This window comes from Loxodonta africana, chromosome 9, assembly GCF_030014295.1.
Source record: "Loxodonta africana isolate mLoxAfr1 chromosome 9, mLoxAfr1.hap2, whole genome shotgun sequence".
NCBI classification, from domain to species: Eukaryota; Metazoa; Chordata; class Mammalia; order Proboscidea; family Elephantidae; genus Loxodonta; species Loxodonta africana.
In genome coordinates, this window is record NC_087350.1 from 46,678,253 (window position 1) to 46,962,163 (window position 283,911).

Genomic DNA, 283,911 nt, shown 5'->3' on the forward strand with positions numbered 1-283,911 from the left:
ACTGTCTGGCTCAAAATAGGTGCTGCTCAGTAAATATGCTGATTGAATAAATAAATGTTGACTCTTAAATTTATTAATTTAAAAAAGAAAGAGTAAATCAATAAATCCACAGAAGAACTGGATGAAATTATCTCTAAGGTCCTTTCTAACTTTGAATTACACCCCAGCTCTGGTGTGATCTCAGTGTCACGCTCTTCCGGAGCCGGAGGGCCGTTCAAGTCGTCTGAGGGACCCGGACAGCGCCCGAGGCGACACACTGCCCATTTGGCCACGATGTTGCCGGGTACCAAGTCCTGGTACACTTGCAAGTGCAGCCGCCCAGCGTCGGGAGCTAAAGTCACGCCCCCACACGCCAGTGGCGCTCCGATTGGACAGCTCGGGGGCGTGACCGGAAGAGGTGAGACTGATTGGCAAGGGCGTGGCCTGCGGTGTGCAGAGGAACATGGCGGAGCGCGTGGTGCAGCGGCCTTGTGGCCCGGTAGGTCCCTGGAGGTGGGTACTCTCCCGGGCTGGGGAGAGGGCGTGAGAACGAATCGCGCAGGGCACTGTGGCGGGACCAGGCTGGGCCACTCGCTCCCTGCTTCTCGTTGATCCGAGGCCAAGCCCCGACGGTGCCGCATGCTCATGGATGCGCGCGCCCCAGCCGGGATGATAACCAGAGATGGGGATCCGGGTCGATCTGGGACCACCGGCACAGCTTCAGGTGGTGCATGGCGAAAGCCTGGATTCAGGAGGCAGAACCCTGCTCACAGTCACAAGCGACAAGCCCTTTCGTGGCTTATTTCTCTTTCTTGTCCTGACTTCCAGGACAACTGGGGGCAGGTTCCGTCCCCTGAGCCTGCTTCCTTTTCTGTCCAATGGGAACTCAGTGAACAACTTACTGAGTGAGTACTATGTGCCAGGCCTGGTCCCAGGCACTGGAGATACAGCGGTGCCTGTTACGCAGTTGTCTCGGAGCCAGCAGTGTGTGAGGGCTCCCTGACTGCTTCACTGCCCCCATTTAGACAGAGAGCAGCGGAGCTGCAAGTGGGACCTCACGATAGATGGGACCGTTCAGCCTTACATTCCTAATCCCCTTCCCACTCCTACTCCAGGGTGAACATGGCCAAAGGATTGAGTGGCGGAAATGGAAAAAACAGAGTAAGTGTGGGGTTGGTGGGGATCTGCGCTCCTAGCCGACCACACCAGCAGCACACACCTGAGCCTGGGGGAGAGCCACCCAGTTTGTCCTCTCTTGGCCCCACTGCAACCAAAATGGAGAGGAAGGGGCCAAATGCTCTGGGGATGCTCCCTTGCCCCCTCTTGGCTGCTCACCCAGCAGCACTCCAGAGCCAAGACTGATCCTCCTCAGAGGAGACTGCCCCCTCAACACCTCCCCATCCTGCTCTCCTCCACCAATAAAGATATTCTCTTATCCAGAAAAAGAGGAGAAAAAGAAGTGGAAGGACCTCAAGCTGATGAAAAAACTTGAGCGGCAGCGGGCACAGGAGGAACTGGCAAAGCGCCAGGAGGAGGAGGAGGCAGCTCTGCAGAAGGAGGACCATGGTGAGCTGGACTCTGGCCCACAGTGTCTGTCCTGTGGGCAGGGCAGAGTATGTCATATCTGGAAGGGCCCTTAGAGTAGTGGGCTCAAACATCTTGTACTGATGGAGACTCAGGCCCACAGAAGGGGAGGGATTTGTCCCAGGTCACACAGCAAACTGAGTTCCTAACTTCCTAAGCAGATTTCAAGCTTTTGGAGGGTAAGCATCAGTCTCATACCTATATAACTTCAGAACCTTATGATCATAATGGTAGTTAATTTTTACTGTTTTATTGAGCACTTACTGTGCTTTAATTTTTAATTTAATTATTTTGATTTTCATAATAAAAATGCCTCCCTTTGTTTTCTCATTATAAACAATACATGCTCAAAACAATACTGAAAACCAGAGAGCAGGATGAAAACTAGAAAGCAGGAAAAGTGCCCCTAAGCACTGTGGTGAAAGTTTGTCCAGACACTGTGCGCACTTACACACACATAGAAAGATATGTATATGTCATTTTACACAAATGAGATCATTTTATCCATGTTCTTCTGTAGCCTGGTTTTTCTTATCCCACAATATGCCCTGGGTGTTCTTCCACATCAATACATCTGAACCTAACCTAACAAATGTGTCTCCTCTGCCAGACCTGAAACTTGGAGGGTTAGGGAGCCCCATCTGAGCTTTGTAGAACCTGGTAGTTACCAGTGGGGACAGCCACGGGGCACATCATCTGTGCCAGACACCAGTGGAAGTCCTTTATGGGCGTTGTTTCACACAGCTCCGGACAACCCTGGGAGGGAGATAGTATGGTGGTCCCTCTGGACCCAGAAGCTATATCTCAGCTGCCCCACCTTTCGTGTGGCCTTGGGCCATGTATTTGATCCCTCTGGGCTGCAGGTTTCTCACCTGTAAGTGGGGATAAAAACAGTACCTACTTCCTAGCATTATTGGGTCAATTTCACACATAAAAGGCTTATTTGATGTTGTTGTTAGGTGCCATTGAGTCAATTTTTAACTGAACGACCCCCCCATGTGACAGAGTAGAACTGTTCCATAGGGTTTTCTAGGCTGTAATCTTTTACGGAAGCAGATTGCCAGGTCTTTCTCCTTTGGAGCAGCTGGGTAGGTTCGAACAGCTGACCTTTCGGTTAACAGCCAAGTGCTTATCCATTGTACCACCAGGGCTCCTTTTCTTAGTCCTTACTACAAAAAAAAACTACCTATTAATAATTTAAAAGATACTAGTTTTCATCCCCATTTAAAGTTGGAGAACTGAGGCAGTAAGGGGCAGAACCAGGATGTGAACTTAGGCCAGTGCTTCTAACCACTCCTGGGCCTTGCCCAGTGGTCTGCTGTGCTAACAGAGGCCTTGAAGAACACTGAGTCCGTTTTTATCCTGGGGAGAATAAAGCCCAGAGGGAAATTGGATCTATTTTGCTAATCTCAAAATTCCTCCCAGTTGGAAAATTTTCTATGTGTCCTGGGGGCAGAGGGAAGAAGGGGAGGGTGGGGCCCTGGCCTCTCAGGCTGACAGTGAACACCCATCTGCTTCCCAGGGCGGCCTTACACCCTGAGCGTGGCCCTGCCGGGCTCCATCCTGGACAATGCCCAGTCACCTGAGCTTCGCACCTACCTGGCCGGCCAGATAGCCAGAGCCTGCGCCATCTTCTGTGTGGATGAGATTGTGGTGTTTGACGAAGAGGGCCAAGATCCCAAGTAAGGGGCCACCCATAGGGCGCCAAGACTCAGAGAGAAGGAAGGTGACTTCACCTTGCTCCCCTCAATGCCCTCATTGTAATCACCAGTGAGTAGCTGACTGCGGAGGATCAGACTGGGTGGGAGGAGCTCTTGAAGGAGGCTGGAAATGCGATAGGATCTCGAGCCCTATCTTTTTCTCTCTAGGACTGTGGAGGGGGAATTCATGGGAGTCGGCAAGAAGGGGCAGGCGTGCGTACAGCTGGCCCGCATCCTGCAGTACCTGGAGTGTCCACAGTAAGTTGGAGGGCAAACTTCCCCACATGAGTAAGGAGTGGTCAAGGTAGCCTCCCCTGGTAACCTGAGACTGGCATTTTTTACTAGGTACCTGAGAAAGGCGTTCTTCCCCAAGCACCAGGATCTACAGTTTGCAGGTAAGGCTGGGTGGGCCTTACCCCTTTCCCGTGGATCGTCCCCCAGACACGGAGAAATCATCCCGTCCTAACCATCCATCGTACAGTTGAGAAAACTGGCTCAGGAAGATGAGGCCTGTGCCCAGTGTCAAACAGCAGGTCTTTGGCAGCATTGGAACTTAAACCAGGGTCCCCTGTCACACCCCAGTGTTCCCAGATTCCTTCTGAACCCTCCCCACCCACAGGGCTGCTGAACCCCTTGGACAGCCCTCACCACATGCGGCAAGATGAGGAATCCGAGTTCCGAGAGGGCGTCGTGCTAGATCGGCCCACCCGGCCAGGCCACGGCTCCTTTGTCAACTGTGGCATGAAGAAGGTAGGAACAAGAAGGTGGGCCTGCCACCTGCTTCGGATACATGCCCTCCTGGACTACCTGGTGAGACAGGGCATGTGGGTAGGGGATCTCTACCTGCAAAGCCCCCATTAATGCAGATGTGGGCCAGAGAGCTGCTAAAAATGGGGCTCAATAAGCTGAAGCTGACAACAAATTTACTGCTTTTTAAAAAAGCAAAACAACAGAAGACAGTCTCCATGCTAAAAAAAAAAAGACCAAAAAAAAAAAAATTCAACATCACTCCGGGGCTGCTCCAGTGTCATAGGGATTGGAGGCATTAATTTGCCACCAATTTACTCTCAAGGCTCCCTGGGTCAGAGGCAGAAACATTTAAATGTATGGAATCCCCTCCTCACAAATGAACAGACCAGAAATAACCAGCTAAAAGTCAAGCAGGATGGCACAGACATGGCAGGACATGAGAAGCTCTCAAAAGGGAAGACAGTGCCTAAAAAGGTGATACATTCAAAACTGGCACAGAACACAAACATCAGTTATTACTGTTCATTTAACAGCTCCATGTATTAAGCATTTACTTCATGCCAGGAGGTGTGCAGTGTAATAATAATCAAAAAACCAAACCCAGTGCTGTCGAGTCAATTCCGACTCATAGCGACACGCTAGCTATGAGAATAATAGCTTTTATTTATGAGCAGTTTTCTCTTTGACAGAAGAGGAAACTAAGGCTCAGAGAGGTTAAACGACCTGCTAAGATTTTTAAAGCTAGTAAGTGGCACGGACTCCAAAATGTAGAAACCGGGATTTCATCTATTCATGAAATACTTTCTACTGTGCCAGGCCCTGTGCAGGAGGGGTTCATTTTTGATCAGTGTCTGTGGTTAGAGTCTTTTGTGGGCAGGCCTGGGCCAGGTGCTAGAGGTGCTAGAGAAAGACAATAGAGGATCCCCTGGCGTCTGAGAGAGCAGTGAACCCTGCGAGTCCTGGGGGAAGCAGCACCCATTTCTTCTGGCTTCTCTCCCAGGAGGTGAAGATTGACAAGAACTTGGAGCCTGGGCTGCGAGTGACCGTGCGACTGAACCAGAAACAGCTCTTAGGTATCTGGAAGCTTCCCCAGCCCCTGTGGTGGGCTGGCCAGCCCCAGGGCTCAGAGCCACCTTGCTGCCCCCTTGCTCAGTCTTCACAGATGCTCTGCCTCCGTTCCAGAAAGCAAGACCTACCGTGGAAAAGTTGTGTCGTCGCAGGACCCTCGTACCAAAGCTGGTCTTTACTGGGGTTACACTGTCCGGCTGGCCTCCTGCCTCAGTAAGGACCAAGTTTTCTCCTGTGACTATCCATCTTTCCCCCTGGGAGGCAGCAGAGAGCCTTGCTTGACCCTAAAGTCAGACTGGGGTCCTCGTTCTACCAGTTTGTCCTTAGGCAAGTGCCCTTCCATCCCTGGACCTGCTCTCCTTGTCTGCATGGCCACAGATGGCACTCCAGTGCACTGCCTCGAGTGCTGCTGTGGGTTTCTGAGCAAAGTTGCATGATTAATTAGTAATGTCTGCTGCAAGGTTGGGAATGGGGACAAAAGGGCCAGATCCGCTACATGCTCTCAGAGCACCTTCCTACCCTCACCCTTTGCTTTTCTCCCCTAGCCTGGCACAGACTTGGTCTCTATCCTGCCCTGCCCTATGCAGAGATGACCCTGGCTTCGCAGGGACAGTAGAGGGCCTGGGGGTGGCTCCCTTCCTTAAGTCTCCTTCTCCATCCCTCCCCTACTCAATATACACTCATAGCTGAGAGGCTGTGGCTGGTGGGGACCAGGACCCCTGCTGACCTGGCCCCACCCCCAGGTGCTGTGTTTGCTGAGGCCCCCTTCAAGGACGGGTATGACCTGACCATTGGGACGTCAGAGCGAGGCTCAGATGTGGCCTCCGCCCAGCTCCCCAGCTTCAGGTGGGCACAGCCTGGGGGGAGGGCAAGGACTGAAGCTGGGAGCCTGCCTGATGGGGGCAAAGCTGTGTGTGGGGGCTAAGAGCTCTGGGGACTGCATTCAGTGGGGCCTTAATGAACAGTCAGTGATCACTCCCTCACCCGTGGGTGCCAGGCATGCCCTCATGGTGTTCGGGGGCCTTGAGGGACTTGAAGCTGGAGTGGATGCTGACCCCAACCTGGAGGTGGCTGAACCCAGTGTCCTCTTCGACCTATATGTCAACACCTGCCCCAACCAGGGCAGCCGCACCATCCGCACTGAGGTGAGCCTGCCTGCCTCCCCCACCTCCAGTCCCAGGCTGTTCCCAAGGTTCAGCTACCTTCAGTGGGGCCAGCGTCCCAGCTGATGGAGTGCCTTGGAATCTGTCCGAAGTAGGTGGCAACTATCTCCTGTCACCCTCCCTACCCAAAGCTGCCCTGAGCCAACCACCTGTAGAGATGGTCTCCTCACTGCCTCTTGGCACAGCAGACTTGGGGTGGGGACAGGATGTCAGTGCAGCTCAGAGTCAAGAGTCCTAAATCTTAGTGCCAGCCCTCTGCTCCCTGTCTGGTGACCCAGGAAACCCTGCCCATCCCTGCTCTGAGCCTCAGTGTCCTTAGCTGGATGCTCAGTGTTCCTCACTGAGCTCAGCTCTGTTACTTCTTGGTGTGTGACAGTGGGCCAGGCAGCTGTCCTCCCTGGCCTCTGTACAGGGGAGCAGCGTGCACCTCTATCTATATTCCTGGGGATCCTCGGAACCCGTGAACCCACTGTGAGGTCAGCACAGGGTGCTGTGCCTGTGGGCACTTGGCTCGTGGAGGCTCCATTACTTCTATCTGTCTCAAAGGGGTGGTGACGCGACAGGGTAGATAGCCCCAGTCTACCTGTCCTGGAATGCCCTGCCCAGGCCAGGTGCCGTCTGTCAGCCACACCTTCCCAACAGAAACTCTGGCTCCCACCCTTCCAACATTTGCCCTGAGGGCCAGGAACTTCCTGCCCATCATCTCGGGGAGGGCAGGTAACCCTGGGAGGTGGGTGTTATTACTGTCATCCCCATTTTGCAGAGAAGGCTAAGGAACAGAGATGGTGAGGCCCTTCCCTGGCAGGGCGTACAGCTGGCCAAGTGGCGGCACCTGGGCCTGTCCTTAACGTTCACATAGCCCTTCTGAGAACAGCAGGCCCCGAGCTAAATCCTGGGCACTCGGCCACTGAAGACAGGCTAGGCACTGGATGGCCCAGCATTCCAGGCCCCAGTCCATTGCACGCTTTCTTCCAGGAAGCCATCCTCATCTCCCTGGCTGCTCTGCAGCCCGGCCTCACCCAGGCAGGTGCCCGACCTGGCTGAAGTTTCTGTGAAGACATCAAAGAAGCCGTGGGTGAAGCCAGGGGTCCCTGTGGGTCACCTGGGACAGATGCAGCTGAGACTTGTCTCTAAAAACAACCACCTTTAATGTGACCCTGACCCATGAACCCACAGTCTCACTGGGCCGTGGTCTTCACTTGCTGCCAGCAGTGATGGCCTTGAGGCTGCCTCCCCGTGCCAAGATGTTTGGCACGAAGAGCAGCCCTGAGGCCCGCTCGATGCTCTCAACGGGCACCAGGAAGCGCTCCAGTGGGATTGCCTCGTCTACAGGTGCATTGGGCATCACGTAGGAACGGAGCTCAATTTGTCCACTGGCTGCCTCCAGGATCAGCACCTTGAAGAAGTGTGTGGGCACTGCCACATGGTTCTTGCCAATTACCTGGTACTTCACGTAGGACTTTCCGTCAGCCTCCGTCCTATGGGTAGACCCAGGTACACATGTCCTTTCAGGGCTCCCAGGAGGTCTGAAGCCTGGTCGGACCCAAGGCCACTGCCTCCAACTTCCACTTCTGTGAGGCTTCTGTGTTCTACCCGGCTCCCCATCAAGGCTGGGAACCCTCTCTAGGGTAAATTAACGTGTACCCTCTGTATTCTCATGCTCAGCCCTGGGTCAGGCAGAGTGGGAGACAATAAATAATGCTAAAGAATCAGGTCTTGTGAACATTCACATTCATCCCAGTGGGACATTTGATAACAGTCTGTCTCTCCCTATGGAGGGTAAACACCAAGTATGGCAAGGGCAGTGAGGGCTGAATTCCCAGAACCCAGCATGGGACCTGGCATTTAGTAGGTACCCAGAACATTGGATAAATAACATCTGGACTTCTCAGCAGAGTCCACTCCATCTCAGTAGGCCATAGGAGACACTTGCTAATTAACACTTATCAATGCCTCAGCCACCACCTGTGCCATCTGGTGCTGAGCCCTGACTGTGGGCCAGGCCCTGGATTAAGGTGGTGACATCTACCATCATGCTCAGTCCCCTCAGTAACCCTGAGGTAGGTAACAGGTATTCTCCCCATTTTATAGGAAAGAACACTGAGTCTCACAGGTCATTTGCCTAGGGACTAAGTGATTGAGTCTGTGGACGTCAGAGCCAGCTGCGCACAACCTGTTAACCTCACACATCCCGGTCCTCAGGGGGCCAGGAAAATCACTGAGTGTACAGAGCCTCAGTCCCACCTGGGAGGCAGGGCTGCAAAGGGACAAGAGTAAGGCTTTTGGTCAGGCAGATCTGAGTTCAAACCGGAAGAGTGCTCCAAGAAGAAGAGAGGCTGAAAGCAAGAGCTTGGTACATTCGGGGACCTGCAAGTTTTCTATCTGGGCAGAATAGGTGTGGCCAGAAGAGCAAGGGTGTCCTTGGGCAGAGGTACCCAAAAGGTCTCTGGCTGTAGAATTGGGGGGTGGGGGCGTCGTGAGGCAGGGAGACAGGTATGCCTGTCAAGAAACCAGATGAGTAGTGACCTGATAGTGTTGACCCAGAGCCTGGGGCAAGCCTGAATGGGGTGAGTGGCAGGAGGAGACGCACGTGAATGTGAGGCCCTGCTATTCCCAAACCCTCAGTTCCAGCCTCACCTGGGCAGGAAGAGCGGCCCCGTGCAGACATAGACATTTTGGTAGGTACGCGTCAAGCTGCGGCTGTACTTCTCCAGGTTGTTCCAGGCATTCTGGTTGAGGTGGGGCACCTGGGAGGAGAGGTGGTGCTCAGTGAGACCCAGGAAGAGACTTCCTCCCGTTCTTGCAAGGGCTGCCCTGAGGATGTGGACACTGGCACCAAGCCAGGAATATCTAGCTGGGGGCAAGCAAGAGGAGGAAAGTGAGGCTCAAGGAGTCACTCCATCACACGTGGCCATGAGGACAGAGCCTGGGTAGGGCTGATGGGGTGCTAACAGGGCTTTGAACTGGTTAGAACCAGGTCAGTCATGGCCAAGGAACCTAAACCCAAACAGACCCCAATTTTTAAAAATTTGGGTGGTCCAGAACCATTACTGGAATGGGAAAAATTGCAGGTCAAAGCCCTGGAATGGAAGACTCAGAAGAGGAGTAGTGAGCCCTTTCCAGAGCCTGATGGGTGAGACTGGATTATTGCCAGGATTGAGGACAGTGACACATTCAAAGTGGTGCTGTTGGCTGCCATCTTTGAGCAGGGCACCGCTATTTCCAACTCTGCACAAATTCGCAAAATCCAACAGTAAAAGATTTGGTTGCTATGCAATGGGTACGCTGCCCTTGTTTTCTAAAGGGAGATTTACATTTCTGGCAGGTCTTCCACCTATGATTTTTCCCATTATGGTTATGGTTACGGTTTACCCAAATTTTAGAAATTTGGTTCTGTCCTGGTGTTGCTTCCTCAGCCATGATTGAATGAGGGAAGAACCTGTCTGAAGCCCTGGGTGCTAGTCACCCTCACTCCATCTAGGACAGGAGAACCAGCACCCCAGGTCTCAAAGCCTTTTCTCCAAAGAGTTGCAAGAAGCAATAGGGCACATTTTCTCTCACTTTCAGAGTGAGAAACTGAGGCCTGGTCCCTGGAGGGGCTCTTGAGAAGGCCAGTTCTCCATAATTACCTCTTCTCTCCTTTCCCCAATCAAACTACATTCACGGCCCAGCTGGGAACTTTAAACAGTCTGCTACTGACTCTATCACTTTAGCTCTCCAGACCTCAGTACAATGTCTAGTCCAACGGGTAGGGGCTGTGCCAGTAGGAAAGGATAAGAAGTCAGGTCACTGGCTCGACCCCTACAGCTTCGGAGTCCCCATCATTCTGCATCCACTGGGTGCCTGGTCCTGCTGGGCATGGGGCCAATGGTAGGACAGCTTGTCAAGGGTGCACTGGGATTGGTACAGCCTGATAGTGTGCAGCAGGCAAGGTAGGGCAGTGGCTGAAAACTCAGGCTCCTGTAGACAGACTGCCTGGGTTCTCTCCCTGAGGCCCACTGACGCTGAGCTAGTCGCTGTACCTCTCTGAGCCTCAGTGCCCCCGTTATAGCAATAACTAACATATTTATTGAATGCTTGCCCGAGCCAGGAAGTGTGCTCAGTACTTTCACATGCATTGTGTCGTTAGTACTTCGGCTCTACATTTTACACCCGAGAAAACTGAAACTCAGGCAGGCGTCTAGGGCCCGCGGTGAGTCAAAGCCCTAGTACGACTGCAGAGCCGGAGCTCGGAGCCCCGACACGCTCAGTGTTCCCAGTACTCCGAACCTTCCTCACTGCGCGCCTGACCCAGAACGCGCGCTCAGCAGCTACCCACTCTGCAGATGGGCAAACCAAGACTCAGAGAGGCGAGGCGGCTGGCCCCGCGTCCCACAGCCTGTGCGCGGGCACTACCTGGGGCGCGACGTTGCTCAGGTAGAAGGTGTCGTCCATGGCCTTCTGGCTCCAGCGGTGGTTGGCGGCGGCAGCGAGGTGGCCGCGGTCGAAGCCGCTGCCGCGATAGTCGGCATTGGTGGCTCGATGGTACGCGTGCACCGAGTCGTCCTCGCGGAAGTCGCACGAGCGGCGGTCGCCGTCGCCGCGGAGCCGCTCGGGCCGCAGCTGCTCTACCACCCAGAGAGCGCTACGGGTGCGAGGGTCGTAGCACAGCACGTACGACTCGCGGCTCTTGAGCTGCGCCAGCCCGGGCAGCCCGTACTTGGCCAGCCCTCCGGGGCCGCTGCCCGCCGGTCCCGTAGGCAAGGCGGGGAGCTCGGCCGCCGCCGCCACGGGCAGCACGGGCAGCCGGCCCAGGAGCCCCGGCGCCGCCCGCGCATCTGCCCTCCGCCGCCGCCAGCCCTCTGCGGCTGCGCCCAGCCCCGCGCCGAGCGCCAGGGTCAGGCCGGCCCTCAGAGCCCGCATGGCGGAGGACCGAGACTGGGGAGAGGCGACGGGACGCGGCCCGAGGAGTCGAGGGAGCGCGGCGACCTTGGGCGCCGGACTCGCAGGCTCTTAAAATGGCTGCTGCGGCTTGCGGGGTCCACCGTAAGAATAGGGGCTGATGGGGCGCGGGACAATTACAGTGTTTTAGGACATTCCATTCCCTGCCGTTCAGAAGGGTTAGTGCTAACAACCCAGTGCCCAGTCACACACACACACACAAAACAAGACCCAGTGCCGTCGCAGAGGGCAGTAAAACGGGCTCCCATCGCCCTTTCTTTGCCCTTTTAAGACACGGGCGTGAGGGGCGAGGCACCAGCACCTCAGGCCACTATTGGCCTCCGTCAGGCTCAGCTCCGCCCTGCCTCCGCCCCCTGGTCTCCACGGAGGGACTCCGCGCTTGTGGGAGAAACTCGTATGTAAGGAGCCCTAAGAAGTGTCAAGCTTTGGTCTAAACTTCGTTTAATCTTCCAGAGTCCCGAGAGGGACTTCCTAGTTGGCAGAACAAGGAAAAGACTACAGGTCTGTCGGACACCAGAGCGAGCCCATTCTCCTAACAATTACAGCATAAAATAAGCTAAAAGTCCCACATGATTGGCAAAGATTTCCTTAATAAACACCCAGCGCTCAGAACAATGATGCAGGCAATTGATGCTATCAAACTACTGGTTGAAATGGAAACCGATAAAACTATTACTGAAAGCAGTTTAGCAGTATGTGTGGTGCTGTTAATTACGTAATACGGCCCTTCTAGCCAAAGCCTTTGTGACTTCCATACAATGATTGTGTAGGACCATGCAAACAGGTGTATGGAAACTGTGATGGTTAAGGTCATCCATCAACTTGGCTGGGCCATGCTTTTCAGTGGTTTGGCAGTTCTGTAATGATGAAGCTGTCCTCCATTTTGTGAGCTGATGTACAATATCCTCCATTTTGTGATGTGTTGTAAATACTAACCGCTTTTTTTTTTTTTTTTTTTTTTGTATGCCTCTGGTTATGGTCCCATTTGGGAGTGAGTTGTCCATTATGTTAATGAGGCAGGATTAGGGTGGGATGTATCTTGAGTAACCACCTTACTGGAGGGTGTGACTCAAGTCAACACCCTTATTGAAGTCATGTCCTTGAGTCACACCTTTTATCTTACAAGAGATAAAAGGGGAGAGACCCTAACATGGCAGAGGGGAGGGGGCTCACTACCAAGAAGGAATAGCTAGGAGTGGAGCACGTCCTTTGGACCCAGGATCCCTGCACTGAGAACCTCCTAGACCCAGGAGACAAGAAAGCTGTTAACACTAGAGACTGTGAGAACCAGCAGCAGGCAGAGGCAACAGAACAGGAGACCAGGAGACAGCACAGTGGGCTTCCCTAGCCCACAGAACAAGAAAGCTGAGAGCCTTCCCCCTTGTTAAGTTAGAGAAGGTCAGATGCCCTCACCACCACACCATTCTTACAGGATGAAAAGCCTTACCTTTCAATCTTTACTGGACTTAAGTAGGGAAATAATCAGAAATGCAAGGACTTCAAAAACAAATATTCATTACATTATGTAAAAATAAGGGCTGGGATAAGCAATGTAACAGAAATAGGAACTAATTAGACATTTTTAGCATGCTAGATAACATACCTGATACACTATCCATTGACTACACAAAGGCATTCCATTGACTATGCAAAGGCATTCTGCTGTATGGATCATATCAAATTATGGATAACATTGTGCAGAATGGGAATTCCAAAACACTGGTGCTCATATGGAACCTGTACATAGACCAAGAGGCAGTAGTTCAAATGGAACAAGGGGATACTGTGTGGTTTAAAATCAGGAAAGGTGTGCATCAGGGTTGTATCCTTTCACCATATTCAATCTGTATGCTGAGCAAATAATCCAATAAACTGGACTATATGAAGAACGAGGCATCAGAATTGGAGGAAGACTCATTAACAACCTGCAGTGTTACAACCATGCTTGCTGAAAGCAGAGGACTTGAAGCACTTACTGGTGAAAATCAAAGACTACACCCTCCAGTGTGTATTACACCTCAACATATAGAAAATAAAAATCCTTACAACTGGACAAATAACCAACATTATGACAGAGAAAATACTGAAGTTGTCAAGGATTTTTTTACTTGGATCTACAATCAATGCCCATGGAAGCAGCAGTCAAATCAAACAACATATTGCATTGGGCAAATCTGCTGCAAGACTTCTTTAAAGTGTTGAAAAGCAAAGATGTCACTTTGAGGACTATGGTGCACCTGACCCAAGCCATGGTGTTTTCAGTCGCCTCATATGCATGAGAAAACTGGACAATAAGGAAGACAGAAAAAAAATTGATGTCTTTGAACTATGGTGCTGGTGAAGAATACTCAATGTACCATGGATTGCCAGAAGAACAAACAAATCTGTCTTCGAGGAAGTACAGCCAGAATGCTCCTTTAGAAGCAAGCATTGCAAGCCTTCGTTTCACGTACTTTGGACATGTTATGAGGAAGGACCAGTTCCTGGAGAAGAATATCATGCTTGGTAAAGTAGAGGGTCAGCGAAAGATGAAGACCCTCAAAGAGATGGATTGACACAGTAGCTGCAACAATGGGCTCAAGCATGACAATTGTGAAGATGCCACAGGATCAAGCAGTATTTTGTTCTGTTGTATGCAGGGTTGCTATGACTCAGAACCAACTCGATGGCACCTAACAATAGTATATAGTACTCATAAAAATTTTTTCATCATAAAACTTGCTCTAATATATAAAACTATCAAGAAAATAATTATGTAATAAAAATTGCATTTGCTTAAAAAGACTAACATGCTGTCGTTGATTTTGTGGGATTATGGGTAACTTGTTTTATTTACATGTTTTTCAGTTTTCAAAATTTTTTAAATCTAAAAAATAACTTACTGTGTAACCATGTACGTTACACATCCTCTCCCAGTCCACACTCCCACCAGCTATAACTTGCTGTGGTTGAATGAGGTCTGCACAATCTCTTACGACAAGACTTCCTGGCCTTTCTTAGACTGCTCAAGGAAGACTTCTAACTCCGTCCCTGTTTAGACTTTGTTCCCTGCTCCCAGAGACCTCTCTGAGGTTTCAGCCCATTATAGCACCAATGCAAAGAACACATGATTTCTTAAAGACAATTTATCAACAGCATTGATCCAAGGAACAAAACAGATTAAAAAAAAAAAGCAGACTAACATTCTGACCCTCTGGAGTGAAGCCCGCTGAATTCATACAGCCCAATGTGTGTAAGTGTCCCAAGTCCTGAGGGCAGCTTCTCAAGGAGGAAGCCTTGGGCACTCTGGCTCTCTAAGGAGCTCCCTTGAGAGTCTGGGGAGAGGAAATCACCAAGGGAAGGTCTTTTCCTAGGCAGTATCCCACTGTGGAGCTCAACCTAACCAGGTCATAGTCCCTTTGATCTTGACCTTCACCTCAAGGTCAAGAAGAGGGCACTGGAGCCAGGTCTACCACTTAGGCAAATTAGATGGAGTGACTCAGGTAGTATGGCCCCAAATAGAAGGGCAGGTGGGCAGGCAACAGGGAATGCATCAGATATCCTGGGCAGTATCTGTTGAGTCCCAGGCCATGAGGGGGTTGGGGCTGAACCACCCACTGACAAGTCCTAAGAAGAGGGTATTCCAGGCTGGTGGGAAGCAGTGTGTGCCCTGTCCAAGGGGCCCTGGAGTCTGGCAAGGATACTAGCTCTCTTGTCTCCCTTCCATTCAGCTCCAGTACAGCTCCCTCCCAGCCAGGACCTGGTAAAACCAGGAAGGTCTGAAAGGCAGGGGAAGAGAATGCTGGCTCTGACCCTGGGTCACCAGGAGGACCACGTCTCTAACTCATTTCCACCTTCATGCCGCATCCACCATCCCCAAACCAAGCACTTGCCAATCTGCAATAAATAACTAGGAGTCTGAATAAATAGTAAAGTCTTCCAAATACTGTGTGTTGGGAGGAAGCAAAAAGGCAAGTGCATCAAGTCCCAGAAGAGTCCAAGGTATAGCCTGGGAAAGGAGCCACCTAGGGAAGCGGTTTCTTGCCTACGGCTGGGCTTGGGTGGCCAGCAAGAAGTCCTGCTGCTAGAGTCAGGAGGCTTTGGGGCCAACAGGGTTCCTGGGGCCCTGCTCCTGTGGGCCAGTCTGGGGAGAGGCTGAGGACCCTTGCTACCCAGGCTTCCAGACCCACACTACCTGCTTCCTTACATAAGAAGGTTCGGGGGTTGTCTGAACAGTCTTACCACTCTCACAGCCCAACACTGGGAGTAGTTAGCTGCCTCTGCTTAGAGTACATGCCCCAAGACCTGGGGACAGCACAAGCAGGTGACCAGAGAAGGGCCAGCACCTCCTCCCACCTGCTTGGGAGGTGCAGGGGCATGCAAAGGTGCTGACACAGACTCTCCTGACAGGATCCAGGGCCTCTGAGCTCATTTATGCCTGGCCCCAGGTAGGCACCCTCTGGGCTAGAACCTGGAAGCCAAGGGAATGTCAACTCTTCAGAAGCACTTGGATCCAAAACCCTGGAATAGAATTTTCTTAGCAACCTTTTCCCTTGGAACACAAACCACCCTAGAGAGGGAAGAGCCTTTGGGAGAACTTCTGGAAAGATACAGGTCTCCCTCTTCATTATTTCTCAGCAGCTTTTGGTTTCCAAGTTTTTGTCATAGGGGGCAGGTTGAGTGGCCTCTAGTGAGGCACTGTGAACTCCCTCCCAGACTGGGGAACCCAGGAGCCTGGGACTCGGGGGTGGGAACAGGATGCAAAGGCTGGGGTTGACGTCCAGGGGCTATGCTGGGCCAGGATCCTTTCTGTCTCCTGGGTTCATGTGAGTTGGGGAGGGGTCAGGAGGGAAAGAGGTCAGGGATAAGGCACCCCAAGAGAAAAAAGGCAGAAGGAGAGCAATGGAGAGAGGAACATCCGGAGTGAGAATGTCACACCCACCCTCTGTGAGGAAGTGAGGGGAGAAGAGAGGGAGCCAGAGGGAGAGAGACAGGGACAGAGAACAGAGAGACCTAGAAGGACTGAAAGATACCCTTACACTAATCCTCAAAGACAGACACAGAGAAAAAGCAGACATACCTGGGAGACTCAGAGACACACACACAAGGACCTCACACAAACTCAGTTTGAGAGAGGGCATGAGCTCAGCCTGGCAGCCTCTTAGCCCCTACAGTGTCACCTTCCCCAAGGAGAAGCCTCAGCACCAACCCCCAGAAGAAGTGGTCTCTGGCCCATTTGCCCACTGCCTGCCCTTCACCAGAGCCCAGAAAACCAGAAGCAGGAAAGGAGGAAAGGGGGCAGCAGAGCAGAGTCAGGAAGGGACACTTGGCAGCCTCCCAGTGCCCCCAAACTGTCCCAGCTCCAACCCTGCTTAGCAGACTGGACAGTGGGTCCCAGGGCTGAAGAATGTGGGGAGCCAGGGCTCGGTGGTTAGAGGAGTGCTGCACAGTGTGCCCTCAGTGGGAACGACCTAGGACGAGGTGGCCGGGGCAAGAAGGCCTGGAGTATGGCCAATTCTGCAGCTTCCCCTACGGCTGGAGATCCTATAGGCTTCTGCATGTCCCAGAAGCCAGGGGTCGGTGGCTTCTCTTCCGAACCTGGACCTCTTGTGGCCAGGCTACTTTGAATCCTGGAGCTCCTTCGCTTTCTGTAGGATCTGGCAGACATCTGTGATGGGGTAATCCTGGACAGGGGAAAGGCCAACAATATGCCTCTGAAGTCAGCTCACCCTTTGCCACCTCTGCCACACCCAGGCCCTTCCCATTGGGATCTGTCACTGTGCTGGATCCTGGGCCTCAGGGGCAGACACCACAGGACACCAGACACCTCCCATCCTGCCCAAAGTCCTGCATGTGGCTAACACTACATCCACTGCAGCACTAACTTAACCAACCCACCTGGTACCACCCAAAGGGTCTCACTGCGCCTTCCTTAAGACCAGGCCCCATCCTGCCTCGTCTCTCCCTGCTCTACTCTCAAACCCTGAGCTCCAGTCATAACAAGCCTAGTACTGTGCCAGCCACTGACTATGCATTAGCTCAATGAATTATCTCAACAGCCCTATGAGGGAATTACTGTAATTATGTCCATTTTACAGAGCTAGTCACAGAGTTATTGAAAACCAACCCTAGGTCAGGCACTGATGAAGAAACACGCCTTGAGAAGTTGTCACTTGTCTCAGGTCACACAACTTGTACAGTAGAACAAAGTCCTGAACTCAAAGCTGTCTGACCCTTGAGCCCATGTTCTTAATCACTATGCCCACACCTTCCTTCCCAAGTCCCTCCTTCTCTGAGTGCAAGCATCATTACCAACATGAATTATCACATACTGAGTGCCTACTGTGTCCCAAGCACATGTAACTTATGGAGAATACTTGGTTTAGAGTCCAAGTCATTCACTCAAAGCCACGTAACACTCAAGGTCACTAGCAGTGTTGGGACTCAAACCCAGATCTGCCTCAGGGGTTTGGATTCTTAACCCTGCTACATGCTTCTGTTCCTGACCCGAGCGGCTGCCATGATCTGAGTACTTGGTAAGTGTTTGCTTCATAGTAAAGACATAACTTGCCCCTCCAAACTCCCATTACCTGCAGGAGCCGCATGTTTACGGTAAAGTCCCCTTCCAGCAACTGTTCCCGGATCAGTCTAAGAAAAACAAGCAGCAGAAGCGCTGGAACCCTGGGCCACTCTGCGTGCAGGCCCAGCCAGGCTCTTTCCCACTCCTTCTTCACCACCCACAGCCGTGTGGTCTGAAGCTCCCCCAAGAACTCCAGAGGCTCACTCCAGCCACGTGAGAACAGCTCCCTGCCCAGCCTTCAGGTGGCTTAGGATCCTCCCCTCTGATTCATCCCAAGGATAAATTTGCCCCCGTGATTTATCCCTAGGATGGTCAGGGGAGCAGATGCTGGGTCACAGCCACACTCACATGAGCATGGCGCAGCTGACTAGAAGGAGGAAGTCAAAGCGGCTGTCGTCAGCAAAGAGGGAATCCCAGATACGGATGACGTCAGGCAACAAGAACTCCTGGGACAGCAGCAGTGTCAGCCAGCGGAAGGCAAAGAATTGGGGCTTGATGTTCTGCTCTTGCTGGGGAGAAAGAGGTGCAGATGGGGTGCAATATGCGTGTTGGTGGTTGTTGGGGAATACATGCAGGCTACTAGAAATAAATCCAGATGACTATGAACAGCAGGGACCAGGACCTAACATCAAGGACACACCAGACACGGTGAGTGCCAGGATCACTGTAGGGGGCTGGGCCCTGAGCCCTGACTGGTTAAAGGGGTACCTGCTGTTTGGTGCCAGCAAACGTCGTCATTCAGATTTCCCATTTTTCAAGAAACCCAGACTTTCATATAAATGCTTCAGATATATAAATGATGGCTCAAAGTCTTTTAAAATACAGCATAGTTTATAACCTCAGACTTATGGATGTGGAGAGTGACCAAGCACTTACTACAGGCTTGGCCTGTGCTTAGCACACTAGATATATTATCTCTTATTTAATGCACACAACAACCCTCCAAGGCAATTATTTCCACTTTAAAGATGAGCACAGTAAATGTTATTAAGTGAAAAAGCAAGTTATAAAATAGTATAAACATGATTCTATAATTGACTGCTTTCTGAAATAAACATGAGTGCTACTATTTTAAAAAATTTCTTTTTAATGTTTAAAAATGAAGCTTATACTTCTTACCTCAGAGGACTACTAACAGGCTTAACTAATTTAGTATATGGTAAAGGCCCACCAGGAGCCCTGGTGGTGAAGTGGTTAAGCACTAGGCTATGGACAGGAAGGTCAGTGGTTCGAATCCACCAGTGGCTCCACAGCAGAAGGATGCAGATGTAGCAGTCTGCTCCTGTAAAGATTACAGCCTTAGAAACCCTATGGGGCAGTTCTACTGTCTTATGGGGCTGCTATGAGTCAGAATCGACTTCATGGCAATGGGTTTGGTTTGGTTTTTTTTTTTAATTCCATTATTTATTGTGGCTTCTTAATGTTATAAGGCATGAGGTGAGGCTTAGCTTCCCATATGGTGGGCTGGTGAAACCGGCGTTACGGAAATGGTACCAATGGGATTCTCGAATGAATGAATGGGAAAAGCAACAGGCAGAAAATCCCTCACAGGAGGATAAAAGTTTCAAAAAAAAAAAAAAAGAAATCCATTGTTTCTACAGTTCTTGTAATTGTGAATACTGACTAGTGTATGACTTTACAAGTCTGCTCTTGTAAAGATTACGGCCTCCGAAACCCTACGGGGCAGTTCCACTCTGTCCTGTAGGGTCACTGAGTTGCAATCGAATCAACGACAACGGGGTTAAGTGCCCCTCACTGTGCCCAGCACCCAACGGCCATTGGGTAACTCTTATCAACTTTCCCTTCCACTCCCAGCCTGCTAGGTTCCCACCATCTGCTGCCAAGGTCATCTGGTCCGTCCCTAGCATGTGGGTTGACATTCCGCAGCAGTAGCAGCCATTTTCAATCCCCAGGCTCAAGCCAGACCTTACCCTGGGCCTGGGATGCTCAAGAAGCCTGCTGTCTCTGCCCCTTTCTGTCTGTCAGCCCTGTAGGTATGGTCCTGGGGTCCTCACCAGTTTCAGGTAGAGCTCCACGTCCTTCTCCTTCAAAGTTGAGTACACCTTTTCCATCTTGTAGGTGATACCACATTGCGAGTCATCCAGGCTCTTGATGAAGTTGTCCCGGATCTCAGCCATGAGGTTGGTGAAGCAGAAAAAGGTGTCTGCCTCAGCATGCTCTGGGGGAGATAGGCTGGGTGTGTGCAGAAGCAAGGCAAGTGGTGCCCTCTGGTGTTCCACTCACCTCTGCTCAACAAGTGATCTTCCCCTCAACTCCGAGCCTCACCAAGTTGCTCCCACCCTTGTAGTCTGGCTCAGAGCTTCTTCTGTCCTGGACCACTCTCTACCCCCAGATTAAATCCTGCCTCTGTCTTCTCACACTCTCTGGCATTCCATACACTTAACTAGCAATGAATTACATGCTCTCCTAATGACATTTTCCAAATCATTACTTAAATCCTTTCTATCATTTAGCTTCCTGTGTATACATCTATCTACTTACAAGACCGTATGTTACAAATAGAGAGATGTATGAACACCCAATATTCTAGGAAGTCAGAGCCAGAAAGGATCTTAGAGATGATCCAGGGAAACTTTCATCTGAAAGAGGAAAATAAAGGCCCAGAGAGAAGAGGTGAGCATGGCCTTTTGATAAAGCCCATTAACCTGGCTTTCCTCAGCCCATTTTTCTAGAGGGTCAGCAAAAAGGGATATGGGCCAAGAAACTTTTTACCTTTCCACTCGCTGTTGGGGTCTGTGGCAAAGGTATAGTAGAGGGGTCCCACAATCTCATTCATGCCCTGCACATAAGCAATGCCAGGGTTGAGCTTGGCGTAGATGAACAGGATCCGCTCCACCACCTCCCAATGGGCCTCACAGCCGTTAGGCAGCACCACATACTCGTTCCTGGATGATGATGGAGTGGTCTTGTGTGGGGAGCTCATCTGAGGGAGAAGAGGAGGGACTGCTAGGAAGATGCGTGGCATTACCAATAGTATTCTTATCCAAAATGTCTACCATTCAGACTTAACTTCCAGCTTATAGGAAATACAGGGAATAGAAGAACATGTCAAACGCCACCACGAGGAGGAAACAACCAGCCAAATCCAGAATGTGGGACATTCTACAGGACAGCTGGACTAATATCTAACTTATGGTGATAAAAGCCAAAACAGTGGTTACCTCTGAGACGAGGGGTAGTGGCTAGAAGAGGAACTTGCAAAATGATGGAAACGATCTGTGTCTTGATCTGGTTGGTTGTTACACAGGGGTATACATGACAAAATACATATTTTGTTGTATACTTAAGAATTGTGCATTTTACTGCACACAAGTTATACTTCGATTAAAAAAAAAAACAAACTTTATACCAAAAATAGACAACTGACTAAGACTCTCCTGAAAGGCAAACGTTACAGGGAAAAAAAGTGGAAGCCTGCTCCAGATCAAGAGACTGAAGAAACCTAACATCCTAATTCAACCTTGAATGGATCCTGGTTTAAAAGTAAAACAATAAAAGATACTCTTGGGACAATTAAGGAAAATGAAATGTGGATTGGAAATCCGGTGATATGATGCAATCACTACTAATTTTAGAGGTGACAGTAGTAAGTAGGAGGATGTCCTTCCCAAGTGATGCCTGCTTAAGTACTTGGGGGTGAAGGGTCAGGACATCTGCAGCTTTCTCTCTCTGTGGATGTAACACACACACAAATAAAGTAATATGTAAAATGTCAATAATTGTTGAATCTAGGTGGAAAGTATATAGATGTGCATTGTACCATTCTTTCAACTTTTCAGAATGTTTGAAATTTTTCATTAAAAAAGTTGGGAGATAAATAAAAAGATGGTGATCCCTGCTAAAGACATATGCAATAGAGCAGCGGTCCCCAACACCAGCTGTCCATCAGAACCCTTCAAGGAGCTTTGTAAAGATTCAGGCCTCAGGCCTCCATCCTAGGCCTATTAATCAGAAGCCCCAGGGCTGGGGCTATGTGTCTGGTGAAATGAGTTCCTTTACACAGCTTTTTGCCTCAATTCTTCAGAATAACAGCTTGAGAGATTTTTCCCCTAAGCCCTGAGGAGTTACTTTTGCCCTAGTTTTCTACCCCAGAGGGTTCATTACATGTCCTGGGTAAGCTGTAAAGGACTTGGTTTGATACTTTTTCCTGGCCCTCGGCTGCAGCCTGCCCTGTATTGGTATGTACCTTGCAGGGATTAGTCATTATACCCATTCAAATAAAGTGACTAGGGACTATGCAAATAAGGTGACTACAGCCTACTAAACAAAGTGTCCGTGCCCTATGGAGAGGGGATTGGTGTTTGTGGGACTCCACTCACTGAAAGGGACTGTATCTTAAAATTGACAAGGAGTCCTGTACATATACACCCAACCCCACAGAGGTTTTTCAGACAGACAGGAGGCAGGCAGAAGCAGACGGAAGGAAGAAAAGAGAAGCAGAGAGAGAAGAGGCATGGAACCTCCTAAAAGAGCTATTACACAGGCCCAGAAAGGGCTCTGCAGCAGGGCTGGTGGCGACAGGCAGCAGGGCCAAGAGGAACCTGTCCTAAGGAGGCCAAAAGGAGCCTATCCTCAGGAGGCTGAAAGAAGGTCTGTCCTCACAGGGCTGAGAGGAAGTGTGCCTGGCAGCAAGAAGGGCCTGCTTGCTTGCATGGCTGAGAGGACCTGAGATAGCTGTCATGCACTGAAGAAGAGAGATTTTGCCTACGTACTTCCTGACCCTGACCCTGAGTTGTACCCTGTTGATCCTGAGCCTGAGTTGTACCCCACTGCTTCCTTAAGAAACCACTTAACTGTAAATACAATTTGTGAGTTCTGTGTGGTCACTACAATGGACTATTGAATGCAGCAGAGCAACAAAGAATGCTATAACAGGAATGGCTGGTGTTGGAATCGGTAAAAAGGTTGCAAAGTGGAGGTATGTCTGGCCTCCACCTCCCAGGGATCAACCTGGGGCTCATCTTGATCCTGGTCACTATCTTGCCTCAAGTTAGACAGGTTCTGACACTGTTACTACTCCCACTGTTTTACACCTATATTACCGCTGAAGACAAACCCAAGCACAGATGGTATACGAAGCTGCCCTAAAGGGACAGGGTCCTAGAGACATTAAACACCTTTTCCCATTACATATACACACATAAATGTAGACACATATGTATATGGGTGCACATATGAGTACACATATACATCACTAACATTTACCGAGACCTTTCTATGCGCCAGATGGTGCACTAAAAAAAACTTCTCCATTTAATCCTCTCAACCTAGAACATCCTCTCAATATCATTTGCAAAAGGAGAAAAGTGAGAATTAAAAAGGTGGTCACTCATCAAATATTTTGCATCAAGTGGTAGAACTTGGACTTGAACCCATACCAAGTCCAGAACCTGAGGTCTAGGCCTCTAGGCCAGACTGCCTCTCAAGAATGTCCAGTGGTTCCCACTTTCTGAGAATCTGCATAGCTGTGACCACATTTAATCCTCCAGGCAACTAAAAAGGTAGGCAGCCAGGCAGAGATGATTATGCCCAGTTTATGGAAGAGGAAACAGAGGCCCAGGAAAGTGAGCCTAGTATTATTTGCCCAGAGTCACACAAACATCAACTTCAACTCAAATCTCCCAACCACAGGTCCAGAAGGTCTAGGGATGAAGCCTCTGATTGGGTTCTCTGTCACCAGGACCAGCCCCAACACTTAAAATCAGTACGAGCTCAGCTCCCAAGCCCCAAATACTAAAGTGAACCAAATGACAGGAGGCAGCCCCCGACTCCCCCACAAGCTCTTCACCAGAAAATCACCAGCCAAGTAAGAGGGCTGCTCACAAAGCAAACTACATGGTTATTAAACCAAGCAATCTGCACCTCATGGCAATTACGCGAGACACCTACCTCTGTCATAGGCACATAGAATTCCATCCACAGAAATACTGCACCTACATCCCTGCTGCCCCTGTAGTGAAAAATGGCTGCCCTCTTAGACGCAGAGAGCCTTGAGCAAAGTCACACATTTCCACTTGGAGGAGAAAGCCTCTGCAGTATTATCCATCTCCAGCTTGCTGGAAGTTACAGAGAAGTTTTTCCATTGTCGGAAGACAATAAAAAGTTCTGGGGAACAAGTCAGAGCTCCGGACACAAAGCCATTGGTATAAGGAAAAAGATAACATCCTTGTCTGGCTGCAATGGCTTCTGGGAGTTACAGGACTCTCCTACAACACTGGGGTTTAGACATTCAGCATGACTCGCCCAGAAGTGTTACCAGTTGCTTAAAAACATACTCAAGCCAGAAACCTAGGAGTCATTCTTGATTTCTGTTTTCTTCACCATCCACCTGCATATCCCAGCAACAAGTCTTGGCAATTAGATCTCTCCGGTCTGTGCCCCATCCACTGCAGCCCAGGCCACCACCATCTCTGGCCTAGATGACCGCAGCAGCCTCCTGAGAGGCCTCTTCACCTCCATTCCTGCCCCCTCAAGCCAATATCCACACAGCATCCAAAGTAATCTTTTACAACAGCAACCTAAGTCATACTACTGCCCTGCTCAGAATGTATCCACAGCGACCCCTGCCCTCAGAATCAAGACCCCATGTGGCTCACCACCAGCGGCCTCTCCAGCATCCTCTGCAGCCCTCTTTCCCCCTCACTCGCTGCCTCTAGCCACCAGAAGCCCCCAGTCCTTGAACAGACAATGCTCACTTCTGCTGAGGACTTTACCACATAAGCTCTTCTTTCCACCTAAAACACTCTCTTCCCTTCACCTTTCAGGTCTCAGCTTAAATGTCACTTCCCTCAGGGCAGCCTTCGTGGATACCCAAACCAGGGCAGAACCCTACCCCCATTTCTACCCCCATCCCACCTTCTCATCACATTTATTTTTCCAAAAGCCATCGTCATTACAAGTCTAGAAGCACCAACTCATCCACGGCTCACTCACTGTAAGGCAGGGCTGGCACCCAGCAAGAGTGCAATGAGCGTTTGATATCTGACCTTCAGGAAGAGCCCCAGAAATGGATCTGGCAGAGCCATGGTCGCTTGTGAGCAACTGTTTGGAACATATGGTAATGGACCAGATGCCCCCATGGCCAGTGCTCCAGGGGAGGGAGCAGGAAAGGAAGGCTGTCACAGGTAGTCCCTAGGGTCCCCAGCTTGGCTCTCACGTTTGTGACTCCACTCCGGTTCCGGGCCACTGTCTGGGATTTCAGCGTTGTCTGTTCCACCCGCTTACGAAGGGTCTCGAATTCATTCTGGGGGTCCAGGATGAGGAGGCAGGGGTACTCAGTGGCCCTCTGGAAGAAGGATATGTCTGGACACAGCCTCCTGTGACCAGGGAGCAGGAGAAAGCGCCATTATTCAGGGTAGAAGCTGTGGCCATTCTATCAGCACCCTGCTGCCAAGAGACCCCCAGGCATCCTAAAAGGAATTTTTTTTAAATAACATTTAAAAATCAATACGGTTTAAAAAAAAAAAAAAAGTAATATAGTCAGCGTATATGAATATAGATCCACTTAAGAGACTGAAGGAGCCCTGTTGGTGCAGTGATTAAAGCACTTGGCTGCTAACCAAAAGGTCAGTGGTTTGAAACCATCAGCCGCTCCACGGGAAAAAGACGTGGCGGTCTGCTTCCATGAAGATTACAGCCTTAGAAAACCTATGGGGCAGATCTACTGTGTCCTATAAGGCCGCTATGAGTCTGAATTGACTTGACAGCAATGGGTTTTTGATTTTAAGAGACTGTACTGGGTTGAACACTGTCCCCCAAAATTCATGTCCACCCAGAAACTATGAATGCAACGTTATTTAGCAATAGGGTCTTTGTAGATATAAACCAAGTTAAAACAGTGAGCCCTAGTCCAATACGACTGGTGTCTTTAAAAGAAGAGGTAAACCTGGACACATGACACATAGAGGGATGACAGATTTGTGAAGATGGAAGCAGAAACTGGAGTTATGGCTGCCACAAGCGAAGGAATGCCAAGTATTGCCAACAACCATTAAAGGCGGAAGAGGCAAGGGATTTTCTCCTAGAGCCTTCCAAAGAGCATGGCCCTGCCGACACCTTGATTTAGGATTTCTGGGCTCCAGAACAGTGAGATACTGTTTCTGTTGTTGAAGCCCCCCACTGTGTGGTAATTTGTCAGGACACCCCTAGGGAACTAACCCGAGGATAAAGGAGAGCCTGGCAGTACAAGTACAGGAAAGCCCATTCACTCACTTCACCCGCCAGCCCCATTCTCTACCCACCATCAGTGGCGCCTGGACCTAACTAGCAGAACAACCCACAGACAGCTTCTAAGATACCTGCCCTGTAGGCCTGGGCTAGAAAAGGAAAGAGCTGAGCTAGGAAACCTCCCAGAAGTCCCATGGCCAGCTCCCAGCCCCTGAGGACCCGCTTACCGGACATCTTTGTCAATCTGCAGCAGTACCTCATTGTCCTTGAAGTACGTGTTCCACCGGCTGTCAGGGTTGGGGTTGAGTGGCTATGGGGAGAAAAGCAGCAACTCTGTCCTGGGCCTAGCTAGGGCCCCAGTGAAGACACTGACCACTCAGCTGTGGTTTTGCATTACCAACCCCACCCATGACCCAGCTATGGCTCTAAGAAAGCCTGGAGCTACTCCGAGGAGACAGCATAGGCCTCCCTGCTGCCTCCCAAATTATGTTCAGACTCCACAGCCAGCCCTACAGTCAGCTCAGGGTATATCCCTACTTGGCAAGGACTGTTCTTCCTGTCCACTGCTGTAGCTCTGTTGTTGTTGTATGCTGTTGAATCGATTCTGACTCATAGCAACCATATAAGACAGGGTAGAACCACCTCATAGGGTTTCCAAGGCTATCATCTTTACAGAAACAGACAGCCACATCTTCACATCTTTCTCCTGCATACCAGCTAATGGGTTTGAATTGCCAACCTTTCAGTTAGCAGCCAAGTGCTTAACCACCAGACCACAAGGGCTTCTCACTGTAACGTTAAAAAAAAAAACAACTCGTTGCCGTCAAGTCGATTCCAACTCATAGCAACCCTACAGGACGGAGGAGAACCCATATGGTTTCCAAAGAGTGCCTGGTGAATGTGAACTGCCGACCTTTTTGGTTAGTAGTCGTAGCTCTTAACCACTATACCACCACGGTTTCCATTGTAACTTTAACCAAAAAAAAAAAAAACCAAACCCACTGCCATTGAGTCGATTCCGCCTCATAGCAACCTTATAGGACAGAGTAGAACTGCCCCATGGAGTTACCAAGGAGCGCCTGGAGGATTCTAACTACTGACCTCTTGGTTAGCAGTCACAGCACTTAACCACTACTCCACCAGGGTTTCCATTGTACCATTAGGTCTCTTCAAATCTAATTCATTGATGCTTTGAGTTGTCAGTCAAAACAGTTCCAATTCATCTCCACTTTCTCCACTTGGAAGCACACAGGGAGGAGCTCGGTATTTGCAGGTAAAACAGGGCTTTCTCCTGGCCCCAGAAAGGTAGTTTATCCTCAACTCCTGCCCTGCTCTTACCTTTCTTCAACTGTAAAATCAGAGTACCTTCTTCAAAGAACTGGGGTGAGGATTTAAAGGAGACAGTGCATGCAAAGACTGGGCACAGCACAGTGCACGGAGCGCTCCATGAACACTGGCTATCATTACGTTACTAACTGGGCTCAGGTACCTGTGGTTTGCCCAGGCCTGGGGAGGAGAGGGGAGAGACAATGGTCTTCAGGGCTGAGAAGCCAAATGCATGCAGAAAGGAGGTACTAACGGTTCCAGAGGGGACCAAAACCAGGCTGTACCTAACCTCAGGGTTGGGAGGACATTGCCTGCTCCAAAACCCCCACCCATCTCCACCCCAAAGCCTCCATCCCCACTGCCAACCCCCACTCACATGATCCTCAAAGGTCACGTCCTCCCTGGACACTCCCATGTTGGCCTTGGCAATGCCAGGCTGGATAATCATTTCTCTCAGGAACTGAGAATACAACTCCCTGCAGGAGAGAAGAGGGACAGAGGATGATCCCCAAAGGCCCTGCCCAGGCAGCCCAGAGAAGCAGCCCCGGGAGGGAGAAGAGGGACAGAGGATGATCCCCAAAGGCCCTGCCCAAGCGGCCCAGAGAAGCAGCCCCGGGAGGGAGAAGAGGGACAGAGGATGATCCCCAAAGACCCTGCCCAGGCGGCCCAGAGAAGCAGCCCCCGGAGGGAGCAGAAGGACAGAGGATGATCCCCAATGGTCCTGCCCAGGCAGCCCACAGATGCAGCCACGGGCCCAGGCAGCCCAGAGATGCAGGCCCAGGAGGCAGGACGTTCTCAGCGCCTCCTGTTCTGTCTGATACAAGGCCCTGCCATCACCACCCTTTCACAGGGTCTCACCTCTGCTTGGCCAGGATGGAGGTCCATGAGGCTCTCTCCAAGGGCAGGTAGTTCAAGAGAATCTGCACAAAGGGAGGGAGGCAGGCTCTGGTGACTGCCCACCCCAACCCTGGGCAAGGGGTGGAGGCTGACAGGCCTTGAAAAGAATATCTAATAAAGCCCAGAGGAGACAAGATGGGCTCAAACCCAGGAACGTTGGTGTGGGTCAGGGCAGCCTCCCCTTTCCTCTCACTGCCTCCCTTCTCCCAAACCAGCCTTTTCCTCTGCTTTTCCTCATACAGACTCTTCCAAATGGTAATACAACCCCATGCTCAAGGGGACTGGAAACCAGGACACCTCAACTAACAGCTTTGGCCAAAGCACAGCCTTTGTTTTGTCCTGATAAGTATCACTTCACTGCACTGTATAGACTGGGAAGCAGAGGGCTTCACTGGCATTAGAAAGTGGCCTATCCCAAGGTGATCCCGGAGAGCATGCCAAGAGGAAGAGAAAACCCAGAACTGCCCAGAAAAGCTTCCTCAGGCAAGCAAGGAAAGGTACAGGACAGGAAGAAGGGGCTGGGGTGGGGACAGCCCATGCAGGGACCCAGGGACTCTCAGCAGAGCAGAAGCCCCACCCTAGGCACACCCACCTTCCAGCAGAGGCACCGCAGTCCGCCCTCACAGGGTATGCCTGTGGACACAGCAGGCAAAGGTCACACCCCAGGCCAGAGTTCCAGAACCCCCAGTCCTCTGCTTCAAGACCCAGTTGGCAGGGAGTAGAGCGGGCAAAAGATACTTCAAGAATCATTTTTCCACCAGAAAGATTACTAAACTGGATGCTAAGCCAGGTTTAATTTCTCTGCATGCCCCCAGGGCCCAGCCCAGACCTCCCTCTGTCTGAAATGTTCTTCTGAGGATAATAGTATTTCACCCTTCTCACCCTGGATATTTCCTCCTGAGAGCTGCCTTTACCAAATACCATCTCCCGCAGTCAAAGTCAGGTCCCCCTGTTATAAACACTAATGGCTCCATGACTTCTCCTTCATAGCATCCATCACAAATGGTAGAATTTGTATATTTATTTAATGTCTGCAATTCCTACTACTGGGTAAGCCTTCTAAAAGCAGGAAGCACATCTGTCTTATATTCCCAAAAAAAAAAAAAAAATTTTTTTTTTTTTTTTTAGCACAGGACATGATGCAAAGAAGGTATTCCATAAGCATTTGTAGAACATGAAGTAAAATATAAATGCTAAGCGCTTTACAGACGTTATTTCACTATTTTAACCTATTGGGAGATAAGTATCGTTGTCCTCATTTTATAGACAACAAAACTTATCTGTAAAGCACGGAGCAATCAAGGATTCAGACACAGGTCTGTCTGACTCTAGGGCCCAAACTCGCCACCACTATCCCAGGCTGCTGTACATGGGGAATAAGTAGATACTTCAGTCCAGCACAGATCCCAGGACCCTTCAAGCTCTTCAGGGCCTAAATATCAGTCACTTAGCTGTCTTGAACAGAAAAACAAACTTCGACAATATTCTCAGGAACCTTACTAGAGTAGCTGTTGCTATGGTATCCCGGACACATGAACTAATCCCCACAGCGAATGTGCATGGGGATGAAAGGGTACCTCAAGAACTCCTTGCTGGCAAAGCTAAGGGGCCACGGCAGTGACAAGAAACTACATAAAACATCTTGGTATATTTCTAAAGACAGGCAAAAAGCAGGTTATCTCTGTGCTGGAAGGTCAAACATGCCAGGGAGAATAAAGTCAAACATTACTGAGGCTCAGCTCCTTCAAGTCAGTGTCCCAAGGCTGGACTTTCACCATTAACCAAAGTTCACTGTCACCTCAGTCTGCTTTGATTCCAAGCCAGGGAGAAAACCATGAACTCTAGGCTAACCAAATTCCGCAACACAGGAAGCTTGCGGAGGAATGAGGAAAGACCTGATCTAGGTTCAAAAGGTCTTCTCTCCACTCTCATTCTCAGTCTCAGTCTTAAGTTATTCTCAGGAACCTGGCAACTCCCTGCCTGAGGCCTATAGGCACATCAACCATAGCCCTTGCTCCCCTGACAACCCCCTCCAGGCTCAGGGAAGTCACTGACTTGGCTTTACGGAATCTGGAAAAGACAGTATGAGTCCCCAGATAGTCAGGCCAGCCTCCAGAACTGACAGGGTGTGTCACTGGGCACCTTCCCTTCCATCCTAGCCACAAGCTGTCGTAGGGGAACCCTGAAAATAGAGTTGCCTCTTACCACTAAAACTGAGTTCCCGAAGCTTTTCCAAGGCAATCGTGGGCTCCTTCAGGACATCCTGGAAATCTGCAATCCTAGAAGGGAACCCAAAAAAAGCAAAGCCACTGCTGAGGAGTCAATTCCGACTTATAGCAACCCTGTAGGACAAAGTAGAACTACCCCATAGGGTTTCCAAGGCTGTAATCTTTAGAGAAGCAGACTGCCACATCTTTCTCCCATGGAGTGGCTGGTGGGTTCAAACCACCAACTTTTCGGTTAGTAACCTAGTGCTTAACCACTGCACCACTAGGGTTCCTACCCTAGAAGGGAAAAGGGGAGGCAATGAACCATACCCAATCCCCAAAGTGACAGGCTTAGTGCAGAAGCCTTTAGCCCACAGCTTCCTCACACCACCAGTCTGCAATCTGCCCCTCCCTCCCCTTCCATATATAAAGATGGTAAAGTTCAGTCAAAGTCCTATAACCAAAGGCAGTTACTGGTAACCATAAACAATATTTCCAATATCACTTTTTCCTCTAAGCTGAGACACAGAATGCCAATGAAGGAACTTGAGAAATATTCTTGTGCAGAGGTTCTCAAAAAAACACCATAAAATTAGACACTTTTTCATATTTAGACAGCTGGCATTATTGGGTACTTCCTGCTGGCCAGGTGCAGCACACAGCACCCTACTACTTAAACTCAACGAACCCTAGGAAGCAGGAGTAATTTCATCCGCAGATAACAGACTTGTGCAATCTGCAGTCAGCTTTCCATGCTCAAAATTACAATCATTATTAAGACCTCTGGAGCTGCCGCAGGCAAGGACAAAAGGTTTTTAAATCAAGTCCGGCAGGAAAACTTAAGTGTAAGCAAATTTTAGCTAATGCTCCAGGATGTGATCCGGAGGGAGGGGACGGAATGGAGAATCCAGGTTCTCTAGCATTTCCAGTAAAAAAAAGGGCCAAGAAGGACGGGGAGGATTTGGAGAGAGGAGGGTACTGGGGGGTAAAGGCATAACGAGAATGAGCCGGAGGGCGGGGCATCACGGCCCTAGATAAGCAAGACCCAGGTAAGGGCAAGTGGGATCCTCTCCGGGGACACTGGGGACAGGAGAGTTGCCTCTGCCCTGGTCCCCCTCGGGCCCACAGGCGGTGAGGCTCTCGAGTCCCACTGCCAGGGAGCTCCTCGTTCCTGGTTGCACCCGCGCTGCCCACTCAGTGGGACAGAGGTGACAGCCAGGACGGGCCGCCCCCGTGGCCCTTACCGGCTCTTGTGCAGACTCGACATGGTGTTGACTTCCGGATCTCGCTGCCGTCGCCGCCACCGCCCACCCCGACAGGCGGGGCGTTTCACAAATGCCTCCGGCCGGAAACACACAATAACCCGCGCGCGCGTTCCGTTCCTCCCCGCCCGCTCATTCCGTTCCTCCCCGCCCGCTCATTCCGGCCGAGTCCAGTTTACGTCCCGCCCCCTCCCCCCGCTTCCGTAGCTGGACGGAGTGGGCGGGACACCGAGGGGCTGGGGGCTCCCCTTCCGGCTTCCCTGCCTCGCGGAGCCTCTTAGAGCCTGCGACCCGAATGTGAAGTTGTGGAGGCTGGCTTAGGCAGTGTGTCGCAGGGCCGTTCCTTGCGCTTCCCAGGGCCTCAGTTTCTATCTGCACGATACACCTGCGGCTATTGCTTGGTTGCAGAATGTCTGCCTGACCTTCCGACTAAAGGCCCCGTGCTAGTGGTTCTGTGCTGCTGAGCCCTCAAGGCGTATGTAAGTGACTCGCCCAGAGCAGAAAGCTCAATAAAAGATGGAGAACGATAAAAATCAGTGTTTCTTTGACTTTTGGGTTTTTTATAATTTTATCGTAATTTCAGAATAAAAAGAAAAGGCAGCGTCACTGATTTTCCCTACAAATATTGTGCATATGTGCATAATTGTCATTTTTTCAAATTTCCCCACACATCAGGGAAAACTCTCACTGGACTACCTGCTAAGATACCTCCGGGGCTGTCCGGTGTGCCTGCCCAGCAGGTCGTTGTCCAATGGAGCAGACACACAGATACCTGTTTCTTTATTCACTCATTTCCACAATTTCTGCACCCACTATGTGCTAGACACTACGGTAAATGTCTCTGAAGAATACAAAAATTAAATTTCTTTATATGAAATACAAGAAATGAATAAACATTGACTTACTTGAACAAAAGTAAAAGAAGTATTTTTCCAGATAAAAGGAATACCAGGCAGCCCTTAAAACTGTTGGGACGACAGGGAAAAAGAAATGATATGTTAAGAAAAATACAGACTAGAAGGTATTGGGATAGGTGGCTATCATCGGGGAGAAAAAAAGTAAAATTCCTACCTCACATCTCACGCAAAAATAAATTCTAAATGAATTAAACCTCTATAAAGGAAAGCTCCAGAAGATTAGAAGAAAACCATATAGAAAAAATGTTTATGATCTTGGAGAAGGAAAGATGCTTTCAAGGAAGACACAAAGCTCAGAAGCCATAAAAGATAAGACAGATATATACCTAAATAAAATTTAAAATCTCTGTATGGTAAAGTAAGCTCCTTGGATGGCACAAACAGTTTGCACTCGACTACCAACCACCCAGTGACTCTGTGGAAGAAAGCTCTGACAATCTGCATCTGTAAAGAATGCGGCCAAGAAAACCGTACGGAGAAGTTCTATTCTCTAATACATGGGGCCTCCATTGGCCAGGATCGACTCCGCAGCAACAAGTATGATAAAGTAAAAGACAAACATCAATAGGACAAATATTTGCATTTTTTATGATAAAAAAAAAATCCATTGCCTTTGATTCAATCCCAACTTGTAGTGACCCTATAGGACAGAGTAAAAACCTCCTTATAGGGTTTCCAAGGAGTGGCTGGTAGATTGAAAGTGCTGACCTTTTGGTTAGCAGCCTGAGCTCTTAACCACTACACCACCAGGGCTCCTCCTTTATGATAAAGGGTTAATATTCCTAACACATAAAGAGCTCTTAGATCAACGAGAAAAAGGCAAACACCCCCCATGCGTACACGAGGGAAGCATTTACTCGTTTAAGAAATATTTCGTGAGTGCCTACTATGTGCCAGGCATGTTCTAGATATTGGGAATTTAGCAGTGAACAAAACAGGCAAAAATCCCTGCCCTCACAGCACTGACATTTAAGTGTGGGAAGACAGATATTAAATAAGTAAACTGAATGGTGCGTAAGATGGTGATAAATCCTATGGAGAAATATAAAGCAGGGATAGGGAATGGGGAGCACCGCAATTTTAAATATCAGGGCCAGGAAAGTCTCTCTAAGCCTCATCTAAGCAAACACTGGAAGGAAGGAAGACAGTGATGTTTATAAGCGGGCATTTCAGGGAGAAATAAAAATGGTTCACCAAAAATGGAAATGACATTAATTATACTAATAGTCAAAGGAGTATGAATTGAAAGACAATTTTGTGCCTCTTTGATTGGTAAAAGTAATATTTATTACATCCATCGTTGGTAGGATGTGGAGAAACAGACCTCTCTCCATACTGAATATACTACGGACTGCCAGAAGAACGGAAACCCTGGTGGCGCAGTGGTTAAGTGTCATAGCTGCTAACCAAAGGATTGGCAGTTTGAATCTACCAGGTGCTCCTTGGAAACTCTATGGGGCAGTTCTACTCTGTCCTATAGGGTCGCTGTGAGTCGGAATGGACTCAACGGCACTGGGTTTGGTTTTTGGTTTGGCCAGAAGAACGAACAAAACAAAGTTATCTTGGAAGTACAGCCAGAATGTTCCTTAGAAGCGAGGATGGCGAGACTTTGTCTCACGTACTTTGGATGTGTTATCAGGATGGACCAGTGCCTGGAGAAGGACATTATGCTTGGTAACGTAGAGGGTCCGCGAGAAAAAAGAAGACCCTCAAAGTGATGGATTGACACAGTGGCAGCGACAATGGGCTCAAATATAGCAACGATGATGAGGTTGGCACAGGACCCGGCAACGTTTCTTTCTGTTGTATATAGGGTCGCTATGAATTGGAATCAACTCCACAGCACCTAACGACAACAAACTGGTATAGCCTTTTCAAACAGCAATTTTACAAGTGCTAATACATTTTTAAAAATAATTTTTATGCTTCTCTTTTAAACTTTTTATTTTGAAATAATTATAGGTTGACAGGAAGTTGCAAAGATGGTACAGAGAGGTCCTCTATATCCTTCGCCCAGTTTCCCCCAATTTTTTGTTAATTGCGGTGAAAATATGCACCATAAAATATTACCAATTTAACAATTTCTACACATATAGCACAATGACATTATGTTCTTTAGGTTGCACAACCCTCAATGGTTTTAATACAATTTTAACAGCTTTGCTGAAATGTAATTGACATTCAATAAACTGCACATATTTAAAGTGTACAATTTGTCTAACTGAGACTAGAAGGACCCCGAGGTCATGGTCCCCAGACCTTCTGTTAGCCCGAGACAGGTACCATTCCCAAAGCCAACTCCACAGACAGGGATTGGACTGAAGTCTAAGATAGAAAATGATACTGCTGAGGAGTGAGCTTCTTAGCTCAAGTGGACACATGAGACTATGTGGGCAGCTCCTGTCTGGAGGGGAGATGAGATGGCAGAGGGGGACAGAAGCTGGCTGAATGGACACGGGAGTACAGGGTGGAGGGGAGGAGTGTGCTGTCTCGTTGGGGGAGAGCAACTAGGATTACATAGCAAGGTGTGTATAAATTTTTGTATGAGAGACTGATTTGATTTGTAAACTTTTACTTAAAGCACAATAAAGAAAAAAAAAAGGTGAGGATTAACAGGAATGGGGGGAGTACAGTATGTATGTCCACCTTCCATCTTTCTGGTGTTAGATATTTGGTTTCTTCTTAAAAAGTCAAACTAAATAAAATGATCTCTGTTACAAAATTGTTGAAAAAAAAAGTACAATTTGGTAGATTTTGACATATATATGTATACTCAATAAACCATCACAATTAAAGTCATGAACATATACATAGCCCTCAAAAGAGTCCTCCTGCCATTTCATATCTCCTACTTTCCTCCCCTTTCTGCCCATACCACACCACTCCACCCCACACCCAGCCAACTACTGATCTGCCTCTGTCACTATTACAGGTTAGTTTGCATTTTTTAGATTTTTATATAAATGGAATCATATACCATGTATCCTTCTTTATCTGGCTCCTTGGATTCAGCATTATTTTCAGATTCCTATGTTGTAACGGTCTCAACGCTTCATTCCTTTTTTATTGCTATGCAATATTCTGCTTTATGGATATACCATAGTTCATTTATCCATCCCCCTGTTGATGAGCAATTGGATTGTTACCACTTTTGGGCTATATGTAAAAATAAAGCTGCTATAAAATTCCTGTACAAGTCCCTACATTGGTGTGTGCTTTCACTTCTCTTGGAGTGGGATGGCTGAATCACACAATAGATTTATTTTAAAATTTTAAGCAACTGCCAAACTTTTCCAAATTGATTGCATTAGTTTATGCCTGCACCAGAAGTGTATGAGAGTTCCGCTCCAAATCACATCTTCACCAACACTTGGTATAGTCAGACTTTTAATTTCAGACATTCTAATAGGTGCACAGTGGTACTTCACTGTGGTAAGAGTCCCCTAATGAGTAAATTCATCTCCCTAATGACTAACGATGTTCATCTTTTTACATGTTTGCCATTCATATATCCTATTTGGGAAAGAATCTCATCAAATCTTTTGCCCATTTTTATTGAATTGTTTGGCTTTTTTATTTAAATTGAGATTAGAGAATTCTTTATATATTCTGGATACAAGTCCTTTTAAGATATGTGATTTGCAGGTATTTTCTCCCAGTCTGTGGTTTGATTTACGTTAACAGCAACTTTGAAAGAGCAGAAATACTTAATTTTGATTACCAGCTAAGTCCATAATTCCTTTAGTGTCATATTGAAGAAATTTTTGCCTAATCCAAGATCACAAAGATATTCTTTCTACTATGTTTTCTTCTAGACATTTTATAGTTTGGGGTCTTACATTCAGGTCTATGACCCATTTTTTAAATATTATGATCCATTTTGCGTTAATTTTTGCAAATGGTGCGAGCTTTGGATCGAAGTTCATTTGTTTGCATTTGAGTATCCAATTGTTCACCACCATTTGTTGAAAAGATTTTTCTTTTTCCACTGAATTGCCTATGCAACTTTGACAAAAATCAATTATTATATATGTGTGGGTTCTAATGCTGAACTCTATTATGCTTCAATGATCTAATTATCTTTATGCCCATACAACATTGTCGTGTTTACTGTAGCTTTTTAATGAGTCTTTAAGTCAGGTAGGTTAAGTTCATCAACTCTATTCTTTTTCAAAGTTGTTTTGATTATTCCGGGTCCTTTGCATTCCTACATGAATTTCAGAATCAGCTTGTCAATTTCTAGAAAAAAGAGCCTGATGGGGGTTTGACTGAGATTGCATTGAATCCCTAGATCAGTTTAGAAATAATTGATACCTTAATATTGAATCATCTGGTCCAGGAACTTCAAATATTTCTCCATTTATTTGTTGTTGTTGTTGTTGTTAGGTTGTTAGGTGCCATTGACTCATAGTGACCCTATGTACAAGAGAACGAAACACTACTTGGTCCTGCAACATCCTCACAATGAGGGACAAATTACCTAATAAGAAATGTGTACACAGGCTTGCTTACTCATGCTTACTTACTGATCCGTAATGCACAATTTCACAGAGAAAGCCTTCCCCTGAAGCTGACGTCCTGAATTTGGACCTCTATCTTACTAGACTATGAGGGAATAAACTGCTAAAACTATACACTTGTGGTATTTCTGTTACAGTAGCACTAGATAACTAAGAATTTGGCACAGAGGGAGTGGGGTGCTGCTCTAACAGATACCTAAAATATGGAAGTGGTTTTGAATCTGTGAATGGATAGAGGACGGACAGTAACAGAGAACCAGCAGCAGCAGAACCAGAAAACCAGCATCGGACGGCACTGGAGTGGACCCATAGAGCAAGAGACCTGAGTGCCTTCTGGCTGAAGTTTACTGGCAGAGTGGGGTGCCTCCAGGTTCTTATCAGTGGAGCTACAGAGCTTTGGAATCTTGCCCCAGCAGGGCAGATATGGGTGTAAGGCCTGAGGGGCCAAGAGGCTAAAGAACCAGGAAACAGAAGCTGAAGAGACAAGAAACACAGGAAGCTGAGCTGCTTCGGTCTCAAAAGATATGGCCATGACCTCTGGGGCTTCAAAGGGTGGAGCCATGGCCTCCAATATTTCTAAGAGTAGAGTCACTATTCAGATGGACTAGGAGAATGGTGCATCCAAAGCCAAGGGAGCAAAGTTGCCGTCCCAGTGGGCCTGGAAGGTGGAGCTGAAGCCCAGGACTGAGGGGCCTCCCCTCGGAATCCGGAGAGTGAGGCTAATACGTAGAGTCTAGAGGGCAGGGCAATTGTGTAAGTTCTCTCAGAGAAAAGAGGATTATTTTCAAAGCCTTGAGGGCTAGTGTAATGCGTTCTGCTGACTTGCTTGATGCCCATTATGCCTTCTTTCCCTACAATTTCTCCCATTTCCAATGCCTGTTCTGCCATTGTGCCTTGGAAGCAGATAACTTGTATTCTAGATTTCACAGATGAAGAGGAATTTTTGGTCTTTGGACTTTGAGTTGGTCTAATACTTTTGCTATTGGAAACCCTGGTGGCATAATGGTTAAAGTGCGACGGCTGCTAACCAGAAGGTAAGCAGTTCAGATCCACCAAGCACTTCTTGGAAACTCAATGATGCAGTTCTACTCTGTCCTATAGGGCCACTATGAGTTGGAATCGACTCAGCAGCAGTGGTATGATATGATGGGGTGAATGCGTGTTACATATAGCAAGGACATGAATTTTGGGGAGCCAAAGGGTGGAATGTCATGGATTGGATTGTGTCCCCCCAAAATACATGTCAACTTGGTTAGGCCATGATTCCCAGAATTGTGTGGTTGTCCTCCATTTTGTGATTGTAATTTTATGTTAAAGAGGATTAGGGTGAGATTGTAATACCCTTACTAAGGTCACAGCCCTGATCCAATGTAAAGGGAATTTCCCTGGAGTGTGGCCTACACCACCTTTTATCTTACAAGAGATAAAAGGAAAATGAAGCAAGCAGAAAGTAGGTACCTCATACCACCAAGAAAGCAATGCTGGGAGCAGAGTATGTCCTTTGGATCCAAGGCTCCTGCAAGGAGAAGCTCCTGGTCCAGGGGAAGATTGATGACAAGGACCTTCCTCCAGAGCGACAGAGAAAGCCTTCCCCTGAAGCTGACTTCCTGAATTTGGACTTCTAGTGTACTAGACTGTGAGAGAATAAACTGTTAAATCCATCCACTTGTGATATTTCTGTTATAGCAGCACTAGATAACCAAGACATAGATACAAAGAGAGAGATTTGTATCAAGGAAATAGCTCAAGTGGTTGTAGAGGCTCGAACATCCCAAATCCATGAATCAGGCTTCTCCTGATGCACGTAGCCACAGGGACAGGCAAACCTGATTCATGGATTTGGGACGTTTTCGGCAGGTCAGAAAACAGGGCTTCTCACAGGCTGTGAAGGTCAACAAATCCCAAAGATCGGTGGGCAAGACTTCACGTAATCTGCTACCTCAAGTCCCAAGAACTGGAGATCAGATGAACAGGAGAGGAGCCAGCTCCAGAGCATGCAAAAGCCCCAAACCTTGCCAGACTATCCACTTATATTCAATGCAGGCCACACACCCAAAGAAACTCCCCTTCAACTGATTGACTACTCACAGCAGATCCCATCATGGAGGTGATCACATAATATCAAATCTCATCATGGAAGTGATCACACAAATCACTGAGGATCATGGCCCAGCCAAGTTGACACACAACCTTAACCATCATATCTTTTGTGAAGCTGAGGAAGTTCCCTTCTATTTCTAGTTTGCTGAGAGTTTTCATCAGTAATAGTTGTTGTATTTTGTCGATTTTTTCCTGCATCTATTGAGATGATAATATGGTTTATTTTTTCAATCTGTTAATATGTTGAATTTCATTTATTGATTTTCAAATGTTGATGACGCCTTCCATTCCTGGGATACACTCCACTTGGTCATGTTGCATATTATTGTGTTCAATTTGCTAAAATATTGTTAAGAATTTTTGTATCTATATTCATGTGGGATATTGGTCTATAGTTTTATTTCTTGCAATGTCTTTGTCTGCTTGTGGAATCGGGGTAATGCTGGCTTCTTAGAATACGAGATTTGTTCCCTCTTCAGTTTTCTAAAAGAGTTATATAGAACTGGTATTATTTATTTCTTAGATGCTTGATAGAATTCATGACTGAAGCCTTCTGGTCCTGGGGTTTCTTTGTGAGGAGTTTTTAAATAGAGTGACCAATTTGTCCTAGTTTGCTTAGGTCTTTTCCAATTTCGACACTGAAAATTCCACATCCTGAAAACCATCTCAGTCCCAAGCAAAGTGGGATAGTTTGGTCACCTTAGTTTTAAACTAAAAATTCATTTCTATAATAGATATAGGGATGTTCAAGTTATCTATTTCTTCTTGAGTTAGCTTTTGAAGATTGTGTCTTTTTCTTAATTTTAATATAATTGGTTTTTTATTTTTATTTTATTGTACTTTAGATAAAGGGTTACAGAGCAAATTAGGTTCTAATTAAACAATATACACATTGTTTTAGACATTCGTTGCCAACCCCACGACATGTCGCACTCTCTCCTTCTTGACCTTGGATTCCCCATTACCAGCTTTCCAATCCCCTCCTGCCTTCTCGTCCTTGCCCCTGGGCTGGTGTACCTGCCTAGTCTCATTTTGTTTCATGGGACTGTCTAATCTTTGGCTGAAGGTGAACCTCAAGAATGACTACAGTACTGAGATACAAGGGTGTCTGGGGGCCATACTCCTGGGGTTTCTCCAGTCTTTGTCAGGCCAATAAACCTGATCTTTTGTGTGTGTGTGTGTGTGTGTGTGTGTGTGAGTTAGAATTTTTTTCTACATTTTTCTCCAGCTCTGTCCAGGACCCTCTATTGTGATCCCTGTCAGAGCAGTCAGTGGTGGTAGCTAGGCACCGTCTAGTTGTGCTGGACTCAGTCTAATGGAAGCTATGGTAGTTGTGGTCCATTAGTACTTTGGACTATTTTTTCCATTGTGCCTTTGGTTTTCTTCACTCTCCCTTGCCCCAGATGGGGTGAGACCAGTGGAGTATCTTGGATGGCTGCTCACAGGCTTTTAAGACCCCAGATACTACTTACCAAAGTGGAATGTAGAACATTTTCTTTATAAAGTATGTTATGCTAACTGAGCTAGATGTTCCCGGAGACTGTGGTCCCCACAGCACTCAGCACAGTAATTTGATCCCTAAGGGAGTTTGGATGTGTCTATGGAGCTTCCACGACCTTGACTTGGACGAGTTGTGCTGGCTTCCCCAGTATTGTGTACTGTCGTACCCTTTACCAAAGTTACCACTTATCTATTGTCTATTTAGTGTTTTTCCCTCCCCACCCTCATATCCATCAAAGATTGTTTCTTTTTGTGTGTAAATACTTTCATGTGTTTTTATAGTAGTGGTCTCATACAATGTTTGTCCTTCTGTGATTGACTTATTTCACTCAGCATAATGCCCTCCAGATTCATCCATGTTGTGAGATGTTTTTCAGGTTCAGCATTGTTCTTTATTGTTGCATAGTATTCCATTGTGTGTATGTACCATAGTTTGTTTATCCATTCATCTGTTGATACGCACCTAGATTTTTTTCTATCATTTTGATATTGTGAACAATGCTGTAATGAACAAGGGTATGCATATGTCTATTCGTGTGATGGCTCTTATTTCTGTAGAATATATTCCTAGGAGTGGGATTGCTGGATCATATGGCATTTCTATTTCTAGGTTAAGGAAGCACTGTATTGTTTTCCAAAAAGACTGTACCATTTTGCATTCCCACCAGCAGTGCATAAGAGTTCCAATCTCCTCGCAGCCTCACCAACATTTGCTATTTTCTGTTTTTTTTTTATTCATGCCAGTAATGTAGGGGCAAGGGGGTAAGATGGTATCTTATTGTGCCTTTGATTTGCATTTCTCTAATGGCTAGTGATCATCAGCATTTTCTCATGTGTACATTAGCCGCTCGAATGTCTTATTCGGTGAAGTGTCTGTTCATATCTTTTGCCTATTTTTTAATTGGATTATTTGTCTTTTTCTTGTAGAGATGTTGGATTTTCCTGCAGATTTTAGAGATTAGACCTTCGTCATGTTTGTCATAGCCAAAAATGTTTTCCCAGTCTATACATTCTCTTTTTACTCTTTCTTGGTGAAGCCTTTTGATGAGCATAAGTGTTTAATTTTTAGAAGATCCAGGTTATCTAGCTTATCTTCTGGTGTTCGTGCATTGTTAATTATGGTTTGTATCCTGTTAATGCTGTGTATTAGGGCCTTTAGCATTGACTTTATTTTTCTTCTGTGATCTTCATAGTTTTTGGTTTTATATTAGTTCTTTGATCCATTTTGAATTATTTTGTGTGTATGGTGTATGGTACGTGTCCTGTCTCATTTTTTTGCAGATGGACATCCAGTTTTGCCAGCACCATTTGTTAAGAAGACTGTCTTTTCCCCATTTGATGGGCTTTGTGCCTTTGTCGAAGATAGGTGGATGGATATACATCTGGGTTCTCAAGTCTGTTCCATTGGTCAATGTGTCTGTTGTTGTACCAGTACTAAGCCGTTTTGACTACCGCAGCTGTATAGTAGGTTCTGAGGTCAGGTAGTGCAAGTCCTCCTACTTTATTCTTTTTCTTAATAGTGCTTTACTTATCCAGGGCCTCTTCTCTGTCCATATAAAGTTAATGGTTAGTTTTTCCATCTCTTTAAATAATGCTATTGGCAAAAATCCTCAAGAAAATTCTAGCCAATAGAATTCAACAACATATCAAAAAATAATTCATCATGACCAAGTGGAATTCATACCAGGTATGCAGGGGTGGTTCAACACTAGAAAAACAATGTAATCCATCACATAAATAAAAGATAAGAACCACATGATCTTATCAATCGATGTAGAAAAGGCAATTGACAAAGTCCAACACCCATTTATGATAAAAACTCTCAGCAAAATAGGAATAGAAGAAAAATTCCTCTGCATAATAAAGGGCATTTATGCAATGCCAATAGCCAACATCATCCTAAATGGAGAGAATCTGAAAGGATTCCCCTTGAGAAGGGGAACCAGACAAGGATGCCTTTTATTACTACTCTTATTCAACATTGTGCTGGAGGTCCTACTCAGAGCAATAAGGGAAGAAAAAGAAATAAAGTGCATCCAAATTGGTCAGGAAAAAATAAAAGTATCCCTATTTGCAGATGATATGATCTTATACCCAGAAAACCCTAAAGAATCCACAAGAAAACTACTGGAACTAATAGAAGATTTCAGCAAAGTTTCAGGACACAAGATAAACATACAAAAATCAGTTGGATTCCTCTACACCAACAAAGAGAACTCTGAAAAGGAAATCACCAAATCAATATAATTTACAATAGCCCCCAAGAAGATAAAATACTTAGGAATAAATCTAACCAAAGACATAAAAGATCTATACAAAGAAAACTACAAGATACTACTGCAAGAAATCAAAAGAAACCTACATAAATGGAAAAATATACCATACTCATGGTTAGGAAAACTCAACATTGCGAAAATGTCAGTTCTACCCAAAGCGATCTACAGATACAATACAATCCCAATCCAAATTCCAACAACATTTTTTAACGAGATGGAGAAACAAATCACCAACTTCATGTGGAAAGGGAACAGGCCCAAGGTAAGTAAAGCATTACTGAAGAAGAAGAACAAAGTGAGAGGCCTCACACTATCTGATTTTAGAACCTATTATACCACCACAGTAGTCAAAACAGCCTGGTAATAGTACAACAACAGATACATAGACCAATGGAAAAAAATTGAGAATCCAGACGTAAATTTATCCTATTTGACAAAGGCCCAAAGTCCATTAAATGGGAAAAAGACAGTCTCTTTAACAAATGGTACTGGTATAGCTGGATATCCCTCAGCAAAAAAATGAAACAAGACCCATTACCTCACACAATGTACAAAAACTAACTCAAAATGGATCAAAGTCCTAAATATAAAATTGAAAATGATAAAGATCATGGAAGAAAAAATAAGGATAATGCCAGGAGCCCTAATACACAGCATAAATAGTATACAAACCATAGCTAACAATTACACAAACACCAGAAAAGAAATTAGATAACTGGAAGTTTCTAAAAATCAAAAACTTACACTCATCAAAAGACTTCACTGAAAGAGTAAAAGGACAACCTACAGATTGGGAAAAAAATTTTGGCTACGACATATGTGATAAGGGTCTAATCTCTAAAATCCACAAGATACTGCAAAACCTCAATGGCAGAAAGACAACCCAATTAAAAAATGGGCAAAGGATTTGAAGAGACATTTTAGTGAAGAAGACATTCAAATGGCTAACAGATACTTGAGGAAATGCTCAGGATCATTAGCCATTAGAGAAATACAAATCAAAACTACAATGAGGCCCCCCAACACCCTTTTAGCTCGGTAATGAAGTCACTCCTGAGATTCACCCTTCAGCCAAAGATTAGACAGGCCCATGAAACAAAACAAGACCAAAAGAGCACACCAGCCCAGGGGCAAGAACTAGAGGACAGGAGGGAACAGGAAAGCTGGTAAAATGGAACTCAAAGTCGAGAAGGGAGAGTGTTGATGTGTCGTAGAGTTATTAACCAATGTCATAAAACAATATGTGTACTAACTGTTTAATGAGAAACTAGTTTGTTCTATAAACCTTCATTTAAAGTACAATAAATACATAAATATATTTAAATTAAAAAAAAAAAAAGAAATCTCTGAAAACCTTAGGCTCCATACTTCCTGTCCTCTTCCTCTGCCTCTGAGCTCAATTAGCTGGAGTCCCCTCTAAGGAAGAATGCCCCTCAAGTCTTGAGACTCTCTTCCTTTGCCTACTATGGCATCGCATCTTTCTGGATCCTCTATTTCTCTGACTACTCTTTTCCTGTTCCCTCGATTGATTCTGGCCTCAGCTCTTCACTCTTTCCACTCTATTTTCACCCCTTCGTCTGTTCTGTTATTCATTCATTCAGAATATACACGGGACCTAAGACCTGACTGGCAGCAATCAAGGCACAAGGCTATGGCAAGTGAACAGGACAGGCAAGACTCCTGCTTTCCCGGAGCTTTTAGCTTATGTACTGATGGGAGAAAACAGACAACAAACAAGTACGTAAATCAAAAATAAGAAAATTTTGAATAGTGATAGAATACATGAAGAACGTAAACAGAGTAATGAGAAAGGGAGTAAGTTCAGGTGGGGGAGGTGGGCAGAAAACCAGATTAGAGTGACTAGAGATTTCTCTAAGGAAAAGTCATTTGAGACAAGGCCTGAATGGCAAGAAGTCAGCCATGGAATGGAGAACATTCCTAGCAGAGGGGACATCTAGTGCTGTATCGTGGGAAAAACTTGATCAGTTTGAAGAACATTAAAAAAACAGAATCAAGTATAGTTGGAACATTGTGGACAAGACAGGTGGCTATAGACATGAGTGTGAAGAGAGAGCCGGCGATCAGGGGAGACTTGTTAGGCCTTGGTGAGGAGCTTGGACTTATATACTAAGTATAGTGGGATGCCATTGAAGGGCTTTAAGCAAAACAGGTACATGCCCTCATAGAAGGGATATAAAGACCTCTCTGGCTACTGTTTGGAGAATTAAACAAATAGTTCCACCCATTATCCATAAGAGGAGAATTATCATTAAATTGGATAAGGTCAAACAAATATCAGCAAAAGAGAATTGAAGCCAAAGTAGCAGAAAAGAGGAAGGGATGAGTTAAACTATTTAAATAAGTCAAAAACTGAATACAAGGCCAAATGTACTTCAGAGAATTTAACGAACTTGCAAAAGTGATAGAGAGCCATTGCCAAATTTCAAGAGAAATGTCAGAAGACAGCCGAGAGCGGACGGTCCTATTTTCAGTAGAGAAGAGAGGGGGGAAGACTTCTGAAAACTGGAGGCAAGTACATTTTTCTTAACATCTAAAGTAAGATCCTGATATTAACTATTTAAAATGGGGTTACTAAACATTTAGAAAAGGACAACATGACTATTAGAAGTCTGCATAGATAGGCCAAAGAAAAAATTCTGTAAAGCTAAGCCACTTCCCTGTGATGGTAGTTGTTGGTGTGGTGGTGCTTCTTAGAATTATCGGTATGAAAATATCTCAGTCACTTTATCTCAGTCCTGGAAAACATTCAATAAAATCCTAGAATCACAAAGAAAAAAAAAAAACTGCAACAAGATACCATCGCACCACAACAAGGCTGGCACTAATTCAAAAAACACAAAATAATAAATGTTGAAGAGGTTGTGGAGAAACTGGAACGCTTATGCACTGCTGGTGGGAATGTAAAATGGTACAACCACTTTGGAAATGGATTTGGTACTTCCTTAAAAAGCTAGAAATAGAAGTACTATACAAGCCAACAATCTCACTTCTTGGAATATATTCTAGAGAAATAAGAGTTGTCACACACATAGATACATTCATATCCATGTTCATTGCAACACTGTTCACAATAGCAAAAAGGTGGAAACAACCTAGGTGCCCATCAACAGAACCCCTGAAGCCATGGCCCCCGAATGCTATGTTAACCCAGAACTAAAACCACTCATGAAGACCACTCTTTAGACAAAGATTAGACTAGACTATAAAACACAAAATAATAGTCATGAAGAGTGTGCTTCTTAGTGCAAGCAGATACACAATACCAAAGCAGAGGCTCCTGTCCAGATGCAGGATGAGAAGGCAGGAAGGGGCTGGAACTGGTTGGATGGACAAGAGAAACTCAGGGTCGAAAGGGGGAGTATGCTGTCACGTGACCACGTGTGTATAAAATTCTGTATGAGAGATTAACCTGAGCTGTAAACTTTAAACTTTCACCTAAAGTACAATAAAATAAAATAAAATAATAATAAAGAGTGTTGTTGGTATTTGGATTAGAATTGCATTGTATTTGTAGATTGCTTTGACTAGAACTGACATATTCACACTGTTAAGTCTACCTATCTAAAAGCATGGTATGTTTTTCCATTTGTGTAGGCCTCTTTTGGTTTCTTGCAGAAGTGTTTCGTAGTTTTCTTTGTATAGGTCTTTTGCATCCCGGGTTAGATTTATTCCTAAGTTTTTTTTTTTTGTTTTAGGAGCTATTATAAATGGTATTGTGAAGATTATATCTTTTAAACAATTTGTGTGTTTCACCTTTGTTGTCAAATTTATTGTCATAAAGTTGTTCATAATATTCCCTTATTTTCCTTTTAATAACTGTAGAATATGTAGTGGTGTCACCTCTCTTATTCCTGATATTTGTAATTTGTGTCTTCCCTCTTTTATTCTTAACCACTCTTGTCTAGAGGTTTATCAGTTTTATTGATCAGCTTTTGGTTTCATTGATTTTCTCTATTTTTTCTTTCTATATTTCTTTCTTTCTGATCTTTTTTATTTCATTTGTTCTGCTTATTTTGCATTTTATTTGGTCTTAATCTAATTTCCTTAAGTGGAAGCTGAGATCATTGATTTAATATAAATCTTCTTTTCTATTACAGCCATTTAGTGTTGTAAATTTTTCTCTGAGTACTGCTTTAGCTGAATCCCACAAATTATGATAACTTGTATTTTCATTTTAATCCACTTAAAATACTTTCTAATTTCTATTTTTGTTTCTTCTTTGACCCATGGATTATGGGAATTTTTTTCCAGATATCTTTCTGTTATTGTTTCTAAATCATACTTTGTATGATTTAAATCATTTAAAATTTACTGATATATTTTTACGGTTCAGAATATGGTCTGTCTTGGCAAATGTTCCTGGTGCACCTAAAAGAAATATGTATTCTGTTGTTGTTAAGTGTTCTATAATATGAATTAGACCAAGCTGGTTGATATTGCTGTTTGAGTCTTCTATATCCTCACTGATTTACTTTCTACTTATTCTATCAGTTATTGAGAGAGGGGTGTTAAAAACTCTGACTGTACTTGTGGGAATATCTATTTCTCTTTGTAATTCTTTGATTTGTTTTTGTTTTTGTTTTTGGCTGTTTGGTTGATAAGTTTATTGTCTTTATTTGAAAAATCATAGAAAATTGTGGTTTAGCTCTCAGCAGCCCACTCCTGAGCTCTGAGGAAGCTTGCCTTCTTTTGCACTATCCAATCTTACTTCTGGGCAAGAGACATTTTGGGACGATTCCACTTCTTTTTAACTTTCTTAGGCTTCTTTTCATAAATTGGATTGTCTCGAATAGCAACATGTGTTTTCTTATACATTTCCATTGTGTGTGGAGTTATGTGGTTCTTTACATATCGATAGAATCGTTTCTTGTAAGCATCTTCATCTTCTTCCATTAGGTAATCCATATAATCTGCAACGTCCTGACCCATAATGCGTTTCTGATGTACTTCTGCATTTAATTCCCTGCTTTCTGAATCATAACTAGGGAATCATTTGGTACTGTAAGGAATAGACAAACCTTCACCCACAGTTTCCTTGACAGCCCCCAAAACTGTATTTCTAATTGTAGTTCTGGCAAGGTCTGCATCCACATAGCAGGTGAAGGCACCAGACTGACCATCAATGCTTTCCACCTTGTATTTATTTCTGGTTACATTCACTTGACCTTCATAGCTTTTGTCCATGCCAAACGTACTGAGAAGACTGCAGGCCGGCAGCAGGCCACTACAATATGCTACAACATGATTTGTCTGGTCAACTTTCACACCATACTTTGGTAGTTTGTGAGCATAAGCTGTGCGGATTATCATATCCCTTTCTATACAGGCATAAGCAGTCTGGCAAATTATATCTCTGTTGGTTACATGGACTATTGTCCTGTATTTGGATGTGTTGTACTTATTTTAATCCTGGATTGCCAAGCATTCGTGAGTTGTGCTAGAAATAAGCTGTAGTGTCCTGCCATGGAACTTGCTAGAAATAAATCCCCTAAGGTGTCAGCGAAAGCTGTTCACAGGGATGTGTCTCGCCAAAGACTCTAATGTAAAAAAATGCCTAAGGGAGTTGTCAGGGGTAGCTTCTGTCTGTTGGCACTAGGATCCAAGTGCTGGAGAAGGCTTGTGCACTAGAGAAGCCGGTGTAGGGAACATCACCAGAGAACGACAATCAGGAAGAAACCCCTTCCTGCCAGAAGAATGCTTAAGAGCCCAGACCTATTTTCTCAAAACAGACAATGAAGAAAGTATGTGAATCTGAATGGCAATAAATTGATGACTGGTATACAATCTATATCTTTTTCTATCCTTTGATTTTTAAGCTATTTGTGTCTTTATATTTAAAATGAGTTTCTTGTAGACAGCATATTGATGGGGCTTCCTTTTGATCCAATATGACAATCTCTGCCTTCTACTTGGGGTATTTAGACTTTTTAAATTCAATGAGATTATTGTCATGGTTAAGTTTAAGTCTCCACGTTGCCATTTGTTTTCTATTTGTCCTGTGGGTTCTCTGTTCTTGTCATGATTCCATTTTATCTCCTTGGCTGGTTTATTAGCTCTAACTCTTTGTTGTGTTATTGTAGTAATTGCTTTAGGGTTTATAGTATACATCCTTAACTTAATCACAGCCCTCCTTCAAGTGATATTAAAAATATATTCCATTTCAATTCTTTTAAAACTGGGATAGCCCCAGGTAAACTATCCTGGTAAATGACCTGATTTATATGTAGTAATAGCAAAAAGATTTTTTTTTTAAGTCAACCAAATCCCACCAATAGGAAAATTGTGCACTTATTGGCAAGCTATGTAACCATTCAAAAGACTGAAGTTTCTAACATAAAAAGGCATAGAAGTAAGTCAAAGAACAATTTTTACAGTATGATCATTTTTATGTTTTAAAAATCCATCTTGTGTTGTGGGCTTATATGTATACACATATACATATATGCTTAGAAAAGCATTTTTAATAGCTTTATTGAGATTTAATATGTATACAAACAATTCACCCACTTGAAGTGTAAAGTTTAATGGTTTTTAGTTGTGCAATCACCATCTAATTTTAGAATATTTTTATTACCCAGAAAGAAACCCTGTACTCATTGAATGTCACTCCCCATTCTCCCAGCCCCTCAGCCTTGTTGTTGTTGTGTGCCACTGAGTCAATTCCAACTCATAGTGACCCTACGTGACAGAGCAGAACTGCCCCATAGGGTTTCCTAGACTGTAATATTTATGGGAGCAGATAGAGGAGCAGATTGCCAGGCTTTTTCTTCAGCAAACAAGAACTTAACCATTGTGCCACCACGCCTCCTTCCCTCAGCCCTAGACAATTAGTAATCTACCTTCTGTCTCTGTAGATTTGCCTCTTCTGGACATAGAGATAGAATCATACAATATATGATCTTTTGTGACTGTCTTCTTTGAATTAGCATAATGTGTTCAAGGTTCATCCACACAGTAGCATGTATCAGTCTTACAGTTGCCATGGAGTCGATCTAACTCCTGGCGACCCCATGTGTATCAGAGTAGAGCTGTGCTCCATAGGGTTTTCAATGGCTGAATTTTCAGAAGTAGTTTGCCAGGCCTTTCATTCGAGGAGCCTCTGAGTGAACACAAACTTCCAACCTTTCAGTTAGCAGCTGAGTCACATTAACTATTTGCCCCACCCAGGGATGCCCATGTATCAGTACTTCGTTTCTTTTTATTGCTGAGTAACATTCCATTGTATGACTATACCATTCCATTGTATGAATATCCCAAATCCATTCACCAGTTAGTTGATGGACACCTGAGTTGTTTCTGTGTTTTGGCTATTATGAATAATGTTTGCTGTGAACATTAAGGAAACCCTGGTGGTTTAGTGGTTAAGTGCTACGGCTGCTAACCAAGAGGTTGGCAGTTCAAATCCGCCAGGTGCTCCTTGGAAACCCTATGGGGCAGTTCTACTCTGTCCTATAGGTTCGCTATGAGCCGGAATTGACTTGACGGCAGTGGGTTTTTTGGTTTTGGTGAACATGAATGTAGGAGCTTTTGTGTGGATGTATGTTTTTATTTCTCAGGGTACATACGTAGGAGTGAAATGGCTGTGTCAAACTATTTTCCAAAGCTGCTGCACCATTTTACATTCCCACAAGGATTTTAGTTTCTCCACATCTTCTCCAACTCTTGTTATTGACTGTCTTCTTGATCATAGCCAGCCTAGTGCATTTCCTAATGACTAATAATAGTATCTTTTCATGTTGATGATTTGTATATCTGCTTTGGAGAAACATGTATTCATATCCTTTGCCCTTTTTAAACTGGGTTATTTATCTTTTTATCTATTAAATTTTTATCGTTGAGTTGTAAGTTCCTTATAAGGAATGCTGGTGGCACAGTGGTGAAGCTCTCGTGTGCTACCTGAAATGTCAACAGAAAATGTGGCAGTCGGCTTCCGTAAAGATTACAGCCTTGACGTCTGGGGTCTTAAATGCTAACAAGAGACCATCTAAGATCCGTCAGTTGGTCTCAACCCACCTGGATCAAAGGAGAATGAAGAACACCAAGGACACAAGGTAATTACGAGCCCAAGAGACAGAAAGGGCCACATGAACCAGAGACTACATCATTCTGAGACCAGAAGAACTAGATGGTGCCCAGCTACAACAGATGACAGCCTTGACAGGGAACACAACAGAGAACCCCTGAGGGAGCAGGAGAGCAGTGGGATGCAGACCCCAAATTCTCATAAAAAGACCAGACTTAATGGTCTGACTGAGACTAGAAGGACCCCAGTGGTCATGGCCCTCAGACCTTCTGTTGGCCCAGGACAGGAACCATTCCCAAAGCCAACTCTTCAGACGGGGATTGGACTGGACAATGGGTTGGAGAGGGATCCTGGTGAGGAGTGAGCTTCTTGGATCAGGTCAACACTTGAGACTATGTTGGCATCTCCTGCCTGGAGGGGAGATGAGAGGGTAGAGGAGGTTAGAAACTGGCAAAATGGACAAGAAAAGAGAGAGTGGAGGGATGGAGCAGGCATCTCATTAGGGGGAGAGTAATTGGGAGTTGAGGGCACTGGGTTTTTTTTAGCAAGGTGTATATAAGATTTTGTGTGAGAGACTGACTTGATTTGTAAACCTGCACTTAAAAAAAAAGCACAATAAAAATTAAAAAAAAAAAAAAAAACGTCTACAGCCTTGGAAACCCTATGGGACAGCTCTGCTTTGTCCTATAGGGTTACTATGAGTTGGAATCAACTTGAGAGTAACTGGTTACAAATTAAGTTCTTTATATATTCTGGACACTACTTCTTTATCAGATTTATGATTTGCAAATATTTTCGCCCATTGTGTGGTTTGTCCTTTTACTTCCTGGATGGTGTCCTTTGAAGCACAAACATTTTTAATTGTAATAAAATCCAATTTATCTTTTTTTTTTTTTTTGCTTATGCTTTTGGTGTCATAATATCTGAGAAACCACTGTTTAACCCAAGGTCACAAAAATCTACTTCTATGTGCTCTCCTAAGAGTTTCATAACTTTCATTCTTATGAATACATGCTTTTTTTTTATTTTAAGAACTAAGAGTGTGCATTCAGTTTGTAAACTAAGGTGCTGGCATAACTAAAAATGGGTGACTTCAGGACTGAGTTAAAAATTCCATTCTGAATTAAACTGAGCTCTTCATCTGTACTTTTCTAAAGAAATAATTTAGCGTTTTGTCAGAGTTTAACTGCTTCAGTCAGAATTTCTGAATTGGTTTGTTTATTGAAGGCGTTTGTTAAGCATGCTTACTCAGCTTGGTTTAAAAAGATGCCTTGTTCAAAGATGAGCAAGAAGTTGGGAAATAAGATTAGAATCGATATTATTAAGATAAAGCCTATAACTGTCTCATAACTCTGTAACCAAGATAAGGTAAAACATCAAGCCTTAAGTTCTAATATCCTGACTCCCAAATTAAGTTTCATTTTCACTTACAGAAATCTTCGGCTTCATTTCTGCTAACTCTTGTAAACTCCTAAATTAAAATTTAAAAATTAAGCCTGTTACCTTAAAGCTAAGAAGAAAAAAGCAATCATGCAGCTGTATTGACTCAATTTATTCCTGAAAGAACAAATTGGGATGTCTTATTATCCCTGAAATATCAACAAGCAAACTTACTGTTGTTAAATGTTTAACATTACCCACTGCTGTCGAGTCGACTCCGACAACATTATAGTTTAATAAAAACCCCTTGTAGTCTTTACCATGCTTTCTCATCCCACCACCCACCCCACCCCATCCCCTCCAGCTTGCTTGCCAGCACAAATCCTTTGTTTACTACACCTTTATTTATTTATTTTTTATTGTGCTTTAAGTGAAAGTTTACAAATCAAGTCAGTCTCTCGTACAAAAACTTATATACACCGTGCTACGTACTCCTAGGGGCTCTCCCCCAATGAGACAGCCACTCCTCCTCTCAACCCTGTATTCCCATGTCCATTCAGCCAGCTTCTGTCCCCCTCTGTCTTCTCATCTTGCCTCCAGACAGGAGCTGCCCACATAGTCTCATGTGTCTACTTGAACCAGAAAGCTCACTCTTCACCAGTATCAATATCTGTCTTATAGTCTAGTCCAATCCCTGTCTAAAAAGTTGGCTTCAGAAATGGTTCCAGTTTTGGGCTAACAGAAGGTACTACACCTTTTTAGACACTCACTGTTCTCCCTGCAATTTAGAGCATTCCAGCATCTTGCTCAGATGTCTCTGTATGTTTCCCATTTTGTGAAATGTCCTTTTATTCCTTCAATAAAACTCTGCTTTTAATTCTAGAGGAGCGTAAGTCTGGTGTTTCACTACACAAGAGGATACTCAATAAAATAAGAGGGGTCATGTTTGGGAAAAAGAATGAGATTAGGATTCAATGAGAATTCGAATGGGGACTTTCATTTTTTCCTCCATATATTTCTTTGTTTTAAATATATTTATTGTTGTAAAATGTAACTAAGATTTACCATCTTACCCATGTTTTTATTTTTTTTTTATTATAGTAAAATGTACGTAAAATAAAATTTGCCATTTGAACCATTTTTAAGTATATAATTACTTGGCAACAAGTAAAACCATAATGTCGGACAACCATCACCACTATTTCCAGAACTTTTTCATCACCCCGAAGAGAAACTGTACCCACTAAGCAAAAAGCCCCATTCTTCCCTCTCCCCAGCCCCTGGTAACCTCTAATCTCTATGATTTTGCCTATTCTAGATATTCATATAAGTAGAATTATACAATATTTGTCCTTTTGTGTGTGGTTTATTTCACTTCACATAATGTTTTCAAGGTTCATCCATGTTGTGACATGTATCAGAACTTCATTCCTTTTTATGGCTGAATAATATTTTACTGTATGAATATGCCATGCCTTGTGTATCCATTCATCTGTTGATGTATACTTGGGTTGCTTCCACCTTTTGGCTGTTGTGACCAATGCTATGAACATTCACATACAAATATCTGTTTGTGTTGTTGTCTTCAATTCTTTTGGGTATATACCTAGGAGTGGAATTGTTGAGTTATATGGTAATTCTGTGATTAACTTTTTGAAGAACCACCGAACTTATTTTCATAGCAGCTGTACCATTTTACATTTCCACTAGTAAGGCACAAGGGCTACAGTCTCTCCACATACTCGCCAACACTTGTATTTTCCATTTGTTTTTAAAAATAATATCTATTCTAGTGGTTGTAAAGTGATGGTTCATTGGGGTTTTGATGTGCATTTCCATAATAACTTATGTTCAACATCTTTTCATGTGCTTATTGGCTGTTTCTATATCTTTTTTGGAGAAATGTCTATTCAACTACTGTGGCCTTTTTTCTTTTTTGTGTGTGCTTTAGATGAAGGTTTACAGAGCAAATTAGTTTCTTTTCAAGCAATTAATACACATATTGTTTTGTGACATTGGTTGCCAACCCCATGACATGTCAACACTCTCCCCTTTTCAACCTTGGGTTCCACATTATCAGCTTTCCTGTCCCCTTCTGCATTCTAGTCCTTGCCCCTGGGTTGGTGTACCCATTTAGTCTCATTTTTTTTATGGGCCTATCTAATCTTTGGCTGAAGGGCGAACCTCAGGAGTTACTTCAGCACCAAGTTAAAAGGTTGTCCAACGGCCTTACTTTCAGGGTTTTGCCAGTCTCTGTCAGACCAGTAAGTCTGGTCTTTTTTTGTGAGTTTGAATTTTGTTCCACATTTATCTCCAGCTCTGTTTGGGTGATCCCTGTCACAGCAGTCAGTGGTAGTATCCAGGCACCAGCTAGTTTTGCTGGACTCAGTCTGGCGGAGGCTGTGGTAGTTGTGGTCCATTACTCCTTTGGAGTAATCTTTCTCTTGTGTCTTTGGTTTTCTTCATTCTCCCTTGCTCCAGATGGGGTGGGACCAGTAGTTGTATCTTAGATGGCCACTTACGAACTTTGAAGACTCCAGACGCTTCTTACCAAAGTAGGATGTAGAAGATTTTCTTTATAAACTATGCTGTGTCAATTGAGCTAGATGTCCTCTGTCATGTAAATTGTGTCCCCCCAAAATATCTGTCCAATTGGCTAGGTCATGATTCCCAGTATTGTGTGATTGTCCACCATTTTGTCATCTGATGTGATTTTCCTATGAGTTGTAGATTCTATCATTATGAAGTTAATGAGATGGGATTAGCAGCAGTTATGTACACTCAGTCTACAAGATCAAACTACAACTTAAGCCATTCTCTTTTGAGATATAAAAAAGAGTATTGAACAGAAAGACACGGAGACCTCATACCACCAAGAAAGAAGCACCCAAAGCGGAGCACATCCTTTGACCTGGGGTCCCTGTGCCTGAGAAGTTCCTAGACCAGGGAAGATTGATGAAAGGACATTCCCACAGAACCAACAGAGAGAGAAAGCCTTCCCCTGGAGATGGCACCCTGAATTTGGACTTCTAGCCTCCTAAACTGTGAGAGAACAAATTTCTCTTTGTTAAAGCCATCCACTTATGGTATTTCTGTTATAGTAGCACTAGGTGACTAAGGCATCCCCCAAGACCAGGTCCCCAGCCCTTAGCCCAATAATTTTGTCCCTCAGGGAGTTTGCATGTGTCTATGAAGCTTCCGTGACCTTGCCTTGGTCAAGCTGTGCTGGCTTCCCCAGTATTGTGCACTGTCTTACCCTTCCCCGAAGTTACCACTTACCTATTGTCTATTTAGTGCTTTTCCCTCCTTACCCCTCCCCACCCTTGTAACCATCAAAGATTGTTTCTTTTTGTGTGTAAACTTTTTCATGAGTTTTTATAGTAGTGGTCTCATACAATATTTGTCCTTTTGTGATTGACTCATTTCACTCAGCATAATGCCCTCCAGATTCATTCATGTTGTGAGATGTTTTTCAGATTCGTCATTGTTCTTTATTGTTGCATAGTATTCCATTGTGTGTATGTACCATAGTTTGCTTACCCATTCGTTTGTTGATGGGCACTTAGGTTGTTTCCATCTTTTTCTATTGTGAATAATGCTGCAATGAACATGGGTTGCATATGTCTATTCTTGTGATGGCTTTTATTTCTATAGGATATATTCCTAGGAGTGGGATTGTTGGATAGTATGGTATTTCTATTTCTAGCTTTTTGAAGAAGTGCCATATCTTTTTCCAAAATGGTTGTACCATGTTGCGTTCCCACCATCAGTACTTAAGAGTTCCAATCTCCGCGCAGCCTCTCCAACATTTGTTATTTTCTGTTTTTTTTTTTTATTTTATTAGTGCCAGTAATGTCTGGGTGAGATGGTATCTCATTGTGGTTTTTAAGTTGCATTTCTGTAATGGGTAGTGATCCTGAGCATTTCCTCACGTGTCTATTAGCCACCTGAATATCTTCTTTGCTGAAGTGTCTGTTCATACCTTTTACCTATTTTTTAATTGAACTATTTGTATTTTTGTTGTAAAGGTGTTGGGTTTTCCTATACATTTTAGAGATTAGGCCTTTGTCAGATTTGTCATAGCCGAAAATGTTTTCCCAATCTGTAGGTTCTCTTTTTACTTTTTTGGTGAAGTCTTTTGATGAACATAAGTGTTTAATTTTTAGAAGATCCCCGTTTTCCAGCTTATCTTCTGGTGTTTGTATATTGTTAGTTATAGTTTGTATCCTGTTTATGCTGTGTATTAAGGCCACTAGCATTGACCCTATTTTTTCTTCTATGATCTTTATAGCTTTTGGTTTTATATTTAGGTCTTTGATGCATTTTAAATTAGTTTTTGTGTATGGTGTTAGGTATGCATCCTGTTTCATTTTTTTTGCAGGTGAACATCCGGTTTTGCCAGCACCATTTTTCTAAAAAGACTGTCTTTTCCCCATTTGATGGACTGGGCCTTTGTTGATGTGGATGGATTTGCATCTGGGTTCTCGATTCTGTTCCAGTGGTTAATGTGTCTGTCATTTTACCAGTACCGGGCTATTTTGACTACAATAGCTGCATAGTAGGTTCTGAGGTCTCCTTTGCCCATTTTTAAGTTTAGTTGTTTGTCTTTTTGTTGTTGAGTTGTAAGAGTTGTTTATATATTTTGGATATTAAATCCTTATTAGACATACAGTTACGAAAATACTTTCTTCCATTTTGTAGGCTGTCTTTTCGTTCTCTTGATAGTGTCCTTTGGTGCACAAAAGTTTTTAATTTTGATGAGGTTCTATTTATCTATTTTGTCTTTTGTTGCTCGTGTTTTTGAGGTCATGATATTTAAGGAAACAAACAAACAAAAAAAACCTGTTGCTGTTGAGTCAATTCCAACTCATAGCAACTTTATAGGACGGAGTACAACTGCCCCATAGGTTTTCCAAGGAGCAGCTGGTGGATCTGAACTGCTAAGCCCTTAACCACTGCACCACCAGGGCTCCAATAGTTAAGAAACCATTGCCAAATCCAAGATCACAAAGATTTGTCCCTGTGCTTTCTTCCAAGAGTTTTATAGTTTTAGCCCTTAATTTAGGGCTTTAATCCAGTTTTAGTTATTTTTTTGTACATGGAATAAGGTAAGGATCCAACTTCATTCTTTTGCATGTGAATATTCAGTTTTCCCAGCACCATTTGTTGAAAAAACTGTTCTTTCCTTCATTGAGTGGTCTTGGTGTAACGAAACATAGGTTCTTCTCCTGTCCTATTAACCAGTAGAAATGAGACAGACGCCACACCACCAGTTGCAAGGCAAACAGAAAGTAGAAATTTATTGTTTGCGCAAACAAGGAGCAAAGTGGGACTTCATGGTGGAAAGACGATGAGCTCCCTGCCCCAAGGGAACTGGGAGCTTTTATGTCCTCGAGTCTGCAGCGGGCAGGGATTGTCGCCTAAAATCCAAAACCCCAAGCCCTCCCATTCTCATATTTAGAGATCTGGGCACTGAGTCATGTTACAAAGGAAGGGACCTTTCGCTTTGCACATGGGTTTGGGCACCGTGGTGTGCTGGGAAATATCTTCCTCTCAGGCAATAAATGCAGAGGATTCCGGTGCCAAATTCAAACCGCAGTTAGAGCCGCAACGTGGGCCAGTCAAACCGCGGTTAGAAGCCTCCGCTTGGTGGGCTACAAAGGGAGGCTTAATCGGCACCCTTGTGGGAAATCAACCGACCGTAGGCGGAAGGGTTTAATTCTGAGCTCTCAGTTCTCTTCTACTGATCTGTATGTCTATCCTTATACCAAGTACCGCGCTGTTTTTTTATCACTGTAGTTTTGTACTAAGTTTTGAAATTGGGAAGTTGGATCCTCCAACTTTGTTCTTCTTCAGGATTGTTTTAGTTATTCATGGTCCGTTAAATTCCATATGAATTTTAGGATGGATTTTTTTATTTAAAAAAAAAAAAAAAGACAGCCCTTGGGATTTTGATACAGATTGCATTGAATCTGTAGATTGCTTTGGGTAGTATTGTCATCTTAAAAATATTAAGTCTTCCAATCCATAAACACGAGGAGTCTTTCCATTTACTCCATGTGTTTCTATATTATCTGGGGATTTTTTTTACAAGCCTATCTTAGTTTGATAATTTAAAATCATCAGTGAATTTTTAAAGGATTCAAAATTGTATGAACATAGTTGCACATGGTCAAAGACTAAAAGATACTATGCAACCTCCCCCCGCCCGCAAAAAAACCCCTAGTTATTAGCATTGGATTGGGGTCATGTCAGAAAAGGGTGTCTTACTTATCTAGTGGTGCTATAAGAGAAATGCCACAAATGGTTGGCTTTAATAAACAGAAATTTATTTTCTCATAGTTTAGAAGGCTAGAAGTCCAAATTCAGGGCACCGGCTCTAGGGGAAGGCTTTCTCTCTATTGGCTCTGCAGGAAGGTTCTTGTCCCTTCTGAGCTTCTGCTCCTGGGCAATCTTCCTGTGGCTAGTCATCTCTCTTCCCCCCATTGTTGCTTTGCTCCCTTGCTTAATCTCTTTTACATCTCAAAACAGATTGACTCAAAATACAACCTGCACTAACCCTGCCTCATTAACATAACAAAGACAACCCATTCCCAAATGGGATTATAACCACAGGCATACCAAACAAAAACCAAACCCCATGCCGATGAGTCTATTCGGACTCATAGCAACCCTATAGGACAGAGTAGAACTGCCTCATAGAGTTTCCAAGGAGCACCTGGTGGATTCAAACTGCCAATCCTTTGGTTAGCAGCCATAGCACTTAACCACTACGCCACCAGGGTTTCCAACCACAGGTTTTTTTTTTTTTTTAGGATCCCCCAAGAAAAAACCCAGTGCTGTGGTGCCGTCAGTTAAGATACACAGCACATATTTTGGGGGCACACAATTCAATCCATAACAAAGGGTTTCTCAAGGAAGTAGTATCTAAACTGAGACCAGAAGATGGAGGAGTATGTTGGATATTGATGGGAGCAAAAAGAGTCTTTAGGTGGGAAATTAGCCCTGGTGGCGCAGTGGTTAAAGCGCTCTGCTGCTAACCTAAAGGTCTGGGGTTTGAATCCACTAGCTGCTCTGGGGTGGGGCGGGGAGGGGGGAGAGGGGAAGTTGTGCCATTCTGCTCCTGTAAAGGTTTACAGCCTTGGAAACCCTATGGGGCAGATCTACTCTGTCCTATAGGGTCACAATGAGTCGGAACTGACTCGATGGCAATGGGTTTGGTCATGGGAGAGAAGAGGATCATTAAAAACAACTCAAACTTCATTAAGCTGTGCGAGGATGACACTACAAACTGCACTATAGAACAGACAAGGTGGGCAAACCACACCTTTATCACTATCAGTATGAATCTAATTCTCACCTGGAAATGGATCCAGGCTTTACCTTCCCACATTTCCATTCTTTGTTGCCAGCCACTTCCATGGCAAAAACTCTCTTTCAGATCCTAACCAGGCAGAGTTAGGTCCCAGCTGGGTCAAAGCATCCCTGGCCACCTGAGGCCAGGTCATTGGAGAGCAGTCATAGGCTTTCAGACCAGCTGGCCTCTCTCTCTGGGACTAGGTTACAATCCGGAAGGACTCTATCCTTCTTCACCGAATGCCCATGCGGCCTTTCCCTATAACCCAGCCATCCAGAGTTGGATCTACACAAAAGTTGACTCTGTACTGCCAGAGTCATTGCCCCTGTGGGTTTGATAATTCTCCAGAATGGCTCACAAAATTCACAGAGACTATTATACGTACTTACAGTTACCCATTTATTATAACCAGAAAAGATACAAGTGAAGAGACTCATCAGGCAAGGTCTGGGCAAGATCTCAGTGTGAGGCTTCCATTGTCCCCAGGAACGTGCCACACCCTCTGCCCTGCAAGGATGTTCTCACCAATTCCAGAAGCCCCAGGGAACTCCAAGGTCCAAAGTCCTCTATTCATTGGGGCCTCAATGAATATGCATGACTAGTACCTCAGTGCATAGTTATGATCGATATAATAATGAATAAGCATGATGACTGCATCATACCCCCTTCCCTTCCTGAAGTTAGTTGCTGGACGTAGGGCATGTGTGGCTTCTACTTGCCTGGCTATTTTAGAAAGACAAAGAGCACCTCAACTGCTCAGGCTATTTTCAGAAACCAGATGAAAAAGGCCAAATCTTGTTCTTTGTCCCACAAGCTGTCCGGATTGGAGAATGGAAAGGGCAAATAGGGGGAGGGTGACAAGAGGCTGGAGAGGGAAACAGTGCAGACCATGAAAGTCCTTGTCCTCTAAATTCAGGGTTGTACGCAGACGTGTGGGAAGGTACCCTGGTCAAATTTATGTTTTCGGAATAATCACTCTGGGGCTGCGGAGATAATGAGCGGAAGGAGCAAGGCGTTACGTAAAGAGGCTGTTTCAGAAATTCAAACACGAAACGGTGGTGGGCAGAAGTTGGGCACTGCAGGGAGTGGAGAGATGGAGCTGTTTAAAAGATCCCTAGGAGTCAGACACTGGAAGAGGGGCTGAGAGTAATGGTGGGGCCAAGGCCAACTGCCAGTTTCCTGTCCGACAGCCCGGGCGCGGCTGAAGGCACATTCACCAGGTGGAGATGTAGGCGCAGGTTTGGGGGGAAGGTGATGACTGTGTTTTGGACGTGTGTGTGAAATACCCGTGGAACATCCAAGAGACGTTCTTCCATAGGCTGCTGGATGTAGGGGCTGGCGCTCGGAGGGAGGTCTAGGTAGACGATGAAATGTGGAGTCAGTCCCACTCTTAACCACTGCCTGCGCGCTGGTTAGCGGCAGGATCAGAGCGGGAATCGAATTTGGGTGTCCCCCTAGCGGGCCCCTCAGAGACCAGGGAGAGGGCCCTGGAGGACAGGTGCTCTGGGCCGGGGTGGGGGCCCAATCCGCCCCCTCTTTCACCCCGAGACCGGGCTGTGTCCCGGAAAGGAGCGGCTCGCGGCATCCCGGAACCTCCTACCAACGCCACCCGCGTTCTCCCCGGACCGGTCGACGGAACCCGATCGCTGTTGCTAAGGGGCGGCCCCGGAAGTGACGGGCCCGGGGTTTGTTGACAGCGGAGGCGGCGGTGGCTGCAGGCTCCGAGCCGTAGGAGCCGGATCGGGGGAGGGGCTGGGCCCCGGAGCTAGCACCCGGCGGCCTTCAGCCCTGCAGGCAGCCCTGAGGGCAAGGTAACGGCGACGGGCTTCCCCGTCGCGACGCCCTCCCGCGCGGGGCTCCAGTCCCCGCGATCCCAAGCCCCGCCCTGCCGACCCCTGTCTGCCCCGGACCCCGGCCCTAGCCTGACGAGATCCCCTGCCTCCCGAGGATCTCTGGCCCCGGATTCTCACGGGCCCCATCCTCCGCTTCTCCTCGCCGACGAAGCGTCCCCAACGCTGAAGGCAGCCCCATCCCCGGGTAGGTCATAGCTAAGGGATGTACTCGAGTATTCCCCCCTTCCCTCCTGCCTCAGGGGCCTCAGCATCGCCGCTGCAGCCGCTTGCATACATCGAACTCGGCCAGCAGTGGAGAGCTCCCTTCACTACGCCTGCCCCAGATTAGAGAAATGTGCCTTTATAACTGAGTTCCCTTCCTCCAGAAAGAAAATGACGCCCTGGAGGATGCCCCTCAAAGATGGGGGCTTGATGTAGGGCTGAAAGGACCAGCCTCTGTTTCTCCTACCTGTTGGATGAGTTAAGTTCCCCCCACCCAGAGCAGCGCTTCAAAGCTCAGGGACGGCTGGGATTCTGGATCAGCTCCTAAAAGGAATGACAGGATGCAAGGATATCCTACAGAATGGGAAAGGAGTGGGGTGGGGTTGCAACCTGAGGGCCACGGGAGCCAGATGGGTGAGTTGAAAGCGAAACTGCCTTTTCTGGCCACTCCAGCTCTGTGAGTGGAACTTGCCTTGTCTGCTCTTAGGCCAAAGGAGACCAAGATTTCCAGTCTTTGCCTATGCCTGTCAGCGTATTTGGGTTTTATTATTTTGGGTGGGGGTGGGGATGGGGATGTGCTTGAGACTTCGGGAAAAATCACTCTACATGATTTCCCCCAGAAATGTTTCCCCCAGAATGTTTCTCTTCAGGGTTCAAACTGCTTAGAATGAGCATGGAAGACAGCTTTGCAAAGGGCCAGAGGAGGCTTCACATGGAGCAGGAGGTGGTTGCTGGGGATGAGGGGCCTCTCTGCTTTAGTTCATTCATTCATTCAGCAAATAATAAACATATATTGGATGGTAGTAAGTACTATGGAAAAAATAAAGTAGGAAAGGGCCATGGGGAGGGCCAGAGAGTGGAGGTTGCCTTTTTATAGAGGGTGGTCAGGGCAGGTCTTAAATAAGGTGATATTTAAGCAGAGACCTGAGTGAGTGAGCTATGCAGCACTCTGGTGACACAGCCTTCTGGCCAGGGGGCACAGCAAGTGCAGAGGTCCTGAGGTAGTAATATACTTGATTTTAAAAAACAGCAAGAAGACAGTGGGGCTGGAGCAGGATGAAGGAGAAGAGTGGGCTGCGAGGAGGTCACAGAACAGTGGGAGCCAAGTAATGGTGGGGGTATCTCAGAACTATACTAACTTGCTGAAGTGACCAGTGGTCGGAGAAAATGTAGATTTGTTTTAGATGACAAATGGCCATTGTGCTCTGGCTTTGTGCTGTACCTTTTTTCCAACTTTGTAATCACCATTGATGGAAAGGACAGCTGTAGAGCACTATGGTTCAATCAGGTCATGTCTCTGCTTCCTGGTTATGGGAGCTTGGGCAAGGGACCTTTCTCCACCTCAGGCTCCTCATCTATAAAGGAGGGTCATTGGGTTAAATGAAATCATGCACTGATGTACTTAGTGCAGTGTTTGGCACACAGTAAGGACTCAATGCATTGCAGTTGAGATGATAACAGTGATGATAAAGAACTATTTGTGTGTGTATCTGCCTCAGAGCCTTTCTTTTTAGCACCAGCTGGTGGTGTCACTAACTCTGGCTATGTTCCTGAGCTAGTAGAATTTTGGGGAATAGTGAGGGAGACAAGGTAGAAACTTCCTGACACCCCTCACTGATAACAGAGTGGTTGCATATTCCCCAGGGAGGATGCTAGCTTGGTCCTGGCTTTTTTGATGCCCATGGAAGGTGATGGGGACTTTTTTTTTTTTTTTAATAGAGCCCAGCAAATCCTCATTCTGCCACATACAGTAGGCAAAATGATGGTGTTGAAATAAATGTGATTTGGAGACAAGGGCAGTGTACATTAGGCCTAGATGTGTGGGGCAGCAGCGGTGTGGCTAATCTGCTGGTGGAGACCATTGATCTTGGAAGTACTCCACAGAGTCTGAGATTTTGCAGCCTGCCCTATAGGGGGCAGAACAGTGGGTGATCTCTCTCCTCACCCCCTAAGCCTAGATTACGTCACTCAGGCATGGCTATTGGCAGAGCAGAGGAGCTGGGCCAGAGGATTTGAAAATGAAAAATCAGAGCACTTAGATGCTGAGCAGGCTGTTGACGCCAGCACCCTGGACTAACTATGTGGGGGACCTGGGTTCAAGCCCAGCTCTGCTGCTATCTTGCTGTGTGAACTTGGGCAAGCCCTGTCTCCTCTCTGGGCCTCAGTTTAGTTTTCCTGTCTGTGCACTGAGAATAATGGCCTTCCCCCTGCTAACTCTGAAGGCTAGTAGGAGGACAAAATGAGACACTGGTTGTGAAAGAACTCATTGCGATCTAAAGCTCTCTACAAAGGAAAATAATGGTTTTTGTGATCATCACCACCACTAGGATTCTGCGGACACATTGTTGGGGGCCACCAGGCAGAGGGCTGTTCTTGGCACCGATGTTCTTTCCTGGCTTCAGTACCTCAGCTGTTCTTGGCTCCTGGCAGTATGGGTTTAGAGGCCGCTGTTGGGTCATCTGTTTTGGGACCAAAGTCCTGCATCTGGTTTAGTCACTGAAGCTGATTTTCCCGCATCAGAAATGAGAAGAATGGTTTCTCCAAACATTAGTCTTGGGATAGCACTCTTCTTTGTAATAATTGGTTGCCACTCTTCTGCCATTATTTTATGGCATCTTCTCTGCAACCTGATGAGGGTAGGTACCGTTTGCAATGTATTGACACATAAGGACTCTGATGAACATTGAGGCTGATAAATATTGGCTGGGACCTCACAGAGCTGAGCCTCCTTCACCTGCAACTAACCAGAGATACACTTACTGTGTCGGGGAGACCTGGAACTCACACAGGGTGCTTGCCCTCAGGAAGCTTCCAGACTTGTGGCAAAAAAGTGATATATGCTTGCAGCAATAGCTGATCATCTGTGCCCAGTGCTCAAGAACACTCAATAGTTGTAAGGAAGACATGGAGCTACAGAAGGCAAGGCTGAGGCTTGGAGAAAAGATTTCTATCGATAGCCTACTGGTAAAGAGCCCAGGCATTAGAGTCAGGCACTATGGGGCACCTTGGGCAAGTCACTGTACATCTCTGAACCCTAGTTTCTTCATCTGGAAAACAAAATGATAATACAGTTCTCATAAATAATATTTGGCTTAAATGAGAATATGCATGTGAAGCTCACTGTGTCTTGAACTCATAAATACATGTATGAGTATCTGTATAAACATATATACCCATGTACATATACATATGTCCATGGCAAATTGTTTAGCCTCATCCGTAAGTTGTAGGTTATAATAACCGCATGCCTCATGTGGTGGTTGAGAAAACCCAATGAGTTAATGCACGTCACATACTTTGCACAGTTCTCTGTACATACTTGGTGTTCTGTATGGATATGATTATTATTACGTTTCCAAGACTAGTACCCAGGCTGTCTGACTCCTAGCCTGCCCAGTATCCCCAGGCCTCTCTGCCTGCAGGTGGCATCAGCACATGCCGAGTAGTGATGTGAGCTCTTCCCTTTTTCTGTTCCTGCCTGTTCCTAACACAGCCTGCCCGTGAGGGCTTAGTCTCTGCAGGCTCTTCAGGCCAGGTGACCTCGTGGGATGCCCTCTGACCCTCACTTACATCTCTGCCCCTGGGAAACTCCCAGAGTTGCCCCAACTTCTCTCACAGCAGTCTCCTGCCCCCAATCTCTGGCCTGTGATCTGCTCCTGGAAAGCTTCCAGGCTCTGTAAATAGGGCATTTGGGTTTCCCCCCAGCTCCAGGGTTAGTATTTTACACGGTGGGCACTGCTCCAAGGCTCAGAGCTTCTGGCTCCCCCAGCCTCTCTGTAGGCTGGGTATCAGGTCATGGGTGGCGTCCTGCTCCCTCCTTTGGACCTCAGTTTCCCTTTTCCCTCATTGGATGGACAGAAGACCAAATGGTTTGGTGAGAAGCATGGGCCTGGTCTAGATTGGTGTTCCATTCTGGTTAGTTGTGTGATCTCAGGCAAGCTTCTTATTAGTTGTGTGAGCCTTGGAATCCTCATCAGAAATGGGGTAACAATCTCTATCACATAGTGTTATAGTGAGGTGTTCAGGCAAAAGCAAACTTTTCCTCAGTTAAGTGCCAGGCAGAGGTTGGGCACTGAAGACACAGGAGTGTCCATTCAGAGTCCTGTCCTCCCAGAGCTCACGACTGGGGAGGACAAATTATTATGCAAATGATTAATTAGTTACAAGAAGAGGGTACTAGGAAAGGTTGTTTTGACAACTCAGTAAGAGAATATGTGAAATAAAGTCTGTAACGAGCTTAGCACCACGTCCAGAAGCAACCGACATGGAGGTAGCATGCTGGTAGTGGCAGCAGCGCCTGTTCCTCTTGTTCTCTCCCTTCTCTCCCCATTCCCTTTCCCCCAGGATGTTATAAGCTCACAATGGATCCAGTTTTTAGAGAACCTGCAAGAATGGGGATGGAGAAAGACACAGGGTTCTTACTGTGTGGTGTTCTGTCATAATGAGAGTTCCCTCTGTCCCCAGTTACCAGAATTTCAGATGGCCAGTGCCTCCCATGAGAATGAGGGTCCCTAGAGGGTGGGGTGGGCAGAGATGGGTTGCCTCTGGTGGGTGCCAGGCGCTGCAACTGGATGTGGCACAAGTGTCAGGGAGTTCCAGCTCCCAGGCCTCTCATCCTTGGTACCAAGATGAGGACAGCTCCTTTTTCCTCCAGCTTACCTCAGCCCTGAGCAGCAGGGTTGGCACTGCCAAAGGAAAGTTGAACAGATGGTGCTATCTGCCTGGTTTGTCTTTTGGGGGCTTTTGGTGACCTTGGTGGCTGTCATGATGGTGTTTCTTCCACCTGAGGGCCAGGGTAGGGCAGAGCAGCTATCTTGGAAATAGATTCGAACATCTACAGAAAAGGCAAAGCCCCTGGTGGTACTGTCTCTCTTTTGAAGTCGTGAAGCTTCATTTGCAGCCAGCAGGTGTTCAGCTATGTCCTGGTACACTGGGCAAGAGGAACAAGAACATGCCTAGTGGCCCAGGTGCTGTATGTGGCACAACCTGCAAGTCCCTAGTGATTTCTTCACTAGGCATTTGTTGAACCCTTCTGTGTCAGCACCCACGCTGGGTGCTCCATTCTTTCCTGGTTCATTCGGCAAATAGTGCTAGCATCGGGCCTGTGGTGCCCATGTCCCACGCACCATCTCCCCTTGCAGCCTTTGCATATCTCTTTCTTCTGCCTGGAACACTTTCCCCTTCTCTTCCCACCACCAGAGTTAGCTGTGACTCATCCTATGTGTCTTCGCTGGAAATGTCGCTTCCAAGGAAACCTGCTCTGACTCTCCAGTCCAGGGCAGCTTCCCTAGTTATCGACCCTCAGAGCTCCAGGTACCTCCTACAGAACACTGGTCCCAGTTACCGCTTGATGTGCGTTTTGTGTGATTTGTAGGTGGGTGTCTTTCTCCCTCTGGAGCTGTATGCTCCCTGAGGGCCAGGACTTTGATGTGCTTACCATTTTACTCAGAGTTCAGTAAAAAGCTATCAAATGAATCATGGGGCTAGACCCAGGGATACAGTGCCAACAAAGCCAGCCTAGTCCCTGCCCCCCTTGGAGCTGGCAGTCCAGAAGGAAGACAGATAATTAAACAAGCATCAGTACAAAGTACTGGGGTGAGCCCTGTGGGGGCATACAGCAAGAGCATTCAGACAGGTCAGGGAAGGCTGCCCAGAGGAATTGACATTGACCCGGAGATCTGAGGGTGATTATCCAGTTGCCGTTGGGTCAGTTCCAACTAATGGTGACCTCACCTGTGTCAGAATAGAACTGTGCTCCACAGGTTTTTCAGTAGTTGATTTTTCAGAAGTAGATCACCAGGTCTTTCTTCTGAGGTACCTCTGGGTGGACTTGAACCCAACCTTTTGGCTAGGGGCTGGGTACATTAACTGTTTGCAACACCCAGGGACTCTTGAGGGTGAATAGGCATTAGCTAAGAAAAAGAGGAAGGTTCGAAAAGAGCACAGGCTAGAGTGGTCACAGGATGCTTCCTGAAGGAGGTACACAAATGTATATTTGGGAGTGGGGGCAGTATTTAGAATAGAAAGTAGAAAAAGTAGTTGGATTTGGATGGGGTCCCAAGTAAAAGTGAGCAGACCGAGCAAAGGTCTGAAGGTGACCCTATATATATGACGTCTTTTCTAATATAATGGAGGCCAGGCCAGCTGGAGTAGGGATCAGTGGGGATCAAGTAGGCCAGAACACTGGTTCCAATTCTGGAGGCCTTGAATGACTAGTGGAAGAGATTGGACTTGTCAGTTTCTAGCAGGGTAGGTCTCTCTGCCAGCAGCGTTCCCTCTGCTCCATGGATTTGTCAGTTTCTAGCAGGGTAGGTCTCTCTGCCAGCAGCACTCCCTCTGCTCTGGTTTCCCCAGCAAAGAGAGGCTCCTCGGGCTCTTGAAGATCCGGAAGTGAATGAAGGCAAAGGACAGCCATGGCCAGGGCCCAGGCACCCTGTTTATTGTGCTTTCCCTCGAGGGTGTTATGTTGCCAGTAGGACCGCTGGCACAGTGGGCCTCATTGTGGGAGCTCTGGTCAGGAGAGCACAGACCTGGAGCTGGGCTGGGACAGGCCCTGCTCTGTTCGGGGGCCAGAGCAGGTGAGGTAGAAGATTATGATTATAATAACAATAAAAAAAACCAAACCCACTGCCGTGGAGTTGATTCCAACTCAGATTCCAACTCATAGCGACCCTATAGGACAGAGTAGAACTGCCCCATAGAGTTTCCAAGCAGCGCCTGAGGTAGATTCCAGCTGCCGACCTTTTAGTTATTGTTAGTAACAATAGCTGCCTTTTATTGAGCAATTACTGCATGCCAGATGCCAAGTTCTTTCTACATTATTCTGTGTAATTTTCCCACAGCACTACAAGAAAGGTGCTGTTATTACCTCTATTTTAGAGACAAAACTGAGGCACAGCGAAGACACTTGCCCAAATTCACACGTACTTAAATGGTGGTATCAGAACTTGAACTCAGAACTGGCTGACTCCAAAGCCCACAATGCTGTGTGGTCTCCCACTGGATTTCCTGAGCAGCCTGGAAAACCCAAACCATATGGAGACTCCAAGAAGCCAGGTGCAATGCTGGGCCCTAAACTCCTTAAGAGCCCCGCAAGAGATAGCGTGATGGAGTCAGAGAGACCAAGTTCAAATCCTGGTTTAGACAGTCACCCTCTCTCTGAGCTTCAGTTTTCATCTGTAAGGTGATAACCACCATTATTTGTGTATTTAGTATATGTCAAGCCCAGGACTAAGCACTTTTCCTGATAGTATTTCATTTACTCCAGTAAATGAGTAATAACTCCTGTGAGGTAAGGGTTATTATCTTCATTTTCCAGATGAGAAAACCAAGATCCAGACAGGTAAAGCAATTTACCAGTCAGTGAATTGTGGAACTGGGGTGGAACATAGATCTGTCTGACCACAGAGCCTGTACTTTTTTTTTTTTTTTTTTTTAGCATTTTTTGAAGTTTTAGCATCAACAAGGAAGGCTCACAAAACATAAGTGTACAGTTAGGTGAATTTTCACAAGTGAGCACACCTGTCCCAGCACTCCCAGAAGCCCCCTCTACCACCTTCTAATTACTGCCCCCCTGCAAAGGTAATCACTACCCTGATTTCTAACACTGTTGATGAGTTTTGCCTGTTCTCACCTCTCACACACCCACCCACCCACTCACCTACCTACCTACTCCATGTAGACCCTGGTAGGAAAATGTTTTTTGGGGATTAATTCCTGGCTATCTTTGGTTCTATAAGGGGTTGATTGTTTTCCTTCTTAATCACTCAATTTGAACATGAAGACTTGGTTTCATTCTGTTAGCCACTTAGCTTGGGGATGTGCCGTCAGTGAGATTATCACTTGACTAAATCCTGAATCCTTTCTAAACATGGGCCTCTTTGGTGTCTAGGCAATTTTCTTAACTTTTTATTAAATTGTAATACACGCTTTTTGGAAGTACACATATTCATGAGTGTACAGTTCAAGAAATTTTCACGAAGTGAACGTAGCTGCATGTCTAGCACTCAGGTGAAGGACTAGAAGCTTATTAGCACCTGGAAACCCTCTCATACCCTCTTCCTAGTTACCCTGCTTTCCAAGTAACCACCGTCCTGACTTTTACCTGTTTTTAATTTAAGGGAGTAATACATAAATGGATTGATACAATTATAAAAATGGCATGGCAGAGGTATCTCAACCTCCTCTAATTTCACGAGGGGGAAGGAGAATCAAGATCAACAGCCCAAGGCCGATTCCTCTGAGGCGGAGGTCAGACATGCCCCCTCTCTCTACCATCCTTAACAATTGTGACACCAACTATCCCTTTCACGGCACCCTCTATTTCTCTGCTGAATTTGATAATTCATTGCAGTGGCCGCACAGAACTCACAAACAATACTCACGATTATGGCGTTTATTAGGGAAGTAACAGGTTACAATTCAGGTTCAGGAACGCTCAGGCTACAGTTCTTCCATCAGGGCAACCACTTCTCAGCTGTGCCTTCAAGCATGCCTCTGTCTGGCCCCTCGGCCTCTACCCTGCCTGAGCAAGTGTTACAAAGCTCTTTTAGCTCGGCCAATAAGTGCCCAGAGTCACCTCACTCTGCCAGTAAGCTATAGCCCAAAGGCGCTCAGCTCTAGCTCCACCAAGTGCCTGGAGGCACCCTACTCTGCCACCAAGCCTCCTGCCTGAGACACTTAGCTTTCTTGCTCTGTGGGCTGAGAAGCCCACTCTCCCATCTCCTGCTGGTCTCCTGGTTTGCTGCCTCTGCTGCTGCCGTTTCTCTGCCGCTTCTCACTGTGTTGCTGTCTTCAGTGTTACAGCTCTCTATCTCTTGGGTCTAGGAGAGTCTCAGCACAGGAATCCCAGGTCCAAAGGACTCACTCCACTCCTGACTGTTCTTCCTTGGTGGTGGTGAGATCCTCTCTCTTCTCCGGAATTGGTTCTTTTAACCCTAGCAGGATGGCAAAACTGACCAATCCCCTTGGTGGGCTATAATTACCTTATTTGCACAATCCCACCCAGTCACTTGGGTGGGAGTTAGAAGACCATGGCAAGAATGACGACACAAAAGCTATCACCTCAGGCCACCCCCTGGCTTTTCTAGCCGTGGTTCTTTTGTACTTGGAGGGTACTTTCCCCCTCCCAATCATTTACCAGTCCAAAACAGTCATTAACAATTAGTCCTGCAGTAGGACAGATTTCATAAGGGTGAGGTTACTCAGGCATCAGCCATTCATGTCTGCTCCAGGTATCTGGTCAGGTTCTCCAAAGTCATCTCGTCTTCACCCTTTCTGGTGTCTGATAAAATTTAACCGAGAGATTATTCCCTTGCTCTGAGCCTCACGAGATATCAGCATAGCAAAACCTGTAAGGGACTTTAGGTTCAGCCACTATACTCCAATCTAACAGTTCCTCCCCCTTACTCTACGGTTTCACACTTACAGCTTCTACAGTTACAGTTTTTACAATCACGATTAACCCTGTTAACAGTCATTACTCACAGCTGAATCACATAATCCTGTCAGCATCGTCCTCCACCCTTTCTTCCCCAGACCTATCAGGAAAAGAGAAATCTATTCACTGGGGATCCTCCCTTGTCCCCCTCGTTTTGAGTGTAAACACACCCAGGAAAGCATGTAAGCCAATTACTTCATGCCTTTATCTCCCCCCGTTTTAGATAGCCAATGTTTAAATTGCCCATCCTTATCAGACCAGTGGAGCCCTGGATTAGCGGCTAATCGAAAGGTCAGCAGTTGGAATCCACCAGCTGCTGCGTGGAAACCCTATGGGGGCAGCTCTACTCTGCCCTGTAGGGTTGCTATGAGTAAGAATTGATTTGATGGCAATAAGTTTGTTTTTTGTATCAAACCATTACTATGAGGAGACAGGCATGTTCTTTTGTCTGAAGAATCTTGTTCCAGTTGGAACTTTGAGGATCTGCATCCATAAGCAAAGTCTGGTCCAGAGCAAGCCATCAAATTCCAACAGTTTCCACCAGCTCATGGTGTCAAACACCTTTCTCTTCACTGGGTAGGGTTCTGGTCAGCTCACCCCCAGCCATCCAACGTAGATCACAATGGGTAGCCCTTTCTCTCATCCCTAGCCCCCTTGGGCTAGGTCAACAGACTCTACCACTAAACTCAAGAGTACACAAAACTCCCTGCACTTCTGACTAGCCAGCGCTTTCTCTGTCATCCCTAGCCCTCATGGGCTAGGTCAACAGGTGCCAATGAAACATGTCCAAACTCAGCCTGTCTCTTCATTGCTGTACTTCCCCTACTTCCACTCATGAATGGACCCAGGTGATCACCACAGGAGAGTATACCAGGCTGTCTACTCGCCAGCTCCCTTCCAGTCCTGGGGGGGAGGGGGTTCCTTCCTATGGGCACTGACTTTTTCTGCCTCAGTGTATCCAATGGCAAATCACTTGCTTGAAATTCAAAGAGCAAAATAGTCTTTTTTTTCTGCAGGTTCTTCCTTCAAATACAGATGTTCTGTTCTCTCAGCATTTCTGGGTAGTTCTGCATGTCTTTTCAAATGCAGAATCTGGGTGGGGCTAAGGTTTTTAACCTAAGCCCCTACTGTATACACAGGGCTATTGGCTTGAAACAAAAAGCCTGTGTTTCACTGGGCAAATCCTAGTTCTCCTTTTAGCATATCCAATCAAGTATGGCTGTAGGTGGCATTACACACTCTCTGTACTCTATAATACCCAATATTCATTTCTATCATACATTTTTTTTTTAATCATACATTTAGGTCTATTTTACGACACTGGAAACATTCAATATCCATAGTATATTCATAGTCCTAAACACATACATTTTTTTTTTAAAACATTCCAGTTTCATCCTCTCTCCTCCACTATTTTTGCATTCATATGCATATGGCCTCGGGCCTCTGGCTCGGCTGAACCAGTAGACACTGGCTGGGCCCCTATCAGTCACCTTGCTTATCTGCTTACCTCCTTATGCCCAAGCCACTCCAGATGCAGCTTTTCTATCCTCAGCTGCAGCATAACTTCTACTTTCCTTTCAGCCATTACAGGTAACAACAACCAAAGTAACCATCTAAAAATCAAAAAGCTCTACTTCCCAAACCCCTTCATTCTTTCTCTTACAAAGAGACATGCTTCTATGAGTCTAGCAATTACAAAGAATATCACTTCCAACAACAACTGCAAAAATGGCACTGTGGACAGCAATAATGTATACTCTTGTGTCTGGCTCCTCTCACTAAACCAAGGCCTCAAATCAGTTTGAACTGGTTCAGTGTGGTCAACAAAGCAAAATTGGAACAGACCTGAATTTTTAAAATTTGAGCAAAGTGGAACAATAACCAGTATGGGAAAAATTACAAGTCAAAGCCATGGAATAGGAGACTAGGAAGAGGCATAGTGAGCCCTTTCAGGAGCCTGATGTGGGAGACTGGATTATTGCCAGGACTGTGAGGAGCAACATACATTCAAAGCAGTGTAGTCAGCCACCATCTTTGAGCAGGACACTGCTGTTTCTAACTCCGCCAGTCAAGAGACTTGGTTGCTATGCAACCCACATGCTGCCTTTATTTTCTAAGAGGGAGATTAAATTTCTAGTGGGGCTTCAGCCTGTAATTTTTCCCGTTCCAGTTATGGTTCCGGCTCAACCACATTTAAAAAATTTGGGTCCATTCAGGTTTTGCTTTCTTGCCATGACTGAACCAGGCAGAAGCGGTTCGAAGCCCTGCACTAAATGTTGTTTGTGAGATTCACCCAAGCTGTTGTGTTAACAGTAGTTCGTGCACTCTCGTTGCTGTGTAGTAAGTAGTATTATCCATTCTAATGTCAGTGGACATTCGAGTTCTCTTCTGATTTTGGCTATTATGAAGAATGCTGCTGTGAACATTCTGGAATGTATCTTTTGGTGAACATTTGTATATGCACTTCTGTTATATGTCTAGGAGTGAAGTGAAATTGCTACATTGGGCATATGTGTATATTCAGCTTTAGGAGATAATGTCAAACAGTTTTCCAATTACAGTCATGTGTCACTTAATGTCCATGATACATTCTGTGAAATAGGATGTTATGTAATTTGGACATTCTGCAAACACCATGTTATATATAGGCAGTCCCCAGGTTATGAGCCTCTGACTTACAGACATCTTGGACTTAAGAACGCACTGCCATAAAGCCTATTATATTAAAAAAATTTTTTTTTCTTTTTAATTATGCTTTAAATGAAGGTTTACAGAGAAAATTAGTTTCTCATGAAACAATACATTTATTGTTTTATGACATCGGTTGCCAACCCCAGCATGTTTTAACACTCTCCCCTTCTCGACCTTCGGTTCCCCATTTCCATTCATCCAGCTTTCCTGTTCCCTTCTGCCTTCTTATCCTTACCCCTGGGCTGGTATGCCCATTTGGTCTCATATACATGGTTGAGCTATGTGTATTTTTGTTTGTTTTATGGGCTTGTCTAACCTTTGGCTGAACGGTAAACATCAGGAGTGACCTCAGTACTGAGTTAAAAGGGTTTCCAGAGCCATACTCTCAGGGTTTCTCCAGCCTCTGTCAGACCAGTGAGTCTGGTCCTTTTTTGTGAGTTTGAATTTTGTTCTACATTTTTCTCCATCTCTGCCCGGAACCCTCTATTGTGATTCCTGTTAGAGCAGTCGTTGGTAGTAGCCAGGCACTACCTAGTTGTGCTGGACCCAGTCTGGTGGAGGCTGTAAAAATTTGAGTGAAATACATATGATGATTCACAATAACAAACGAACACATACGGTACTGTGTAACTCTCATGAAAATATTGCATAGTTTGGAAGTATTTCTTAAGTGTTACATCCACTACAGCCCATTCTATGATTGAGATTTCTGAACCCTATTATGGGGCCACGGATGTATATGCAGTCAGACATTGCCCAAATGGACGTCATGCCCGCATTACTACACGTTCCCAGTTACACCAATTTACACTCCTACCAACAATGTGTTTGACTTCCCATTGTTCCATATCTTCACAGATACTTGGTATTATTTGTATTATCGTTGCTATTTTTAATTAAGCCATTCTGGTGGGTGTGAAATATTATCTCATTTCAAATACTATCTAAATTTCCCTGATACTAATGAAGCTGAACGCATTTTCGTATGTTCATTGTCCATTTGGCTATCCATCTTTATGAAATGTCTATTCAAGTTTGCTGCCCATTTTTAATTGGATGCTGTGTCTAAAAAAATACTTTATTGAATATATTATTGCAAATATCTTTACCTAGTACTGACTCGACGGCACTGGGTGTACTGGGTTAGTCAGTAGTTTGCCCTTTCTCTCTCTCTCTTTTTTTTTCAATTGTACTTCAGGTGAAAGTTTCCAACTAAAGTCAATCTCTCATACAAAAATTTCTACACGCATTGTTATGTAACACTAGTTACAATCCCTACAGTGTGACAGCACACTCCCCCTTCCACCCCAGGTTTCTTGTGTCTATTCAACCAGTTGCCCTTCCTCTTTTTTAATGGTATCTTTGGATGAACAGAGTTTTTAATTTTGAGGCAGTCCAATTTATCAGTTTCTTTTTTTTTTTAATTTTTATTTTGCTTTAAGTGAAAGTTTACAAATCAAATCAGTCTCTCATATAAAAATTTATATACACCTTGCTATATACTCCTAGTTTCTCTCCCCCTAATGGAGCAGCACACTCCTTCTCTTCACTCTCTCTTTTCGTGTCCATTCAGCCAGCTTCTGACCCCTTCTGCCCTCTCATCTACTCTCCAGACAGGAGCTGCCTACATAGTCTCATTTGTCTACTTGATCCAAGAAGCTCACTCTTCACCAGTATCATTTTCTATCCCATAGTCCAGTCCAATCCCTATCTGAAGAGTTGGCTTTGGGAATGGTTCCTGTCTTGGGCTAACAGAAGGTGTGGGGACCACAACATCCGGGGTCCTTCTAGTCTCAGTCAGACCGTTAAGTCTGGTCTTCTTACAAGAATTTGGCGTCTGCATCCCACTGCTCTCTTGCTCCCTCAGGGGTTCTCTTCTGTGTTCCCTGTCAGGGCAGTCATCAATTTTAGCTGGGCACCATCTAGTTCTTCTGGTCTCAGGCTAGTGCAGTCTCCGGTTTATGTGGTCCTTTCTGTCTCTTGGGCTCATAATTACCTTGTGTCTTTGGCGTTCTTCATTTTCCTTTGCTCCAGGTAGATTGAGACCAGTTGATGCATTTCAGATGGCCGCTTGCTAGTGTTTAAGACCCCAGACGCCACTCTCCAAAGTGGGATGCAGAATGTTTTCTTAATAGATTTTATTCTGCCAATTAACTTAGATGTCCCCTGAAACCATGGTCCCCAAGCCCCTGCCCCTGCTACACTGGCCTTCAAAACGTTCAGTTTATTCAGGAAACTTCTTTGCTTTCGGTTTAGTCCAGTTGCACTGACCTCTCCTGTGTTGTGCATTGTCTTTCACTTCACCTAAAATAGTTCTTATCTACTGTCTAATTAGTGAGAACCCCTCTCCCTCTCTTCCTCCGTCCCCACTCTTATAACCATCAAAGAATGTTTTCTCTGTTTAAACTATTTTTCAAGTTCTTATAATAGTGGTCCCATACAATATTTGTCCTTTTCCAACTGACTAATTTCACTCAGCATGATGCCTTCCAGATTCCTTCATGTTATAAAATGTTTCATGAATTCATCATTGTTCTTTATTGATGAGTATTCCATTGTATGAATATATCATAATTTATCCATTCATCCATCGATGGGCCCCTTGGTTGTTTCCATCTTTTTGCTATTGTAAACAGTGCTACAATGAACATGGGTGTGCATGTATCTGTTCGCGTAAAGGCTCTTATTTCTCTAGGATATATTCCAAGGAGTGGGATTGCTGGATCGTATGGTAGTTCTATTTCTAGTTTTTAAGGAAGCACCAAATCAATTTCCAGAGTGGTTGTACCATTTTACATTCCCACCAGCAGTGTATAAGTGTTCCAGTCTCTCCACAACCTCTCTCTCCAACATTTATTATTTTGTGTATTTTGGATTAATGCCAGCCTTGTTGGAGTGAGGTGGAATCTCATTGTTGTTTTGATTTGCATTTCTCTAATGGCTAATGATCATGAGCATTTCCTCATATATCTGTTAGCTACCTGAATGTCTTCTTTAGTGAAGTACTTGTTCTTATCCTTTGCCCATTTTTTAATTGGGTTATTTGTCTTTTTTTTTTTTTTTTTTTTTGGCTTAAAACAACAGAAATTTATTCTCTCACAGTTCTGGGGGCCAGAAGTCCAAATTCACGATGTCAGTAGTGCTGTTCTCTCTCCAAAGGCTCTAGGGGAGAATCCTTGCTTGCCTCTTTCAGTTCTGGTAGCCCCAGGCATTCCTTGGTGTGTGGCAGTGTCACTCCAATATCTGCCTCTCTCTTTCCATGGCCTTCTCCCTGATTCTCTGTGTCTCTTCCCCTCTTCTTTTTTTTTTTTTTTTTAATAATTTTTATTGTGCTTTAAGTGAAAGTTTACAAATCAAGTCAGTCTCACACAAAAACCCATATACACCTTGCTACACACTCCCAATTACTCTCCCCCTAATGAGACAGCCCACTTTCTCCCTCCACTCTGTCTTTTCGTGTCCATTTTGCCAGCTTCTGACCACCCCCCATCTCCCCTCCAGGCAGGAGATGCCAACATAGTCTCAAGTGTCCACCTGATCCAAGAAGCTCATTCCTCACCACCATCCCTGTCCAACCCATTGTCTAGTCCAATCCACGTCTGAAGAGTTGGCTTCGGAAATGGTTCCTGTCCTGGGCCAACAGAAGGTCTGGGGGCCATGACCACCAAGGTCCTTCTAGTCTCAGTCAGACCATTAAGTCTGGTCTTATGAGAATTTGGGGTCTGCATCCCACTGCTCTCCTGCTCCCTCAGGGGTTCTCTGTTGTGTTCCCTGTCAGGGCAGTCATTGGTTGTAGCTGGGCACCATCTAGTTCTTCTGGTCTCAGGCTGATGTAGTCTGTGGTTCATGTGGCCCTTTCTGTCTCTTGGGCTCGTAATCACCTTGTGTCCTTGGTGTTCTTCATTCTCCTTTGATTCAGGTGGGTTGAGACCAATTGATGCATCTTAGATGGCTACTTGCTAGCGTTTAAGACCCCAGACGCCACTCTTCAAAGTGGGATGCAAAATGTTTTCTTAATAGATTTTGTTATGCCAATTGACTTAGATGTCCCCTGCAACCATGGTCCTCAGACCCCTCCCCCTGCTACGCTGGCCTTCGAAGCATTCAGTATATTCAGGAAAATTCTTTGCTTTTGGTTTAGTCCAATTGTGCTGACCTCCCCGTTTTGTGTGCTGTCTTTCCCTTCACCTAAAGTAGTTCTTATCTACTATCTAATTAGTGAATGCCCCTCTCTCACCCTCCCTTCCTCCCCCCTCTTGTAACCACAAAAGAATGTTTTCTTCTCAGTTTAAACTGTTTCTCAAGTTGTTATAATAGTGGTCTTATACAATATTTGTCCTTTTGCAACTGACGAATTTCACTCAGCAGAATGCCTTCCAGGTTCCTCCATGTTATGAAATGTTTCACAGATTCCTCACTGTTCTTTATCGATGTGTAGTATTCCATTGGAAACCCTGGTGGCGTAGTGGTTAAGTGCTACGGCTGTTAACCAAGAGTTTGGCAGTTCAAATCCGCTAGGCGCTCCTTGGAAACTCTACAGGACAGTTCTACTCTGTCCTACAGGGTCGCTATGAGTCAAAATCGACTCGACGGCAGTGGGTAGTATTCCATTGTGTGAATAACCATAATTTATTTATCCATTCATCTGTTGATGGGCACTTTGGTGGCTTCCATCTTTTTGCTATTGTAAACAGTGCTGCAGTAAACATGGGTGTACATATATCTGTTTGTGTAAAGGCTCTTATTTCTCTAGGATATATTCCAAGGAGTGGGATTGCTGGATCATATGGTAGTTCTATTTCTAACTTTTTAAGGAAGCGCCAAATCGATTTCCAAAGTCATTGTACCATTTTACATTCCCACCAGCAGTGTATAAGTGTTCCAATCCCTCTACAGCCTCTCCAACATTTATTATTTTGTGTTTTTTGGATTAATGCCAGCCTTGTTGGAGTGAGATGAAATCTCATTGTAGTTTTGATCTGCATTTTTCTAACGGCTAATGATCGTGAACATTTCCTCATATATCTGTTAGCTACCTGAATGTCTTCTTTAGTGATGTGTCTATTCATATCTTTTGCCCATTTTTTAATTGGGTTATTTGTCTTTTTGCAGTTGAGTTTTTGCAGTATCATGCAGATTTTAGAGATCAGGTGCTGATCAGAAATGTCATAGCTAAAAACTTTTTCCTAGTCTGTAGGTAGTCTTTTTACTCTTTTGGTGAAGTCTTTGGTTGAGCATAGGTGCTTGATTTTTAGGAGCTCCCAGTTATCTAATTTCTGTTCTGCATTGTTAGTAATGTTTTCTATACTGTTTATGCCATGTATTATGGCTCCTAGCATTGTCCCTATTTTTTCTTCCATAATCTTTATCGTTTTAGATTTTATATTTAGGTCTTTGATCCATTTTGAGTTAGTTTTTACGCATGGTGTGAGGTATGGGTCTTGTTTCATTTTTTTGCAGATGGATATCCAGTTATGCCAGCACCATTTGTTTAAAAGACTGTCTTTTCCCCATTTAACAGACTTTGGGCCTTTGTCAAATATCAGCCACTCATAGGTGGGTGGATTTATGTCTGGATCCTCAATTCTGTTCCATTGGTCTATGTATCTGTTTTACCAGTACCAGGCTGCTTTGACTACTGTGGTGGTATAATAGGTTCTAAAATCAGGTAGAGTGAGGGTCCCACTTTGTTCTTCTTTTTCAGTAGTGCTTTACTTATCCGGGGCCTCTTTCCTTTCCATATGAAGTTCGTGATTTGTTTCTCCATCTCATTAAAAAATGTCATTGGGATTTGGATTGGAATTGCATTGTATCTATAGATGGCTTTTGGTAGAATAGACATTTTTACAATCTTAAGTCTTCTTATTCATGAGCAAGGTATGTTTTTCTACTTATGTAGGTCTATTTTGGTTTCTTGCAGTAGTGTCTTGTAGTTTTCCTTGTATAGGTCTCTTACATCTCCGGTTAGATTTATTCCTAAGTATTTTATCTTCTTGGGGGCTACTATAAATGGTGTTGATTTGGTGATTTCCTCTTTGATGTTCTTTTTATTGGTGTAGAGGAATCAAACTGATTTTTGTATGTTTATCCTGTATCCTGATACTCTGCTGAACTCTTCTATTAGTTTCAGTAGTTTTCTTGAGGATTCTTTAGGGTTTTCTGTGTGTAAGATCATGTCATCTGCAAATAGAGATATTTTTACTACCAATCTGGATGCCCTTTGTTTCTTTATCTAGCCTAATTGCTCTGGCTAGGACTTCCAGCACAATGTTGAATAAGAGTGGTGATAAAGGCCATCCTTGTCTGGTTCCTGCTCTCAAGGGGAATGCTTTCAGACTCTCTCCATTTAGGATGATGTTGGCTTTGTACAAATGCCCTTTCTTATGTTGAGGAATTTCCCTTCTATTCCTATTTTGCTGAGAGTTTTTATCATGAATAGGTATTGGACTTTGTCAAATGCCTTTTCTGCATCAATTGATAAGATCATGTGGTTCTTGTCTTTTGTTTTTATTTATATGATGGATTACATTCATTGTTTTTCTAATGTTGAACCATTCCTGCATACCCAGTATGAATCCCATTTGGTCACGGTGAATTATTCTTTTGATATGTTGTTGAATTCTATTGGCTAGAATTTTTTTTTAATAATTTTTATTGTGCTTTAAGTGAAAGTTTACAAGTCGTCAGTCTGTCACATATAAGCTTATATACGCCTTACTCCATACTCCCACTAATTCTCCCCCTAATGAGTCAGCCCACTCCCTCCTTCCAGTCTCTCCTTTTGTGATGGTTTTGCCAGTTTCTAACCCTCTCTACCCTCCCATCTCCCCTCCAGACAGGAGATGCCAACACAGTCTCAAGTGTCCACCTGATACAAGTAGCTCACTCTTCATCAGCATCTCTCTCCAACCCATTGTCCAGTCCCTTCCATGTCTGATGAGTTGTCTTTGGGAATGGTTCCTGTCCTGGGCCAACAGAAGGTTTGGGGACCATGACTGCTGGGATTCTTCTAGTCTCCGTCAGACCATTAAGTATGGTCTTTTTATGAGAATTTGGGGTCTGCATACCACTGCTCTCCTGCTCCCTCAGGGGTTCTCTGTTGTGCTCCCTGTCAGGGCAGTCATCGGTTGTGGCCGGGCACCATCTAGCTCTTCTGGTCTCAGAATGATGTAAGTCTCTGGTTCATGTGGCCCTTTCCGTCTCTTGGGCTCATAGTTATCGTGTGACCTTGGTGTTCTTCATTCTCCTTTGATCCAGGCGGGTTGAGACCGATTGATGCATCTTAGATGGCCGGTTGTTAGCATTTAAGACCCCAGATGCCACACTTCAAAGTGGGATGCAGAATGTTTTCATAATAGAATTATTTTGTATTGGCTAAAATTTTGTTGAGGATTTTTGCATCTAAGTTCGTGAGGGATATAGGTCTGTAATTTTCTTTTTTTTTTTTGGTATGTTTACCTGGTTTTGGTATCAGGGATATGCTGGCTTCATAGAATGAGTTTGGGAGTATTCTGTCCTTTTCTATGCTCTGAAATACCTTTAGTAGTAGTGGTGTTAACTCTTCTCTGAAAGTTTGGTAGAACTCTGCAGTGAAACCTTCCGGGCCAGGGCTTTTTTTTTTTAATTTTTATTGTGCTTTGAGTGAAAGTTTACAAATAAAGTCAGTCTTTCACACAAAAACTTATATACACCTTGCTACATACTCCCAATTGCCCTCCCCCTAATGAGACAGCCTGCTCCCTCCCTCCACTCTCTCTTTTCGTGTCCATTTTGCCAGCTTCTAACCCCCTCTACCCTCTCCTCTCCTGGCAGGAGATGCCAACATAGTTTCAAGTGTCCACCTGATCCAAGAAGCTCATTCCTCAACAGCATCCCTCTCCAACCCATTGTCCAGTCCAATCCCTGTCTGAAGAGTTGGCTTTTGGAATGGTTCTGTCCTGGGCCAACAGAAGGTCTGGGAGCCATGACCACCGGGGTCCTTCTAGTCTCAGTGAGACCATTCAGTCTGGTCTTCTTATGAGAATTTGGCGCTTGCACCCCACTGCTCTCCTGCTCCCTCAGGGGTTCTCCGTTGTGTTCCTTGTAAGGACAGTCATCGGTTGTAGCCAGGTACCATCTAGTCCTTCTGGTCTCAGGCTGCTGTAGCCTCTGGTTTATGTGGCCCTTTCTGTCTCCTGGGCTCGTAATTACCTTGTGTTCTTTTTATATATATATATAATTTTTATTGTGCTTTAAGTGAAAGTTCACAAATCAAGTCAGTCTCTCACACAAAAGCCCACATACACCTTGCTACACACTCCCAATTACTCTCCCCCTAATGAGACAGCCTATTCTCTCCCTCCACTCTCTCTTTTCGTGTCCTTTTCGCCAGCTTCTAACCCCACCCACCCTCTCATCTCCCCTCCAGGCAGGAGATGCCAACATAGTCTCAAGCATCCACCCGTTCCAAGAAGCCCACTCCGCACCAGCATCCCTCTCCAACCCACTGTCCAGTCCAATCCCTGTCCGAAGAGCCGAGGGTTTTTTTTTTGTTGGAAGTTTTTTGATTACCTGTTCAATCTCTTCTTTTGTTATGGGTTTATTTAGTTGTTCTACCTCTGTTTGTGTTCGTTTAGGAGATAGTGTGTTTCTAGGAATTCATCCATTTCTTCTAGGTTTTCAAATTTGTTAGAGTACAATTTTTTGTAGTAATCTGGTATGACTCTTTTAATTTGGGTCTGTTGTAATATCTCCCATCTCATTTCTTATTCGGGTTATTTTCTTCCTCTCCTGTTTTTCTTTTGTCAGTTTGGCCAATGGTTTATCGATTTTGTTAATTTTTTCAAAGAACCAGTTTTTGGTCTTGTTAACTCTTTCAATTGTTTTTCTGTTTTCTATTTTATTTAGTTCTGCTCTAATTTTTATTCTTTCTTCTGGTGCCTGAGGGTTTCTTTTGTTGCTCTCTTTCTGTTTGTTCAAATTGTAGGGATAATTCTTTGATTTTGGCCCTTTCTTCTTTTTGTATGTGTGCATTTATTGATATAAATTGACCTCTGAGCACTGCTTTAGCTGTATCCCAAAGGTTCTGATAAGAACTGTTTTTATTCTCATTGGAGTCTTTGAATTTCTTTATTCTGTCCTTCATATCTTCTATAACCCAGTTGTTTTTGAGCAGGGTATTGTTCAGTTTCCAAGTTTTTGATTTCTTTTCCCTGCTTTTTCTGTTATTGATTTCTACTTTTATGGCCTTATAGTCAGAGAAGAGGCTTTGTAATATTTGGATGTTTTGGGTTCTGCTAAGGCTTGCTTTAGACCTAACATGTGGTCTCTTCTGGAGAATGTTCCATGTGCACTAGAAAAGAAAGCGTACTTGGCTGCTGTTGGGTGGAGTGCTCTCTGTATGTCTATGAGTTCAAGTTGGTTGATTGTGGCATTTAGCTCTTCCGTGTCTTTGTTGAGCTTCTTTCTGGATGTTCTGTCCTTCACTGAAAGTGGCGTGTTGAGATGTCCTACTATAATTGTGGAGCATCAGTTTCTTTTTATGGGTTGTGATTTTTTTGCATGTATGTGCCATTTAAGAAATCGTTGCCTACCACAAAGTTATAAAGATGTACTCCTGTGTTTTCTTTTGGGAGCTCAATTGTTTTACCTTTCACATGTAGGTCTGTGGTCCTTCTCAGATTATATGCATGAGCAGAAGTTCCTTCATTTCAATGCAGATGAATTTTTCATTTTTTCCCTTATGGTTAGTGCATTTTGAGCCTATTTAAGAAATGTTTACATACCCTAAGGTCATGAAAACAGTAGGCACCTTTGCTTTTTTAATAACAGTTTTATTGTGATATAATTTATATACCATAGAATTTATCTGTTTAAAATACATAATTCAGTGGTTTTAGTATATTCACAGAGTTATGAAACCATTACCACAGTCAATTTTAGAACATTTTCATCACCCCAAAAAGAAACCCCTAGTTATTAGCTGTCACTCCCTATTCCCCCCTCCACCCAGCTTTAGGCAACCCCTGATCTAACTTCTGTCTCTGTAGATTTTTCTGTTCTGGACACTTCTTGTAAATGGAATCATATCATATGTAGCTTTTTCTTTAAGACTTTTTGCACTTAACATAATGTTTTCAAGGTCCATCCATGTCGTAGCATAAATCTGTATATCCTTCCTCTTTATGGCTGAATCAATATTTACTGTATGAATGTTCCACTTTTTGTTTATCCATTCATCAGCTGATAGACATTTAGGTTGTTTCTACTTTTTGGCTATTATGAATAATGCTGCTGTGAACATTTGTGTACAAGTTTTTATGCATATATATTTCATTTCTCCTAGGAGGAGCCTTCTCTTTTTTTACTGTAGTAAAGATATAACAGAAAGATTGCCATTTTAACCATTTTTAAATGTATGATTCAGGAGCCTTTTTTAAATCATACACCAAGAGATTTGGTGATATCGTGTCTATAAAGCCTTTGCCCTGCTAAGCATTCCATCAGTGATAGCCGGATACAGGTTAGGAAGTACCCATAGCAAGGGACATCCCAGCGTAGCTGTTAAGATTGTGAGGAGCGTGTGGTGAAAAGCCGTATTTATCCCCACCCAGCATTCAGTCCCCAACACAGGCTTCATGAAGGCACAGAGATACTTGGACAAGCCCTCATCCTCTTTGCAGGTCAAATCATGCAGAGATAGTGGTATAGCAGAAAGGGGTAAGAAAAAGTCAGGAGTTCTGGGGCCTACCCCTGCTGAGCTGCTGATTTGAGTGTTTCCCTGCTCAGACCTCAGTGTCCCTGCTCAGAGAGTGATCATAGCTGATGCTTCTGGCCCTTAAGTGTGGCTCACTTGGCTTCTCTCCCATTCCCCAGGCTGCAGCTCCGTCAATGATCCTGTGAGTATTGAGGAGTCACTGCTGCCTCTGGGGGCCCCTGCGCTGGAGTGGCTCACCTGCCTGCCCCCAGCATGGCATCTGACACTCCCGAGTCCCTGATGTCCCTCTGCACCGACTTCTGCCTGCGCAACCTGGATGGCACCTTGGGCTACCTGCTGGACAAGGAGACCCTGCGGCTACATCCAGACATCTTCCTGCCCAGCGAGATCTGCGACCGGCTTGTCAACGAGTGAGCAGGGCCAGCACTGGGGTGGGAGAGTGAGTCTTAGCATCAGCGAGTGTGGAGAGAGAATGTGCACCATGTGGAGGTGTGGAGATGGATGTGTGAGTGGGTGTGCAAGCACATGGATATTTGTGGGTACAAGAGAATATTGATGTGTCTATCCATAACAGTAAAGGCCTGTGTCTGCGTGGTGGTGTATGAGGAGGAGGGGTGTACACGTGAAGGAATGGGTGTGTGCGCACCTGTGGGCTTATACAGCACAAGGGTATGTTTAAGTTTGAAAGCGCATGTTTGGTTTTGTGTGCGTATGTGCATGAGTGTCTGTGTCTGTGTGTGTGTGTGTTTGTATGAGAACAGGCTAATGAGTTTATAAACTAAGTGAGAATGGACACATGCGGGTTTACATGCCAGTACCGGAATAATGGATTCATGATCAGGGGTGAATCATTCAGAACGTCTTTAAACAGCCCTTTCGAGGGACTCCTCACTGATGGGGCTCCTAGAAGCAGACTGACTGCCAGGAACTCAGCCTAGGTGCCCAGAAGGGAAATCATTAGCCCAGACAATTGCACATGAAAGTGGGAACTTGTCTGCAACCTGAGGACAGAGCCAGATTTGTACTAATATTCTGAGCCTTCAGTGTGGGGCAGGCACTAGGTTGGAAGTTTTGCAGACGAGAATTATGTCCATTTTACAGATGAAGAAACTGAGGTTCAGAGAAATTCAGTTACTTGTGGGAAATTGCCCAGGTAGTGAGCTGCCAAGCCAAAATATAGATTCCAGAGTGTTTGGATTCAAAGCCTCTCCACCAGCCAGTATTCTTGCATGAGCTCATACCTCAATAGCATATTATTCAGGGCTTGCCCTGTATCTAGCTGGGAACTCCAAACCACTTGGCTTAATTGTCCTGTTTGAAAGGATCCTGGGAGGGGTTGACAAAGGAACTAGAAGCTGGCTTAAAGAAGATGATGAATGTGGACATGGAGGTGGAGCTGCTGCTGCGACTTGGGTGGGGAGGAGGGTACATGACAAGAGTGTGTGTTTGAAGACAAAAACAATGTGTATGTGTTTGTTACGGGATTATATATGGGGGAAGGAGACAGGATTTGTTATTGATAAGAGGGCCCTTCATCACCAGAAGGTCACTCAGAGAGTGGCCTTTGGGCTCCTGGTTCCTGGGGCACCCTTAATTCCAGAGGTGGCTTGCATGTAGTATAGTCAGGATCCAAGCAGATACTATTAGGAGGAGGAGGAGGAAGCTGCTGCTGGGGTGATCAGGGAAGCCTTCAGGGAAGGGAGGATTTTTGCTGGGCCTTGGAGGGAGTGTGAGGATCCCTGTGCTCCTCCCCTGAGCCTTTCTTCTCTCCTAGGTATGTGGAACTGGTCAACGCCGCCTGCAACTTTGAGCCACACGAGAGCTTCTTCAGCCTCTTCTCAGACCCCCGCAGCACCCGCCTCACCCGCATCCACCTGCGTGAGGACCTGGTGCAGGACCAGGATCTGGAAGCCATTCGCAAGCAGGTGAGCCCTGCATTGCCAGGGTACCAGGATGCCATGGGGAGGCCAGCCAGGAAGGGTCAAACCAGGAGTTGGGGCAGGGCCACTCTAGCCCAAGAATCCCCAAACCCCTCCAGAGCTCCTCCCCACTATGAGGCTTAAGGCAGCCAGAGGGCGGAGGTCGTGACAGGGCTGTGCCTGCCATCAGGACTTGGTGGAGCTGTACCTGACCAACTGCGAGAAGCTGTCCGCCAAGAGCCTGCAGACACTGAGGAGCTTCAGCCACACCCTGGTGTCACTGAGCCTCTTCGGCTGCGCAAACATTTTCTATGAGGAGGAGAATCCAGGGGGCTGTGAAGACGAGTGTCTCGTCAATCCCACCTGCCAGGTGCTGGTTAAGGACTTCACCTTTGAGGGCTTTAGCCGCCTACGTTTCCTCAACTTGGGCCGCATGATTGATGGGGTCCCAGTAGAGTCCCTGTTGCGGCCACTCAACTCGCTAGCCGCCTTGGACCTCTCAGGCATTCAGACAAGTGATGCAGCCTTCCTAACCCAGTGGAAAGACAGCCTAGTATCCCTTGTGCTCTACAACATGGACCTCTCGGATGACCATATCCGTGTCATTGTCCAGCTGCACAAGCTGCGGTGAGCTGCCCAGCCCATACCTCACCAGGGCTGTGTTGGGGAGGCACCGGAAGGGAGGGAATGGGTGTTGTCAGTCCCAGAGGGTTCGTGAGTGAGCCCCTGGCCAGGCAGAGCGGGGAGGTGGAAGAGACAGTCCCATTCCTTAAACCCAGTGTTCAGTTGAACTGGGACTATTCAGGGCACCTGGGTCCCAGCAGGTTTTTTCCCCAGAATGCTCTGGAGCAGTCGTGGCAGGGATGGGCCCTCCGTGCTGTGGACTGAGGGCACAGAGGTCTACAAGACAGCCCCAGCCTGTGTCTAGCTCCTGACCTGCAGCCCCACCCTCATCTCCAGACACCTGGATATCTCCCGAGACCGCCTCTCCAGCTACTACAAATTCAAGCTAACTCGGAAAGTTCTGAGCCTCTTTGTGCAGAAGCTGGGAAACCTGATGTCCCTGGACATCTCTGGCCACATGATCCTGGAGAACTGCAGCATCTCCAAGATGGATGAGGAAGCAGGACAAACCAGGTGGGGCTTTGGGCAAGGAGCTCCTGGGAACCACCTCCATGGATTTGGGCGGGGAGTCATGCAACAAACATTTGCTCTTTCTGCCAAATGCTGTGCCCAGTACTGGAGATAAAGAAATGAATCTGGCTCTGCCCTCTCAGAGTCTGTGTGAGCTAGTGGAGGGCAGACAAGTACATAGGTCATTATAAGGGCTGTGGCTGGGGGAGTACAGAGCTCTGGGGTTGCCCTGAGGATCAGGAAGGAGGAAGCAGGAGAAATGGCATCCAAGCTGTCCTGAAAGGTCATTATGAGTTTGCTGGAGAAAAGGTGTTCTAGCAGAGGGAACAGCATGCACAAAGGCTGGAAAGGGAGAGCATGAGCGACTGGGAAATTACCAGACGCTCAGACTGACTGGAGCACAGTGTGGGAGTGGTGTTAAGAAATGAGGCTGCAGGGCCTAGCCACTCCCAGGGAGAGGCCCTCCTTTGCAGTGAACCCAGGGCAGTCCCAGGCCCCAAGCCACTGACCCAGCACCTTCTTTCCCCAGCATTGAGCCATCCAAGAGCAGCATCATGCCCTTCCGGGCTTTGAAGAGGCCCCTACAGTTCCTTGGGCTCTTCGAGACCTCTCTGTGCCGCCTAACGCACATTCCGGCCTACAAAGTGAGAGGCAGGGAGAGGAGCAGGGTGGAATAGGGAGCCCGGGAGAAGGGAGAAGGGAGGAGGCTGGGGCCGGAGGCTCAGGGGATCCCACCACCTGGCCTCTTATGGATTGTTCTGAACATGCCCAATCTCCAGGTAAGTGGTGACAAAAATGAGGAGCAGGTGCTGAATGCCATAGAGGCCTATACAGAGCACCGGCCAGAGATCACCTCACGAGCCATCAACCTGCTTTTTGACATCGCACGCATTGAGCGCTGCAACCAGCTGCTGCGGGCCCTGAAGGTCAGCCCCAACCCTCAGGCTCCTGTCCTCATCCAACACCCTGTCCTCATCCCAGGGCACTGGCAATCCTTCCTCCGGAACCCCAACTACTTCACCCCCATACCCCCGACCCCGCCACCTCCACACCCACTGCAGTGCATCTCTGGCCTTCTTCAGGCTCCACCCTCATACCTTGCTCCACCCAGGGCCCTAGAACACAACAGTTGGGCCACTACTGCCATGGCCCCGCCCTAGTTCTGCTCGGTCATCTCAGTTTCTGCCCTCAGAGAGTAAGATGGGGTAAGCCCTGCCCTAGAGAACCTGCCCAAGCCCAGCTTAAACAGCCCTGGACCTGTCACAGTACAGCTTTAACAGGATTTGCTAACCTGGGCTCCTGTCCTGTTGCTCTACAGCTGGTCATCACAGCCCTCAAGTGCCACAAGTATGACAAGAACATCCAAGTGACAGGCAGCGCTGCCCTCTTCTACCTGACCAATTCCGAGTACCGCTCAGAGCAGAGTATCAAGCTGCGGCGGCAGGTCATCCAGGTGGTGCTGAATGGCATGGAATCCTACCAGGAGGTGACGGTGAGCCCCCGACCCACCAAGGCCCGCATGCTCCAGCCCCAGCTGCCCCTTTTCCTGTTCACCCTCTGCCACAGCCCTGCCCCTGAGTGCCACGCTGGCTCTTTCTCTCACCTGGCTCTGCACGGCCTCCTCCCAACCCTGTTTCCCACTGCCTCAGTCCTTGCCCAGACTTCCCACCTGCCCAGTCCTCCTGTGCTCCTACTGCCATCTTCATCCCTGATTAGACTTGGCTCTACTCAGAGACCTTGGGGCCTGTCCTCCTGCCCCAGAGCCTCTGCTTGTGCTGTCTGCCCAGTCATTCTCCCCAGCAACACTCTGCTGGGGCTTACGTTTTTTAATAGCTGCCTTTACTATAAATCTATTTTATAAAAACAGTACACACAGTATGATCCCATTTACTAAACATATATGCATAGACTAAAATCCAGAACAATATATATCCAGTGTTAATGATGGCTATCTCTGGGTGGTGGTGGGGTTACGGGTGGTTTTTATTTTCTTCATTTTGTATATATGTATTTATAATTTTTCTACGGTAAATTTTCTATTACTTTTATAGTAGTAAAAGTAATAAAAATGACAGGTAATCCACCCCCCCCGGCCCAGAGATAGCCATCATTAACATTGGATAGCCGTTGTTCTGGGTTTTAGTCTATGCATATATGTGTAAGTATGTGGGCTCACACTGTGTGTACTTTGTGTAACACGGATCTTTAATCCAACAGTGCCTTAGGAATATGAACATTCCCATATCAACAAACGTATTTCTACATCTTAAAAATAATGGTTTGTGTTGAATTACAAAAGTAAGATATTTGATGCTTAAAAAAAAACTTTTCAAATAATACAAAAGTGTATTAAATAGAAAGTGAAAAGTCAATCACAATCCCATCTCCCCTCCCCCAGAAAGCTGGTCTTAACAGTTTCATTTCAGAATTGTTAACTCCAGCACAGTGTTCAGCATCGCTGAGTGGCCACTCCGCTGGGACTCTGTGTTGGAGCTTCGAGGCAGTGGCCAAGCCCTGCGCTCTTGGAGTTGCACGACAGGACTTGGCCGAACGCGTGGGCTGTAGATACCGAATCACTCCCCCATGGTTGACTATTTAGGTGGCTTTTTCATTTTTTGCTATTTCAAACAAGGCTCTGCTGACTCTATTTGATTACCTTTGGTTATGTCCTTATAATACATTTCTAGAGATAGAATTGCTGGGGCAAAGAGTGTGTTTATTTTTAAAGCATTTGTTATTTATCCTCCAGAAAGGCTGTGTGATCTCTCCTCCCTCTGCAGGAATTAGAACACCCCCTTCCCCACTGCCTTGCCAACTCCAGGCTTTAGAGCGATTATTCTTTCTATGGTGAGATTGATTTTATAACCAGGTAAAAAGGATGCCTTTTTTTTTTTTTTTTTTTAATTAAAAAAAAAAAAAGCTAGTTGAAGACTCCCCAAACAATTTAATAAACCTTATCAGAGAAATGGAAATTAAAATAACAAGACATCACATTTCATCTGAAGAGGTTGATTGATGTTGCTCATAGTTAGCAAGGGTGGGGGAGAGCACCCTCATACCCTTTTTACTGGTGAGGTGTATGTTGTACAACCTGTTTGGAGGGCAACTGGTAGAACCTACCAAAACTACAAATGCATTTATCTTTTGACCTAATTATTTGAAAAACAGTAAGTATTGCTTTTATTATTTAAGATAATTTTTTTCAGATTAAAAAAATATACATATACTGGGGAAAACAAAGACAGAAAGTTAACCACAGGTGATATCCTCCAAATTACAGGATTAATAAAGTATGGTAAACCTCCAATATCTAATAAGAAAGGAAGTATCTTAGTCATCTAGTGCTGCTATAACAGAAATACCACAAGTGGATGGCTTTAACAAAGAGAAGTTTATTCTCTCACAGTCCAGTAGGCTAGAAGTCCAAATACAGGGTTCTGGCTCCAGGGGAAGGCTTTTCTCTGTCTGCAGGCTCTGGAGGAAGGTCCTTGTCATCAGTCTTCCTTTGGTCTGGGAGTGTCTCAGCGCAGGATCCTCAGGTCCAAAGGACACACTCTGCTCCTGGCACTGGTTTCTTGGTAGCATGAGGTCCCACTGTCTCTCTCCTCACTCCTGTCTTTTATATCTCAAAAGAGATTGGCTTAAGACACTGTCTAATCTTGTAGCTCTCATCAATATAACTGCCACTAATCCATCTTATTACATCATAGTGATCAGATTTACAACACATAGGGAAGTCACATCAGATGACAAAATGGTGGACAATCATACAATACTAGCAATCATGACTAGCTTAGTTAATAGGTATTTTGGGGGGAAACAATTCAATCCATGAGAGGAAGGAAGGAAATTAAATTACAAAGAAAGAGTGCAGAGTTCCCTGTAAAAAGATAAGCTCACAGACAACTCAAACAGGTGAGGATATATAACAATTAGAGCTCTCAGACACTGCTAGTGGGAGTGTAAATTGGTACAACCACTTTGGGAAACTGTTTGATGTTGCCTAATAAAGTTGGAGACATACATATCTTATGACCCAGCTGTTCCACTCCCAGGCATGTGTGCCCTAGAGAAACTGATATACATGGTGGCACCAGGATGTATGTTCCAAGTAACCAAAGACTGAAGTCAGCCCAACGTCTGTCATCAATTGAATGGATTAACAAATCAGGGTATCATCACAATGGTATACTGTACTACAGTAAAAAACGACTGAATTTCAACTACCTAAAACAACAGGATTGATCTTATCTATGACTAAACAGAAAGAAGGAGGGTGCTAAAGAATCATTCATGCAGGAAAGCAGGATAATGGTCATCTTTAGTGAGGAGGGAGGGGCTTAGGATCAGGAAGGGAAATTTAGGGACTTCTGGGCAGTGGGCTTTTTTTTTTTTCGACCCAGATGGTGGTTACATGGATGTTCATGTTATAATTTTTGTTAAACTGTACATTTTTGTTTTAGGTACCCTTTCATATGACTATTGTATTTTATATTTATTTTTTTAAAGCCTTACAGTCTTCTCTTCCAGAAGCCTTCCTGGACAACCACAACTCTGATCCCACGTCTCTAGAGAGCCCCTCGAGTCTGGCTCCGGAGTCTGACCCTGAACGTGTTCCACTTGTCTCCTGTCCTGGTCCAGGTTCAGCGGAACTGCTGTCTGACCCTCTGCAACTTCAGCATCCCTGAGGAGCTGGAATTCCAGTACCGCCGGGTCAACGAGCTCCTGCTCAGCATCCTTAACCCCACACGGCAGGATGAGTCGATCCAGCGCATCGCCGTACACCTCTGCAACGCCCTGGTCTGTCAGGTGGACAACGACCACAAAGAGGCAGTGGGCAAGATGGGCTTTGTTGTGGTACGTGTAGGGTGGATATCCCCTCCTCCCTTATTCCTCTCTTCCATAGCCCCACTGCCTGAGTTCTCACCCAGTAACTAAAGAGCCCTCTCCCACCACACTCTGTTAGAGGAGAGTCTTAGAGGAAGGCCCAGGGTGAGGAGGTGGGGGGCCTATCCTGAAGCATGAGGATTTAGGCTAGACCAAAGGAAGAATTTCCTAATAGTGACAGGTTGAGTGCCCCTGTTATACCATCTCTGTTGGGATTAAATAGGTTATTTGAGGAACTTTTTAATGTTGCCCCCACAGTTACTGTGAGCTCAGTAGGGAAAAGACACCATGCTTATTTGTCTCATCATTATGCTCCCAGTGCTTCCTAGTGTAGGGCCTTATGCACAGTGAGGAGATGATAAAGATTTGCTAAAGAAAGGAAGGAAAGAATGAGGAGGGACTAGAGGGCAGTCAGTCTCCTTTCATTTTGTCACTGGGGAGGTAGACACCCAGAGAGGAGGAGAGCCAGCTCCAAAGTCACACTGGCATCAGTGGTTATGCCAGATAAACACACAGGCCTCCTGGTACCAAATACTGAGGGTCTATGGATTTGAATAAGGAGCCCTGGTGACTGAGTGGTTAAGTGCTCAGGTGTTAACCAGAAGGTTGGTAATTCAAACCCACCAGCCACCCCCACAGGAGAAGCATGTGGCAGTCTGCTTCCATAAAGATTTAAAGCCTTGGAAACCCTATGGGCAGTTCTACTCTGTTCTGTAGGGTTGTTATGAGTCCGAATCAACTCGACAGCAGTGGGTGGGTGGATTGAACGTCTTCAAACAGCCTCCCAAATAGGTAGATTTGGTCTCGTCAGGATGTTTCACCAGAAATCACATCACTGACTCTCCAGATCCTCTGTCCATCTTGGGTTCTTGGGAGACATGGTAGTTCTTGGGCCCTGACCTTCCAGCAAGCACTCTTCTCTGCCCACAGACCATGCTGAAGCTGATTCAGAAGAAGCTGCTGGACAAGATAGTAAGTTTACTCTTCATGGAGCCACTCTGCCCCTCCCTTGCCCTGAGAGGGGCCTAGTTTGTCCCTGGGGGTATCCATATTTTATCAGGGAACCTCCTCACCAGGTACCAGGAGCCTGCAGGGCCCACCCAGGTGAGCCTTGTTGAGCCCTCCCCTCCCACTTGTAGTGTGACCAGGTGATGGAGTTTTCCTGGAGTGCCCTGTGGAACATCACAGACGAGACACCCGACAACTGCGAGATGTTCCTCAACTTCAATGGCATGAAGCTCTTCCTAGACTGCCTGAAGGTAACACCCACTTCCAGCAGCAGCAGCTCCTTGACCAGACAGGGTCACTCTTCTTTCCCTGGGTTATCCCAGCAGCCAAATCCACCAGCACCAACCCCCTACCATGGGTTCCCACTAAAGAACAGTGGGGGCAGACTCAGGGTCCAACAGCCCAGGATGTGCTGCTAACAGAAATTCCAGAGACCTTCCCTGAGCCGGACAGTCTGGTTGGCCCTCTGGGAGCCCTCCATCCAAGGGAGAACCCAGCCCTGCCTTCTCAGCAATGATTTCCCAGATGGCCCAGAGCCGGCTGGAGTCCTCTGGGACATCAGCTGGACAGAGGACAGAATTCGGCTCAGTAGGGCTCTATTCATCCTAAAGCTCATCCTCTATTTTCCTGGCTCTAGCTTTAGCCATGGGAGTTCCCTTAAACTGACACTTGGAGCTTTGGTAAATAGAACCACGTTTGTCCCGTTCACAGCTTTATAGGTCAGCGCTCCACTCAGCCTTTGTCTTTGTGGCAAGGAGCCACCACCTTCTAATCCTTTACGGTGTGTACCCACCATTATCCTAGGTGCACTAGAAGATGGCTAGTGCATACTACATCCCTTTAGTCTAGCTGGAATGGCCAGACAGATACCCACAAAGCTTTTAGGTAGTGATACCAGACACTAAGTAATTAAGTACTAATTGATGTGGCCCCAATGGCCCTTATTTTGTCAGGAATTCCCAGAGAAGCAGGAACTACATCGGAATATGCTGGGACTCTTGGGGAATGTGGCAGAAGTGAAGGAGCTGCGGCCCCAGCTGATGACTTCCCAATTCATCAGCGTCTTCAGGTTGATATCCCCCTTCTTTCCCTTTTTGTGTTAGCTGCCAGGATGTTCCAAGTCCTAGTCTGTTGCGGCAACCCCTCTTAGCCTTGGTTTCTGTTATAAATATCATCTTCCCTCTCTAACATGGTTTCTGGTTTCTTATTCTTTCAACCCTCCATTAAAATGGTCCTCTCATAACTATATCTTAAACCAAACCCAAACCCATAGCTATCAATTCTGACTCATAGCAATCCTACATCTTAAGTCTTGTATCTTAAGTGACCTCAAATCCGTTTTAAAAGTAGTCTGGCTATGGATAAAAAGCTATAAATAAATAGTACCTCTGGCGTCTGGTTTGTAAGTTAGGGTCCAGGAACGGGTACTTAAAGCGGGACCAGGGGAATGAGACTCTACTTTCCTGTCTTCTTCCTGGCAGCAACCTGCTGGAGAGCAAGGCAGACGGGATTGAGGTCTCCTACAATGCCTGCGGCGTCCTCTCCCATATCATGTTTGATGGGCCCGAGGCCTGGGGCATCTGCGAGCCCCAGCGGGAGGAGGTGGAGGAACGCATGTGGACAGCCATCCAGAGCTGGGACGTCAACTCACGGAGAAACATCAATTACAGGTGTGTCGGGGAGGGCGTGGGGCGGGGAACGGGGGCAAGAGGCCCCTCCCAGGCAGCTTGATCAGAGCTTGTTGCCTTTCTTTTAGTCCTCTTCCAGCTGTTTGTGCTCACTCACTGAAGTGAAGGCCACATACGGTGAGGAGCATGAGGTGCACAGCTTACGTGCACGTCAGCACCTGTGCATACTCACAGCCTGCTCTCTACAAATCATTTTCAGTACTTACTGCACGTCGATACATGTTCATTTGTGAAAAAAGGAGAAAATACAGATACAGGAAACAAAATAGAAATAGTTCATAGTCTCGTCCTTTGGAAGTGAACGCCTTTAACATCTTATTGTCTCTCCAAAGACACCAAAGATCTCTCTCCTTCCAGCTGTTTTCCATGCACAGATTTAAATACTTTAAATCAAGCTGGCATCAGTCCTTACTATACTGTGACTGAATTTCCAGTCACAAGGTTTGAGTCTCCCTTGTCATTTTGTAACAGCTGAGCCACTTCCTATGTGTGGATGGGCCATCCTGTGCTGATTGACATTTCAGTTGAAAACCCACACTGGGAGGAACGGGCTTATGCTTGTAGCTTTGCCCACGTTCTAGCTACCTTAGCTCCTGAGGTGGGAGGAAGTAGAATCGCTGGGCCAGAGGGTTTGCACATATAGTCTTCAGGCTTTTGGACCCTGACTCCAGGAGACCCATAGAAGACCCTTGTAAGAAGCGCAGTTACGCTTTCTTCTGCCTCCCAGTCATCCTCCCCCAACCAAGGCTGGGTCTCTCCCCTTTGCTGAGGTCCCCAGCTTTTTATATCACCTAATCTGTGTCCCTCCTACCTCCCTTATATGCTCATTCTTTTGACCCTCTCACAAGGGACCTCCATTTGTGGAGTCTGAATCCAGAGTGTCAAGGAGCCTGATGGAGGGGTAAAGGGCCAGGTACCGCCTTCTCCCCTGCATCCTGCTTATTGTTTGACCTTAGGACCTTTCAGAGAGGAGAAACCCTGGACAAGAGAAGACTTCCCCTACCCCCACCAGGCTTCAGAAATGACCTTGTTTTCTCTCCCTACAGGTCCTTTGAGCCAATCCTTCGCCTTCTTCCCCAGGGTATCTCCCCTGTCAGCCAGCACTGGGCAACCTGGGCCCTGTACAACCTTGTATCTGTCTACCGTGAGTACCCACTTGCCCTTTGTTTAGACACAAGGGAACGTACCAGCTGAAAGCAGACTTGCCCTCAGGGAGCTTCTAGTCCAGAAGGGGAGCACTAAGAGAGCTGGTATAAGCACTTGTGCCTCAGAGTGAAGCCATTCCCTTTCCAGCATTTGTAGGATGCCCAGCAGAAGTAGCCCTGGCAGGTAGGAAGGCTCACCCAGAGTTCCCAGTCAGCTTTCTTAATGCTTTCTGTTTCAATGTGAGTGAATAGCCAAAAATCACCAGGCATTGACGGGAGCTTTCTGCATGACACGGTAAGATCAGCCCAGACGAAGGGGAAAACTAACCCCTGAGGAAACAGACAATCAGAGAGAACAGGAGAGAACTTTAAAACAACTCAATTTGTATCCTCAAAGAGAGTCCCACCCTCACATAGAAAAGCCTGAACTGTCTTCTGCTGCACAGAGACATCTGTTGGGGGAGAGGGTGCAGTGCTAAGAGATTTTGATGGCAGACCAAGTTTAATCTCTAGTTCTCTCCCTTATTAGTTATGTGACCTCGAGCAGGTTATTTAACCTCTCTGGCCTCAGTTTCCTCATCTTTAAAATGGGGATAACCATAACATCTACCTCATAAGACTGGTGTGAAAAGAGGACCAATGTAAAGTATCTAGCCCAGTGCCTCGACTGTCAAGACGGCTTCATCCTCTTAACTGGCAGAGTGAATAAGAGTGCAGGCTCTGGAGATTTTGAAATCTGGCTCCATCCTAGCTGTGTTACTTTGAATGGGTTTCTCAACCTCCCTCTGCCTCGATTTCCTCATCTTTAAAATGGAATAGTAATAGCACGGACCTCATAGAGTTGTAGTGAAATAAGACACGTAAAGTGCATAGACCAGTGCTTGGCACATACTGACTGTTCAATCAACAGCCTTTATTATTACTACTGTGAGGTTAGTTTTACTAAAAAAATAGCACCATATCTCAAAGAGGCAACATAGCACAGAGGAAAGAGGCAGCGTACCACAGAGGAAAGGCCCCTGAGCTGGATTCCCTCAGACCTCTGGGGTGACTGCATGAATTACTTCACCTCTCTGCACCTAAAGAAGAAATAAAAATGGAAATTAAAAAAATAACTTCTTTTGCATAGAGCTGCTAGAGGTTCGAATAAGATGCCCGTGTTCTCTGTGGACTGTAAAGTCTTGGATGCTGAGCACTAGAATGTTCTTTGCTGGAGTGCAAACATGAAATCACTCAGTAAGAAGGCTTGGTGGTTCTACCTGGTTAACATCTCTTAGTCATTTATCTCCAACTTGGCTGGTCACCAGAATCACCTGGTAGTGTTTTGTTAAAAATACAAATAAATATAGGTCCCTGGATTTGTTCCGTCGGACTACCCAGGGGCAAGCCTCAGGAATCTGTATTTTTACAAAAACTTCTCAGTGTTGAGGAGCACTAGTTTGGGGGATACTTTCTAAAGGGTGCGATCTAGAAAACAAATGCAGCAACTCCAAGCCAAGTAGGGAAGAGCCCTTTCCAAGGCTTTGCCACCTACTTCTCCTCTGGTAGACACAGGAACTCTGGCCCATGCAGCTGGGTAAACAGGAGTCATCTTCAGGTTATAGCAGGGCCCTTTGCCCAGGCCTGCATCTTCATCCTTCCCTTTTGGGAGGGCTGTCCTCAGAGCAAGCTGGCTTCTAGGTCCCAGGCTGAGAGAAGACTCCCCCTGCTAATATGCCTATCTGCCTCTATCCTACAGCGGACAAATACTGCCCTCTGCTGATCAAAGAAGGCGGGATGCCCCTTCTGAGGGACATGATCAAGATGGCGACTGCACGGCAGGAGACCAAGGAAATGGCCCGGTAAGAGACAGGCGATGTGTTTCTACTTGGAAGCTTGATTTGGGGGACTTCAGGGACACAATGGGGAATTGAGGGATACCTCTGGTGATTAGGAATGGCTGAAATTCCCAGGGGTGACTCGGGGTCGAGTATGGAGGTGGACAGTGTATTGATGTTTAGCTGAGGACTCCTTCAATGTCATTTTGGCCACAATGTGGCCAGAAACAAGATAAGCTCTAAATGGAACACTATTGCCCTAATTTGTAAGCTTGTTGTTGTTAGGTGCCGTTGAGTCAGTTCTGATTCGTAGCGACCCTATCTATGCACAACAGAACGAAACACTGTCCAGTCCTGCGCCATCCTTACAATCATTGTTATGCTTGATCCCATTGTTGCAGCCACTGTGTCAACCCGCCTTGTTGAGAGTCTTCCTCTTTTCCACTGACCCTGTACTTTGCCAAGCATGATGTCCTTCTCCAGGGACCGATCCCTCCTGATAACATGTCCAAAGTATGTAAGATGCAGTCTCGCCATCCTTGCTTCTAAGGAGCATTCTGGTTGTACTTCTTCCAAGACAGATTTGTTCATCCTTTTGGCAGTCCATGGTATATTCAATGTTCTTCCCCAACACCACAATTCAAAGGCGTCAATTCTTCTTTGCTCTTCCTTATTCATTGTCCAGCTTTCACATGCATATGATGTGATTGAAAATACCATGGTTTGGTGGTTTCAGGGGACATCTAAGTCAATTGGCATAACAAAATCTACTAACAAAACATTATGCATCCCACTTTGAAGAGTGGCATCTGAGGTCTTAAACGCTAGCAAGCAGCCATCTAAGATGTATCAATTGGTCTCAACCCACCTGGATCAAAGGAGAATGAAGAACACCAAGGACACAAGGTGATTACGAGCCCAAGAGACAGAAAGGGCCACGTGAACCAACGACTACATCATCCTGAAACCAGAAGAACTAGATGGTGCCCAGCTACAACCAATAACTGCCCTGACAGGGAACACAACAGAGTACCCCTGAGGGAGCAGGCGAGCAGTGGGATGCAGACCCCAAATTCTCATAAGACCAGACTTAATGGTCTGACTGAGACCAGAAGGACTCTGGTGATCATGGCCCCCAGATCTTCTGTTGGCCCAGGACAGGAACCATTTCCGAAGCCAACTCTTCAGACATGGATTGGACTGGACAATGGGTTGGAGAGGGATGCTGGTGAGGAGTGAGCTTCTTGGATCAGGTGGACTATGTTGGCATCTCCTGCCTGGAAGGGAGATGGGAGGGTAGAGGGGGTTAGAAGCTGGTGAAAAGGACACGAAAAGAGAGAGTAGAGGGAGAGAGCAGGCTGTCTCATTAGGGGGAGAGTAATTGGGAGTGCGCAGCAAGGTATATATGGGTTTTTGTGTGAGAGACTGACTTGATTTGTAAACTTTCACTTAAAGCACAATAAAAATTATTAAAAAGAAAGAAAATACCATGGTTTGGGTCAGGCACACCTTAGTCTTCAAGGTGACGTCTTTGCTTTTCAACACTTTAAAGAAGTCCTCTGCAGCAGATTTGCCCAGTGCAATGCATCTTTTGATTTCTTGACTGCTGCTTCCATGGGTGTTGATTGTGAATTCAAGTAAAATGAAATCCTTGACAATTTCAGTCTTTTCTCCACTTATTATGATGTTGCTTACTGGTCCAGATGTGAGGATTTTTGTTTTCCTTATGTTGAGGTGCAATCCATACTGAAGGCTGTGGTCTTTGATCTTCAGTAGTAAGTGCCTCAAGCCCTCTTCACTTTCAGCAAGCAAGGTGTGTCATCTGCGTAACACAGGTTGTTAGTGAGTGAGTCTTCCTCCAATCCTGATGCCCTCTTCTTCTTCATAAAGTCCAGCTTCTCAGATTTATTTGCTCAGCATACAGATTGCCAAATATGACAGCCAAAATACAACCTTGAGTATATCCCATCTGAATTTAGACACCATCTCAAGAATAGATTTGCCGTGTTGAACATGAATGACTAAAGGCCAGATGAGTTGTAGAATGACATTAAGGACATCATACATGAAGAAAGCAAGAGGTCATTGAAAAGACAGGAAAGAAAGAAAAGAACAAGATGGATGTCAGAAGAGACTCTGAAACTCGTTCTCGAACGTCAAGCAGCTAAAGCAAAAGGAAGAAATGATGAAGTAAAAGAACTGAACAGAAGATTTCAAAGGGTAGCTCAAGAAGACAAAGTAAAGTATTATAACAACATGTACAAAGAACTGGAGACAGAAAACCAAAAGGGAAGAACATGCTTGGCATTTCTCAAGCTGAAAGAATGGAAGAAAAAATTCAAGCCTTGAGTTGCAATAGTGAAGGATGTGGGAAAAATATTAAATGACGCAGGAAGCATCAAAAGAAGATGGAAGGAATACACAGAGTCATTATACCAAAAAGAATTAGCTGACATTCAACCATCTCAAGAAGTAGCATATGATCAGGTTCAAATTTGTAAGCTTGGTTTTTATTCCCACCAAATGCCATCCTCTCATCACCAGGTCAGAATTTTTCATTACTTATGGCCAAAGACGTTCCAACTAAGGAGAGGACACAGCGTGGTAAAATATAGAGATCAAAACAGGGCAGAGTGTAAGTTTCTGAATGTGAAAGTCACTGACACGGCAGAGTTGTCAGGCCTTTCATTGCTGTGTGGTTTTAGACAAAATCACATCAGTCCCGAGTCTTTCATCCATCAGCACGTAAGAGAGACTCAGGGACACAACATGTTGGAATCAGTAGTAACTAACTTGCTTTGCTCAGGATCCATTCTAGAAGAGCCAGTAGTTTACCCCAATAAACTTTTGTCATAGTTCTCAACACAGTGTAGAATAAAAAGTAATGTGGAGGAAGGGTCTGTAGTTCAGAGTTTCCACAAACAACAACTCACCAGGCTAGGGGACATTGGCTGATTCTGCGATTATTTTCGTCAAAGAGGCACTGCTTCAACTGAGAAAGGTAAAATGAGTGGTTCTTAAGCTTAATTTCTCTAAAGACATCCCCTGGAAAGATTGTTCAAAATCCATAGGCTTCACTCCCTGGAGTTTCTTTTCCAGTGGTTCTGGGAGGTAGGCCTGGGAATATTCTCTTTTAACATGTATTCCAAGAAATTTGAGAAGCACCGAGTAAGGCTGACCAATAACCTATCCCAGTCACGTTAAACATTTCTCAAGGACCTGAAATGTGTATCTGAACTGGTTGATCTGTTTAACAGCAAGGTTTGAATGACATTTTAGTCATGTGGGTAGCACTTGAGAGAACACTTAGAAGACCTTCCACTTGTCCAGGGCTCCCTGTCCTTCCTCCAAGCATCCCGTATTTCCTGAGAGGCACTGGACACCTCTTTAGTGCCTTGAGGCTGCAGTGAATCGCCCCCCTCAGAGTTTAGTGTTGAACAAGAAGGCTGGGCCACCTAGGGTATACCTGACCAGGATGGGGAAGTAGTTCTAGATGGCAGTCTGCAGTGGGCAAGAGACACTCCGAGCACGAGTGGTGGTTCCCAAACGCCATGCTAGGCCCAGCTGCTGCAGGGCGTCTGGGGCCCTTGTGTAAGCAAAGCCTCCCCAGCCGTACCCCAGACCTGCTGCTGAATCAGAATCTATGCATGAATATGTGTGATCTGGTTTCTCTGGGTAATTCTGATGTGCAGTCAGTTTGGGGACAACTAGTGGACTTTTGGGAAGAAAAAGGCCTGGGGGCCTGGGGAAAATGAAGAAGGAAGATGTTGCTCAAGGTCTGAGCTAGTTCAGGGGATCTCCTGTCCACAGATGCCCTGGGACTGAGGGCTGGGAGGAGAGGGATATGAGGAAGAAGGAGGAGAGGACAAGGTGGTAATGATACTCATGGCCACAGGTATCATTTCCTGGTGCTTTGCACATGCTGGCCACACTGCCAACCACTTTATACACATATTCTCAGTCCATGTCAACATCATTGTTAACTTTTGCTCACCCAGCTACCTGATCACCCAGGAGGGGCCGGGCTCAAGCCCACCCTCCAATCTTCTCTTTCTCCATTGTCTCCAGCAAGGTGATTGAGCACTGCAGTAACTTTAAAGAGGAGAACATGGACACATCCAGATAGAGGCCTCTGTCCCCACAGCCGCCATCACTCTGGACCACAAGGCCAGGAGGAAGCACTCTCAAGCAACCCAGCTGGCAGACCCCCTTCCAGGGAGCCTCCCACAAGATGAAGAGGCATGGGGGAACTTTTGCACAACCGACGCTTTTCCTTAACATTAGTGAGATATATATATTATATATATATATTTTTTTTTTTGTTGTTAGGAAGTGTGAAGTTTTGTGTGTATGATTTCTGTACAAAAACAAAAGAAACTCTCCCTGAGTCTTTGCAGCTTCCTTGGCCATTCTCAAGCCCCAGCTCAAAGCCTTCATCGCTGCCACACTCACTCCTACCCCAACCAGACTAAATGCCTATAACATTGTGAGTGTCCAGCCCTTTCCCAGTCAAATCAGACCGCTTCCTATTGTGAGAAGCAGCAGGCCTTTAACAGCCCACCCCAGCACCCAACCCACCCACCAAAGCCTGAGAACCCCATCTGGGCCCCTCAGCTCAGCTGGTGGGGATTGGGGATTAAAACTAACCCCACTGGGTCTCCCAAATGCCTTGGTGCTCCCAGCTGTGGGCCATCTGGAGCAAGAAATTGAGCTGTTCCTAGGCCTCAGTCTGGGCAGCCCCAGCCATGAAGGACCCACAAGGAGCAGGGCCCACTGTGGCCCTGCTGCTGTCTATCCAGGCCCGCCTGAGGCCACGCTGCTATGGAGGCTGCCTCCTAGTCTCCTACCAGGTCCCAGGTTGTTGAAGGCCCCACCCTAGGGATGGTTAGAACTCAGGGGCAGATTCCTTGCCCCTTCTGCCAAACATATCCAGAATCTGCCTCCAGCCCTGGAAGCCAATACCTTCTAGGGCTGGGGGTTTGCTCCCTCACTCCATGGCCCCTCATCTGCCCGCAAACACCCAAGGTGCCCAGGCACTCCCACCAGCAGAATTGAGCCTGCCACACTCACCCCTGCCTGCCCCATTGCCGGGAGGACCCCCACCTCTCTCAGGGGCAGGTGGTCCCACTCACACGCCAGCCTTTCACTGTGGCAACAGGCAGACACACCTCCAGACCAGCACCTGGAACACCTTGCCAGCACCACTCAGCCCCTCAGTCCCCACTCCCACCCTGCCCTGCAGCTTTACCTTGGAAACCTCTGTGCTGTGTTTCAGAGAAGTGTGAGACGCAGATGTATCTAATTATCTTGTGTAACTCTGAATTGCTTCTCATCGGGACATACGGGTGGTGAGCGGAGCCTGCCTGGAACAAGTGGGCCTGGGGAGCGGAGCTGACCCTGAAGGCAGCCCTTGGAGAATGTCATTTCTTCCCATCTCCTTCCCTGGGCCTGATTCTGGATTCTCCTAGCACTTCTGCGTCTATGTGAAACAGGCTAGGTTTGGAGCCTCAGGGGAGAGGCAACTGGCCTTTCCTCCTGGAGCCTTTCCCTCCCAGCCCAGGAAGGTAGCAGCTGCCTCATCATGTCCCCAGCTTGGCAGATGGGCTGCATCTGCCTCTCCTGTCCATGCTCTCTGGCTCGAGCCAGACCCCAGCGAGCTCATCCCGCATTGCTTCACCACCTGGGGCCTGGTAAATGTAATTTGGGATGTCACAGAAATACATTTTTGTGCAAAGTGCAGAGGAGCGAGCGTCTTTTTTATGGAAGGGATGGGGGTAGCTAGCCTGGCTTCCAGGTGAGGAGAGGCCTGGGCCCACTGGCTTGGGCCACGGGCCTTGAGTGTGGGTAATTCTGTGACGGGGAGGGATGTGTTCAGCCAGTTTGTGTGCTGAGCCACAGCGCCAGTCAACTGCAGGGTGGGAACAGGTGGCAGAGCAGGCTGAAGTACCTATTCCCTTGAATACAGCTGGCACCTGAGCCAATGGGGCCCTGCTCAGGATGGCTCAGTCGGGTGGTAGACGTGGATGGTAAATATGAGACTATGACCCAGTCCACAACATGTAGGGGAGGGGAACATAGAGACGGCCCTTCCTGCAGGTGGTGGGTGTGTGTTGGAGGTCAGGGAAGATTGGAGTTTGCTGGGCAACAGTGCTTCAGGGAGGGGGAAGAGCAGGTGTCAGGTGAGAGACAGCACTGAGCTCTCAGAAGAGGAGACCGCTGAGCTGAGTGAGAAGATGAGGCTGCTAGGCCTGGGCCTGGGGAAAGAGCATCCTAGACAGAGGCCCTGCTAGGAGAAGGGCCTTGCAGGGAGAACAGTGAGGCATCCATGTGGCACAGCTAAGCGAAGGAACAAGGGAGCAAGCAGGAGAAGTAGCTGGGGCTGATCATGTGATGTGACCAGACTACGGCTCAGCCCGACACAGTTGTGGTTTACACCTGTTGTCCCAGTGTCACTATTAACTGTACCCTCTTTCACTCTCAAAGGTGGAATAATAACTTGTGGTTACGTTCCTCACAGGTCACACGAGAGTGTGCGTTTTATTTCTACATGAGGATAACCTATTGGACCTGCCATTGGGGAGCGTCATGACCTAATGAAACATACTTCTGGAACCAGAGCATTCTGGCTCCTCTCCCACCTGCCTCGTGGGGCTGAGCTCTCCTCTCCCCTGAGCAGGGCCCTGGGCCAGGCCTCTCTCTATCTGTGACCCACCCCCATCCTCCTGCCACTGCCGCAGGCCCACTGGGCAGAAGGGGGATTGGGAACCATGGATTCTGTCCTTGGATTCTCGTGGGCAGTCAGTGTCCGGGAGGGGAAAAGAGCAGTGCCAACACCCTTCATTTATGTGCCAGGCCCTGTGCTATGTGCTCTGTGGACACTCCACTTCCTTATTGTCGTCTTCATAACACAGCAGTCCCTGGGCTACAGACAACAGACCACTGTACTTGCCCTTTAATGTTATGTAAATTTGCCCTCACCTGGAAACTATTGAACCAACCCCTACTTGCAACACATTCTTCATGACAATCACCTTCCCTTGCTGCACTTGCAGCTTTTAAATCATTGAAAAGGCTGCGAGCCTTTTCTTGCACTGAAGGCTAAATAACAACCATATGCACCTGTTCCAGCTTACCTGTGAATTTGGTTTAAAGACACAGAAACGGACCTCATAACCCAGGGACTGCCTGTAACCCATTTTACAGATAAGGACACTGGAACTCAGAAATGAAGTGACTTACTTCAAGGTTAGCACAGTAAAGGAGGGAAAAATGAAAGCTTCCTAAATGTGCCATGCTTTCCTCCTCTAGGTCCCCAGCCCTGGTACATGCTGTTCCCTGTGTCCTGAACATTTTCCCCTCTCTACTTTGCCCAGCTAAAACTACTCACCCCATCACAGCACTGATCACATCACTCATCTCAAAGGGCCAACATCACCTTGGCTGCCTCTCCCATCAGGCTGTGTACTAAGTCAGGGCTTCACTGTGGCCCAGCACACAGCACAGGGCCTGGCACATTAACGTGTTGGATGAATGGAAGGGATGAAGGGAGGCTAGGCAGGACCTTGGAGCATTCTATAGCCCAGGGTGCAATACTCTGTTTCACAGGTGAAGAAATTATATTTTGTAGGTCAGTGCCCTCAGAGACCCAGGGACAGATTAACCAGTAAGCAACTATGCATAGACAATGAATAAGGAAGACCAAAGAAGAGTTGATGCCGTTGAATTATGGCATTGGCGAAGAGTGTTGAATATACTATGGACTGCCAGAAGAATGAACCCAACTGTCTGCCTGTCTAAATATGCCACCCCCAACTGTAATTGCCTTATTTTTTTTATCTCTTTCCCAGAAAGATGTGAGCCCCTGAAGGCAGGGAATGGTCTGGACCCCCCAGGCTAGTTAAGGTGCTTTAGATAACATTAGGAGTGTCAGGGTTCACAGAATCAGAGAAGCTAGTCCGCCAGGCCTCAGGAAGATGCGCACCAGGGCAGCCCAGGAGACCTGGGGAACAAGAGCCAGCGGCTGGACTCACCAGGGCACTGCCATCAGGATAACTAACCTGTCCCGGCTGATCTCCTTCCCTGTGTCCCTATCCTGAAGATGCAGAGCCCTGGATCCCAAGAGAGAGTGACTGACTAGCTTGAGTTCTGTGTCCCAAATCATGGGGAGCAGGGAGGTCAGAGCAATCTGATTAACAGTACCATCAAGTCCACACCCAATGGGGAGGGCTAGTCTCAACGACCAGTCTAGGTGCTGGTGCCAGATCAAGAGGGAAATGGACACCAGGCAGCGTGCACCCCACGCCCAGCACACTTCCTGACTCATTGAAGCTTCAGAATTATTTGTTAAGTGGGAATAATGTGATGGAGGTTCCCACTTGGCACGTCATGCATCCATTGCAGTCATCGAGATGGAGTTGCAAAGCATCCCCCTTTGTCATAGATTGAATTGTGTCCCCCTAAAATGTGTCAACTTGGCTAGGCCATAATTCCCAGTATTGTGTGATTGTCCACCATTTTGTCACCTGATGTGACTTTCCTATGTGTTGTAAATCCTACCTCTAAGATGTTAATGAGGCAAGATTAGAGACAGTTATGTTAATGAAGCAGGACTCAATCTACAAGACTAGATTGTATTTTAAATCAATCTCTTTTGAAATATAAAAAAGAGAAGCCAGTAGAGAGACAGGGAGACCTCATACCACCAAGAAACAGCCAGGAGAATAGCATATCCTTTGGACCCAGGGTCCCTGCACCGAGAAGCTTCTCAACCAGGGAAAATGGAGGACATGGACCTTGCCCCAGAGCCATTAGAGAGTGAAAGCCTTCCCCTGGAGATGGCACCCTGAATTTGAACTTCTAGCCTCCTAAACTGTGAGAGAATGAATTTCTCTTTATTAAAGCCATCCACTTGTGGTGTTTCTGTTATGGCAGCACTAGATTACTAAGACACCCTTGATAATGGGAACCAGAGAATGGTGCCGTTTATCAGCACTCTTATTCAATATTGTATCGGAAGTCCTAGTGAGAGCAGTAAGGCAAGAAAAGGAAATAAAAGGCATCCAAATTGGTAAGGAAGAAGTAAGCTATCCCTATTCACAGATGATATGATCCTATACATAGAAAATCCTAAAGATTTCACAAGCAAGCTATTGGAACTAATAGAAGTATTCAGCAAAGTGGCAGGATACAAGATCAACACACAAAAATTAGATTCCTCTACATCAACAAAGAAAACTTTGAAAAGGAAATCAGGAAAACAAATACCATTTACAATAGCCCCCAAAAGATGAAATACTTAGGAATAATCTAATCAGGATGTAAAAGACTTATACAAAGAAAACTATAAACACTACTGCAAGAAACCAAAAGATACCTACATAAATGGAAAAACATACCACGCTCTTGGATAGGAAGATTCAACATTGTGAAAATGTCAATACTTCCCAAATATAATGCAATCCCAATTCAAATCCCAACAGGATTCTTCAGCAAGATGGAAAAACTAATCACTAACTTAATATTGAAGGGAAAAAGGCCCCAAATAAGTAAAGTTTTATTAAAAAATAAGAACGAAGTAGGAGGCCTCACACTACCTGATCTCAGAACCTACTATACAGCCATGGTAGTCAAAACAGCCTGGTACTGGTACAATAACAGACACATAGACAATGGAACAGAATTGAGAACCCAGACATAAATCCATCCACCTGTGGACAGCTGATCTTCGAAAAAAGACCAAAGTCTATTGACTGGGGAAGAGACACTCTCTTCAACAAATGGTGCTGGCAAAACTGAATATCTCTCTGTAGAAAAATGAAACAGGATCCATACCTCACGCCATACACAAAAACAAACTCAAAATAAAGACCTAAATATAAAACCTAAAACTAAAAAAATCATGGAGGAAAAAATAGAGACAATGCTAAACCAAAAACCAAACCTGTTACCATTGAGTCAATTTCGACTCATAGCAACGCTATAGGACAGAGTAGAACTGCCCCATACGGTTTCGAAGGAGTGCCTGAAGGATCCGAACTGCCGACCCTTTTTGGTTAGTAACTGAGTCTTTAAGCACTGCACCACCAGGGACAACACTAGGGGCCCTAATACATGGCATAAATAGAATACCAAATATAACTAAAAATGCATACACAGAAGAAGATGAACTAAATAAATGTGACCTCCTAAAAATTAAATGCTAAACACTCTCAATGAAAGACTTTTCAAAAGTGTAAAAAGAAAACCTACAGATTGGGAAAATTTTTTCAGCTATAACATATCTGACAAGGGTCTAATCTCTAAAATTTATAGAAAACTTCAGCACCTCAACAAAAAAAAAGACAAATAATCCATTTTAAAAATGGGCAAAGGATATGAACAGACATTTCACCAAAGAAGGCATTCAGGCTGCTAACAAACATGAAGAAATCCCCTTGATCATTAGCAATTAGAGAAATGCAAATCAAAACCACAATGAGATACCATCTCACCCCAACATTACTGGAATTAAATTAAAAAAAAAAACAGAAAATAACAAATGTTAGCAAGGTTGTGGCGAGACTGGAACTCTCATCCAGTGCTGATAGGAATGTAAAACGGTACAACCACTATGGAAAACAATATGGTGCTTCCTCAAAAAGCAAGAAATAGAAATGCAATATGATCCAGCAATCCTGCTCCTAGGTATGTGCCCTAAAGAAATAAGAGCCATGACATGAATAGACATATGCACACCCATGTTCACTGCAGCATTATTTACAACAGCAAAAAGGTAGAAGCCACACAAGTGCCCACGAACAGATGAATGGATTAACAAACTGTGGTACATACACACAATGGAATACTCCTTGATGATAAAGAATAATGACAAATCTGTGAAACATCTCACAACATGGATGAATGTGGAGGACCTTATGCTTTTTTTTTTTTATGCTACGTAAATAAATCAATTGCAATAACACAAATATTGTATGAGACTGCTATTAAAATGTAACAACAAAAGGTCTATACACAGGAAAAAAAAATTGATGGTTACCAGGGGGAGGGAGGGAAAATTACCAAATAGAAAGTACCCATTGCCATCAAGCTGAATGCGACTCATCCCAACCCTACAGGACTGAGTAGAACTGCCCCATAGGGTTTCCAAGGAGCACCTGGTGGATTCAAACTGCCAGTAATTTGGTTAACAACTGCTCTTAACTACTGTGCTACCAAACAGTAGACATGTGTTAATATTGGTGGTAAAGGGAAAGGCAATACACAATATAGGAGAACTCAGCACAACATGACCAAGGAAAGAGAGGACACTGAGAGGAACACAGCAAAGAAGGACACCTACAGTAACTACTATAGCATAGACAATCCCGCAACAATAATATTAACAAACAGTAATGTATGAGTGGATACATAGATAGATATGCCAAGAGGTGAGGGATGGTGTCAGGGAACACACCCACCTGCAGATACAGGTTTGGTGGTGGAAATTTCTAAACACGACTACAGGTGCTCCTCCTACATTAATACAGACAACAGAGCACACAAGTGGCACAGTCAGGGAAACCTCTTAGATATAACTAAACACCTTGAGGGATGAGGTTCCCAGACAGGAAGGCAAAGGACATCTACATCAATTAGAACAACATAGTTCTTAAAGACAATGGTCTACATCCTACTTTGGTGAGTAGCACCTGGGGTCTTCAAAGCTTGCAAGCAGCCATCTAAGATACAACTACTGGTCTCTTCCAGTGCAGAGAAAAGGACAGTGAAAAAAACTAAAGACTCAAGGGAGAAAACTGTCCAAAAGACTAACGGACCACATGAACCATGCCTACAGGACCCCTAGACCAGAAGAACTAGATGAGGCCCGGCTACGACTACCTACTGCTCTGGCAGAAATTACAACAGAAGGTCCCAGACAGAGTAGGAGAAAAATGTAGAACAAAAGATCGAATTCACAACAAAGAGCAGATTTACTGGTCTGACAGAGAATGGAGGAACCTCTGAGGCTATAGCCCTAAGACACCCTTCTGACCTGGAACTGAAGCCATTCCTGGAGACCACCTTCCAGCCAAACATAAAGTAACACTTGAAAGGAACTTGCTCCTTAAAACAATCAATTATAAGAGATCAAAAGGGCAATACCTGACCAAAAGCAAGGATGAGAAGGCAGGGAGGAGTAGAAAATCAGGACAAAAGGAAACGAGGAACCCAGGGTAGAAATGGGGAGAATGCTGACACATTGTGGGGAATGAAGCCAAGGCCATGAAACACTATGTACAAACTGTTGAATGGGAATCTGATTTGCTCTGTAAACTTTCATCTAATGCACAATTAAAAATAATGATAAATAAAGACTGAGTTGCAAATAACAGGACACTCAACTCAAAACCCTACCTAGGTTAGTCAAGATGGGAATTCATTGGCTAACTCAACTTGGAAACCCAAGGGTAGAAATCCAGACATAGCTGGACCCAAGGGTCTCAGACAATGTCGTTAAGGCTGTTTCTCAATCCCTCTTTCATTGTTGCTTATCTCTACATTCCTTTACAAGTTGTCCTCATTCTCTCTTGCCATAGACAGGCTCTCTCTACATGGCACAAAGAAGGCTACTGTTTCCCTTACATCCTCTTCCTTGTGCTTGAGATCCGATAGAATGCCCCTTTCTCAGCAACTATATAGTAAATCTCAGGGAGTGATTCTGATTTGCCCTGCTGAGTCACATGCCCATCACCTAGGGCCAATCACTGGGAACAATGAAATGGGGAACCATGATTGGTCTTGCTGAGTCACATGCCCAGCCCTACCTCCCTTTTCCTATAGGGTACAGACAGTACCAACAGAACCACATGGGATGGAGAAGAGGCAGTTCCTCAAACAGAAAATGGAATGTTGAGCTGACAAAAACAAATGTCAGAAGGGTATGCTGCACAGCTGGGTGGAGGCTATCTGATGGATGCAGAAGGTGGATGTTGTTATCAGTGGGAGGTGAAGAGTGGAGGGCAGGGCTAAATGGGGAAGACCCAATCATGGAGTGTGAGCAGCTAACAACAAGGTTTCACCTTAGAAGAGCCTGAAGTCCCCTGTTGGGAAAGTCAGTCTGGCAGGGTGTAAATGGTAGCTTAGAGCAGGAAAGACAAGACAGAGTGCTATGCTACACGCTATACTTCCATTATATGATCTTCTCAACAATCTTAGTAGGTGGGTGCTACTATCATCCCTTTTATGTAGAAACAGAAACAGAGCTCAGAGGGATTCAGCAACTTGCCCAAGACCGCATAGATAGAAAGAGGAAGTGTTGGTATTTCTTTGTGTGTGTGTGTGCTCTTGTGTCTGCGTGCTTTAGGTGAAAGTTTACAGAGCAAATTAGTTTCTTATTAAACAATACACATATTATTTTGTGACATTGGTTGCCAACTTCTGCGACATGTCAACACTATCCCCTTTTCGACCTTGGGTTCCCCATTTTCACTGTCCAGCTTTCCTGTCCCCTCCTGCCTTCTTGTCCTTGCCCCTGAGCTTATGTGCCCATTTAGTCTTGTGCACATGGTTGAACTACGTGCATTACTGTTGTTTTATAGGCCTGTCTAATCTTTGGCTGAAGGGTAAACCTCAGGAGTGACTTCAGTACTGAATTAAAAGGGTGTTCAGGGGTTTCTCCACTCTCTGTTTTGTGTGTGTGTGTGTGTGTGTGTGTGTGTGTGTGTGAGTTTGAATTTTGTTCTACACTCTTCTCCAGCTCTGTCCAGGACCCTCTATTGTGATCCCTGTCAGAGCAGTCAGTGGTGATAGCCAGGCACCATCTAGTAATACTGGGCTCAGTCTGGTGGAGGCTGTGGTAGATGTGGTCCGTTAGCTCTTTGGACTAATTTTTCCCTTGTGTCTTTGGTTTTCTTCATTCTCCCTTGCTCCAGATGGGGTGGGCCCAGTAGTCATATCTTAGACGGCTGCTCACAAGCTTTTAAGGCCCCAGACACAACTCACTAAAGTAGGATGTAGAACACTTTTTTTTAATGAACTATGTTATGCCAATTGAGCTAGATGTCCCCCGAGACCATGGTCCCTCAGGGAGTTTGGATGTGCCTATGAAGCTTCTATGACTTCCTCAGTATTGTGTACTGTCTTACCCTTCACCAAAGTTACCACACATCTATTGTCTAGTTAGTGTTTTTCCCTCCATACCCCTCTCCTTCTTCGTAACCTTCAAAGACTTTCTTTCTGTGTGTAAACCTTCTCATGAGTTTTTATAACAGTGGTCTCATACAGCATTTTGTCCTGTTGTGATTGACTTATTTCATTCAGCATAATGCCCTCCAGATTCATCCATGTTTCAAAGATTCATCATCGTTCTGTATCACTGGGTAATATTCCATTGTGTGTATGTACGACAGTTTATCCATTCATCTGTTGATGGGCAGTGAGGTTTTTTCCATCTTTTTTGCAATTGTGAATAATGCTGCAAGGAACATGGGTATGCCTGTGTCTAGTCGGGTGATGGCTCTTATTTCTCTAGGATATACTCCTAGGAGTGGGACTGCTAGCAGTGCTGGTATTTCTCTGAACCAAGTTGGGCCCTCGTAGCCAGAATCAGTGTACGACGGACCTTCACTTTGCTCTGATTCCGCTTGCAATATCTGAGCATGAATAGCAAGGTGGTAAGGGTGTCACCACGGAGCAACCTTGGGCGAGTCCCGTCCCTCTCGAGGCCTCAGTCACCATATCATTGAAATGGGCACAATTCTACATCCAGGAGACAAAGCAAGCATCTGCACCATTGAAGCGCACGGGACTCGCAGGGAGCTGCACGCATGAGCGAGGCTCTGGGGAAGGAGCGAAGGCGGAACCCAGGGGGGCGGAGCCGAGACGCTCGGCTGCTCTTCGGCCTTCGCAAAGTTACCTGGCTGGTGGGGATTAGCGTTGGGGTAGTTACGGGCTGCGCGCAGGCACCGGCCCCGCCCCCAGGCTTTTCAGGTACCTGTTGGCTCGAGGGCCCACTCGGCAGTATCTTCCGTCCAATAGCAGCCTCCTTGGCCCAACCCGGCCCCGCCCACCTCCAGGATTCTCCAATCCCCGAGTGGCCACAGCCTCTCTCCCTTAGGGGGCCCGCCCCTCCGGGCGCTTCTTCCGGGTGGGGCCCCGGGCAGAGGCGATGGCGCCCTGGGCGCTCCTCAGTCCTGGGGTCCTGGTGCGGACCGGCCACACTGTGCTGACCTGGGGGATAACGCTGGTGCTCTTCCTGCACGATACCGGTGAGCCGGACCCTGCGCGACCCCGGACCCACCCGACCCCGCGTGGCTCCCCAGACCTTTGGGACTCTGCTGGACCCCCAGAGATCCCAGGATCCACCCGATCTCCAGCTCCCGAGGCCCCGCTCCCCACCTATTCCAAGAGCCACCTGCTTTCTGCCTGATTCCCAGTTGATTCACAATTGATCCCAGCATCTTCCTGACCCCTGTCAGATGCCCTGTCCATCCCAGGACCCATCCGGTGCCCACCAGATCGGAGGATCGACTCGAGCCCCATCTTCCCTGATCGCAGGACCCACCCGATCCTTCCCAGGAGTTGACTCCCAGCCTTCCGTGTCCGTAAGATTCCGAGAATCAGCTAGATTCAAGGACCGGCATCCCGCCCACCCTGGTGGCCACTAGCTGCCCAACTCCAGGCTCCCTATTCTCTGTCAAGAGGAGAGAGAACATCCTGACTGGCAAGCGGGAAGCGGCCAGTTCCCCATCCTCACTTCCTGCCCTGTAACGCCCATTTACCTCCCCAAGCCCTATCATTCCCCAGTAGCCCCCTACCCAGGGCTTTACCTATGACTGAGGGCCTCCATTACAAGTTCTGACCCTCCCTAATACCACCCACTCCTCCCAGCCCCCACCCCTCCCTCTTTGCTGCAGCCTCAGCCCCTGGACTGGTTCTTACTTTCTTCCCAAAACCACCTCAAGGCTCCTCAACCACCTCTCCCTTCAGCCTAAACACCTGCTCAGGTGCTCAGGTCTACCCACCACAAAAGGATCTCTCAGCCTCCTTTCCTTCTTTGCATCCTTTTACAACTAAGAAGTACTAGTTGTCCACTCTGCTGCCTGGCTGACTCATGTCCCCTCACTCTTCAGTCCCTCTACCCTCCCCCCAACCCCCACAAAACAATCCTCGCTCACCTCCATGGACCCAGGCCTGGGCTCCCTCTTGTCCCTCTGCAGCATCCAAGCCTGCCAGCCCTGCCCTCTTTTGCCTCTGTCCCATGGGCATTGCAGACCTGGCCAGTCTCTCCCCATCGCAGATGCCAGAGACCTGGGAGTTGGCCTGAACCCCTCCTTTCTCCCCACATCTGGTCAAGCCTGGCCCTTTCAATCTCCTTATTCTCCCTCTGTCCCCCACTCCTCTCCATCCTTCCTGCCAGAGCCCTTGTCCAGCCACCCTCCTCTCCTGCCTGCACAGGCCTCTCAGCCTCCAGGCTCCGCCTCTAATCCATCTTCTCTCCAGCAGCAGAAAGGCTTTCAGAAACACAAATCTGACCCTATAACCTTCTGTGGTTCCCTATAACCTTCCAGATAAAATACACACTGCTTTTCTATTTTTTCCTCACTCCCAACTTCTTTCTCCTGGGCCTCATGATGGGCCCACACCTGACCACTCTTCGAACCCCGTCTCCAGGTCTTTGCTCAGCCAAGAATACTCTTCCCCATCTCCAGCTGCCCCACCCCCACACCCTTCCATTTGGCCCCAGCGCCAGCCTCACTCTTCTCCTCTGGCCTCTCCAGAGCTGCGGCAATGGGAAGAACAGGGGGAGTTGCTCTTGCCCCTCACCTTCCTCCTCCTCGTACTGGGCTCCCTGCTGCTCTACCTGGCTGTGTCACTCATGGACCCAGGCTACGTGAACGTTCAGCCCCAGGTAACCTGGGGGTCCCTGGGGGCCTGAATCCCTCTTCCCAGCAACAGGGGACCCACGGCCCCAGTAACTATCTACATGCCAGGTTCTGTGCTGTGGGTTTTTGTGGGGCATCTCAGTGAATCCTCTTGCCTGCCCTAGGAGGCAGGAACAGCTAAAATCTCATCCTACAATGAGGAAATCACCAAGGCCCAGAGAGCAAAAGCAACTTGCAAAGGTCATACAATCTCCTTCATCCCTATGGGATGAGCCCCAAACTGTCCACACCCAGAGCTAAGCTGGCCCCCAAGGGAGACACCCAATGGTGCCATCTGCCTCCCAAGAGGACCCCATTTATACCCTGTCCCCTCACTTTCAGGAAGAACTCAAAGAGGAGCAGACGGCCATGGTCCCTCAGGCCATCCCCCTTCGGCGCTGCAGATACTGCCTGATGCTGGTGGGTGATGGAGGACCCCATGGGACGGGGTGGGGTGAGGTCGAGACTCCCCGACTTTTTCTTACCCCAGTACCCTGAGCCTCCAGGAAGGCCTCTCAGATTCAGGCCGGGACCCCAACCCCTGCCCCTCCCCTCATTGGTGGACCCATAGGGGATGCAGTGTTAAAGTCCAGACTCCCCTCAACGCCCACAGCAGCCACTGAGGGCCCGGCACTGCCATGAGTGCCGCCGCTGCGTTCGCCGCTATGACCACCACTGCCCCTGGATGGAGAACTGCGTGGGGGAGCGCAACCACCCGCTCTTCGTGGCCTACCTGGCGCTGCAACTGGTGGTGCTTCTGTGGGCCCTGTGCCTGGCATGGTAGGCACCACCATGGCCCCGGGGCGTGGGGGAAGGCAGGCAGCCTGTTTCCACAAGGTGTATATGAGGCCAGGTCTCCATTGGCTGAGCGGGGGCTCCCTCTTCAGGGGCCTCAGACTCTCTCTCAGATGGCCTGCTCACCCAGGCTCTCCCCGGCTCAGCAGAGGGAGGGAGGGAGGAAGGGAGGGACACTGCTACACCCCCAGCTCTGGGTCCCCCACCCTGTCCTGCAGGTCCGGCCTCCGGTTCTTCCAGCCCTGGGGGCTGTGGCTACGGTCCAACGGGCTCCTATTTGCCACCTTCCTGCTGCTGTCTCTCTTCTCATCAGTGGCCAGCCTGCTGCTGGCCTCGCACCTCTACCTGGTGGCCAGCAACACCACCACCTGGGAGTTCATCTCCTCGCACCGTATTGCCTACCTCCGCCAACGTTCCAGCAACCCCTTCGACCGTGGCCTGATCCGCAACCTGGCCCACTTCTTCTGCGGATGGCCCTCGGGGTCCTGGGAGACCCTCTGGGCTGAGGAGGAGGAGGACAGCAGCCAGGCTGTTTAGGGTCGCTGGAGATAGAGCTGCCGTCCTGTGCCTGAAACCAGAGGGGCTGCACCCACTGGGGTCTGCCCTCAAAAGGCCTAGGGCTCCTCACTCCTGCCTACTTCTTTCCAGGCCTCAGAGCAGAGCATAAGGACAGAATCTCTGCCTCAGTGGGCAGCTGGGCCCTCCAAAGAAAGAAAGAGAATAAGAGGACCCATGGGGTGCTCGGGCACAAACAGACCCCTGGCTTCTGAGACCTCTACCTGCCCCCCAAGCCAGGCTGCCTCCCAGTGCACAGTTTTACAAATTTAATAATCCATAAAGCAAGTCAAGTATTAAAAAAATAAATCAAGCCACTCCTGTGGCACCCTTCTGGTCCATCTCGTTGGGAGGCAAGGAGGGGAAGGGGGGCGCAGTTGGCCCAGTGGCACTGAGCAGGCCCCATGACAGAGCAGCCCATGCTGCCACCCCATGCCCCACAAGCTCATAAATACCAAGCAAGGCCTGGGCCTCCAGAACAGGACTCACAGGCGAGCACACGGGTAGGTGCCGGTGGCTCTAACAGTCTGGGGACAGAGATGCTGGGGGGTGGCCCTCACGGCTCCAGGAATCGCTCTGACACAAAGTCGAAGTCCTGGAAGGCAGCCTGTTGGCGGGCGGTGAGTGGGCTTCGGGGGTCAGGTGGGGTCAGGGCAGGCGGCAACCCCGTGAACTCGCCCTCAAAGTAGCGGAGGTCTGCAGGGCCACAGAGGGTGGGCACGAAGGGGGGCTGGACGGTGCGGGTGAGCATTGCCTGCCAGTCAGTGGCCTGAGGGCAAGGGTAGAAGGTCCTGAGATGGGAGCCGCAGCCCCTGAGCTCACACCACACCTCCCACTCCAGCGGCCACTGGCCTCCCACCGCCCTGGCCACTCACCCTGAAGAAAGCCTGTATCTTGATCTCCTCGGCATCCCGCTCACCTGCTCCCAGGCGCTGCTCTGGGCACTTCTGGAGGAGCTGGGAGAGAGGGCAGTGCTCGCTGAGGGCATTCAGCCCAGGTGCTGCCCACCTCCCCAGGCACACAATCAGGGTCCAGGGGCAGAGGGCAGGTGAGCGGTGAGCAGCTATCTGCTCCAGGCCTGGACCTTGCAATGCTTACCTTCTGAATGAGCTCAAGCGCTTGCACAGACAGGAAACGGGGGTATGGGGCATCCTCGTTGACAATGCAGTCAAACACCTCCTCCTCAGTGTCCCCTGGGAACGGGCACTGTGGATGGAGATGTGAGCTCAGCAGGGTGCAGGGGCACCCCATCCCTCCCCAACCTGGAGGCCCCCGCAGCCTCAGCCCAGCACTCACCTCACCCACCAACATCTCATAGAGTAGCACACCCAGGCCCCACCAGTCCACAGCCCGCGTGTAGGCCTCCTGAGTCAGCACCTCGGGGGCCAGAAACTCCGGGGTGCCACAGAAGGTGCTTGTCCGGTCCCCAAAGCCAATCCCTGCAAAACCAACATCCATACTAGATGCCTGCTTCGTGTCCTGTTCACAATGACGCCTGTGAATGTAAGAACCACCAGCCAACTCTTCTGATCCCAGAGTCTCAGAGGGCCAAGGTCACATAGGAAACAGAACTCAGTGCCTGTCTCAGCCCTGACTACAGGCTCTCCCTCTCTGGCCAAGAGCAAACTGGGTTGGTCTTTTTTTAAGAGCCTTTTGGAGCTGGGAAGAAGGGCCAATGTGCCCAGCTGTTTCCTAGAATGAGGGCCAGGGTGGGGGAACCAAGGCATCATTGAGGAGGAGACTGCCTGGGTGATGCCACTCACCCACAAAGCTGGATGTGGGATCCTGCACAGGTTGCACCTACCTTCCTTGCATAGCCCAAAGTCTGCAATTTTCAGGAACCCCTGGGCATCCAGCAGGAGGTTATCCAACTTTAGGTCCCTGATGGCAAAAGGGCAGATCACAGGGGCTGGTAAGGACTCAGGCCCAAAGAACAACAACCCACCTCCAGAGCAGTCCAGTGGGATGGGCAGCAGCCATGCCCACACTCACCCTACCCCCAGCATCTCTGGGGCAAAAGTTACCTGTAAATGATCTTTTTCTCGTGTAAGAACTGCAGCCCCAGGACCACACAGGCCAGGTAGAACCTTGGGGGTTATGGGGGAGAGTTCAGGACTGGGGGGTGGCAGGGCAGGGAGACACCAGGATGGCATAGCCTGGGGACACTTGATGCCCGGGCCAAAGACAAGTGTAGGTGACAGAAACTGAGATAAGCATCATGCCCAGGTTGGGGGACTCCTCCAGCTAACTGTCCCAAGGTGTACCAAGGTCACTGTGCACTGACTACCTACCCTTCCTGGGCTCTTAAGTTGTGCCAGGGGCTATGCCAACAGCCCCTACAGTCAATACTCGTGATGCCTATTTTTCAGACTAGGATCTAAGACATCAGGTAAGTGCCTGCCCAGAGTCACACAGTTAGTGGCAGAGCTGATGTGTGAACCCAGGTCTTCTCAGCTCCACAACCTGTACTCTGGTGGGTAAAGGTAACAGCTCCAGCTGCCATTCATTGTGCACTTGCTGTTCCTGTCTCTGTGCTGGGCACTTCATAAATGTTACTCTCATCTATGCAACAATCCTATGAAATAGATCTTATTGCCCCAATTCACAGCAACAACCCAATAAAATAGATAGTATTGGCTCGCCCAATTCACAGCTACATAAACCGAGGCCCAGGGTCACAAACACTGTGAGAGCTAGAGCCAGGATTTGAACCAAGGCCTCTCTAACGCCACACCCTTCTGCTGATATCAGCGCCTGCAGAAAGCAGGATAAAGGGGACTGGGTACAGGGAATCAGAACGCTTGTGGCAGAGGCAGTCAGGAGGGATGGGAACGTACCGGGCCTGGGGCTCAGGGAAGACGTCTTCGTGGATCTGCATCATAAGGTCTCCTCCGGGCGCAAACTCAGTCACAAAGCAGGTGTGGCTGGGGGTCTGGAAACAGGCGAGGAGGGAGAGCAGGAAGGGGTGCCCAGTGCAGCCCACAGCCTCCAGGATCCGCTTCTCACAGTACAGGCTGAAGGGCAGGGCATGGGTCTTAGAGAGAAGAGCTCCGTGGGCTGCACCCAGCCACCCACATGACACCTCGGGCTCACTGGGTCCTTAGTCAAAGGGCCAAGTGGGTAGAGTGATGGCTTCTATATATCAGGGCTCATGTGGGTAGGTGAACCCACACATCACCAATGTCCCCAGTTTACAGATGAGGAAACTGAGCTTCAGAGAGAAGAGGAAACCTGCTCAAGGGGCACACAGTTAATAACTGCAGGTGCTAAAAAGAAAACCCAGGCCTAGCTGCCCCAAAGCCTGCACCCTCAGCCTTGACACGGTCACTTTTCCAAAGCCCTACGAGCCTTCGGCTGCCTTCTGGATGCCCGTAGCCCTGGCCCCAGCCACCTTGGGTGCTCTCTGGGTCTAGATGCCTGGGGAAGGCACATCCCTGCTACACACCTCTCTATCTCATCCCGGCCAAGCACCTCCTGTTTCTTCAGCGCTTTGATGGCGTAGTATTTTCCCGTCCCCTTGAATTGGACCAGGAGGACCTGGGGGCAAAGAGAGGTGAGCCCAGGTGGACAGTGCAGGGAAGCCCTCATGAGCCTTCACTTCCCCCACAGAACCTCAGTGTCCTGCCCCCTCCTTAGCCCACTACCTTCCCAAAGTGCCCTCGGCCCAGCACAGCCAAGCAGCGGAAGTCCTGAAGCCGGGGGGGTTTCCTGCAAGAGAAAGAGGGCACAGGAAACCCCCTGGGACAATGGCTGGGCCCCCACCAGGAGCCCCTCCAAACCCTCCATGCCTGGTCCTGGCGTGTCCTCGCCTGCAGGGCTTGCAGGCTAGGGGCTGGAGAGCCCTGCAAGGGGGTGGTCCTAGGACAGCAGTTTCCTAGAGTCTGGCATACAAGTGAAGCTCAATAATGTGAGCTCAGCAAGAAAGAACCTGAGACCAAGGCAGTGCTATCTCAAGGAACATCAGAGTGATGAATGAATGGATACACAAATCTCAAGTAAGGGTATAAATGTCTCAGTTGGGGGTACCTGGTGGGTGAGGCTGGTGGAGGCAACCTGAATCCCATCCTGGGCTCCATGTGGGGGCGCTTGGTGCGCTGTGAGGGCAGAGGGGCTCAGAACCCAACTGGGCTTCCTTCCCCCTCCCCGAGCTGTGCCGCCCCCCCCACCATACCCCCAGGAGCTACAGCTCAGCCCTCCCCTGCCCCTCACCGGAGTCTCCTCGGGGGTGGGCTCCGGGGACAGGTAGAGGCGCGGGGGCTTGGGTGGGGGCTTTGTCTCTTCTTCCAAGGGGGATTTCTTGGGCAGGAAATTACTGTGGGGAGTAAATAGACACATGGCCGATGGGATGGCTGGCAGGAATGGGCACACAGCCACGCAAAGAGACAGAGTGGACAGACAGAGAGTGAGCAATGGAAACTGAAAGACAGAACCTGGCGAGGGGTGGACACCACAGAGAAACATATAGTTCAGACAAGGTAGCTCCTCACCTGGGGGAGGCAGGGTTGGCAGCCCCCCGGGTTGTGGTCGGGGTCTGGGGGCAGCCTCTAGGGGGGCTGATGGTGCTTGGAGAGCTGCAAGGGGGCAGCAGGTTCATGACCAAGCGCCCCCAGGCCACCATGCTGAGGTTCATCTGGGAAGCCCTCAGGAAGTCCTGGCCTGAGGAGCAAAGAAGGGACTTAGTCCTGGGGCCCCCAACGGCCCAGCCGTACACCCTACACGCACAGCTCTCACCCCTTTCGTACCTCTGCGTTTAGAGAAAATGCGTTTCTGCCTCTGCAGCCGAGGCCTCCTCTCAATGATGGGGTCACAGAAGGTCACCTGTGGGAGCAGGGGCCAGGGCTAGGACCAGTCCTCTCCATCCTAACTGCCATGGTACCTCCTTGGCCTCCAGTACCAGCCTGAACCCCCAACATCAACAAACGCAAGAGCCAGAGGGCTCAGAGAGATGGAGCCTATGTCTCCATTGGTCCCAGTGTGGAAACTGAGGCCAGAGAAGACAGCCACCTGTCCACAGTCATACACAAGGCAGGGCAGAGTCAGGACTCTGGCTCCCAGACTCCTGTGCAGTGTTGTCTCCACTGGCCCAGAGAGGGGCTGGGGATCCTGCATTCTTGGAGACCGCCTCCCTCTGGACCTCCATTTCCACACCTATGTGTGGGTAGGTCACAGTCTCAAAGGCTCTTCTAGCTCTGATGGACCCAGGGGCCTGCAGGTCAGAGGGCAGGAGGCAATGAGCACCTGGGCAAAGAGCAGCCCTTGAGGTACCAGGCTGAGAGAGAGCTGGTGACAGGCATTGTCCAGGAAGTCTTCAAGCCTCAGGAAGGCCACACCACACAGCTGCCGCCAGTCTCGCCAATGCACCCCAATCTCCAGCTCACGGGCCTAAATCAAGGAGGGCCAGGTTGGGGATGAAAGCATAGAACCAGCCCCACTTGGTCAGCCTTCTGCCCCCTGGCCCAAGGGTAGCCGTTACTTCACAAGGCCAGCCTTACACGCTCCAGGGGGATGACAAAGGTCTGGTCCCAGGACTGCTTGGCCACTGGCCCCCAGCCTGTCTGGCCCACAACACGGTTGTCCACCTTCAGAACAGCCAGCACCTCGCCTGTAAGGCCAGAGGCAGGGCTTAGGGCAGGCTGAGAGCACAGGTCCCCTGCTGCCTCCCATAGCCCCCTACTCACTAGCCAGCTCTCCAACACCACGATGCTGCTTGGCCCTGGCCCAAAGCCAGCCCTCGGAGGGGCTCCCAGCCAGGGCAGCTGCTGGAGAACGTCCAGGCACAGCTGTCAGGAGGTGCTCACAGCCCAGGAGGTGGACCTGCAACGTCCCTGTGGGAAGGCACGGGTGGCAGTGTGTGGTAAGTTGTCATCCTCCATCATCCCTCCACCGCCACAAATGGGCCCCAGGAATGGCAGCTTCTCCTGGAGGTGGCTTAACCCAGGCCCTGTCCACAGTAGGCTTGGCAGCCACGTGCCACCCTCAGGGTAGACCATCTGGCACCCCTTCCTAAGTACCCTCTATGTGCCGGGACACACAGGCTCAGACCTCAGTCCAGGCCACACACAGCCACAGAACATAATGAGATGCCTAGGGCTCAGGGTCTAGAGCTTGGGGCAGGGAGCAGGAGGCCTTGCTTCCTGTCCCACTTCCTCCCTGTGCCTCAGTTTCCCCATCTATACAGTGCAGATGAATCCCAGCTCTGCCCCACCTTTCACAAAGGGTGCAAAATGTATGGGCTGATTTTTAGGGTCATTAGAGCTTTGGCTCTCAAGAAGCATGGGAATCAAGCAGCTTTTCAGGACACAAACTGGGCCCAAGAGCACCATTTAGGGAGTCCAGGCCTGGGAGGGGTACATTCAGAGAACTTATAAACAAAGGCAGGTGCCCAGGGTGGGAAAACCATCTTAGGAAGAATGCCTGGAGGGAATGGGGTATCTAGCCAGGAGACAGGATATGGGGTGGCCCTGCGTAGCTGAATTTCAAGCTTTTTAAGGCTCTGCCTTCCCCAACTTGTCTACCTAGACAACTCTCACAGGTCCTTCAAAACCAAGCTCAGAGACCACCTCTTCCAGGCAGCATGCTCTGATTTCCCAAGGCCAGCTGAGGGACCCCACCCAGCCCCCATACTTCCCCTTCTCAGCTCTGCTCACAACAGAATGTGGCCTGTCTGCCCCCGCACTAATGCTCTGTGCAGGCAGGGACTGGGCTGTCTAGTTCACGCTGTATCCCAGGTGGGAAACTCAGGGCTGCAAAGTCAATGCTCTCATATTATTTGTTGACTGCAGTTCGGCTGCTGCTACAAGGAGGCAGAACTCATCTTGGGATAAGAACGAACTTTCTAATAGTCAGAGCTGCCCAGGACTAGGAACCAAGGCCTCCAGGACTGTAAGTTCCCCAACACTGGGATTTTAACCACTGTCATGGTTACTGATTTAAACAACAGTTTACACTGATTGAGTGCTGACTGTGCCAGGCACTGTGCTTAGCACTTCACGTGCAACAACTCACCAAGGCTTCACAGCAACCCTATGAGATAGGTGCTATTATTCCCATTTTACAGATGGATAAACTAAGGTTCACAAGGGGGATGTTAGTTGACCAAGGTCATACAGCTAACGGGCGGTGGGGCCATGACTGGAACTCTACTCCGAAGCTCTCCCCTACTATGCTTCAAGGTCATCCGTGCAAGACAAGGAGAGCTGCAAAGGGATGGGATTCCTGGCTACCTGTCAGAGTGGTGGGCTTCACAAGTGTCCCTGAAGGCTGAGGGTTCCCAGGCACAGCAGTCTGTAGCTCCCGGGCCACACTGCCACGCAGCGGGTGGGCAGGGGGCAGTCCCTCCAGCAATTGCTCCAAGGCCAGCCTCAGGAGGTCCAGTTTCTGGGAGGACTCCTGGAGCTGGGCCTGAGCCTGCAGGAGGGGATAGAGGTGGACACAGCAGCCTAGGCCACCTTGAGACACCCCCCACCCCCGCCAGCCCCATGAGGTCTGGACAGGACGTGCCCCCTGTTTCCTCACTTGCACTCACACAGCTAGGCCAGTGGTGCCGCCCACCACTGCAGAGGGGAAATGGGAACAAGCTAACCCATGGGGGGGAGTAGGAAGAGGAGAGGGCCATGGCCTGACCTCAACAAGCGCCTTGCGGTCCTGTGTTCGCCGGCTGCCGAGTAATTTCACCACGTTCTTAGCACCTTCAGCCACGGCAACTTCAATCCGCAGTCGGTGCCTCAGCTCCTCCACCAGCAACTCGGGACCTAGGGAGGAGGGGGCCAAGCAGGATCCCTCTGGGCCCTCAGGCCCATGCCCTGCTCTGCCCCGCCCATCTCTGCTTCTCAAGGCCTCACCTGGCTCAGGGGACTCACTGGCCTCCAGGCTGCTGATTTTCATCCGTAGTAAGGCCACCTTCAGCTGGCTGTCCCTTAGCATCTGCTGGACAGCTGCCAGGAGCTTCCTTTCCTACGGGGTTGCACAACATATGGTCCATCAGACCAGGGCTGGGCCAAAGCCTCCCCATCAGACCAAGGACTGCAGTCAAGCCTCCCCTGTTAGACCAGGTCTGGGATAGAGCCTCCCCTTTCAGACCAGACCAGAGCTGTGGTCAAGTCTTCCCCCATCAGATCAGGGTTGGTGCTAAGCCTCCCTCATCATATCAGAGCCAGGGTTAAGCCCCTCCGGTAAGACATGGCCTGGGGTTGAGCTCCCATCATGCTGGAAGATGGGACTGGGCTGTGCCTTCCCTACCAGACTGGGAACTTAGGCTAGATTCCAGCATTAGACCAGTGTCTTATTCTCTCTGTTAGACTAGGGGTTAGAGCCATACTTCCCCCACCTAATTGGAATTTGGGGCTATGCCTCCTCCATTAGACTAAGGGTTGGGACTGTGTCTCCTTTAGAGGCTGGTTTGCACTTTCTTTTCAGAATAGGGGTTGTAGCTGCACTTCCCCTAATAACCTGAGAGCCATGCCTCTCTCATCAGATTGGAGGCTAGGGCTGTGCCTCCCCCATCAGACCCCAAGAGCCTTACCTTAGGGGTGCCACTGGCACATGTGTGGGTCATATTCTCAGCCCCCTGCTTTACTTTCAGCTCCACCTGCAGCTGCCTCCTTAGAGCCTCCAGGTGCCGAGCCCTTGGTTGCTCTGCCCGCAGTTGGGGTCCCAAAGCCACAGGTTCTGTGCACAGGGAGTGTGGGGCACATGAACCCCTCACCTAGAGCCTAGATCTCGCCTCTCCTTTTCCCCTCCTGAGGGACATTGGCAGGGGATACCCTGAGGAGGCTCAGAGGGGTGAGGCAGCCTGCCTGGGGCCACACAGTGGGCAGGAGTAAGGCCCAGGAGACAGCTCAGTCCGGTCCAGTACCTCCTGTCTTGAGGGGTCTGCTCACATGCCTCACTCACCAGATGGGCCAGGCCCCAGGCTGGGCAACAGGATGCGGGCGTGCAGTTCCCGAAGCTCCCCATGCAGCTGCTCCAGGCGGCGGTTGCAGGACCGCAGCAGCTGCTGCACGTGGCCCAGGTGGCGGCGGTCTGTGACCACACGCCGCAGGTTCTCTACACCCTCCTTGATCTTCAACTCCTTCTGGATGGCCCGGCGGATCAGCTCTTTCTCATCCTCTGGGGGCCGCTGGCCTGCCCCAGGCTGCAGAAAGGCAGAGAAGTCACACCATGCAGCCCCTACCATCTGCCGGAGGGAGAGAGAGGAGTGGGCAGTACCCAGGACCAACAGATACAGGTTTGAGAAACTTCTCTGACCTTAGAGTTCAGTGCACCTATGTGAGATGGTACCTGAAAGGCCACTTATCCAGCTCACTCTGCTGCCCTCTGCCATTCAGAAAAAGAAAAGAGAGGGAAAAAAATAGCTGACACTTCGAAATGGTGCTTGCTTGGTGCCAGGTTCTGTTCTAGAGCTTTACATATGCTAACTCCTTAATCATCATACTAACCCCATGAGGTGGGTGCCATTATCCCCATTTTACAGATGAGGAAACTGAGACACAGAAAGGTTAAGTAATCTATAAGGTCACAACCCAGAGAAGATGTCACCATCTCTTGGGCCACAGCCTCTCCCTGTCAGCTACCCTTAATCAGGATGCTTTCTCTATATTTGGGAGCCAGGGTAGATGAAAAAAGAGGTTCACTGCTGAGAAGGGTTGTGCCGAGCTACTTGGAGAAGGCAATCAGAGGCCTGAATGAGAGGTCAGGGCTTGTTCCCCTGATGCTCCAATACCACAGGTGGCAAAGAGTACAGTACAATGGATCACTTTTACATGGCCTTTTAACTCCCGCCAAATGATAGGGTGGGACTATGCAAATGAGGTACTTGTGGCCCACCAAGGGGGTTGGATAGCTTGTTAATAATGCAGATAAGGTGCATGGCACCCTTGTGAGGGTGGGACCATGCAAATAAGGTATATGGAACCCTAACAAGGGGATTGGTCAATTTTGCCATCCCGCTAGGCTTAAAATGAGCCATCCTATAGGTGGACAGGGGAGACTTCACCACCACCAAGAAGAAAAGGTTCAAGTGGAGTGCATCCTTCAGACTCGGGGTCCCTGTGTTGAGAACCTTCTATACCCAGGAGACAGAGAGAGAAAGCCGTAACACTGGAGATGGCATAAGACAGTGAGTTGGGATGACAGGGAAAGGAGAGCAGACCAACAAGAGACAGAGCAGTGGGTCTCCCGGCCCAAGGAGCAAGGCTGTTACAGTGGGTGTGCTGACCTAGGGATCCACTGAGCAAGAGATCTGAGAGCCTTCAGGCAGGAGGCTTCCTTGTGGAGTGGGGGGTCCCTGGGCACTTACTGGCAGAGCTAAAGAGCTTTGTAACACTTGCCCAAGCAGACAGAGGCTGGGCTGAGAGGCTGAGGGACCAAGGGCCAGAGAGAGGTCTGCCTGCGGGCACAGCTGAGAAGAGGCTGTCCTGATGGAAGAACTGTGTCCTGAGTTGTTCCTAATCCTGAATTGTAACCTGTTACTTCCCTAATAAGGAGCCCTGGTGGTGCAGTGGTTAAAGTGCTCAGCTGCTACCTGAAAGGTCAATGGTTCGAACCTACCTGCTGCTCCTCTGGAGAAAGATGTGGCAGTCTGCTTCTGTAAAGTTTTATGGCCTTAGAAACCCTATGGCGCAGTTCTATTCTGTCCTGTGGGGCCACTCTGAGTCAGAATTGACTCAACAGCAGTGGGTTTATATTATTTATTTATTTTTTGAACTTCCCTAATAAACTCCTTAACTGTGAGTATGGTCTGTGAGTTGTATGGCCATTGCAAGGAATTATCAAACCCAACAGAGAAGCAGAGAGTACCGAGGGAGAGATGGCTGGTTTTAGATTTAGTAAAAAGGTTGAAGAGAGGAGGTACGTCTGACCTCCACCTCATTGGATTCAGCTTTGGGCTGATGTGATCGTGATTTTCTCTCCCCCTCCTGAACTGAGAGGCGGTCAGGTGCCCACCCCCCATGCCATTTTTATAGAGGGCCCACTCCCAGATCGGTTCCTGGGGAAAGGAGGAAGCCCTCACTACCTCACTCCAGGCTGGAGCAAGGAAGAGGAAAACCTCCTTCCCAGAGGCCATTTCAAACTGACTGGTGCCAAAGCTGACCTCAGCGCAGAGTAACTGCTGATGCCCACCCCAACTCTTGCAGGGCCCCCTATACCCTCCACCTTACCTTTCGCCTCTCCATCTCCTGAGCACCGTAGAAGGGGTAGGCACCCCAGTCTCAGGGTCCCCACCCCAGGTCTGCCCTAGGCCCGCTGGGCCTAGCTGGGGAGGGCAGGGGCGAGGCTCAGGAAATCCTTTGACCGCCCTAGGCGAGAGAGCCAGAGCCAAAGGCCTGAGCAAACAAAGATCCCATGGAGCTAGGGGCCCGGCCACCAGGGTCCTGAGTCACCCTGCTGCTGCTGGGCGGAGGCTTGAAGGAAATAGGAAAATGTGTACAAGCCACCGCTGAAAGGAGCAGACGGACCTCCGGAGGAAGAGGGTGGGAGAGGGGGTGGACGCAGGCTTGAAGGCTCCCTAAGCGTTTGGGGTAGGGGGAGCTCAAGTAATCTCTGCTTAGGACACCTCACCCCTGGACATACCCCATGGTCCTGTCTGTTCTGCTGGGACCCTATCTTGTATACACACGTTTGCGTTGGGCTAGGGCACCTCCCCCTCCCCAGTAACAGACGCATACACAGGCTTGGCCCCCTGTGCCCACTCGCGCCGACTGCCAACTTTGGGCTGGAACCCCGCCGGCCGCGGCGTTCTGGGCTGGAACTCTGCGTGCCTGGAGGTTCCGCCCCGGCGCTGTGCTAGGACCTTCCCCTCGTGTACATTCCCCGCGCGCCTCGTGAGCTCGGGGAAAGACCCCGCAGGTGTGCAGACTGGCCCCCTTCTGGGACTCCTTTTCACGCGCACACAGCCTCTTCACGCCCAGGGTCCCTTCCCAAGTGCCCACAAGAACCCCCTTTGCTTTCCCGGCTAATTCCCACTGCCCCTGGTGTCCCGCCTGGAAGAACCGATTTTAGGAAACTCTGGGGCCTGTCCAGGTGGCTCTGATTGACGATTCAGACGTGCTCATGGGCTGGCCTGACTAGAGGCTGCTCTGAGTCACCTCGTGGCTGATTTAGGGAATAACCCCAGTGCGCAGATCTTCTTTGAGAAGACGTAGCGGGGCCCGGGACAGGGACTGGGACTGGGAAGGGATGCGGGGAAGGGTGGGGGTCGCGGATGGAGAGGACGGGACTCGGGGCGCGGCGGGAGCTTTCCCCTCACCCCCTCGGCCCCCGCCCGAGGCCCGCCCTCTCCGGATGCAGTTCACCTGCCGCGGCGCCCCCTCCTCCATGGTGCCGCTCGGGCCCCTCCTCTCGACTACTCCGGTTCCGGAAGCCCTGGCTCCTCTACCAGGACTTTCAAACTTGAAACTTCCCGGGAAGCGGCGTTGGAGAAGCGGGATCGGGCGCCCCCTCCCGAGATCCGCTGGCCTTTCCGAGACCTTGGGATTAGCGCCGCCTCTCGGCCGCGTCTGATCAGCGCCCTAGATCCTGCTCCTGAAATCGGAGGGCCCAGTTACCTCCCCGGTGGGGCATTTTGGACCCCACGGACCCTCTCCTTAGGCCGCAGTTCCAGCTCTGTTCGGTGACCCCCGGCCCGGAACAGAAGGCGCAGAAAGAACCATTTCCCCGGCCCTGGCTCCTTAGCATTGCCGGCAGCGCACTTAAGAGAGGCGGAGCTGGGTGGGGAAAGGCCCCTCGGTACGTAGTTGTTGTTAGTTGCCGTCTGTACCCAGCAGACTCTTTAAAATGGGGAATCAGGTTGTCCTGAGCTGAATGCTAATGCTTATCCATACGTAATTCATAAATAAAAAGGGGTTCCGCTTTTGATAGCAGCTCATAGGTTCAAGAGAAATCCTTGAATCAAACTAGCAATCCTCCTTCTTTCACGGAATTATCCAATAGTGCAATCAATCAAGCCAACCAGCACAACGCTAATTAACGTTTAAAAATAAACGTATTTGACTGGATGGAGAATGTCGCTTCTGCAAGCCAAATGGATTACCTGATTCAACTCTCCATGGGAGGGTGTTTCCCAACTCGAGGATCATTTATCCACTCCCTGCAGCCAGGAAGCTGAATTATGTGGGGGAAACTCAAGATGGTTTTCCTGTGAAATCTTTCCCTGCCTCATATGTCACTTAAGGGAAAAGGAGTTCAGAACTAACAGCATCCATTCACCCCTCACTTTCTAATGCACGCAGGCGGGGCAAAAGCCAAGCTTCAACAGTCTCCAGTCCTGGGCTGATGGATGAAGAATGACCAAAGAACTGTATCTCCTGTCTGATGGTGATAATTCATGGGATTGTTAATTCTTAGGAAAACTGAAGCTTGTGCTCAGCATCTAGTGGATAGTGAATAGTGCAAACCAACTCTAACGAATTGGCTGTTCAAAGACTATACAGTCAATCTGAAAGCAATCTACAACTTCCTAGCAGGCTACTTAAATAAGGTAACATTTTCCCTCTTCCCCTACACATTTTTTTTTTCTTAGTATTGCAAACATCAGTCTGTCTACATTAGATTTGCCTTCCTTGGGTAGAATCTGAGTGTTCTAATCACAAAAAGGCAGTCCTTTTCCTCAGACCTGTTAAAAACTAAATTTGTATGCCTTCACAAGCACAGCCATATATTAAAAAAGGAATGGTCCCTGCTGGGGGGGGAAGGGGATTAGACTTTTCAAATGCCAAAACGTTGTTCTCCATATAAACAAATGGAGTGGCTATTCACTCATCTCCTGAAGAACTTGTCCCAGCCTTCAGGAAATCCTGAAGTTTTCATCCTTCATAAAAGAATTCTGTATTTGCAAAGGCCAGGAAAGGTTCATAGCAAAATCTAACAGCAGAAAAACATGTTTCTGTGACCAAGCGAAACCATAAATTGAGGTATATGCATTATGAAACAGTAATTGAGAGAGGTTACCAAATGAATTAAAAAACAATTACTCAGAATAAAAAACTCGTATGTTTTAGGAGCCAAGTGAAGCGAGCTAGCCAGATGTAAAGCAAACTTGTCAGCCAAAGAAATCCAGGTACTCTGTGGACCATTTAAGAGTTGGGTGAAATACAGAGGGTGCTGGCATCTTATGGAGATAACCAAAAACCAAATGAGTTGACTCCAACTCCTAGCAACCCTATAGAACAGAGCAGAACTGCCCCCATAGGGTTTCCAAGGACTGGTTGCTGGATCCAAACTGCTGACTTTTTGGTTAGCAGCTGAGCTCTTGGCCAGTGTATCAACAAGGCTCCAATGGAGGTAGGGGAATCCAATTAAATGTCTTATTTGAAATCAGGACATCATTGAAGCAGCAGCAACCTCAACAACTGCCGGAATAGCCTGGAAAAGGACATTTAAGGTTTTTGAACTAAATAAGAACACATTAGGAGTTGCTGTCCTCTGCCTTCCCAATTCATGCAGTTATTAAATTCTCAAGTACAGCACAGCTTTAGAGGATCATGCCCTTTCCTGAATAGCCTGAATAGCCACTGTTTGACTTTTTCTTTTCTAAATGTCCTTATAGCAAAGGGGCTTTGAGTTACTCATCCAACCTTTCCCAATACACACTTGCCCGAAGTTTGGCCCAAGAACTCCTCTGGCAGTTCGTGAGAAAGTATACTATTCTGCAGTGATTTTTCAAGAGGTTGTCCTGTCTCTTTGCTCCCTCACAACCTAGAACTTTTACAAGATTTGCAGACACAAAGTGAGTCTAGAGTTGGATCCAACTCATAGCAAGCCTACAGGAGAGTACAACTGCCCCACCGGGTTTGCAAGGAGTGGCTGATGGAGTCAGACTGCTGACCTTTTGGTTAGCAGCCAAACTGTAAACCACAGCACCACCAGGGCTTCCGGATTAACAGTCAGGGGCAAACCATTACCTTAGAGGGCTCCCACTTTTTCAGACCCCAAAGATATGAAATATGCTTCAATGTGACACATAACCTAACTACCCCACAATATTAACCAGGACAGAAAACTCCCGGTTGTGGTCAATGGTAACTTTGTGAAACAGACTCACAAGCTCACTTCAGTGGGTATTAATTCAGCAGATTATTTTTCCTAGTGGAAGTCCTTTAAATATGGAGGAATATTTGAAATATTCAATTTCCTGTTTACTCACCTAAATAACAGTAATTTGTCCACAATTTCTGTATTCACCAGCTCAAACCTTTGCACATAAATTTATCTATTTGAAGTTTTCCCACACCTCCCCCCCCCGCAAGGATGAAACGAGCAACCAAAAAACTGAATAGCTTACCACCATCTAAATCCAAAAGCAAGTTTCTCTACAAAACAAGGCGAATGACCCCAGTCAAAAAAAAATCTTTATGTTCCTTTATTGGAGCAAGATTCCTGACCAGTACAGTGATGTATTTACTAAACATAGAGTCCTGTGCAGAGAAATTACATACTATCCATCTAAACAAGTTTTGTTACACTTTGCCTCTTGATGGAATAGTTCCATTTATAAAGTTTTATACATCAAAAGTTTTGAATTTGACCAGGCTGGCCACTGATTCATCTCTGAAAACGTTAAGTGGCGTTGATTTAGCTACATATTTTACAGCATTAAAAAAGCTTATGCATTAGGTAGCTTCTCAAAATGTTACTATGTGCACAATGGCATTTAACAGACCGAGCAAAGTCCGTCACCTCACCCAGATTCACATAGATGAGTCTCATCTGAGATAGCTTTAGGTTGGAGAGCTGGTACTTGAAGACAAAGAAAAGTACTCCTAACCTGAGTTTCTCACCAACACAGACATACTGAGCGCCTGTCTTCTTAGGCACATGTCACAGTGCCAATGAAGACATGCCAGCAACTGCCCTGTGTGTGACTCGGCATTAGAGCACCAGACCTGATGGTGGTGGCAGGCACTATTATAGTTATTACATCCAAGTAAATAAGGGCCCATTTTTTTTAAATTGCCACTTGAGATAAAAATCAAGGGTACACATACTGAATTTTGCGTAATCTAGTATCCCCAATGTGAATATTTTCAGAAACCGATGACAAATTGTATCCAACGTTTCCCAGCTATGGAGCCTTTAATATATTGATTCAAATCCCTTTACTCAGTCCACATAGCCCTGAGGTCATCCTGCAAAGTGCGTATCAAAAAATATGGAGTTAAGGTGACACAGTTTGACAACGATATGTTAAACAAGTCAAACTTGGAGGTCTTAAGTATATCTGTTCTGAGAGAAAAGCATCAAATCCTTTGTGTACACATTTAGTTTTATTGTAACAAAGCAACTTGTACACTTTTAACGTTTAAAACTGAGCATCATCTTTCCTTTCCAGTGAAAACAAAAAGAAAATTTAAAAATAAACAGGAACAAAATTACAATAGAGAATGTCAATTCCAAATTAAGATCCTACAGGTTCTGCTGATTCTCCCATCAAGTGGCAGGGCTCAAGTCATCATTAGGAGAGAATTTTATTTTAAAAGTGTCATCTTAAACTGCAAGGATGTCCGTTAAACATCACAATTAAACATGCCAAAGGAGAAGCCATGTTGTCAAAATGCCCACTTAACCCACCCAAACATCTCAAACCCACCCTTTGCTGACCTTCTATAACCCCATTTTTTTTTTTTAAGTTTTTTTCTTCTTTTTTTAAACAAGAGAAAGTAGACAGATACATGTTGGTAAATGCTAACTGTCCATATTCACATAGACACAGTGTAATCTCTGAGCCCAATATACAGAGAAAGGAGGAAAAAAGCTAGAATTCTATGCACTACTACACAGGGGCCTAGCACCCTCCAGCTTCCAGCAGAGCGAAGGGAGCAGAAGGGTTTTCTTTTTTTCCCACAGAGCACGGTGGTGTGTTGATTCCATAGTTTTTGTTGAGACAGGAAGAGATAAAAATTAATTTGGAACAGAAAGGGGTAGAGATTCTTTTCCCACTGTATTCTGCTCAAGATTTTTCTCCCCAAAATAAGTTGAGAACGATGGTGTAGAGAGGAGAAGAGACCTCAAGAACAGGGTGACTGAGCACAAGAGGGGGAAGAAAAACAAAAAAAACAAAACAAAAAAAAAGACTGCAACTTGCTCCCAGGGACTGAAGAAAATTAAAAAAGGAAGGTTGGAATCCATCAGTGATCTATTAGTCATCTTCTCCTTCATCCTCCTGTAAGAAAAAAAGTGGCCATTGGTTAATCTTCAAGTTTAATTCTAAAGCCACTCATGAGCTTTTCACATGCTCCACAGACTGTGATGACAGAACCTAAGGGTAACAGGCTATGGGGCACCTAATTTTCTGAACCTGAACATCAATCTGCACGGAATCTAGATTAAAAGACCCAGTGCTACTGTTTCAGATAAATCAGTGACTTCTTAGCACCAACCGAATCATTGGACATTATTTCAGCCCAAATAATTCAAATTAGAACAAAAATTTAACCTAAGTAAGATTTTGTAGTCTATACATTTTTGATATTTGGGACATTTCTCAGAATTTGACCAGCTATGTTATCCTTTTAACACTTTCACTAAGTACTGACAGGCTTGGGTAGCCATAAAAACTAACTCCAATAGCAGAACTGAATACAATGAGCTTATCAAAATGTCACTGATCCTTGAGTCAGTAAATGGCTTGTCTTTTCCACAAATCTTCACGCAAACAATCAGTTCTGCATCACTCCCATTACACAATACACACAACCCCAAAGTAACAGGAGAGTTAAGAATCAGCTCAGCTCTTAATAGGTATCAAAGATTCTAGTTTTTTTGGATTTAGCTACTTTTCCTTTTACCTCTCCTTCCTCTCCCTCATCATCATCTTCATCTTCTTCCCCTTCATCTTCATCCCCTTCTTCATCAATGTCTTCCAAACCTTCTTCTTCTTCATCATCATCGTCATCTTCTTCTCCTTCCCCTTCTTCATCATCCATATCAGGAACCTTAAAAAAAAAAAAAAAAAGTTACATTAAAATTTCATTTCCAATCAAATGAGATAAATACAACCGAAAACGCAAGCACATTGTTACGTATAATTTAACCTCACACACACACACATTCTCAACTCACCAAATAGTACTGTAATGGATTTGGCCAAATATCATCTTTGATGACCTCTCCTAATTCATCTGCACCTGCATCAGAATGGTCAGTAAACCAGGTAAAGAAGCTCTCTGGTTCTTCATGCTGCCTCTTCCTGCTGGCTTTGTTCTGCGTTTGACTTGAACGTTTCGTCAAGTCCTAAATGAAGACGAAAAAAAGCCTGATATAAGCTCTTTGTAACACTTAAGCTCCCTATAATTTCAACAGTGAAATCTTCCTCAATAGCAGAACAAAAAACACAGCGGTATAATATCAACGCTACTATTGTTCAAGAATAATTCTACAAAATGTACAGTGAGTAAAAAGAAAGAAGTTCTAAAATTCTAGGTGCACAAGATCCGTTTTCCTTAAATTTTTATGACAAACTTTTCCTAAAGAAAAAAATAGCAACAACTAATTTTGGCCTTTTCATAAAATTAGATCTGTTTAAAATAACCACTACCATAACATAATTTTAAATACATCTTACCCTTATCTTACGCGTTTGTAGACAAATGGATTTGGGGAAATAGCAAACCATTTGAAGATCTCAATCACCAATGGAGAAACTCCCCAAATTTAGTCTGATTCTTAAACCAAATTGCACTATAATTTGTAACTATAGCTCTAAACTATTGTTATTTGGGTTTGTCACACTGGAGCTCTTAATTATGCTTTTGTGTGTGTCTGTATTTAACACACTGCCAAAGCACCAAGAATTTTAAGTGTTTCAACTATACCAAAATATCTTTGCCCAACAATTCCTCAAAACATACCTTTCCAGATTTCCATTTGATTTCAGTTGATTTTGAGGAAGGATCACCACTCTCATTCAGATGAAATTCTTTGGAGAGAACTTTATTTTCGAAGTAAGGATTTTCATCAAAATACTGTAATAAGTGATTGGAGAAATCAATACAAACAGCTCTTCTACTAGCCAAAACTCGAAGTTAACTTTCACAGTGGCAAACAAAGTGATACTTACAAAATCTATTCTGTAACCTGATTTAATATCTTCAAATTCTGTCACTTCAACTCTGGTCAGATAATGCAGCGCCTCTTCATCCTCTTCCCCAAGCAACGCAGACACTAGACCAACAAGTTACAGGGCAATTAAATTTCTAACTAGCAAACATTAACAACCAACTTAAGTGATGCTTTTTAAAATTTCTCAGATTCAGTGAACATCATTGGTTTCATAAACCCACCACTAACCAAAGAAAACCAAATGGCTCTTAAATACTTCAGAGTATCAGAGCTATTGGCATCTTTTATCAGAAAATTAAACTGAGTTCCAAGTTCATATATAGGTAGAAAGCCTTATCATCTGCTAGTCTTCACCCCTGAGTATTTCAACCTCTGCATGCAAACCAGCATGTCAGACAAGCCTCACCAAGGTCCCTTCCACTCCGATGCATTAACATTTTCGTGTTATTTAATAACGCTCTGCAACTCATTTGAGGGAAGCGGCCATACCTTGCGGATGGTTGACAAATGTTGTTACCCAAAAATTGGGGATTTTGGCGATCAATTCTGACCTCTTCTGAAAGAACGGTTGGCGGAGTTTGTTATATTTCTGTTCTACTTTCAAAATCTCCTCACTGGCTTGCTCATTAAGTCTGAAACAAATGAAGGCATGTTGACAATGACGGGACATGTCAAATACAAAACCTGGTGAGACTACAAAGTGAATATTCACCCTTATCAACTCTAGAACAGTGCAAAATGCTTCTTTATAATAAAAAGTTGTCCACTTTCCTGTAGCTAGAGAAACTCTGAAGTCAAAACTATGATGGTGTTTAGCAAATAGTTCAACCTGCTTTCCCATAAGCACTCGATAACGCAGTCATTAGACTGCTTAAACTGAGCATTTTGGTAACATTATTTACTTCATCCACTATTACCAGGACAACTTCCATTGTTTCCCTCAAGCAGAATTTTTTCACTAAAGCTCCTGGTCAAGTAACAAAGTTATCAGGCAAGTCAGAGCAGCACTGATGCCCTAATGCTAAACTATCAGAAACCCACAACTACAATTCAGACAATCTGTAGCTTCTGAAAGCAAACCCAATCTTTGCAAGGTCAACATACCTTTATCCAATATTTTTTGGTGACCGTACAAGTTGTTGGACAGAAAAACAACTCTGAATCGCCATAGTATTCCCAACTAAGTTATAATCATCTCTTGGCTACTGGATACAGATTTGGTTGACCGTAGTTTCAATTACCACTAGGCCACTAAATGCATCTCAGAAAATGCCTCCAAAATAAAGAAAAAGTTTACCTGTCTATTTCATTCTGTACTTCATCAATATGTTCAATTGCTTCCTGCTGTTCTTTTTCTGCAAGAAAAAGGTGCATAAGGCTCAATACTAATTAGAAAATAAATTTAACCACTTTCTCTCAAAAAACAACAATCGCATTATAAAACCTTAACTAGATTTCCTGATATTAAGAAACACTGTCTATGGTATTGAGTTGTATCTCAATACAGCTATTACAAAAGCAGCAACAACACTACCACAAGGCACCTTTCTCCACGTGTTCATGCATTTAGTTGACAAATTACTTTTTAATTAAACTGCCTTTCAAATCATGCTATCTGCCAGACAACTTAGAAAATGTTTTTGACTGTAGTACTTAGGAATTTCTGGAAAAAGAGACCAATCACTAAAGTTTCTTCTATGAAAAGTGACGAATCATCTTATTAAGAAATTCTTGATATTATTGTTCATCCCATTACATATCTCTAATACAATACCAGCTGCTAACCAGAATAAACTAACTCCCCCAGCCATGACAGTACTAAGGCACCACCGATAAAAAAAAAAAGTTGGAAGAATCTGCTCAAAAACTACTACAATGAAGACATCAGACACACCTACAAAGACAGGTCAGGCACTCAAAACTACTTCACAATCGTAAACGCTCGACTTTCCCCTTCTTAGAATATGGTGAACCCCAGGGTTTGAATCTGACCTTTCTCATCTCTCAACCCAAATTCGGGGAAGCTGCTCGTTTCAGATGCGGTTCACACAATTGTGGAGCACACTTACAGTAACCAAGTCAGAAAACTATGAAGCATAGAGGGGAACTGAAGAAAAGGGAGTGGTGCTAAGGAAAAGATGCCCTTTTTGTCCGGTAAGGGCTGCAAAACCTACAAAGCTAAGTGGGCGTGAAGGGGCCTGATGGGGCGGTTCATTTCCGGCAACCACACCGGGGGCTGCAGCCCCCCGACCGTGAAAGCCTCTACGGAGCGGTTCAAGTGTCTCCCGACGGACATCTTAACGCCCCTCCGATACCCCGGCCGCCCGCCCGCCCGCGCCAGGTTCCCCAGCACGCCGCCGCGACGAGGTGGCCGCCCCACGTGGGGAGTGCGCCCGGGCCCCCCGAGCATCCTCCGGCCGGACCAGGCCTGTGCGCCGCCGGCCGCGTGCTTCCCCGCGCCCCCACCCCGCCCGACCTCGAGGCGCCAGGCCGCGCCGGAGTCAGCCTCCGGGTGAGGGTGCCGGGGGCGCCGCCCGCGGGGCGGGCAGGACGGGGGAGCCGCGCGGGAGGCCCGGGCGCGGGAGGCCCGGGCGCGGGGCCGCGTCCGACCGCACCATGTGGCGGCGGCGGCGGCTGATGGGAGCGAGGCATCATGGCGGAGCACAATAAAGAGAGGCTTCTCGGGAGGGAGGGAGGGGGAGGAGAGCGAGGGAGGGGGGAGAGGAAGGGGGGGTCTCCTCCGCCCGCGCCGAGCAGGCCGCAGCGCCCCCGCCTCGCAGCGCCGTCCGCCGCCGCGGCGCCACCCAGGCCCCCGGTCCCGCCGCGCACAAAAAAGGGCGCCGAGGCCTGCGGCGGCCCGCGCTCAGCCTCGCGCCGCCCCGCGCCCGGCGCCCCCCGCGCGCGCCCCGGGCCCCGCCGGCGGCCTGCGGGCCGGAGCGGGCGGCGAAGATGGCGGCGCGGGCCGGCCCCCAGCCTCGCCTCCTCCTCACCTGAGGTCTCGTCGGCCCCGTCGTGGTTGGAGTTGAGCTCCTTTTTACTGACTTTGGCCGCCGGCGCCGACATGGTGCTGCTCCGCGGTCGGGGGGGGAGCGGGGAGGGGGAGAGAAGGGAAGGCGAAGGGGGCGGGCAGGCGGCTTCCCCTCACGCCACACGCGCGGGCGCTCGCTCGGTCCGGCCGCCTCCTCCCGGCGCTCGCTCTCCCTCCCCCTTGCTCGTTCTCGCTGCCCTCGCGGCCTGACGACGAGGGAGGGGCTGGGGCAACGCGCCGGGCCCCGGCCGGGGCTCCTGCTTACGAAGGGGAGGCGGCGGCAGCAGCGGCGGCTGGCGGGCAGGCGGCTGGGCTCCCTCACTCACGCTCCGCGCTCTAGCTCGCTGCTCGCTCTCTCCGAGCCGCCTCCTCCTCCACCTCCTCCTCACGGCGAGGGGCGGGCGGCAGGGCGCAGGCGCGCCAGGCCCCGCGCGCACGCCCCGCCCCCGGCCGGAGAGGCTCGCGCCGCCTCGCCATTGGCTGGGGCGCCGGGACGAGGGGGCGGAGACGCGGCCAGGAGACACAGGGCCTGGCGAAGAGGCGGGAGGAAGGAACGCTGCGACGTACAGGGCCGGCCCCCTGCTCTGTGCTCCCCTCCCCCCCTTTCCCCTTCTCCAGCCCGACCCGGGACATTTGCGAGCGACGGGCGCGCGGCAGCCCGAGGGGCGGGGCCTCGCCGGCTGCGCGCGGGCCCCCCAGCGGGCGTGTCACGTGGTGGCGGAGCGGCTTCCCTTCTCCGCGGGGTGGCGCGGGGTGCCCGGGAGAGGGGTGTTCGCAGCCCCCCAAAAGTACAGGCCTCGTAGTAGCTAGGCTTCACATCCGGGCCTGATGGGAGACGGAAATCCACCCGCGTAGGGACACTACTGGGGCACCACGCTACTGGGGCACCGGGGGGACCCCCCTTTTTGTGGGGGAAGAAAGGCGGCACCTCTATTCTGTTTTCCAGTTGGGGAAGCCGCTGTTCCGACAGAAGTTAAGGCCTGTTTGCAAAACCGAAGCTCTCCAGCACACTCGCAGGACCGTTTCCTGGGTTTTAGCCTAAACCCTGTCCAGCAGATTATATGAACTCGGGCAAGTCGCTGTCTCCGTCTTGCTATGCGACTATGAAATTCAAAACAGGCTAACAAATGGGAACATTGTGTCAGTGGTAAAGTGGAAGCCCTCTGACGACAGGGAGGTGCCACAATCACCCGCGAGGCCTTTTGACCTAGCTTGGTGCCTGAAGTTTGCAAAAAAAAAACTGTACAGAAAGCTAAGTGCTAGTCCAAGCAGCTGTAGCCACATTAAAACCTTGCAAGCCTCACAGCCGCCCCATGGGGTAGGCAGTTTTATGTTAATTTCACTATTCGAAACGAAGGAACAAGGTCGGCTTTAGAGGTCGAGCCTTGAACCACTAAGTAAGACCAAGGCATTTATTTGTTTAACAGTGTTTTCCAGGTAACACAGATGCATCAGGCTTTATTCTCCCTCTTCCAGGGACCCAAGACATGGACCACAAAAAGCCTGAAATCTCTCCCTGGGTGTTTGTAACCAGAATTGGGAGTTGGATTAGACACCCTCCCTTCCAGCACTCGTATTTTACTATCAGTGCTTGGAGCACAAGCAGTGTCTTTTAACCTTCAAGACAGACCAGTCCACGGTGGGTGATCAATAAATGTTAAATAAGTGGCATACCATATGTGGGCCAAGAATACAGTCATGGGTAGAAAATACAAATGTCTGTTAGACTTTGCCCCAAACCCAGAAATTCATCCAATCCTTGCCCTCCATACCTCCCGATTGGGTCCAGCTCAATTCATATCTATCTCAGTTGGACAGCTTTTGGAAATAAGAATAATTAGCACCAGTGATAAACTGTTAAATGTTTAACAGCCAACTCTCCAAGGGAAAAACAAGCTGATTTGTAACATTTGCAGATTTCAGTGGTGTAAATATTTTCACCATCATCAATTTCAATTTACTATCCCTGTGATGTCACTGAACACAGAGTTGGAAAGAAAATCAGCTCTAGTAAAGAGGCCCTGACACACCACTGAAGCATGTACAGTGGGCTACAGGCTGTGATAAGTGCTTTACATGCATTTTCTTATTTAAATATTAACAAGGTATTAATGTTCTTATTTCACAGATAAACTGAACTTTAATACAAGTGGCAGAACCAAGATTCTAAATCAGACTATCGGATGAAAATGTCCTTGCTTTAAGACAGTGTTTTTCAATTTTTTGACATGATGTGTGAAAGGTACATTGTACATCATAATCTCATACCCATCTACACACAAAATAATACTAAGTTGTCGTCTGGGGTCTTAAATGCTAGCAAGCGTCCATCTAAGATGCATCAGTTGGTCTCAACCCACCTGGAGCAAAAGAGAATGAAGAACACCAAAAACACAAGGTAAGTATGAGCCCAAGAGACAAAAAAAAAGGACCACATAAATTGGAGACTGCATCAGCCTGAGACCAGAACAAGTAGGTGGTGCCCGGCTACAACCAATGACTGCCCTGACGGGGAACACAACAGAGAATCCCTGATAGTGCAGGAGAGCAGTGGGATGCAGACCTCAAATTCTCCTTAGAAAACCAGACTTAGTGGTCTGACTGAGACTAGAAGGACCCTGGAGGTCATGGTCCCCAGACCTTCTGTTAGCCCAAGACAGGAACCATTCCCAAAGCCAACTCTTCAGACAGCGACTGGACTGGACTATAAGATAGAAAATGATACTGGTGAGAAGTGAGCTTCTTGGATCAAGTAGACACATGAGATTATGTGGGCAGCTCCTGTCTGGAGGGGAGATGAGAAGGCAGAGGGGGACAGAAGCTGGCTGAATGGATATGGGGAATACTGGGTGGAGAGAAGGAGTGTGCTGTCTCATTAGGGGGAGAGCAACTAGGAGTATATAGCAAAGCGTATATAAATTTTTGTTTGAGAGACTGACTCAATTTGTAAAGTTTCACTTAAAGCACAATAAAGATAATGATACTAAGTGTGATGTGATGCCGTAATTTTCTATTCTATTGTGTTTTTTAAATGCTGGTTACACCCCAGTAAATTGATTTCATGACCCACTAATGGGATGAAAGTCTGAAAAACCCTTTGCTTGTTTTTATCCACAAAGCCTGCGGTAGATTGGTAGCAGTAACCCACAGCATCTCCTGAGTGCCTGATCTACTTGTGTTTCCCAAGCATCTACAGAGGCCCTGGGAACCTTGTAATGCCTTCTGATTAGGCTTCAAGGCTTCCCTCCCCACCCCGCCCCCCCCTCCCCCACCCCCCTACACCCCCACACCCTGGCCAAACACCCTTGCTCTTAAACCATCCCTGCTCCTCTTTCTGACCTTTCCCACAAGCATTTCTCAAAATGAATGCAGGAGCATGGTAGGAAGTGGAAAAGAAAGAGAAAGCAAAAGGGCAAGAGTTTCAGTAAACAAGGGAGTGGTGTGGGCACATCAAGGAGATAATCCACCCACTCCAAGTACAGTGGTCTCTCCCTCTCCCTCAATACGATGAACTTGGCATTCTCTCCTTCTTTGCATTCTCTCCCTGGCCTCTCACCTCGCTATCAAAATTCTTCCCTCTCCTCCCCTTCCCAGCTTCCTTTGAAGGGAAAAGAACCCTGCAGCTGGAGCACAACTGGAACAGTGAGATGCTGGCGTTCCCCACAATGTGCACAGTGCCCTGAGCACTGACCAGGAAATCTCAGCCAGGATACCCTTGAACACAACCCCCTCCACACACATATACCTCTTTGAATCTCCTTTTTCTCATCTGTAAAATGGGGATAGCCACTGCATGGTGCTGTTGTAAGGACTGCTGGAGAGATAGGTGCTTATCACAGAGCCTAGCAGATCATCAGTGTTTAGTGAGTGGCCTACTTGGTTATTTGGGTTGAGATAAATGCCTTGGAAGGACTGGCTGTGCCTTCCAACCCCTTCTGATACAGTTAATTCTCCCAGAGAGCTAAATGGAAGGAGGCCAGAAGGACTCATCCACATTTTGCTGCTTATAAGAGGGAAGAGCAGCCCCTGAGTCACAGAAACAGTTAACATGCTCAGCTGCTAACCGAAAGGTTACAGGTTCAAGCCCACCCAGGCGTGCCTCAGAAGAAAGGCCTGGCAATCTAATTTCAAAATATCAACCGTTGAAAACCCTATGGAGCGCAGTTCTATTCTGACACACATGGGGTCAGCATGAATCACAGTCAACTCCACGGCACTGGTACTGATTTAAGTGGGAAGGAGCTTGGTGCTTATCTCAAGAGCGTTGATTATGTGCCAGTCCCCATCTAAGGGCTTTACAGACATTTAAGCCTCACAGCAAGTCAAAGACATAGGTACTCTTGGACCCATTTTACAGGTTATGCCACTTACCCAACAAGGTCACACAGCCAGACAGAACCAGGTTTCAAGCTTCTGCAGTCCAGCTTCCCTACACTAGGGTGGACATCACAGAGCAGGAATGCTTTGCATGCCCATGTGGAAGTGGGGGTAGGTTGAGACCCAGTCAAGGTAAATAACTTGCCAGGGTCACTCAGCAAATCCACAGGAGCACTGAGATAAGGACTCCTCACCCAGTGCTCCTTCGACGAGAATGACTGGACCTTGGCCATGTCTGCTCCAAATCCCTCCCCTCTGCCCTCAAAGCCAGCCTGCTGTCACATGTCCTCTTAGGGCATGTCTTTCATCCTGCTTTCCTGCTTCATACCTGTCCAAACCCAACACTCTAGAAGGCCCCAACATATCCCCACTCTATCCAGAACCAAAACCTGATCCATAGCTACCCTAAAGGACAGAGTAGAACTGCCCCATAGGGTTTCCAAGGCTGTAAATCTTTATGGAAGTGGACTGCCACATCTTTCTCTCCCGGAGCAGCAAGTGGGTTTGAACAGCCAACCTTTAGGTTAGCAGCCAACCACCTAACCACTGTCCCACCAGGGCTCCTTCTACTCTATCCAAAAAAACAAACCAAACTTGTTGCCGTGGAGTCAATTTGGACTCATAGCGACACTATGCTGTCAGAGACACCTAGTCACCAAAACAACCAACTTTGTCACAGACCCCAAGCCTTTGAAACGCAGCGCTAACATCTAATAGAGGGGGCGGGGAGTGAATTAAGACATGAAATCGACAATTACAATGTAACGCCATAAAGCCTGGGATGCGGAGATTCTAGCTGCTGCAAGGGCAGAAGGGGGCTCCTAACGCCAACTAGCTGTGGCTCAAAGGAGAATGAATGCAAGAAATGATTTTCAGCAGACAGCTGGAGAACAAGGAGGAGGTGGGCACGTAGGGGAGGAGAGTGATCCAGGCAGAGGGAAAGTGGGGATCTAGCCCTCAAGGTAAAAGAAGGCGGCTCTGAGTGGTAAGGAAAGGTTAAGGGGGCGTGTCAAGGGCGCGAAGCTGAAGAAGTGCAGGGAGGAGGCAGGTAGGGCCAGGCCTTGGAAGCCTCTTGGTCTTTCCTACAAGGCAATGGGGGGGTGGGGGGGTGGGGGGGTGGGAAGGGTTTTAAGCCAGTGAGTCACATGATCAGCTTTGCTCAGACTGGGAAGAGGAAACCGGAAGCAAGAAGAGGAGGATGTGGCAGGAAGGAGAAGTAAACACATGTGAGAGGTATTGAGGAGGTAGAACTGCTAGGACTTGAGGATTTGACTGGGTGTAGAGGGGTGATAGAGAAGCAGGGATCACGTGGCACCCCAGCCTCAGGCTGGCTGGTGGTGCCACTTATCATGACAGGGAACTCCAGAGGAAGATTAGGTTTGGGGATGGGGAGACGAGCTCGGGGTTGTCATTGCACTGGGGGCTTTGATTTCACCCTTTCTGGTTCTTTCTTCACGCAAACCTAATCTACTCACCCAGTGCTTAAAACCCTTCAGGGAAGTTTGGAGTCACATCTTAAAAGGGATTGGGCAAAAAAGTCACATATAGTCAACCCTCGGGAATCCCTTAAATCCCCAATAAAATGTGGTGCAGGGACATACCTCCCTTCGGCAGGTTCAGAGGGGTCGATGTCTCCTGCAGCTTAGGTTTCTTTGTTTGAGGCAAGAGTGATGACTGGCATTTCGAAGCCATGCTGCAAGTAAAGTCCAAGAACAAGACGAAAGGGGAGATGCTTGCCTGGAAGAAGCTTGGAGAATCGAGACTACACCAGTTGACGGGGGTTTAAATCAGGGGATATTTACATGATATTGGACGCACAGGTCCCTGCCTCCTTCCCCAGCCTTATCTTTTCCCACTCCACACTCACCCTCCAATCAGGATAGACTCCTTTTAGTTACAATCTCTGCATTTCTCTGCAGGGCACTTTTGGCATTGGGTGGGGGCTCTTCCTTGTAGGGAGCAGTTCTCTTCTCTGAAGGCGCCTCATGGTTTTGGATATGGAACTCCAGCAGTCCGTTCCTGTCCTTTCCCAAATCCCCTAGATAAGCAGTCCTACCCTCACTGAGAACTTGTCCTCTGCTTTTTTTTTTCCTCTGGTCTCCAGGAGGCTTAAACACATGCTGTTGCCTCACCTCAGCCTAGAACACATTCTTCTCACACACAGTCCCCGCCTACCCCCCATGCCTGCCTAACTCCTTTCCAACTTCCAGGTGTCAGCTGGAATATGGAATACGGAATGAAAGCATTCCCTGTCACCCCAGGTGGGACAAATGGTTAAGCGCTGGGCTACCAACGAAAAGGTTGTTGGTTTGAACCTGCACACTCAGAGGCACCTCGGAAAAAGCAGTCTGCTTCTGAAAGGTCCCAGCCATGAAGACCCTATGGAGTGCAGTTCTACTCTGCAGCAGCTGGTTTGGTTTTTTGGTAAGCAAGAATTAAAAAGCAACATGTAGAGACTGTTGAATTGGTATATGTTTTGCTGTGTGTATTCTCCACAACAACAACAAAATAAATTAAATTAAAAAAGAATTGAAAAGTAAAGACGTGATTTGGATGACTTAGTTGCCCAAACCCAAGTCACGATCTTTCCAATTGCCTCATATATATGCGAAAGCTGGACAATGAAAAAAGAAAACTGAAGAAAAATTGATGCATCAAATTGTAATGTTGGCAAAAAACTTACTATGGACTGCCAGAAGAACACGCAGATCAGTCTTAGAAGAAATACAACCAAATTAGTGTATGTTTTGCTGTATATTCTCCACAACAACAAAATAAATAAAATTTAGTATTAAAAAAGGGAAGAAGAAAAAGGAAAAAAAAAAAAAGGAAATACAACCAGCAATGCTCCTTAGAACGAGGATGATGAGACTTTGGCTTCCTTACTTTGGACATGTCATTAGGAAAGACCAATAGCAAGAAAAAGACATCATGGTTGATAGAGAGTCCGGTGAAGGGGAGGGAGGCCCTCGATGAGATGGATTGATACAGTGGCCACCAAAACAATGGACTAAAACGTAGCAACAATCAGGAAGATGGCACAGGACCAGACAACATTTTGTTCTGTTACACAGAAGATCACTATGAATCGGAGCCAACTCAACAGTAACAGTTACTAACTAATAAAAACAACAACAATCAAGAATTACAAAACAAGGGAAAGCCCAGGTACCCCTGAGAAGACTTGAAGCATCCATTCATTCTTCATTTAGAATTAACAACTAGATAGGGAATTTTAGAGAATTTTACGTTAGAGTTAAAAGAACCCTTAGGACCCTCCTGTCTGGGGGTTACAAATTCCGTTGCCTTTTGGGGCCTGTTAGGTAATAACAAGAAGGCAAGCAATTGGAACTGACAACAGCTAGTGGAAGGTAGACTGGTGCAAAATGAAAAAATGTGTGCCAGGATCTACCAAAGCTGAAGGTGAATGTACTGTATTACACAGCAATTCTGCTCCTGGCTATATACCCAGGAGAAATGCATGCATACACTCATATATGTGTGATAAATGTGTATGAGAATGTTCATAGCAGCAAGATTCATATAGCCAAAATCTGGAAATCATACAAATATCCATCAGCAGTAGAAAAAATACATTTTGGGCTGTTCACACAAAGGAACACTACAAAACAATAAAAATATATGAACTACCCACTGCCATCAAGTCAATTCCAACTCATAGCGACCCTATAGGACAGACTAGAACTGCCCCATAGGGTTTCCAAGGAGCACCTGGTGGATTCTAACTGCCAACATATTGGTTAGCAGCCTGAGCTCTTAACCACTATGCCACCAGGGTTTCCATGTGAACCACAGTTTCACAAAAAGATATGAATGAAGCTTACAAGCACATTAACTGAAAGACACAAAATAGTATACATTGGATGATTTCATTTGTATAAACTATAAAACCAAGCAAAGCTAATCTATGGTATGAGAAGTCCAGAGCGTGGTTACCCTTGCGTTGGGGGGGTGGGGGGGGTCACTGGAAGGAGACATGGGGGCTTCTGGGTCTTGGTGATGCTCAGTTCCTGGATCCAGGGCTAGTTATACGGACATGTTTTGTGAATGTGTGGAGCTAGAGAGAGGGATTGATGATTCAATGATAGAATTCTCGTGTGTGGGAAGCCCGGGTTATATTCCTGGCCATTGAATCTCACGGGCAGCCACAACCCATAGTTTGTCAGTGGAGGCTTGGGTGTTGCTAGGATGCTGAACAGGGCTCAGCAGAACTTTCAGACTAAGATGGGTTACGAAGAAAGGCCAGTTGATCCACTCCCCAAAATTTAGCCGTTGAAAATCTTACAGATCACTATGGTTGATCTGACACTTGATCGTGGGCACGGTGTAGGACTGGGCAATGTTTAGTTCTGTTGTGCATGGGGTCATCACGAATCGGGGACCGATCAACGGCAGCTAACCACAGCAGAGAAGGGCAGCCCACCCACCCACAGGCCCCCCTCAGAAGCCAGCCAATGCTTACCAAACGAATTTGTGAGCCCTGTGTTGCTAGATTTTTTTTTTAAAGAGAAGCCAGAGATGCAATTTTTTTAATATGAAATCTCTGGATTTTTTAAAGTTGGCAACTGGTTAAACATTTCGAAAAGCACTGTGTGGGCCAAACAAAAACATATCCTCAGCTCATTTTCAGCTTATGGGCCACTAATTTGCAGCCTTTGAGACAGTAACATTTTCCTTTCTTTCCTGTTGGTTTTTCCCAATTAATTATCCTTTTAACAAAACAAATCTCAAGCATAAGTCAATAATGTCAATACCTATAAAAAGCTGAGCTCTCTGGGGAAAGTCAGGGTGGAAGAGGCCCCCCGCTCCCACTCCCCTCCATCTCCTCCATTCTTTGTCAGCTTCTGAGGGGCTTTTGGTTCCTTCTAACACCATTTGAAAGTCATAGATTGAGCCTAAAAAAAAAAAAAAAAACCGTTATGGTGACCCCATGTGTGTCAGACTAGAATTGTACTCCATAGGGTTTTCAATAGCAGATTTTTTGAAAGTAGACTGCCAGGCCTTTCTTCTGAGGCATCTCTGGGTAGATTCAAAGCTCTACCCTTTTGGCTGGCAGGGAAGTGTGATCACTTGAATCTAGTGTCTTAGGCAAACTGAAGCCCCAAGAGTTGTGAGGTCGTGAAGAAAGTAAGTTATAGTTAGAACGCAGATTCTCGGTTACCTTATCACCGGATAAGCTTTCTAACCAACCTGTCTTAGTATTTACATCTGCAAAATGAATAGTAAAAATACCTGCTTCTTTGTTTTATTGTAAGAGTACCTGGAGGATTTTCGATTTCAAGATACAAATTTGAGCTCACCTGAAACTGTCCAAAAGCCAAATGTGAAATAAGCGCAAAAACTCCATTTTTGACGAAAGTGGGAGCCGAGGAAGCCTCAAACCACAGACTAGGTGGCCAGACTGCCAAAACAGTGGAGAAAGAACAGGATGTTTGCAGGATGATCCTGAGAGAGGACAGATGCCCCTGACTCAGGTTTCTGAGTCAGCAAAGGATGCTCCTGGAAGGTGAGAGGAGCACCCGAATCTCTTGCTTACCTATAGGGTCGCTATGAGTCGGAATGGACTCGATGGCGCTGGGTTGGATAGCAGCCAGAATGGAGTGTGCTGACAAGCAGTAGGAGCTTCCCTGGACCTGGTCAGTTCCTGGAAACTAAAAAGAGGATACTAAAGGAGGAGTCTCCCACAGGAGCTTTACAAATTAGAACTACCCTGTTAATCCATTTTTTTAACCGGCAGCTTCTCCTGAGATCCAGAAATTTGAAAACACCCTGAGTGCATACAAAGTGTATAAGGCAGGTCTCTCCTTGCTAGAGGAAGCCTAAATGGATGCAGTCCCTCTGGAGGGCGATTTAGCAATCAGAATACCTGTCAAAAGTGGGAAAGCATATACCCTTGACCCAGAAATTCCACTTCTAGGAATTTATCCTACAGAATCACTGCACAGCTGTGAGATGGCACCTGTACAAAGCAATTCATTGCAACATTGTTTACAAAAGTAAAAGGAAAAACACCTAGCAGAGCTTCAGCAGGCGGCTGGGAACAAAGCATACATCCATACTGTCAAATACTCTGCAGCCATAAAAACCAGTGGGGTCCCAGAGCACATGCAGAAGTGAAAAAACAAAGTCCAAAACCATGTGGTACCATTTGTGTAAAAAGATAGAAAAAAGAAATATATATTCACTTATTATATGCCCGTATACCTGTATTGGAAACCCTCGCGGCATAGTGGTTAAGTGCTACGGCTGCTAACCAAAAGGTCAGCAGTTCGGGTCCGCCAGGCGCTCCTTGGAAACTCTATGGGGCAGTTCTACTCTGTCCTATAGGGTCGCTATGAGTCGAATCGACTCGACGGCAGTGGGTTTTTTGGGGTATACCTATATTGTAAACCCTGGTGGCATAATGGTTAAGTGCTGCGGCTGCTAACCAAGAGATTGGCAGTTCAAATCCGCCAGAGTTTGGTTTATACCTATATTAGGATACCTGGTGGTGCAGTGATTAAGCACTCTGCTGCTAACCGAAAGTTTGGCAATTCGAATACACCAGCTGCTCCGCTGGAGATAGATTTGGCCGTCTGCTTCTGTAAAGATTTACAACCTTGGAAACCCTACAGGGCAGTTCTAATCTGTTCTATAGGGTAGCTATGAGTCATAATCTACTTGATGGCAATGGGTACACCTATCATAGGAGTCCCTGTGTGGTGTAAATGGGCAAATGGTTAAATACTCAACTACTAGTCAAGAGGTTGATGGTTTGAACCCACAAAGAGGTGCCTTGGAAGATAGGCCTGGCAATCTGCTTCCAAAAGATCACGGCCTTGAAGACCCTATGACGCAGTCCTACTTTGCCTGCACACATGGGTTCACTGTGACTTGGAAACAACCTAACAGCAACAAACAACAACGTACCTATAGTATGTACTCATATACTATACCTGTGTTATGTTGTTGTTAGCAGCTGCTGTGGAATTGGCTCGGATTCATTGGAGACCTCACACACAATGGAACAAAATGCCAGGTCCCGGGCCACCCCCGTGGTTGGAGAGAATCAGATCTATAGTATATAGGGTTTTCAGTGGCTGCTTTTCAGAAGTAGATCACCAGGCCTTTCTTCGTGGTCTTTCTTAGTGTGGAAGATCCACCAAAACCTGTTTAGCATTGCAGCAGCACACATGCCTCCACCGACAGGAGGAGGTACGTTGGCCACAAGCTGAACCTTAGCCTCCTGCCCAGAAGGTGAAAATTCTGCTACTGAACTACCAATGCCTCTTAAAAAAAAAGAAAACCATTGCTTCCCACCAGGAACAAAGGAGAATGAAGAAAACCGAAGACCCAATGAAATGATTAACCCAAAGGACTAATGGCCCACCTGAACCACAGTATCCTCTAACCTGAGACCAGAAGAACTAGATGGTGCCTAGCTGTCACTACTGACCACTCTGACCCGAATCACAATAGAAGGTCCTGGGTAGAATGAATAAAAAGTGTAGAACGAAACTCAAAAAAAAAGACTTACTGGTCTGGAAGAGACTGGAGGAACCCCTGAGACTACTGCCCTAAGACAACCTTCTGATTTGAAACTGTAGACACTCCAGAAGCCACTTTCAGCCAAATAATAGATGAGCTATAAAATCAACAATAACATCCGTGAAGAATGTAATCCTTAGAACAATCAACTATACAAGACCAAAAGGGCAACATGTGCCCAAAACCAAAGACGGGAAGACAGGGAGGGACAGGGAAAACTGGACTAATGGAAATGGGGACCCCAGCAAGGAAATGGGGAGAGTGCTAACATATTTCAGGGATTGCAACCAAGGTCATGAAACAACTTGTGTAAGAATCACTGATTGGAAAATTAATTTGCTGTGTAAATTTTCACCTAAAGCACAATAAAATGTTTTTTAAAAAATATTTTTATAATAATAAGAGAAAAAAAAATCCATTGCTGTGGAGTCAATTCTAACTCATAGCGACCTTATAGGACAGAGTAGAACTTTCCCACAGGGTTTCCGAGACTGCCACATCTTTCCCCCAAGGAGTAGCTGGTGGATTTTAACCACAGAGCTATTGGTCAGCAGCTGAGTGCTTAATCACTGCACCACCAGAGCTCTTTAATGCCTCTCTACTTGTATTATAACCTGTTACCATTAAGTTTATTCCAACTCAGAGACCCTATAACACATCTGTTGAGGAACTCCCGAGAAGCTGATAATATGACTGTCCTTGGGAAGGAGACTGGGTGATGAGTAGTGAGAGGACAAGAATAGAAGGGAAGTATTTCACTCTCTACCCTGTTGCACATTTTGAATTTTGAAACCTGTAAATATGTTACATTAAAAAAAAAAAAATTTACCTGCGTTCCAGTCACTGAGATCACTTAGTGCAGAACCCACCAGCACATGTTAACTGAAGTTCAAACATGCAAGGCCCCACCTTTCCTTTCCTCTACAGTTTCCAAAATGTTAACTTCCTGGATTCCCAGGGGTATTATAGGCAATGGTGGCAACTCCATTTCATTCCAGAACCTGCTATAGGCTGAGTTGGGGGCAAGGGGAATGTCTTCCCTCCACCTCACCTAAAAGCTGACAGACTTCTTGAGGAGGCCAGATGTTCTGTAAACCTGAGGACAGGTTCCCTCTGGGAACCAGAAGTTTCAAAAACATCCTATTGTCTAGTTGTCTGCTTGTGAGCACACAGGATGACTGTAAATTGCTACCATTTATTGATTACAACAAAGAAAACCTTATGGGACAGTTTTACTCTGTCACATGGTGTCGCTTTGAGTCAGAATCAACTCAAAAAGTCACATAACAACAATGACAACGGAGCATTAGCTGTTAGTGAGGCACTTACCCAGTACCGTCCGGTCGATTCTGATTCATAGCGACCCTAGAGGACAGGGCAGAACTGCCCCACGGGGTTTCCAAGGCTGTAATCTTTGCAGAAGCAGACGGCCACATCTTTCTCCCTTGGGGTAGCTGGTGGGTTTTAACCTGACCTTTTGGTTAGCAGCAGAGTGCTTAACCACTGCACCACCAGGGCTCCAGAGTGAGGCGCTTAGGAGACAGTATGTCTTTGAACTCTTTCAGCCACCTTCCAGGATAGTACTGTGGATTCATTTTACAGATGAGAGAATCAAGGCTTACGCCAAACCAAATGACGAGTCAAGCTCAAAGACGTGAATAGCCCAAAAATCAAAGGGCTAAGAGTACAGCGGAGTCCCTAGGTGGTACAAACAGTGAAGCGCTTGACTACTATCTGAAAGGTTGGTGATTCGACCCCACTCGGAGGCACCTCGGAAGTCAGGCCTGCTTCTGAAAGGTCACAGGCTTACAAATCCTGTAGAGCACAGTTCTACTCTGCACACATGGAGTTGCCATGAGTCAGAATCGACTCGATGGCAACTAACAACAATGAGAGTAGCACAGGAGTCAGGACTCCAGTTGGCTCCTCTGCATCACCTTGGCCGTATGTAATGCTAACAGCCTGGTGGCCAAAGCCATTCCCAAGTGCACCAAAGACGTGACTGCACCACAGAGGGTCTCTGAGACTCTGCACAAGCCCAGAAGATCACTAGGAGAGGGCCCTGGCCATCTCCTGGTAGATCTCCGTCTGCAATTCTCCGCACAGAGCCAGAGCCTGAAGAACACCACACTGCACTGTGGCTCCTTAGTACTCATTAAAAAGTTATAATAGCATTTTTATTAACATTTAGAAAATTAAAATAAGTAAAAAAACAAAGAAAAAATATACAGTAGTCCCTCATTGTCCACCATTTGGCTTTCCAATGAAAACCCTACAGATCATAAAAGTTTCAGTTACCTGGGGTCAACCTTGGTCCAAAAACTTCTGATTGCAATGTTCTTCCAAAAGTTTCAGCAAAAAGAAACCCTTAACCATTGACATTGTCACGGCTCAATTATCTTCCTTCTGAATAGTAGCCTTACATTATGCCACAATGCCTACGTCATGTTCACCTCCTTCATCTCATCGTGAGGGCATTTTATCATCTCACATCTTCACAAGAAGAGTGAGCACAGTACAATAAGATATTTAGAGAGAGAAAGAGAGCCCACAGCCACATAACTTTTATTACTATATGCTGTTATAATTGTTCTATTTTATTATTAGTTATTGTCATTAATCTCTTACTGTGCCTAATTTATAAATTAAACCTTACCATTTTATAGGTAGTTATGCATAGGAAAAAACATAGTGCCATTTCAGGCATCCCATCACTCAGTACAGGTATCCTGTCACTCGGAGGTAGCAACTACTAGTGTAACTTGTATGGTGTATAACATACATACATGTACATTTCTTAAAATGTTGATAGTATAAAACTTTTTAAATCTAAATTTTCCCATTCACAATTTTTCTTTACCATCTTTTCCTACCGTTATACATTCTTCTGTGACTTGCATTGTTTTCTGTTGGGTTGTTGTTATTGTTAGGTGCCATTGAGTTGATTCCTACTCATACCCACTGCCATCGAGTCGATTCCGACTCATAGCGACCATGTATGTCAGAGTAGAACTGCCCCATAGGGTTTTCTAGGCTGTAATCTTTACAGGGGCTTTAGGGCTTTCTCCCATGGAGCCACTGGGTGGGTTTGGACCACCAACCTTTTGGTTAGGAGCCTCATATTTAACCGCTGAGCCAGCAGGGCTCTTTTTTAGTTGTGTAAATGTGCTATACGGGGCATTGGTAGTTCAGTGGTAGAAATCCCACCTCTCATGCTGGAGATACAGTTTGGATTCCTGACCAATGCACCTTATGGGCAGCTGCCACACCAGAGTCTGTCAGTGGAGGCTTGCGTGTTTCTATGATTTTGAACAGGTTTCAGTGAAACTTCCAGACTAAGACAGACTAGGAAGAAAGGCCTGGTGATCTCCTCTGAAAATCAGCCAATGAAAACCCTACAGATCATAATCTGCTCTCAGACCCCGATCTGTAACCCATCGTGGGGATGGTACAGGACCGGGCAGTGTTTCCTTCTGTCAAACATGGTATAATTCATTTAACTAAGCCCCCACAGTGGAAATTTAAGATACTCCTGCTGTTTGGTCGTTATAAGCAATGCTGTGATGAACCTTCTAGCAGCTAAATCTTGGCATACGTACGTGAATATTTCCTTAGACTACATTCCTAGAATGATAATGTTGAGTGAAAAATTATGTAAAGTAATGAGGCTTTTCATTTTTTTTTAAGGCGTTGCCAATTTCTTCAGTTATTTCCTGCAATATAGTGGATTTATTTACATGGTGTTTGCGTGTATTTCATTGAACCCACCCTCATTCCCTGAACGTCATATTTAATAGGTGCAAAATTATATCTTAGAGTTGGTATCACTAGTGGCACTGAACGGCTTTTCATATGCTTCTTGACGGATTCTATCTCATCTTTTGTAAATTGCTCATTCATGTCAATTTTCCCAATTTTCTGTTGGGGTGTATCTCTTTTCTTTATTAATATGCAAGTCTATATATTAAGCATGCAAGCATTTTCTTTTATACACTGCAAAATCTTTTGTCCTAAGTTGTTATTTGCTTCTTATGTGTATTTAGTAATTTTTTTTTATTTTTTGGACTCACGAAAGTATATTTTATTTTTATTTCATCAAAGCTTTTTATCTTTTCCTTCTTTTTAAAAAAATGGTTATTACCTTTCGTAACACTCAGAGAGACTTCCTCCATCTCAGCATGGTGTAAATAACCACCTGGGTTTTCTTCTCATGTTGGTACGTCTACCTCTTTAACATCACACATCTGAACTCATTTTGGAGTATGATCTGAGGCAGGGATACACGTTGAGTCTTTTTCCAAATGGTTGGTTAGTTAGTACAACACAATTATTTTTCATTCAATACTTATTCAGTACTTTTCATATGGAAAAAAAAAATCAAAGCCATAGCTGTTGAGTCGATTCCAACTCATAGTGACCCTATAGGACAGAGTAGAACTGCCCAGAGGGATTCCAAGGAGCAGCTGGTGGATTCAAACTGCCAACCTTTTGGTTAGCAGCCAAATGCTTAACCACTGCACCACCAGGGCTCCTCTCGTATGAAAACTCTTGATAAAGGCAGTGGCAAGTTAAGATGGACTTGAACATGATCCATCTTTCACTGAGTAACTGAGGTTCGTGAGGTTCAATTTTGCCCAAATAACTGTTTAACAGATCACATTTTTTCAGTGGGACTGGTACTACAATTTATAATGTTGACAAAAGACAGATATATCTAGGAGAAAATTTGTGTATATAGAAACATACTCGTTTTCATTCATCAGGTATCTAATATATGCCAGACGGTGATGATTTTGATAAGCAGTATGAACAAAATACAGATAATAAGGTAAGGCTTTAATGATGAGCTGAGTCCTAAGAAAGTAGGTAACAGGCATTGTGACCTTTAGTGGGAAGAAAACTCTAGACAGAGAAACAGCAAGGCATGACAGAAATCAGAGCAGATGAAGTTTAAGTGGGGTCGTGAGTCAATGCTAAGGATCACAGGGTTTCTTTTTGGGGTGATAAAAATGTTCTAAAATTGCTTGTGGTGATGGTTGCACAATTCTGCAAATGTACTTAAAATCATTGAATTGAACACTTCAAATGAGTGGAGTGTATGTTATGCAAAATATTAAAGATAAAAAGAAATATTGAGTCAGAGCCACAAGCAGAATGGGAGGATGTACTTTTAGTTAGAAGGAGGTTTTGGTCAGGGGAGAGTATTTGTGAGGTATTTGTTTTCTCTTTAAGAGATGAGGGTTCAGCTGCATCGCAAATTACTGTTTTTGAACCTCTGTTCTTTTAGTCTGTATAACGGAGACTGTAACATCTATGTCTTGGACCCAAGAATATCTAGTTGGTTTTCATCCACTACCCATCCGTTGTTGTTAGGTGTCATCGAGTTGATTTTGACTTACAATGACCCTATGTGACAGAGTATAACTGCCCCATAGGATTTTCTAGGCTGTAACGTTTATGGGTAAGGAGCCCTGGTGGCTCAGTCATTAAAGGGATCAACTGCTAATCGAAAGGTTAGAGGCTCGAAACCGCCATCGGCTCCATGAGAGAAAGATGTGGCAGTCTGTTTCTGTGGAGATTTACAGCCTTGGTAACCATATGGGGTTCCTGTGAGTTGGAACCAACTCGATGGCAGTGGGTTGAACCTTTATGGGTGGGATCCTGGTGATGTAGTGGTTGGCTGTAACAGTTTGGTGGTTTGAACCCTCTGCTGGAGAAAGATGTGGCAGTCTGCTTCCGTAAAGATTTACAGTCTTGGAAGCCCTATGGGGCAGAATTCTACTCTGGCCTATAGGGTTGCTATGAATCGGAATCGATACAATGGCAATGAGCTTGGTTTGGTTTTGAAACCTTTATGGGAGCAGATAGGCAGGCCTTTCTCCCTTGGAGCTGCTGGGTGGGATAAGCCGAGCACTTAACTGTTGTGCCATCAGGCCTGCTATAGGGCCCAACACAAAGAGCGTGGCACACAGGCACTTTAATTATGGCCATGGGGTTGCCATGAGTCTGAATGGACTCAAAGGCAACTAACAACAATAATAACGACCTTTACTGAGCTCATTCCAGGGCCAGGAACATTCATCTTCACGAGGACTAAGTATGGTAACTAGCTAGTGTTATCTGCACTTCCGAAAATCAGCCAATGAAAATCTTATGGATCACAACAGTCTGATCTGCAAACAAGCATGGGAATGGTACCGGACCTGGTATGGTTTCCTTCCGCTGTGCATGGGGTCACCATGAGTCCGGGCCAAACTGACGGCAGCAAACGACAGTAACACTGAGTGGGCACAGGCTTGACACAGGTAAACTGGAGGCAAAGGAGATAGTGGTCCCAGCCCACAGTAAAGTGGGAAGACTGAGACCACGAAGTGGGAAATGAACAGCGAATGTGTAATGGCCAGTAGAGAAGGCCACTAACAGAGTTGCAGTGGAGTGTAACAAAGAAGGCCTCTTTCAATAAAGTCTTCAGGGAGGGTTGGTCTAATCTCACACTTAAAAGATGAAAAGGAGCCAAGGCATGGCAAAACTAGGAGGCAAGAGTTCCAGGTTGAGAAAACCTAGGCACAGAGAAGGTCAGGAACGGCAACACCATAGCAACTGCACAGAAGAGCCAAGATGTGAAATCCAGTGACCTAACACCAGAGCCAAACTCCTACCCACATCATTGTCATAACCGTTCATGTCCTTGCATTCTCCTCTTCCCCAGTGGGGTCTCATACACAGCAGGTCCGGAGTAAAAATCATTCTTACTTGATCCTCGATGGACAGATGATTGCTGAGGACTGGAGTTCGGCCTACAGCCAAGCTTGTGAGATTCGAAGAATTTACGTTTCTGGGCTCCAGTTGGGAAAGGAGGTGGGAGATGCCACAAAGGGAGCTTTACCCCATTGTCCTTCCCTTCCTTCCTGGTCAAACTCTCAAACTCCAGCTCTGCAAAGTTTTTTAATGAGTTTATTAAGGGCTTCTTTGTCTTCAGTCTACCTTTGAGCTCGGGCCTTTCCGGTGGGGGGTGGGCTGGGGCCTGGTGGTAGTGCTCAGGGCCGTAGAGGCAAAGGCCTAGGGGTGGAGAGAGGGCGGGAGCAGGGAGAGAGTCTTGGGCCCTGTTGTTTTTAGGTGCTGTGGAGTTGGTTCCAACTCATAATGACTCTATGTATCACAGAAGAAACACTGCCTGGTCCTGTGCCATCCACACAACCATTGCTATGTTTAGCCCATTGTTGTAGCCACAGTGTCAATCCATCTCATTGAGGGTCTTCCTCTTTTTCACTCATTTTCTACTTTACCAAGCTTGATGTCCTTCTCCAGGAACTGGCCCCTCCTGATAACATGTCCAAAGTACATGACATGAAGTCTCACCATCCTTGCTTCTAAGGAGCATTCTGGCTGTCCTTCCAAGACAGATTTTTTTCATTCTTCTGGCAGTCCATGGTATATTCAGTATTCTTTGCCAACACCTTAATTCAAAGGTTCAGTCCTTCGGTCTTCCTTATTCATTGTTCAGCTTTCATATGCATATGAGACTATTGAAAATACCATCCCTTGAGTCAGGCACACATTAGTACTCACCTTGGGCCCTGGAGGGATTGAATTCACTTCTCAAACGTTACCTCCTCAAAGAAGCCTTCCTCAACACCTCTGGATAAAACGGTTGTCCCCAGCTACCCCTTCCTTCTCTGTCCCCTTTCCTGCTTTATTTTTTCTCCAGAGCTTGGCACATAATAGGCATTTAATTAATATTTGTTGAGTTAAACATTTGTTCGTGCCTTTTATATGAGAAGCACAAGGTTGAGCCTTTTTCATCCCTTCCTTCCCAATCACCCTCCACCTCCGCGCGGTGAACACTACTTTGTTGGAATGATGCTGTACTTCTTTCAAGAGTCTCAACGTGGTGCAAACGATTAGGCGCTTGACTACTAACTGAAAGGTTGATGATTCAAAGCTACACTGAGGCACCTCAGAAGAAAGGGCAGGCAATCTGCTTCCAAAAGGTACAGCCTTGAAAACCTCATGGAGCACAGTTCTACTCTGACACACGTAGGGTCGCCATGAGTAAGAATCCACAGTGATTGCTTATGCTTTTTCCAAGCACTTTTCATCCTGTCATTATTTATCTGTACAATATCAATCCCCGGAGTATGAATTCTAAGAACGCAGGACTACTCTGTGGTACAGCCCCTTCCAGACACATAGTGAAAAAGAAAACCAGTTGCTATCGAGTTGATTCCAGCTCATGGCAACCCCATGAGTGTCAGAGTAGAATCGTGTGAAGCAGGTCACAGGCCTTTCTTCTGAGGCTCCTCTGGATGGATTTGAACCTCTAACCTTTTGTTAGGAGTCAAGCGTGTTAACCGTTTATACCGACCAGAGACTCCTGACACATAGTAGGCTTGGTGAATCACTTGTTTAGAGAGCGAATGGATAAATAGAGGGCTGGTCAGGGTGTTCCAGAGCTGAACTGGGAAGCCAGCCTTCATGACTTCCAGGTAAAGCCAACTGACCAAACAGTATGGGATTTTCCTTTTCCACGCAGTTCTGAGGGAGGGGGGTGATTATGCTCTTTTTTCACTAATACCACCTTTACTGTAAATAGTTCTAGAATTCCTCTGGAGTAAGTGGCTCTTAGCCCTCAGAGCACAAAAGAATCAGCCAGGAAACTGAGGTCCCAGAGCTTACCTTAGAGGCCCTGGGGCTGTGGTGGGCTAAGGGGATCTACATTGTTCACAACCCATTCTGCACCCTGTAGCTAGGCGTCTTCTTAAAATTCAGTCATGCATTGCTTAATGTCCATGTTACATTCTGTGGAAGAGGACATCATGTGATTTGAACGTGTGGGCACACCATGTTATGTATGGGTAGTCATCAGATTATGAGAGTTTGGTTCCTAAATCTGTCTTGAAGTCGAATTTGTACGTAAGTCGGAACAGGTAGGCACGGTTCATATCTAATATCAGTTAGCCAAATATTTGTCTTAGTATATAGTGTACCTTTCTTTTTTTTATTGTACTTTATATGAAGGTTTACAGAACAAACTAGTTTCTCATCAAACAGTTAGTACACACATTGTTCTATGACATTGTTTAACAACCCCACGACATGTCCACGCTCTCCCTTCTCAACCATGGGTTCCCTATTACCAGCTTTCCTGTTCCCTCCTGCCTTCCAGTTCTTGCCCCAGGGCTGGTGCACCCCTTTAGTCTAGTTTTGTTCCATAGGCCTGTCCAATCTTTGTCTGAAGGGTGAACCTCAGGGGTGACCTCATTACTGAGCTGAAGGGGTGTCTGGGGGCCATACTCTCAGGGTTTCTCCAGTCTCTGTCAGGCCATCAAGTCTGGTCTTTCTTTTTGAGGACAGTTTTGTTCTATATTTTTCTCCAGCTCTGTCCAGGGCCCTCTATTATGATCCCCGTCAGAGCAGTTAGTGGTGGTAGCCGGGCACCATCTGGTTTTACTGGACTCAGTCTGGTGGAGGCCATGGTAGATGTGGTCCATTAGTCCTTTGGACTAATCTTTCCTTTGTGTCTTTAATTTTCTTCATTCTTCCTTGCTCTCAATGGGGTATGACCCGTGGAGTATCCTGGATGGCCACTCACAAGCTTTTTTTTTTTTTTTAAATAATTTTTATTGTGCTTTAAGTGAAAGTTTACAAATCAAGTCAGTCTCTCACACAAACACCTTGCTAAAAAAACACACTCCCAATTACTCTCCCCCTAATGAGACAGCCCGCTCTCTCCCTCCACTCCCTCTTTTCTTGTCCTTTTCGCCAGCTTCTAACCCCCTCCACCCTCTCATCTCCCCTCTAGGCAGGAGATACCAATATAGTCTCAAGTGTCCACCTGATCCAACCCACTGTCCAGTCCAATCCATGTCTGAAGAGTTGGCTTCGGGAATGGTTCCTGTCCTGGGCCAACAGAAGGTCTGGGGGCCATGACCACTGGGGTCCTTCCAGTCTCAGTCAGACCATTAAGTCTGGTCTTATGAGAATTTGGGGTCTGCATCCCACTGCTCGCCTGCTCCCTCAGGGGTACTCTGTTGTGTTCCCTGTCAGGGCAGTCATCGTTTGTAGCTGGGCAGCATCTAGTTCTTCTGGTCTCAGAATGATGTAGTCGCTGGTTCATGTGGCCCTTTCTGTCTCTTGGACTCGTAATCGCCTTGTGTCCTTGGTGTTCTTCATTCTCCTTTGATCCACATGGGTTGAGACCAATTGATGCATCTTAGATGGCTGCTTGCTAGCATTTAAGACCCCAGACGCCATTCTTCAAAGTGGGATGCAGAATGTTTTCTGGATAGATTTTGTTATGCCAATTGACTTAGATGTCCCCTGAAACCATGGTCCCCAGACCCCTGCCCCTGCTAAGCTGGCCTTTGAAGCATTCAGTTTATTCAGGAATCTTCTTTGCTTTTAGTTTAGTCCAATTGACTCACAAGCTTTTAAGACCCTAGACTCTCCTCATCAAAGTAGAATGTAGAATATATTATTTATAAACTATGTTATGTCAATTGAGCTAGATGTTCCCCTAGACCGTGGTCCCCACAGCCCTCAGCCTAGCAAGTCGGTCCCTTGGGGAGTTGGATGTGTCTATGGAGCTACCGTGACCTTGTCTTGTACAGGTTGGGCTGGCTTCTCCAGTATTGGGTATTGTCTTACCCTTCTTCACCTAGGTTTTACTTATCTATCGTCTATTAAGTGTTTTTCCATCCCTACTCTTCCCTTCCCTTGTAACCATCAAAGATTGTTTCTTTTTGTATGTAAACCTTTTCATGAGTTTTTACAGTAATGGAGTCATGCAATATTTGTCCTTTTTTGATTGACTTCTTTCACTCAGCATAATGCCCTCCAGGTTCATCCATGTTGAGATGCTTCACAGATTCATCATTGTCCTTTATCGTTGCATAATACTCCATCGTGTGTATGTACCACAGTTCGTTTATCCGTTCATGTGTTGATGGGCACCTAGATTGTTTCCATCTTTTTGCTATTGTGAACAATGCTGCAATGAGCATGGGTGTGCACGTCTATTCGTGTGATGACTCTTATTTCTCTAGGATGTATTCCTAGGAGTAGGATTGCTGGATCATATGGTATTTCTGTTTCCAGTTTTCTAAGGAAGTGCCATATTGTTTTCCAAAATGGTTGTATCATTTTGCATTCCCACCAGCAGTGCATAAGAGTTCCCATCTCCCCCCAGCCTCTCCAGCTTTTGTTATTTCCTGTTTTTTTGATTCGTGCCAGTAATGTCGGGGTGAGATGGTATCTCGTGGTGGTTTTGATTTGCATTTCTTTTTAATGGCTAGTGATCGCAAGCATTTCCTCATGTGTTTGTTAGCCGCTTGAATGTCTTCTTTGGTGAAGTGTCTGTTCATTTCCTCTGCCCATTTTTTAATTGGATTATTTGTCTTTTTGTTGTAGTGCAGTGTACCTTTCTGTGCATTAAAAAAAATTAAAGAAACCCTTCCAGATACACTAAAAATAATTTAACATAATAATACAGTAATAATAATAATGATGTTTTGATATGCATCACATATGCCCTTTTGTTATTATGAACCATTGTATGTAGCTCAAATTTTTCATATAATAGGCTTTACAGGGGTTGGAACCATGGAACTATATGCAGTTGGATATTGCCCGAATGGACATTATGTGGCACATGACTGTACATAAATCTAAGTCACTCCCTTGCTGAAAACCTTTCAAAGGTCCCCTAGTGTCCTGGTGATAAAGTCCAAACTCCTTATCACCAGGGTACTAGGTGCCATTCAAGGGTTTTCAGTAAGGAGGGAGGGACTTAATCAGATTTATGTGTTTTATGTAGCCGCATGATCTGTCCCCTGTCCACCTGACTCATCAAAGGCATCAGGTTCTCTGTCCTTGGAGCTTTCACAGTGCTATCCCTTCTACCTAGAAGACTCTCCCCCTGCCCTCACTCATATCTTCACCCTCAAGTAGTCTTTGCCTGGCTGACTTCTCTTTCTTCAAACCTCTCTTCTCCTGGAGGTCCTTTCTGAACCTCAGCTGCATCCCAGTCTATCACCTAGAGCAGCCTGACTACTGTAACTGCCAGAATACTTGTCTATCTTGTTCAACTGTAAGCTTATTGAGGGTAGAAATCATCACAGTCCCCAGTACCTAGCATAAAAAAAAATAGTGCCTAGTAATTTAGGGGAAGAATGCCCCTATTTATAAGCTGTACATATATATATATAGAGAGAGAGAGAACCTAACCTGTGCCCAGTGTTACCCAGGCCTAATTCTTATCATCTTTTGAGGCCCAGCCTCCCTTTGTGAGGTCTCCCTAATCCCCTATGGCACGGATGGTAATAATAACATTAATAATTAAGAAATATTAAGTATTGATAACATACTAGGCAATACTTTGTGTGTGTCCCATATGTTAACTTGCTCAATCCTATTTCAGTAGGAGCTTTTGAATCAGGCAGTCCTGGGTTCTAATCCAGTCTCCACCATGTACCAGCTATAGGTGACCTTGGTCACTAGCAGTCTCTGAGCCTTTGTTCTTTCCCGCATCTGTGAAATATGGGTAAATAAAAAAAAAATTATATTTTTTAATAATACCTGATCCATCAGACTATTGTGAGAATTCATTCACATGGTACCAATTCCATACACTAGTAGATGTTATTATAATACTGTAAACTATAATTAGTTCTTTCACCTTTGTTCCATGGCATAGACATTCAAAGATTGTCTAGTAATAGAACTGGGTATGCCTAAAATAATTGCTATCAGTATTTTAAAATGGGGATGCCTTCTTTTGTACCCACCTTACAAGAGCCTCATTGAAAGTATTTGAACATTCTCTGAACACACATTGACTGGAATTTTTGTGAGGTAAGGAGATGTGGCATAAGGAGTAGGAGGCCTCCGGGAAACGGCCTGAGAGTCAAGATTTGAAAGGGGCTCTGCCCTGCTATTAAGGCCAGAAACTGTATTGACTGATGGTCAGTCAGTTGTTCAATTAGTCTTTATTGTGTGCCAGACACAGTGCTGGGCTCTGGGGACAGCTGTGGTCCCTGTGTTGGTGTTGATCCATGGAAGTAAAGACAGGTATTGACACGTCGTTAATTACACTTGTGAGGAGTGTCCCGGAGGAGAGGAAAACAGTGCACTGACAGCCAATACCGACAGGGGCTCCTAATCTGGTCCCCTGAGAAATACTGCCTAGAAGGCCTGAAGACCGGGGTGGACAGAGGACAGGGAGGAACAATTCAGGTGGAGGAAGTATGTGTGGAGGTCAAAGGCCAGATGAGAAGGAGAAGCTTGGCCTGCTGTCACATTAATCAGGAATGGACCAGCGCACCTGCTGCTTGGAAGTGGCAGAGATCAGGGCTGGAGAAATGCTGAAGGGCCATTTCCTGCCTGGCTGATGCTTCTCGGTAAGCCCTGCTCTCCCCTTCCACCTCCTCCTCTCTGGCACATATGCTTGCTCAAGGTTCTGCCACGCTGGAAACGTTTCTCTGACTGTCCTGCGCCCAAGGTATAAACTTTTTCCTCTCCAGCACAGCTAAGCCATTCATTCATTTCTTCCTTCCTTCACTCCTTTCTATTCACAAATACCAAAACCCATTGCTGTCGAGTCGATTCCTACTCATGGTGACCCTACAGAACAGGGTAGAATTGTCCCATGGGGTTTCCAAGGCTATAATCCTTATGGGAGCAGACTGCCATGTCTTTCTCAGCAGCCGAGCCCTTAACCAGGGCCACCAGGGCTCCTACCCACAAATAAGGCACATGAAACTTGAATATAAGAAAGAGAGAAAAATAAAAATTTGAATTACCCAGAGGCAACCACTATTAAATTTTGGATCTATCCTTTCAGGTTTTCTTTGATATGTATGTATTTTAAAACTTTTTTCTTAATTTTTATTAATGAGGTAAAATTCACCTAAACATAAAATTAACTGTTTTAAAGTGTTCCATTCAGTGGCATTTAGTAGGTTCACAATGTTCTGCAACCACCACCTCTATCTAGTTCCAGAAGATTTTCATTGCCCACAAAAAACCCTATCAGCAGTCACTCCCCATTTCTCCCTCTCGCCAGCCCCAGGCAACCACTGATCTACTTTCTCTCTGGATTTGCATAATCTGGACATTCCGTATAAATGGAATCACCCAATATTTGTCCTTTTGACTAGCTTCTTTCACTTTCTCTCATGTTTTCAAAGTTGATCTATGTTATATAGCATGTATCAATACTTCATTCCTCTTTTTTAAATTTTATTTTACTGTAGTAAAATATATATAACAAACATTTGCCATTTTAACCATTTTTTAAGTGTACAATTCAGTGACGTGAAACATATTTTCATGCATTAAAAGGACAGGATACACTGTAAACCACATTTAAAAAAATTAAATATGCTGCTAATATTTTGCTACATTTAAACATCTATATAACAACACTTTTAATGGCAACCAGAAATTGTACCATGTGTCAGGAATACGCACACAAATGCCTACTGCCCATTCATTGTCAAATATTTAGTGAGAACCTGTTGGGTTCCAGACCTTTGCTTAGATGTCAAGGCTGACTGCAGTATCTTACTATTTTAGAAAAAAAAAAAATTATAATAGTAACACTATTATTGTTATTATTTTATAATTTATTTTTATTGTTGTTGAGTATATAGTAAAAACATACAGCAATTCAAGTTTCTAAACTTACAATTCCATGACACTGATTATAGTCTTCAAGTTGTGCAACCATTCTCATCCTTTTTTGAGTTGTCTCCCCCATAAGCATAAACTCACTGCCCCTTAAGCGTCCTATCTAATCTTTTGAGTTACTGTTGTTAATTTGTTCCCATATAGATAGATCTTAAAAGAGCATAATGCTCAAGACAGACCTTCTTTACTAATTAAGTTAAACTGTTATCTGGTTTTAAGAAGATTTCAGGGGATATTTTTGTTTTAGGATTTAAAGATTATTTTAGGGCAATAGTTTGGGGGTGTTTCATAGTAATACTACTGTTAATGAACATTCTTGGGATGGCTCATATCCTTGGGGTAGCTCAATTTGCTTGTGTATCTGTAACTATTGCCTCAGGAAAATTCCCCAAAAATGGGCTTTCTGAATTAAAGATCGGGTACACTTTAAAGCTAAATTACTCTCCAATTTAGTTTTACCAATTTACATTCACACCTGCTTCCTGTGTTTAGCTTCCCAATACAGTAAGGGCTGTTACTTTTTCTACCTCAGCCCTCTGTGGTCTGGCTTTTGTCCCCACTACTTTCTCCATAGCCACTAGATTATCACCCAAAATGTCAATTTCAGTGATCTCTTTTCTGGCCTTATCTTTATTTACCTGCTTGTGGCATTTAATACTTTGAACCATGCTTCTCTTCCCAAAATGCTCTCCTTTCTTGGTCAGGTAAAGCTAGTCTTGTTACCCTAATTTTTCAGCTAGGAAACCACAGCCCAGAGAAGTACCAAGCCTGTTAAAAAAGACATAATATTGAAAGATGTAGTATTGTCCAGGCTTCAAATCAGGCTTCCGGATTCCTGTAGCCTTAAGCTTCTTTTTGAGTGTGATCTTTGGAATTCTTGGTGATGTTTGCAAATTCTTCTAGGGTTAAGAGGGCCTCACAAGGAGAATTTTGTCTATTTCTACTTTCTAGAAAGAAATTTCTGTTGCATTCCATTCTTTCCAGTGTTGCTAATCTAATCGGTCCTCTTGGCCTTGGCTGAAACAGGGTCCTGATGAGAACTCCGTGCAGCGGAGCCCCCAACTGGGCAGGTTTCCATGCATGAAAGTTCAGGGATGAGAGGACTCGGTCCAGAGAATCTGGCTGGGGACTTCTACCGAGAGGCTCCGGACAGGGTTTTGGGGTCAGGCAGCCCTTCTGTGGAGTCTCAGACAAATGCTACTTCAGCTTTAGTGGGTGACTGAGGACTCTTCTCTGACCATCAGCACCCTCATGCGACATCCGTGTTAGTTTCTTCCTGGGGCATTATTCTGAGGATTTAATAAAATAAACATGCATAAAGCTCTGGGTTTATTGCCTGACACACAGTAGGCACTCAATAACTGGAAGTTATTCGGGGTTCTAATTTCAACTTAACAGTGGTTTCCTTTTTTTTGTAAACAACCTCATTTGGCTTTCAAGTATTCAACCATAGTTGGAATCCATATATATAGGTATTTTTAAACAACATTCTCTTCAGAGAGAAACTGAGGATCGGGGGGAAATCACTTGGCTTCCAGGCGGCGCCGAACTGGAGCTGCGCGGTTCCTCGGCCAGCTGATAACAGTAGCCGGCTCTGTGCCCCAGGGCCCAGCACTTGCCGGTTCGCCGCGGCCGCAGCCTCCCGCCCTCGCTTCTGCACCTCCGCTCAGCGCCATCTTTGAGCCTGGCACCAGCGCCTTTCTCCCGCGCTCATCTCCGCCAAGGAGCATCCAAGCCTGCCTCAAGCGTGCCCTTTTTGGGGACATGGTATCGAAAACCGGTCAAGCTTGTCGAACTGGCTCAAGAGAATCATCCACCTTTTTCTTCCTGGCCATGAAAGACGAGGTGTGACCAATTAAAAAATGGCGCCGCAAGCCTCACATCCTTGTTCTTGCTGTACTGGAGGCGCGGGGGGGTAGTCGGGTCGGAGTGCGTTTGCGTGAGTGGGCGGAGCCATCTCCATGGCAACCCGCGTGCGGCTCAGGCGTCTCTGTCCCGCGGGGTGCGCGGGAGCTGTGGCGCTGGCGACTGGCGGGGCTGCGAGCGGCAAGGGGCCCGGGCGGGCCGGGCCGCTGCAGGACGAGACCCTGGGCGTGGTGTCGGTGCCCTCTCAGTGGAGGGGCATCCAGGGCATCCGCGGGGAGACGGTGAGGGCGCGAGCTCGGCGCGGGGCGACGCGGGCGCGAGGGCGGGGGCGCCGTGCATCTGCCTGATCAGGTTCTGACGTCCCACCGTTTTGTTTTTATATTTTGATCCACAGACACTAACCCTTGATATACTTTCGTCTAGAAGTTCCCAGGCTTTCAGCAACAAAAAGTTTTTTTGTGTGTGTTTATTTTTAAGGCTCCCAGGATCTTACGTTTTAAAAGATTTTGTGTGAATTGCAGTTTTTAGGTATTTCAAACTAATTTTTCTTTTTTTAAAAAAATGACCGAACTCCATCTTAAGGTCTGGATAAGCCAGTTTTCTAGTTGTTTAGTCTAAAGCGCACGAAACTGTGTGCTCTAATGGGATGAGGGTCGGGCCTGCTGGGTGCTAGTTTCCCTCCTCAGGCGTCTGTGTGAGTGTGCTGTTCAGGAGCTGGGGATTCTTGAGTGAACAAAGCAGAAATCTCTTCTTTCATGGAGCTTACACGGGGCGGTTGCAGGGGATAAAAAATAAACAATATATATAATAAGTAAATTATGTAGTGTGTTAGAAAGTGAATATGCCATGGACAAAAGAAAAAGAAGGGTGAGGGAGTGAGAGGGTTCGTTGGGGGAATGGGAAGGTGGGTTGTGGGGTGGCCAAGATGGGCCTCATTTAGAGGATGATCTTTGAGCAAAGGCTTGGAGGAGTGAGAGAGTTGGCCAAGTGGATACCTGGGATAGAATGGGTTAGGCCAGAGCCAGTGGCATGGCAAGTGCAAAGGCCCTGGGGCTGGGGCAGTTTTGCTAGTTTGAGGAGGCAGGTGAGACTGGAGTAGATGATGGAGGGAAGGGGAGAGTGACCCCAGATAAGGTCAGCGAAGCAGGTCAAGTAGGACTCATAGATCATTGTAAAGGCTTGGCTTTTCCTGAGTGAAAAATCAGCCTTGCAGGATGTGGCATTTTTTTTTTTTTTTTTAAAAAGAGAAAATAGGCTTAGCTTGTCACACAGGTGGTGGAACTTGTAGAGAGTGCAAATCTTCACCGACACTAATGAGGTTTCTGAAGTCTTAAAAAGAGAAGACGTGTTTCTTACCTCAGGCCGAACGTTCTCTAGGTCTGAAGCCAGAATTTGTTCTGGCCTCAAAGCACTTCTCATTTCACCATGCTGTATAAAATGGTTCTAATCAAAAGCAAAAAAGCCCTAGTCTTGCAGTGGTTAAGCGTTCGGCAGCTAACCAAAAGGTCAGCGGTTCACACCCACCGCCTGCTCCATGGGAGAAAGATATGGCATTCTTTAACTGTAAAGATTTACAGCCTTGGAAGCCCTATGGGGTGGTTCTACTCTGTCATAGAGGGTTGCTAACTCAACGGAAATGGGCTTGGTTTTTTTTGGTTTAATCAAAATCAAAGACAGTGGACCTTTAGGTTAAATCTGTCACTTGTTTTAGTGGAAATATTTGAGTTTTCCTTCTCTGACAGGTTTCCGCCTTACACAGATTCCAGCTTTTGCTATAGTTTTAAGAACTGATTCTAATACTTGGGATATAAGGGTGGTTCACTTGAATCAGACCTGTCTAACTGAGGGAGGGACAGATTCTTTAAATTTTAAGAATATTGCAGGGGCCGGAATAAAGTGGTAAATTGCTTTTTCCAAATTTACTTTTTTTGTTTATAAAAGTAATCCATGTCCAAAATTTAGAAAAATCTGGATAAGCATAAAAGTGGAAATAAAAATCACCCTCCAGTCTCATTTGCTAACCATTTGGTTTGTACCTGTCCACCCTGTTCATTTATTTTTTGGTCCATCTTCCCTTACTTTTTTTACAAAAATGGAATCACACTGTGTATAACATTTTGTAAACGCATCTTTTCCCCTAATACATTTAAAGTACATTAGTGTTTTAAAATTATTTTTCTGTATCTTCATTTTTAATGAGTCCTTTTTGGTGAATGATTGTTTCCATCTTTTCTCTGTTGTCAAGAATCCTAGGATGACTGTTGCAGCTAAATTTTTATGTGGTTTCTGGATTATTTTGTTAAGATCCTTTGGAAAAGTCAAACACTGGTCTTAGCACATGTAGCAGTGCAGCATTGGAATGTACTTGCATATTTCAGCGGTGGACTTTTAAAAAAATACTAATGGCCTTTGACCTCACTTAACTTTTGTCATCTGATTTGTTCCCAGAGGGACAGGGTTCTGGATTTGAAGTTGGGAGACTTGGGTTTGTGTGGACCCTATCTACAGGTTTGGCCTTGGGTCAGTCATGGCATCTCTTCTGCAAAGTGGTATTTTATACTTCTTGTGGGAGTAAATGAGATTACTGATTAAAAAAAAAAGCAATGAGCGAGCACAGGTGGAAGAGGTTTTGAGTCCAGGTGTCTGAGATAGAGGGCTTCTAACTTCCCCTTACCCTGCTCATCCACTGTCTCTCCGACTTGGCTGACAACGAATGCCCTGGAGAGTTTTGGAAAATAAGGATGCATGGGTCCTGCCTCCAGAGATTCTGACTTCATTGCTCTGGGCCTGACCCTGGAACCTGGTTTTGGGAAAGCTCCCCAGGTGATTGTAATGAGTAGCGAAGTTTAGAAACACTAACAATGCATCTGTGACCAGCAGAGTTCTTCTAAAGCCTTATTCTGATGCTATCAAAATGTGGGGTGCATTCTTGACATTCAGGGCTGTTTCCTAAGGACTGTTAGCTCCCCGAGGGCTGGGAGTGGGTCTTGTGTATTTTGGGATCTTCTTTAAAAAGGAAAAAAACCGTTGTCTTTGAGTATTCTGTCTCAGTGACCCTATAGGACAGAACAGAACTGCTCCATAGAGTTTCCAAGAAGAGCCTGGTGGATTTGAACAGCTGACATTTTGGTTAGCAGCCGTAGCACTTAACCATTATACCACCAGGGTTTCCAAAGGCACCCAGGAAGTGCTGCATTGAATAATTTTCAGTAGAATTTCTCCCCTTCTGCTTTGAATGAAACTTAGCTGCCTGACTGCGGGGGAGACTGTAGGTCCTTTAAGGTGAGGCCCTCCCTCATCATAGACCGCTGGCACCTTCCTGGCCTCTGTGGGTTTTGCAGCATTTGGCACCCCCTGCTGGAGTGTGTTTGTCTTAACGTCGGGTCTGGCCTTTTAGAGATTTTCAAAGGAGAATGAAATCCGCGGTTCTCAACCTCGAGTTTGCTGGACAGTTTTGATACTAGATTTGTTTCAAGGCACACGCGAAGGAATTAAAAGACTGAGACAACACCCAAATAGCCTGCAGGAATTACAGCACCAGAGTGGCTGTAGTGTAATAGCATCTCCCAGCTTCTGTGAAAACGTCTGCTTACTGCCATCTGCCCTCGATTGCCTTTCAACTCCAAGTCATTCCCTGAGCAGCTTTGTGCTGTCTTCATACTCTCAAGAGGCAAGTTGAGGTAAACAGGAGATTGTATCTTGGTGCTGGTTCAGCGTTACCCCACACTCTCAGAGAAACAATCGTCCAGATTGCATCACGGAGCTCGCTCAGCTCACCGTTGCATCTGACAGGGCATTCCCATCATACCATCTGTCTGCTCATTCGCATCACATATACTTTATACCTCAGTCAGATTTTGTCCGCAGGTTTGCTGTGTGCTGATAAAGAGCTGCTGAATTAGGTGGGGAGTCATTGTCACCCCCAGTACACGTGAGTATTCATCAGGTGCATATGCAGGACTCTGAAGGGAAGGAAGGACTTGGGAGTGAAGGGAACCTGAAGAAAAGGGAAATCTTGGGACAGAGGATCAAGGGCACCTGAATGGAAGTGGCAAGGTAATGACAAGCCACTCCTGCAGGGTTGCACAGTGTTCCTTTGGTAGGCTCTCCTTCCCAGCATTCCTCAGCCTTTAGGGAGGAGCCCTCCGCCACTCTAGGTGGAACCCTGTGCCACAGAGTAGGCTTGTTGTGTGGTAAGGGGAGGCAGTCAGAAGGGGGGTGATGTTGTGAGCATTGCCTGTACCATGCTAGGCATGGGGTTCAGGCATGAGGTTAAAGAGGAGGCTTTAGAGATGGGAATCTGTGGTGGCGTAGTGATTAAGTGCTCCGGCTGCTAACCAAAGGGTCGGCAGTTCGAATCCACCAGGCACTCCTTGGAAACTCTATGGGGGCAGTTCTGCTCTGTCCTGTAGGGTCGCTATGAGTTGGAATCGACTCGATGGCACTGGGTTTGGTTTTGGTTCTTTAGAGATGATGGTCCCTGGGCCCAAAACCAAGCCTGCTGCTGTTGAGTTGATTCCAACTCATGGTGACCCCATGTGTTAAAGAGTAGAACTGTGCACCATAGGGTTTTCTTGGCTGTAATCTTTATGGAAACAGATTGCTAGGTCTTCCTTCCTAGGAGCTGCTGAGTGGATTCGAACTGCTGACCTTTTTTAGGTTAGTAGTCAACTTGACACAGTGGTTTGTTTTTTTTTAAGTCGAGTGCCTAGGAGCCCTGGTGGTACAGTAGTTAAGCGCTCCGCTGCTAACTGAAAGGTTGGTGGTTTTAATCCCCCAGCTGCAGCATGGGAGAAAGATGTGGCAGCCTGCTTCCTTAAAGATTTACAGTCCTGGAAACCCTATGGGGCAGTTCTGCCCTGTCCTATAAAGTTCACTATGAGTCGGAATCGACTTGACGGCAGTTGGTTTTAGTCACCACCCAGCGATCTTCCCTGGGCCTAGGAAGCATACATATGAGGAGCTTGCCTACATAGGGGTTCTGAGTGTGGTTACCACACCTTCAGCATCAGCATCACCTGGAGCTTGTTAGATGAGCAAACTTGAGCTCCACCCCAGACCTGCTGAATCAGAAGGCTTGTATTTGGTTGAGGGGGGCAGGGTGCGGAGCAGCATTTGTGTTTTAACAAGCCCTCCAGGTGAGTCTCAGGTCCTGTTCCCCTGTGGAGATAGTTGTGCTGGCTCAGGCTGGATGGGAGGATGAAATGACATCTGTCAGCTTAGCCCAAAGGCTGGCTCCAAGTAAGTGCCCAGTGTTTGGTGGTGGTAGTGAGCAGGGAATGTAATCAAACATGGATCATCCTAGACCTACACACACGCACTGTATGGTACTGTGTTTCTTCAATTGTAGGACATTCTCTACCCTCCACCCCCATCCATTTTAACAGCTCTTAAAAAGGGATATGTGTCACAACTGATGTGTATAGTTAATGTAGATTCCTCCTGAAGAGCTATTACAAAACAACTGGTAGGTTTTATAATCAGTGCATCAGAATCAAGGAAATCCAGAATGTGTGTTTTTTAATAGAAAGTGACTGCATTGTACTTAAAACCAAACAAAAATATTGTACTTAAAAAAAAAAGAAACTCTGAAATTCATCTGCCCAATAATGACACTTCATGAATGGATTTCTCTGGCTGGACAGTTTCTGACTAAGTCACTCGTGGTTGTAAGGAGGTACTAGGGTCTGTTTAACGTTTGAGGCTGAAGGCAAGGAAGACCCCAAGTCTGTCACAGCACACTCCTCAGGCCACTATTGGCAGCGAAGTGCTGGGTTGTGTGGGTAGTCTCCTGACCCAGTGGGGCCATTTCCTCTGCTGTGACAAGTGTTCCTAGAACGGCCAGTGCTGTCAGAAGGGAAGCCTTGTTGGGTGGTAGTTTGGGAGTCTAGGAGCCCAGATAACCTGCTGGGCAATCTTTGGCATTGGTTGAGGACACTTCGATAGCAAATAACATAAGCCAGCGTCAGACAGACACTTAGGGCTGCAGAGGTGTCTCAGGGACCTCAGCCCAGGAGGTGTGGCTGATCCTGAGGAGGGAGGGACCAGAGTCTGGAAGGCTTGGGGGGCTTGCTCCATTTCCCAGCTCTGCTTTTCTCACAAATCCTCTTGAGACCTGTCTCCGCAGATGGGCTTTCTCTGCTTGCTTCCTCTGCCCACGTTGTGGAGCCCGGCTGATCCTCAGGCCCCAGGTTTACGTGTTTCAGTTCCCGGCATGTACAGACTAACCTGGTGAATCTTTGTTTCAGCTCTGAGTTTCCCCAAGAGAATGCAGTTGGCCGAGCCTGAGTTAGTGTCTACTTCTTATCCAGTCAGTAGCCATGGCCTGGGTGCAGGGTCCCCAGTAAAACATGGCTGCTGGGGCCCAGCCTGCAGCTTGGATAGGAGGTTTTCCAAGAAAGGGGCCATTCTGGGGTGGGAAGATTCTCCAGAAGGTATACCTCCCCTTTCCGGGCGTCAGTTTCCTTCATTAGTAAGATGCAGGAGTTAGAGAGCGTCTTCCTGTTCCGGGATTCCTCATGTATGCAGGCTCTCTTGGGGCAGGAGAGCTGGGCTTCAGGCTGTGGCAGATCCATCCCCCAACCGTGGGCCCCCAGGCCTCCCCTGTGGTCTCTGCTCCGTGAGTCCTGCCACCTTCCCACTCTTCTGAAGGCTGTCAGAGCTTCAAACTCAGGGGCATGGAGCCTGATGAGCTTGGTTTGAGAGCTTCTCTCCTGTTTTCCTCTGCCTGACCTCTCAGTGTGATTATGTCAAGCCTGGCCCCCAGTCCTCTGCTTTTCTCTGGAGCTGAGGGAGGCTGTGGTCCTAGCCACCTCAACACTGTCCCTCTCTGGGTCCCAGTGCTGCCGAGGCACAGGAAGCAAGGAGCCCACTTACCACCAAATCCTTCTTCTGACTTCTCAGGGTATTTATTACTTCAGCCTCACTCTTGCCCCAGCCATATGCTGCCTGATGTGGGGGGTCACCAGACATGAAGGGTGCCACTCTGCCTGGGTGGCCCTGAGCAAGCCCTTCCCTTCTGTGGGCCTTGGGCCTCATCCCCATAGGGGTTAGAGTCAGGCCAGTTAAGCAGATCTCAAACTGTGAGAAGTTGATTTAGGTGTCCCAGAGCAAAAGAGAATAATGGTGGTTTCATATCAATTCACAGAAAAAACTTGTGGGTACAGTGTCATCATTTCAGGATTGTTGTTTTTTCCCCACTATAAATTTTCCTTAGTTTTTTTTTAGCATATGTTATTTGCCTTAGTAAGCAAGTGGTTTTAAAAGCATATTAATAAAAATATCTGAAAATTGTTAGTTGAGAACTCGATCTTCAGTGGATATTTTTGCTTATGGTTGTGATTTTACATTAATTTTTGCATTAAGATATTCACGTAGCATTCTGTTAGAAACGTTCTGCATTCATAGGATGTGTTTAGGGCCAGGATTTTATAGTGCCTGGGAGAGAACGCTGTGACTTGGGAGGCAACGTAGTGCCACAATGAAGGTCTGGAGTCATTGCTATCGCTTCTTTGCTTTGTGACCTTGGGTGAATTACTTAACTTCTCTGTGCCTCAGTGCCAGCATTTGTCATGTAATTTACTTCATAGGGTGGTTGCCAGGATGCATAAGATGATAATGGGTAAAGCTCCTGGGACAGTGCCTACCAGTTAGCATTGTAATGGACACTATCACCATTGTGACTTCCAGCACGTTTGAGGTTTGCCTGTGATCTCTTAAAGCTTTGGCTTGGTGTGTGTATTTTTAATCCCGAGGTCTATCCGTTAATTCAGCAAACATTTATGGGGGCCTTTCTGTGCACACGCTCCTTCGGGCCTGTAGCTTCAAGCCATATCTCTGTTCAGTGCATTCCAGGACCTCACGTCTTCTGACCTCTTGGGAATACTTGACGCCTCTACGTGGGTGTCCAAGAGGCATCTGAGTTTCAGTGTGGCCTAGCACAACTGCCCCAGTGTTCTCTTCTCCCAGAGTCTGCCGTCATATCCACCTGGTTCTCAAGGTGGACACCCTTAATATACCCTGGATCCCTTCCTTTCTGCATCCCGTCCCTGGTTCCTAATCTGTCATGTCCTTTCGACACTCTTTCCAAAACACCTTGAAGCTGCCTGTGTCTTCCCATCTCTCCTAGCTTCACCCCTACCACCACCACAGTCACCCTCACCTGGACTGCAGACCGCCCCCCCCCCCCGGGCTCTGCCCTCCTGCCGTCCATTTTTCACAGAGCGGCCAGAGATATCTTCCATGGTGTTCCATCAATGCCATGCCCCTGCTTAAAGCCTTCCAGTGGGTTATGCTAGAAGGAAATCCCAGCCCTTCATCTTGGCTCTCAGGCTCCTCATGACCTGGGTCTTGTCCATGGTGCCCCACCCCACACACACACCTGGACACACTGCTGGGTGTCTAGCCTCTGAGCACGTGGACCTTTTTTACTGTAAGGTTTTGATTAGGTCTTCGCACCCCTGCCTGGGACGCTCCTTCCTGAAGCTTTCCACTTGTCCATCTCCTCCTTGTCCTTCACACCCCGGCTCAGATACTGGCTTCCCAGGGAGGCCTCTCTGGCCGCTCTCCTTCCCTCCTGTAATTCTGCATCGCACTTAGCTCGATTTTTGTTTGATTTTTTTTTTCTTGTTTATTAAATATCTGTCCCCTACTCCATTCCTATGTTTTTGTGTCAAGGTGAGCGTCCACTCTGTGCCAAGTACCATGCACATGGGGTTCCTGGGCTGGAGGAACTCACAGTGCAGCAGGGCGATGAACAAGCAGAGAGGGTTAGAGTAGTGCCTGCAGGTAAGCCTAGGGTACAGCTGCTGAGTACACTACGTTCTGAAGAGAGCTGTCCCTGTGTGGGGCAGCCACCTTCCCTCAGGCTCACTAGGAGACAGCCAGACTGGTCCTGCTACTGGCCATCACCCCTGTCACCCCGGCCTTGCCCCCCTAAGCCTGAGTGAGCTGGAGGCAGGGAGAGAGCCAGCGGGGCTTGTCATTGCCTGGTGAGTGCAGGTGCCAGAGGAGTGGCCAGGTGAGGAGAGTCTCTCTTGGCAACAACAGTGATCACAGTGGTGGCTCCCAGCCAGAGAACCCCTCATATGGCAAAGATTGGCTATCCTTGTAAGAAAGGGCAGCGGGCAACTTCTTCCCAGATTCTGGGTCTGTACCTGTGCCCAGCTGAGCAGGGAAAAGGAATTGGAGACAAATGGCAGGCGGGAGAGAAGGAGCCCTGGGGAGCAGTCTGCTCCTCCCCTTCCTTAGCCCACCATGGACACATGTGTTTCCCTTGATCACATGGGCACTTTGGAAGGTACCCCGCTCCAGAGGGCTGCCTGCCAAGTGAGGGGCTTGAGTAGGAAGAAGCTGTGAGGTGTTCTGCAGTGGCCAGATCTGCGGTTCTTCCCCTGTGCTGACTGAGATGGCTACTGCTGACTCTAAGATTACATGATTCCTGTAGCTGTCAGTATCTTTAGGAAGGGCATTCCTTTTTAGTAAGGAAGATTTACAAATCACCAGTAAGAATGTAAAAAGATGCTCAAAGTCTTCAGTCATTAAAACCCAAACTAAACCCGTTGCTGTCAAGTTGATTCCGACTCATAGTGACCCTATAGGACAGAGTAGAACTGCTTCATAGGGTTTCCAAGGAGCGGCTGGTGGATTCAAACTGCCAACCTTTTGGTTAGCAGCCTGAGCTCTTAACCTGTGCGCCTAACCTGCGCACCACCAGGACTTCTGATTAGTCATGAGGGATATGCACATCAAATGCAGGATACTACTTCACCTGTACTAGGATGGCTGTTACCAGAAAAACAAGTATTGGCGAGAATGGGGAGACATTTGGACCCTTATCCTTTGCTGGTGGGAGGGTAAAATGGTGCAGCTGCTGTGGGAAGCAGCTTGGCAGTTCCTAAAAACGTTAAACACAGAATTATCCCATGGCCCAGCAAACCCGTTCCTAGGTGTGTACCCGAAAGACTTGAAAACAGATACTTGTACGCTAGTGCTCATTGCAGCACTGTTCACAATAGCCAAAAAGTAGAAACAACACAAATGTCTACAAATAGGTGAGTGGGTAAACAAAACGTGATACGGGCATGCAATGGAGCATTACTTACCTTGAAAGAGAACTGAAGCTCTGATACCTGCTGTGACATGGATGAGCCTGGAAGATACGCTGAGTGAAGTAAGTCAGACACGGAAGAACCAATACTGGATGGTCCCACTTCCGTGAAATATCTAGAACAGGCAAATGCATAGAGACCAAAGCTTATTAGCGGTTACCAGGGACGGGTGGGAAGGGGAAAGGAGGAGCTTTTGCTTAAGGGGCACTGAGTACCTATCTAGGATGATGCGAAGATTTGGAAAGAGGTAGTGAGGATGGTTACAAAACATGGTAATTGTCCATGAGTTGTACATGTGAAAATGGTTGAAGGGGCAAATGTTTTGTTACTATGGATTTTACCACAATTAAAAAGGTAAAAAAGGGCCCTCCTGCATCTCGCCCACAGTTTCTCCAACATCCCTGAGCTGGCTTTTCCTTGCCTGTTTGGTTCATGCGAATATCCCTGAGCCAATTATTGGGGCTCAGGAAGGGGTACAATACTCTGATTGGCTAGTTTGAGGGCATGTGTCCACCTCAGTGGAACATAGGAGGGTTGAAGGACCCTGTTCACCCAAACTATATAGATTGGGTTTCTCCTAAGAAAGATGGGCTTGTTCCAAGAGGAAGGGGGCAAACTTTAGGCAGACAAAGTAAATGGGTCCGTCAGCCCGAGGAGGACAGACAGCGGCAGTGAAGGGGCTGCTGCAAGTGCACTGGGCTATCAATGGGTGATGCTGGGGGTACAGCTGGATGGTGACTGCTGTGTGTTGATCTCCTTCCAGAAAAGCTGTCAGACAGCCAGCATTGTTACAGTTGAGGCGGCCGCCCAGGCCCGGGAGTGTGCTGATGCCGAGGCGCAAACTGAGCCCCCAGTGCCGCTCTGCATGCCGACTGTATCCCAGCAGGACAGCCCCCGGCTTGCAGCCTTCCTTCGGAGGGTAGAGGGCATGGTCATCCAAGAGCTGAACAAGAATCGGCAGAGCCATGCGTTTGATGGCTTTGAGGTGAACTGGACGGAACAGCAGCAGACGGTGAGGAATGAGGCGGCGCAGGCACGGAGAGCCCCTCTCACCGGCTCTGGGGCCAAGCCCCTGCCCATCTTTAAATCTTTCTTTTGTTCCACCCAAATGACACCAATAATAATAACAGCTGGTATTTCTTGAGCTCGTACTTTTTGCCAGGTTCTGAGCTGCTTTGTAAGAAGTCATTTAACCTTTGCTTTATTGTCCTTTGAAGTAGGTTCTGTCATTATCTCCACTTTACAGTTGGAAAGTGAAGACCCAGAGCTGAAGTAACTTTTCCAGAATCAAACTGAGCTAGTGAGTGATGGAGGCAGGATTTGAACCTGGGTAGTTTAACTCTGAATCTTATTCCGTCAGCCACTCTGTTGGGCTGCCTCCCAGGTGCTGTGCAGCCTATTAGGAACTAGGCATGGTCCCAGGGCTTCTCCCATGTTATCTCAAGTATTCCTTGAAAAAAGGTAGTACTATTAAGATCTCCATTTTAGAGATGAGAAAATAGGCTCAGAGAGGCCAAGGGACTTGTGTAAGGTCACACAGCTATCAACTGGCTGAGCTGAGATTTGAACCCTGGTCTGTCTGGTTTCACTGTGTGTTCTATGACTTCATTGTCTCCAAGCACAGTTCAGAGTTGGACAGACATCCTAAGCTTCGAGGTCAGGGGGCCTGTGATCGTGTTCTTTGTCGTTGCTCCATGCGGGGTCTCACGCAGCTGGTGCCCCCTCACCAGGCGCCCCGGGGCAGGCCGCTCGCCCCGGCGCAGAGCACCCCAGGCAGCTCAGCTTTTTGAGTTCCGAGGTGTACTTTGAAGAGGTGTTTGTTAGTTGCTGTAGAGTAGGCTCTGACTCGTGTTGTCGTTGTTGTTAGATGTCGTCAAATTGGTTCCGACTCATAGAGACCCTGTGGACCGCAGAATGAAACACTGCCGGGTCCTGCGCCCTGCTTACGCTCGTTGTGCTTGAGCCCATCGTTGCAGCCGCCGTGTCAGTCAGTCTCCTTAAGGGTCTTCCCCTTTTTCACTGACCATTTACTTTATCAAGCACGATGTCCTTCTCCAGGGACTGATCCCTCCTGACAACACGTCCAAAGTATGTAAGACGCAGTCTCGCCATCCTTGCCTCTAAGGAGCATTCTGGCCGCACTTCTTCCAAGACAGATTTGTTCGTCCTTTTGGCAGTCCGTGGTAATGTTCAATATTCTTCAACAACACCACAGCTGAAAGGCGTCAACTCTTCTTCGGTCTTCCTTATTCATCGTCCAGCTTTCACATGCATATGATGCGACTGAAAACACCATGGCTTGGGTCAGGCGCGCCTTAGTCTTCACGGCGACATCTTTGCTCTTCAGCACTTCAAAGAGGCCCTTTGCCGGCATTTTGCCCAGTGCAGTGCGTCTTTGGATTTCTTGCCTGCTGCTTCCGTTTTTGTGGCTATCGTGTCAGTCCATCTCATTGAGGGTTACCCTCGTTTTTGCTGACCCTCTACCAACTGTGATGTCCTTTTCCAGTGATTGATCTTTCCTGATGACATATCCAAAGTAAGCAAGTTGAAACCGCATTATCCTGGCTTCTAAGGAGCATTCCGGTTGGATTTCTTTTAAGACCGATTTGTTTGCTGTTCTGGCAGTCCATGGTATAGTCACTTTTCTTCGCCAGCACTACAGTTTGAATCCATCAGTTCTTCTGTTTACCTTTTTCATTGTCCAGCTTTTGCATGCATACTAGGTGGTTGAAAAAACCATGGCTCGGATCAAGTGCACCTTAACCGTCAAAGTGATACCTTTGCTTCTTAAAACTTCAAAGAGGTCTTTTGCAGCAGATTTGCCCAGTGAGGTGAGGTAATTATGTATTCAGAAGTTCTAGTCCACTTCTCTTCTTCCTCCTCTTGTGCCTTCCCTCCCATCTGTTTGCAGTGATAGATAGCCGCTTGTTCACAAAGGCTAGGCGTGAGAGTTGATGTATTTTGAGAGAAATCAAAATTGCTCTGAAAAACAGTTGCCAGGTGCCACACCAAAGTGTGGAGCCACTGTGTCATTTCAAGCAAGGCACAAGGAAAAGAGCTTAATAATCGTTAAAATCTCAGCGCGTCCTTTGCCTTCCAGATTCTCTCTGCGTCATTGCCGATGCGCATTGCGCAGTTGCACTCGGTGATGTTAAGCTTTTATTTCGTATTATTAGGCCTTTTCGACATTTTTGTGGATCCATTTGCTCCATATGTGTGTCACCTTCACCTTTTTTGTCTTTATTTTTTTCAGATTACAAAGTAATATGTTCATTTTCACAGAAATACATAATGTATAATATACAGACAGTGAAGGTTATCGCTTTGGTTTATAATCCGAGAAGCTGGCCTATATGGAGAATGTGGCATCAGGATTGGAGGAAGACCTATTAAAAGCTTGAAATATGCAGATGACACAACCTTGATTGCTGAAGGTGAAGAGGACTTGAAGCACTTACTAATGAACATCAAAGACCACAGCCTTCACTATGAATTAGACCTCAACATGAAGAAAACAGAAATCTTCACAACTGGACCGATAAGTAACATCATGATAAATGGAGAAGTATTGAAGTTATCAAGGATTTAATTTTACTTGGATGCACAATCAACACCCATGGAAGCCACAGTCAGGAAATCAAATGACAGATTCCATTGGGCAAGTCTGCTGTAAAAGACCTCTGTCAAGTGGTAAAATGCAGAGATGTCACTTTGAGGACTAAGGTGTGCCTGACCCAAGCCATGGCATTCTCAGTCACCTCATACGCATGTGAAAGCTGGAAATGAATAAGGGAGACCAAAGAAGAATTAATGCATTTGAATTATGGCGTTGGGAAAGAATATTGAATATACAGTGAGCTTCCAGAAGAATGAACAAATTTGTCTTGGAAGAAGTACAGCCACAATGCTCCTTAGAAGGGAGGATGCGAGACTTCATCTCACGTACCTGAAGAAGGACATCGTGCTTGGTAGAGGGTCAGCGAAAAAGAGGGAGACCATCAATGAGTTGGATTGACACAGTGGCTGCAACAGCGGGTTCAATCAAATATAACGATTGTGAGGATGACGCAGGACCAGGCAGTGTTTCATTGTGTTGTACATAGGATTGCTATGAATCTGAACTGACTCGATGACACCTAACAACAACAGAAGAATTTTTTCTGTGCTAGACCAACACGTGGTTTTTCTGTGCTTGCTGTTGTCATTAAGAATGTTCCAAACAAAAATGGAACGTACTGTGCTAGCTTCCTACTTCAGGACCTGTGGAGTCTTCAGCTGCATCACGTCCTACTGCACGGACACACCATCCTTCATCCGGGTTTCCTGTTGGTGGACATTCCAGACAGCAGCTTCACTTTCAAAAGTTTATCCTACAGAAACATCTGAACGAGGCACGAGGCCGGGCAGCTTCTCTTTGAGTGGCTGTGCCTGTCTCTCCACTGTCCTGATGCTTCTTAGTTGTTTCCTAATGTCGGGCAGAAGGCTGCTTGCAAAACTTCCTGTTATCTAACAGAACTCCTGTGCATCTCTCTCTCTTGTTTTTCTCCTTTGAGTTAGTTTTTATTTCCCAGAGTGGAGTAACCGTCTGGACCGATGTTGGGTTCCTGTGTCCTGCTCTCATGGTGCTGGCCTTGACACCTCACCACTGCTCTTGGTGCTGCTCTAGCAGGTTGAGAAAGGCTGAGGTGTTGCTCCTAAGGAAAAATTATAATTTTCAAATTCTAAACACAGTATCACAGCGTTACTGAATGCTTAGAAATTATACATAAGGAAGGATTACCCCCAGTCCTCACACCAGCCCTCGCTGTCCTTTTCTGAGCATTTCCTCCCTGGTTTCCACACGTGTGGTCCTTACAGAGCTGGGGTCACAGTGGGCAGTCTTGTAATCGCCTCTGTTCAGAAACAAAGCTTGTCCAGTATTGGCGCTACATGCAGTTCACACTTGTCCTTTGGAAATGCCACGTAATATTTCATCCTGATCTTTTTTGGTCTCGATCAGGTGTTTTGAGGTCTGTCTTACATACAGCACAATACACGGTTTTGACTGTACTGAGTCTGGGCAAACACATAACCCACCACAAGTAAGATGTAGAACTGCCCCTGTTGTCCCAAAATTCCCTTGTGCCCCTCGATAGCCTCATTCTTAGATTTTAAGTTGTATCTAATCGTTGCAGTTATGATTTTATGATAATAACAATGCATATAGTTTTCTGTTTAATGTAAACTTTTACTGTGCTATAAAAAAAAGTACACGCATTACAAGTGTGCAGGTCCATAATTTTTCACAAAGTGAAAACAATTGTGGAATCAGAGCCCAGATAGAAACTGAACATTACCGGACCCCTGAAGGCCTCCTTGAGCCCCCTCTACTTCTACCCCACTGTAGGGGTTGTTTGTAAATACTCGCTTTGTTGAAATATGGAGCCCTGGTGGTGCAGTGGTTAAGAGCTCAGCTGCTAACCAAAAGGTCGGCGGTTCAAATCCAGCAGTTGCTCTTTAGAAACCCTATGGGGCAGTTCTACTCTGCTGTATAGGGTCGCTATGTCGGCATCAACTTGATGGCAGTGGGGTTGGTTTGGTTTATTGAAATAAGTTCACATTCCATCCAATTCACCCATTTAAAGTGTACAATTCAGTGGTTTTTAGAACTGTGCAGTCATCATTAACAATCAATTTTAGAACATGCTTATCACCACCAAAAGAAACCCTGTAGCCATTAGCATTCACTCCCCATTCCCTGGCCTCCATCCTTTGGCAACCATCAGTCTACTTTCTGTCTCTCTGAATTTGTCTATTCTGGACATTTCATATACATAGAATCATACAGTATATGTGACTTTTTCTGACTGACTGTTTTCACTCAGCATAATGTTTTCAGGGTTCATCCATCTCGTAGCATGTGTCAGTGCTCCATTTCCTTTTTATGGCTGAGTGATACTCCACTGCATGGATGTGCCACCGTTTGTTCATCTGTTCATCTGCCGGTGGACACTTAGGTTGTTTCCACCATTTGGCTATTGTGAACGAAGCTGCTGTGACCATTCATGGACAGGTTTTTGTGTGGACATGTGTTTTCATTTCTCTTGGTGTATACCTAGAAGTAGAATTGTTACGTCATATGGTATCTTTAACTGTTTGAAGAACTGCCGGACTGTTTTCCAAAGTGGCTGCACTTTTTTATGTTCCTTCCAGGAGCATGTGAGGGTTCCTACCATGTAGCCTTTTACAGATGTTGAATTCTTTCCGTTGATACTTGCTTTTCATGGAGTTGTAAGGTCAAAAATGGCGTCCCTGGGTGGCATAAACAGTTAAATGCTTGACTGTCAACCATAAGAGGTTGGAGGTTTGAACTCACCCAGAGGCGCCTCAGAAGAAGCACCTGGCAATCTGCTTCTGAAGGGTCACAGCCTCTATGGAGCAGTTCTGCTGTGCACACTGAGGTCACCATAAGTCAGAGTCTGCTCAGTGGCAACTTTTTTTTTTTTTAGTGAGGTCAAAAGACATGAAGCTTTTCCAGTGAGTTTTGATCTGTGGTGTAAACTCCCTCCTGGAAAGGTGGGGCCAGCATTGCCAGCCCTTCTCATTTGCTGCCTCTAGGCTGCTCTGGGCTATTGGGAAATGACGCTGAAGCTTTTGAAATTGTATGGAGGACAGATGTAAGAACAGGACAGGCTCTGGTTTGGAGCCTGCTGTGTGCTCCATTCTCAAGGCCTTTCCTTCTGGGTTTCCAGAAGCATCTGGGTAGGGGAGATGATGGGATGAAGGCTTCACATTTCCGTCCAGGGCTGGGCAGTAGACTAGGTAGCTTTTAGGCCTTCAGGCTGCCCAAGACTGTGTGGTGGTTGTTAGGAGGCCGTAAGGCCACCCGCTGGGTGGTTCTTGGAGCTTAGGGTTGGGGATGACCTGTCTTTTGCAGGTGTCCTGTCTGCACACCCTGGGCTACCCTCCAGCCCAAGGGCAGGGTCTGCATGTGACCAGCATATCCTGGAACACCACTGGCTCTGTGGTGGCCTGTGCCTATGGCCGGTGAGTGGCAGCAGTGTGGGAAGTGGGCAGTGGGAGACTCTAAGACCAAGCACCCTTGTCTGGGCTTCTGTCTCCCCATCTGCACAGGAAAGGGCTGGCCCAGAGACCTTGGCCATTTTGGGAGTGTCTCAAGGTTGTCTGGGCAGGGTTGGCAGTGGGTGAGAGGGCCTGGAAGCCCAGGACTCCAGTGCCTACCTGCCAGCACTGGGCAACCCACCTGGGCCCTGCCTCACCTTCTCTGTGAGCATCTCTTGCCTGTTGGTTGATGCACAGGGTGGGGCCCCCACCCTCTCCACCACCGTGGAGGTAGGTGGACCCGTCCTTGGTTCCTGGGGACACTTTTCCAAAGAAAGCCGTGTCCTTGGGGTGCCATGGAGGAGCCCGTGCAGTTTGATACCCGGAGTTCAGGGCCTGGGTGTGGTGAGGACACAGGTTACTGTCGTTTAGGTCAGTGGGCAGAGAGGTGGGGTAGGTGTTACAAGCAAGGTGGGGGTGGGGTTATGATGAAGCTCAGGGCAGAGCCAGCTGTGTCCCTGCACAGACTGGATGATGGGGACTGGAGCACGCTGAAGTCCTTCGTGTGTACCTGGAACCTGGACAGCCGAGGCCTGAACCCCCAGCAGCCGGCGGCGGTGGTCGAGGTGCCCAGCGCTGTCATGTGTCTGGCCTTCCACCCCTTGCAGCCGGCCCACATCGCTGGTAAGCTGCCAGGGGGTCTCTGCTCCCCCGGGACCACCATAGGGGCAGGTCTCCTGGGAGGTGGTGGTGAACCAGGCCATCCCCCACCTGATGCGCCCAGTTTGGCAGCCCAGGTGAAGGCGCTGTAGTGGGCTAGGCACGTACTGGGCTGGGCGAGCTCAGAGGAAAGGAGGCAGAGCCCTCAGTTGAGTCACAGAGCGGGTGTGGGTGAGAGGTAGTGCCAAGGAGCCACCCTAGCAGGGAAGCAGCCTGGTCAGGACAGCAGGCAGGAGGAAGCTGGGGTCTCGGGAGCTGTGGGACGTGTGGTATGAGCTGGTGTACATAGGGGAGGGGCAGGGGCGCTGGAGGGGTTAGCAGGTGCAGTGCAGGGGAAGATGGCCTGGCAGCGGGATGGAGGGTTGCCGTGGGGAAGGCTTCCTGGGGTGAAGCAGAGGGGGACTAGGCCTGAGACCTGAGGACTAGGACTTTTCCAAGTCCTCAGGGACCAATTTTGGGGAACTGACTTCAGGTCTTGCCCCAGAGAGTGGGAGGGGGCAGGTGCTTGGAGGGGAAACCCAGCTCTGGGTACGGAAGTGCCCCAGGCCTGTCCGCTTGGTCTCTGCAGGTGGGCTGTACAGTGGTGAGGTGCTGGTTTGGGACATGAGCCGCCCTGAGGACTCGCTGCTGTGGCGCACGGGCCTGACAGACGACACGCACACAGACCCCGTGTACCAGGTCAGAGTGGTGGGCCTGCTGGGGCAGGGTGCCATCTTCGCGCATTCTTTCTGACCTGCCCTCGCTGTCGTGGGCCTCATCCTTGAAGCAGAGCAGGAGTGAAGGCACCCGTGTGGCAGAGCCAGCCACTCTCCTAGGAAGGAGGTTACCAGGAGCTGGTAGCTGGACAGCTGCCTTCGAGGTTCCTGAAGCCTCCAAGGCTTGAGTCATTACCACCCCTCCACAGTGACAGGAGCCACCTCCGTGGCCCTGTGGCTGTTTCCAGCCCCTACATAGGAGCTGCAGGGAGTGTCTCCCGTTCTCCTTGCTTTCTGCTAGCACTGGGATTCTGGACTAGGGGAGGGACCTCGAACCCCCCATCAGTCCCCTGGAGGGTGAGGCTGGCTCCTTCTCCCTGACCACCCCGAGAAGAGAAGGGGAGGTGGGGAGGGGCCTGGGATGCACGTAAGACATCTGGTCTTGCTGGGAGGTGTGGGGTGGGTGGGGGCCGGGCATCCCCTCTCTAGATCTTGCACTGCCACCCTGTTGTCCTAGGTGGTTTGGCTGCCCGTGCCTCGACACAGCCACCGCTTCCAGCTGCTGAGTGTAGCCACTGACGGGAAGGTGCTGCTCTGGCAGGGGCTCAGCGCCGGCCTGCTGCAGCTCACGGAGGGCTTTGCCCTGGTCGTGCAGCAGCTCCCTCGGAACACCAAGCTGAAGAAGGTGCGTGGGGCCCAAGGCTGTCGCTACCCATTGAACAGGCTCTGAAGGCAGCTGCTGGGCCTGTGGAACTCGGGGCCCAGAAGTATCTGCTTCCCTCCTGTACACTGGCATTGGTGGACATGATTCAGTTCCGTGGCTCTGACCTTGCTGCTATTTCTCCACAGCCTACCCGGGGTGAGACCGAGGTGGGTGTCACAGCTGTGGCTTTCAACAGCTTTGACCCCAGCCTTTTTGTTCTGGGCACGGAAGGCGGCTTCCCACTCAAGTGTTCCCTGGCAGCCGAGGAGGCAGCCCTTACGCGGTTGCCCAGCTCTGTGCCCCTGCGGGCACCAGCACAGTTTACCTTCTCCCCCCACGGTGGTCCCATCTACTCTGTGAGCTGCTCCCCTTACCACAGGTAAGGATGGCTCAGACCTGGGGCTCCTTTTCCTCCCTCAGCCAAAGGGCCATAGGGAGGGGGTGTCCCCAAATGCTGACCCCTAGCCCACCAGGACTTGTCTTTCTCTAAATCTCCAAGTCCCCATCTTCCCCACCGAGCCCCAGTATTCAGAGCTTTGGTGGCATGGCCCTGGGGAATCTCCCCTCTACTGAGGATGGAAAGGACACATCCCGGGTTAGGGGTCAGGGCAGCTTTGTAAAGCGCAGCAGCCCAGGAGGAGTCTGGAGGCAGGCCCCAGTGGCCCTACCAGACACCAGGCCCCAATTCCCTGCCCTCTCTCTGCCCTGCCTGCCATCCAGGAACCTCTTCCTGAGTGCAGGGACCGATGGCCATGTCCACCTGTACTCCATGCTGCAGGCCCAGCCCCTGACTTCACTGCAGTTGTCTCACAAGTACCTGTTTGCTGTCCGCTGGTCCCCAGTGCGTCCCTTGGTTTTTGCGGCTGCTTCTGGGGAAGGTAGGAAACGGGACACCAGGTCTGGACCCATTTAAGTGGAATTCTGGGTTGGGAAGAAACTTCATGTGGTGCTAGATGCCTTTCCTCCAGAAACTCAACTGTGAAAAATATGGTTGCCACCAGCGAGGAGGACTGAGCTTGGGGTATTAGCTTTATCTGAGCTGTGGACTCAGAATTTTCCTTACCAAGTGCACGTGTGAGTTGTTTTCAGAGGCCGCTGCTCTGAACCCCTCTCATCCCATGACTCTCTCTCCCTGAAGGTGATGTGCAGCTGTTTGATCTCCGGAAAAGCTCCCAGAAACCCACAGTTTGTATCAAGCAAACCCAGGATGAAAGCCCTGTTTACTGTCTGGAATTTAACAGCCAACAGACTCAGCTTTTGGCTGCCGGGGATGCTAAGGGCACTGTGAAGGTCTGGCAACTGAGCACAGAGTTCACAGAACAGGCACCCCGAGAAACAGAGGACTTGGACCAGCTGGCAACGGAGGTGGCCACCTGAAGTGCCCCTGTCCCTCCAGCTGTCCTCAGGGTAGACAGCAAGGGGAAGAGCCAGGACGTGGCTGACAGGTCACAGGAGGGCTTGTCCCCAAATCCAGAGGCAAGTGGCATGAGGCTGCATCTGTCTGTGTTGAGCTGAATAAAGAAAAGCAAAGCCTTTGCGGGGGGAGTCAAGTCATTTATTTGTCGTTTACATGAAAACAGAAAATTTGGGGGTGGAGGGAGAACAAGGGAGCTATCCGGCTGCTTAGATTTTTCAGATGTGGAATGAGGACAGCTGGCTTCAAGACATGAATCTGGGTCCCCACATCAACAAAGCAATTGTGATTGGACCAGAAGCGTTTTATTGAAGCACCGTTTCCTACTAAGTCTTATCCCAAGCTAAGCAGGTTCAAGGTTACATTGGAAGTAACACTGTCTGGAATATTTTTTAAGGGCACGAAACTGACATGCAGGCAGGCGACAACAAGCAGCGTGGGGCCAGGCTAGGAGCTGAGGATCAATTCACAAAGAGCGAGCGGGTGAACTCAATGTAGTCGAAGGCTGTGGGGAGCTCGCGGCCCTTGCTGTCCACGTAGGGCTTCATGTGGGAGACGCAGTAGTCCGCTTGTTCCCGAGTCAGGTTCTGAGGGAAAAGATGGCAGCTTCAGCCCAGCCACCCCTGCACTGTGGCAGGGATGGGAGAGCCTGACTTCAAAAGTTTAACTCCCCCAAGTTTCAGGGAAGGTTCTGGGGTAGCACAAACGGTTTGTGCCTGATTGCTGACCTAAAGGTTGGTGGTTTGAAGCCACCCAGTAGTACCATGGAAGAAAAGGCCTGGCGATCTGCTTCTGTTGAGATTATAGCCAAGAAAACCCTATGTCTACACAATAAGATTTGCAGTTCTCCTTAAAGTCTCTTGTTAGTTGCTGTCGAGTCAATCCTGACTCATGGCGCCCCTGTGTGTGTGTGTCAGAGTAGAACTGTGATCCATAAGGTTTTCAAGGCTTTGACCTTTCAGAAGCAGATTGCCAGGCCTGTCTTCTGAGGCATTTCAGAGTGAGTTTAAACTGCCAAGCTTTCAGCTAGTAGAGTGTTTAACCCATTTGCACCACCCAGGGGACTTCTGAGGAACAGTTCTACCCTGCCGCAAGCTGGAACTGACTGGGCAACAACAAGTTTCAGGAAGACCTGTGTGCTCAGTGTCTGTAGTCCACCTGGGGTGTAAAGGCCACATCTGCTACTAGCAGTTACAGTTGTATTGCGTTTCATTTGTAAATGGGGCTAAAACTCGTTCCTGCGTGGTTTGGGAAGGATGGAGTAAGCTGTCTGGTTTGAGCACCCGGCGTAGGGTAGGGCTTAAAGTGGGACTGTTCGACTAGACTAGCACTGCTGATTCACTGGAAACCTTTGGCTTCAGTTTTCAAAGTGAAGCCTCCCAACAGGAAAGGGAAGGTCCTGGAAAAGCCCTTACTCTAAACCACTTCCCAGGTCCCAGAGCTCACATACCTGGTATAACTCCTCCTTGGTCACGTACGGCTTTCCCTCTGAGCTGAGGGCACGGAAGGCGCTCTCGATCTCCTCGCTGGACTTGACATTCTCAGTCTCACGGCTGATCATGAAAGCCATGTATTCTTGCAGGGAGACATGGCCATCCCTGGGCAAGGGGCAGACAAGTGGAGTGAGCAGGGAGGACAGAGTAGGAGCCAAGGGCAGAGGATCCTCCCGACACCTTCCCTGAGGCTCACCTGTTTGGATCCACAGTGTCTAGGATTGCCTCAAACTCAGGGTCAGGTTCCCCTTCTTCCACCATGGGCAGGTCATAGCCCAGGGAGCGCAGGCAGGATTTGAACTCCTGGTGATTCAGCCTGCCAGACTTGTCCTTGTCAAAGTGTCTGCAGCACAAAGCCGAAGGCGGCTCAGCACACAGGCCTGCTGCTGGGTGCCCCCCCTCCGCCAGCCCCCAGGAAGACCAGGACTACTCACTTAAACATCATGCTGAACTCCTTGAGGGCCTCCTCGGTCACACCTGTTGTATTCCTAGACAGAAGAGCAGAATTAGGGCCCAGGTGCTCACCCTGCACCACAGTGACATGTTGGTTTCTAATGCCTCTGGGGTGACCTCCGGCAGGGGGCCGAGCCCTGTCTCCCCACAGTGCCCTCCCAGGTACCTGGCTTGGATCTGCTGCTCCAGATTGTGCTGCATGCGCATGCCCAGTTGGTCCAGCTGGTCCCACTGCTGGGCCAGGCCCACGGTGCTGTGCTCCGTGTACTTGTTGTCCAGGATAAGTGCTTCCTCCATGGCGGCGCCTAGGTCCTCAATCTTCTTCAGCTGACTCCTCATGGCTCGAATCTCCTGGTGTTTGCGCTAGCGGGTGAGAGCAGAGCTGTGTGGGATGGAGCTCTGACCTCAGCCACCAGGCCCGGGTGCCTGCTCAGCTCTCTCCTGTGTCCTCACCCCCAGCCTGAGCCCTCCAGGGCCAGACGTGTGGCTTCTGACTAAAGAGGGAAAAGTGGGTGGGGGCGAAGAAATCCAGAATGGCCTCACAGCAGAGGGATACTTTCAGTGTAAGAGAAGTCCCAAACCAGAGGGTAGACCTGCCAGGAAACAGCACATACTAAGGACAAAAGGAGCCTATTTACAAGTAGGGTGACGGTTAAAGACAAAGGCTTTCTTTAAAATGACGAGGTCTCAGGCTGCTTTAAGCCAGGAAAAAAGGGGTAACCAACCAGCCATCTCATTTCTGACTTGGAACCAAGGACAGGCAGGCTTGCTTGTGGTGGGGGTGGGGGTTGGGGGGTTACATGAAGGTCTTGTTGGGCCACAAGCCCAGGGGCGCTCACCTTGGTAGCTTCAAGCTGGGATTCAAGGGTCCCTGACTCTTCCACCATGCAGGACCTAAACACAGCAGCACAGTGAGACTATGGCCTGATCAAGAGCTCCAGTAACTACCTCTCGATAAGGATGCCTGGCAGTCTCCAGTTCCTTTCACTACAGAATAAAAACCCCACGTGCTCTTGGTGGTCTCTTTCTAACTGGCTCCGTGAGCCGGGGAGAGCAGGAAACGTCTCCCTATCTCAGACAAGAAGGTACCATCTGCTGTGGCGAGCCACCTGCCCAAGGCCAACTGGTGAGCCAGGGCTGAGCCCCACCTAGCCTGTTCCCTGCTCCCAGCAGAACCCTGTTTCTCATGTGGCTCCTTGGGCTCGGCCAGGGTGTGACATGGTACCTGACCCAAGCCAAGCTAGGCCCTCAGAGGGTGACCCAGGAATTGATTTTAAGCTTCCTCACGGGAACAGAGAGCTGTAGGCCTGACCGACAGCACACCCTCTCTGCAGCCATGGGGAGACTGAGGCACTCCATCTAGGCCTGACACCCAAAAGCCAGAGACCTTAGGGAGGAGGGGAGGCTGACAACCTGAAAGCCACCCCCCAAAACCCCTGGAGTCTCCCTGCAGGTCCCTGAGAAGGGGAGCCACATTCTAGGGTGAACGACAGTGGTGGTGGTAGGGGGAGGGTGATAGTTAGATGACCCCTCGGAGTGCTACGAGTCATGACCAGATTTGGGTTTTGAAAATAGTACTAATCAGCTGCCCAAAGAGGAGATGGCTTTGACTAAGCTCAGGGATTCATGTTGCATAATCTAGAGACAACCAGGGCCAGAGATTCCTGTCCAGGGTCAGGTTATGGAGAGCAGGTAGGCCCTCGGGAGCCGCCATCTTCCCATCATGACAGTGTGAGACCACAAGAGGCTACCAGTGAACAGCGACACAAACAAGTTGGGGTTATCGTGCAGGGACAAGTTCACATTGTGCTCATGTCCTTGGTGGGATTTTAGCCCAGCCTCCCGTGTACCCACCTTTTCCCCAGTCTACCCTTTTAAAGCCCAGTGAGCCAGGGTTAGCTCTGAAATTTCCCCAAGTTCAAAGTGCTCTAGCAAGGCAAGGCACCCAGCTTCCTCCTACCCCAGCAGATCAGACTCACAGTCACGCCATGTCCCCAAGGGAAAAGCACACCCCCAGTATCTGGGGGCAGGAGGCTGGGTGCCGGTGCAGTGGGAGGAGGACAGACCCCTCCTTCCCAAGCGGCCGAGGGCGGTGGGTTAGTCAGAAAGCGGAGCCGCCTGGGGAAGTCAAGAGTGCATTGGTAAAACCACAGTGAGATAAGAGAAATAAGAGGAGAAAAACCTTCCAGACAGATCATCCCCAACTTCATACTGATAGACACGAATGACCCGACGATACGCTATGCTATTCAAAGAAAAGAAACCAAATGAATACACCAAAGGGGGGTGGGGGGGGCAAGAGCACACTGAGACAGACACATGCCACGAGGTCCAAGCTGGCAGTGCACAGGAGACGGCTACCCGGCACCCAGGCAGTACATGGTGGGAGACCCAAGGGCTGGCCTGGGAGGGCAGGTAGCCTTGGGCAGCTCACGCTGGGGCTGGGCAAGATGGGACAGGGCTGGGGAGGAGCCACAGGAAAAGGGGAGCGTGGCATCTCGTGGAGACAGACGGAGACCAGCAGGCACAGCGACGGGGGCTAAGGAGGAGAGCCGAGGGCCAGGGTGTCTTGGGGCCTCAGACTTCCTTAGAAACCACAGTCCCCGGTCCCTCTTGCTCTGTCGTTAGCATGTGCAGTCTGATTGGTTTGGACATATTTTTCCCATCACCACCATTAAATGTTCTATTTACTCTGCAAACCCCTAGAAATGCTGGTCCCTTCAATCAGAGAGGGTCTTACAGTGGGCTTTGGCAAGAACCCAAAGGTGGCTGACTGGGACCTAGGAGGGGCAGCCCTGCTCCGCTCTGCTGGCTGGCTCCTCCAAGCCCTGTCTCCATCGCGCTGTGCATTCCGTTGTCTCTCGGCCCCCGGAAAGCCAGGAGAGAGCTCCGTGTGGGGCACTGAGGCCAACATACAGCCCTTTCTCTCAGCTGTGGACTTACTGCACCCAGCCTGAGACCCTAATTCTGTGGTCTAGTTTCATGCCCACTCATCACCTAGGAGCTGAATATCCCTCTGGACATGCTGGGGAAGTAGAGGCAAAAAGGCCAATATAATCACAATGGCTCAACAAACTTAAGAACTCTCAGAGGCTCTGGACTCCGGCTCTGACTTCCTGCATGATCATACACCCTCCCCGAGGAGAACCCTCGGAATCAGAGCAGAAAAGCAGGAGTGGCTCCCCTCCCCAGACTGCAGGCTGTCAGGGACAGTGGGCTGTGGAGCAAGACACACACTCTTTGTAAGGTGACAGGGACAGAGAGGGCATGGGGTGGGGCTGGGGCTGCACAGGCCGAGGGGAGTACAGCCAGCCCTGGGTAGGAGGGCCCATCCTGGAATCCTCTGCAAGCCAGGGAACGGAGGGACAAGCATGAGACACCACCACACCATGAGCCCAGAAATAAGACGATATTAACCCATCAAGGAGGTACGTTCTGTGGCGATGAAATCCCAGCAGCGTAAGATGAGGTGGTGTCCGGGGCAGCAGCAGTCAGGAGGAGGGGTATGGCAAGAAGACACAAGAAAAGGCAAAACCAAGAACATCAGCATTCAATCCTTGTACGATCTGTCACTGGGTTGCTGTGGGGGCTGACCATGGCCTAAGCACAGTCCCACCCAGCCCGGGATCTCTAGCCACAGACTCTGGGGGGACATGCAAGAAGGCTGCTTTGACTCTGCCCACCCCCTCCAGCTGCAGAGCCAGAGTGGACTGTGCCCCTAACCCTTCTTTATTGCTAGCATGCCTTCTGGGTAAGACACCACACCCTGGAGCTGTGGTGACACCTCGGTCCTCCTCTGCATCAAGTCCGGGGCTGGAGGCCTGGGACTCAGCCATGGGGACCAGAGTGTTCCCCAGGCCTGGGCACAGCAGGGACCTGCTGGCTGCCTCCCTGGGGCTGTGCAGGGGCAGGGCACCTGGTCTCTTGGATCCACTGGTGGAAGGCGTTGGCGTGCTGGGCAAACTCCTGGCGCAGCTTGTCGTTCTCCTCCTGCCGCCGCTGCTCCTTCTGCAGCTCCAGCTCCCTTTCCTAAGGACCAAGGGAGGCAAATGCTGCGGACTCCTTCATGGATGAGCTTGGCATGGAGACGGCTCTACCCTTAGAATGGACTCGTTGGCTTTAAAATTTGAGAGGGGCAGGAACTAAATTTTTTGAAGCTGAACTAGAATCACTTGTGGATTAACCTCAACCCAAAGATGGTATGGGAAGGAGTCTGGGAGACATTAACTGAGCTCAGAAGATTAAATAGTCCTCTTTGCTCACAGCTCCCCAGGGAAGACATAGAGGGGAAGTGATGGATCACAGTCAAGCAGTGAACTGATATGAATGGTAACTTCTGATACACAAATTCAGGCCTTTTCCTTCTCCTCCACTTCCTCCTAAGTCTTGTCATCCTTCAGCAAGAAGGGGCTGCGCTGACAAGGGGCCCCAGGCTGAAAGCTCTGAGCAGGAGTGGAGTACAGAACAGATGGGGAACAGGGGAGAAGGTGCACCTTGATGATTTTCTGGAGGTTCCTCCAGGTCTCCTCCAAGGCCTCCATGGTGAACCAGGTGTAGGGATTGGAGGCCACGCGGAAGCTTTTGATCTGGCGGTCTAGCTCGGCCAGCTGGTTGAAGTCGGCTTGGGCTGAGCTGAGTGAGGAGCGGAAGGCATCATGGGCCTCACGCAAGGCTTTGATTTCTTCCAGAGAGTTGCAGCGCACGGGGTCTGTTAGGTCCTCTTCTGCATTTTCAAACCAGCTGTTGAAGGCAGAAGCCTTTTTGGCGAAGGTCAGGAAGAGGTCCTCCACCTGAAAGCAAAGGAGACACCGATTTAAGAGAGCTGCTAGGCCTGGACTTGCCTTCCTTGGCCAGGAGAGCGGGTGGTGGGTATGCTGAATGGCAAAGGCTAGCTTAGAGGGAACCAGAGGTGAGTACGGTGTGCTAGTTGCTGGGCTCTGTTTTCTGCTCCTTTTTCTCACTCCCACTTCTGTACATCCTCACCAACCTTTCCTCCCTTTCTTCCTGTTGTACCTTGGTACATGCGAATTCAGTCTGTCCTGTGTGCTTCTGAATGGCACCTTCATTTGCCCTGTCCAGACCATTTTGCTGAGGTGCTTTTCTTAACAACGATGGCAGATCATAGCAAACAGAAGTTGGATTTGCCTTCCTGTGTTTTGGCCCAGCTGAGCTTTCCTGGTCCCATCCTCACCTTGCGGAAATGACTCTGAGCCTCCAGCAGCTTCTTCTTCCGTGTGGCTGAGTTGGCCAGAAGCTGGCTCCACCTTTTCATGAGGGAGGCGTGCCGGGCCTCAATGGCCTTTGACTGAATGTGCTTGGCAGCCAGCAGCTGATCTTTGAGGGCAGTGATGTTGGCAATGCCTTCCTGCTGGAAGGCCTGCAGGCCAGCATCAAAGGTTTCCTGGAGCAAGGAGGGATAAGCCAACTTGCAGCGACTGCAGTGCAACTAGGGCTTACTCGTCCTGAGTGCAGAGCTCAGAATGGCACCATCTGTCCGCTTATAGTCTCCCCCTCTTCCTGACACCTGCCCGCTCTTCCGCATCTTTCAGACCACCTCCCTCTCCCCTGCAGATGACTGCTTCCCCCTGGTCTCCTGCTTCCAGCCTTGCGCCCCCTGCCCTGGCACTCCGGGCTCTCTACTCCTCCAGCCCAGGCCACACGCCCAGCCTCTTCACCCGACTAGTTCCAGTTTATCCTTTCTAATTTAGCTTAGATGTCATCTCCCCAAGAGACTTTCCTGATCAACCCTCTCCTGCTGAAGAACGAGCCAGATATCTCCTCTGAGAGAGGCCCACAGAGCTCTCTGCCTTGCTCATCCCTGTGAGCACCCATCACATGGCATAAAAGCCTGGTTACTTGTTTCCCCAGTTAGTCTGGAAGCTCCCTGAGGACCAGGACTGTGCCTTACTCATGCTGATCTCTAGTGCCTTGCATAAAATAGTCGAATATCTCAATGAAAGATGCTGACCACCACTTGTCTAGCAGGAAATACTATTTGAATACATTTCAATTAATGAATCAGCAACAACTGACCTGTTTGGTAAGAAGAGTTTGGACAGAAGACAAATCTCGGCCATAATCATCTGTCTTCAAGCTGTTCTCCTTTTCACCTAGAAAACCAAGCATGCGAAGTACACCACCCCTTCTCAGTATAGTGAGATTAAAACAAACAAGACAACTGGGGCAAACTATGATTTTGTTTACATTTAAACCCCGATGTCACTAACAGCAGTCTCTGAACTCACATCCATGGGCTCCTCCCTGCACCCAGGCCTTGTTCTCTACCTGTGCTGTGGAAAGGCTGGACGGAACCATCCCAGAAGCCTTCCAGGCTGTCCCAGATGTCGTTCAGTTGCCACTTATGTAAAAGCAACTACTAAGGATTTGTCAGTCCTGGTATCAGGATCTAATTTTTCATCACCAAGGAGCTGGGTTACAGCCTCGACCCATGTAGGTAATGGGACAGTGCTGACAGTCTGGTCCCCTTTAGTGTGCCCGTTCTGTTTGTGTGGCGATGTCTGCTGCTTTCAGCGTCTATGGACTTTTGTTTTGTTAGCCTTAGTGTTAGCCCAGTGCCAAGCACTGCTGTGGCCCTGGCTCTTTGGCCTCAGGAAACTGTCTTGTAGATGGTGGCCAGTGGTCTGCCCTGGTTGGTAGCAGGGTTCCCTGAAATGCCTGCAACTAATCAGTTTCTTCTCTGTGGAAGAAAATCACCTGCATGGGAAACAGACGAGATGTGGCTCTGGGAACAATCTTCCTGGCCTGGAGGAACAAGAAACGTCAGGCCTTGCTGAAACAGTGCTTACCAATCCAGGACTCCACGACGTCAGCCTTCCAGTTGAACTGAAGGAAGGCAGAGTTCTCATCAAGTTTCGCCTTCCTTTGGGCTGCAGCTCTCTCAAGGTCGGAAACCTTCCCGTTTAAGCCCTTCATCTTTGAAGAGATGTTCTCCTCGTGGTGATTGTTCTAGGCCACGAAGAGAAGCACAAGCACGGGTCAGCCTCGCCTCCTGCTGCAGCCGCCCCACCTCTGCCCTCCCTGTGAAGGCTTTTGCTTTCTCTAAAATGGGCCCTTTGCTCCCCTGTCCACTGCCAGGGGGAGAATAACGGGCAAAACTTCTCTAAGAGAACAGAGTAAACACCTTAAAAAGACCAGCACCCTCTGTACTGGCCATTCTACTTGTAGGAGTCTATGCTAAAGGAATAATGAGGAATGTGTTCAAATGTTAAGTTACAATAATATATTCGTTAGTATCGTTTTTGAGAGCAAAAAATTAGAAAACGATCAGTTAAATAAAAATCTGTACATCCAAACAATGGCTACTATGCATATGAAATAAAAACAATGGCTCAAAAAAATGTTTTGACACTGTGGATATCGACAACTGTTAAGCCCCAAACACTGATTCAGTCTTGGTTAAGTCTGTAGTTAAAAACACTGACAAGTTACAGCAGAATTTAAAGAAAAACTTTGGGAGGAAACAAAGATTGTTGAACCAAGTGTCACTAAGAAGAAAGTACTAGGCTCTTTGCTCGCAGGCTGAAGAACATTCCCAAACCAGTTGTCTCACAATAAGTGAGAGTGAGCACTGTCCAGGTGTATGGGGTGGTGGGTGGACGGGCAGTCATACCTATGGCTATGTTCACATCTGGACACAGCCTGGATCTGAAATTAGTTTCTTGTTAGTTTATTTGCTGATAAAGACAAGGATAAAAACGTTTCCAGTAAACACTGTTACCTCCCATGGAACAAAACCCTAATCTTGTATGCATGCTTACTGAGTGCAGTCTGTGATGAGAAATTCCATTATTACTCACTATGTTTGTTATAGAAAATTATACTTGTTACAATGTTTGTCTTGCAGCATGAGGTTTATGGTGGTGATTAGTTCGTGAACACCGGCTGAACTTCAATATGTATGCAAGCTGACTTCACCTGCAGGTGAGAAAGTACCAAGCTCCTTGATTTGTTGCTTTCTCCCTAAAGTGCTGTTTAAATGAAATAAACCTTGTGATTCTAACTGATACAACGACCTGTATAGCAGCCAGATCTTTTGATAATTTTATAGAGCAGTGTAATCCTGTAAACATGCATGTATTTAGTGGGTGGCTCTATAAATGTGGAGAGAAAAAGTCTGGAAGGTTAGATACTAAGATCTTATTAGTAGTCATCTCTAGGTGCTGGGTTTATGTGTAATTTTTATTTTGTTTTGCTTATTTGTATTTTCTAATATCTCGATAATGAGCCTGTATTGCTTGAGAAATAGAAAATTAAGAAAGCAACCATTTGGGAGTCCAGTGTCACAGAAGGGCCAGCAGAGATGACAACAGGAATGCTTCTCTGTTAGCTTAATTAAGGCAGAAAAAAATAACCAATGCAGAGTAACTTTACTAACTGGCTTCAAAAAGGGAGACATATCCACTTATGTAATCTGTCTCTTCTTTATGAAGCACAGAAATGGTACTGTTACTGGTTTCCGTGCAAGCCTCTGTTTGGTCAATCTCCCAGGAGATGAACTTCCCGGGGCGCCATGGTACCAGCAGACTGGTGCCCTGGAGTGGGAACCGAGGGTTTACCAGTGGGCCAGGCTCACCTTCTTAATGAGGTCTTGTCCATTAGTGCAGACATCATTCACGCGATCCTTGTGGACAGTGAAGTCTGTCTCAAAGGCTTCGTGTTTCTTCAGCAACCCCTAGCGTGGAACCGACAAGGCCAGCTGTTGAGAATCTACTGTACGCCATTGTGGCCAGAGGGGACAGGGCTGATACGGTCCCCGCTCTCACACACATTACAGGTATACAAATAAATGTGTAATTGTAAAGGTAGTAAGAATAGGATGCAGAAAATAACTGGTAGTGGCGGGGGGGAGGGTGGAGTGTGGTTGAGAAGCTACAGTCAGGAAGGCCTTTCTGAAGGGGTTAACATTTGAGCACTCATTAATCAATCTGTATAGTGTCCCCGTTGTCTCTAGAAGACCACGAGAATGAACACAAGGCAAGCTGAAGATAATCTCCCAACAAAACAATGACACTTATTTTTAAGACATCACTTGAGCTCATCTCATGTCTTTTCCTCAGTACAATTAAACCACTGGAGACAATACCCTTTTTGCTTGCTTCTAAGGAGCTCAACTACATATAAGATGGAAAATCATTTACTTCACCTGAATTCTGCCTAAATCATCCTGAACTAGTCGGAAATGATTCCGGCTGTGAGGAGTGTGGCTTGGGTGATCCCCATTCTTGGGAATGCAAACTCTGCTTCTATACCTGGTGGCAAATGTTTAGATACATTTGGTATGGTAAACTGAAAAACATGACCATGATGTTTTGTAGCTTTGCTCACTGAGAGGCAGGTCTAAGCTGCCTTGCCAAACAGAACTCAGTGAGGATGCTTTGTGATGATCAGGCCTTAAGAGGCCTCTCAGCTTCTACCTTTGCCTCTTTGAGTACTGCCTTGAGAGGGCCACATAAGGAAGCTGGTTAAGTCTGCTAGAGGATGAGAGGCCATGGGAGAACTGAGACATCCCAGCCAACAGCCAGGACCAGCTGGGTGAGGTCGTCTCAGGTCTTTCGGCTGAGCCACACCTCAACCTGAGCACAGCTGCAGGAGTGACCCAAGTGCAAAGAGCAGAGGGATACCTGCCATTTCACAGAATCCTGGGAAAGAGTACACTGCTGTGGTTTTTAACTGCTCAGGTAGGTGGGTTGTTTCACAGCATTAATTAGCCAATATACTTAGGGAATACTACTCTGTGTGGTAATGATACTACTTGACTGACAATAGGACTCCGTGAACTGGGGCTGACAAAGTCATGGCAATTTTGTTGAGAGAGGCAACCTCCCTCGCAGGAGATCTTGAGGGTAAGATCAACTGACGAGGCCTTGGCTGCTGGCTGTGTGCACACCTCTAATGGTAAGAGCAGGTCCACTGAACAAACACGCAAGAAGAGTGAACAGCAGGCAGCTGCTAAGAGGGAAGCAGGTGGCATCTTTAGTTTCTCTCTGACCTGGATAGCAGCAAGAGTATCTCCATAATCTTCACTGGCCACCAGGGTCATCTTTTCATTGATCCAGGCTTCTTCCTCTTCCACATTGGCTACAAACTGCTGATATTCCAAGGACTCATCTAGCCGCTGACCCCTGTACAGGAGATAGGAAAAAATAATCAGCCATGGTCACCACCAACTTTAATCCTGACAGTTAACATACGCTTAAAAATATTCATGAAAAGGGTGGTATGTAAATGTTTTAATTAAGCCTCCTGTTTACCACTCATGAGAGATAGTGTTCTTCAAACATGAAATTCTGGAACCATACACTGGGTCCAGATTCACATAACGGGACAAGTTCAGCGCTGGTCTGTAGGAGGTGGCTCTGGAGCAAGCCCACCTGGTGCTTGCATGCCCAAGAAAATGGTTCAGGAGCTGGCAGGGGGCTCTGAGTGGCTGGCCAGCCGGCCTTCGAGTGTCAGCCTTCCACACTGCACCGAAGAGCAGCAAGTGCTCTGACCACTCACCGAGCTGCTGCCAGCTGCTTCAGCTCTTTCCAGTGCTCCACAAACTGTGCCAGCCGCTGCTCAATCTCCTCTTTCCCAATAGTGTTATCATCAGACAACTTCTTTCCAGTGTCCAGGACACCCTGATAGGCAAGAATGATTAGGTTAACAGTGGGCGGTTTTTCTGTCATCTGCTTCTAGATTCCTGCCTCAACACTTCCAGAAAAAGACCTTAACGTCAAATTCAGAATTTCTCCTTCTCTGTTTGGGCTGAGGAGTCATGAACATTGTGCAGACCTCAGTGAAATAAACAAGACGACAGGATTTCTTTGTCATCTGGGCCCCATTCAAACCCCTCTGTCCTCTCAGCCAGAAGAAGCCCTCCTCACCTGAATTGCTGGCTCATGAGCAGCCAGTTCTGCCTCCAGCCGTTTGTGCTTCTTCCTCAGGTTCTGAACACCCGTTAGGTCTCGGCCATAGTCCTCGGAACTCACCAGCAGCTTCTTCTCCCTGGACGACACAGGCCAAGGGTGAGCCTCCACCTCTACCCATTTTCAATTTGAGAAGTTTGGTCAAAAGCTGCAAAACCTACAGGCCCTATGATGCCCTCATCTTACGTCTACCAATCTCTCCAGAAAAACCCTTGCCAGTCTTCTGGAAAACAAAAGCCTCTATTTCCCAAATAAACAGTGTCCAAGTATCTCCTCTGCCCATTCACGTATCCATGAGCACCTACTGTTATCCTGACTGTAGAGGGTTGGGGATGCACTGGAGAACAAGGTGGCACCACTCACGCTGCCCTTATGAACTCTATCATATCCGTATGTATGTAAATATATTTAAAAAAAATACACACATATGTTTATTTAAGGAAGTGAGAAATTGAGAAAAAAGGATTTTATCCTTAAACTCTCCTTTAAGAAGTTCAGTTTACATCACACTTTGGTGAGTGGCGTCTGGGGTGTTAAATGCTAGCAAGCAGCCATCTAGAATGCATCAATTGGTCTCAACCCCCCTGGAGCGAAGGAGAATGAAGAACACCAAAGACACAAGGAAAATATAAGCCCAAGAGAAAGAAAGGGCTACATAAACTAGAGAGTTCATCAGCCTGAGAGCAGAAGAACTAGATGGTGCCCAGCTACCACCAATGACTACCCCAACAGGGAACACAACAGGGAATCCCTGATTGAGCAGGAGAAAAGTGGGATGCAGACCTCAAATTCTAGTAAAAACACCAGACTTAATGGTGTGACTGATACTGGAGGGACCCCAAGTTCTGTTAGCCCAAAACTAAAACCATTCCTGAAGCCAACTCTTCAGACAAAGATTAGACTTGACTATAAGACACAAAATGATACTGGTGAGGGGTGTGCTTCTTAGCTCAAGAGACACATGAGACTATGTGGGCAGCTGCTGTCTGGAGGTGAGATGAGAAGGCAGAGGGGGACAGGAGCTGGTTGAATGAACACGGGAGATACAGGGTAGAGAGAAGTGTGCTGTCACACTGCAGGGAGAGCAACTAGGGTCACATAACAAGGTGTGTATAAGTTTATGAGAAACTGACTTAAATTGTAAACTTTCACTTGAAGCACAACAACAACAAAAAGAAGTTCAGATTTCAGATCTTCCCCAGAAGATCAGACTGTTTTCCAGATACAAACTCACTAATTTTCCCAGTGACCTAAACAGCAGGGTCTAGACAAGGTCAAGTGTAACCACTACCATTTTAGAGTCCATAATTGATTGCTGTAACTGCATGCCTGGACTCCAGAACAAGAAACTGAGGCATCCCAGTCAGTGGGTGGCAGAGCTGAGATCCCAACCCAGGGTGGTTTCCGAGCCTGGCTCCTTTTTGCCACACTTCCCTGTCTCACCACTAAACTCCGAAACACAAAACCTCATGGACGAGGCGACCCAGACCTCTTGATCCACAAAATCAATCCCAAGGTCCCTATCACGTGCAATTCAAGGTGCAAGAGGCATTCTGAAGGACCCAGAACGTGAAGCTGCAGGAACACATACTTGATCCAGGACTCCTCATCATCCATGTCCCGGAAGAACTGGTGCAGGCGATGGGATTCGTTCAGCTTGGCTCGCCGGGAAGCTGCCATGCTCTTGATCTTCTGGAAGCGACCGTTGATGGTGTCCCGCTTGTCCTTTACTTGGGAGGTGTCGAAGGCACTGCTGGTCATCAGACTGTCTGCTTGGCTGTTCAGGTCCTTCAGGCGATCCTGGGGCACAAAGGGAGGGTCATAAATCTGGGTCTCCCAAGCATATTCCTCACTGAGAAGATGGCACCAGGAGGTTTAACAGGTTGGTTTAACAACAGGACACAGTTTATCGTCTGCTGTGAGGGGTAAATTCTTGAAGGCAGCAGTTCTCTGAGTGAGATGGGCCCTGGGGTTCTATGAGGTTGAAACTACTTTCTAACAATACTAAGATATTCGCCGTTTTTCCTGTGTGGAAATGGCCACTGATGGTGCAAAAGCCCTGGGGGCAAACTGCTGGTGCCTTAGCCCCAGGCTGTACTGCAGCAATCAGATCGTTCACTGCCTCGGACTTGCCGTAAAAATGCTGCTTTCATGTAAGAACATCCTTAAGAAGGCAGCAAAAATTGTTAAGTTTATTAAATATCCATCCTTGATATAAAACATGTCATTTTAATATTCTATGTGATAAAATTGGCAACTCTATGGGGCAGTTCTAATCCGTCCTGCAGGGTTGCTATGAGTTGGAACCGACTCGACGGCAGTGGGTCTGGGTTTTTTTGGTTTTGGTTATGTGATAAAATACCCTGTGTGCTTAATTGGGAAAGACACACGAAGCCTTCTGCTGTTCACCGAACAATGTCTGCGTTGAAGAAAAGCTCCTGTTGGGAGTGGAACCAGCCGCTTTTTTCATGGACCACCATTTTTATTTGGAAGAACTGACTGATTAACTACAGTCATTCAGATTTGTGCATTTGCAGATACTTTGTTAAAATGAAGTGAGCCTCCTACTTTAAGGAAAAGTGACAGAGTTTATTGTTAATAATAATATTCAAGCTTTCAAGAGAAAATTAAACTTTTGGAAAATTTACATCCACCACGAGCTTGACAGCTTCCCGATTTGTAAAGATTTTTCTCACGAGACTGGTGGTGATAAAACAAATGCTGATGTTTTGATACCATGCGATGGGAGTGTCAACATTTAGAAGGTCTGCGTAACTCAGGGAACCAATATTTTCCAAACGATTTAATGCATGATGTTACAAAATCACGTATGGGAAAAAGATCTCGATTCAAAGTGCAAAAATAGACCAGTAGATTTTAATATAATACAGTATGAAAAATTGATCGATATGGTTTCAGAGTCCACATTACAGCTAACTTTTAAGAAACTACAACTTACTGAGCTCAATATAGTATCAAAGAAGAGTACCTACAATTATCTGAATTAAAATACTCCGACCTTTTCTAACTACCTGCCTGTGTGAGACCGTTCATCACATACAACCTATCACAATGATGGAATTCAGAAGTAACTACAAGAATCTAATTGCTTCTATTAAGCCAGACATTGCAGAGATTTGCAAAAAGGTAACCAATGTCACTCTTCTCGTGACTTTTTCTTTCAAAAATGTAGTTATTGTTCATAAAAATGTTATTTATGCTACTTATAATTTGTTTATATATGTTAAAGGAGTTAATATTTTTTGAATTTCCAGTTTTAGTCTGATTTTTAATTGTGAAATAATTAGATTAATAGAAAGTTGCAAAAACAGTACAGTTTCTGTATACCCTTCCCCAGTAGTAACACCTTACATAACTATAGTACAATACCCAAACAGGGAAATTGATGCTGGAACATTCCGTAGACCTTACTCAGATTTCACCCATTTTTACATGCACTCATTTGTGCATCTCTGTATGTGTGTTTTATCATATTTGTGTAACCACCACCAAAAATCAAAATACAAAACTGTTCCCTTAGCACAAAGGAAGGCTCCCTTTGGCAACCCCTGTATAGTTACACCCACCCCCCATCCCTCATTATCTCTATAATTTTGTCATATTTCAAGAATGTTCTATAAATGGAATCATATAGTATGTAACCCCTGAGATTTAAAATTTAACTTCAAAAACTTATTTAATCTTCAATATGGTTTAAGTATTGACAGACGGAACACACATAAACAAAACCTCTTTGGGGTCCTCAATAATTTTTAAGAGAATAAAATGCTCCTGAGACCAAAAAGTTTAAGAACTGCTGCTTTAAATGATGGACACTAACTACTCTCCTTTCTCAAATGTCCCAGCTCTTGTTGGGAGTTATGCAATGTTGTGTCCCAGACACCTATGGCCTGGCCTCCTCCCTCTGCTAACCTCATGGGCAGAGATGTCCGCCTCCAGCAGCTGATGTTTCTTCAGCAGGTTGTTCACAGAAGCCAGGTCTTTGCCGTAATCTTCAGATGCCAGAAGGGCCTCCACCTGGCAGTGGAAACACAAAAGAGAAAGGCTACTGTACAGTACACATTTAGTGTTCTGGAAAATCCAGGATGCCCCAGTTTTATTCCAGGTCCTTGCTTGAACACTCTTCTCAATCACGAACTTGTTCTGCCTACTCAGCTTGTACCAGCCTGCACAGCCAAAGACACCTTCTCCCAAGGTCAAGTGAATGCAGACTCAAGAGCCTACTGATTTAAATACAACAGCTAAAGGCAGCAGTCACTGAGCCTTCACCGTGGTATAATGTCAAAATGCACAGCAATCCAACTTCAAGGGGACACCCCCTAGGGAAAGAATCAGTGGTATGGACAAAGTTTAATACACAGATACGTTCACTGTGGCAAAATTATTATCACCAAAAAGCTGGGAATACCTGAAATGAGAACTTACATTGTGAGCTCAACTATATGAAAAAACGTATCTACACCAATATTAATGAAAATATGTATAGAATGAAAAGATATTCTAAAAATGTCAGCAGTGGTCGCCTCTAAAGCATTTCTAGTTCTTTGTATTTTCTGTACTATCCACATTTTCTACAGGGAGAATGCACTACTAACTCACTGGTATTTTGACTGCTATCTCAGCATAGACTCGTTAGAGCTGCCTGCCACACACACTCTGTAATCTCTTCCTGTTTGCAATTCCTATGGAGATGAGTGACCCATGCTCCACGTCCCACCAAAAATGAACTCTCTCTTCTCTAAACATTTACCCTTCTGTGTATAAATCCCTTACAATATGCAACTTATATCTTGATAATAAACATTTCTGTCGAAAGGGGCACCTGGTGGGCCTGCCTTGTCAGTTTTGGGCTCACTGACTGACCTACTACCCAAATGACTAGAAATCTGCTACTGGTGGGAAGGGAAAACCATTTAGCATTACCTCAGAGAGCCAGAAGTCAAAGTCCTTGATCCCAGTGTTGAAGTTCTGCTGCTTGTTGGCTTCCTTCAATTTCTGGCTCTTTTCAGCTGACTTCTGCACCAGGAATTGCCACTGGTCAGCTAAGGCAGCCAGCCGGACCTGGGGGAGAGAAGACGAAATCCATGAGGAACCTCCCTCCTCTCCTAGAGCCTGATTTGATAAGATCCAAGAGAGAAGAATGGGAAGAATTCATAGGAGCTATCTGTAATGTGGGCAAAAGTCTTCTAATTTGTCAATTTTCTTAAGACTGAATTTCAAAATCGTCATTAAGTTGACAGTAACACGTGGGGACCAGGAGAAGAGTAGCTAGTGGACCATACCTTGACAGCATCTTCGCTGCCAGCACAGGCCCCACGCTCAATGAGGGAGTTGCCCATGTCGATGACCCCACGGATCCGGTCAGCATTGGCGTGCAGCTCTGCTTCGAAGGCCTGGTGCTTCTGGTGCTTGCTCTGGAAATACCAAAAGCCACCTTTCAAAACCAGGTTCTGCTAGGTTACATTTATCAGGAAGGAAGAGATTCTCAAAAGCAAGAGAGCAGTAGTAAAAACTTAAAACAACTAGGGGTAAGGGTCAAAACCTTTTTTATAGATGGCAATCAGAGAATTTGTGTGAAATAATTTAGCGGTCAGTCTGTAGGGAGTCCAGGAGGTGAACTGAAAACTGACTCCTCAATCAGCTAGACTTGCTTTTTGGGAGCTAAGCCCTAGAATTATATACTTTCCAACATTTTTGCAGAAGACAGTTATGGCCAATTTCAGTTTTTAATTTACTTGTACATCAAGTTCCATCTATGGCTTTCTTCTTATTATAGCTTTCACAAATAACACACAGGGATATTTCATCACCTAAGGCAACATCTACTATTAAGCAATGTGATGGTCTGTCTTACACCTCTTTCGACAGGAAACAGCTACAGCTGGTACAGGCCTTAGGCTTTGCCGGTTACCATTTGGTAGCTGTCATTAAACAAAACTCCTGGAATCTGTCAAACCCAGGCTTGACTGTAAGCTGAAATTTATTTATTTATTTTTGCTAGGAAAAGAGAGGGCTATTTAAGAATGATGGAATCCTGACCCTGGGGACCTGAAATAATTTTTAAGAATCATATAGAAACAGAAGGTGTCAAAACATTGCCAGCAAGAGACAACTGCAAGGACATAGAAGCTGTGGCACAATTCTGGGTGAGAAACACGGGGTCTCGGGGTAGTATTATTTGGGAAAAAAACTAAAAGAAAAAAAGCAGTAGAGTTGGGGAAGAATTCTGCATCAAATGTTTCATTTCAGAGGCAGCAACTGTCAAAGGATAGAGCCGTCTGGTTGCCTAAACTTGGCACTAACGTAAAGTCTCCTTGTTATGTAATTCCAATCACCTGACCCAAAATACACAAACAAAAAAGGTCTTAAAATACCCATATGCCCTGATGAAAGTCCAATTCTCCTCTCCTTCTGTTTCATGTTCTGATCTCTCTTTGGTTCACATCCCATTCATTCTGGTTTTATTTCTTCATTTCTCTCACCCGTGGAAGCAACTTCTGAGCTACGTGTTAACTGAAAAGGCCCTTTCACAGCTCCCTGGGTGACACCCCCTCTTATCCTTCTCACACTTAGATTTGGAGGTAGATCATCTGCTTCTCCATAGTTCCCTAGCTTCCCCACTCTAGTAATCAGCACCTCTGGGTGCCAGACTAGATGTGCGACCAAATGTTCCCACCCTGCTAGAGTCCCCACCCTGAGCCACAGAATACCATGAACCCACTGCAAGAATAGACCAAAGTCTATTCAGCAAGCTGGTGACTGCATTTTTCTAAAGCAGCACTCTTTGAAACGAAGCAGTCAACTACTGCCCCCAAATCAAACATTGTACAGAACTTGCCTCAGTGATAAACTGGGAGCGGGGAGTGGAGGGCTGCAGGCTAATTAAAATAGAGAAAGCCACATCCCACAGGGACACGTGAATGAAGTGTGACGGATGATTAGAAATGAAAAGGATGGATGAAGAAACACTAGCAGACTGTGTGTGACCACAGTAACAGTAATCTCTACAGAAGAACACAAATACTGGAGCTCATTTAACTAAAACTCTTTAAAAAAAAAAAAAAAAAGACAACTTACCAGCAGCTTGGAAAGCTACAAAAATAGATTAAAAAGAACAAGAGTTCAGTACACTGACGTGAACATGCGTATCAGCTATTAAACAGAAACCCATTTTGCTGTCATACTTCCGCTGGGAAGCTCAGCATTTGGGGACTGTGAATAAAAGGGGAATTTTATAGACTTTTATAGCAGACATGGTTTCAATAGGCAAATAAGGCAAGCAACTTTTAAATGGCTCTGACGATTTCTTAGGGCTTTTCTGCTGGTTCAGCTTACTAAAATAATTTTCATTGGCTTCGCCAGGGAGACAAGTAGATTGTTTTTACATATCCCCCTTTTAACGATGCCTTGTTTAACAAAATCTACTCAACAGCACCAGACTATTTCAGAGATAAACATCCAATCAGTTCAGCTCACCTGGATGTTGGTGGGATCCTTGTAGGACTCATCACTTGCCGTCTGTAATTTCTCACTGATCCAAGCCTCGATCTCATCCACATCCCTGCTGAACTGCTGGAGGGTTTGAGATTCTCCTAGCTTTGACCTTTTCTCGATCATTTGGGCTTTTAGACGTCGCCACCTGAGAAAGTGAAACCATTAATCAAATGTGACCATTCCTTACCTTGTGGAGGAGTAAGCTGGAAACAAGGAAACAGCCACTTGTTTCCCCCAGCAATCCTCGGGACGAGGCAGAGCAGCGCTTACACAAAGGGTGCATGTTCTCTTGGAGTCAGTGACAGACATCAGCCCCCGGAACACCTACCTGTCCAAAACCTCATTACGGCGGCTAGAAATGTCTCCTTTAGCATAGTGGCCAGCAGAGATGAGCTGATCGGCAAAGGACTGCAGGGCGGCTATTTTCTCCTCCTGTCAGCAAACAAAGGCAGGAGGTCAAGGTGGGCAAAGTGACTCTGCCTGGACTGCAGGTTTTGAGTAGAGAATGGTTACTTTGGGTGACTGAGAACTAGCTGGTGACAGGATCAGAATACACTGACACTTCAGAACCAAGCACGTAAAAAGCCAGAAGAAAGCTTGATTTCAATCATTACTAGAGTTTAACTCAAGAAGATTCCAGGTCACACGGGGGTGGCGCAGAGGTTACAACACCATAGATGTCACACAAAAAACTTGGCTGAATCACTGAAAAGGTTGTCAGATTTTCAACAAAATAGTTTAGAAATCAAAGAGTTTTATATCTTTCTGAGTTTATGTTCCTGTATTCCTTAACTACCCATTTGTTTTTCTCCTCTTTCACAGTATTTTTTTTCTGTAGCATTCCCTTTATTAACACCTAAGAAATACCAGAATTTATATTTAAGCAGTTTTTCTATTTATGTTCGTTTCATTTCTCCTAGACTACAAGGTTCCTTTGAGATGTAACAATAAGTATGTTGCTTTTCTGGTATGGCCAATATCCAGAAGTAGGCTGCCAAGTCTACTTCTGATTCTAATTGTGAAGAGAGAAAGGAAGACTAGACTAAGGAAAGGAGATGAGGTTAATCTGGAAAATTTCACATTCAGGCTCTAAGGCGCAAAGGGCCTCACCTGGACATTAATTGCTTTGTCAAAGTCTTCATGTTTTTTGATCAGAGCCTCCACACTATCAAGTGAGTCCCCTTTGTCTTCGGTATTCAGGAAGGCCTCCCGGGCAGCCATCCAGTTCTCAGCTTGCTCACAATCCCTATGAAACAGCTAAGGAAGGGGAGAGGCAGGTGAGAAGATGGAGTCTTTGGCAATGAATAGCTGGTCAGAAATGCTGTTGAGCAAACAGGAAGCTATTGTCCAGAGCACATGTACCTGGAGTTCAAGGCACTGATCCAACATCATCCTGCGCTGAACCCAGGCCTTCTCTAGATCTGCACGCTCCTGATCTAGAATATCTAGTTTCTCCTTAATCTCTGGGCTGGCGTAGTGCCCATGAGCCAACAGCTGCTGCCCAAACTGCTCAAATGCCTGGAAAGTGCCAGCCCTGGCATCAATTTCTGTCCGGTGTTCCTGCCAAGAGGAGAGAAGAGATTAAATAACTGGCAGTGGATGCCCACTTTAGTGTCAAGCACCAATATACAACAAAGGGTAGGGGAGTGAGGCCTTCCATGGGCCAGCAGAACAGCCATGTTTCTGCTACTCAGCAGGCAGGTCTACCCACCTGATGTCGCTCCAGCAAAGCTTCAGCTCCAGTGACATCCTTCGCTAGCTCATCCGAGGATACCAACCCCCGTATTCCATTGATCCAAGACATAAGGTCCCTGGAAACCAGATCCACAGAGGAATAGCCATTACACGACTTGGCAAGCAGGCCTTCTACCCAGGAAAAGAGAGAACTACCTAATTCATGCCTCAGAAGGTTATTTTGGGTTAATCTAACCTAATGGAGCTAGATCTCCAGGCAAAGTATTTCAAAGTTTCTTCTTTTGGGGTATTAAAAAAATAAAGAATTCCTTTGAGGAAAAAATGAATAGCTTTATTACTAAAACCTTTTTACTCTGCAGAGTAACAGACTCTAACATAGGCAATAAAAAAAAAACAAAAAAATGTTTTTTTTTTTTTATTGCCTATGATCTCCAGGCAAAGTATTTCAAAGTTTCTTCTTTTGGGGTATTAAAAAAATAAAGAATTCCTTTGAGGAAAAAATGAATAGCTTTATTACTAAAACCTTTTTACTCTGCAGAGTAACAGACTCTAACATAAGCAATAGTATGGTTAAATTTTCTACAGCTTCAAATGAAAAAGGCTTTCATCAGGATTAAACCTTAAAAATCAAAGGCCTGTGCATACATTTAATCCAGCTTCTTACCAAATGTACACACACAAGGGTACAAAAATATACATGTAAAAATATCACCAGATAGCACAAAAACATACAAAAGTGTTATGTATATACAGAGATAAAGTAAATGTCACAAAAAGTTAACTGGTGACTAGTCTTCCTGTTTTTTTTATAGACTTAAATTTTTCCTAAATAAAAATAGTTGGCAGAAAAAGACTGAGGTTATTACCTATATCGATTAAGTGAAAATTATGTCTAAGAAAAAAATACTTTTTGTCAGGGGCAAGAGAAGATGTGTGTGTGTGTGTGTACACGTGCTTGGATAGGAAAGTAGAGACATATTTTTGACTTTTTGGAATTCTGTACTGTTTGAATATTTTACATTGAGAATACATTACATTCATAACGAAAACAACCATTAAAAAGACGATCCTATGGCTCCAGAACTCTGAGCTAATACTTTGCTTCTTACCGGAAATCACTAAGGAAGCGCTGCAGGTCATGGGAGTCGCCCAGCTTGGCCTTGCGCTGGTCTGCACGTGTTCCCAGGCTGTTCCAGGCCTGGTTTAGCTCGGTGCATTTTTCCTGTAGGTCCTCTGCTGACTCAGGATGAGACTGGATCAGGCGCTCTGCTGTTTCCCCAAGGGAATTTACCTACAGAAAGAAGGTGGTAAGAACACAAGAAATAAGGGAGTTCCATTCTAAAGAAAGTAAGACTTTGCTCTGCCTTGGACAAGAATGTCAGAAAATGACTTTGCATCCTCTCACCTTGTCCCCAAGAGCAGCAAGGTCTCTCTCGAAGCCCTCGTGCTTGCGCTGAAGGGCTTGGACGCTGGCCAGGTCGTGGCCATAATTGTCAGTGTTTAAAGCCTGATTCTTCTCTTCAATCCATTCTTTGGTTTCATCAGCATCTCTATCAGTGAGACAGACACACATTCAAGTTAAGAAATGCTGAGTACATCTGCCCTGATTACAGGATAAATGCAGGGATGTAGTTTATTTAGTTGGCATTTGTATATCTGTAAGTTCCTACCACCAATAGCCCTAGAAAGCAAAAGAACACTTGTTCCTTCACTCAGCAGTATTTACCAAGCACCCCCCCCCCATCTCAGATACATCCTAGGTGCTGGAGAGCACAAGTATCAGTAAGACCCAGCTGTTAAACTCTGATTGCTCTCAGCCAACAAGTCTGAAGACTAGTTGGTCAGTGTAAATTCAGCAAACTTGACAGTCGGCCATCTCTCCCTCTTCCAGCGCTGAGCTGGCCTCCTTACCTGTGGAACCTCTGCACCTCATGGGCACTGCCCAAGAGCTGGCTCCGCTCCTCAGCCAACTGCTGCAGGGACCGCCAGCGCTCGTTCAGCTCCTGGAAGATGATAGCCAAGTGTCAGCTCTGCTGCAATCCCTCTTCTGTCACACCCACACAGAAGAGGACTTTAGGGAAAGGGACAAGAGACTGAGGCTTAACTTGAAAGAACATGTTAGGGTACATATGATTTCCTGTCTCCAACCTTCCTAACTGAATAAATTAGTATACAACTACAGCAAAATTCCAGAAAATCAGAACCAAGCCAAAGCTTGCTGTATCCAGTAGCTTGGATACTCCACAAACACCATTCTAGGAACTGCCTTTAACAGCAGAAGGCATGGCTGACTTGTCCTCTCTTCCAACTCCTATGCTGGTGCCTGCAGTGTAGCAACTTCTTCATAAGTAATCATTGAGTGAATACATTTCAAAGAGTCTACTGCCTTTAAACACTTAGCACAGCTACATCATTTAGCCAAAGCAGGCCTGAAAAAGCTAGATTGTCACAGGACCTCATAGAGAATAAGGCAAACCACCTTAAGGTCCAGAAAGAGTAGAGTCTGTAAGGGGGCAAAGAAGGCATTCATTGCTTTCCTGAGAATATGCTCCTCACAGGTCTCAGCCCTACTGGAAACCAAAGGGGAGATGACCTCACTGTTAGGAATTAGATTTTTTCAAAATGGAAAATGTCAATGATTAAAAAAAAAAAGGGGACCCAAGACATAATAAAATAATGGAGACTATTTCTCCAATCTTATAAAATGCTAATACCTCCAAGAGTAGCATGCAGCCCTACAGGACAGAGTAAAACTGCCCCATCGGGTTTCCAAGGAGCAGCTGGCGGATTCAAACTGCCGACCTCTTAATCACTGAGCGACCAGGGCTCCATTTGTGGCTTAGAATTGGCAATTTTTTGACCAGGAAAGCAACCAAGCCATCCTGCTGCCATGAAGAGTGTTGACATTTGCCTGGGAGACTCTTGGGCCCAGAAGAGTCAGAAGCACTACAACGAAATAGGGCAAGAGCTCCCCTACAGTCAGAGGAAGGAGAGTGGTGAAGAGCCAAGGAGGAAGACAAGAGGACCTGGCCACTGTTTCTTACCTTGATAGAGTTAAAGGTGGTCACGGTGTGAACCATCAGGCGAGCAGACTACATACATAGGGAGGCAAGCAGAGAGCAAAACTAATCAAGTGTTTGCCAATTAAGAGACAGAAATCTGAGATGTAAGTGCCATTAATTAGGTCCCAATTTTCAACCAAAATGATCTTAAAGGAATACTGTCAAAATTCGGAGCAGAGGCATTAATAAAAGAATTGACCAAAAGAAAGTCATGAAAAAAATCCCAAGTGCACAATCAGACCCAGCTCACTGATTAATTTTCCCCAGCGAACAGTGAAAAGAGAGCGGTAGACCCCAACCATAACCTCTGGGATGGACAGAAAAGCCAGTTCCAAATTAATGTTTAGTGCTTTTTTCCTGGCCATACCACAGGAAGAACACTTCAGAAATACACTCAGTTTAGTAAGTGCTGGCAGCTGAGATTATTTATACCAACAAGTGCACTAATAACCAATCAATTGCATTTCTGTGTATGATTGTTAGGCTGCTGTTCATTTTAACAGTGTCCCCTTGAACTAAGACAACAGCCTTACCAGATGAAAAAGAAAAAACAGTGCAACAGCTTTCTTTTCAACAATATCATTACCTCTTACAAAAATCAAATTCCCTTGGGACCTGAGAGCCCACCCAGCTTTATCTGGGAGAAAGTCCTCTTGGCAGGCATTCTAACATCCATAATCCTTCCTGTATGTAAAGAAGGGAGGGCCTAAGCCTAGATGCAGGGAAAAAAAGCATTTCAGTTGTTTCTATGAAATCTTCAGGTGACATTTTCATCAGCCAGCACGGATGTGTACAGGACTCAGAGGGTAGAGACCCACTGTCTCTAATCTTTTTCAGGATGTTTATAAAGATACCTAAAATACATTGCTGAAAAAATACTTATGTTACCACAAAAATTCTGCTGGGAGGTCATATAGATGAGGTTGTTGCCCACTCCTATCGTCCGTGATCAAATTCTGCTGTATGAAAAAAACTAAGATTAAGAAAGGGGAGGAAGGTGAATCAAAGGAAAGTTTATTCACCACCCTAATTTGGAGACCTTTTTATTTAACAAGCAGAAGAGTCAGAGCCAAGTTGGATGAAGGAGGCCAGAAGAAACAGATTCTTTTCAGCCTAGGTCCTCAGGACAAGTCAGACAATTTGATGGAGAAGGTAAAAAGTATCAATTTAGGAGGCTTGCTAGTATCTACGGTGTTAGGTTTCTTTAGGTTTTAATCCTTTCTTCGTATTTCAGGAAAATGAACTTTTATATAGTAGGAATCTTCCTAACTTGCCTATAATTCAAGTTAAATATTCCTCAACAACTGGGTCAGGACAAAAAATGTTAGAATTGAGACTTAGGCAAATAGTTTCACAATCGTTAACTATAAACACTTCACTTAAAAAAAAAAATTAAAAAAAGCCTTCCCCCCTGTACTCCTGGGTCAGAGTCATGCCTACTCTGGTCAAGTACCACCCTTCAATTTATCTGGAATACTCTCTACTTCAGTTGGTCCATCTCTTGTTCCTCCCTTTACACCTCTCCTCAGGACCTGGAATCTTCTATGAAGACCTTCTTGGGCCACAAGAGAAGGCAGTCAGGCAGATGATGAATGTAAGTTTACTGATACCACCCTCCTAGACATTCTCGGTCATTTTCTTGTTTGTGTTATGGCCTTTTGGGACGCACCCCTATTGGCGGGACCATGCCAGACCATGAAGCACCACCCCCACAAGTACACTCAGGCACCAATATGAGTAATAGATGCAATTTGACCGTGTTGTTATTGTTGTCATGCCCACACAGTCTACAAGACAACAGGCCTGGACTCTTCAAAAAATGTCAACCACACAATTCCAACTCCCAGTGACCCTACAGGACAGAGCAGAACTGCCCCATAGGGTTTCCTAGGCTGTAATTGCTACAGGAACAGATTGCCAGGTCTTTCCTCCCACAGAGCAGCTAGGGAGTTTGAACTGCTGACCTTTTAGTTAGTAGCTGAGCACTTAACCATTGTACCACCAGGGCTCCTTAACCATCCTGAGCACTTAAAAGTGATAACTTTGCTTGTGTATGTTAAGCACACTTCAAGAGATAACAGATTCAAAGAATCCAATGCCAAGTTCGGACAGAAACAAGTCCAGAAATCACCAAAGGCTCAAACAAAAATGAATACTCAGGAAAAGGACATAAACATTTTTATGTTCCTGGCAAAACCTTTGGAAACAATAATTTGCCAAGGAATACTTACCTTCCATGGGGAGGCTGTCTTGGAATCACTTTCATCCTAATTCAAAAGAGGAGGAGGAGTTTAGGCAGCAGGAGACAAAGCGGCACCCCAGTTTTCCTTTCAAATGCCCTATTATTTCCCTGGGGGAAACGCACAGATAAAGTAACTACTGGAAGGGCATTTCTGCCTCCGTAATCTAGGGCTTACCATTGGATGGTAGCAAGTTGCAAGGCTGACTGAGAGAGATCAAGCAAATAGAGAAAAATTCCAATTTTCTACTCCAGTAAAACTGATGAGAACGAATATAACAAAACTATCAACTTTTCTTTACATCACACTCATAGGACCCTTTCAAAAGGGGTAATAAACAAGCCCAGCTGAGAGGCTGATAGGCATGGAAGAAGTTTGAGAAAACTGAAGGAATAAAAAAACTTTGGTCTTCTGGAGAACAACAAATGGAAACCAACTTCTGTATTTCTTTTCCACAGGTTTTTACAGTTGACTTTCTAGTCTTCCCAAAATCTAACCCTTCTCACGTTCAAGTTCCAGAGAAGCACGTGGGACTTACCTTGGGCATCATGCCATACACCTCCTACAACAAGAAAGGGAAATCAGTGTTATTACACACCTCTCAGAAATACTCATTGTCAAACCTGGACACACAGAATTACAAAAGGCATAGAAAAATGCTACAGCTTTTAAAGTCTATCAAAGGGGACTAAGTATTTATAGCTAAATACTTTTTATTCATAAGGAACTCAGAGCTTATTATTAGTTAAGGGCTATTATAAACATTAAACAGCTTTTACATATTCCATGGGCTTAAGGAGAAGACTGGAGTTGTTCTTCTCCACTATATGAAGGTTAAGGATATTGGCTAAGGAAGCGAAACAAAATGGTTTACGTCACATAGGGTACCTGGCCTATACCCTTGCCACAATTTCATACTATGAATCGCAGCTTGTTGGGCTATGAAGGACACAGGAACCATATTTGTTTTCTTATGGCAACAAAACTTCATCCAAGATCGAGACACTCGCCTGCTGCTGTACTGCCTGTACCTCCTCTGCCATTAGGCCTTCAGACTCCAGGTCTTCAGCCACCTTGTTAATGTCCTTCAACCGTGACTCATTGGCCTTCAGATCCTAGAGCAAAAGTCATAACAGCAAGTCAAAAGAGGGTAACAGATTTTCACAACCTATATTCTGAACTGATAGTTGTATCACTTTCCATTCAATAGATACCCTATGAGTTGGTTTCTCCATTCCTTGACAGTGACCTAAATCAGGGAGTACTGATTGCCAGTAAGAAGGAAACAACCATACGGTATTGGCAACAGTCTGTCTCAAATTCACTTAATTAACTGTAGTTAATAAACCACTATTCTGGTCAAGTGGAGATTTTTTTTTTTAACCTTTTTTTGGGGGGGAAGGGAGGAAACAATGTCTTTAAAATGTGATAACTTTTTTAAAAATAATTTTTATTGTGCTTTAAGTGAAAGTTTACAAATCAAGTCAGTCTCTCACATAAAAATCTATATATACCTTGCTAAAAAAAAAAAAAAAAAATTGCTACATACTCCCAATTACTCTCCCCCCAAAAAAAAAAAAAAATTTTTTTTTTTTGATGAGACAGCCCGCTCTCTCCTTCCACTGTCTCTTTTCCTGTCCATGTCGCCATCTTCTAACCCCCTCTATCCTCTAGTCTCCCCTCCAGGCAGGAGATGCCAACATAGTCTCAAGTGTCCACCTGATCCAAGAAGCTCACTCCTCACCAGCATCCCTCTCCAACCCATTGTCCAGTCCAATCCATGTCTGAAAAGTTGGCTTCGGGAATGGTTCCTGTCCTGGGCCAACAGAGGGTCTGGGGGCCATGACCACCAGGGTCCTTCTAATCTCAGACCATTAAGTCTGGTCTTTTTATGACTATTTGGGGTCTGCATCCCACTGCTCTCCTGCTCCCTCAAGGGTTCTCTGTTGTGTTCCCTGTCAGGGCAGTCCTCGGTTGTAGCTGGATACCATCTAGCTCTTCTGGTCTCACGATGATGCAGTGTCTGATTCATGTGGTCCTTTCTGTCTCTTGGGCTCGTAATTGCCTTGTGTCCTTGGTGTCCTTTGATCCAGGTGGGTTGAGACCAATTGATGCATCTTAGATGGCTGCTTCCTAGCATTTAAGACCCCAGAAGCCACTCTCCAAAGTAGGATGCAGAATGTTTTAATAGATTTTATTATGCCAATTGACTTAGATGTCCCCTGAAACCATGGTTCCCAAACCCTTGCCCCTGCTACACTGGCCTTCGAAGCATTCAGTTTATTCAGGAAACTTCTTTGCTTTTGGTTTAGTCCAGTTGTGCTGACCTCCCCTGTATTGTGTGCTGTCTTTCCCTTCACCTAAAGTAGTTCTTATCTACTATCTAATTCGTGAGTACCTCTACCTCTCTCCCACCCTCCTCCCTCTCCCCTCTCGTAACCACAAAAGAATGTTTTCTTCTCAGTTTAAACTATTTCTCAAGTTCTTAACTTATACAATATTTGTCCTTTTACAACTAATTTCACTCAGCATAATGCCTCCCAGGTTCCTCCATGTTATGAAATGTTTCACAGATTCCTCACTGTTCTTTATCGATGCGTTGTATTCCATTGTGTGAATATACCATAACTTATTTATCCATTCATCCATTGATGGGCACCTTGGTTGTTTCCATCTTTTTGCTATTGTAAACGGTGCTGCAATAAACATGGGTGTGCATGTATCTGTTGGTGTAAAAGCTCTTACTTCTCTAGGATATATTCCGAGGAGTGGGATTGCTGGATCATATGGTAGTTCTATTTCTAGCTTTTTAAGGAAGCGCCAAATCAATTTCCAAAGTGGTTGTACCATTTTACATTCCCAGCAGCAGTGTATAAGCATTCCAATCTCTCCACAGCCTCTCCAACATTTATTATTTTGTGTTTTTTGGATTGATGCCAGCCTTGTTGGAGTGAGATGAAATCTCATTGTAGTTTTGATCTGCATTTCTCTAATAGCTAATGATTGTGAACATAAAATGTGATGAAATTTTGATGCCTAGCCACTATGGGGAAAAAGCCACATTTTAATTGGTTATAAGACTATTTTTATACCTTTTTATACTTTAGGTTTAGAAAAGTTCTTAAAAGAGCATGTAAAGACAATTGCATCCCTTTCTATAAAACTAAAAACTGGTCCAAGAAAAGTTTCAATTAAGGTAATCTAAAATGGTGGAAACATAACCTATGTAACACATCTTCATTCTAGTAATCTAAAATAATAAATCAAGTCTTTAAATTATTTCTCAGCCCAGCTGCAGGACTTCCCATACCTTCTGGAAGTCATCAAACTTCTTCTGTAGCACCTCAACCTGCTCCAAGTCTGCGCCCACCTCCTCACTCGTCAGAGCAGCTTCCTTCTCATTGATCCACTGCTGTAGTTCATTGGCTTCACGGAACAACATAAACTTCTTGCAACTTTTCTCCAACATGCCTTTACGCTTCTCACCCAGTTCCAGCAGAGAATGGTATCTGATGTAATTCAAGAGGATGACAAGAAGGGGCAAGGAAGGCAGTTAGCTTTCTGCAGATGCTAACACAAGGGCAAACCACCAGGTGTCTCCAACATGTGGATCCAAGGCTATGAGTTTGTTATGATGATGCCTAGTGACAAAGTATCAGAACGCAGATGAAGATGAAGCTCCTAAGTATCCACACTACAGCCTCAGGGCAAGCGTATCCTGTATGGTTCACAACTGGGTAGCTGAAACAGTCAGGCACACACATCCCCAGGCCAGTTCTGCACTGACAACAGAGCAACCACAAATGGCTGGAAACAAGCGTTTGGCACAACACAGGGTTCATGCGACTACAGCTGAGAGATGAGATGAATTTGCTGAGCAGAGATTTTTTTTCTCCTCTCATAATTCTCTAAACAGGCCCCAAATGAGGGGGGTGGGAGAGAGTACACTGAGTTTTATAGCCTGGTATAGGATGTCTGTATCTCTGGATAAGTAGGAAATTTCTGGAATGATAGTATTTATTTCTCAGAAAGTTTTGACAACTTCGGAAGGAAAATCAGGTAGAGTACAGAGTACCCGTGTCATTTGTCATCTGGAAGATTTCTTAAGGAGAATTGAAGGCTATTCTAACCCTTGGAAACTAAAATACAAAAGGCTGAATTCCTACTACCTTTGGAGATGTGCAATGACACTCAATAAAACTGAGCTAAAAGTTAAAAAGTCTAGAATGACCATCAAATCTAAGCTTCCCAAACTGAAATAAAAAAGCAATGAGTTGCTAAGAATCAGAGCTCTTTAAGAGCTACTTAATTTCCTTCCTATTAAGGAACACTTTAGAATCAGCCCTTAGGTTTGCTACTGATAATAGCTGGTCCACCACAGAGAAGCACCAGGAGGGGGAACCAACAACATTCTGAACACACAGCTGCACATGGAAGCAACCAATGAGGTAAACAGCCATCAACCGGCACAGCTTCACCAAAACCTCTTCCCTTGTGAGCGAAGGCTGCTGCACAGAAACACAGTTGCTCCCACCACCTCATCTCCTCTGAATGAACAACTGGCTTCAAGAGAAGCGGCAGAGGGTAATGGACAGGTAGAGCAATGGACACGGGGTGCTCAGCGAGGCTTTCCGCCTACTCACAGTTCTTCCACCTGTTTCATACGCAGAGATACACTGCCGGCCTCCTTAGTTATGCGTGTCCTGCACAGAGGGAGCACAGCAAAAGCACGCACAAATTAGTGGGATTAATCCACAGGGATGGAAAGCGGCAGCTCTGCCCGGTGCCATGATGGTGGATGCTTTAAGTGGGGGAAAATTAGGGAGTCATTCAAAAGCTATTAGGAGCAGGCCAGGAATGAGATCACAGTAATGAAATAACAGGAAAATTAAATTGGAGGGGGAGTTCACCTTCATTTTCCTGAGAAAGTCTGCCATGCTTAAGGCAGTGGATTTTCCTGTACTGGAAACACTGCTGATTTTACAGGGCAAGGGCAGAGAATAGAAAATGATCACCCTTAGAAAAACTTTACTGAGAGCTAACAACAACTTTAGCCATGTATTTAGGCCATGTTTTTGCTTTCACGTTCATGATCCAATTTACTGGAAAGAAAGAAAACAAACCCAAACCTCTCATTCTGCAAATAATTCTAATCTTTCCAGGGATCACCAGGGTCAGAAAAATTCAGTTATTCTAAACTCTAGTGGGAATGTATTTTCAGAATATTTCTCAAGTATCCAAAGCTGCTGATTTCATGAGTGTAATAAGATATGCTACAAAGGAAGGACACACATCAACATAGTTTAGCTATATGAAAGACAGAACTATTTCATAAAAAATAAATTCCCAGCACACAAAGCCGTGGTAGAGAGCCTCTCTAAGCGGCCTTTTAAGAGAGGCGCAGCTGTAGAACATCTAAGGGTCCAATTTCAGAAAGCAGCTCAAAATCAGAGGACAAAGGTTAAGATGATAATGATTAGAAAAATGCTGTTTAGAAAAAGAAACCCATGAACACAGGGGTGAAAAAACAAAGGGCAGTAAAATATCAGTCATGACTTTAGCTCCAAACAGGGCATTCTGTGGGTTAAAAATGACTTGGGAAAAGCAGGAAGCGTATGCCCTGAGTGCAGATGGGCACCAGAATCACATTCGTTCTAGAAGCCTCAGGACACCCTGCCTAAACCACACGTGATGCCGGCTAAGGCCCTTGCGGTGCCTGGGCCTGTGTGATGCGACCCTACCACCCTTACTGATTGTCAATTTGCTCCTGCCGCAGCGCTATGCTGCCCTGCTCCTCCAGGAGATTCTCCCGGGATGCTGACTGGGCGGGGTCCAGTTTCTTCACATACGCAGCTGGCACAAAACCCTGCCGATCGTTCACTTCCACTTTCCACCAGTCCTAAAAACAAAAAAGGGGAGAGAAGTGAAAATAAAATTCTTTCTTTTGTGTTGTTGAAAATATATGCGGCAACACATACACCAATCAACAATCTCTACATGTACAATTCTGTGATATCGATTACGTTCTTCAAGTTGTATGGCCATTCTCGTAAAATTCTTTCTTGAGAAGGGAGAATCCAAGGCACGTGTGCCTGCACAGTCACGCTAAAGAGAGCGCTGATCGTTTTAAGAGAATCCCAGGACTGCTAAAGTCACTGCACAAGGACTGAAATTTTGGCCGTCTTTTCATGATCTGCCAAGCATGGAGAAAGTCACGAGTGAAGCAGAGATGACATCCCTACATGAAGGGCAGCCTTCTCTTGGCTTAGACACTCTAGAACTGTGCTGTTTAATATAGTAGTCACATGTGATTATTTAAATTTATATAAATTAAAATTAAATACAGTTAAGAAATTCAGTTCTTTAGTTACACTAGCCACATTCAAGTGCTTACTAACCACTTGTGGCTAGTAGCTACTGTATGGGTAACACAGACATGAACAATTTCTACCATCACAGAAAGTTCTATTGCACAACACTGTTCTGGAATAAATCAAAGTCAGACCAGTAGGGTTGGTTTAAGTTGAAATTAGACTCAGGAAAGATATGAATCACATGTTTCCTCAAACTCTCATGACTAGGGTAGACAACTGGGGGTGTGGGAATAGGGTGGTTCTCAACAATGGCTGAGAACATTTCTCTAGCCTTAACCATGTGGTGAGGCAGTATCCTTTGGGACTAGTCAGATAATATGTAGAGTACCACGTGCCTCATCTCAAGTCACTGTCAAACCAGACTATGTCAAGGAAGACTGATGAACCAAGCAGTATTGAACCTGGAGATGACAAAGCCTATGGGGTAATATCACAGCTGTCTTCAACCATCTGCTGGGCTGAAATGTAGATGTACAGTCTAGGTTAAGAGCTAACGGGTACAAGTTATAGAGAAGCAGACTTTGGCTCAAAAGGGAAGGAATTCTCTCTGCAGAGTATGAATCTATACTATTTGCAGGTATTAAAGAAGACAGATTATGTTCTTGACCATAGGATAGGCCTGTACTAAATGGGAGATTAGACTACAAAAATCTAACCTCTCTTCAAATTCTAAACCAGTCTCATTTTGGGGCAACATAACCACCTGAAGGCACCCAACTGAGCAAACTTGTGCTGATGGAAACACACATACAATCATTTTCTATGTCTTGCCTTGTTGGTGCTATTGAGTAAGGTAAGAATATCTCCTTTTTTCATGGTGACCTCTCGAGGACTCTTCTCCTGATAGTCATAAAGAGCCAAGACCAACTCCTTCCCAGTCTCATCATCCATAGGGGCCACTTGTTGCTAAAAATCCAAAGGAATGGGAAACATGATTAAAGGATGTCCATGGTGTGTCACCTAAGGACATAACAAATCCCAAGTTCAAATTTACTAAATACATATTTACAAGAGTTCTTCCTGGAAGCTATCCATATAATCTTATTCAAGAACTTTAGCTACTTGATATCATCAAGAAATCTTGCTTTAAATTATAAACCTTTGTGTCACAAGAATATTGAGTAGGGCCGTAACACCTATTGGTAATATCCCAAGTCCCTCAACTTTCCCTGCCCCCCAGATAACCCACAAATGCTGAAATAAAGCCAAGTTTACCCGGCACGATTGAGCTTGCTCTCGCAAAGCTTGAATGCTGCTGCCATAAGCACTGAGATCCGACATCAAAGCTTCGTGTTTCTTTAGGAGAGCCTGAAACCAAAATCACACACGGAGCACCTGCAAGAGGAGTCTGAGCCTGTTGCCATCGGTTATCGCCCTAACACACCAACTGGCCTCTGAAATCTTGTTCAATTACACAGTGATTTCATCACCTTCCACTCTGTGCTTTCCCCTTTTTTCTAAATAAACATTTGGGGGAAACTGTACTTGTGACATATAATATTTTTTTTTTTTTCACTCTACTTTTATGTACTTAAATCATGCAATACTTCAAATATACAACACTATCACACATACCAGTGAGTTCATCACACATCGTTTAAGAAATAAAACATTACTAACAAGTAGAAGCTGGATCCAGACTGCCCTCCCTGAGGATGCATCCCGTCTATCCCAACACTTGGTACTTCATCAGTTCCTACCACTACCATTTTCAAAGGGTTTCTGTTCTCCCATTTTCTGGTTTTTGTTAAGACTGTGGCAAGAAGAGTTCAGGAACAACACCTAGACCTTTATAAATACACCTTAAAAAGTAATGCCACACATCATCATTTTTCTTAACTTGTTCCCAGTCCAAGCCCTAGCCAGTTTCCCAGGCAAGCGTAATGCTTCCCAAGCTCAGAGGCTACCTCGGCAGAGTCCTCATCCTTCCCGTAGTCGGTGCTGCCCACGATAGGCTCCTTCTCCCGCATCCAGGATTCAGCTTCGTTGGCATCGGCAAAGTACTGCTGGGCCTGCAGCGAGTCCTCGAGGTCCTGCCGACGCTGGGAGGCTTTGGACTTCAGAGACTCCCACTTCTGGTTCAGTTCATTAAGTCTGGCCTTCACATCCTCTGCAGCAAAATGGCCTGGAGGGTGGGCAGGGGGAAGAGAGGGTGATGAGACGCATGCTAATACGTTACAGAAGGTTACAAAGAGGTATGTTCTGTGTTCACAGAACTCTCATTACTGCTTTTGGTAAGCCAGGCCCCTTCATAATCCAGTTTTAAGAGCAGCTTCAATCCTTTAACAGACTGTCTCATTTTTTGGCCTCGTCCAGTCATGACCTCTGTCCAGATTCTAAGAAGCAGACATCACCAGCTGGCATTAGTAATGCTATCACAAAGAAATAATAAAATAATAGTACCACTGTAGTACCACTGAGCCTTACAGGAGCCAGGTACTGTTATCAGGCTCTTTAGCTACTTGATCTCATTTAATCCTCACAACTACATCAGGAGTAGTATCGTTATCTCCTTTTTACAGATAAAAAATTCAGGCGCAGCTAGTTGAAGGTCTAGCCAAAGTCACAGAGTTAGGAAAAGAATGGGGATGGTACTCAAGCCTGGCCTCACTCAACTCCATAAACTTAGCTAAAGGGAGGTTTGAAGAGCAAAGTAAAGCCACTTTCACTGACATCTCCACACACTCACCTTCCTCCACCATGGCATTCCCCTTCTGTGTAACTGCTTTGATGCGAGGCTCATGGCCAGCAATTTCTGCTTGTAGGGCCTGGTGTTTCTTTAGTAGATTTTGGACTCCAATCAAATCCTTGCCTGAAAGGCAGAAACCACTCCCTAGTCATCCAAGCCATGAAGAGAAAAGCCAGCACTCTTAGTTTTACTCTTAGTTCCCACCATGGCTCCAGTTTAGTAACTTAAGCTTTACTGTGTGGTTTTGAGATGCATCATCTTTACATTACAAGGCTACAGCCTTCTCGACTTGATTCCTATCAGATGGAGGCAGACTGACCTCTGTTGGTAGACGCAGCAATGGGTTCTTTTTCTCGAATCCATGTCTCCTCATCCTCAACATCACGGAAGAGCTGTTGCAAACGCAGAGAATCAGCCAGCTTCTGCTTTCGGGCAATCATAGGTTCCTTGAGAGCCTCATAGCGAGCGACGAGGGCTTCCTGCTTCTTCTTGATGTTTTCTGCATCAAAATGGCCAGCATCTTGGAACTGGCGGGCCTGAATGGTGATGCCATCAATTCGATCCTGGGAATAGGAGAGAACACTCTTTAAAGCTTGGACCAGTGTTGGGGAACCATGTTCTGGATATTTCTAGATGTGGTCTAGTTGTGTCTAGGTCAGGGGTCCTCTTCCCATCCCTGGAAGTGTTCTTTTTGCAATCTCCTTACCCTCCTGGGCTCCCAGAAACCTTGAGGGAAGACAGCTTAATTTGAGTATGAGCATATAGGGTTATCTAGGAAAATGAACACACCACATCCTTCCTAAAGCTAGTTTGGTCTTAAAATCGCTCACTGCTCTTCACTCCTACTACTTGTGTTCACTTGCCTAACAAAGGCCCCTAATTCACACTCTACCTGGTGTGCAGCCACATCTGCCTCTAGCAGGGCATGCTTCTTCTGGAGGTTCTGGACATTGGTAAGATCTTTGCCATAATCATCTGAGGCCAGGTGTCCCTCTACTTCATACAGCCACAACTCAATATCCTCGACATTGCGATTAAATTGCTGCTGCTGGTTGGCTTCACGAAGTTTTATTCCTATTCAAAGAGGCAAGTTGAATTTTCCATTTCTTAACATTATCCTTTTACCAACACTGCTCATAAACAATGGTATCTTAGTAAAGAACTACGGGTTAGAATTTAGTTAGTTTCATTTTTATCACACAGTTAAAGAAAACAAATCCAACTACTTCTCTATCTTCTAGAGGATGAATTGGAAGTTGTCTGAAAAGCATGTTCACCTCCATAAGATAGGAGCATGTGAAAATTACGAAATGCCCTTGGATCAAAGCCGAACTTCGATTTTCGCTGACGGGGCCCAATTCGTTCAATGAAGCTTGGCCAAGTCATTCCTTCTTCTCAGGCTTCCCTCCACTAACCAGTACACTCAACCACCATCTACCAAATCAGCAATCAGAACCTAAGCAAAGTAACTCCTCCACAGGAAAACAGCCCTAATGCCCACGTGGTCGTCTACTTCACTTTAACTGGGTAGTATATGTCCCTAAAACACTTAACTAGGAAAGAATATTTATTTCTTCAACATTCCTATTAGAATCCAATAAAACATTTTCTCTTACCTTTCAGTTCAGTGGCCTCTAGTAGTTTCTTCCACAAACTGATGACCTCGTTCATACGAGCTGCTACTTCATCCTTGGCATAGTGGTTGACATCAATCAGCTTTTGCCCTGCTTTCTCCAGGGCATCAATGCGGCTCTGGTTTGCTGAGAGCTCAGCCTCAAAAGCCTGATGCTTCTGTACTTTTCCCTGTAGGTTGGATGGGTCCTGCCAATAAAAGAAGGGAGTTCTATCTTGTACCCATATATCAGTTACTCTTGTGTTACTTTCATACCTCTCTACATAGGGAGGATTTATAAAATAATCAGCTTATGTTAAATGACATGGTTTTTGGAATCCCATATTTCTTTCTTTAGCAACAATTTATTTTTGTGAGAGCTTCAGATAAATACTCTGAGCTTAGTTTTATTAGCCAAGAGCCTCATGGCAGTGCAACCAGTACGATACCTTATAGGCTTCGTCTGTGGCAGTTTTCATCTTCTCATTGACCCAACTCTTCAACTCATCAGAATCACGGAAAAACTGTTGCAAGTGGAAGGAATCAGCCAGCTGGGCGCGGCGACACATGGCTCTCTCATGAAGTGCATTGCGGCGGCTCAACAGCTGAAAAGACAAGGGGCCATGTGAATCTCCAACAACATTCCAGCTGATTCAACATCTGCCTTAGAAGGGATATCCATGGATAGAAAGGATGGAGCAAAAAGAACCTGGAAACTTACAGCATCTCGGCGAGTAGCCACATCTTCCATCGCATAGTGGTTGTTCTGAATTAGCTTGGTTGCAAACTCATCTAATGCCTACAAAAGAAAATAAAAATTCTTCTCTAGTAAGCATACACTTAGAAGCCCTGGTGGTGCAGTGGCTAAGCACCTGGCTGCTAACAAACGTTGGCGGTCTGAACCCACAAACCACTGCGCGGGAGGAGGATGTGCTGGTCTGATTTTGTAAAGATTACAGCCTTGGAAATCCTATGGGACAATTCTACTCTGTTCTGTAGGGTCACTATGAATAGACCCAATGGCAATGGGTTTGGACTTTTTTTTGGAAGCACGCTATTCTGTAACTTGGTTATTAGAGAAAAGTAACTGCTGAACAGGTCACGAAACACTTTAAATCTTAGCGCAGGTCAAAGTTTTTACTCTAAGGATTGTTATGACAACATTTCCCCTCTAACTTCTGAGTTTTCGTTTGATGTTATTAGTCAGATGTAACAATATTATTCTAGCCCCATCCAAGATTGCAGACATTAGCTTCGGCAAGACCACCTCCTAGGGGTCGACGCAGGTTAACAGCCTTACCACTCCTAAGATCTGTTTTCAATGGGAAGAGCACCTCTTACATTAATTTTTAAGTACTTTTAGTGAAAGGTAAAGTTGAATTTGGAGATTTAAAGCAAGTCAATTACTTCATTCTACAAAGTTGTATATGTTCCCAGTAAGATGGTGTATCATCATCATGACACTTTAAGTCCCTTTACACAGATCCTTCATCAAATCTGTTGAGAAGCCTAGGAAAAGAAGAGACCTCTGGCTTATTTTAAGAATCATCTGAAGACACTGATGACAATAAGGGATCTTACTGTAATCTTTTCCTCCTGGGCACTGAGGGATTTCTCAAAGTCCTCATGCTTCTTGAGAAGTGCTTCCACACTATCCAAAGAATCTCCCAGGTCTTCGTTCAACAGGAATGCCTTGCAAAAGGGAGCAAAGTGTTCAGAATACCATCCTATCCTGTGATCTTCTAAGACTGGAAACAAAGGATAATTTGGCCAAAATACAGAAAGGAAGAAAGAGATCCCATGGCCGTTAAACTTCTAAGACTTCTTCTGGAAAGCCTGAAGTGCTTTTGGATTCACTTAAAAACCAATTCAGTATCAGAAAATCCTTATTCCACATTATACAGAAACCTTCCCCAAATAGCTTTTGTTGATCCTACTATTCTCTTTAATAAAAAGCGATTTTACATCATCATACCCATCTACAACACTGGGGCCTCTTCTGAGTCCCTTGTAAACTCTGTAGGGGGAGATGCTGGCAGAGCTGACACATAGGAAGCTCGTTCAGCTTCCCCTCTTCACCTGATTCAGAATTACAGTGGTACTGATTTCCTAAAACCAAACAAACTATCTGAAAAGTAGACAAAACAAAGACTTCTCATTCATTTGGCAAAGGTTTTGCTCACAAATTACCTCTTGTTTGCTCATCCAGTTGTCGACCTGCTCAGTGTCTCGGTAGAAGAGCTGCAGGTCCATGCACTGCTCGTACTGCTGCCTGCGCAGCTCCCACAGCTCCAGCAGGGCAGCTCTCTCGTCAGAAAGGATTGTCAGCTTGAGGAGACAGGAAACAGTCTAGTTCATTATGGGGATGAAATGTCAGTCCTAACCAAATGCCTTCTAGTCAGAGGTGCCATGAAATTTCTCATCCTAATGCTATTCTTGAGGCCATTTTTTTTTTATTTGCAAAAGGAGAATAACATTCACTTGTATGTGTAAGCCACATCACAAGGAATACGAAAACACTGATCGGGTTGTACGTATGTTTATGCTGAATGTAAGAGGGATACTCCTGGTCTAAGTAATCTAGACTTAATTTATTGCCACATTATCACAAATGATTCTAGGTATAATGGTAAGTAAATTCCTAGGTAGAAAGAAAAAAGGGTATCTATCCAAAAATGAGGCAGTGTAAATGGAAGTAGGGACTCTCAATTTAGAAAAGTCAATTGAGCGGAGTACCCCTACGATGTTAAATAAATTCACAAATACCTTAGACACAATTTTTAGGCTCTAAAGTCATTGACAACAAAGTCTATGAAGTGTCTCCTTTTAGTCTATATAGTATAAAAATCATTATTTATATACATGTTACTCAGGCAACATAGTTTTATTAAAGTTTGTTGCCTCTTGGCTCCACCTACTAATGCAGGACTCAGGTCCCTACAAAATTCCAAGGAGAAAATGTTTCCCAAACAATGTCGCTCTCTCTCTGATCAGACACCTATCACCACACTGTACAAACACCTTTTCTTTAAATCTCTGGAGAAGCTGCTCCTTAACTCTCAGGTAGAATCTCAATATAAGTTTGCTCACATATCACAGTGAGATGCATGTCCAGATATTTAAAGATGGATAATAGCTTACAGGGGCCAAAAAGAAAAAACAAACCCAATCGCCTCTTCAAAAGCTCTTTTTCTTCTCTCTTACCTTCTCCCTCACTTCATCTGAGGCATAATGACCAGCAGCAAGCAGAGCCTGACCAGATTCATCTGCAGATTTAAAGCTATCCTCATGAGCATCAATTTCACCCTGTGGACAAAAAAAAAAAAAAAGGCACAATTTATGTCAAGTACCTTGTAAAAGGAAAATAACCAGTCTAGGTCATTAAATCTGAGAACACCCCTTATTAATATGTTCTTTCCCTACTGGCTTTCACGCCACCCCTGTGAGACAAAGTTTCCATACATTCACATGGGTCTGAGGCTCTCTTCTGTTTCACTGGCTTACATATCTTTCTCGTGCAAAATGGTCTTGTTTACTAGGACTTTACATGCCTGGTAGAGTAAGTCCCTCCCCCAACTCAACCTTGTTCTTCAAAGGTGTGTTAGTTATCTTTGGATTTTTTTTTCTTCCAAATAAATATTAAAATCAGCTTGTCTCATTCCAAAAACAAACAAACCCCACTGTGCTTTTGACTGGAATTGCGCTGAATTTATATATTTTGGGGAGAATTTATACCTTTATAAAAGACTATTCCATCCATGAACTAGACAAACCATTTCGTTTATTGTTTTTCCTTAATGTTGTTCAAAAAATTTTTTATAGTTTTCTCCATAAATGTCCTGTACAACTTTTGTTAAATTTATTCCTGAGAACCTTACACCTTCTGATGTGATTATTTGTTGCTGGTGTAGAGAAACAGAATTTTTTTTTTAACCTACTTTGATGATGTTTATTTCTAAGTAGTAGGATTCTACATATTTTTTTAACATACTTGACTTTTGTATACTGACTTCAAACCTAGCACATTAAGACCTCTCAAAGAAGGTCTACAGTGAAGATTTTTTAAAAATTCTGTTTAACAGTGTTTTCCAAAATTACTTAACCACAGAAAATTCCCTTCCTTTTCAGAGTAAGACCTATTAAGACTTCATATCACCAGTTTTTCATGGAACACACTTTGGAGAAATACAAAAATAAATCTGGATTTACTCAAACCAATTATGAAATTCATCATTTAAACAAAGACTTTTTAAATACAGTACAAGAAGGGTATGCAAAGTAGCACCTCTAACTTGCCAGAGATAGTCTCTTTGCTTTTATGGATCACAGTTAACCTCCTAACATTTAACCCAAGATCTCTCCTATCTACTGGAAGCAAGTGGAACAAATCTCCAAAGACAAAACCAACAACAATCCTTATGAGAGCTACCTGTGAACAAGGCTTCAACAACTCTAACTATAGACCTCACTGGATAGTGACTTATTGATGCCTCATAAGCCAGTATCTTTATTTCTGGAAGACCCTGGAGACATTACCTTGTGCTCTTGATGCCTGTCCAGCAGGGCTTCAGCCCCAGCCACATCATTGGCAAGCTCATCAGCATTGATGAGGGCTTTCATCTCGGTGACCCAGCTGGTGAGGTCACGGAAGTCAGCAAGGAAGCGTTGAAGTCTTGGGAAAACCAAAGGTAAAGTTATTAAGACTTTGCCGGTGAAGGTCCCAGGAGGGAAAGTGTCCTCTCTAAATATCTGAATTCTATGCTCTCAAAAGTCTAACGAACTATATACAAACTTTCGTCCTGAGAAATACAGAATTCTCCCAATCTAGGCTATAAAGGAAAGCAAAAGAAGGCTGAAATCAGCCCTTTAAAACGTAGGTTCTATCCTATAATGCCCCAATCTTGTTCCAAATTTTCATCTTCCCTGTTATTCTCAGGTTCAACTTCCAGTAAGAGGCAGTCCTTTCCTTTCCAATCCTTGCTTTACTCAGTTTTAACAGGATATTTCACATGGTGCTCAGATAGCTTACGGGATAGTTCTTTTTTTTTTTTTTAAGTGTGCTTTTGGTGAAGGTTCATAGCTCAAGTTAATTTCTCATTCAAATATTATGGGATATTTCTATCGGTCTTAATGCAGTGACACAGAAGAAAAATATTTACAGTACCATAAAGCTGCCACTCTCAAAACTAATATAGGTAAGCAAAGTCACCTGCATCTTCTTAGTAGGCGAAACCTGGCAAGCCACAGAAAACTGTTGTTACAGCAACGACCTTTAACTCCTGCCTTCCCTCTTGTCTAAAAACAGTCAAAGGATGCAGGTTATTGAGCACTGGAGGGTTATTTCTACCTGTATGAATCATTGAGACGTGCGTGTCTCTCCGCCGCCAGGGTGCGGATCTGTTCCCAGTTTGTAATCAGCTCCTCTCGCTTCACTTGAATCTGAGTAGCGCTGAGAGGGTGGGACTGCTGCAGGCGGTCAGCCTCGGCACACAGGGCTTTGACCTAGACACACACTCTGTCAGAACTGCTCTCCTGATCCTTGGTAACTTATTTCAAGAATCAGCTGCTTTCAAAACCTACCTTGTCCTCTAAAGCAGCAAGATCTCTCTCCAAACCCTCGTGCTTCCGAAGCAGAGCCTGAACACTTGCCAAGTCTCGGCCAAAATCATCAGAGGCCATTAACTGCTCCTTTTCCTTAATCCAGCCGATAGTCTCATCCACATCCCTAAAGTTAAAAAAAAAAAAAAAAGTTAAAAAAAAAAAAAAGATAAAGGTACCAGTTAATCCATGGTTATGATGATTCTCTAGGAGACCTGGGACTATCACATTGGGCCAAGACCCAGTCATCTACGGCATGTGATTAGCATTTGCCATATTTTAACAAGCCCCTCCAAGTGGATGTCCATTTCTGGAAGCCCACTCTGGCTTATTACCTGTTAAAGCGCTGAACCTCGGCTGCCCCAAAAAGCTTCCCCTGTCTTTGAAGAGCCAGACCCTTCAGCCGCTGCCAGGCTGCATTTACTTCATCCTGCTTAGTCTTGATCAGTTCGTCTTCTGGGTGCTGTTCCTAAACAAAGAGGAGAAGAAGAAACTGAATTTGGTCATAACCTCTGATCCTCAGCTAGTTACCCGATGGTTGGCTTCCTGAAGTATCTGCTTTAGCAAAAGCTCCCCCATTCTGATGAAAATCAGTGACAGAAGAAACACTAGTCTTCTGTGTGAAATGAAGTGAACTACATCTTAAAAGAACTTCTGTTTCCTCTTACATAAAAAGGAAGGAGCCACTCTCTATCCCTTGGAGCAGCGTGGTTACTCTATAAAGGAGCCATGGACATTAGTACCAAAAGCCTTTATGTTAAACACTTCAGCCACAACTTTGTGGTACCTTCATCGATACAACCATCTGCCCAACTGCTTAAAAATTTGTTATTTCAAAAGTTCATGAGGCTGTCAAGCATTCTTGCCCAAATACACGGTTTTCAGGACTCCATGGGTTTGTTCATTTGTTCCTGGCTTCAGACTGGAGACGTTTCTTTAAAAGTATCCTTCCTCACCAAGCACATTTTATTGTTTTAATTAAAAACAACATGCATATATAAAGTAAAAAGGTTAAGCATTTCAGGGTTCTTAGAGCCATTTGTAAGATCATGGGTTTGGCTTGACTGCTTTTCTTAAACATAACCTCGGGATGGCTCAGGATTGTGGGAAGTGGCATATCTGTCACTGTGGAAGGGTCAGGTATTTCTGAGGAATGTTGGCTACTCTTTCTTTTGGACACCAGAAAGGGACCCACCAGCCCTGAAGCAGAACCATACATTTAAAATCAAATTTCCCTAAAAATAACTCTAGTTCCTCTACTTGATGTCCCTGAAGCACTCTGAACCCTGTAGTGGGAGGTGGGATTAAGACGCAGATTACAGTGGGCAGTAAGAGAAGGGTGAGTCGGTCCCTTCTTCATGGGCTCCAGGTCTACTGGCGGAGAGCCTTTTCATTACAAAGTTCCCTCAGACCCCTGAGAGAGCTTAGGGAAGCTTCGAATTGAAAAGAAAGGGAGGAGCAATCAGGCACCGGTGGCCGTCTACCAATCCTAAGAAAGCATTTACTACCACACCCTTGTCTGAGAAACTCTGAGCCCTAGCATCAGTAGTCCAATAAAAGCTTTACCACGCCCTAACGGAAACTGGGTGGAGAAAACATCAAATGAGCTCTGCCCTTCCTGCCCATGGCAACAAGTTAAAAAGCATTCTCTAACTTAGGAGTAATCAGTATTGTTGCCCTACCTAGATCTAAAAAAAAACTCTTAGATATGCTCACAAACACTTGCTCACTCAGAAATTAGGGAACTGAGTCTCCAGACTTTCTTCTGTGTGCACTAGGGAGTTAATATAATGCTGTCGTGAGAAGCACACAGACCCCTCCTCTGCTATTTACCTGAATGAGTTTGGCAGCAAACTGGTTCACTTCATTAACTCTTTCTTCATGGGCAGCCATATCGGTCTGAAACTCTTCAAATTTCTTCTGTAAAACTTCCACATGTTCCAGGTCCTGGCCCAGCTCCTCAGAAGTCACAATTGCTTCCTAATCAGGGACCGTAACAGAGCGCGAGTCACCAACCAGCACACGAGAACCATGGTTCCCTGATGCTTCCCGTGGAACAGACACCTGAGGGACCGGGCTGGTCAGCTTCAGGGGATGCACTTTCTGTGTGGCCTGTGCTCTCAGTACCCTCACAGCTAAGAGGTGAGCTCACAGCATTTCTGTCCCAGAGGCTCCAGGTTTCAGAGCTGCAGAATGGAGCACACCTAGAGAGCTGCTGGAGATCAGCAATCCCACTTCCACCCCTTTTGATTAACTGGCTGCACCTGCCACAAACACTGGCTCTTGGCTACAGGTCTCAGAGCAGCCGCTCTCTTCCCTTCAGTTTGTTAAGGCTTAGCTAACCTTCCTTCCCAAACATACCTTGTCATTGATCCAGTCCATCACATCCTCACATTCTCGTAAATACTGCACCAACTTCTGGGCCTGCAGCAGTTTGATTCCTTTCTCCCGCATCTTCTCCAAAAGTAATTCCCACTGGCGGTGCAGCTCCATCAAACGAGTCTGGAAGTTAAAAACCAACCCTGTAGATTACAACCAGTTCTGTGGGATCTGGCTCTGCCACAGAGTTCCAATGAGTTAGAGACCTCATGGAGCTCTGAATAAAAATCTTTTAAAAAGATAATCCTTAAACTGAGAGAAAATCATAGATTTAACTGAAAGAGCAAAAAAGTACACACTTCCTAGTAGTTTGGTAGGTTTTAAAGTTACAAAATAACTGACCCTTCCATAGGTAGATTTATTCTAGTTTACTTTAGGAAATTATTTCCCAAAGGGGATTCTTAGGCCAGAAAACTTGTGCAGGGAAAGATGTGGATTTAACACAGAAATTGAGCAGAAATTACTGGAGGGCGTATTCCAAATTCACAGCTAAGTGAAAAAAAAAAAAAAAAAGGTCCTATAGACATCATACAAAAATAATTATGAGGCACAAATAAAGAAGAAAAATCCATGCCATCGAGTTGATTCTGACCTCACAGCGACCCTATAGGGCAGAGTAGAACTGTCCCATAGCGTTTCCAAGGCTGCAATCTTTATGGAAGCAGACTGCCACATCTTTCTCCCACAGAGCAGCTGGTGGGCTGAACCTCTGTCCTTTCAGTTAGTAGCTGAGCACTTGACCACTGTGCCATCAGGGCTCCTTAAAGAACTGTGCCATCAGGGCTCCTTAAAGAAAACCTTAATATTTTTAAAAGGAGGGAAGATGGAATTCTGAAATGTAATAAACTATCAAAAAGGATTCTTGGCAGAAAAAAACTTGTAGCTTGTCTGTGAAAAGATAGTTTGTGGTAAAATATATCTTAAGTTTATTTCGAACGTCACCCAAGTGGCAACCCACAGGCCCAAACATTTTCATTTCCCAGCATCTATGGGTTCTTACAGCATAGGCTCAGTAAGGGCTTGTCAAGAAGTGGTATAAATTGAGAATCAATTCAAGCTTATGTGAAGAATTTTGGTATTCCAATCCAACCTCAAACCCTTGATTATGCCTACCCAAGATACTGGGAGTTTCTGTATAACACTGACAGACATAAGAAAAACAAACACAAAAGGTTTAAACACTAACAGAAAAGTCTGGGATCCACCCATTGTTGAGATGCCACACCTAGCAAAATGAAGACTTGAAAGCCATGGGGTAGTCAACATGGGTGAGTTCTCTTAGAAACTAGTATGGTTGTTCAATTTGAAAGGAGAAAGTAGTGTGTGTGGGGGGGAATAAATGCTCACCCCACTCACTTCTACCACTGCAATCACTTCCACCACTGCTTGTTAAAACGGTAACCCACCACTGAGAAGGAAGTGAAAGGCATTCCAAAGCAAGGGAGAAAAAGCAACCAACAGCAAGTCAATACTCCACCTACTCGGATGTGGGACCCAACGTGGGTGGCGGTGACTATGGGGCGCCACGCTGTCCGGTATGGTGTGAAAGTCTAAACCAGTGACAGACAGGTTACCCAGGACACATAAATAGTCTTCGCACTACCCCCGCCTCTCTCTATGTTAACACTGCCTGCCAAACTGAGTTGCAACTTATGGGACCAGATAAGTATCCAAGATCTCCATGGAAACGTGTGCACAAAAGATTAAACGAGAGCCCTTTCCTCAAATTAAAAATGAGGCCACAGAAGGTGAGAGAAAATCTGACCCTGAAATCAATTGTCGATCTCTCATAAATTTCATTTTCATACTCTCAAGTGACGAACTGGGGCAAGGCCTGTTCCAATACTAGAACAATTTTCCCATTCCTGGTGTGTCTGATCTTGTAAACATTCCAGGTTAGAGAGAGTTCCGTTTCACAAGCTTGCTATTGTTTGAGTTTGAGTGGGCAGGGAGGCAGGTTTCTAGTCTGATCAAAGGAAAAAAAAGAGTCCCTAACCACCACAGGTGCATTTAAACACACTGAAAGCTGACAGGGTGGGGAAGAAATCTTGGTTCTGACTCAATAGGGACATGAGCAAGCAGCACGAACCGTGAGAGCAGCAGTCAGAGAAAAATTAAGGAATGAAATGCAGGCTGGAAAAATAAGCAAATAATTATGACTAGAGAAAGAAAGGAATGGATTGAAATTCCAGCTCTGTCACCTACTAGCTGTGTGACTTTGGGCAAGTTACTCAAACTTCTCTGAGCCTCAGTTTCTATCTTTCTATAATGTGGGGATAATGGCTACCTTGCAAAATTATTGTAAAGATCAGCGATAACATGTAAAATGCCTACTAGAGAGCCTGCACATAAAGAGCTATGCAACAAATAGAAACTAGTGGTACTTTTTAAACGTTGCTTTAATAAGAGCTCCAAACAGGGCAAAGGGTATTAACAGATCTGGATGGATTAAGCATTGGGTCCCCACCACCAATTAATGACTGAAGCCAAACATCTATTTCCCACGTTCCCCACCTGCAACCTGGTTATACCACTCCAAAGTAGCGCCATTCACTCCTATAAAATAACTTCTATCAGGGAAACAATAAGGAATGCTGATTTCATTTAGTATAAGATTGTATACAAAACAGGAGAAAACAAAACAACTCGTTGTCATTCTGACTCATCACAACCCTATGAGACAGAATAGGACTGCCCCACACAGCTTCCAAGGAGCCGCTGGTGGATTCGAAGTGTGGACCTTTTGATTAGCAGCCAAGCTCTTAATCACTGTGCCTCTAGGGCTCCAGTGGAAAATAGGTAGATAAATATTTATTTGTAGAGATACATGTAATGCCACCCAAGAGGGTTGAATGTAATTCAAGAAATAGTCATATGAATTTACTTTTATGATTTAGAGAGTTTACTTTTTATTTCCTATTTATCATAGCTAGTAATAGTAATTAATAATAACTAACTTAGGGCTAATTGCAAGTCTTTAAAGTCTGCAGAGTATAAAACACCCAACCCAGTGCCGTCGAGTCGATTCCGACTCATAGCGACCCTATAGGACAGAGTAGAACTGCAGAGTATAGCAGAGCAAAAGTGAAACAAAATTTATTCAGGACCACTAGGCTAGATCCCGAGGGCATGAGACCTCCAAATCTGGTAGCAGGGAAGACTGGGGGATAAAACATTTCTGCTGGGGCTTAAGAATACTGCTTTCATCTGTATCTTCAGATCACTTTGACAGATAAAGGACTAGAAAAGGCTGGTCCCTCAGTGGAACAAAATAAAACATGTAGCTCGAGGTATATCAAAGAGACAAGAGCATCCAATTATGAGAAACTCAGTGTGCACACCTCATTCTAAAGAGGTTTGTTTTCCCTTAATACCTTGGTATTGGAAATGTGCAACACAGCAGACATAGAGCAATTATTGCCCCAACTACTTCGAACCAGAGTTTGAGGGCTGCCTTAAAGTGAGTCATATCACCATGGTCAGTGTCCACAGGTGCCAAAAAGCATTCCTTACAGCCAGACCTTTAGCTGGCTTGCTGACTAGAGCTCAGTAAAACCTGTTCCAGGGCAAACCACAGATTTAATAGTAAGCTTCCCAACAGAGAACTTTAGACTGTCTGTGATTGATCTTATCCTTGTACCCTACTCCCTAAATTCACCAATTACACCAATATGCTCTCCAAGCTAACTACCACATATAAATGTTAGAGTTAAATTTACTCAATCTTCTTTAGAATACTAGGTCGTAATCACATTCTAGTTTGTTCTACAAAAAGAACATTAATTTCCTCACTGAGCATACAAAGACTTGTTTATATTCATGCTGAATTATATTACAAAGGCAGGATTTCAGTAACTCCTCTAAGAAACGTCATAAATTCTTTTAAAAGGCTGAAGAAATCTGTCTTTTTAGGAAACCCAAACTGACATGTAAACATTAATCCAAGGTACTCCACCAACCAGCTGAAAGCCATCCAACCAGGCACTTAACTCATACTCACTCTTATGGTTTCAGAGGCAAAATGCCCTTCTGAGATCATCAGGTTTCCAGTTTCATCCAGCTTAACAATGGCTCCCGAGTTGGCCTGTACTTCAGCTTCAAAGGCTTGGTGCTTCTGAAGCTTTCCCTGTTGGTGGACCATGAAGAGTCATAAAATGCAACCCACAGCACTCATCTTCTCTTTCCCCCCACTTATTCCTCCCCTCCTTAACCGCACCCCTTCTTACGAACACATCACTCAGCATCTTACCCATCTCCCGATCTACTCAATTATTCAAATACTGCATCTACATTGATCCTCTGAAAGCTCAGCCTGACCATTGAGAACCATCAACTTTGCAGATAGGAAGATGCTACAAAATATCCTAGTTTTATTGTTCATCAGGAAATTAGCTTTTACGTGGATATTTAATTCCTTCTAGAAATACAGAATTATATCAACAGTTTTAAGTAGCCCTGGTGGCACAGTGGTTAAGCACTCGACTGCTAACTGAAGGGTCAGCAGTTCGAGCCCACCAGCCCCTCTTCGGGAGAAAGATGTGGCAGTCTGCTTCCGTGAAGATTACAGCCTTGGAAACCCCATGGGGCAGCTCTACTCTGTCCTACAGGGTTGCTATGAGTTGAAATCAACATGATGGCAATGGGTTTTTAATCAAGTTTTCTTAGCATTCGATGTTTACCATTAAATAATCCATCCACGTTCACTCATGAGACTTTGTTCAGCTTGCTTTCAAAGCCACACACTTTGATCTGCATACATTCCATTTCTCAATACCTCTTTTTTACCAAGTACTGAGCTGGGAAAGGGCATAAGAATTGCAGCCAAGCTAATGCTCATCACTCTCTGTTCTTAGATTACTTTGGTATGGTAAAAGAACCCATGGGCCCAACTACTGCTCCACGAACTAGCTATGAACACAACTGAGAAAAGTCTCTTCTTGATCAAAATCAATGAAAAGTCTGCTTTTAAAAAAGCTTTATTGAGGTATAATTTACATACCATAAAATCCACTCTTAAGTGTGCAAGTCAATGATTTTTAAAGGCTTTGCTTCAGACAAGACTTACCGATGAGTCTCTTAAAGGGGCTTTAACAAATCATAACTGAATTTTTGCCAGCAACAACACTGCTAGCATGTCCTTCTCAAAAACACGTCCTAAGAGATCAACCTAGACCTTCCCTGCAAAATGCATAAGGATCATCAACAGTTGCAAGGCAGTGGTTTGAGAACCACTGGCTTAAAGCATCTAGAGAAGATAAATAAACGCCTGCAAGATTTCATACTCACTCTACTACACTAGGGCTTTTCAGAATAGTGACTTAGTCCTTCCTTACGTCTGATGTACATTCTTCCTGCTGCCAAGGTCATAATTGACTTCCTTTGCTGACTTTAGGGGAAGAATGTTTGGGCTCTCCAAAATTTGGCAGAAATCTCAGGAAGATGAGACATACCTGCAAGTTGGTTGGGTCTTTATAATTCTCATCAGATGCAATCTGAAGTTTCTCCTGAATCCACTTCTCCAACTCCTCAGCATCTCTTTGGAAAAACTGGAATCGATAGGAATCTTCAAGCTTCTGGCGTCTGAGGGTTGAGAGCTCCTTGAAGCGGTGGTATCGGTCTAGGACCTGCTGGCGTCTCTCCTGGATGTCTTCTGCTGTTTCCAGCACTTTGACCCCGCTTGGGTCCATTTTCTGTAACGACAGAATGCCCTGAGATAAGCACTATAAGACACAAAAACAAATTCAATGGAATCAATCTCTCTGAAGAGAAAGAATTAACAGCTTGTCCTAGCCAGACCAATGAACTGAGAAGGTAGTAGCCCCTTCTAAGGAGCTAATAATGAAACCCAGGTCCTATTCCTTTATAAAACACAGCTATCCACTCCCCACAACAACTGCCTACAGGGGATCCCCAGAGGATGCCTAACCAGTATGGCAACGAAACCAAGTGAAAAACACAGACGAAGACTGGCTTATACTGTTCATTCTGGAGGCGCTTTGTGAATAATAATAAAAAAAAAATCAACTTTTGTACTCAGAATTACTGACAAGTCCATTCAAAACTCCTTTTATCTGGTCTCTGCATTTCATCGTGTGTGAATTAGAAAGAATTTACGCTTACCTACATCAGATTTTCTGTCTTTCTAGATCTCAGCCTATTATTCATTAAAGAAAAGGGGATGATTACAAAATAACCATCCTTATAATAACATCAACCAACAGAATCTATCTAGACAAAGTAACTGATTTCTCAGTTACCCCAAAATGTCACCTGCCAAGTCTTCAGAATATCAGAGAGCCTGGGCAATGAATAAACTCGGTTTTATTAGAATGTGCGTAATTAAAAGAAAGCCAAACCAAATAGTTTCTTAAAAAAAAAATGTTGAAAGATTTGCCCAACTTTATTCCTGTTATTTTGGAAAGCAAAGAGACTACATAAATTCAGCATCAATTTCAAGTTAACCACAAATGCAGGCTAACTTGGCAGGTGGTATTTCCTTGTAGCACTTTAAACCCTCAAATTTCTGGACAGTTTCACCAGATTTGAATGTCAAAGAGAAAACCTGACCTAGTTATGTGAGAAACCCAGGATATGCGATCTGCTCTTATCAAGAATAAGTCACTTTATCCTCTGACCAACTGAAGACCATAGAAGAATACAGGTACAGACGAATGACAAAAAGCTTCTGAATTTGTCAGTAATGTGTAACCTTGCACAAGCCACTTTCCCTCCCTATGCCTCATTTTCCTAGAGTGACTAAAAATGGCAGGTAAAAGTGAGATGGCTTCAAGTTCCTTCCAACATTAAAATTACATCATATAGAAGGGGTTCTGAGATTTGGCAAGGAAGCAGACCAGGCGAGCTTTATGGTCCCTTCCAGCTATAATTTACAAAAGGTATAAAAATTGTGTTACCTGGGTTACATTTGGGCGTTCATCCCATTATCCTGTTAAGACTTTTCCAGCTAACAGAAAAGGATAAACCAGCCATGCACGAGAAATGGGAAATCAGTGAGTGCTCACTCACATTCAGCTGTGAGATAAACACTGGTGAGACCTGGATGAGGTTAGAGTTTCTAGTTCATTCCAGCTCTCCAGGGGATTAATTAAAGCAGCTCCCTGAGAGGGGTGAGAAAGCACTGTTGCACCTGATCAACTCTGAGGGCTACCTTTCTATGAATAGATTGTCTTCTTAGGGAAGGGTACATAGGGTGATTTTAGGTGTATCACCATTTCTTCCAAATTATTCTCCCATATTAACCAGTTATTTTTACTGCAGCATTGTTTTTTCACAAAGTCCAACGTTTAAAAAAAGAAAATCATAATCTTTGCCATGTCACTCCGGTGCTTTGAAACTTTTCATGGCTCCCGTCTGAAAGAGGAGTCCACCACCTCTTTATCAGGGCATTTAAAGTCCTTCACCACCTGGCCTGACACACCTGACTGGTATCTTCTCTCACCTGTGCTCCCTCTATCCTCTCATCAAATGGAAATATTTTCTCCCCCAAATATATAATCCCCTTTAAAAATACCAACCCATTGCACATGCTTCCTTTGTTTGGCTTGTCTTCTGTCTCTCCTCTGCGTGGGTAACTCCTATTTATATTCCAACACCCAGCTAAAAGGAGTAAATTGCAGGATCTTGCCTCCTTACTAAGCTGTACTCCATGCTCCTTCCTTTCCGCCTCCTCTGATTTAATCACATTCTCCTCTAGATTCACAGGAACACTTGTGTATACTTCCCAGGGCATAATTAGACTGAGTAAGCCAATCTCTGTATCCCCGATTTCTAGCATACAGAGGTCATTAAGACATGTTTGTTGAATAAACGATCGAGGACACGCTGAGTGTTGGAGCTGCTACACAGCAGCCTTGAATTCATCTGTAAGGGGTGGGGGGAGAGCTCAATAATCTACCCACGTTCATTTTCTGGATTGTAAAACTGGAATTCCATCCAGGTAAAAGCTAGATGAATGCAAAACAAGAATGGCAAACAAAGAATGTACTTACTGAAGCTTACACAACTAGGTGTCAACCTAATGAGTAAATCTGAATTACTTATCTTGGATAGACCACATGGTAATCTATTCTGAGTAAGTAGCTGCTCTTTTCACCATGGTAGAGTGGGACCTCAGGGAAATAAAGCTCTAGAAGGCACGACTTTATATCATCATCAAAGGACAGCTGTGTCTGAAAAAAATGTTTTCTATTCTTAAAACAGGGTTTAAAGCGTTCTTAAAACCAAAAACTGAGGGTAGCTTTGAAAAACTAAATGTCTGATCAGAGCAGTTTCTGTAGTAATTACTAGCAAGACAGTTCCGGTTTACACCGCGCCTCCCTAACTGCACCAGCCTATACCGGGCGGATCTTGTCAAGGATCGCTACCATCACCAGCCACATTCACTAGAGTTTAAACACGCTCTCATTCATTCGCCTTCTAGTTGTTTCCTCCAGTACACATCACATCCAACTCCCTCACTAACCCCAACTTACAGGCCCTGGGCAGGGTCCATTCCCCAGTTATGCTTAAAAAGTTTCCTTTGCCAGGAACGCTATCATCTCTCCCACTCCAACTCTACAGTTTAATATCACACAAATCCCGCAAAGCCTAAGCAAATACCTTGTCCTGAATGATCTCTTTCTGAAGCAGAAGTTCTCACTCCCTCTATGCTTCCCACATTCTGTAATATGTAATTGCTGTTTCCTTCCTACCTTTTAAGGACAGATCATATCTTACTGTTACGCGGAACCACTCTTAGCACAGACTTCAGGATTCGGCATATATTAGAGAATCAATTATATTCTGAACTTGGAAATAAATAAATAAACTGCTATCACTTTGGGGCCGTGGTAGCGCGGTGGTTAAGAGCTTGGTTGCTAACCAAAAGGCTGGCAGTTCGAATTCACCAGCTGCTGCATGGAAACCCTATGGGGCAAATCTACTCTGTCAGAACTGACTTGACAGCAACAGTTTTTTTTTGTTTGGTTGTTTGCTATTACTTTATAAATAAGTAGTCAAGAGACATAAGGTCATCTATCTAGTAAGCAAATCAGTCATGGAGCCTACGGTGATCTGGGATCCTCTAGTTCCCACACGAGCTCACTGCAACCAGTGATTCCTAACACGTTTGGAATTGACACACACTTTACTGATGGCTATTTGGTTACTAATTCCTTTCGCTGCCTCTTATCTTTTCCATTCCCACCTTGGAGGAGAATAAAGATGGAGAGAATATATTAATTAAAATTTTTTAATTATTTTTATTTTTAATATTGAGTCTTATTAAATTAGTAAAGAATTGGAATTAAGAATCACTTATCTATGTATTTCTTTTGATCTCATCCTTGGGGGAATGGTTAAGATGGAAAAATAGCAGGAAATTATATCATATTTGCTTGCTTACAAACATTTCTTATAAGAAAACTTTCAAGGAATATACAGTTATGCAGTAACTGTACTGCACGTGAGTTCCTGAAAGATGTCTAAATCTTTAGGATTCATGTTTACAGGGTCTGTCCCTCCTGAGATTCATAGGATTCACTATATTTCTAAAATCCTTTAACTGCTGTGGAAACCTCTAAGAAATCACATTTGTGGAGCAGCCCTTTACGATGAAAAAAAATCCCTATCATAGTACTGCAAAGGTTTCGCCTAAGCCAGTACCCCTGCTTGGGCCCAGTTTGCTAATTTGACCCTACCAATCCAGAGAGGGGAAACCCTGGTGGTGTAGTGGTTAAGTGCTACAGCTGCTAACCAAAAGGTTGGCAGTTCAAATTTACCAGGAGCTCCTTGGAAACCCTATGGGGCAGTTCTATTCTGTCCTATAGGCTCGCTATGAGTCGGAATCGACTAGATGGCAATGGGTTTGGTTTTTGGTTTAATCCAGGGAGACAGTCCGGCGAAGCCCTGCTGAAATGAACCAACCTAAAAGGCCCTCTTTGTCGCCCCAGTGAAGTAGAATGAGTCAATTCTATACCAAGTGCTTTGGTCAAGCAATAATGGACTTTTCTTTCCTGCAGTAGATCTGCTGACGTCTGCAGGTGGGAGCTCTGCCAAGGCACAACTAGCTGTCTCTGGGGAGCTGGGCATCTGAAAGTCATCAATGCTCTCCCACTGCTGTCGGCATTCAGGATTTTCACTTGCATGATCACAGGGGCCTCAGGTTATGGGTTAATAAGAGGAGTTTTCTCCTCTTAATCCAGTAACTGTCTTAACCCTCTTAATGGTATCTACACAAGTTTCAGTTTCTTTCTGCTCCTAAAAAGGTAATTTCCCCACACTACAATTAAACACGGGAAAACTTTTCATAAATATTCCCAAGAGCTATTACCACCCAAAGGTGCTACTACCTCTCACCCAAAAAAAGTACTGCTATGTCAGAGGAGCTGAAATTTCTTGGACCCGGCCTGCACATACCACATTCCTTTCATGACTGAGGCTGCACACTGCAAAGCTCCACCCCTGCCCTGGCAATATGCAGCCGACTGATAAGGCCGACTTCACAGAGAAAGTTCCAGGCCTCCAAGCTTTTCCCAGCCCTAACGGGATTAATGCCTTTCGAGAGCCCTAGAAAGGAAGAACTTGGGAAATGTGTCATTAAAAACGCCTTACTAGACCTCTATCTATCCCACCAACTGCCTGAAAACTGCAACTGAGGTTTCCTAGGAATCCAATCCACCAATTGCTTATCTCAAACCAGCAGACAAACTTTGATTTTCTTTGTCAATTAAGTCCATGCACCCAGAGAATGAAGGAGGGAAAACAAAGTGCTAACTGTATTCTCCATTGTTTAAGGATAGCTTCCCATTTAAGGTGAACAAACAGAAAGGTCACATTTTTGCAAATAGTATTGGAGAAGAGTGAAGATGCAAGCTATTTATATACGCTGCAATGCAGCAGTCAAAATGTTGGCTCCATTATACAGCAAGGAACACGAATTGATCTCAGGGGGATGAAACAGTGATTTTAACTATGTCGTCTATTGTAATAAATAAAAAGGACTTGTCAGTGTTCTCACAATACTGCCAAATCTCTGGGAAGAGAGGGGCCTAAAGATAGGAATGTTGGCTAGAAATTTCTAGTTTAAGCCAAAGTTTTAGCATGCCTAAGAATGACTCCTTATATCCAGCATAAATTTATAAACGTTATCAACTGAAAATGGATTCCTTCTAAAGAGACTGAAAACCTACTGCTGTCGAGTCGATTACGACTTACAGTGGACTGTACAGGGACAGAGCAGAACTGCCCCATAGAGTTTCCGAGGAGCGCCTGGTGGATTCGAACTGCTTGGTTAGTTTTGGTTAGCAGCCGTACCACTTAACCACTGCATCACCGGGGTTTCCCTAAAGAGACTAGACATCAATTAATATCTCTGTCTTCTTGATAAATGCCAAAAGACAACTGTTTGAAGCAGTTCTTATGCTTAGGAAATTTTGTAATGCCATAATCTAATCTACAGAAGCTATATGCCCCATTATGTAAGGGGATGTCTCTATCTTTGGGGGGGAGGGCAGTGGTGGGAATTATACAGCGTTAAGCAATACAAAAGACTACAGATACATTTTCAAACCAATGCTTTGGACTCTGCATCTAAAGTGAGTTGTTTAGGACTCCCTCAAACAGATCTTGGACAGCGGAAGAAATCAGCAATTACAGTTTCTCTATGGAACCCAAGGAAAAAAAAAATGTAGTGAAGATGGAAGAAGTCTATTAAAAACAAAAGCATTGGGACTGCCATTCTTTCAGCAAGGGGAATATGCTGGGATGTAAAAGGCATTTGGAACACTAAGTACCATACGAATTTCAATCTTCAGGGAGGACACCAGATAAACTGCTTTGGAAAGAAAGGACGAACGGATCCTCTGGCTCTATGGAAAAATTCGTGATCATCACCCAAAGCAAAAGGTCACAGAAGCCATTTATCGGTCTTGTTTTTGTTGCTTAGTCAGAGCCCAAATGTGCAGAACCAACAAATACTATTTTACCATGGCTTAGAAAGCCAGCCTGTTACCACTAGATTTGCAAAGCAAGAGAACTACATCCACGAACGTCGAAGGGCTCCCCCATCAGAACAAACCACCCAAGAATTGGTTAGCACCCATAAAATTTTATACCAACTGACTCTCAAATCAAACAAATTAACTCAAAACCAGCTTAGTTGCAGATTTTAGTGGCAGATTTGATAAGCACAGAGGTAAATTATACATAAATTAAGACTTTTAATGCCATGAATAGAAACAAATGTTTTTGCTCAAATCACATTCCAATCAGGATTGTGGAGTCACATTTCAGCCTTCAAATTGATTAATTCATTTCAACTCGTTAGCACAATTCTGCAGGGGTGAGCAGGGACTTAGCTCTAAGAAAGCAAAAGATCCATACTGCATTGCATCAAAATCCAGAAATGCAGAGCAACGTTGAGAAAACTTACTTCCGAATGCTTCCCAAATACTATCTTGCTGCTACTTACCTTTTAACCTGTAAAATTCAGATGAGAGGTATTTAAGTGCATCATATTGTTACTGTGATTCAAAACACGAAAAGGGTGTAACATGGCCAATTTTTATAAACCTCATTTAAATAATTAACCCATCTGGTTTATAAAAAGGCCTGTCTTTGATTTATCACCTATAATCACTAGAAATTTGCAAAGCTTATTTTTCTCATGAGATCAACATATTAATTTTAAGGATTTTTTTCTTTTTGAAAAAGGTCCAATTTAGCAAACACTCAAAAAACGGTACACCAATAAAACACATACATATGGTTTTTGTTTTTAATAAGAAAATGCAAGCTCCATTTTATTACAGGGGTTGTAGCAGAAGAAATAAAACAATGGGACCAGGAAAAAAACTCAAGTTTACAATAGTTGTCAAACTTTTTAAAATAGCATTTTTACTACATGTTTCCAGATTTTTTTCCCTCAAATTTCTGGGATAATCTGTTTAGTCTCTTGGTTCTTAAGAACCAAGTAACCATCAAAAAAATCAGCAACACTACATGCAAACGCCAGTAGGGTGGGAAGAAATTAATATGTTCATGCCTTAAAGAGAGGAAGGTAAAAAACGGGAGGCTTTGGAAATTTCAGAGTACATTTACTAAGACCTCTGATCACGTAAACCAAAAAAAAAAAAAAAAAAGAGGGAGGGGGGAAACCCCTAACCAATCTGCTTAATAGAAGGTCATGCAGACAGGGTTTTTTTCCCCCTCTCTTTGGATCATTCGACCTCTTTGACACAAACGTGTCTTCACAGCAAGCCAGGCAAAACCGAAAAGGCAACACATTTCCTGCATGCTGGGCAAATACCTGGACTCTGCGTTTACGAAACGATGACAACATGATGGAGGAATGTGGAGTCTAAAGAGGGAGGGGGAAGAGCAAGACAACAAGCTTCTAAGGGCAAATTGGACAAAGTAATTTCAAAATGAATAAAGTAGATCTTTAAAAATACATGAATTCACGTAAAAATCCATTTTCAGATATTTTCCCATCCCGCTTCTCTTTGACATTCTATACAGTTTCTAAATGCCACCAGGGACTTAAAATATGGAAAGAGAACTAAGGTTCTCTGATCTTAGTGGTTGCTATCTATCTAGGCATGCTGCCTTGGCCAAGTCACATCTCCCTTTTGTACCTCAGTTTCGCTACTTGTCAAATAAAGTTGTAATACTGAATATACTTTTTAAAACTAAACGTGCCCGCCCCCTAAACAGCACTCTGATAAATTAACCGAGAATCCCAGGACCAGATGATTCCCAAACTCCCTTCCATTCAGTAACAAAACAGCATGATTCCATGAAACCATCAGAAACAAGAAAGAATTCAGGCTACAAAGATCTGACTGGGGCCTACTTTGCTGGCAAACTTTCTTTCCAAAATAGTATTTCCTGTTCGAAACTTGTAGAAGAGGAATATGCAAAAAAGGTGGAAGGGAGGTAATGGTTCACCAGCACAGCTGCTCCAGTCAAATGGCCCAGGTGATCAGCTACGCGTTCCTCCTCAGCATTCCTGAAGTCAGCATTTGTCATCAGGGCCTTGCATTCTTCTACTGTACTTGGCTAGCCACAGCTGATAGGCTGCAGCAGACAGGAGTGCACAACTAGCGGAGTCCTCGCATAGCCCACAGAGGATTGATTACAAGGGCAGGTTCAGCAATGACAGGGCTGTGGCGGATTGTTCCTGAGATCCACTTCTCTGGATCTGCAGTTGGCCCCCCGCCCCTTTGGGATGAAGGCAGGTAGGAAAAACAGAGAAAATTCTAGCCAGGGAACCAAAAGATACGCGTAAAACAGCTCTCCCCACCTAAACCTGTTCATCAGATTGCTTGACAAGCTCAGGTTAGAGCCTGTGACATATCAGATTTCTCCAATTATTGAATTGCTACAAAACACACTGCCAAGAAGACAAAAGCATATCCGAGAATTAGTTCCTAAACTGACAGTTTACCGAAAAGAACTGCTTCACACCTGTCCAGTACAGAGCAAATCTCGTTTTGATTCTCTCCATCTCGGTCCCTGGATAACAGCTAACATACTTTGAGGGTCCCTTTGAGTAATTATTGGCCCAGTTACTAAAAAAGGATTATTGTTAATTTCCTGCACAGAGCCACTTTTACTGCAGCACATTTTTTAACTCTGACTTCAATGTGACCTCTCAAAATCTAAGTCATTAACTGCAATGAAACAGAAAATAAATGACTGGTTTAAGGAGCTGGAATTTTGGCTTAATAGTTTCATAACGGCTGAGTGTTCCCACAGTTATTCTTAAGGTTTTCTGTTCCCTGGCTGCAAGACACCCCCATCCTTCCATCTTTGATACATTCTGTTTTACTTTAGTCCAATTGCTATGACAACGCAATTTCTCAACACATGATGAAAATACTTCATATGGTCTCTCTTCTATCCTTCTCTCACCATCATAATTGTAACCTTTTCTAAAATACCATGATGAAGACAGCACAAAGGGCCTATATATTTCAGGATTTATTATATAAAAGAGATCTGACAAGGTGTTGTAGCAATTCAAACATCATCACAGCCCAGTTTTCTGGACTATTCAGGCTTTCACTTAAAATATAATCAAACTTTAATACAAAGCCCCTTATTGAAAATAGATTTTATTCCAACACACTAAAGAGACCTTTAAGAGCCATTTTCTTTGGGAAGCATCTAATCAAATTCGCAGGGACATCTTTCAAACAAAAGACTGCTCTCTATCATTCAACATGGCATGGCTGTAAAATTTTTGACAAATAATATATACTACAGTCGACTCAAAAAGAGCCGTTCTCAAAAAAAAAAAAAAGCTATTATTTGATGCAGGTCTCATACAAAGCAAGCGCCGCATCTACCTATTATTTACACGCAAGTCACAATTGGGGAGGAAAGAAATGTTTATTACAAGGAAAGAAAACGAGACGGCAAGTCTCGGGGTTCTCTGCGTCTGGAGAGAGAGCCAAGAATCGCCACACAGGATGAAATCAGGGTCAAAGAGCCCTTTACTCTATGCTTTGGGCTCTTCTTCCCCAAGGGTTGCACCGGCAAGGCTGCTGGACCTCAGTCCTGCGGTGATTTGGAAAAAATGGGCTGCAGGAGTTGCTCCCCACCGACAGAAGGGATCGGGGGCGGCGAGGAGCGCTCTGCAAGGAGCGGGGGGATGGTGCAGATCCTGAAGCGGGAGTCCCCACCCCACCTGCCGCAGCCGGATGAGGCAGGGCGGGGCTGCAGCCAGGCCGGGCCGAGGGGGTGGGGAGGGATCCAGCAGCTTTGGACCCCTCCCCCGCGCCACAGTCAATGACATTCCAACCGCCGGCGCCCAGGGCTCTGCTAGGCGGCTCCCCTGCAGCCCACGCGCCACAAAGCCGGTCGCGGCCGGCTCGCCCGGCTGCTCACGACCTCGTCCAACTGGAGGCAGCTGCAAGACCCACCCGGCTCACCTGTCCGCGCGCCGGCCCCGCCCCAGGGGTGGCCCCACTCGCCCCTTCCCTGTGGCCCGGCTCTCCAACTCGGGGTCGGCTGCCCTCGGGCCTCGCTCCCGCTCTGAGCTCCCCGCACCCTTCTCACCAGCTCCTGGAGGGTGAGAGGAGTATGTGCGTCGGGCTGAGGGGCAGCGAGGGATCAACGTGCCTCCGCGGCCTCCTTCCCTCGCCGTTCGCTCCGCAGCGGGTAGTGGCGGCGCGCGCGCCCTGCCTCTTTTATAGGCGGCCAAGCGCGTTCCGGCGGCGGGCGGGCACGAGCGCGGGGGAAAGCGCCTAGGCGCGGCGCGATGGGCGGGGGAGAGCGCCTGCGGAGCAAAGGGGGCGGAGCTCCCGCAGTCTCGCCTCGCTTTCGCCTGGCGGAAAGGGCCGAGTGCTCCCGGAAGGAGCCGAAGCAGCGATGTCGGGGAGGAGGGGAGGGAAGCGAGCGAATGGGGAAGTAGGGCGTGCGCAGGGGGTGGGGGATGACGGTGCAGTGTAGTCACTGCCTCCGCCCTCTTGGGCTCAGATGCTTGAGCCGCACCTCCCTTCCCGCAGCAAAGATCCTCCAATCCTGTCCCTCCCCACACTGCAGAGAATCTTCTGTACCGCACCCCTCCGCCCCTGGGAGCCCTTCCAGCACTGCAGCGAAGGGCGGGGCAGGGGCCATCGTTGCAGTCTGGCTAGGGAAGATGCACCCCGGCCGGAAGAACACCGAGTCCCAAAGGGTGACATCACCTATATGCTTCTTTTCCTGCCCAGTTTCCCTAGGACAGGGCTGGTGCTGGGGACCCAAATCTATCCGCTCTTCCCCCAGCCCTACCCTGATGGGGGCTGGGATCAAGAAACCGAGATGAAAAAAAAAAAGAAACCGAGATGATGTTGGGCTCTGGGTTTGAGGAAGAGATGGTAAGGGGAAAAGGCCAAATACAGATAATAAAAAAATAAAGTCAGCTACTTAGGTGACTAGGGTGTAAGCCTGTTATTTTGGGATTTGAAGCACTAAATAGGTTTTTAATAGCCTTAACAGCAAAAGCTTTCTCTCAGGTCATCAGTGAAGTAGGGTGCACTCCTCTTATTTTATAAACAAGACACTAAGATTCTTTCTTCCAGAATCGATTGAACCTTCCTAATATGTTGTTGATTCCGACTCACGGCGACCCCATGTGTGCAGGGTAGAATTGCTCCATGGGGTTTTCGGAAGCCGAAGCCTGGCCTGTCTTCAAGGCGCCTCTGGGTGGGTTCGACGTTTCCACTAATAGCCTAGCGTATATACCAGGCACGATTCTAAGCACTTTGTGTCTATGACCTTTTTTGTATTCATCTTTACAATAATTGTATGAAGTAGATATTATTTCCCCATTTTACAAACAAGCACCCTGATACAGAGGCTAGGTCTCTTGCCCAAGTGAGGTAGGCAGCAGGCAGAAAAGCTAGGATTTGAATCCAAGCAGTCAGAACCTGCTCTCTTAAACAGTATGCTATATTGCGTTTTCATAGGAAAGGGAGGCATTGTGATGCAGGTGGATGCCTGAGTGCTGAGAAGACAAAAATAAGAGGATTCCTGGAATTTCTGTCCCTTACAGTCTTTTTTTTTTTTTTTTTTTTTACAGTCTAGCAGTTTAAGGGCCTGGCTCTAAACTCCGTAACTAGGAAACCCTTTCCCCACCCCCATTCCAGTGACAGCTGGGTCACAGCCATTGGGTCTAACACCCAGATCATTCCTGTGCAGTCAAGGCAGACCCAGAAGGTCTCAGCTGCCTGGTTACCAAGCAGTCCTCCTCTTTAAATAAATATAAAGGCACGGGGCAGTGCACCAAAACTTGGGCCCAGGCCCAGCCTGGACTTCCTGCTCCTCTGCAGTTTGGCTTCTTCCCTTGTGCCTGGGATCTGCAGTCTGGCTTCTAAGCTGTCCTGGCTGTAGCCATGATAGCAAGGAAAAAGTCCCCCATTCTCTCATTCCATCAGAGTGGAGGGAAAAGGCGTGGCCACACCCTAGAAACAGCTCTACAGAATCTGGAGGAAAAACGTAGGCTCTGAGAGGCATTTCCTGCAATCTTCTATGTAGAGAAAACAGGGCCAAGTAACTCCTCCCTGGGGTGTGTATTACTGGGAACAGCTGATGGGCGTGAGTGCTTGAATTGCCTCTTTTCCAGCCGGTAGCAAAATGTTTAATCAAATATTCAACTCTGGGTACAAAATGGCTAACGCATTGCCGTTCTCCAAAATTCCCAAGACCCTCCGCTCCAGCAAAGAACAGGTCTCAGGACTGTGGGCAAAAGCTATAAAAAGGGAGGATTTTTCTTTTAAATCCCCTGGCCCCATTGTGAAATGGGGTTTTGCTGCTTTGCCAGATGCAAAACAGATTGGAGACCTTAGAGAGGGCATGTATATTGATACAGAAACTGAGATCATATTTGTTGATCCTTTGTCCGATCTGAGACATGGCCAAGAAACAGTATCCCCAGCCCTCCCTACCTCCCACTTCCTAACCCACCCTGTTCTGCATTTGGCACTGGAAATCAGATGTTTAAAAAGCAATTCTTCATGTGTTCCATTATCTGCCTATCTCATCTCCCACCAATTTTACCATATGCCAAACATTCTGCTAGGTGTGGGGACAGGGAGAGGATAAAGCAGATAATGACCTTGTTTTCTGAGAGAAACTCATTGAAAAAAGCACACCCGCACACAACAAAAAAAGTACAGGACAGTGTAGCAGCTCTGTAATCAATCGAGTCCATGTTCTCAGTCGCATCTCTCCTGGCTCCCTGAAAAGCAGGGGCTAGGACTGAATTTGTGGGAGAAAAAAATGTGACAGTCTGCTTCCGTGAAGACTTAGAGCCTTGGGAACCCTATAGCGCAATTCTACTCTGTCCTACAGGGTTGCTGTGAGTCGGAATCGACTTGATGGCAGTGGGTTAGGACTGAATTCTAAGCTCATTTCTAAGCTCCAGCAGTCCTCTGAAGGTTTGATATGCACCCTAAACTTAAGCATCTAGGTAGTTCCAGTATCTTTCCAAGTCTCTCTCACGCACACACACGGCAAAGGTCTTGGGCTGGCAGATGGACTGCACTTCTTCCTAGGTGACATTTTGCAGTGTCAGCGCTGACAAGAAATACCACAGATCTTTAAAATACAATGACTGCTCCTGAAAGTAGGGACCACACTAGTATAGAAGCTGATGGAAAAAAAAGATGCCTGGCAGCAGCTGGGGATATGGCCTTGCCAGGCTGGCAAAAAAGGTTAAGAGATTCATTTCTGGGGAACAAATAGTAGGTGGCAGAGCTGTCTAAAGCTGGGATCAGATGGGTGCCAGGGTAACTCCCTGGAAGCAGAGCAGTGAGCTAAGAGTAACCAACATTCATTGAGGGCTTCCTTTGCGCTAGGCACCGTGTCAGTGTTTCATATCCATCAGCTCACCTAGTTCCTCTCTAAAGGCAGCGGTCCTCAAAGTATGGCCCTAAATTGCAGCATTAGCAAGTTCTCAGGCCCACCTCAGACCCACAGAATCAGAAGCTCAGGGAGGCAGGAAGGGCAGCAATCTGTGCTGTGATTCTGATGCACACTTAGGTTTGAGAAGTACAGCTCCAGGGCAGTGACTGAACCCAGTTTACTTTTAAAACAGTGTTTCCAAAATTATTTGACTACAGAACCCTTTTCTAGGATCCTGCAGAAAAACACTGGGAAAAGTTACCCTAGTTGAAAATGCATCTATCTACTGTGCTCCCATAGCGTTTTGCTCAAACAGCCAAGTATTCTAAGTACTTAAATTACATTCCCCATTGAATTGAAATTCTACCCTCCATGTCACCTATTTCCCTTTAAGTAGGAAGTATTTTGCAAAGCATCTTTAGAGTCAACTTTCCATCCCTGCTATAGGTTGATAGCTTCAAGGTAATATTAGCCACCAAAAACCCATTGCTGTGGAGTCAATTCTGATTCATAGCAACCCCACAGGACTCAGCAGAACTGCCCCATAGGGTTTCCAATGCTGTAAATCTTTACGGAAGCAGACTGCTACATCTTTTTCCCATGGAGCGGCTGGTGGGTTTAAACTGCCAACCTTTTGGTTCGCAGCCAAGAGCTTACCACTGCACCCGCTAGGCTCCTTCTGTAGCCACCAGGGTCCTGCTTTCAGGGTTGTAGGTTCTAGAGCTTGATTTTGTTATCTCATCAGAACTTTTTCTGAAAAGTAAAAATCTTTTTTGGGGGGGTGGGAAGGAAAAGGAGTATCTTTTAATTTTGAAATAATTTTTAATTTACATAGAAGTTACATGAACAGTAGAAAGAATTTCCATATACCCTTCACCCAGGTTCCCCAACTGTTAACATTTGACTGTTTGCTTTGTCATTCTATGTATGTATATGTGTATGCGTTTGACATATGTTTCCCCATGAACCGTCTGAGACTATGTTACAGTTATGTCCATTTATTCCTAAGCACTTCAATGTACAGTTCCTAAGAACATTTATTTTCATAGCCTCATTACAATTATCAAAATCAGGAAATTAATGTTTACATAATACTATTATCCAATATATAGACCATATTCAAGTTTTGCATATTATCCCAAGGTTCTTCACAGCAAAAACAAACAAAAAAAAATTTTTTTTCTGGTCCAGGTTCCAACCCAGGACCATGAATTGCATTTAGTATAAACATCCTGAAGGAGTTAAAAAAAATAGTTTCTTGAAAACATAAATCTGTGTAAACTGATATAAAAAAATAAAACGGAGCCTGGTTGTAAACTAGAGGATAAGTCCCTGTATAGTGGGTGTTTTTGTAAATTAATCAGAGGTGGAGGCCCACAACTTTCATCTGCTTTCTGCAGGTCCACAGAAAATCTCACACCAGGGATTTACAAAACGGAGAAAAGAGAAGTGAATGACCAGTTCTGACAAGGTACCTGTAAGAAGTTCTGTGGCTCTGTTTTGGCTCTCCTGGCACTGAGATAAGACATCCAAACCTAATTATGTCACTGCTATCATCATTATAGAAAGCTTGAGAAGTAGGGGCAGGCTCCCAGGGCCTGGGTAGGAAATCCCCAGAAGAACAATTCAATTCTTCTTTACAAGGGATGTGCAGAATTTCTGTCCTACTGGAATTTTCAATTCATCATCAAATTTACCTTAAGATGATATAGGACAACGATATGACAAAAATATGGGTACTCAGCCCAAGAAATGAGGTCAAGCTCAAAAGGAAGCAAGCAGACGAGTACTAGAGTTAAAAACTAAATGCCATCCTTAGTATTCTACTTTAAATGATCTGATGCTACTACCCATCAGAAGTTACATCTATCCGCTAGAAATCATTATCTGTGAGGGTGACACTGTCAGTATCAAAAAAACTGGCCTCCCCAATGCTCTCCTTTCTTGGTTTACTGTTGAGATTCATGAGGAATACCAAGCATCGAATGACACGTACAAGACTGTTAAATATGTCTAGAGAAAGGATATTCAAATATTATGAGAGGCGTTTTCTATGGAGTGGTAGAAATTCAAAGTGGAAGTGGCTTCAGAGATCACTTTGTCCAGTGATTTTTCACATTTCATTTTTAGCAGTAGAACTTGGCCCATTATGTAATCTTGCACATAAGGCAAAAATGCTACGGCAGAGAGGATCCCAGGGCTCCATTAGGGCCCCACTTAATGGCTGTGTAAAATGTGAACTGCACAACTCTAATGGGTACCACATACCTAAAAAAAAAAAAAAAAGTATCATAGATTTTTATAGTTAATATGATAATATTCCAGCAGATGAAGTAGTATCTTGAAGGAAGGGGTGCTTTTTTCTAATTTGCACAAAGTCTCCGTATGTTGACTGACAGTAGGGCTGAGCCATGACCACGCAACCCCCAGCACCCTTCTCTTCCTTAAGTCAATGCTTCCCAATCTGTTCCCTGACATGATACACACAGAAAATGATGCTATTTGTAAGGCACAAATAAAGAGAAAAAGTGGAAATGGCAACTGTCCCTGGGGGCTCCATCCACTGAAGGCCGCTTCTGGGAGCCCCATGGGCTAGGAAGCTCAGCCCTAGCACTGCTATAGACAACAATTTGAAAACTACTGATCTAGTGATTAGTCCAATTCTTTGGTCTTACAGGTGGGGGTACTAAGGTTCAGAGGGGGTAAATGAGCTACCCAAGGCCACAAAACCTAAAAGTGAATTGAGCACAGCTCTCCTGACTCCTTCCACAGTGTTCATTCTGTTGTCTACATTACAAGACTATCACATCTCTGTTAGATAAAATAGGGTCACTTATTGCTGCGTAATTCCAAAAAAAAAGAATGACAGTTTGCCCAAGGTGAAGACAAAGAAGACAAAAAAGGAAAAAACGTATACTACTCCATACCTAGTCTTATGCACTACCATGACTCTAATAATTTACACAGCTCAAGGCACAGGAAATTGATCATATTAAACCAACTATATGTCAGCAGTGGGTTTTTGAAAGATCAAGCTTTATTACTCAGTTTTTGGCACTGTAGTCAACAATTCACAGAATGGCTAACTTCAAGTCACTCTAGAGTACCAGTGAACACCCGCCCACCCACATACCTACCCACCCACGGACCCACCCACCCAAATACATGACATTTAGCATAGAGGAAAACATCCATGGCTGCTGCCTCTGATAAAACAAACCTCATCTCTTAGCTGAATAGCCAAGCTCTGGATTTTTCAATGGCTTTAGTCAGGCAAATTTATCACCTTTCATTACTCAAAACATGTGAAAAATGGTAATGCAGTTCTTAGTTCCTCCCTAACATCCTTATTTAACCCTGATTCATTACTTATAGATGCTCAGCTCATGTATAATGTTGAAAGCTCCAGCTCAGCCCATCTTAATGCAAACTGAAAAACAAAAAAAATGGCATCTGCCCTGGGTCATGAATCCCTAGCATCCAGGGACCAAATCCAAATTAAGAGGACAAACAGTGCCTCTTAGTTCAACATGTGTTAACAGTCCTAATCCCAGACACTCAGCCATCCCTGATGCAGTCTGGCTATAGTCCATGTCTACATCACACTTTCCCTCTGGATTTACAAACACTTCACAAGCTGAGGAAGACAAACCAACCATAACCCAAATTTGCATGTCAAGATTTAGGCCTCAACTATTCAAGTATATTTTAAAGGGGAGATCTCATGAGTCTTTGCTCTTCCTGAGAATTCATTTGAACAGGGGTGGGGACAAGAGTGAAAGTGGTGGACTCCAGCTCAGAGTTAAATAGTTAAGGTTATCACCTATTTTCTGAAAGATACTTGAAATAAAGGATGACACTAACTTCTAAACTCCTCTCCTCTTCACAGACCTGAAAAAGGCCAATACAATTTATTCTATCATGTGAATCTCTTGAGAAGCTACCAAATTTACTAAGGGACCTCCTAGATTTTGTGACCCATGAAAATCCCCTCTCCTGGTCGCAAGTATATGAAAACATATATTGGCAGATTTCTAAATCTGACATGACTTCTCCCAAATACAGCTGTCTTCAGTTGCTTTATTATTGCCTCTTTGTAAACAGAGCAACGTAATGGTGACGACGGGCGATGATGGAGCCGACATCAGGAGCGCCAGAAGGAAGATGTCAGAAAGCCCTTGGGGAGAGGAATCTCTTTGCGCTGCAAACATTTCTGGTCACGGAAAGATGAAAAGAGAATGATTTTTTGATTAACACTGCTTCTAACACTTAATAGGGGAATGACATGTATGAAGAAGATGAAAGGGCAGCCCTTAGTCCAAAGCTTAAGGGAGAATTATGGACAAAAAAAGAGGGCTCAGAAAACTAAGAGGAAGGGACTATAATCAGAGCCTAAAGGTCTAAGACTTTTCAGACACAGGTGCATGCCAGACCAACAACAGCTTGGGACAGGTTGATCTATGGGTATCTTACCTCCAAGAACTGTTTGAGGCGTATGAAGGAACCCATCTCTCCTGAGCTTGTGATGGCTTCAATTCTATAAGGAGAAAAGAGAGACACATGAATCAGACCTACCTTTTGGAGGGGAGTTATGCACACTGCTGATCATGAGTGAAAGGGGAGATCAAATGTCTCACAGAGATGTCTTAACAACACTGTCGCACTTCCAAATGGTCCCAACCCTCTTTTTAAATAAGGTGATAAAGAAGAGAGCTCTGTTTATTTCCAAAGTCTTTGGGATCAGATGGAGTAGGTTTTGCCAAGGCTTCTCCTGCCCCCTAACTTGAAATGTCAGTAAATTGAAAGGAAAAGAGAAGGGTACTTAGAGGCAACTGCCACACCAAAGTCAAGCGAAGTGGCTGGTAAATCAGTTTCTACAGCATATTTGTCGAGGGGTCTTGACTCTGGTTTAATTCATGACTACATAAAATCATCATTCCAGATTATTATCTGGGGGAGTTGGAGAGTCAAAAAACACCAGGCATCTTAATCCAAGACTTTCCTAATTTGTTTTTGTTTGTATAGCCAAGAATATTTAAGAAATACTATAATTAGACTTCAAAAGTATATATTTAAATATCAAAGAGGAGGAGGACAGGAGTAGGTAGATGTCATACTTAATCCAGATGTTTTTAACCTGAGTCAAAAACAGTAAGTAACAGCACCCAAGGGTATGTGATGCCTCGTTAAATGAGTTTTACCTATTGAACCCCCTTGTTGTCTACTCAACAAGTTTAATACCTGGGAAAGTAGTCTTCTTTGATGAGAAGTATCATCTTCCAAAACTGGGCCTGGTACTGCTTCATGAGGGCATTGCCACACACCTACAAGGAAAACAGGCACTGTCAGAATAGAAAATGAAAATTCACACTCATAGGAGAGACCCACAATTTGTCCTTTGCCTTTCACCTCTATATAAGAATTTCAGCCACAATGCCACTTAGCTCGCTAACCAAGGGATTTAAATGGAAAAATCCAACTCTCTCCTAAAGCACTCCGCTATGTATGGTAATACCCCCATTTAGCCAGCCTGCCAGATGGCCAGGTAGTTCAGAAAACCAGAAAATTAAAGCAAATTGATTTACCTATTTTTATTTTACTCTAATGAACAGAAACCTTTCTAAAGGTATGAATATACCTCTCAACCTTAGTAAATACAGTATACAGAATACTACTTGTGTTCTCCATGATTTAGGATCATGGTAATGTATTGCGACTTCAGGGGTATTAAGGTGACTAGGAACTATAGGCATTATAGCTAAATGGTCCCACATTTGCTATGACATGTGCCTCATGCCTTTCTTAAACATCTCGTTTCCATAGAAACCTTTACCTTCACCTTAAAATAGTAAGTCTTCCACAAGCAGACAGGACTATATAAAGCATTTGGGATGGGAAAGGTAACTGACTCGTGGGCTAATCGTATTTTCTCTCCTGGAAGTTAGGAATCAGGACAGGGAGATGCTAGCCAGTTGGATGACCACACTGAGGTTGAGAGTGATATAGTCCAGGGTGGCTGTCTTCTTCTCGTGTACACAGAAATAGAGAAAGTTGGTCTACTAAGCAAGAATGAGGCAACTTGCAAGGAGAACAGATATGAAAGGTCATGTGGCCTCAGAGAGAGACTATCTTGGTGCCTGATGACATTCTAGTTCCTGGTTTCAGGCCCACATGAGATTTAACTGAGCATCCTACCTTGATTCTGGGGTCACTTCTCCGTTGCTAAAACAAATTCAAATTCCCCTTTTTACTTGTGCTAAGATATACAGTTTTTTGTTCTCCGCAATGAGAAGACATTCACACAGAGAAGAACAGTTGAAAGAAAAAACAAAAGCTAGGTTTGCCTTACCAGGAAAAAAACCTGTTTCCATCAAGTTGATTCCAACTTACAGTGACCCTATAGGACAGAGTAGAACTGCCCACACGGTTTCCAAGGAGCAGCTGGTACATTTGAATTGCCAGCCTTTTGGTTAGCAGCCAAGCTCTGAAACACTATGCCATCAGGGCTCCAGGTTTGTCTTAGGGTTAAGGAAAAAACGTATGACTCCATTTCTATAATGGGGTCCCAGTGGTACAGTGGTACAGTGGTTAAAAGCTTGGCTGCTAACCAAAAGGCCGGTAGTTCAAATCCACCAACTGCTCTTTGGAAACCCTATGAGGCAGTTCTACTCTGTCCTATAAGGTCGCTATGCATCAGAATCAGCTTAAAGGCAACAGGTTTTATTTCTAAATGTTTCCCCATTCATGTCATCCAGTGGCCCAAGGCTGCTTTAACCACTGGCTTTCTCTTATGTAATAACTGCATTACATACCTCCAAGAAGTCAAAGAGTAGGGTAGCTGTCACATCTGACAGGGGTTCCATGTTTAAGATCTGTGCCAACCAGCGCCAGCCATGGTTTAAGCCATGAGGATGATTCTGGGAGGAAGAAACTTGGTCATGATTTGATCATTTTATTCAGAGGTCTAAACTCCCAGTATCATCATCCAGCCATTACCAAGTCAACACGGACCCTAGATCATCTAACCCAAGCACCTGCCAAAGGGCAGAAACAACAAAAGCTAACTGAACTCTGTTTTTAAATGTTCAATACACTGGTTCCCACATATTCTTTTCAGGATCCCTTCAATACATACGTGTCAGTTCAGAGATTCACAGGCCAACAGTTACCCTTATATATATTTTATTTATTATTCTTGGCACCTCAGCATGGAACCTGGGCCACAACAGGTACACAATAAAAACTTCCTGGGTTCAATCAACTTAATATTCCTTTCTCTTCAGGTTTCCAAGTCCATTAACTTCTCAGTCCCTCTACCCAGCATTCCTTGAGAGAAGAACTGGGCTAGCAGGTCAAAGCCCTGAACCCCAGTCATCACTCCGTCATTAAGGGCTGTGTATCACTTCAGCTTTCTGAGCCCGCACTTGTCCATTTGAAAAGTAAAGTATACGAACTAGATGGCCTCTAAGCCCCAACTACCTCTAATACGCCAGTTTCTTGCTTATTCCTCTCCTAATAAAATCTTCTAACCTTAATGATTAATGTCTTAGTCATCTAGTGCTGCTATCACAGAAATACCACAAGTGGATGGCTTTAATAACAAAGAGAAATTTATTCTCTCACAGTCTAGTAGGTAACAAGTCCAAATTCAGGGTGTCAGTTCCAGGGGATGGCTTTCTCTCTCTCTGTCAGCTCTGGAGGAAGATTCCTTGTCATTGATCTGCCCCTGGTTGAGGAGCTTCTCAGGTACAAGGACCCCAGGTCCAAAGGACGTGCTCTGCTCCCAGTGCTGCTTTCCTGGTGGGGTGAGGTCCCCAACTCTCTGCTTACCTCCTTTTCATCTCTTGAGAGATAAAAGGTGGTGCAAGCCACACCCCAGGGAAACTCCCTTTATACTGGATCAGGGACATGACCTGGTAAGGGTGTTACAATCCCACCCTAATCCTCTTTAACATAAAATTACAATCACAAAATGGAGGACAACCACAGAATACTAGGAATCATGGCCTAACCAAGTTAATACACACATTTTTGGGGGGACATAATTCAATCCCTGACAATTTCTAACAGATTCTCCTCTGGAAGACTCTGTTATGAATACAGGTCTTTACAAAAAGAATCAGCCCTTGAACAAATGACTCTGATGATCCAAAGAAGTTTCCTAATTATCAATATCAACTTCTGTAAAGAGCATCTACAAAGTAGCATTATGCTTCTCACCTTATTTAACTAGATTGCCCTCTCTGAAAGACGATAAATTTTTCCTGCTGATGGAGTACACTAATACAGATTCTGGTCCATCCTCGTTACTGATAGTAAGCCTTTTCTACCCACCTCTTGTCGGTTTCCATATGGCCACCGGAGCTGGATGATGGCGGCATAGAGACGGATCATCCCAGACATGCGTTTTAGAAAGTTGTCCTGCTGTTCTACTTTGGAATCCTTCACTTGATAGCCAAGCATCCTATGTGAAAGATAAAATTCAATGTGATACAGCCAAAGTGAGGTTAACAAACCTGAGATTACTTTTTTATGGCTAAAAGTAACAACATATTTTTATTACTTTTAGCATTATTATTAGCACATTGTTATGTATTATTACGTTTGCAGAATACTTTGTTTACAAAGCACCCATACCCTTATCTAATTTTTCCTGCTGCCCTCAAGTCGATTCTGATTCATAGTGACCCTATAGGACAGAGTAGAACTGCCCCACAGGGTTTCCAAGGCTATAATCTTTATGGAAGCAGGTTGGCACATTTTTCGCCTGTGGAGTGGCTGGTGGGTTCAAAATGCAGACCTTTGGGTTAGCAGCTGAGTGGCTAACCACTGCACCACTAGGGCTCCTATTACCTAATTAGTACTTCCGGTAAGGCCTGTGAGGTGAACTCACGGGAGATAATGGATATCATTACCCTCATCTACAAATAAGGAAAATGATGCTCAAAGAGGTGAAATGATTTACCCATTTTTGCAAAGCTACGAAATGACAAAGCAAGGAATAAAATTTGAAGATGCACAGATCCCAGAACCAGTATTCTTTCCGATTCTATTTATATTTCATCAGTCACCCTAGGGATAGTGAGTAAGGAGAAAAACAACTCTACCTCTGATAGTCTTCCAAAGCCATTCCCTCCTTGAAAGCTGGATAAAAAGGAACTGAGTAAGGACACTTCTTATGTAGATGAGCAAGAATGAGGTCCCCCACTCTGGGGTGGAGCTCCCAGATACCAGATGCTACAACTGCGATGGGGAATGCTGCTTCATGATGAGAGGCCACTTCCTCTTCTCCTTGTTTCTGGAAACAGAGATGGGTACAATTTTAAGTCAGTATCTGAGAAAGGTTTAAATATTGTACCCCAACCTCTCCTTACCATGTCTCCAGCAACAAAGTCCCTTACCACAAATTTCTCTGCCAATTTGTATTGAACAAAGTCCAGTCCCTGTGGGTTAAGTGTGACAGACACAGAGTGTCCAGCAGACTGAACAGGTTTTCCAGAGAGCAGGCTGTGGATCTTGTCAAAGATCTCCTTCAGCTTAGAGCCTAGGTATGATAGAAACAAAGTTACAGCCACAAAAGATACAACTACAGCTCACTCTCCTTTTCATCACTGCAATAGCAAAGCACTCATATAAATCCAGCTATCCAGCCCTACAGAGGTTCAGAGCCTAAAGACAAAACATAAATGCAGAAAAATACATGACAATCAAAAATATGTTGTGGGATGCAAAAGAACATAAGTCATGATAGTATTTCAAAGGAGTTTACAACCCATTTGGGAATGAAATAATTCTGAAACAGACACAGAAAAACAAAGAGACCAATAATATAGAAACAGGCGTTGTGTGTACAGATCCCAAGAGCTGCAGCTGATATTCCTATAGGAGTAATTTGCATCTCTAGGAGAAACCTCTTAAAGAATCTTCCTATCTCATAATGATTCCCCCCCGGCCCCCTTTATATCTCTCTCCATCCTCAGAGACATAGAATGAATCCTAACAGCTATATTGGTATTACAAGATCCTGTGTGTCCCATTCCCACAGTGGCCACAGTTAGATTAGGGGTAGTCAAGCTGAGGCAATCAGCCAATTGACTAAGAGTCAATTCCTAGAAGCGGCTGGCCCTGTGACACGCACACTCATGGGCAATGGCGCAGTCATCTTGCCCTTGCCACGTGGACCGAGGAACAACAGTCTATAAAATAAGGATGGAGATGTACAGAGGGAAGATGAGATGAGAGAGAAAAAGGGGCCTAAAGTTTCTAGCTCCTAAGACCTAGACCCATTCATACCATTGAGCTGTATGAAATACCCCTTTATCTTTAGGATAAATGTCCTTTTTTTTTGCATAAGTAGACCTGAATTAATTATCATCACCTGCAATCAAAGTTTTAATTAATACTGCATCTCCAGTTTCGAAACACCCTATCAAGTTCCTAAATACTTCAAGAAATGTTACAAGTCTCAGAAATATCCTCTCAAAATCACCAATTTCATTAAAAAAAAAAGCCAACCATATTTCTTAGGAAGTAAAAAAAAGCAGGAAGGAACCAAGAACTAAGTAAAGAGACACCACAGAAACTCCAATAAGGCTAGGAATTCCAGAAACACAAAGAGACCGAAACCTTACTGGGATGTTAAAATATGCACAGTTCCATAAAAATTTATCTAACTCATATTCCTACTAAGTCACACTCTATTACTACTTTACAGAAGGTTTCAAAGGACTCCATTGGCTACATCCCTGCCTCCCAACCCCAGTCCTTCTCTCCACTCCGTTTCAGTTGGGAAAATCAGCTCCCAGCTCCACGCATGAAATGGCCTCCTACTTCCCATCTGCCACACCAGCAACACATCCTTATTTAAATTTTCCTCCAAATCTATCTGCTTGTGGACAGCCACCTGTCTTAGGGAGACAAGAAATAGGTCATTTTTTTCTCTCACTTATTCAACATTTACTAAGCACTAACTCTAGAGCATACTCTAGGTTTAACTGGACTGTAAGGTCTTAAGGGTCTTACAATATAATGGCAACAAAGGGACACATTCCAAAAATATGGAGAAAAATGAAAAACAGCAAAACTACAGACTAAGGTGATGTGGAGAATGAAACACAGGAAGCAGTCATGGAGATACTCCCAGGTTTCTAGCTAAGGTACTACTTCTAAAAAACAGGAGAAAAAGCAGGCATAAGGAAGATGGTAAGTTTATATTTGAACACATTAAACTTGAGGCATCTGAGAGACATCTAGGCAAAAATGTCTTTGAGGTAGCTGGAGCTAAAGAACTTTTAGCTCAGGGAAGAGCAATGAACCAGAGGTAGATTTGGGAATCATACAAACGTACAGGTAATGTTCAATGTCACGGGGTATGTAGAATTAAAAGAACGGTGGGTAAGAATGGGTCCCTAAAATTAGAGTGTGAGTAACAGACTGAGGAACCCACAAAAGAGAAAGAAGACTCAGAGGGGTAGGAGGAGAACCTGGAAAGTAAAGTTGCCATGGACACCAAAGGAGTAGAGAGTTTCAAAAAGAAAGGAATAATCTAAAGTGCCAAATGGAAATGTGAGTGAGATGAGAAAATAATCAGAGGATACAAAATTAAGAGAAAAGTATTTTAGGATGTGAGTGACTCCGAACATTTAAAGTCTGAGGGAAAAGAGCCTGTAAAAGAGAGTAATTGCAATAAACAGAAGAGAGAGGTATTAAATGATGAACCAAAGTCTTGACGGAGATGGGAGAGGATAAGACGGGCAGAGGCAGAAGAGTAAGTGTGAGCAGGAAGGACACCTTAACATCTGTTGAAAGGGAGGCTAGAAAATAAAGATGATGTGAAAATTACAGCTATGTATAGGTAGGAGGGGCAGGATCTGAGGATCTCACGTTTGATTTCTTCATTTTCCTGATGAAGGAGGAGGCAAAGTTGTCTGATGTTAACCAGGGGGTAAGGATCCAGGATAGGCTTGAGGAGACTACAAAGTAAAGGTTTGAAATGACTGTCGATCTCTCCCTTTGGTGTTCCTATCAAAGGAAACTGCACTTCAAATTCCAGAAACTGATACGTGTTTATTTATTTATAACTTGCCTGTTCCAGAAAGAATTTCAGGCAGCAAAGTGATATGTACATTTTGTCATATAACTTTGAAAGGGCAGGAACTGCCAACTTTCCTATACTTTTAGGCAACAATAAATGCAAGTTCAATGGGGGAATCGGAACTCATAATAAGCTAGAGAAGCTTGCCAGTTGTACACATTTCCCTAGCCAACTGGCAGCATGGTCTGTAATTTCGAGGCTTCCAGATCTGGAGCTCCAAAAAATAAACCTCTTGTTCTAAAGAAGGGAGGGAGGGATCACCCCCGTCTGGTTTTCACTCTCTAAATCTCACTCTCTAGAGACAAAACAAATCCTAAAGCATAAACAAGCTTCATGTTTGGAAAAGCTAATGCTGAAAGAAAAAAGCAAAGAATCTAAGTCATATCCTAGAGTCCCTTAGTTATGTCTGCAGCAATAACTTTGAACTTTAAAGTTAAGACCCATCCTAAAAGCTGCTAACATATAGCTTATAAAAAATGAATCAGGGAGGTGGAACCAAGATGGCGGAATAGACAGACGCTTCCAGTGAGCCCTCTTTACAACAAAGACCCGACAAGTGAAATGAATATATTTGTGACAAGTTGGGAGCCCTGGGCATCAAAGACAAGCTTAGAAAACAAACTGAGGGGCAGGGGGAGGAAGAGACCGTTCAGAAGTGGAGAGGAGTTACCGGACCTGAATCGTGGGGAGCCCTCAGGCACCACTCCCGGAGAGGCGGCGGAGGTGGCGGGTTGGTACTAGCGTTCAGCCGCCGTTTCCTCAGGGAGAAGCAGCCAGACACACAGCCTACTCACACCTCCGGAACCTGAGAAGAATGGCACTCTTGGCAAAAGCTAAGTACTTGCATACATTTTACTGCGCCGTCCCATCCCCAAGCCAGCTTCAGTAGCTGAATCCCTGGGCCTGAAATAGACCCTGTTGAGCACCTAGAGCCATCCTCCTGGCCTTGGGGAAGGAAAAAATTTGCAATTGGGGGAAAAGATAATTTGCTAGCTCCATTAACGAGGGGAGCTCAGGACAGAAGTGGCTCCTGTCCAGGCATAAACTGTCCAAGGACCTTGAGCACCTTTCCCTTCTGCATGGACCTGTGTGGACCTATTTCGGGAGAATAGGCCCTTGTTGGCAAACTCCAACCATATGGAGAGGTGGGTGTTTGACGTGTGACATTGCTTTGCTTATTAAACAAGGTCCTCACCTACCCACATCAGCGACCTAAGGACTGGTACCTCCACTCAGGTCACCAAGCCACCCATGACAGGGGTCCAAAGATAACTGGTACCTCCCAGTCCTTACAACCAAAAATTTTGGGTGCCCATGGTCTGTCTGCAGAACCCACCCACCAGCACACTCTAGGGAACAGGGATGTGTTTTCCTCAGAGAAACTCGGGGGTCAGTTCTCAGCTCCCTGCCTTGTTCAGAGCATGACCCCCTGCTGCAATCAGATACCCGTATATACGCCAATCACCCCTACCCCTCTAAGACTGTAGAAAAGAGCCTGTACCACACACTTGATATCAGCTACCTGGAAACCTGAGCTGAATTCATACAAGAAAACTGAATGGACTCCTAAACTGATATACCTGGTAACAGCTGTAGCCAGCTGGGGACTGGATACCAGAGCTCCAAAGGTGAAAATAATCAAGCTGGCTCACTCAAGTAACCCATGGGGTATACCAAAATAAAACAATGCAAGCAGCTACGACATAGTAAGCAAGCATAAGCTAATACAATAACTTATAAGATGCCTTGGAGACAACAGTCAATGTCAAGTCACATAAAGAAAAAGACCATCATCACCTCAACAGGCTCTCAAAACAAAGAATCCAGGGATCTTCTAGATGAAAGTGCATTCCTGGAATTACCAGATGCAGAATACAAAAGTTTTATACACAGAACCCTTCAAGACACCAGGAAGGAAATGAGGCAATACGCAGAACAAGCCAAGGAACACACAGATAACACAACTGAAGAACTCAAAAAGATTATTCAGGAACATAATGAAAAGTTTAATAACCTGGAAAAATCCATAGACAGACAACAATCAGAAATTCAGAAGATTAACAATAAAATTACAGAATTAGACAACTCAATAGAAAGTCAGAGGCGCAGAATTGAGCAAGTAGGAGCCAGAATTTCTGTACTCGAAGATAAATCACTTGGCACTAATACATCTGAAGAAAAATCAGATAAAAGAATTTAATAAAATGAAGAAGCCTTAAGAATCATGTGGGACTCTATCAAGAGAAATAATCTACGAGTGATGGGAGTACCAGAACAGGGAGTGATAACAGAAAATACAGAGAAAACTGTTGAAGATTTGTTGGCAGAAAACTTCCCCGATATTGTGAAAGATGAGAAGATAGCTATCCAAGATGCTCATTGAACTCCACATAAGGCAGATCTAAAAAGAAAGTCACCAAAGCATATTATAATCAAACTTGCCAAAACCAAAGATAAAGAGAGAATTACAAGAGCACCGAGGGATAAACGAAAAGTCACCTACAAAGGAGAGCCAGTAAGAATAAGCTCAGACTACTCAGCAGAAACCATGCAGGCAAGAAGACAATGGGATGACACATTTCAAAAACTGAAGGAAAAAAATTGCCTGCCAAGAATCATATATACAGCAAAACTGTCTCTTAAATACAAAGGTGAAATTAAGACATTTCCAGATAAACGCAAGTTTAGGGAATTCGTAAAAACCAAACCAAAATGACAAGAAATACTAAAGGGAGTTCTTTGGTTAGAAAATCAATAATATCACTTATCAACCCAAGACTAGAACACTGGGCAGAGCACCCAGAACTCAACCCAGACAGGGATATACAAAAAAAACAAAGCAAGATTACGGAAAAAAAAAAAAAAAAAAAAAGCTCAAAACAGGGTAACAGCAATGTTATTATATAAAAGAAGACAACATTAAAATAATAAAGAGGGACTAAGAAATGTAATCATACACCTTCCATACGGAGAAGAAGACACGGTGATACAAAGAAATAAAAGTTAGTTTTAAATTTAGAAAAATAGGGGTAAATAATAAGGTAACCACAAAGGAGACACACTATCCTACTCATCAAAATAAAATACAAGGGAAAAATACAGACTCAGCAGAAACAAAATCAACAACAACAAATATGAGGAAAGGACAATATATAATCTACTCAGCACATAAAATTAAGTGGGAAAAAGAAACTGTCAACAACATACAAAAAAAAAAATCAAAATGATAGCACTAAATTCATACCTATCCATAAGTACCCTGAATGTCAATGGACTAAATGCACCAATAAAGAGACAGAGAGTGGCAGAATGGATTAAAAAACAAAATCCGTCTATATGCTGCCTACAAGAGACACACCTTAGAGACACAAAAAAACTAAAACTCAAAGGATGGAAAAAATATATCAAGCAAACAACAATCAAAAAAGAAGAAGTGGCAATATTAATTTCTGACAAAATAGACTTTAAAGTTAAATCCATCATAAAGGATAAGGAAGGACACTATATAATGATTAAAGGGACAATACACCAAGAAGATATAACTATATTAAATATTTATGCACCCAATGACAGGGCTGCAAGATACATAAAACAAACTCTATCAGCATTGAAAAGTGAGATAGACAGCTCCACAGTAATAGCAGGAGACTTCAACACACCATTTTCGGTGAAGGACAGGACATTCAGAAAGAAGCTCAATAAAAATACGGAAGATCTAAATGCCACAATCAACCAACTTGACCTAGTAGACATACACAGAACACTCCACCCAACAGCAACCAAGTATACTTTCTTTTCTAGGGCACATAGAACATTCTCTAGACTGGACCACATATTAGGTCATAAAGCAAGCCTTAGCAGAATCCAAACCACTGAAATATTACAAAGCATTTTCTCTGACCATAAGGCCATAAAAGTGGAAATCAATAACAGGAAAAGCAGGGAAAAGAAATCAAACACTTGGAAATTGAACAATACCCTACTCAAAAAAGACTGGATTATAGAAGACATTAAGGATGGAATAAAGAAATTCAGAGAATGCAATGAGAATGAAAACACTTCCTATCAGAACCTTTGGGACACAGCAAAAGCGGTGCTCAGAGGCCAACTGATATCAATAAACACACACAACCAAAATGAAGAAAGGGCCAAAATCAAAGAATTATCCCTATAACTTGAACAAATAGAAAGAGAGCAACAAAAGAAACCCACAGGCACCAGAAGAAAACAAATAATAAAACTTAGAGCTGAACTAGATGAAATAGAAAACAGAAAAACAATTGAAAGAATTAACAAGATCAAAAGCTGGTTTTTTGAAAAAAAGTAACAAAATTGATAAACCACTGGCCAAACTGACAAAAGAAAAACAGGAGAGGAAGCAAATAACCCAAATAAGAAATGAGATGGGCGATATTACAACAGACCCAACTGAAATTAAAAGAATCGTATCAGGTTACTATGAAAAACTGTACTCAAACAAATTTGAAAATCTAGAAGAAATAGATGAATTCCTAGACACACACTACCTACCTAAACTAACACAAACAGAGGTAGAACAACTAAATAGACCCGTAACAAAAGAAGAGATTGAAAAGGTAATCAAAAAACTCCCAGCAAAAAAAAAGCCCTGGTCTGGACGGCTTCACTGCAGAGTTCTACCAAACTTTCAGAGAAGAGTTAACACCACTACTACTAAAGGTATTTCAGAGCATAGAAAAGGACGGAATACTAGCAAACTCATTCTATGAAGCCACCATATCCCTGATACCAAAACCAGGTAAAGACACCACAAGAAAAGAAAATTATAGACCTATATCCCTCAGGAACGTAGATACAAAAATCCTCAACAAAATTCTAGCCAATAGAATTCAACAACATATCAGAAAAATTATTCACCATGGCCAAGTGGGATTCATACCAGGTATGCAGGGATGGTTCAACATTAGAAAAACAATTAATGTAATCTGCCACATAAATAAAACAAAAGACAAGAATTACGTGATTTTATCAATTGATGCAGAAAAGGCATTTGACAGAGTTCAACATTCATTCATGATAAAAACTCTCAGCAAAATAGAAATAGAAGGAAGACTCCTCAGCATAATAAAGGGCATTTATACAAAGCCAACAAACAGCCAATATCATCCTAAATGGAGAGAGCCTGAAAGCATTCCCACTGAGATCGCGAACCAGACAAGGATGCCCTTTATCACTGCTCTTATTCAACATTGTGTTGGAGGTCCTAGCCAGAGCAATTAGGCTAGATAAAGAAATAAAGGGCATCCCGGTTGGCAAGGAAGAAGTAAAAGTATCTCTATTTGCAGACGACATGATCTTATACGCAGAAAACCCTAAGGAATCTTCCAGAAAACTACTGAAACTAATAGTTCAGCAGAGTATCGGGATATAAGATAAACATACAAAAATCAGTTAGATTCCTCTATACCAACGAAAAGAGCATCAAAGAGGAAATCACCAAATCAATGCCATTTACAGTAGCCCCCAAGAAGATAAAATACTTAGAAACAAATCTTAACAGAGATGTAAAAGACTTAACAAAGAAAACTACAGTACACTTCTGCAAGAAACCAAAGAGACTTACATAAGTGGAAAAACATACCTGGCTCGTGGATAGGAAAATTTAACATTATAAAAATGTCTATTCTACCAAAAGCTATCTATACATTTAATGCAATTTCAATCCAAATCCCAACGACATTCTTTAATGAGATGGAGAAACAAATCACCCAACTTCATATGGAAGGGAAAGAGGCCCCAGATAAGTAAGGCATTACTGAAAAAGAAGAACAAAGTGGGAGGCCTTACTCTACCTGATTTTAGAACCTATTATACCACCACAGTAGTCAAAACAGGCTCGTACTGGTACAACTGATACATGGACCAATGGAAGAGAATTGAGAATCCAGACATAAATCCATCCACATACGAGCAGCTAATATTTGACAAGGGCCCCAAAACAGTTAAATGGGGGAAAAGACAGTCTTTTTAACAAATGGTGCTGGCTTAACTGGATATTCATCTGCAAAAAAATAAAACAAGACCCATACCTCACTCCATGCACAAAAACTAACTCAAAATGGATCAAAGACCTAAATATAAAATCTAAAACGATAAAGATCATGGAAGAAAAAATAGGGACAACGTTAGGAGCCCTAATACATGGCATAAACAGTATAGAAAACATTATAAAGAATGCAGAAAAAAACTAGATAACTGGGAGCTCCTAAAAATCCAATACCTATGCTCATCCAAAGACTTCACCAAAAGAGTAAAAAGACTACATACAGACTGGGAAAAAGTTTTTAGCTACAACATTTCTGATCAGTGCCTGATGTCTAAAATCTACAAAATACTGTAAAACCTCAACTACAAAAAGACAAATAACCCAATTAAAAAATGGGCAAAAGATATGAATAAACACTTCAGTAAAGAAGACATTCATGTAGCTAACAGATATATGAGGAAATGTTCACGATCATTAGCCATTAGAGAAATGCAGATCAAAACTACAATGAGATTTCATCTCACTCTAACAAGGCTGGCATTAATCCAAAAAACACAAAATAATAAATATCGGAGAGGCTGTGGAGAGACTGGAACACTTATACAGTGCTGGTGGGAATGTAAAATGGTACAACCACTTTGGAAATCGATTTGGTGCTTCCTTAAAAAGCTAGAAATAGAACTACCATATGATCCAGCAATCCCACTCCTTGGAATATATCCTACAGAAATAAGAGCCTTTACACAAACAGATATTTGCACACCCATGTTTACTGCAGCACTGTTTACAACAGCAAAAAGATGGAAGCAACTAAGGAGCCTATCAAAGGTTGAATGGATAAATAAATTATGGTATATTCACACAATGGAATACTATGCATCGATAAAGAACAGTGAGGAATCTGTGAAACATTTCATAACATGGAGGAACCTGGAAGGCATTACGCTGAGTGAAATTAGTCGCTTGCAAAAGGACAAATATTGTATAAGACCACTATTATAACAACTTGAGAAATAGTTTAAACTGAGAAGAAAACATTCTTCTGTGGTTATGAGAGGGCGGAAGGAGGGAGGGTGGGAGGGGGTATTCACCAATTAGATAGTAGATAGCAACTACTTTAGGTGAAGGGAAAGACAGCACACAATACAGGGGAGGTCAGCACAACTGGACTAAACCAAAAGCAAAGAAGTTTCCTGAATAAACTGAACGCTTCGAAGGCCAGTGTAGCAGGCGCAGGGGTTTGGGAACCATGGTTTCAGGGGGCATCTAAGTCAACTGGCATAATACAATCTATTAAGAAAACATTCTGCATCCCACTTTGGAGAGTGGTGTCTGGGGTCTTAAACGCTAGCAAGCAGCCATCTAAGATGCATCAATTGGTCTCAACCCACCTGGATCAAAGGAGAATGAAGAACACCAAGGACACAAGGCAATTACAAGCCCAGCAGACAGAAAGGACCACACGAACCAGAGACTACACTATCCTGAGACCAGAAGAACTACATGGTGCCCGGCTACAACTGATGACTGCCCTGGACAGGGAACACAACACAGAACCCCTGAGATAGCAGGAAAGCAGTGGGATGCAGATCCCAAATTCTCATAAAAAGACCAGACTTGGCGGTCTGGCTGAGACTAGAAGGACCCCGGTGGTCATAGGCCCCAGACCCTCTGTTGGCCCAGGACAGGAACCATTCCCGAAGACAACTCTTCAGACATGGATTGGACTGGACAATGGGTCGGAGAGGGATGCTGGTGAGGAGTTAGCTTCTTGGATTGGGTGGACACTTGAGACTGTGTTGGCACCTCCTGCCTGGAGGGGAGATGAGAGGGTGGAGGGGGTTAGAAGCTGGCAAAATGGACACAAAAAGAGAGAGTGGAAGGAGAGAGCGGGCTGTTTCATCAGGGGGAGAGTAATTGGGAGTGTGTAGCAAGGTGTATATGGGTTTTTGTGTGAGAGACTGACTTGATTTGTAAACTTTCACTTAAAGCACAATAAAAATTTTTCTAAAAAAATGAATCAACATACATGTATTGATTATCTTCTAGGCACTGAAGAAGAAACAGAGCAGAGTAAAACAGGACACGTATAACATATATACCTATTCCAATTATTAACATTTGTTCAAGCATGCTGTTTATAGGATGCTTACATACGAATAGATTTAGAGTCTTAAAAAATAAAATGAAGAGCCACATTCTTAATCCTTTTAACTAACCTGCAATGGTGGAGATTTGGCTCACGGGGATGGTGGCAGCCTTCTGGAGGTCCATCTTTATCTTTTTGGTCTGCCAGAAGAGAACAGTGAGAAGGTAGGTAGTGTTTTGAAGAGATGAGCAGACACCACTTAGGATAAGGGAATGTGACATTCCAGTTACGTTTCTTCGGGATATGAGGCTGTGGGGAGTACTCCAGGCTCAGAGAATTCCCAGTGTGTATCTCTCCCCTACCTGACTGTCCTTGCTGCTGGTCAGTCCCTCAAAGGCCAACACACACTGACTGGAAGCATCTTGCAGCTGCTGGTACCACTGCATTGTAGTGTCTTGTACCTTCACCTGGAGGTCTGAGGAATAGAAGAGAGGCTTTAATAATAGCTAGTATTTGTCAAACAATTAATATGGGCCAGGCACTCTTCTAATCACTTTACATATGTCTTAACTGCTTTTAGTGTGACAGTAACCCTATGAAGTAGATACTAGAAACAGGCACGGAAAGGTTAAGTGATTTGTCCAACATCACATAGCTAGTAAGTAGAATTAGATTCCCACTGATCTGGGCTCCAGAGCCAGCATTCTCAGCCAGTATGCTATACTGACTCTCATATATATTAAATGAACATATATATTTATTTAAAACGTTCAGCAGCAATACATGAACAATACATCCTACTAGAATTATATAGAAGTTCATGTCCTCATAAAAAGTGTTAGAATCTGATGTCAGGCCCTACATCAACCAAAACTGAATGTAATGTACTGTGTCAAGGTCCTGGTTGGTTAATTGTACTGTAGCTTAACATAATATTCAAAATGGATTTCTGTTTCCTTTCACATTCTAAAACGTATACTGATTTAAACGACCATATTCACGCCACACCAAAACCCACCTTCATTCTGTTTCCCTCCTGTGCCCTGGCTGGGAGCTGGGGACTCCTTCTGGGCCTCTGGCCTCTGCTGCGCCTGTGATTCTCGCTGTTTTACCTGGACAGCCTCCTTTTCATTCTGCCTTCGCTTGTCTTCACAGGCTCTGGTGATCTCCTGATCCAAGTTTGTAAGGAGGTCCCGCATTTCCTGCAGAGCTTGCTCAGCCATAGCTTGGTCCTCTGCTGTAGGAAAGTCATTCTGCCAAAGTTACAGAGGCAGAGCTTAGTGACCTTTTCCTAGGTACCCTGTGGGGCTAAATTATACCTCACACAAATCAATAATTATAGTGTATACAACACACACACACACACACGCCCACGCACGACCACCCCTACATCACGGTCGTTTTTAATAGCTATATGATGAACCACTGTATGGATATACCATAAATGATTGAAACAGCCCTTACAGTGGGCATTTGTCTCCAATTGTTTGCTATCATAGCTAACCCTAAAATGAATACTTTTACTTACACATTTTTGCATACTTATTGCCTTAGGATGGATTCCTAGAATTGCACCAATGGAATGTCCACATTTAACATGCTGATACCTATTGCTTTACTGTTCTCTTAAAGATAATAGCATTTTAGTATCACATCCACAGCATTTAAGTATGGACTGTTTGACACAAATTACAAAATATATGTATGATAATATACTACATTAAAAAAACTGTTTTAATATGTTATATCTTAGAGGTGATCTTGAACTTTTTTTCACATTTATTGGACAATTATATTTCTGCTTTTACAAGCTGCCTGTCCTGTACTTTGATCATTTTTCCACTAGTGGGATGGAGGTAGAGAGTGTAAATGATTTATTTATCTCTTTCCCTATAAATTCCATGAGCTCTCTTTTAATTGAGGATATTAAATTTTTACCTGCTGTATAACCCCCCAAAAAATGTTCCTTAATTTATAATGTGTCTTTAACTTTCAAGTACTCATATCTACCAAACTCTTCCTTTATAACTTCTGCCTTTATTGCTATACTTACACAGGTCTTTCCTACCGTAATATAATTCAAATATTCACCTAGATTTTCTCCATTGACCTTAATCATTTCCTTCTGAGTATTTCTGTTTTACATTCAAATATCTAAGTAATATGGAATTAATAAGATGAAAATATGGTACCAATTCAGTCTTTATTTTTATGGTTTCCTCTTTCTAAATAATTCATCTTTTCCTCACTGATTTGAAATGATGCCTTTATAATATATTAATCACTCACATAAAATTTGTCTTTCTGGACTTGCTATTCTGTTCTACTAATCATGCTGTGTTCCTAGGCAAGTACAAGCCATTTCAAATGTAGTGCTAGAAAATGTTTTTGTATTTGCTAATGTTTAAGTCCTCCATTACTATTCTTTTTGAAGCAGTCCAACAGATTTTCATTAGAATTTCACTAAATTTGGGGAAATTTGATAGCTTACTATATTGAGGTTTCAGGAACATAGTAAATCCTTCCACTTATTCAAGTCTCATTTTATAAACTCAATAAAACTTTATACTTTTCTTTATATAAATGTCATACAATTCATGCTAGTTTATTTCTAGGTATTTTATATTCCATTATACTTTTAACTTTTTTTGGTTGGCATATTTTTAATTTTGGCCACATTACTAAAGTCTCATTAAAAAAATCTAATAGTTTCACTTTTCTTAGTATTCTAGGTAGACAATCACATACTGTCACCAAATAATAGTAGCTGCATTTGAATATTTATACTTCATTTGTTTCTAATACCTCGTGTTGGCTAAAATTTCTCTAATGTTGAGGAACAGCAATAACGCCGTATATTTTTATTTCTTTCCCAACTTTAATGAGATATCTAAATATAGTTTTAGGTGGATAAATACAGTTCACCATGTTAATGAGGAATGAACTTTTATTCTTAGTTTACTTCAAATATTTTTTTTTTTTTAAAAGCAGGAAAGGATGTTGAAATTTAGAATACGCTTTTACAATATCTGGTGAGATAAACATGATTTTGCTCCCTAAACCTATTAGTGAAATAAATTTCCTGACTAGATTTCATAACAACTGAATCAGTTTTACATTATTCTTAGAATAGTAATTCTTTGGTTATAATGGATTATTCTTTTGATGCACTGATAAATTTTATTTCCTAATGTTTTATCTATAGGTCGCTGTGAGTCTGAATTGGACACGAACGTGTTTTTTGTTTTGGTTTAATCTTTTATCTAGAACTTCTGCTCATAAATGAGACTGCATTTGAGACTGACATTCAAATTTCTTTTATTTATGTGTTATTTTGTCAGGGTTTGATTATCAGAACACGAAGATAAAATGAGAAGTTCTGCACCATTTCCTATGCTCTGTCCTACACAAATGTTTAATAGTTTTGCTTTTACAATCATTCACATCTGATTTTAAACCAACTCACACAAGATAATGAAAGAACAAAGAAAAAAATTCTAATCTAGTAAATTCTAGTCTGAAGATTTAACTATTAGTTCATGAGAAGCTTTCCCTATAGATATTAAAATATATTATAAAGCCACAGCAATTAAAATCTGATGATCCTGAATAAGAATAAAAACACAGATCAAGGAAACAGAAATGAGTACTGAGGGACAGCCAGGATACTATTTAGTGTGGTAAGAGAGTATTTACAAATCAGGAAGGAAATGTGGTGGAAACATAGTATAACTATTTCTAAAAATAAAGATCTTTATCACCCACCAAACATCAAATAAATTTCAGGTGGGCTAAAGGAAGGAAAAAAACCCATAACTTCTTTATATCAAAAATGTCAAACTATGATTGAATAAATGACGTTATGTTCCCAGAAGAGTACTATGCAGTTATATAAAGGAATGAGGAAAATTCTATATGTTGCTAAAAAGGATCTCCAGGATATGCTGTTAAGTGGAAAAAAGCAAGGCACAGAACAGTGCACATAGGAAACTACCTTTTATTTTGGGAGGGGGAGATACATATATTTGCTTTTGTTTTAAATGACACAAAACCCAAAAGCTAATAGAAATGGTCATTTAAAGAAAGGACAAGAATTGGGCGGGGGGGGGGGCAAAAGGGAAGGAATTAGACTTCCCTGAAAATACCTTGTTTTGTAGTTCTGATATTGGAACATGTAAATATTTTTCGTAATTATGAAACAAAATTTCTTCATATTGTTGAAAAAAATTCTTAAAACTGAAACAAATAAGCCCAATCATTTATGAAGTTGGTAGCTTAACAACACAGAGAATTCTTTAATGTGAAATGAAATAGTAATTTAATTACACATACCTAGAGCCTTAAGGAAAAAGAGCTACTTAGAAATCTTAAACTGTTTCCAGCAATCATATTGTTACTATTGGTATTATTCTGAAATTACATGTTATGCTATATACATATAAAATACGCAATACATACGTGTGTATGTGCGTGTGTATAGACACATATAGTAAGATAAAGTAAATAATGTTAATGTCTTTAGGAATCAAGATTTATAGCATAGGAGGAAGGTGATAGAAATATAAAATCAAAAAGGTTAAGAAAAAAATGGTGTAATCCTATATTTTGAATGGAAAAGGTTAGTATGAGTTAATGATGTATTTTCACTTTAAAAATAGGTATTTCTTAGCTCTGTCCACTAAAAAGGTCTAGAAACAATGACAAACCCTAATAACTAGACCATGATCTCTAAATACCTTTTCCCACTAAAAAGGTACTAGGACTCCTTGAAGAAATGGCTAATTCCAGGTCTGGGGAAGAAAATATTCAAGATGAGGTAGGAACATCTTAGTTTACTTGCTTTCTGTTACAATAAATACTACCAGGGCCAAGTCAAAAGGACAGGAGCCAACTTGAAGTGGATCCCACTGGCCAAAGATGGGACAATCTAAAGAACAACAAAATTGTAACAGACTGAAACGTGTTACACATCAAATATATAAAAACCCGTAAGCTCTCAATGACATTAAAAACAACAATTCCTCATTGGTCACTTTAAGATGAAGGCTAGAAAACTCATATTCTGAAAACTGGTACGGGGACAGAATCAAACATTTATCCTGCCTTTCCTGTACAAACTGTACATCAAGATAAATAGTTCATAGGAAAACTTTCTTCTTCGTAGAACTCTAGCTAATAAATTCAGGAAAAAATGAGAGAATCAGAAAAACTGAAATTTTGCCACCCTTAATGAAATTAACAGATATAAGCAAGGATCAGCAATGGATCCTAAATCCTTAGCTAAAGGGTCAGAGGGATATTTATAATGAAGATAAGGCTGACAATACCTGAAGCCACTGGTCAATCTTTACCTGACAAATGGAAGGAAAATCAGATATCACTTGCCTCCTGATGTGATGCAGTAACAAGTACACAGTACCAACTATGAAGTACTGTTGCAAAAAGAAAAAAAACTGAACCTGAATTTGATCAAGCCTCTAGATCTGTGGTTTCCAATAAGATAGATACGAGTTGCTATGAAAATTTAAATTAATTTTAAAACACTTTTCTAAGTAAATTGCATTTTTTAAAAATTAAAATTCAGCGCTCAGTAGTCACATGTGACTAGTGACTGCTGTACTACACAGCACACATACAGAACATTTTCATCACCACAAAAATTCTATTGGGCAGTGATGCCCAAGATGAAGTTACCAGTTCAAAAGAAGTACAGAGAATAAAGGAACATATTAAAAGACATCACAGGGATGCAACCGCACTCTAGAATTCTCTAGAATGTGGGAAATTTTATAGGATCTAGAATGTGGGAAATTTTATAGGACAAATGAACCAGATTCTTCACTGATAAATGGCAAGTGAAAAAAAAAAAAGATGTAGAATCTGGAGATTAAAAACTTAAGGATTTATCAACCAAATATAATACTTTGACTTTTGTGTGGATGCTAATTTTCAAAACATTAAAAAAAAAAATTGAGACAATCATGGAAATTTGAACACTGACAAGATATTTGATCATATTAAAGAAATTATTAATTTTTTAGGTGTGATGTTAGTATCTTGGTTATGTTAATAGTTTGATCTTTTAGAATTATGTACTAAAGTATTTTACAGGTGAAATAACACAGCTGAGATTTACTGTGAAACAATTTGAGACTGAAGTTGCAGGTGGAGGTAGAAATGAAAGAAGACAGCTGTGTTGATTTTTGTTTAAGTTGGTAATGGGTGCATAAAGGTTCATTGTGTTATACTCTTGTGTAGGTTTAAAATTTTACAAAAAGAAGTTAACAAAAGCCATAAAGAAAACTTGAAGGGAATAATAAACTACAAAAATAAACTTGTCTTAAATATGATAAATGCTTAACATCATTAATATTAATATCTAGAGCTCATATAAATTAATTTTTTAAAACACATTTTTCTAACAGAAATATGAACTAAGGACAAGAGCATGCATTCACAAAATAAACATAAAAGGCTAAAAAATACGAAAAATTATTTCATTCAATTTCACTAGTAATCCAAGAAACACAAATTATAACCAAAAAGTATATTACTCAAAGGGCAAAGATAAAAGTAATTTGTAATACCCTTATGCTGTGAAAAATGGCACCCAGACACTGCTAGTAAAAGTGAATTGGTACAACTTTTCTGTAAAGTGATTTGAACCAAGAACCTTAAAATTCTTTGACCAAGTAAATTCATTTTGAGGAGTTTATCTCAAAGAAATAATCAGAAATACAGATAAAATGTATATAAAATAACATCACTGCAGTGTTATGTGTGGCATTGAAAATGCAGAGACTTAAATGTTCAACAATAGGCACGATGAACAGGCATTTCAACCAATTCTGGTACGGTTATATACTAGAGATATCCAATTTTACCTGTTCATCAAATATTTACTAAACGCCTATTACGTGTTAAGGCAACACTTGCAACTGGCTGGTTTAATGTTCAAAATACAATGTTAGCTGAAAAACACAATATACATTTCTGTAAGGTTTTAATTTTTACCATAAGCATAGCAGGTACATTACTGAATGAACTAAAGTATTTTGGAATCAGAAAGAATTCATTTTTTTAACCCAAGATATGAAATACTATACCTATACAATTTGGGATGGGGATGACAAATACAGACAAGTCAGAAAAGAATCATACCAAAATATTAACAGCAGTTACCTTTAAGTATGAAAATGATGAGTGATGTTGAGTATTTCCTACAATATGCACGTATTACTTTTAAATCAGAAAACAATTTTGTTTTTAATGTTCTCCACTTCACAGAGAGAAGAGTCATTCTGAAGCCCTCCTCACCTCAGAAGCGGCCCGAATGATCCCTGAAATGAGGCCGCACAGCTGGTTGCCTCGGGTCCAGAAGGCAGACAGGTCTATCTTGAGCAGGTCTTTTTGCTGGTTGGAGGAGTCCAGCTGCTGGTTGAGATGCAGCATCTCCTCCTGCAGTGCATAGAGGCTCCGCAGGCGAATCTGGCCTTCTTCCCTCCGAAGCCGCTCCCGCTCCACTTGCTTCAGGCGCTGTTGCTCTGCCTCCCGCAATTTCAGGTTCAGAATCTACAGAAAGGGTCATTAAGTTTAATTCTTCCAAAGGGCTCCTAGGCTTTCTCCTTCTACATTCTTCAAGCCTTATGTGAGGCAGGTATTTTCACAAACAGGCAGATGGGCCCAGAGCAGTAAAAGGACTCCCCAAGGCAGTCACACAGAAACATACGAGCCAGGTCCTCCATGACTGTCTGCCAGAATCTGACTCTTCCAGTAGATTACGAACAGGCACCAAACTGACACCCACACTGATCCTCCCAGGCTGACCTTTGCTCTATGTCGATGCTCAGCTTTCAGCTTCTCCTGGAGCCCCAGGGCTTCTTTGGTACTGAATGAAAAACAGGAGGAATAGTCAGGGATGCTTCCTAAAATTGTTTTACCTCTCCTAAAAGGCTTCCTCCGAGCAGGAGAGCAGTGGGATGCAGATCCCAAATTCTCATAAAAAGACCAGACTTAATGGTCTGACTGAGACTAGAATGACCCTGGAGGTCATGGCCCCCAGACCTTCTGTTAGCCCAAGACAGGAACCATTCCTAAAGCTAACTCTTCAGACACAGATTGGACTGGACTATGGGCTAGACAATGATACTGGTGAAGAATGAGCTTCTTGGATCATGTAGACACATGAGACTATGTTGGCATCTCCTGTCTGAAGGGGAGATGAGAGGGTCAGAAGCTGGCCGAATGGACTCAAAAAGAAATAGAGGAGGGAAGGAGTGTGCTGTCTCATTAGGGGGACAGCAATTAGTAGTATATAGCAAGGTGTTTATAAATTTTTGTATAAGAGTCCAACTTGATTTGCAAACTTTCACTTAAAGCACAATAAAATTTTTTTAAAAGTCTCCCTCTTTGTTTTACATTGGTCATCTTTCCAAGGTTGTTCATTTTTCTAGGTAATAAGCTTCTTTGGCTATTTATTTTGATAGATAAGGACTCAGAAGAAGTTCAAGTTTTTCCCCGTGGGAAAGTGTTTCAGTTTAACACACCAATATTCTCAGTCATAACTCAGACTCACCTCTTCTCCATAGCATCCCGTAAGTCCTGGAATTCTTTATGCTGCTTCAATTCTTTCCGTTCATCAAACCGCTTCAGTTGTTCAGATGCCATCTCTGAGAGGGCTCGCACCTTCCTCTCTTGTTCCTCCTGCCATTGCCTCAGGCCCTCCTGAAAAGGATCAGCACATGCTCTTGGGGGTACCCTGCTCATTTACCTCTGTGGGTCACCCTCCCAGCAGTCCTTGACACCATCAGAGATACTCAAGGGCAAGGGATCATCCACTCTTATCTCAGAACCTTTCCAAGAGTCACCTTTCTCCTTCGAGTTGCTCTTTAAACTCAACTGTTTTGGGAAGCTTTTCCAACTTACCCAATATGGTTTATATTACTTCGCTATAAGCTGGGAATGGACAGTCCTAATCCCCGGAACCTGGGAATATGTTTGCCTTATGTGGCAATAGAGACTTTGCAGACATGATTAAAAATTGTGAGATAGGGAGATCATCCTGCATTACCTGCATGGGTCCAATGTAATCACAGGGTGGGTATTCCACTGCCATTAACAGAAACTCAGTGCCCCCTAAGCAATGACTCCCCTTTCTCCCTCACTCCCACCCCTGGTAAACACTAATAAACTTTGGTTTCTACATATTTGTCCTTTTGACTTACGTCACGCAGCATAATTAAAACACTATCTATTTTATTTATTTTCTTGTTTATGTCTTTGTCTCCCCAAAAGAATATAAGCTCCAGGAAAGCATGGATTTGTGTTTATTTACAGCACCTAGGACAGTGTCCAGTACATAGGTGTTCCAAATATATTATATAAAATAGTATAAATAAATCAATATATGAGGGAAGATGCTAGAAGGCTTTCATTTTATAAACTATACTCTTTGAAAAATTCTTTTTACAAAAAGTGTGCATTGTTTCCAATTAAAAAAACAAATAAAGCCAAATAAATGTTTTAAAACAGTGCTATTCTTTTTCTCGAGAGCCTGTTAAGGTCCCATTTTCTCAGTATAACCTTATCTGACAACCACAGCCCATCCTGATCTCACTCTGAACTGAACTCCTACAGTACTACAAAGTATCAGCAGTACCTACATGCCTCTCCTCAGTAGGCACTTACAAGTTTTTTATGTATATGTTCCGCCTTACCAGTTGGCTGTGAGCAGACTAACAGTAAGGAAGGTATTTAGCACTGCTTTATAACTCTATTTCCTTATACAGTCTGTGCTCAGAAAGTATCTAAAGCATCTTTCTTCTCTTCCATTTTTATTATAATTTCCTCACATGCATGGACGACATCTGAATCTAGTATAGTCCTTATCATGAGGGATTTCAAAATACGCTGCTAACATACGACCAATAAATTTTTTCATAATAAAGTAAATGTTCCAGCTCATCTACATAAACAAACTCGGCCCAACACTCCTAGAGCATATTGGCTGAATCAGTAGTTCAGTACTTCTCATAGTCTGCCTCAGCTCCATGACAGCAGGGATTCTTATGCTTTGTTCACAACCATATCTCCATAGCTGTGAACATAGGTCAACACATAGCAAGCATTCAAATGTTGAAAATCAAGTCCTGTGCTAAGTGCTTTATACACATTATCTCATTTAATTTTCACATAATATATTTATCTCCAAATTTTGGAGGAATAAACGGAAGCCGGGAAAGTCTGAGTAATTTTCCATAAAGGGAAGCCAGGAAAGCCCAAGTAATATTCCCAAAGTCACACATGAATAGAAGGCCAGGATTTGAAGCCAGATAGAACTTTAGAGTATTCACTCTTAACCGCTACATTATACTACCCCTCTGATTGAATTCTGAGTTCCTAGGAGGCGAAGCATAATGATAGCATAAGGTGAGCTTTCATAAAGCCTAGAGAACTACATTAAACTATGGCTCTCCAGGGTCAGGTCTGCCTTACTTCATGGCTCACTTACTGTTCCTTTCATTCTGTGTACCAGCTCATACATTCGGATGCAGCCTTCCACTTTGATTCCCCGGGAGGACTG

The 283,911-nt window shown here is 45.4% G+C and overlaps 10 protein-coding genes and 1 pseudogene across 32 annotated transcripts in view; 4 read left to right on the forward strand and 7 right to left on the reverse strand.

The window, feature by feature from the left end:
- The first annotated feature begins 258 nt into the window (after window positions 1-258).
- On the forward strand, window positions 259-7,333 carry SPOUT1 (SPOUT domain containing methyltransferase 1). Of its 7 annotated transcripts, none has more exons than XM_010587584.3 (12): window positions 259-492; window positions 1,095-1,140; window positions 1,420-1,545; window positions 3,086-3,245; window positions 3,432-3,521; window positions 3,609-3,658; window positions 3,883-4,013; window positions 5,014-5,086; window positions 5,196-5,294; window positions 5,825-5,927; window positions 6,079-6,226; window positions 7,220-7,333. In XM_010587584.3, exons 1-12 carry the CDS (start codon window positions 274-276, stop codon window positions 7,286-7,288), a joined length of 1,314 nt encoding a protein of 437 aa, XP_010585886.3. In that variant the 5' UTR covers window positions 259-273; the 3' UTR covers window positions 7,289-7,333. The 7 variants fall into 7 exon arrangements, with proteins under 7 accessions (XP_010585886.3, XP_023400625.2, XP_023400626.2 ...); XM_003407428.4 differs by having other exon boundaries at window positions 400-478; XM_023544857.2 differs by lacking the exon at window positions 7,220-7,333 and having other exon boundaries at window positions 6,079-6,328.
- A 106-nt stretch (window positions 7,334-7,439) lies between these two features.
- Window positions 7,440-11,171, reverse strand: ENDOG (endonuclease G). Its single transcript, XM_064291353.1, has 3 exons — window positions 10,640-11,171; window positions 8,882-8,991; window positions 7,440-7,722 (listed from the first exon to the last, which is right to left on the reverse strand). Exons 1-3 carry the CDS (start codon window positions 11,144-11,146, stop codon window positions 7,440-7,442), a joined length of 900 nt encoding a protein of 299 aa, XP_064147423.1. The 5' UTR covers window positions 11,147-11,171.
- Window positions 11,172-11,300: 129 nt separating this feature from the next.
- Window positions 11,301-31,702, reverse strand: TBC1D13 (TBC1 domain family member 13). 4 transcript variants are annotated; one of them, XM_003407676.4, is made up of 12 exons: window positions 31,606-31,701; window positions 30,360-30,433; window positions 28,747-28,787; window positions 28,116-28,177; window positions 27,634-27,733; window positions 26,159-26,241; window positions 24,922-25,081; window positions 20,478-20,688; window positions 19,760-19,923; window positions 18,093-18,253; window positions 17,755-17,812; window positions 11,301-16,848 (listed from the first exon to the last, which is right to left on the reverse strand). In XM_003407676.4, the coding sequence occupies exons 1-12, from the start codon at window positions 31,626-31,628 to the stop codon at window positions 16,783-16,785; spliced, it is 1,203 nt and encodes a 400-aa protein (XP_003407724.1). In that variant the 5' UTR covers window positions 31,629-31,701; the 3' UTR covers window positions 11,301-16,782. The 4 variants fall into 4 exon arrangements, with proteins under 4 accessions (XP_003407724.1, XP_023400632.1, XP_023400633.1 ...); XM_023544864.2 differs by lacking the exon at window positions 28,747-28,787 and having other exon boundaries at window positions 31,606-31,645; XM_023544865.2 differs by lacking the exons at window positions 28,116-28,177; window positions 31,606-31,701 and having other exon boundaries at window positions 30,360-30,431.
- Window positions 31,703-47,541: 15,839 nt separating this feature from the next.
- Window positions 47,542-61,748, reverse strand: LOC100675277 (large ribosomal subunit protein uL18-like; annotated as a pseudogene).
- Window positions 61,436-104,803, forward strand: ZER1 (zyg-11 related cell cycle regulator). Of its 3 annotated transcripts, XR_010323010.1 has the most exons (17): window positions 61,436-61,754; window positions 84,759-85,010; window positions 86,375-86,525; window positions 86,710-87,146; window positions 87,480-87,656; window positions 88,183-88,297; window positions 88,433-88,579; window positions 88,972-89,145; window positions 92,295-92,510; window positions 93,471-93,512; window positions 93,680-93,799; window positions 94,502-94,617; window positions 95,030-95,218; window positions 96,283-96,380; window positions 98,120-98,222; window positions 98,600-98,711; window positions 102,267-104,803. XR_010323010.1 is itself a non-coding variant. In XM_064291355.1 (16 exons), exons 2-16 carry the CDS (start codon window positions 84,853-84,855, stop codon window positions 102,322-102,324), a joined length of 2,295 nt encoding a protein of 764 aa, XP_064147425.1. In that variant the 5' UTR covers window positions 61,436-61,754; window positions 84,759-84,852; the 3' UTR covers window positions 102,325-104,769. The 3 variants fall into 3 exon arrangements, 2 of the variants coding, with proteins under 2 accessions (XP_064147425.1, XP_064147424.1); XM_064291355.1 differs by lacking the exon at window positions 98,600-98,711 and having other exon boundaries at window positions 88,972-89,139; window positions 102,267-104,769; XM_064291354.1 differs by lacking the exon at window positions 98,600-98,711 and having other exon boundaries at window positions 61,437-61,754; window positions 102,267-104,756.
- Window positions 104,804-113,280: 8,477 nt separating this feature from the next.
- Window positions 113,281-116,784, forward strand: ZDHHC12 (zinc finger DHHC-type palmitoyltransferase 12). 2 transcript variants are annotated; one of them, XM_023544870.2, is made up of 5 exons: window positions 113,281-113,443; window positions 114,956-115,086; window positions 115,442-115,519; window positions 115,713-115,879; window positions 116,135-116,784. In XM_023544870.2, the coding sequence occupies exons 1-5, from the start codon at window positions 113,344-113,346 to the stop codon at window positions 116,334-116,336; spliced, it is 678 nt and encodes a 225-aa protein (XP_023400638.2). In that variant the 5' UTR covers window positions 113,281-113,343; the 3' UTR covers window positions 116,337-116,784. The 2 variants fall into 2 exon arrangements, with proteins under 2 accessions (XP_023400638.2, XP_003407727.2); XM_003407679.4 differs by having other exon boundaries at window positions 113,291-113,443; window positions 116,113-116,779.
- Window positions 116,765-131,691, reverse strand: PKN3 (protein kinase N3). Of its 5 annotated transcripts, XM_003407682.4 has the most exons (22): window positions 128,743-131,691; window positions 125,342-125,582; window positions 124,971-125,116; window positions 124,291-124,402; window positions 124,073-124,200; window positions 123,673-123,856; window positions 122,128-122,274; window positions 121,942-122,051; window positions 121,688-121,831; window positions 121,192-121,267; window positions 120,937-121,105; window positions 120,659-120,761; window positions 120,476-120,543; window positions 120,094-120,157; window positions 119,895-119,986; window positions 119,287-119,463; window positions 118,474-118,536; window positions 118,254-118,330; window positions 117,746-117,888; window positions 117,548-117,655; window positions 117,325-117,405; window positions 116,765-117,218 (listed from the first exon to the last, which is right to left on the reverse strand). In XM_003407682.4, exons 1-22 carry the CDS (start codon window positions 128,764-128,766, stop codon window positions 117,006-117,008), a joined length of 2,670 nt encoding a protein of 889 aa, XP_003407730.1. In that variant the 5' UTR covers window positions 128,767-131,691; the 3' UTR covers window positions 116,765-117,005. The 5 variants fall into 5 exon arrangements, with proteins under 5 accessions (XP_003407730.1, XP_023400635.1, XP_023400636.1 ...); XM_023544867.2 differs by having other exon boundaries at window positions 117,548-117,888; XM_023544868.2 differs by lacking the exon at window positions 128,743-131,691 and adding an exon at window positions 127,609-128,697 and having other exon boundaries at window positions 117,548-117,888.
- Window positions 131,692-133,051: 1,360 nt separating this feature from the next.
- On the reverse strand, window positions 133,052-138,653 carry SET (SET nuclear proto-oncogene). Its single transcript, XM_064291356.1, has 8 exons — window positions 138,496-138,653; window positions 136,803-136,860; window positions 135,995-136,137; window positions 135,504-135,607; window positions 135,295-135,408; window positions 134,507-134,677; window positions 134,233-134,379; window positions 133,052-133,607 (listed from the first exon to the last, which is right to left on the reverse strand). The coding sequence occupies exons 1-8, from the start codon at window positions 138,566-138,568 to the stop codon at window positions 133,584-133,586; spliced, it is 834 nt and encodes a 277-aa protein (XP_064147426.1). The 5' UTR covers window positions 138,569-138,653; the 3' UTR covers window positions 133,052-133,583.
- Window positions 138,654-167,092: 28,439 nt separating this feature from the next.
- Window positions 167,093-187,820, forward strand: DYNC2I2 (dynein 2 intermediate chain 2). 4 transcript variants are annotated; one of them, XM_064291367.1, is made up of 10 exons: window positions 167,388-170,692; window positions 170,880-177,183; window positions 177,885-178,133; window positions 184,038-184,147; window positions 184,689-184,846; window positions 185,451-185,560; window positions 186,095-186,262; window positions 186,427-186,659; window positions 187,001-187,158; window positions 187,419-187,820. In XM_064291367.1, the coding sequence occupies exons 2-10, from the start codon at window positions 177,157-177,159 to the stop codon at window positions 187,655-187,657; spliced, it is 1,452 nt and encodes a 483-aa protein (XP_064147437.1). In that variant the 5' UTR covers window positions 167,388-170,692; window positions 170,880-177,156; the 3' UTR covers window positions 187,658-187,820. The 4 variants fall into 4 exon arrangements, with proteins under 4 accessions (XP_064147435.1, XP_064147437.1, XP_064147438.1 ...); XM_064291368.1 differs by having other exon boundaries at window positions 170,880-170,943; XM_064291365.1 differs by lacking the exons at window positions 167,388-170,692; window positions 170,880-177,183 and adding an exon at window positions 167,093-167,293.
- SPTAN1 (spectrin alpha, non-erythrocytic 1) lies at window positions 187,814-249,925 on the reverse strand. Of its 4 annotated transcripts, XM_003407690.4 has the most exons (56): window positions 249,795-249,925; window positions 239,183-239,422; window positions 237,733-237,858; window positions 233,715-233,855; window positions 233,187-233,333; window positions 231,689-231,822; window positions 231,336-231,480; window positions 231,103-231,257; window positions 230,292-230,427; window positions 228,960-229,061; window positions 227,946-228,083; window positions 227,337-227,447; window positions 226,477-226,554; window positions 226,205-226,360; window positions 225,760-225,964; window positions 225,036-225,217; window positions 224,463-224,706; window positions 224,144-224,266; window positions 223,362-223,579; window positions 222,670-222,762; window positions 222,226-222,360; window positions 220,831-220,979; window positions 219,724-219,783; window positions 218,391-218,589; window positions 216,091-216,195; window positions 215,619-215,642; window positions 215,072-215,107; window positions 212,823-212,870; window positions 211,690-211,781; window positions 211,184-211,328; window positions 210,888-211,069; window positions 209,795-209,894; window positions 209,446-209,643; window positions 209,194-209,340; window positions 208,412-208,515; window positions 208,066-208,228; window positions 205,872-206,003; window positions 205,513-205,650; window positions 204,502-204,606; window positions 202,160-202,368; window positions 200,527-200,647; window positions 200,159-200,280; window positions 199,650-199,782; window positions 198,234-198,332; window positions 196,447-196,606; window positions 195,674-195,750; window positions 194,832-195,041; window positions 194,134-194,430; window positions 193,557-193,669; window positions 193,058-193,075; window positions 190,480-190,534; window positions 189,807-190,003; window positions 189,622-189,675; window positions 189,384-189,530; window positions 189,145-189,292; window positions 187,814-188,281 (listed from the first exon to the last, which is right to left on the reverse strand). In XM_003407690.4, the coding sequence occupies exons 2-56, from the start codon at window positions 239,417-239,419 to the stop codon at window positions 188,156-188,158; spliced, it is 7,419 nt and encodes a 2,472-aa protein (XP_003407738.2). In that variant the 5' UTR covers window positions 239,420-239,422; window positions 249,795-249,925; the 3' UTR covers window positions 187,814-188,155. The 4 variants fall into 4 exon arrangements, with proteins under 4 accessions (XP_003407738.2, XP_003407740.2, XP_023400640.2 ...); XM_003407692.4 differs by lacking the exon at window positions 219,724-219,783; XM_023544872.2 differs by lacking the exon at window positions 212,823-212,870.
- A 6,343-nt stretch (window positions 249,926-256,268) lies between these two features.
- GLE1 (GLE1 RNA export mediator) overlaps window positions 256,269-283,911 on the reverse strand; it is a 41,141-nt gene continuing 13,498 nt past the window's right edge. The window contains exons 3-16 of the mRNA XM_003407693.4: window positions 283,840-283,911; window positions 281,905-282,053; window positions 281,157-281,217; window positions 280,647-280,901; window positions 274,348-274,582; window positions 273,692-273,804; window positions 273,460-273,529; window positions 262,523-262,665; window positions 262,229-262,419; window positions 261,456-261,585; window positions 259,934-260,038; window positions 258,363-258,445; window positions 257,595-257,658; window positions 256,269-257,334 (exon numbers count right to left, since the gene is read on the reverse strand). The exon at window positions 283,840-283,911 is cut by the window's right edge and continues 39 nt beyond it. Coding sequence (XP_003407741.3) covers window positions 257,266-257,334; window positions 257,595-257,658; window positions 258,363-258,445; window positions 259,934-260,038; window positions 261,456-261,585; window positions 262,229-262,419; window positions 262,523-262,665; window positions 273,460-273,529; window positions 273,692-273,804; window positions 274,348-274,582; window positions 280,647-280,901; window positions 281,157-281,217; window positions 281,905-282,053; window positions 283,840-283,911 — 1,740 coding nt within the window. The 3' untranslated portion in view covers window positions 256,269-257,265. The remainder of the gene's footprint in view (window positions 257,335-257,594; window positions 257,659-258,362; window positions 258,446-259,933; window positions 260,039-261,455; window positions 261,586-262,228; window positions 262,420-262,522; window positions 262,666-273,459; window positions 273,530-273,691; window positions 273,805-274,347; window positions 274,583-280,646; window positions 280,902-281,156; window positions 281,218-281,904; window positions 282,054-283,839) is intronic.

Coding starts and splice junctions, on each gene's coding strand:
- SPOUT1 (XM_023544857.2), top strand. CDS start 274: ATGTTGCCGGGTACCAAGTCCTGGTACACTTGCAAGTGCAGCCGCCCA. Junction 493..1,094: donor GGCCCGGTAGGTCCCTGGAG/GTGGGTACTCTC, acceptor CTCCTACTCCAG/GGTGAACATGGCCAAAGGAT. Junction 5,928..6,078: donor GCCCAGCTCCCCAGCTTCAG/GTGGGCACAGCC, acceptor CGTGGGTGCCAG/GCATGCCCTCATGGTGTTCG.
- ENDOG (XM_064291353.1), bottom strand. CDS start 11,146: ATGCGGGCTCTGAGGGCCGGCCTGACCCTGGCGCTCGGCGCGGGGCTG. Junction 8,992..10,639: donor TGAGCAACGTCGCGCCCCAG/GTAGTGCCCGCG, acceptor CTCTCCTCCCAG/GTGCCCCACCTCAACCAGAA. Junction 7,723..8,881: donor GGGCCGCTCTTCCTGCCCAG/GTGAGGCTGGAA, acceptor GTCTACCCATAG/GACGGAGGCTGACGGAAAGT.
- TBC1D13 (XM_003407676.4), bottom strand. CDS start 31,628: ATGTCGAGTCTGCACAAGAGCCG. Junction 28,178..28,746: donor TGCGGTGCCTCTGCTGGAAG/GTGGGTGTGCCT, acceptor CCCTTTGTGCAG/ATTCTCTTGAACTACCTGCC. Junction 25,082..26,158: donor CAGATTGACAAAGATGTCCG/GTAAGCGGGTCC, acceptor CCCTGGTCACAG/GAGGCTGTGTCCAGACATAT.
- ZER1 (XM_064291354.1), top strand. CDS start 84,853: ATGGCATCTGACACTCCCGAGTCCCTGATGTCCCTCTGCACCGACTTC. Junction 86,526..86,709: donor TGGAAGCCATTCGCAAGCAG/GTGAGCCCTGCA, acceptor GCCTGCCATCAG/GACTTGGTGGAGCTGTACCT. Junction 95,219..96,282: donor CGGAGAAACATCAATTACAG/GTGTGTCGGGGA, acceptor CTCTCCCTACAG/GTCCTTTGAGCCAATCCTTC.
- ZDHHC12 (XM_003407679.4), top strand. CDS start 113,344: ATGGCGCCCTGGGCGCTCCTCAGTCCTGGGGTCCTGGTGCGGACCGGC. Junction 115,087..115,441: donor ACGTGAACGTTCAGCCCCAG/GTAACCTGGGGG, acceptor CCTCACTTTCAG/GAAGAACTCAAAGAGGAGCA. Junction 115,520..115,712: donor GCAGATACTGCCTGATGCTG/GTGGGTGATGGA, acceptor CAACGCCCACAG/CAGCCACTGAGGGCCCGGCA.
- PKN3 (XM_023544866.2), bottom strand. CDS start 125,624: ATGGTAGGGGCTGCATGGTGTGACTTCTCTGCCTTTCTGCAGCCTGGG. Junction 119,987..120,093: donor GCCGAGGGCACTTTGGGAAG/GTAGTGGGCTAA, acceptor CTTTGCCCCCAG/GTCCTCCTGGTCCAATTCAA. Junction 117,889..118,253: donor CTTTGGGCTATGCAAGGAAG/GTAGGTGCAACC, acceptor TTGGTTTTGCAG/GGATTGGCTTTGGGGACCGG.
- SET (XM_064291356.1), bottom strand. CDS start 138,568: ATGTCGGCGCCGGCGGCCAAAGTCAGTAAAAAGGAGCTCAACTCCAAC. Junction 136,138..136,802: donor GTACAGAATGAAATAGACAG/GTAAACTTTTTC, acceptor CATTTGTTTCAG/ACTTAATGAGCAAGCCAGTG. Junction 133,608..134,232: donor ATGAGGGAGAGGAAGGAGAG/GTAAAAGGAAAA, acceptor TTTTTCTTACAG/GAGGATGAAGGAGAAGATGA.
- DYNC2I2 (XM_064291365.1), top strand. CDS start 167,108: ATGGCAACCCGCGTGCGGCTCAGGCGTCTCTGTCCCGCGGGGTGCGCG. Junction 167,294..177,884: donor AGGGCATCCGCGGGGAGACG/GTGAGGGCGCGA, acceptor ATCTCCTTCCAG/AAAAGCTGTCAGACAGCCAG. Junction 185,561..186,094: donor ACACAGACCCCGTGTACCAG/GTCAGAGTGGTG, acceptor CTGTTGTCCTAG/GTGGTTTGGCTGCCCGTGCC.
- SPTAN1 (XM_003407690.4), bottom strand. CDS start 239,419: ATGGACCCAAGCGGGGTCAAAGTGCTGGAAACAGCAGAAGACATCCAG. Junction 216,196..218,390: donor AGTTTGATGACTTCCAGAAG/GTATGGGAAGTC, acceptor CTTTTGCTCTAG/GATCTGAAGGCCAATGAGTC. Junction 190,004..190,479: donor CCCAGCTTGAAGCTACCAAG/GTGAGCGCCCCT, acceptor CTCACCCGCTAG/CGCAAACACCAGGAGATTCG.